General features: G+C 39.4%; 121 non-coding genes across 121 annotated transcripts; all 121 read left to right on the plus strand.

The window, feature by feature from the left end:
• The first annotated feature begins 2,779 nt into the window (after positions 1 to 2,779).
• On the plus strand, positions 2,780 to 2,852 carry trnat-ugu (transfer RNA threonine (anticodon UGU)). Its single transcript has one exon. It is a non-coding gene; the product is annotated as a tRNA-Thr (tRNA).
• A 3,080-nt stretch (positions 2,853 to 5,932) lies between these two features.
• Positions 5,933 to 6,005, plus strand: trnat-ugu (transfer RNA threonine (anticodon UGU)). Its single transcript has one exon. It is a non-coding gene; the product is annotated as a tRNA-Thr (tRNA).
• A 3,080-nt stretch (positions 6,006 to 9,085) lies between these two features.
• trnat-ugu (transfer RNA threonine (anticodon UGU)) lies at positions 9,086 to 9,158 on the plus strand. The gene has a single exon. It is a non-coding gene; the product is annotated as a tRNA-Thr (tRNA).
• A 3,080-nt stretch (positions 9,159 to 12,238) lies between these two features.
• On the plus strand, positions 12,239 to 12,311 carry trnat-ugu (transfer RNA threonine (anticodon UGU)). The gene has a single exon. It is a non-coding gene; the product is annotated as a tRNA-Thr (tRNA).
• A 3,084-nt stretch (positions 12,312 to 15,395) lies between these two features.
• Positions 15,396 to 15,468, plus strand: trnat-ugu (transfer RNA threonine (anticodon UGU)). Its single transcript has one exon. It is a non-coding gene; the product is annotated as a tRNA-Thr (tRNA).
• Positions 15,469 to 18,548: 3,080 nt separating this feature from the next.
• On the plus strand, positions 18,549 to 18,621 carry trnat-ugu (transfer RNA threonine (anticodon UGU)). The gene has a single exon. It is a non-coding gene; the product is annotated as a tRNA-Thr (tRNA).
• A 3,069-nt stretch (positions 18,622 to 21,690) lies between these two features.
• On the plus strand, positions 21,691 to 21,763 carry trnat-ugu (transfer RNA threonine (anticodon UGU)). Its single transcript has one exon. It is a non-coding gene; the product is annotated as a tRNA-Thr (tRNA).
• A 3,070-nt stretch (positions 21,764 to 24,833) lies between these two features.
• trnat-ugu (transfer RNA threonine (anticodon UGU)) lies at positions 24,834 to 24,906 on the plus strand. The gene has a single exon. It is a non-coding gene; the product is annotated as a tRNA-Thr (tRNA).
• Positions 24,907 to 27,989: 3,083 nt separating this feature from the next.
• Positions 27,990 to 28,062, plus strand: trnat-ugu (transfer RNA threonine (anticodon UGU)). The gene has a single exon. It is a non-coding gene; the product is annotated as a tRNA-Thr (tRNA).
• Positions 28,063 to 31,131: 3,069 nt separating this feature from the next.
• Positions 31,132 to 31,204, plus strand: trnat-ugu (transfer RNA threonine (anticodon UGU)). The gene has a single exon. It is a non-coding gene; the product is annotated as a tRNA-Thr (tRNA).
• A 3,069-nt stretch (positions 31,205 to 34,273) lies between these two features.
• Positions 34,274 to 34,346, plus strand: trnat-ugu (transfer RNA threonine (anticodon UGU)). Its single transcript has one exon. It is a non-coding gene; the product is annotated as a tRNA-Thr (tRNA).
• A 3,084-nt stretch (positions 34,347 to 37,430) lies between these two features.
• On the plus strand, positions 37,431 to 37,503 carry trnat-ugu (transfer RNA threonine (anticodon UGU)). The gene has a single exon. It is a non-coding gene; the product is annotated as a tRNA-Thr (tRNA).
• Positions 37,504 to 40,587: 3,084 nt separating this feature from the next.
• Positions 40,588 to 40,660, plus strand: trnat-ugu (transfer RNA threonine (anticodon UGU)). Its single transcript has one exon. It is a non-coding gene; the product is annotated as a tRNA-Thr (tRNA).
• Positions 40,661 to 43,744: 3,084 nt separating this feature from the next.
• Positions 43,745 to 43,817, plus strand: trnat-ugu (transfer RNA threonine (anticodon UGU)). Its single transcript has one exon. It is a non-coding gene; the product is annotated as a tRNA-Thr (tRNA).
• A 3,078-nt stretch (positions 43,818 to 46,895) lies between these two features.
• Positions 46,896 to 46,968, plus strand: trnat-ugu (transfer RNA threonine (anticodon UGU)). Its single transcript has one exon. It is a non-coding gene; the product is annotated as a tRNA-Thr (tRNA).
• Positions 46,969 to 50,048: 3,080 nt separating this feature from the next.
• Positions 50,049 to 50,121, plus strand: trnat-ugu (transfer RNA threonine (anticodon UGU)). Its single transcript has one exon. It is a non-coding gene; the product is annotated as a tRNA-Thr (tRNA).
• Positions 50,122 to 53,201: 3,080 nt separating this feature from the next.
• Positions 53,202 to 53,274, plus strand: trnat-ugu (transfer RNA threonine (anticodon UGU)). The gene has a single exon. It is a non-coding gene; the product is annotated as a tRNA-Thr (tRNA).
• Positions 53,275 to 56,353: 3,079 nt separating this feature from the next.
• trnat-ugu (transfer RNA threonine (anticodon UGU)) lies at positions 56,354 to 56,426 on the plus strand. Its single transcript has one exon. It is a non-coding gene; the product is annotated as a tRNA-Thr (tRNA).
• Positions 56,427 to 59,507: 3,081 nt separating this feature from the next.
• trnat-ugu (transfer RNA threonine (anticodon UGU)) lies at positions 59,508 to 59,580 on the plus strand. The gene has a single exon. It is a non-coding gene; the product is annotated as a tRNA-Thr (tRNA).
• Positions 59,581 to 62,661: 3,081 nt separating this feature from the next.
• trnat-ugu (transfer RNA threonine (anticodon UGU)) lies at positions 62,662 to 62,734 on the plus strand. The gene has a single exon. It is a non-coding gene; the product is annotated as a tRNA-Ala (tRNA).
• A 3,081-nt stretch (positions 62,735 to 65,815) lies between these two features.
• On the plus strand, positions 65,816 to 65,888 carry trnat-ugu (transfer RNA threonine (anticodon UGU)). Its single transcript has one exon. It is a non-coding gene; the product is annotated as a tRNA-Thr (tRNA).
• A 1,629-nt stretch (positions 65,889 to 67,517) lies between these two features.
• On the plus strand, positions 67,518 to 67,590 carry trnat-ugu (transfer RNA threonine (anticodon UGU)). Its single transcript has one exon. It is a non-coding gene; the product is annotated as a tRNA-Thr (tRNA).
• A 2,574-nt stretch (positions 67,591 to 70,164) lies between these two features.
• trnat-ugu (transfer RNA threonine (anticodon UGU)) lies at positions 70,165 to 70,237 on the plus strand. Its single transcript has one exon. It is a non-coding gene; the product is annotated as a tRNA-Thr (tRNA).
• Positions 70,238 to 75,620: 5,383 nt separating this feature from the next.
• On the plus strand, positions 75,621 to 75,693 carry trnat-ugu (transfer RNA threonine (anticodon UGU)). The gene has a single exon. It is a non-coding gene; the product is annotated as a tRNA-Thr (tRNA).
• Positions 75,694 to 77,315: 1,622 nt separating this feature from the next.
• On the plus strand, positions 77,316 to 77,388 carry trnat-ugu (transfer RNA threonine (anticodon UGU)). The gene has a single exon. It is a non-coding gene; the product is annotated as a tRNA-Thr (tRNA).
• A 3,512-nt stretch (positions 77,389 to 80,900) lies between these two features.
• On the plus strand, positions 80,901 to 80,973 carry trnat-ugu (transfer RNA threonine (anticodon UGU)). The gene has a single exon. It is a non-coding gene; the product is annotated as a tRNA-Thr (tRNA).
• A 1,622-nt stretch (positions 80,974 to 82,595) lies between these two features.
• Positions 82,596 to 82,668, plus strand: trnat-ugu (transfer RNA threonine (anticodon UGU)). Its single transcript has one exon. It is a non-coding gene; the product is annotated as a tRNA-Thr (tRNA).
• A 3,512-nt stretch (positions 82,669 to 86,180) lies between these two features.
• Positions 86,181 to 86,253, plus strand: trnat-ugu (transfer RNA threonine (anticodon UGU)). The gene has a single exon. It is a non-coding gene; the product is annotated as a tRNA-Thr (tRNA).
• A 2,567-nt stretch (positions 86,254 to 88,820) lies between these two features.
• On the plus strand, positions 88,821 to 88,893 carry trnat-ugu (transfer RNA threonine (anticodon UGU)). Its single transcript has one exon. It is a non-coding gene; the product is annotated as a tRNA-Thr (tRNA).
• A 3,512-nt stretch (positions 88,894 to 92,405) lies between these two features.
• Positions 92,406 to 92,478, plus strand: trnat-ugu (transfer RNA threonine (anticodon UGU)). The gene has a single exon. It is a non-coding gene; the product is annotated as a tRNA-Thr (tRNA).
• Positions 92,479 to 98,825: 6,347 nt separating this feature from the next.
• On the plus strand, positions 98,826 to 98,898 carry trnat-ugu (transfer RNA threonine (anticodon UGU)). The gene has a single exon. It is a non-coding gene; the product is annotated as a tRNA-Thr (tRNA).
• A 1,622-nt stretch (positions 98,899 to 100,520) lies between these two features.
• trnat-ugu (transfer RNA threonine (anticodon UGU)) lies at positions 100,521 to 100,593 on the plus strand. The gene has a single exon. It is a non-coding gene; the product is annotated as a tRNA-Thr (tRNA).
• A 3,511-nt stretch (positions 100,594 to 104,104) lies between these two features.
• Positions 104,105 to 104,177, plus strand: trnat-ugu (transfer RNA threonine (anticodon UGU)). The gene has a single exon. It is a non-coding gene; the product is annotated as a tRNA-Thr (tRNA).
• Positions 104,178 to 107,683: 3,506 nt separating this feature from the next.
• trnat-ugu (transfer RNA threonine (anticodon UGU)) lies at positions 107,684 to 107,756 on the plus strand. The gene has a single exon. It is a non-coding gene; the product is annotated as a tRNA-Thr (tRNA).
• A 1,622-nt stretch (positions 107,757 to 109,378) lies between these two features.
• On the plus strand, positions 109,379 to 109,451 carry trnat-ugu (transfer RNA threonine (anticodon UGU)). The gene has a single exon. It is a non-coding gene; the product is annotated as a tRNA-Thr (tRNA).
• A 1,622-nt stretch (positions 109,452 to 111,073) lies between these two features.
• Positions 111,074 to 111,146, plus strand: trnat-ugu (transfer RNA threonine (anticodon UGU)). Its single transcript has one exon. It is a non-coding gene; the product is annotated as a tRNA-Thr (tRNA).
• Positions 111,147 to 113,713: 2,567 nt separating this feature from the next.
• trnat-ugu (transfer RNA threonine (anticodon UGU)) lies at positions 113,714 to 113,786 on the plus strand. Its single transcript has one exon. It is a non-coding gene; the product is annotated as a tRNA-Thr (tRNA).
• A 2,568-nt stretch (positions 113,787 to 116,354) lies between these two features.
• Positions 116,355 to 116,427, plus strand: trnat-ugu (transfer RNA threonine (anticodon UGU)). Its single transcript has one exon. It is a non-coding gene; the product is annotated as a tRNA-Thr (tRNA).
• Positions 116,428 to 118,992: 2,565 nt separating this feature from the next.
• trnat-ugu (transfer RNA threonine (anticodon UGU)) lies at positions 118,993 to 119,065 on the plus strand. The gene has a single exon. It is a non-coding gene; the product is annotated as a tRNA-Thr (tRNA).
• Positions 119,066 to 121,630: 2,565 nt separating this feature from the next.
• trnat-ugu (transfer RNA threonine (anticodon UGU)) lies at positions 121,631 to 121,703 on the plus strand. Its single transcript has one exon. It is a non-coding gene; the product is annotated as a tRNA-Thr (tRNA).
• Positions 121,704 to 125,707: 4,004 nt separating this feature from the next.
• trnat-ugu (transfer RNA threonine (anticodon UGU)) lies at positions 125,708 to 125,780 on the plus strand. The gene has a single exon. It is a non-coding gene; the product is annotated as a tRNA-Thr (tRNA).
• A 1,623-nt stretch (positions 125,781 to 127,403) lies between these two features.
• Positions 127,404 to 127,476, plus strand: trnat-ugu (transfer RNA threonine (anticodon UGU)). Its single transcript has one exon. It is a non-coding gene; the product is annotated as a tRNA-Thr (tRNA).
• Positions 127,477 to 129,099: 1,623 nt separating this feature from the next.
• trnat-ugu (transfer RNA threonine (anticodon UGU)) lies at positions 129,100 to 129,172 on the plus strand. The gene has a single exon. It is a non-coding gene; the product is annotated as a tRNA-Thr (tRNA).
• A 1,622-nt stretch (positions 129,173 to 130,794) lies between these two features.
• Positions 130,795 to 130,867, plus strand: trnat-ugu (transfer RNA threonine (anticodon UGU)). Its single transcript has one exon. It is a non-coding gene; the product is annotated as a tRNA-Thr (tRNA).
• Positions 130,868 to 135,120: 4,253 nt separating this feature from the next.
• On the plus strand, positions 135,121 to 135,193 carry trnat-ugu (transfer RNA threonine (anticodon UGU)). Its single transcript has one exon. It is a non-coding gene; the product is annotated as a tRNA-Thr (tRNA).
• Positions 135,194 to 136,815: 1,622 nt separating this feature from the next.
• On the plus strand, positions 136,816 to 136,888 carry trnat-ugu (transfer RNA threonine (anticodon UGU)). Its single transcript has one exon. It is a non-coding gene; the product is annotated as a tRNA-Thr (tRNA).
• Positions 136,889 to 138,510: 1,622 nt separating this feature from the next.
• trnat-ugu (transfer RNA threonine (anticodon UGU)) lies at positions 138,511 to 138,583 on the plus strand. The gene has a single exon. It is a non-coding gene; the product is annotated as a tRNA-Thr (tRNA).
• A 1,623-nt stretch (positions 138,584 to 140,206) lies between these two features.
• trnat-ugu (transfer RNA threonine (anticodon UGU)) lies at positions 140,207 to 140,279 on the plus strand. Its single transcript has one exon. It is a non-coding gene; the product is annotated as a tRNA-Thr (tRNA).
• Positions 140,280 to 142,848: 2,569 nt separating this feature from the next.
• trnat-ugu (transfer RNA threonine (anticodon UGU)) lies at positions 142,849 to 142,920 on the plus strand. The gene has a single exon. It is a non-coding gene; the product is annotated as a tRNA-Thr (tRNA).
• A 1,630-nt stretch (positions 142,921 to 144,550) lies between these two features.
• Positions 144,551 to 144,623, plus strand: trnat-ugu (transfer RNA threonine (anticodon UGU)). The gene has a single exon. It is a non-coding gene; the product is annotated as a tRNA-Thr (tRNA).
• Positions 144,624 to 146,254: 1,631 nt separating this feature from the next.
• Positions 146,255 to 146,327, plus strand: trnat-ugu (transfer RNA threonine (anticodon UGU)). The gene has a single exon. It is a non-coding gene; the product is annotated as a tRNA-Thr (tRNA).
• Positions 146,328 to 147,958: 1,631 nt separating this feature from the next.
• trnat-ugu (transfer RNA threonine (anticodon UGU)) lies at positions 147,959 to 148,031 on the plus strand. Its single transcript has one exon. It is a non-coding gene; the product is annotated as a tRNA-Thr (tRNA).
• Positions 148,032 to 149,658: 1,627 nt separating this feature from the next.
• On the plus strand, positions 149,659 to 149,731 carry trnat-ugu (transfer RNA threonine (anticodon UGU)). Its single transcript has one exon. It is a non-coding gene; the product is annotated as a tRNA-Thr (tRNA).
• Positions 149,732 to 151,362: 1,631 nt separating this feature from the next.
• trnat-ugu (transfer RNA threonine (anticodon UGU)) lies at positions 151,363 to 151,435 on the plus strand. Its single transcript has one exon. It is a non-coding gene; the product is annotated as a tRNA-Thr (tRNA).
• Positions 151,436 to 153,064: 1,629 nt separating this feature from the next.
• On the plus strand, positions 153,065 to 153,137 carry trnat-ugu (transfer RNA threonine (anticodon UGU)). Its single transcript has one exon. It is a non-coding gene; the product is annotated as a tRNA-Thr (tRNA).
• A 1,631-nt stretch (positions 153,138 to 154,768) lies between these two features.
• On the plus strand, positions 154,769 to 154,841 carry trnat-ugu (transfer RNA threonine (anticodon UGU)). The gene has a single exon. It is a non-coding gene; the product is annotated as a tRNA-Thr (tRNA).
• Positions 154,842 to 156,472: 1,631 nt separating this feature from the next.
• trnat-ugu (transfer RNA threonine (anticodon UGU)) lies at positions 156,473 to 156,545 on the plus strand. Its single transcript has one exon. It is a non-coding gene; the product is annotated as a tRNA-Thr (tRNA).
• A 1,630-nt stretch (positions 156,546 to 158,175) lies between these two features.
• On the plus strand, positions 158,176 to 158,248 carry trnat-ugu (transfer RNA threonine (anticodon UGU)). Its single transcript has one exon. It is a non-coding gene; the product is annotated as a tRNA-Thr (tRNA).
• Positions 158,249 to 159,878: 1,630 nt separating this feature from the next.
• trnat-ugu (transfer RNA threonine (anticodon UGU)) lies at positions 159,879 to 159,951 on the plus strand. Its single transcript has one exon. It is a non-coding gene; the product is annotated as a tRNA-Thr (tRNA).
• Positions 159,952 to 161,581: 1,630 nt separating this feature from the next.
• Positions 161,582 to 161,654, plus strand: trnat-ugu (transfer RNA threonine (anticodon UGU)). The gene has a single exon. It is a non-coding gene; the product is annotated as a tRNA-Thr (tRNA).
• A 1,614-nt stretch (positions 161,655 to 163,268) lies between these two features.
• trnat-ugu (transfer RNA threonine (anticodon UGU)) lies at positions 163,269 to 163,341 on the plus strand. The gene has a single exon. It is a non-coding gene; the product is annotated as a tRNA-Thr (tRNA).
• A 1,630-nt stretch (positions 163,342 to 164,971) lies between these two features.
• trnat-ugu (transfer RNA threonine (anticodon UGU)) lies at positions 164,972 to 165,044 on the plus strand. The gene has a single exon. It is a non-coding gene; the product is annotated as a tRNA-Thr (tRNA).
• Positions 165,045 to 166,674: 1,630 nt separating this feature from the next.
• trnat-ugu (transfer RNA threonine (anticodon UGU)) lies at positions 166,675 to 166,747 on the plus strand. The gene has a single exon. It is a non-coding gene; the product is annotated as a tRNA-Thr (tRNA).
• Positions 166,748 to 168,890: 2,143 nt separating this feature from the next.
• On the plus strand, positions 168,891 to 168,963 carry trnat-ugu (transfer RNA threonine (anticodon UGU)). The gene has a single exon. It is a non-coding gene; the product is annotated as a tRNA-Thr (tRNA).
• Positions 168,964 to 170,594: 1,631 nt separating this feature from the next.
• Positions 170,595 to 170,667, plus strand: trnat-ugu (transfer RNA threonine (anticodon UGU)). Its single transcript has one exon. It is a non-coding gene; the product is annotated as a tRNA-Thr (tRNA).
• Positions 170,668 to 172,297: 1,630 nt separating this feature from the next.
• On the plus strand, positions 172,298 to 172,370 carry trnat-ugu (transfer RNA threonine (anticodon UGU)). The gene has a single exon. It is a non-coding gene; the product is annotated as a tRNA-Thr (tRNA).
• A 1,631-nt stretch (positions 172,371 to 174,001) lies between these two features.
• Positions 174,002 to 174,074, plus strand: trnat-ugu (transfer RNA threonine (anticodon UGU)). The gene has a single exon. It is a non-coding gene; the product is annotated as a tRNA-Thr (tRNA).
• A 1,628-nt stretch (positions 174,075 to 175,702) lies between these two features.
• On the plus strand, positions 175,703 to 175,775 carry trnat-ugu (transfer RNA threonine (anticodon UGU)). Its single transcript has one exon. It is a non-coding gene; the product is annotated as a tRNA-Thr (tRNA).
• Positions 175,776 to 177,405: 1,630 nt separating this feature from the next.
• On the plus strand, positions 177,406 to 177,478 carry trnat-ugu (transfer RNA threonine (anticodon UGU)). Its single transcript has one exon. It is a non-coding gene; the product is annotated as a tRNA-Thr (tRNA).
• A 1,628-nt stretch (positions 177,479 to 179,106) lies between these two features.
• Positions 179,107 to 179,179, plus strand: trnat-ugu (transfer RNA threonine (anticodon UGU)). The gene has a single exon. It is a non-coding gene; the product is annotated as a tRNA-Thr (tRNA).
• A 1,631-nt stretch (positions 179,180 to 180,810) lies between these two features.
• On the plus strand, positions 180,811 to 180,883 carry trnat-ugu (transfer RNA threonine (anticodon UGU)). The gene has a single exon. It is a non-coding gene; the product is annotated as a tRNA-Thr (tRNA).
• Positions 180,884 to 182,513: 1,630 nt separating this feature from the next.
• trnat-ugu (transfer RNA threonine (anticodon UGU)) lies at positions 182,514 to 182,586 on the plus strand. The gene has a single exon. It is a non-coding gene; the product is annotated as a tRNA-Thr (tRNA).
• Positions 182,587 to 184,216: 1,630 nt separating this feature from the next.
• On the plus strand, positions 184,217 to 184,289 carry trnat-ugu (transfer RNA threonine (anticodon UGU)). Its single transcript has one exon. It is a non-coding gene; the product is annotated as a tRNA-Thr (tRNA).
• A 1,628-nt stretch (positions 184,290 to 185,917) lies between these two features.
• Positions 185,918 to 185,990, plus strand: trnat-ugu (transfer RNA threonine (anticodon UGU)). Its single transcript has one exon. It is a non-coding gene; the product is annotated as a tRNA-Thr (tRNA).
• Positions 185,991 to 187,620: 1,630 nt separating this feature from the next.
• trnat-ugu (transfer RNA threonine (anticodon UGU)) lies at positions 187,621 to 187,693 on the plus strand. The gene has a single exon. It is a non-coding gene; the product is annotated as a tRNA-Thr (tRNA).
• Positions 187,694 to 189,322: 1,629 nt separating this feature from the next.
• On the plus strand, positions 189,323 to 189,395 carry trnat-ugu (transfer RNA threonine (anticodon UGU)). The gene has a single exon. It is a non-coding gene; the product is annotated as a tRNA-Thr (tRNA).
• Positions 189,396 to 191,024: 1,629 nt separating this feature from the next.
• Positions 191,025 to 191,097, plus strand: trnat-ugu (transfer RNA threonine (anticodon UGU)). The gene has a single exon. It is a non-coding gene; the product is annotated as a tRNA-Thr (tRNA).
• Positions 191,098 to 192,726: 1,629 nt separating this feature from the next.
• Positions 192,727 to 192,799, plus strand: trnat-ugu (transfer RNA threonine (anticodon UGU)). The gene has a single exon. It is a non-coding gene; the product is annotated as a tRNA-Thr (tRNA).
• Positions 192,800 to 194,429: 1,630 nt separating this feature from the next.
• On the plus strand, positions 194,430 to 194,502 carry trnat-ugu (transfer RNA threonine (anticodon UGU)). The gene has a single exon. It is a non-coding gene; the product is annotated as a tRNA-Thr (tRNA).
• Positions 194,503 to 196,132: 1,630 nt separating this feature from the next.
• Positions 196,133 to 196,205, plus strand: trnat-ugu (transfer RNA threonine (anticodon UGU)). Its single transcript has one exon. It is a non-coding gene; the product is annotated as a tRNA-Thr (tRNA).
• Positions 196,206 to 197,834: 1,629 nt separating this feature from the next.
• trnat-ugu (transfer RNA threonine (anticodon UGU)) lies at positions 197,835 to 197,907 on the plus strand. The gene has a single exon. It is a non-coding gene; the product is annotated as a tRNA-Thr (tRNA).
• Positions 197,908 to 199,537: 1,630 nt separating this feature from the next.
• On the plus strand, positions 199,538 to 199,610 carry trnat-ugu (transfer RNA threonine (anticodon UGU)). Its single transcript has one exon. It is a non-coding gene; the product is annotated as a tRNA-Thr (tRNA).
• A 1,629-nt stretch (positions 199,611 to 201,239) lies between these two features.
• Positions 201,240 to 201,312, plus strand: trnat-ugu (transfer RNA threonine (anticodon UGU)). The gene has a single exon. It is a non-coding gene; the product is annotated as a tRNA-Thr (tRNA).
• Positions 201,313 to 203,886: 2,574 nt separating this feature from the next.
• trnat-ugu (transfer RNA threonine (anticodon UGU)) lies at positions 203,887 to 203,959 on the plus strand. The gene has a single exon. It is a non-coding gene; the product is annotated as a tRNA-Thr (tRNA).
• A 1,622-nt stretch (positions 203,960 to 205,581) lies between these two features.
• On the plus strand, positions 205,582 to 205,654 carry trnat-ugu (transfer RNA threonine (anticodon UGU)). The gene has a single exon. It is a non-coding gene; the product is annotated as a tRNA-Thr (tRNA).
• A 1,621-nt stretch (positions 205,655 to 207,275) lies between these two features.
• Positions 207,276 to 207,348, plus strand: trnat-ugu (transfer RNA threonine (anticodon UGU)). Its single transcript has one exon. It is a non-coding gene; the product is annotated as a tRNA-Thr (tRNA).
• A 2,547-nt stretch (positions 207,349 to 209,895) lies between these two features.
• On the plus strand, positions 209,896 to 209,968 carry trnat-ugu (transfer RNA threonine (anticodon UGU)). The gene has a single exon. It is a non-coding gene; the product is annotated as a tRNA-Thr (tRNA).
• Positions 209,969 to 211,589: 1,621 nt separating this feature from the next.
• On the plus strand, positions 211,590 to 211,662 carry trnat-ugu (transfer RNA threonine (anticodon UGU)). Its single transcript has one exon. It is a non-coding gene; the product is annotated as a tRNA-Thr (tRNA).
• Positions 211,663 to 216,612: 4,950 nt separating this feature from the next.
• trnat-ugu (transfer RNA threonine (anticodon UGU)) lies at positions 216,613 to 216,685 on the plus strand. Its single transcript has one exon. It is a non-coding gene; the product is annotated as a tRNA-Thr (tRNA).
• Positions 216,686 to 219,252: 2,567 nt separating this feature from the next.
• trnat-ugu (transfer RNA threonine (anticodon UGU)) lies at positions 219,253 to 219,325 on the plus strand. Its single transcript has one exon. It is a non-coding gene; the product is annotated as a tRNA-Thr (tRNA).
• A 1,622-nt stretch (positions 219,326 to 220,947) lies between these two features.
• On the plus strand, positions 220,948 to 221,020 carry trnat-ugu (transfer RNA threonine (anticodon UGU)). Its single transcript has one exon. It is a non-coding gene; the product is annotated as a tRNA-Thr (tRNA).
• Positions 221,021 to 223,587: 2,567 nt separating this feature from the next.
• Positions 223,588 to 223,660, plus strand: trnat-ugu (transfer RNA threonine (anticodon UGU)). Its single transcript has one exon. It is a non-coding gene; the product is annotated as a tRNA-Thr (tRNA).
• A 4,006-nt stretch (positions 223,661 to 227,666) lies between these two features.
• Positions 227,667 to 227,739, plus strand: trnat-ugu (transfer RNA threonine (anticodon UGU)). Its single transcript has one exon. It is a non-coding gene; the product is annotated as a tRNA-Thr (tRNA).
• Positions 227,740 to 230,308: 2,569 nt separating this feature from the next.
• trnat-ugu (transfer RNA threonine (anticodon UGU)) lies at positions 230,309 to 230,381 on the plus strand. The gene has a single exon. It is a non-coding gene; the product is annotated as a tRNA-Thr (tRNA).
• A 1,623-nt stretch (positions 230,382 to 232,004) lies between these two features.
• trnat-ugu (transfer RNA threonine (anticodon UGU)) lies at positions 232,005 to 232,077 on the plus strand. The gene has a single exon. It is a non-coding gene; the product is annotated as a tRNA-Thr (tRNA).
• A 2,569-nt stretch (positions 232,078 to 234,646) lies between these two features.
• On the plus strand, positions 234,647 to 234,719 carry trnat-ugu (transfer RNA threonine (anticodon UGU)). Its single transcript has one exon. It is a non-coding gene; the product is annotated as a tRNA-Thr (tRNA).
• A 1,609-nt stretch (positions 234,720 to 236,328) lies between these two features.
• Positions 236,329 to 236,401, plus strand: trnat-ugu (transfer RNA threonine (anticodon UGU)). The gene has a single exon. It is a non-coding gene; the product is annotated as a tRNA-Thr (tRNA).
• A 1,631-nt stretch (positions 236,402 to 238,032) lies between these two features.
• Positions 238,033 to 238,105, plus strand: trnat-ugu (transfer RNA threonine (anticodon UGU)). Its single transcript has one exon. It is a non-coding gene; the product is annotated as a tRNA-Thr (tRNA).
• Positions 238,106 to 239,734: 1,629 nt separating this feature from the next.
• On the plus strand, positions 239,735 to 239,807 carry trnat-ugu (transfer RNA threonine (anticodon UGU)). The gene has a single exon. It is a non-coding gene; the product is annotated as a tRNA-Thr (tRNA).
• Positions 239,808 to 241,436: 1,629 nt separating this feature from the next.
• On the plus strand, positions 241,437 to 241,509 carry trnat-ugu (transfer RNA threonine (anticodon UGU)). The gene has a single exon. It is a non-coding gene; the product is annotated as a tRNA-Thr (tRNA).
• A 1,629-nt stretch (positions 241,510 to 243,138) lies between these two features.
• Positions 243,139 to 243,211, plus strand: trnat-ugu (transfer RNA threonine (anticodon UGU)). The gene has a single exon. It is a non-coding gene; the product is annotated as a tRNA-Thr (tRNA).
• Positions 243,212 to 244,838: 1,627 nt separating this feature from the next.
• Positions 244,839 to 244,911, plus strand: trnas-uga (transfer RNA serine (anticodon UGA)). The gene has a single exon. It is a non-coding gene; the product is annotated as a tRNA-Ser (tRNA).
• Positions 244,912 to 246,538: 1,627 nt separating this feature from the next.
• trnas-uga (transfer RNA serine (anticodon UGA)) lies at positions 246,539 to 246,611 on the plus strand. Its single transcript has one exon. It is a non-coding gene; the product is annotated as a tRNA-Ser (tRNA).
• Positions 246,612 to 248,839: 2,228 nt separating this feature from the next.
• On the plus strand, positions 248,840 to 248,912 carry trnat-ugu (transfer RNA threonine (anticodon UGU)). The gene has a single exon. It is a non-coding gene; the product is annotated as a tRNA-Thr (tRNA).
• A 1,627-nt stretch (positions 248,913 to 250,539) lies between these two features.
• trnat-ugu (transfer RNA threonine (anticodon UGU)) lies at positions 250,540 to 250,612 on the plus strand. The gene has a single exon. It is a non-coding gene; the product is annotated as a tRNA-Thr (tRNA).
• A 1,627-nt stretch (positions 250,613 to 252,239) lies between these two features.
• On the plus strand, positions 252,240 to 252,313 carry trnas-uga (transfer RNA serine (anticodon UGA)). Its single transcript has one exon. It is a non-coding gene; the product is annotated as a tRNA-Ser (tRNA).
• A 1,627-nt stretch (positions 252,314 to 253,940) lies between these two features.
• trnas-uga (transfer RNA serine (anticodon UGA)) lies at positions 253,941 to 254,014 on the plus strand. The gene has a single exon. It is a non-coding gene; the product is annotated as a tRNA-Ser (tRNA).
• A 1,628-nt stretch (positions 254,015 to 255,642) lies between these two features.
• trnat-ugu (transfer RNA threonine (anticodon UGU)) lies at positions 255,643 to 255,715 on the plus strand. The gene has a single exon. It is a non-coding gene; the product is annotated as a tRNA-Thr (tRNA).
• Positions 255,716 to 257,345: 1,630 nt separating this feature from the next.
• Positions 257,346 to 257,418, plus strand: trnat-ugu (transfer RNA threonine (anticodon UGU)). Its single transcript has one exon. It is a non-coding gene; the product is annotated as a tRNA-Thr (tRNA).
• Positions 257,419 to 259,048: 1,630 nt separating this feature from the next.
• Positions 259,049 to 259,121, plus strand: trnat-ugu (transfer RNA threonine (anticodon UGU)). The gene has a single exon. It is a non-coding gene; the product is annotated as a tRNA-Thr (tRNA).
• Positions 259,122 to 260,751: 1,630 nt separating this feature from the next.
• trnat-ugu (transfer RNA threonine (anticodon UGU)) lies at positions 260,752 to 260,824 on the plus strand. The gene has a single exon. It is a non-coding gene; the product is annotated as a tRNA-Thr (tRNA).
• Positions 260,825 to 262,454: 1,630 nt separating this feature from the next.
• On the plus strand, positions 262,455 to 262,527 carry trnat-ugu (transfer RNA threonine (anticodon UGU)). Its single transcript has one exon. It is a non-coding gene; the product is annotated as a tRNA-Thr (tRNA).
• A 1,630-nt stretch (positions 262,528 to 264,157) lies between these two features.
• Positions 264,158 to 264,230, plus strand: trnat-ugu (transfer RNA threonine (anticodon UGU)). The gene has a single exon. It is a non-coding gene; the product is annotated as a tRNA-Thr (tRNA).
• A 2,656-nt stretch (positions 264,231 to 266,886) lies between these two features.
• On the plus strand, positions 266,887 to 266,959 carry trnat-ugu (transfer RNA threonine (anticodon UGU)). Its single transcript has one exon. It is a non-coding gene; the product is annotated as a tRNA-Thr (tRNA).
• Positions 266,960 to 268,589: 1,630 nt separating this feature from the next.
• trnat-ugu (transfer RNA threonine (anticodon UGU)) lies at positions 268,590 to 268,662 on the plus strand. The gene has a single exon. It is a non-coding gene; the product is annotated as a tRNA-Thr (tRNA).
• Positions 268,663 to 270,292: 1,630 nt separating this feature from the next.
• On the plus strand, positions 270,293 to 270,365 carry trnat-ugu (transfer RNA threonine (anticodon UGU)). The gene has a single exon. It is a non-coding gene; the product is annotated as a tRNA-Thr (tRNA).
• Positions 270,366 to 271,995: 1,630 nt separating this feature from the next.
• Positions 271,996 to 272,068, plus strand: trnat-ugu (transfer RNA threonine (anticodon UGU)). Its single transcript has one exon. It is a non-coding gene; the product is annotated as a tRNA-Thr (tRNA).
• A 1,953-nt stretch (positions 272,069 to 274,021) lies between these two features.
• Positions 274,022 to 274,094, plus strand: trnat-ugu (transfer RNA threonine (anticodon UGU)). The gene has a single exon. It is a non-coding gene; the product is annotated as a tRNA-Thr (tRNA).
• Positions 274,095 to 276,237: 2,143 nt separating this feature from the next.
• trnat-ugu (transfer RNA threonine (anticodon UGU)) lies at positions 276,238 to 276,310 on the plus strand. The gene has a single exon. It is a non-coding gene; the product is annotated as a tRNA-Thr (tRNA).
• Positions 276,311 to 277,941: 1,631 nt separating this feature from the next.
• On the plus strand, positions 277,942 to 278,014 carry trnat-ugu (transfer RNA threonine (anticodon UGU)). Its single transcript has one exon. It is a non-coding gene; the product is annotated as a tRNA-Thr (tRNA).
• A 1,630-nt stretch (positions 278,015 to 279,644) lies between these two features.
• trnat-ugu (transfer RNA threonine (anticodon UGU)) lies at positions 279,645 to 279,717 on the plus strand. The gene has a single exon. It is a non-coding gene; the product is annotated as a tRNA-Thr (tRNA).
• The last annotated feature ends 1,254 nt before the right edge of the window (positions 279,718 to 280,971 follow it).

The raw sequence follows: 280,971 nt of genomic DNA on the forward strand, positions 1-280,971 counted from the left end.
TCATTACCTTAACCTCTTACATCTAGATGTTCCGCTAGCGGAACACCTGCTCCAATATCCAATGATGGGCGTGGCGCGAAATACAAGTTCCTCTAAAATCCGAAAACTTCCATTTTTCAAACATATGACAATTTTACAGCATTTAAAAGACAAGACTCTCGTTAATCTAACCACACTGTCCGATTTCAAAAAGGCTTTACAGCGAAAGCAAAACATTAGATTATGTCAGCAGAGTACCCAGCCAGAAATAATCAGACTACCCATTTTTCAAGCTAGCATATAATGTCACAAAAAACAAAACCACAACTAAATGCAGCACTAACCTTTGATGATCTTCATCAGATGACAACCCTAGGACATTATGTTATACAATGCATGCATGTTTTGTTCAATCAAGTTCATATTTATATCAAAAAACAGCTTTTTTACATTAGCATGTGACGTTCAGAACTAGCATACCCCCCGCAAACCTCCGGTGAATTTACTAAATTACTCACGATAAACGTTCACAAAAAACATAACAATTATTTAAAGAATTATAGATACAGAACTCCTCTATGCACTCGATATGTCCGATTTTAAAATAGCTTTTCGGTGAAAGCCCATTTTACAATATTCTCAGTAGATAGCCCGGCATCACAGGGCTAGCTATTTAGACACCCACCAAGTTTAGCACTCACCAAAATCAGATTTACTATTAGAAAAGTTTGATTACCTTTGATGTTCTTCATCAGAATGCACTCCCAGGACTTCTACTTCAATAACAAATGTTGGTTTGGTCCAAAATAATCCATAGTTATGTCCAACAGCGGCGTTTTGTTCGTGCGTTCTAGACACTATCCGAATGGTAAATAAGGGTCGTGCCCATGGCGCATTTCGTGACAAAAGATTTCTAAATATTTCATTACCGTACTTCGAAGCATGTCAACCGCTGTTTAAAATCAATTTTTATGCCATTTTTCTCGTAAAAAATCGATAATATTCCGACCGGGAATCTGCGTTTCGGTAAACAGAGGGAAAAACAGAAAGACGGGGGCGGCCAGTGCACGCGCCTAAGCCCACTGTCCCCTGATCGGCCACTTGACAAACGCGATAATGTGTTTCAGCCAGGGCTTTGAATTACGTCATTCAGCTTTTTCCCGGGCTCTGAGAGCCCATTGGAGCCGTAGGAAGTGTCACGTAACAGCAGAGATCCTTTGTAATGGATAGAGATGACAAAGAAGGCCAAGAAATGGTCAGACAGGGTACTTCCTGTACAGAATCTTCTCAGGTTTTGGCCTGCCAAATGAGTTCTGTTATACTCACAGACACCATTCAAACAGTTTTAGAAACTTTGGAGTGTTTTCTATCCAAAGCTAATAATTATATGCATATTCTAGTTTCTGGGCAGGAGTAATAATCAGATTAAATCGGGTACGTTTTTTATCCAGCCGTGAAAATACTGCCCACTAGCCATAACAGGTTAAACTTTTGCTTATATTAACTGTAACTCAGGAAAAACTTTTCAATTGTTGCGAGTTGCGTATATATTTTTGTCCAGTATAGTAAAGAATGGCTAATTCTGAGAAAGTGTTAAAACTTCTTAGGGCTAGGGGGCAGTATCCTGAATTTCTGCCTGACTGACTTGCCCATAGTAAACTTCCTGTTACTCAGGCCCAGAAGCTAGGAAATGCATATAATTGGTAGAATTTGATAGAAAACACTTTGAAGTTTCTAAACTGTTAAAATAATGTCTGTGAGTATAACAGAATTGATATGGCAGGCGAAAACCCAGAGGAAAATCCACCCAGAAATCCTTTGTTTTTGGAAGTAACAGGCCTTTCCAATGCAAGTCTATGGGCCTACATATAAAAATTCCTCCCAGATTGCAGTACCTATGTATTCCACTAGATGTCAACAGTCTTTATACAGAGTTTCAGGCTTGTTTCTTGAAAAACGAACAAGTAATAGTCGTTTTTTCCAAGGGAGCTCAACAGGAAAGTAGGCTTTTGGTGCGCGTGAATGAGGGCGTGCTCTTTGTTATTTTCCTTTCTCATTGAACACCGTTCTTTCCGTCTGAAATATTATCGTTTATTTACATACCTGCGGGTACCTGTGGATTGAAGAGAAACATTGTTTGACTTGTTTGGACCAAGTTTACCGGTAGCATTTTGGATTCCTTTGTATGCATGTTGAAGGAGTGGATTACTGAAATCAATGGCGCCAACTCAATTGACTTTTTTGGACATAAAGAAGGACTTTATCGAACAAATCAAACATTCGTTGCGTAGCTGGGACCCTTGCGATTGCAAGCAGAGGAAGATCTTCAAAGGTAAGTGATTTATTTAATCGCTATTTGCGATTTTGTAAAGCCTGTATTGGTTGAAAAAAATATTTGGATGTGGGGAGCTGTCCTCAGATAATCACATGGTATGCTTTCGCCGTAAAGCCTTTTGGAAATCTGACAACGCAGTTGGATTAACAAGACGTTAAGCTTTTAAATGATATAAGACACTTGTATGTTCATGAATGTTTAATATTGTGATGTTGACATTTGAATTTGGCGCTCTCCAATTTCACCGGATGTTGTCGGAAGAGGGAATTACTGTCCTGCCTGAGGGTCACATAGACCTGGGAGAGTTTGTCATTAAATGTATAACAAAGGATGACAAGGAATCTGCTTTTACTGCAGGAGCCAGACTGGGTAACCTGCATGTTTGGTTACTTAGGTGTGTCTCTTTTTTTACTCTCTGATGGGTGTGTTCTTTATAGCGTTCCAATTCTTCTTACAGAGGTGTATGGCTCCATAGCTCAGTGGTTAGAGCACTGGTCTTGTAAACCAGGGGTCGTGAGTTCAATTCTCACTGGGGCCTCGATTTTGACTCTACCCTCTGAGACATTCATCTGAAACTTTACACAGGGTGGGACTTACCATTTCTCTCGCTCTATACAGCAGAAAGTTCTAAATGTGACAACAAAGTGACGATATTGCGCTGCACAAATAATTATCTGCTGTACTACTACTGTAAGAGACATTGCCAAACAAACTGAGGATACGATTCCACGTTTGCCGATTCTGTCCTGGGCCGCCAATCATGACTAAAAAAGAGCTGAAACTAGAGACAGGAGTAGCAGAAGTCATGAAAACCAGTGATGCATGTTGAAGGAATAATATCATTACCTTAACCTCTTACATCTAGATGTTCCGCTAGCGGAACACCTGCTCCAATATCCAATGATGGGCGTGGCGCGAAATACAAGTTCCTCTAAAATCCGAAAACTTCCATTTTTCAAACATATGACTATTTTACAGCATTTAAAAGACAAGACTCTCGTTAATCTAACCACACTGTCCGATTTCAAAAAGGCTTTACAGCGAAAGCAAAACATTAGATTATGTCAGCAGAGTACCCAGCCAGAAATAATCAGACTACCCATTTTTCAAGCTAGCATATAATGTCACAAAAAACAAAACCACAACTAAATGCAGCACTAACCTTTGATGATCTTCATCAGATGACAACCCTAGGACATTATGTTATACAATGCATGCATGTTTTGTTCAATCAAGTTCATATTTATATCAAAAAACAGCTTTTTTACATTAGCATGTGACGTTCAGAACTAGCATACCCCCCGCAAACCTCCGGTGAATTTACTAAATTACTCACGATAAACGTTCACAAAAAACATAACAATTATTTAAAGAATTATAGATACAGAACTCCTCTATGCACTCGATATGTCCGATTTTAAAATAGCTTTTCGGTGAAAGCCCATTTTACAATATTCTCAGTAGATAGCCCGGCATCACAGGGCTAGCTATTTAGACACCCACCAAGTTTAGCACTCACCAAAATCAGATTTACTATTAGAAAAGTTTGATTACCTTTGATGTTCTTCATCAGAATGCACTCCCAGGACTTCTACTTCAATAACAAATGTTGGTTTGGTCCAAAATAATCCATAGTTATGTCCAACAGCGGCGTTTTGTTCGTGCGTTCTAGACACTATCCGAATGGTAAATAAGGGTCGTGCCCATGGCGCATTTCGTGACAAAAGATTTCTAAATATTTCATTACCGTACTTCGAAGCATGTCAACCGCTGTTTAAAATCAATTTTTATGCCATTTTTCTCGTAAAAAATCGATAATATTCCGACCGGGAATCTGCGTTTCGGTAAACAGAGGGAAAAACAGAAAGACGGGGGCGGCCAGTGCACGCGCCTAAGCCCACTGTCCCCTGATCGGCCACTTGACAAACGCGATAATGTGTTTCAGCCAGGGCTTTGAATTACGTCATTCAGCTTTTTCCCGGGCTCTGAGAGCCCATTGGAGCCGTAGGAAGTGTCACGTAACAGCAGAGATCCTTTGTAATGGATAGAGATGACAAAGAAGGCCAAGAAATGGTCAGACAGGGTACTTCCTGTACAGAATCTTCTCAGGTTTTGGCCTGCCAAATGAGTTCTGTTATACTCACAGACACCATTCAAACAGTTTTAGAAACTTTGGAGTGTTTTCTATCCAAAGCTAATAATTATATGCATATTCTAGTTTCTGGGCAGGAGTAATAATCAGATTAAATCGGGTACGTTTTTTATCCAGCCGTGAAAATACTGCCCACTAGCCATAACAGGTTAAACTTTTGCTTATATTAACTGTAACTCAGGAAAAACTTTTCAATTGTTGCGAGTTGCGTATATATTTTTGTCCAGTATAGTAAAGAATGGCTAATTCTGAGAAAGTGTTAAAACTTCTTAGGGCTAGGGGGCAGTATCCTGAATTTCTGCCTGACTGACTTGCCCATAGTAAACTTCCTGTTACTCAGGCCCAGAAGCTAGGAAATGCATATAATTGGTAGAATTTGATAGAAAACACTTTGAAGTTTCTAAACTGTTAAAATAATGTCTGTGAGTATAACAGAATTGATATGGCAGGCGAAAACCCAGAGGAAAATCCACCCAGAAATCCTTTGTTTTTGGAAGTAACAGGCCTTTCCAATGCAAGTCTATGGGCCTACATATAAAAATTTCTCCCAGATTGCAGTACCTATGTATTCCACTAGATGTCAACAGTCTTTATACAGAGTTTCAGGCTTGTTTCTTGAAAAACGAACAAGTAATAGTCGTTTTTTCCAAGGGAGCTCAACAGGAAAGTAGGCTTTTGGTGCGCGTGAATGAGGGCGTGCTCTTTGTTATTTTCCTTTCTCATTGAACACCGTTCTTTCCGTCTGAAATATTATCGTTTATTTACATACCTGCGGGTACCTGTGGATTGAAGAGAAACATTGTTTGACTTGTTTGGACCAAGTTTACCGGTAGCATTTTGGATTCCTTTGTATGCATGTTGAAGGAGTGGATTACTGAAATCAATGGCGCCAACTCAATTGACTTTTTTGGACATAAAGAAGGACTTTATCGAACAAATCAAACATTCGTTGCGTAGCTGGGACCCTTGCGATTGCAAGCAGAGGAAGATCTTCAAAGGTAAGTGATTTATTTAATCGCTATTTGCGATTTTGTAAAGCCTGTATTGGTTGAAAAAAATATTTGGATGTGGGGAGCTGTCCTCAGATAATCACATGGTATGCTTTCGCCGTAAAGCCTTTTGGAAATCTGACAACGCAGTTGGATTAACAAGACGTTAAGCTTTTAAATGATATAAGACACTTGTATGTTCATGAATGTTTAATATTGTGATGTTGACATTTGAATTTGGCGCTCTCCAATTTCACCGGATGTTGTCGGAAGAGGGAATTACTGTCCTGCCTGAGGGTCACATAGACCTGGGAGAGTTTGTCATTAAATGTATAACAAAGGATGACAAGGAATCTGCTTTTACTGCAGGAGCCAGACTGGGTAACCTGCATGTTTGGTTACTTAGGTGTGTCTCTTTTTTTACTCTCTGATGGGTGTGTTCTTTATAGCGTTCCAATTCTTCTTACAGAGGTGTATGGCTCCATAGCTCAGTGGTTAGAGCACTGGTCTTGTAAACCAGGGGTCGTGAGTTCAATTCTCACTGGGGCCTTGATTTTGACTCTACCCTCTGAGACATTCATCTGAAACTTTACACAGGGTGGGACTTACCATTTCTCTCGCTCTATACAGCAGAAAGTTCTAAATGTGACAACAAAGTGACGATATTGCGCTGCACAAATAATTATCTGCTGTACTACTACTGTAAGAGACATTGCCAAACAAACTGAGGATACGATTCCACGTTTGCCGATTCTGTCCTGGGCCGCCAATCATGACTAAAAAAGAGCTGAAACTAGAGACAGGAGTAGCAGAAGTCATGAAAACCAGTGATGCATGTTGAAGGAATAATATCATTACCTTAACCTCTTACATCTAGATGTTCCGCTAGCGGAACACCTGCTCCAATATCCAATGATGGGCGTGGCGCGAAATACAAGTTCCTCTAAAATCCGAAAACTTCCATTTTTCAAACATATGACTATTTTACAGCATTTAAAAGACAAGACTCTCGTTAATCTAACCACACTGTCCGATTTCAAAAAGGCTTTACAGCGAAAGCAAAACATTAGATTATGTCAGCAGAGTACCCAGCCAGAAATAATCAGACTACCCATTTTTCAAGCTAGCATATAATGTCACAAAAAACAAAACCACAACTAAATGCAGCACTAACCTTTGATGATCTTCATCAGATGACAACCCTAGGACATTATGTTATACAATGCATGCATGTTTTGTTCAATCAAGTTCATATTTATATCAAAAAACAGCTTTTTTACATTAGCATGTGACGTTCAGAACTAGCATACCCCCCGCAAACCTCCGGTGAATTTACTAAATTACTCACGATAAACGTTCACAAAAAACATAACAATTATTTAAAGAATTATAGATACAGAACTCCTCTATGCACTCGATATGTCCGATTTTAAAATAGCTTTTCGGTGAAAGCCCATTTTACAATATTCTCAGTAGATAGCCCGGCATCACAGGGCTAGCTATTTAGACACCCACCAAGTTTAGCACTCACCAAAATCAGATTTACTATTAGAAAAGTTTGATTACCTTTGATGTTCTTCATCAGAATGCACTCCCAGGACTTCTACTTCAATAACAAATGTTGGTTTGGTCCAAAATAATCCATAGTTATGTCCAACAGCGGCGTTTTGTTCGTGCGTTCTAGACACTATCCGAATGGTAAATAAGGGTCGTGCCCATGGCGCATTTCGTGACAAAAGATTTCTAAATATTTCATTACCGTACTTCGAAGCATGTCAACCGCTGTTTAAAATCAATTTTTATGCCATTTTTCTCGTAAAAAATCGATAATATTCCGACCGGGAATCTGCGTTTCGGTAAACAGAGGGAAAAACAGAAAGACGGGGGCGGCCAGTGCACGCGCCTAAGCCCACTGTCCCCTGATCGGCCACTTGACAAACGCGATAATGTGTTTCAGCCAGGGCTTTGAATTACGTCATTCAGCTTTTTCCCGGGCTCTGAGAGCCCATTGGAGCCGTAGGAAGTGTCACGTAACAGCAGAGATCCTTTGTAATGGATAGAGATGACAAAGAAGGCCAAGAAATGGTCAGACAGGGTACTTCCTGTACAGAATCTTCTCAGGTTTTGGCCTGCCAAATGAGTTCTGTTATACTCACAGACACCATTCAAACAGTTTTAGAAACTTTGGAGTGTTTTCTATCCAAAGCTAATAATTATATGCATATTCTAGTTTCTGGGCAGGAGTAATAATCAGATTAAATCGGGTACGTTTTTTATCCAGCCGTGAAAATACTGCCCACTAGCCATAACAGGTTAAACTTTTGCTTATATTAACTGTAACTCAGGAAAAACTTTTCAATTGTTGCGAGTTGCGTATATATTTTTGTCCAGTATAGTAAAGAATGGCTAATTCTGAGAAAGTGTTAAAACTTCTTAGGGCTAGGGGGCAGTATCCTGAATTTCTGCCTGACTGACTTGCCCATAGTAAACTTCCTGTTACTCAGGCCCAGAAGCTAGGAAATGCATATAATTGGTAGAATTTGATAGAAAACACTTTGAAGTTTCTAAACTGTTAAAATAATGTCTGTGAGTATAACAGAATTGATATGGCAGGCGAAAACCCAGAGGAAAATCCACCCAGAAATCCTTTGTTTTTGGAAGTAACAGGCCTTTCCAATGCAAGTCTATGGGCCTACATATAAAAATTTCTCCCAGATTGCAGTACCTATGTATTCCACTAGATGTCAACAGTCTTTATACAGAGTTTCAGGCTTGTTTCTTGAAAAACGAACAAGTAATAGTCGTTTTTTCCAAGGGAGCTCAACAGGAAAGTAGGCTTTTGGTGCGCGTGAATGAGGGCGTGCTCTTTGTTATTTTCCTTTCTCATTGAACACCGTTCTTTCCGTCTGAAATATTATCGTTTATTTACATACCTGCGGGTACCTGTGGATTGAAGAGAAACATTGTTTGACTTGTTTGGACCAAGTTTACCGGTAGCATTTTGGATTCCTTTGTATGCATGTTGAAGGAGTGGATTACTGAAATCAATGGCGCCAACTCAATTGACTTTTTTGGACATAAAGAAGGACTTTATCGAACAAATCAAACATTCGTTGCGTAGCTGGGACCCTTGCGATTGCAAGCAGAGGAAGATCTTCAAAGGTAAGTGATTTATTTAATCGCTATTTGCGATTTTGTAAAGCCTGTATTGGTTGAAAAAAATATTTGGATGTGGGGAGCTGTCCTCAGATAATCACATGGTATGCTTTCGCCGTAAAGCCTTTTGGAAATCTGACAACGCAGTTGGATTAACAAGACGTTAAGCTTTTAAATGATATAAGACACTTGTATGTTCATGAATGTTTAATATTGTGATGTTGACATTTGAATTTGGCGCTCTCCAATTTCACCGGATGTTGTCGGAAGAGGGAATTACTGTCCTGCCTGAGGGTCACATAGACCTGGGAGAGTTTGTCATTAAATGTATAACAAAGGATGACAAGGAATCTGCTTTTACTGCAGGAGCCAGACTGGGTAACCTGCATGTTTGGTTACTTAGGTGTGTCTCTTTTTTTACTCTCTGATGGGTGTGTTCTTTATAGCGTTCCAATTCTTCTTACAGAGGTGTATGGCTCCATAGCTCAGTGGTTAGAGCACTGGTCTTGTAAACCAGGGGTCGTGAGTTCAATTCTCACTGGGGCCTTGATTTTGACTCTACCCTCTGAGACATTCATCTGAAACTTTACACAGGGTGGGACTTACCATTTCTCTCGCTCTATACAGCAGAAAGTTCTAAATGTGACAACAAAGTGACGATATTGCGCTGCACAAATAATTATCTGCTGTACTACTACTGTAAGAGACATTGCCAAACAAACTGAGGATACGATTCCACGTTTGCCGATTCTGTCCTGGGCCGCCAATCATGACTAAAAAAGAGCTGAAACTAGAGACAGGAGTAGCAGAAGTCATGAAAACCAGTGATGCATGTTGAAGGAATAATATCATTACCTTAACCTCTTACATCTAGATGTTCCGCTAGCGGAACACCTGCTCCAATATCCAATGATGGGCGTGGCGCGAAATACAAATTCCTCTAAAATCCGAAAACTTCCATTTTTCAAACATATGACTATTTTACAGCATTTAAAAGACAAGACTCTCGTTAATCTAACCACACTGTCCGATTTCAAAAAGGCTTTACAGCGAAAGCAAAACATTAGATTATGTCAGCAGAGTACCCAGCCAGAAATAATCAGACTACCCATTTTTCAAGCTAGCATATAATGTCACAAAAAACAAAACCACAACTAAATGCAGCACTAACCTTTGATGATCTTCATCAGATGACAACCCTAGGACATTATGTTATACAATGCATGCATGTTTTGTTCAATCAAGTTCATATTTATATCAAAAAACAGCTTTTTTACATTAGCATGTGACGTTCAGAACTAGCATACCCCCCGCAAACCTCCGGTGAATTTACTAAATTACTCACGATAAACGTTCACAAAAAACATAACAATTATTTAAAGAATTATAGATACAGAACTCCTCTATGCACTCGATATGTCCGATTTTAAAATAGCTTTTCGGTGAAAGCCCATTTTACAATATTCTCAGTAGATAGCCCGGCATCACAGGGCTAGCTATTTAGACACCCACCAAGTTTAGCACTCACCAAAATCAGATTTACTATTAGAAAAGTTTGATTACCTTTGATGTTCTTCATCAGAATGCACTCCCAGGACTTCTACTTCAATAACAAATGTTGGTTTGGTCCAAAATAATCCATAGTTATGTCCAACAGCGGCGTTTTGTTCGTGCGTTCTAGACACTATCCGAATGGTAAATAAGGGTCGTGCCCATGGCGCATTTCGTGACAAAAGATTTCTAAATATTTCATTACCGTACTTCGAAGCATGTCAACCGCTGTTTAAAATCAATTTTTATGCCATTTTTCTCGTAAAAAATCGATAATATTCCGACCGGGAATCTGCGTTTCGGTAAACAGAGGGAAAAACAGAAAGACGGGGGCGGCCAGTGCACGCGCCTAAGCCCACTGTCCCCTGATCGGCCACTTGACAAACGCGATAATGTGTTTCAGCCAGGGCTTTGAATTACGTCATTCAGCTTTTTCCCGGGCTCTGAGAGCCCATTGGAGCCGTAGGAAGTGTCACGTAACAGCAGAGATCCTTTGTAATGGATAGAGATGACAAAGAAGGCCAAGAAATGGTCAGACAGGGTACTTCCTGTACAGAATCTTCTCAGGTTTTGGCCTGCCAAATGAGTTCTGTTATACTCACAGACACCATTCAAACAGTTTTAGAAACTTTGGAGTGTTTTCTATCCAAAGCTAATAATTATATGCATATTCTAGTTTCTGGGCAGGAGTAATAATCAGATTAAATCGGGTACGTTTTTTATCCAGCCGTGAAAATACTGCCCACTAGCCATAACAGGTTAAACTTTTGCTTATATTAACTGTAACTCAGGAAAAACTTTTCAATTGTTGCGAGTTGCGTATATATTTTTGTCCAGTATAGTAAAGAATGGCTAATTCTGAGAAAGTGTTAAAACTTCTTAGGGCTAGGGGGCAGTATCCTGAATTTCTGCCTGACTGACTTGCCCATAGTAAACTTCCTGTTACTCAGGCCCAGAAGCTAGGAAATGCATATAATTGGTAGAATTTGATAGAAAACACTTTGAAGTTTCTAAACTGTTAAAATAATGTCTGTGAGTATAACAGAATTGATATGGCAGGCGAAAACCCAGAGGAAAATCCACCCAGAAATCCTTTGTTTTTGGAAGTAACAGGCCTTTCCAATGCAAGTCTATGGGCCTACATATAAAAATTCCTCCCAGATTGCAGTACCTATGTATTCCACTAGATGTCAACAGTCTTTATACAGAGTTTCAGGCTTGTTTCTTGAAAAACGAACAAGTAATAGTCGTTTTTTCCAAGGGAGCTCAACAGGAAAGTAGGCTTTTGGTGCGCGTGAATGAGGGCGTGCTCTTTGTTATTTTCCTTTCTCATTGAACACCGTTCTTTCCGTCTGAAATATTATCGTTTATTTACATACCTGCGGGTACCTGTGGATTGAAGAGAAACATTGTTTGACTTGTTTGGACCAAGTTTACCGGTAGCATTTTGGATTCCTTTGTATGCATGTTGAAGGAGTGGATTACTGAAATCAATGGCGCCAACTCAATTGACTTTTTTGGACATAAAGAAGGACTTTATCGAACAAATCAAACATTCGTTGCGTAGCTGGGACCCTTGCGATTGCAAGCAGAGGAAGATCTTCAAAGGTAAGTGATTTATTTAATCGCTATTTGCGATTTTGTAAAGCCTGTATTGGTTGAAAAAAATATTTGGATGTGGGGAGCTGTCCTCAGATAATCACATGGTATGCTTTCGCCGTAAAGCCTTTTGGAAATCTGACAACGCAGTTGGATTAACAAGACGTTAAGCTTTTAAATGATATAAGACACTTGTATGTTCATGAATGTTTAATATTGTGATGTTGACATTTGAATTTGGCGCTCTCCAATTTCACCGGATGTTGTCGGAAGAGGGAATTACTGTCCTGCCTGAGGGTCACATAGACCTGGGAGAGTTTGTCATTAAATGTATAACAAAGGATGACAAGGAATCTGCTTTTACTGCAGGAGCCAGACTGGGTAACCTGCATGTTTGGTTACTTAGGTGTGTCTCTTTTTTTACTCTCTGATGGGTGTGTTCTTTATAGCGTTCCAATTCTTCTTACAGAGGTGTATGGCTCCATAGCTCAGTGGTTAGAGCACTGGTCTTGTAAACCAGGGGTCGTGAGTTCAATTCTCACTGGGGCCTTGATTTTGACTCTACCCTCTGAGACATTCATCTGAAACTTTACACAGGGTGGGACTTACCATTTCTCTCGCTCTATACAGCAGAAAGTTCTAAATGTGACAACAAAGTGACGATATTGCGCTGCACAAATAATTATCTGCTGTACTACTACTGTAAGAGACATTGCCAAACAAACTGAGGATACGATTCCACGTTTGCCGATTCTGTCCTGGGCCGCCAATCATGACTAAAAAAGAGCTGAAACTAGAGACAGGAGTAGCAGAAGTCATGAAAACCAGTGATGCATGTTGAAGGAATAATATCATTACCTTAACCTCTTACATCTAGATGTTCCGCTAGCGGAACACCTGCTCCAATATCCAATGATGGGCGTGGCGCGAAATACAAATTCCTCTAAAATCCGAAAACTTCCATTTTTCAAACATATGACAATTTTACAGCATTTAAAAGACAAGACTCTCGTTAATCTAACCACACTGTCCGATTTCAAAAAGGCTTTACAGCGAAAGCAAAACATTAGATTATGTCAGCAGAGTACCCAGCCAGAAATAATCAGACTACCCATTTTTCAAGCTAGCATATAATGTCACAAAAAACAAAACCACAACTAAATGCAGCACTAACCTTTGATGATCTTCATCAGATGACAACCCTAGGACATTATGTTATACAATGCATGCATGTTTTGTTCAATCAAGTTCATATTTATATCAAAAAACAGCTTTTTTACATTAGCATGTGACGTTCAGAACTAGCATACCCCCCGCAAACCTCCGGTGAATTTACTAAATTACTCACGATAAACGTTCACAAAAAACATAACAATTATTTAAAGAATTATAGATACAGAACTCCTCTATGCACTCGATATGTCCGATTTTAAAATAGCTTTTCGGTGAAAGCCCATTTTACAATATTCTCAGTAGATAGCCCGGCATCACAGGGCTAGCTATTTAGACACCCACCAAGTTTAGCACTCACCAAAATCAGATTTACTATTAGAAAAGTTTGATTACCTTTGATGTTCTTCATCAGAATGCACTCCCAGGACTTCTACTTCAATAACAAATGTTGGTTTGGTCCAAAATAATCCATAGTTATGTCCAACAGCGGCGTTTTGTTCGTGCGTTCTAGACACTATCCGAATGGTAAATAAGGGTCGTGCCCATGGCGCATTTCGTGACAAAAGATTTCTAAATATTTCATTACCGTACTTCGAAGCATGTCAACCGCTGTTTAAAATCAATTTTTATGCCATTTTTCTCGTAAAAAATCGATAATATTCCGACCGGGAATCTGCGTTTCGGTAAACAGAGGGAAAAACAGAAAGACGGGGGCGGCCAGTGCACGCGCCTAGGCCCACTGTCCCCTGATCGGCCACTTGACAAACGCGATAATGTGTTTCAGCCAGGGCTTTGAATTACGTCATTCAGCTTTTTCCCGGGCTCTGAGAGCCCATTGGAGCCGTAGGAAGTGTCACGTAACAGCAGAGATCCTTTGTAATGGATAGAGATGACAAAGAAGGCCAAGAAATGGTCAGACAGGGTACTTCCTGTACAGAATCTTCTCAGGTTTTGGCCTGCCAAATGAGTTCTGTTATACTCACAGACACCATTCAAACAGTTTTAGAAACTTTGGAGTGTTTTCTATCCAAAGCTAATAATTATATGCATATTCTAGTTTCTGGGCAGGAGTAATAATCAGATTAAATCGGGTACGTTTTTTATCCAGCCGTGAAAATACTGCCCACTAGCCATAACAGGTTAATTAAACTTTTGCTTATATTAACTGTAACTCAGGAAAAACTTTTCAATTGTTGCGAGTTGCGTATATATTTTTGTCCAGTATAGTAAAGAATGGCTAATTCTGAGAAAGTGTTAAAACTTCTTAGGGCTAGGGGGCAGTATCCTGAATTTCTGCCTGACTGACTTGCCCATAGTAAACTTCCTGTTACTCAGGCCCAGAAGCTAGGAAATGCATATAATTGGTAGAATTTGATAGAAAACACTTTGAAGTTTCTAAACTGTTAAAATAATGTCTGTGAGTATAACAGAATTGATATGGCAGGCGAAAACCCAGAGGAAAATCCACCCAGAAATCCTTTGTTTTTGGAAGTAACAGGCCTTTCCAATGCAAGTCTATGGGCCTACATATAAAAATTCCTCCCAGATTGCAGTACCTATGTATTCCACTAGATGTCAACAGTCTTTATACAGAGTTTCAGGCTTGTTTCTTGAAAAACGAACAAGTAATAGTCGTTTTTTCCAAGGGAGCTCAACAGGAAAGTAGGCTTTTGGTGCGCGTGAATGAGGGCGTGCTCTTTGTTATTTTCCTTTCTCATTGAACACCGTTCTTTCCGTCTGAAATATTATCGTTTATTTACATACCTGCGGGTACCTGTGGATTGAAGAGAAACATTGTTTGACTTGTTTGGACCAAGTTTACCGGTAGCATTTTGGATTCCTTTGTATGCATGTTGAAGGAGTGGATTACTGAAATCAATGGCGCCAACTCAATTGACTTTTTTGGACATAAAGAAGGACTTTATCGAACAAATCAAACATTCGTTGCGTAGCTGGGACCCTTGCGATTGCAAGCAGAGGAAGATCTTCAAAGGTAAGTGATTTATTTAATCGCTATTTGCGATTTTGTAAAGCCTGTATTGGTTGAAAAAAATATTTGGATGTGGGGAGCTGTCCTCAGATAATCACATGGTATGCTTTCGCCGTAAAGCCTTTTGGAAATCTGACAACGCAGTTGGATTAACAAGACGTTAAGCTTTTAAATGATATAAGACACTTGTATGTTCATGAATGTTTAATATTGTGATGTTGACATTTGAATTTGGCGCTCTCCAATTTCACCGGATGTTGTCGGAAGAGGGAATTACTGTCCTGCCTGAGGGTCACATAGACCTGGGAGAGTTTGTCATTAAATGTATAACAAAGGATGACAAGGAATCTGCTTTTACTGCAGGAGCCAGACTGGGTAACCTGCATGTTTGGTTACTTAGGTGTGTCTCTTTTTTTACTCTCTGATGGGTGTGTTCTTTATAGCGTTCCAATTCTTCTTACAGAGGTGTATGGCTCCATAGCTCAGTGGTTAGAGCACTGGTCTTGTAAACCAGGGGTCGTGAGTTCAATTCTCACTGGGGCCTTGATTTTGACTCTACCCTCTGAGACATTCATCTGAAACTTTACACAGGGTGGGACTTACCATTTCTCTCGCTCTATACAGCAGAAAGTTCTAAATGTGACAACAAAGTGACGATATTGCGCTGCACAAATAATTATCTGCTGTACTACTACTGTAAGAGACATTGCCAAACAAACTGAGGATACGATTCCACGTTTGCCGATTCTGTCCTGGGCCGCCAATCATGACTAAAAAAGAGCTGAAACTAGAGACAGGAGTAGCAGAAGTCATGAAAACCAGTGATGCATGTTGAAGGAATAATATCATTACCTTAACCTCTTACATCTAGATGTTCCGCTAGCGGAACACCTGCTCCAATATCCAATGATGGGCGTGGCGCGAAATACAAATTCCTCTAAAATCCGAAAACTTCCATTTTTCAAACATATGACAATTTTACAGCATTTAAAAGACAAGACTCTCGTTAATCTAACCACACTGTCCGATTTCAAAAAGGCTTTACAGCGAAAGCAAAACATTAGATTATGTCAGCAGAGTACCCAGCCAGAAATAATCAGACTACCCATTTTTCAAGCTAGCATATAATGTCACAAAAAACAAAACCACAACTAAATGCAGCACTAACCTTTGATGATCTTCATCAGATGACAACCCTAGGACATTATGTTATACAATGCATGCATGTTTTGTTCAATCAAGTTCATATTTATATCAAAAACCAGCTTTTTTACATTAGCATGTGACGTTCAGAACTAGCATACCCCCCGCAAACCTCCGGTGAATTTACTAAATTACTCACGATAAACGTTCACAAAAAACATAACAATTATTTAAAGAATTATAGATACAGAACTCCTCTATGCACTCGATATGTCCGATTTTAAAATAGCTTTTCGGTGAAAGCCCATTTTACAATATTCTCAGTAGATAGCCCGGCATCACAGGGCTAGCTATTTAGACACCCACCAAGTTTAGCACTCACCAAAATCAGATTTACTATTAGAAAAGTTTGATTACCTTTGATGTTCTTCATCAGAATGCACTCCCAGGACTTCTACTTCAATAACAAATGTTGGTTTGGTCCAAAATAATCCATAGTTATGTCCAACAGCGGCGTTTTGTTCGTGCGTTCTAGACACTATCCGAATGGTAAATAAGGGTCGTGCCCATGGCGCATTTCGTGACAAAAGATTTCTAAATATTTCATTACCGTACTTCGAAGCATGTCAACCGCTGTTTAAAATCAATTTTTATGCCATTTTTCTCGTAAAAAATCGATAATATTCCGACCGGGAATCTGCGTTTCGGTAAACAGAGGGAAAAACAGAAAGACGGGGGCGGCCAGTGCACGCGCCTAAGCCCACTGTCCCCTGATCGGCCACTTGACAAACGCGATAATGTGTTTCAGCCAGGGCTTTGAATTACGTCATTCAGCTTTTTCCCGGGCTCTGAGAGCCCATTGGAGCCGTAGGAAGTGTCACGTAACAGCAGAGATCCTTTGTAATGGATAGAGATGACAAAGAAGGCCAAGAAATGGTCAGACAGGGTACTTCCTGTACAGAATCTTCTCAGGTTTTGGCCTGCCAAATGAGTTCTGTTATACTCACAGACACCATTCAAACAGTTTTAGAAACTTTGGAGTGTTTTCTATCCAAAGCTAATAATTATATGCATATTCTAGTTTCTGGGCAGGAGTAATAATCAGATTAAATCGGGTACGTTTTTTATCCAGCCGTGAAAATACTGCCCACTAGCCATAACAGGTTAAACTTTTGCTTATATTAACTGTAACTCAGGAAAAACTTTTCAATTGTTGCGAGTTGCGTATATATTTTTGTCCAGTATAGTAAAGAATGGCTAATTCTGAGAAAGTGTTAAAACTTCTTAGGGCTAGGGGGCAGTATCCTGAATTTCTGCCTGACTGACTTGCCCATAGTAAACTTCCTGTTACTCAGGCCCAGAAGCTAGGAAATGCATATAATTGGTAGAATTTGATAGAAAACACTTTGAAGTTTCTAAACTGTTAAAATAATGTCTGTGAGTATAACAGAATTGATATGGCAGGCGAAAACCCAGAGGAAAATCCACCCAGAAATCCTTTGTTTTTGGAAGTAACAGGCCTTTCCAATGCAAGTCTATGGGCCTACATATAAAAATTCCTCCCAGATTGCAGTACCTATGTATTCCACTAGATGTCAACAGTCTTTATACAGAGTTTCAGGCTTGTTTCTTGAAAAACGAACAAGTAATAGTCGTTTTTTCCAAGGGAGCTCAACAGGAAAGTAGGCTTTTGGTGCGCGTGAATGAGGGCGTGCTCTTTGTTATTTTCCTTTCTCATTGAACACCGTTCTTTCCGTCTGAAATATTATCGTTTATTTACATACCTGCGGGTACCTGTGGATTGAAGAGAAACATTGTTTGACTTGTTTGGACCAAGTTTACCGGTAGCATTTTGGATTCCTTTGTATGCATGTTGAAGGAGTGGATTACTGAAATCAATGGCGCCAACTCAATTGACTTTTTTGGACATAAAGAAGGACTTTATCGAACAAATCAAACATTCGTTGCGTAGCTGGGACCCTTGCGATTGCAAGCAGAGGAAGATCTTCAAAGGTAAGTGATTTATTTAATCGCTATTTGCGATTTTGTAAAGCCTGTATTGGTTGAAAAAAATATTTGGATGTGGGGAGCTGTCCTCAGATAATCACATGGTATGCTTTCGCCGTAAAGCCTTTTGGAAATCTGACAACGCAGTTGGATTAACAAGACGTTAAGCTTTTAAATGATATAAGACACTTGTATGTTCATGAATGTTTAATATTGTGATGTTGACATTTGAATTTGGCGCTCTCCAATTTCACCGGATGTTGTCGGAAGAGGGAATTACTGTCCTGCCTGAGGGTCACATAGACCTGGGAGAGTTTGTCATTAAATGTATAACAAAGGATGACAAGGAATCTGCTTTTACTGCAGGAGCCAGACTGGGTAACCTGCATGTTTGGTTACTTAGGTGTGTCTCTTTTTTTACTCTCTGATGGGTGTGTTCTTTATAGCGTTCCAATTCTTCTTACAGAGGTGTATGGCTCCATAGCTCAGTGGTTAGAGCACTGGTCTTGTAAACCAGGGGTCGTGAGTTCAATTCTCACTGGGGCCTTGATTTTGACTCTACCCTCTGAGACATTCATCTGAAACTTTACACAGGGTGGGACTTACCATTTCTCTCGCTCTATACAGCAGAAAGTTCTAAATGTGACAACAAAGTGACGATATTGCGCTGCACAAATAATTATCTGCTGTACTACTACTGTAAGAGACATTGCCAAACAAACTGAGGATACGATTCCACGTTTGCCGATTCTGTCCTGGGCCGCCAATCATGACTAAAAAAGAGCTGAAACTAGAGACAGGAGTAGCAGAAGTCATGAAAACCAGTGATGCATGTTGAAGGAATAATATCATTACCTTAACCTCTTACATCTAGATGTTCCGCTAGCGGAACACCTGCTCCAATATCCAATGATGGGCGTGGCGCGAAATACAAATTCCTCTAAAATCCGAAAACATATGACAATTTTACAGCATTTAAAAGACAAGACTCTCGTTAATCTAACCACACTGTCCGATTTCAAAAAGGCTTTACAGCGAAAGCAAAACATTAGATTATGTCAGCAGAGTACCCAGCCAGAAATAATCAGACTACCCATTTTTCAAGCTAGCATATAATGTCACAAAAAACAAAACCACAACTAAATGCAGCACTAACCTTTGATGATCTTCATCAGATGACAACCCTAGGACATTATGTTATACAATGCATGCATGTTTTGTTCAATCAAGTTCATATTTATATCAAAAAACAGCTTTTTTACATTAGCATGTGACGTTCAGAACTAGCATACCCCCCGCAAACCTCCGGTGAATTTACTAAATTACTCACGATAAACGTTCACAAAAAACATAACAATTATTTAAAGAATTATAGATACAGAACTCCTCTATGCACTCGATATGTCCGATTTTAAAATAGCTTTTCGGTGAAAGCCCATTTTACAATATTCTCAGTAGATAGCCCGGCATCACAGGGCTAGCTATTTAGACACCCACCAAGTTTAGCACTCACCAAAATCAGATTTACTATTAGAAAAGTTTGATTACCTTTGATGTTCTTCATCAGAATGCACTCCCAGGACTTCTACTTCAATAACAAATGTTGGTTTGGTCCAAAATAATCCATAGTTATGTCCAACAGCGGCGTTTTGTTCGTGCGTTCTAGACACTATCCGAATGGTAAATAAGGGTCGTGCCCATGGCGCATTTCGTGACAAAAGATTTCTAAATATTTCATTACCGTACTTCGAAGCATGTCAACCGCTGTTTAAAATCAATTTTTATGCCATTTTTCTCGTAAAAAATCGATAATATTCCGACCGGGAATCTGCGTTTCGGTAAACAGAGGGAAAAACAGAAAGACGGGGGCGGCCAGTGCACGCGCCTAAGCCCACTGTCCCCTGATCGGCCACTTGACAAACGCGATAATGTGTTTCAGCCAGGGCTTTGAATTACGTCATTCAGCTTTTTCCCGGGCTCTGAGAGCCCATTGGAGCCGTAGGAAGTGTCACGTAACAGCAGAGATCCTTTGTAATGGATAGAGATGACAAAGAAGGCCAAGAAATGGTCAGACAGGGTACTTCCTGTACAGAATCTTCTCAGGTTTTGGCCTGCCAAATGAGTTCTGTTATACTCACAGACACCATTCAAACAGTTTTAGAAACTTTGGAGTGTTTTCTATCCAAAGCTAATAATTATATGCATATTCTAGTTTCTGGGCAGGAGTAATAATCAGATTAAATCGGGTACGTTTTTTATCCAGCCGTGAAAATACTGCCCACTAGCCATAACAGGTTAATTAAACTTTTGCTTATATTAACTGTAACTCAGGAAAAACTTTTCAATTGTTGCGAGTTGCGTATATATTTTTGTCCAGTATAGTAAAGAATGGCTAATTCTGAGAAAGTGTTAAAACTTCTTAGGGCTAGGGGGCAGTATCCTGAATTTCTGCCTGACTGACTTGCCCATAGTAAACTTCCTGTTACTCAGGCCCAGAAGCTAGGAAATGCATATAATTGGTAGAATTTGATAGAAAACACTTTGAAGTTTCTAAACTGTTAAAATAATGTCTGTGAGTATAACAGAATTGATATGGCAGGCGAAAACCCAGAGGAAAATCCACCCAGAAATCCTTTGTTTTTGGAAGTAACAGGCCTTTCCAATGCAAGTCTATGGGCCTACATATAAAAATTCCTCCCAGATTGCAGTACCTATGTATTCCACTAGATGTCAACAGTCTTTATACAGAGTTTCAGGCTTGTTTCTTGAAAAACGAACAAGTAATAGTCGTTTTTTCCAAGGGAGCTCAACAGGAAAGTAGGCTTTTGGTGCGCGTGAATGAGGGCGTGCTCTTTGTTATTTTCCTTTCTCATTGAACACCGTTCTTTCCGTCTGAAATATTATCGTTTATTTACATACCTGCGGGTACCTGTGGATTGAAGAGAAACATTGTTTGACTTGTTTGGACCAAGTTTACCGGTAGCATTTTGGATTCCTTTGTATGCATGTTGAAGGAGTGGATTACTGAAATCAATGGCGCCAACTCAATTGACTTTTTTGGACATAAAGAAGGACTTTATCGAACAAATCAAACATTCGTTGCGTAGCTGGGACCCTTGCGATTGCAAGCAGAGGAAGATCTTCAAAGGTAAGTGATTTATTTAATCGCTATTTGCGATTTTGTAAAGCCTGTATTGGTTGAAAAAAATATTTGGATGTGGGGAGCTGTCCTCAGATAATCACATGGTATGCTTTCGCCGTAAAGCCTTTTGGAAATCTGACAACGCAGTTGGATTAACAAGACGTTAAGCTTTTAAATGATATAAGACACTTGTATGTTCATGAATGTTTAATATTGTGATGTTGACATTTGAATTTGGCGCTCTCCAATTTCACCGGATGTTGTCGGAAGAGGGAATTACTGTCCTGCCTGAGGGTCACATAGACCTGGGAGAGTTTGTCATTAAATGTATAACAAAGGATGACAAGGAATCTGCTTTTACTGCAGGAGCCAGACTGGGTAACCTGCATGTTTGGTTACTTAGGTGTGTCTCTTTTTTTACTCTCTGATGGGTGTGTTCTTTATAGCGTTCCAATTCTTCTTACAGAGGTGTATGGCTCCATAGCTCAGTGGTTAGAGCACTGGTCTTGTAAACCAGGGGTCGTGAGTTCAATTCTCACTGGGGCCTTGATTTTGACTCTACCCTCTGAGACATTCATCTGAAACTTTACACAGGGTGGGACTTACCATTTCTCTCGCTCTATACAGCAGAAAGTTCTAAATGTGACAACAAAGTGACGATATTGCGCTGCACAAATAATTATCTGCTGTACTACTACTGTAAGAGACATTGCCAAACAAACTGAGGATACGATTCCACGTTTGCCGATTCTGTCCTGGGCCGCCAATCATGACTAAAAAAGAGCTGAAACTAGAGACAGGAGTAGCAGAAGTCATGAAAACCAGTGATGCATGTTGAAGGAATAATATCATTACCTTAACCTCTTACATCTAGATGTTCCGCTAGCGGAACACCTGCTCCAATATCCAATGATGGGCGTGGCGCGAAATACAAATTCCTCTAAAATCCGAAAACATATGACAATTTTACAGCATTTAAAAGACAAGACTCTCGTTAATCTAACCACACTGTCCGATTTCAAAAAGGCTTTACAGCGAAAGCAAAACATTAGATTATGTCAGCAGAGTACCCAGCCAGAAATAATCAGACTACCCATTTTTCAAGCTAGCATATAATGTCACAAAAAACAAAACCACAACTAAATGCAGCACTAACCTTTGATGATCTTCATCAGATGACAACCCTAGGACATTATGTTATACAATGCATGCATGTTTTGTTCAATCAAGTTCATATTTATATCAAAAAACAGCTTTTTTACATTAGCATGTGACGTTCAGAACTAGCATACCCCCCGCAAACCTCCGGTGAATTTACTAAATTACTCACGATAAACGTTCACAAAAAACATAACAATTATTTAAAGAATTATAGATACAGAACTCCTCTATGCACTCGATATGTCCGATTTTAAAATAGCTTTTCGGTGAAAGCCCATTTTACAATATTCTCAGTAGATAGCCCGGCATCACAGGGCTAGCTATTTAGACACCCACCAAGTTTAGCACTCACCAAAATCAGATTTACTATTAGAAAAGTTTGATTACCTTTGATGTTCTTCATCAGAATGCACTCCCAGGACTTCTACTTCAATAACAAATGTTGGTTTGGTCCAAAATAATCCATAGTTATGTCCAACAGCGGCGTTTTGTTCGTGCGTTCTAGACACTATCCGAATGGTAAATAAGGGTCGTGCCCATGGCGCATTTCGTGACAAAAGATTTCTAAATATTTCATTACCGTACTTCGAAGCATGTCAACCGCTGTTTAAAATCAATTTTTATGCCATTTTTCTCGTAAAAAATCGATAATATTCCGACCGGGAATCTGCGTTTCGGTAAACAGAGGGAAAAACAGAAAGACGGGGGCGGCCAGTGCACGCGCCTAAGCCCACTGTCCCCTGATCGGCCACTTGACAAACGCGATAATGTGTTTCAGCCAGGGCTTTGAATTACGTCATTCAGCTTTTTCCCGGGCTCTGAGAGCCCATTGGAGCCGTAGGAAGTGTCACGTAACAGCAGAGATCCTTTGTAATGGATAGAGATGACAAAGAAGGCCAAGAAATGGTCAGACAGGGTACTTCCTGTACAGAATCTTCTCAGGTTTTGGCCTGCCAAATGAGTTCTGTTATACTCACAGACACCATTCAAACAGTTTTAGAAACTTTGGAGTGTTTTCTATCCAAAGCTAATAATTATATGCATATTCTAGTTTCTGGGCAGGAGTAATAATCAGATTAAATCGGGTACGTTTTTTATCCAGCCGTGAAAATACTGCCCACTAGCCATAACAGGTTAATTAAACTTTTGCTTATATTAACTGTAACTCAGGAAAAACTTTTCAATTGTTGCGAGTTGCGTATATATTTTTGTCCAGTATAGTAAAGAATGGCTAATTCTGAGAAAGTGTTAAAACTTCTTAGGGCTAGGGGGCAGTATCCTGAATTTCTGCCTGACTGACTTGCCCATAGTAAACTTCCTGTTACTCAGGCCCAGAAGCTAGGAAATGCATATAATTGGTAGAATTTGATAGAAAACACTTTGAAGTTTCTAAACTGTTAAAATAATGTCTGTGAGTATAACAGAATTGATATGGCAGGCGAAAACCCAGAGGAAAATCCACCCAGAAATCCTTTGTTTTTGGAAGTAACAGGCCTTTCCAATGCAAGTCTATGGGCCTACATATAAAAATTCCTCCCAGATTGCAGTACCTATGTATTCCACTAGATGTCAACAGTCTTTATACAGAGTTTCAGGCTTGTTTCTTGAAAAACGAACAAGTAATAGTCGTTTTTTCCAAGGGAGCTCAACAGGAAAGTAGGCTTTTGGTGCGCGTGAATGAGGGCGTGCTCTTTGTTATTTTCCTTTCTCATTGAACACCGTTCTTTCCGTCTGAAATATTATCGTTTATTTACATACCTGCGGGTACCTGTGGATTGAAGAGAAACATTGTTTGACTTGTTTGGACCAAGTTTACCGGTAGCATTTTGGATTCCTTTGTATGCATGTTGAAGGAGTGGATTACTGAAATCAATGGCGCCAACTCAATTGACTTTTTTGGACATAAAGAAGGACTTTATCGAACAAATCAAACATTCGTTGCGTAGCTGGGACCCTTGCGATTGCAAGCAGAGGAAGATCTTCAAAGGTAAGTGATTTATTTAATCGCTATTTGCGATTTTGTAAAGCCTGTATTGGTTGAAAAAAATATTTGGATGTGGGGAGCTGTCCTCAGATAATCACATGGTATGCTTTCGCCGTAAAGCCTTTTGGAAATCTGACAACGCAGTTGGATTAACAAGACGTTAAGCTTTTAAATGATATAAGACACTTGTATGTTCATGAATGTTTAATATTGTGATGTTGACATTTGAATTTGGCGCTCTCCAATTTCACCGGATGTTGTCGGAAGAGGGAATTACTGTCCTGCCTGAGGGTCACATAGACCTGGGAGAGTTTGTCATTAAATGTATAACAAAGGATGACAAGGAATCTGCTTTTACTGCAGGAGCCAGACTGGGTAACCTGCATGTTTGGTTACTTAGGTGTGTCTCCTTTTTTTACTCTCTGATGGGTGTGTTCTTTATAGCGTTCCAATTCTTCTTACAGAGGTGTATGGCTCCATAGCTCAGTGGTTAGAGCACTGGTCTTGTAAACCAGGGGTCGTGAGTTCAATTCTCACTGGGGCCTTGATTTTGACTCTACCCTCTGAGACATTCATCTGAAACTTTACACAGGGTGGGACTTACCATTTCTCTCGCTCTATACAGCAGAAAGTTCTAAATGTGACAACAAAGTGACGATATTGCGCTGCACAAATAATTATCTGCTGTACTACTACTGTAAGAGACATTGCCAAACAAACTGAGGATACGATTCCACGTTTGCCGATTCTGTCCTGGGCCGCCAATCATGACTAAAAAAGAGCTGAAACTAGAGACAGGAGTAGCAGAAGTCATGAAAACCAGTGATGCATGTTGAAGGAATAATATCATTACCTTAACCTCTTACATCTAGATGTTCCGCTAGCGGAACACCTGCTCCAATATCCAATGATGGGCGTGGCGCGAAATACAAATTCCTCTAAAATCCGAAAACTTCCTTTTTCAAACATATGACAATTTTACAGCATTTAAAAGACAAGACTCTCGTTAATCTAACCACACTGTCCGATTTCAAAAAGGCTTTACAGCGAAAGCAAAACATTAGATTATGTCAGCAGAGTACCCAGCCAGAAATAATCAGACTACCCATTTTTCAAGCTAGCATATAATGTCACAAAAAACAAAACCACAACTAAATGCAGCACTAACCTTTGATGATCTTCATCAGATGACAACCCTAGGACATTATGTTATACAATGCATGCATGTTTTGTTCAATCAAGTTCATATTTATATCAAAAAACAGCTTTTTTACATTAGCATGTGACGTTCAGAACTAGCATACCCCCCGCAAACCTCCGGTGAATTTACTAAATTACTCACGATAAACGTTCACAAAAAACATAACAATTATTTAAAGAATTATAGATACAGAACTCCTCTATGCACTCGATATGTCCGATTTTAAAATAGCTTTTCGGTGAAAGCCCATTTTACAATATTCTCAGTAGATAGCCCGGCATCACAGGGCTAGCTATTTAGACACCCACCAAGTTTAGCACTCACCAAAATCAGATTTACTATTAGAAAAGTTTGATTACCTTTGATGTTCTTCATCAGAATGCACTCCCAGGACTTCTACTTCAATAACAAATGTTGGTTTGGTCCAAAATAATCCATAGTTATGTCCAACAGCGGCGTTTTGTTCGTGCGTTCTAGACACTATCCGAATGGTAAATAAGGGTCGTGCCCATGGCGCATTTCGTGACAAAAGATTTCTAAATATTTCATTACCGTACTTCGAAGCATGTCAACCGCTGTTTAAAATCAATTTTTATGCCATTTTTCTCGTAAAAAATCGATAATATTCCGACCGGGAATCTGCGTTTCGGTAAACAGAGGGAAAAACAGAAAGACGGGGGCGGCCAGTGCACGCGCCTAAGCCCACTGTCCCCTGATCGGCCACTTGACAAACGCGATAATGTGTTTCAGCCAGGGCTTTGAATTACGTCATTCAGCTTTTTCCCGGGCTCTGAGAGCCCATTGGAGCCGTAGGAAGTGTCACGTAACAGCAGAGATCCTTTGTAATGGATAGAGATGACAAAGAAGGCCAAGAAATGGTCAGACAGGGTACTTCCTGTACAGAATCTTCTCAGGTTTTGGCCTGCCAAATGAGTTCTGTTATACTCACAGACACCATTCAAACAGTTTTAGAAACTTTGGAGTGTTTTCTATCCAAAGCTAATAATTATATGCATATTCTAGTTTCTGGGCAGGAGTAATAATCAGATTAAATCGGGTACGTTTTTTATCCAGCCGTGAAAATACTGCCCACTAGCCATAACAGGTTAATTAAACTTTTGCTTATATTAACTGTAACTCAGGAAAAACTTTTCAATTGTTGCGAGTTGCGTATATATTTTTGTCCAGTATAGTAAAGAATGGCTAATTCTGAGAAAGTGTTAAAACTTCTTAGGGCTAGGGGGCAGTATCCTGAATTTCTGCCTGACTGACTTGCCCATAGTAAACTTCCTGTTACTCAGGCCCAGAAGCTAGGAAATGCATATAATTGGTAGAATTTGATAGAAAACACTTTGAAGTTTCTAAACTGTTAAAATAATGTCTGTGAGTATAACAGAATTGATATGGCATGCGAAAACCCAGAGGAAAATCCACCCAGAAATCCTTTGTTTTTGGAAGTAACAGGCCTTTCCAATGCAAGTCTATGGGCCTACATATAAAAATTCCTCCCAGATTGCAGTACCTATGTATTCCACTAGATGTCAACAGTCTTTATACAGAGTTTCAGGCTTGTTTCTTGAAAAACGAACAAGTAATAGTCGTTTTTTCCAAGGGAGCTCAACAGGAAAGTAGGCTTTTGGTGCGCGTGAATGAGGGCGTGCTCTTTGTTATTTTCCTTTCTCATTGAACACCGTTCTTTCCGTCTGAAATATTATCGTTTATTTACATACCTGCGGGTACCTGTGGATTGAAGAGAAACATTGTTTGACTTGTTTGGACCAAGTTTACCGGTAGCATTTTGGATTCCTTTGTATGCATGTTGAAGGAGTGGATTACTGAAATCAATGGCGCCAACTCAATTGACTTTTTTGGACATAAAGAAGGACTTTATCGAACAAATCAAACATTCGTTGCGTAGCTGGGACCCTTGCGATTGCAAGCAGAGGAAGATCTTCAAAGGTAAGTGATTTATTTAATCGCTATTTGCGATTTTGTAAAGCCTGTATTGGTTGAAAAAAATATTTGGATGTGGGGAGCTGTCCTCAGATAATCACATGGTATGCTTTCGCCGTAAAGCCTTTTGGAAATCTGACAACGCAGTTGGATTAACAAGACGTTAAGCTTTTAAATGATATAAGACACTTGTATGTTCATGAATGTTTAATATTGTGATGTTGACATTTGAATTTGGCGCTCTCCAATTTCACCGGATGTTGTCGGAAGAGGGAATTACTGTCCTGCCTGAGGGTCACATAGACCTGGGAGAGTTTGTCATTAAATGTATAACAAAGGATGACAAGGAATCTGCTTTTACTGCAGGAGCCAGACTGGGTAACCTGCATGTTTGGTTACTTAGGTGTGTCTCTTTTTTTACTCTCTGATGGGTGTGTTCTTTATAGCGTTCCAATTCTTCTTACAGAGGTGTATGGCTCCATAGCTCAGTGGTTAGAGCACTGGTCTTGTAAACCAGGGGTCGTGAGTTCAATTCTCACTGCGGCCTTGATTTTGACTCTACCCTCTGAGACATTCATCTGAAACTTTACACAGGGTGGGACTTACCATTTCTCTCGCTCTATACAGCAGAAAGTTCTAAATGTGACAACAAAGTGACGATATTGCGCTGCACAAATAATTATCTGCTGTACTACTACTGTAAGAGACATTGCCAAACAAACTGAGGATACGATTCCACCTTTGCCGATTCTGTCCTGGGCCGCCAATCATGACTAAAAAAGAGCTGAAACTAGAGACAGGAGTAGCAGAAGTCATGAAAACCAGTGATGCATGTTGAAGGAATAATATCATTACCTTAACCTCTTACATCTAGATGTTCCGCTAGCGGAACACCTGCTCCAATATCCAATGATGGGCGTGGCGCGAAATACAAATTCCTCTAAAATCCGAAAACATATGACAATTTTACAGCATTTAAAAGACAAGACTCTCGTTAATCTAACCACACTGTCCGATTTCAAAAAGGCTTTACAGCGAAAGCAAAACATTAGATTATGTCAGCAGAGTACCCAGCCAGAAATAATCAGACTACCCATTTTTCAAGCTAGCATATAATGTCACAAAAAACAAAACCACAACTAAATGCAGCACTAACCTTTGATGATCTTCATCAGATGACAACCCTAGGACATTATGTTATACAATGCATGCATGTTTTGTTCAATCAAGTTCATATTTATATCAAAAAACAGCTTTTTTACATTAGCATGTGACGTTCAGAACTAGCATACCCCCCGCAAACCTCCGGTGAATTTACTAAATTACTCACGATAAACGTTCACAAAAAACATAACAATTATTTAAAGAATTATAGATACAGAACTCCTCTATGCACTCGATATGTCCGATTTTAAAATAGCTTTTCGGTGAAAGCCCATTTTACAATATTCTCAGTAGATAGCCCGGCATCACAGGGCTAGCTATTTAGACACCCACCAAGTTTAGCACTCACCAAAATCAGATTTACTATTAGAAAAGTTTGATTACCTTTGATGTTCTTCATCAGAATGCACTCCCAGGACTTCTACTTCAATAACAAATGTTGGTTTGGTCCAAAATAATCCATAGTTATGTCCAACAGCGGCGTTTTGTTCGTGCGTTCTAGACACTATCCGAATGGTAAATAAGGGTCGTGCCCATGGCGCATTTCGTGACAAAAGATTTCTAAATATTTCATTACCGTACTTCGAAGCATGTCAACCGCTGTTTAAAATCAATTTTTATGACATTTTTCTCGTAAAAAATCGATAATATTCCGACCGGGAATCTGCGTTTCGGTAAACAGAGGGAAAAACAGAAAGACGGGGGCAGCCAGTGCACGCGCCTAAGCCCACTGTCCCCTGATCGGCCACTTGACAAACGCGATAATGTGTTTCAGCCAGGGCTTTGAATTACGTCATTCAGCTTTTTCCCGGGCTCTGAGAGCCCATTGGAGCCGTAGGAAGTGTCACGTAACAGCAGAGATCCTTTGTAATGGATAGAGATGACAAAGAAGGCCAAGAAATGGTCAGACAGGGTACTTCCTGTACAGAATCTTCTCAGGTTTTGGCCTGCCAAATGAGTTCTGTTATACTCACAGACACCATTCAAACAGTTTTAGAAACTTTGGAGTGTTTTCTATCCAAAGCTAATAATTATATGCATATTCTAGTTTCTGGGCAGGAGTAATAATCAGATTAAATCGGGTACGTTTTTTATCCAGCCGTGAAAATACTGCCCACTAGCCATAACAGGTTAATTAAACTTTTGCTTATATTAACTGTAACTCAGGAAAAACTTTTCAATTGTTGCGAGTTGCGTATATATTTTTGTCCAGTATAGTAAAGAATGGCTAATTCTGAGAAAGTGTTAAAACTTCTTAGGGCTAGGGGGCAGTATCCTGAATTTCTGCCTGACTGACTTGCCCATAGTAAACTTCCTGTTACTCAGGCCCAGAAGCTAGGAAATGCATATAATTGGTAGAATTTGATAGAAAACACTTTGAAGTTTCTAAACTGTTAAAATAATGTCTGTGAGTATAACAGAATTGATATGGCAGGCAAAAACCCAGAGGAAAATCCACCCAGAAATCCTTTGTTTTTGGAAGTAACAGGCCTTTCCAATGCAAGTCTATGGGCCTACATATAAAAATTCCTCCCAGATTGCAGTACCTATGTATTCCACTAGATGTCAACAGTCTTTATAAAGAGTTTCAGGCTTGTTTCTTGAAAAACGAACAAGTAATAGTCGTTTTTTCCAAGGGAGCTCAACAGGAAAGTAGGCTTTTGGTGCGCGTGAATGAGGGCGTGCTCTTTGTTATTTTCCTTTCTCATTGAACACCGTTCTTTCCGTCTGAAATATTATCGTTTATTTACATACCTGCGGGTACCTGTGGATTGAAGAGAAACATTGTTTGACTTGTTTGGACCAAGTTTACCGGTAGCATTTTGGATTCCTTTGTATGCATGTTGAAGGAGTGGATTACTGAAATCAATGGCGCCAACTCAATTGACTTTTTTGGACATAAAGAAGGACTTTATCGAACAAATCAAACATTCGTTGCGTAGCTGGGACCCTTGCGATTGCAAGCAGAGGAAGATCTTCAAAGGTAAGTGATTTATTTAATCGCTATTTGCGATTTTGTAAAGCCTGTATTGGTTGAAAAAAATATTTGGATGTGGGGAGCTGTCCTCAGATAATCACATGGTATGCTTTCGCCGTAAAGCCTTTTGGAAATCTGACAACGCAGTTGGATTAACAAGACGTTAAGCTTTTAAATGATATAAGACACTTGTATGTTCATGAATGTTTAATATTGTGATGTTGACATTTGAATTTGGCGCTCTCCAATTTCACCGGATGTTGTCGGAAGAGGGAATTACTGTCCTGCCTGAGGGTCACATAGACCTGGGAGAGTTTGTCATTAAATGTATAACAAAGGATGACAAGGAATCTGCTTTTACTGCAGGAGCCAGACTGGGTAACCTGCATGTTTGGTTACTTAGGTGTGTCTCTTTTTTTACTCTCTGATGGGTGTGTTCTTTATAGCGTTCCAATTCTTCTTACAGAGGTGTATGGCTCCATAGCTCAGTGGTTAGAGCACTGGTCTTGTAAACCAGGGGTCGTGAGTTCAATTCTCACTGGGGCCTTGATTTTGACTCTACCCTCTGAGACATTCATCTGAAACTTTACACAGGGTGGGACTTACCATTTCTCTCGCTCTATACAGCAGAAAGTTCTAAATGTGACAACAAAGTGACGATATTGCGCTGCACAAATAATTATCTGCTGTACTACTACTGTAAGAGACATTGCCAAACAAACTGAGGATACGATTCCACGTTTGCCGATTCTGTCCTGGGCCGCCAATCATGACTAAAAAAGAGCTGAAACTAGAGACAGGAGTAGCAGAAGTCATGAAAACCAGTGATGCATGTTGAAGGAATAATATCATTACCTTAACCTCTTACATCTAGATGTTCCGCTAGCGGAACACCTGCTCCAATATCCAATGATGGGCGTGGCGCGAAATACAAATTCCTCTAAAATCCGAAAACATATGACAATTTTACAGCATTTAAAAGACAAGACTCTCGTTAATCTAACCACACTGTCCGATTTCAAAAAGGCTTTACAGCGAAAGCAAAACATTAGATTATGTCAGCAGAGTACCCAGCCAGAAATAATCAGACTACCCATTTTTCAAGCTAGCATATAATGTCACAAAAAACAAAACCACAACTAAATGCAGCACTAACCTTTGATGATCTTCATCAGATGACAACCCTAGGACATTATGTTATACAATGCATGCATGTTTTGTTCAATCAAGTTCATATTTATATCAAAAAACAGCTTTTTTACATTAGCATGTGACGTTCAGAACTAGCATACCCCCCGCAAACCTCCGGTGAATTTACTAAATTACTCACGATAAACGTTCACAAAAAACATAACAATTATTTAAAGAATTATAGATACAGAACTCCTCTATGCACTCGATATGTCCGATTTTAAAATAGCTTTTCGGTGAAAGCCCATTTTACAATATTCTCAGTAGATAGCCCGGCATCACAGGGCTAGCTATTTAGACACCCACCAAGTTTAGCACTCACCAAAATCAGATTTACTATTAGAAAAGTTTGATTACCTTTGATGTTCTTCATCAGAATGCACTCCCAGGACTTCTACTTCAATAACAAATGTTGGTTTGGTCCAAAATAATCCATAGTTATGTCCAACAGCGGCGTTTTGTTCGTGCGTTCTAGACACTATCCGAATGGTAAATAAGGGTCGTGCCCATGGCGCATTTCGTGACAAAAGATTTCTAAATATTTCATTACCGTACTTCGAAGCATGTCAACCGCTGTTTAAAATCAATTTTTATGACATTTTTCTCGTAAAAAATCGATAATATTCCGACCGGGAATCTGCGTTTCGGTAAACAGAGGGAAAAACAGAAAGACGGGGGCAGCCAGTGCACGCGCCTAAGCCCACTGTCCCCTGATCGGCCACTTGACAAACGCGATAATGTGTTTCAGCCAGGGCTTTGAATTACGTCATTCAGCTTTTTCCCGGGCTCTGAGAGCCCATTGGAGCCGTAGGAAGTGTCACGTAACAGCAGAGATCCTTTGTAATGGATAGAGATGACAAAGAAGGCCAAGAAATGGTCAGACAGGGTACTTCCTGTACAGAATCTTCTCAGGTTTTGGCCTGCCAAATGAGTTCTGTTATACTCACAGACACCATTCAAACAGTTTTAGAAACTTTGGAGTGTTTTCTATCCAAAGCTAATAATTATATGCATATTCTAGTTTCTGGGCAGGAGTAATAATCAGATTAAATCGGGTACGTTTTTTATCCAGCCGTGAAAATACTGCCCACTAGCCATAACAGGTTAATTAAACTTTTGCTTATATTAACTGTAACTCAGGAAAAACTTTTCAATTGTTGCGAGTTGCGTATATATTTTTGTCCAGTATAGTAAAGAATGGCTAATTCTGAGAAAGTGTTAAAACTTCTTAGGGCTAGGGGGCAGTATCCTGAATTTCTGCCTGACTGACTTGCCCATAGTAAACTTCCTGTTACTCAGGCCCAGAAGCTAGGAAATGCATATAATTGGTAGAATTTGATAGAAAACACTTTGAAGTTTCTAAACTGTTAAAATAATGTCTGTGAGTATAACAGAATTGATATGGCAGGCGAAAACCCAGAGGAAAATCCACCCAGAAATCCTTTGTTTTTGGAAGTAACAGGCCTTTCCAATGCAAGTCTATGGGCCTACATATAAAAATTCCTCCCAGATTGCAGTACCTATGTATTCCACTAGATGTCAACAGTCTTTATAAAGAGTTTCAGGCTTGTTTCTTGAAAAACGAACAAGTAATAGTCGTTTTTTCCAAGGGAGCTCAACAGGAAAGTAGGCTTTTGGTGCGCGTGAATGAGGGCGTGCTCTTTGTTATTTTCCTTTCTCATTGAACACCGTTCTTTCCGTCTGAAATATTATCGTTTATTTACATACCTGCGGGTACCTGTGGATTGAAGAGAAACATTGTTTGACTTGTTTGGACCAAGTTTACCGGTAGCATTTTGGATTCCTTTGTATGCATGTTGAAGGAGTGGATTACTGAAATCAATGGCGCCAACTCAATTGACTTTTTTGGACATAAAGAAGGACTTTATCGAACAAATCAAACATTCGTTGCGTAGCTGGGACCCTTGCGATTGCAAGCAGAGGAAGATCTTCAAAGGTAAGTGATTTATTTAATCGCTATTTGCGATTTTCTAAAGCCTGTATTGGTTGAAAAAAATATTTGGATGTGGGGAGCTGTCCTCAGATAATCACATGGTATGCTTTCGCCGTAAAGCCTTTTGGAAATCTGACAACGCAGTTGGATTAACAAGACGTTAAGCTTTTAAATGATATAAGACACTTGTATGTTCATGAATGTTTAATATTGTGATGTTGACATTTGAATTTGGCGCTCTCCAATTTCACCGGATGTTGTCGGAAGAGGGAATTACTGTCCTGCCTGAGGGTCACATAGACCTGGGAGAGTTTGTCATTAAATGTATAACAAAGGATGACAAGGAATCTGCTTTTACTGCAGGAGCCAGACTGGGTAACCTGCATGTTTGGTTACTTAGGTGTGTCTCTTTTTTTACTCTCTGATGGGTGTGTTCTTTATAGCGTTCCAATTCTTCTTACAGAGGTGTATGGCTCCATAGCTCAGTGGTTAGAGCACTAGTCTTGTAAACCAGGGGTCGTGAGTTCAATTCTCACTGGGGCCTTGATTTTGACTCTACCCTCTGAGACATTCATCTGAAACTTTACACAGGGTGGGACTTACCATTTCTCTCGCTCTATACAGCAGAAAGTTCTAAATGTGACAACAAAGTGACGATATTGCGCTGCACAAATAATTATCTGCTGTACTACTACTGTAAGAGACATTGCCAAACAAACTGAGGATACGATTCCACGTTTGCCGATTCTGTCCTGGGCCGCCAATCATGACTAAAAAAGAGCTGAAACTAGAGACAGGAGTAGCAGAAGTCATGAAAACCAGTGATGCATGTTGAAGGAATAATATCATTACCTTAACCTCTTACATCTAGATGTTCCGCTAGCGGAACACCTGCTCCAATATCCAATGATGGGCGTGGCGCGAAATACAAATTCCTCTAAAATCCGAAAACTTCCATTTTTCAAACATATGACAATTTTACAGCATTTAAAAGACAAGACTCTCGTTAATCTAACCACACTGTCCGATTTCAAAAAGGCTTTACAGCGAAAGCAAAACATTAGATTATGTCAGCAGAGTACCCAGCCAGAAATAATCAGACTACCCATTTTTCAAGCTAGCATATAATGTCACAAAAAACAAAACCACAACTAAATGCAGCACTAACCTTTGATGATCTTCATCAGATGACAACCCTAGGACATTATGTTATACAATGCATGCATGTTTTGTTCAATCAAGTTCATATTTATATCAAAAAACAGCTTTTTTACATTAGCATGTGACGTTCAGAACTAGCATACCCCCCGCAAACCTCCGGTGAATTTACTAAATTACTCACGATAAACGTTCACAAAAAACATAACAATTATTTAAAGAATTATAGATACAGAACTCCTCTATGCACTCGATATGTCCGATTTTAAAATAGCTTTTCGGTGAAAGCCCATTTTACAATATTCTCAGTAGATAGCCCGGCATCACAGGGCTAGCTATTTAGACACCCACCAAGTTTAGCACTCACCAAAATCAGATTTACTATTAGAAAAGTTTGATTACCTTTGATGTTCTTCATCAGAATGCACTCCCAGGACTTCTACTTCAATAACAAATGTTGGTTTGGTCCAAAATAATCCATAGTTATGTCCAACAGCGGCGTTTTGTTCGTGCGTTCTAGACACTATCCGAATGGTAAATAAGGGTCGTGCCCATGGCGCATTTCGTGACAAAAGATTTCTAAATATTTCATTACCGTACTTCGAAGCATGTCAACCGCTGTTTAAAATCAATTTTTATGACATTTTTCTCGTAAAAAATCGATAATATTCCGACCGGGAATCTGCGTTTCGGTAAACAGAGGGAAAAACAGAAAGACGGGGGCAGCCAGTGCACGCGCCTAAGCCCACTGTCCCCTGATCGGCCACTTGACAAACGCGATAATGTGTTTCAGCCAGGGCTTTGAATTACGTCATTCAGCTTTTTCCCGGGCTCTGAGAGCCCATTGGAGCCGTAGGAAGTGTCACGTAACAGCAGAGATCCTTTGTAATGGATAGAGATGACAAAGAAGGCCAAGAAATGGTCAGACAGGGTACTTCCTGTACAGAATCTTCTCAGGTTTTGGCCTGCCAAATGAGTTCTGTTATACTCACAGACACCATTCAAACAGTTTTAGAAACTTTGGAGTGTTTTCTATCCAAAGCTAATAATTATATGCATATTCTAGTTTCTGGGCAGGAGTAATAATCAGATTAAATCGGGTACGTTTTTTATCCAGCCGTGAAAATACTGCCCACTAGCCATAACAGGTTAATTAAACTTTTGCTTATATTAACTGTAACTCAGGAAAAACTTTTCAATTGTTGCGAGTTGCGTATATATTTTTGTCCAGTATAGTAAAGAATGTTTAATTCTGAGAAAGTGTTAAAACTTCTTAGGGCTAGGGGGCAGTATCCTGAATTTCTGCCTGACTGACTTGCCCATAGTAAACTTCCTGTTACTCAGGCCCAGAAGCTAGGAAATGCATATAATTGGTAGAATTTGATAGAAAACACTTTGAAGTTTCTAAACTGTTAAAATAATGTCTGTGAGTATAACAGAATTGATATGGCAGGCGAAAACCCAGAGGAAAATCCACCCAGAAATCCTTTGTTTTTGGAAGTAACAGGCCTTTCCAATGCAAGTCTATGGGCCTACATATAAAAATTCCTCCCAGATTGCAGTACCTATGTATTCCACTAGATGTCAACAGTCTTTATAAAGAGTTTCAGGCTTGTTTCTTGAAAAACGAACAAGTAATAGTCGTTTTTTCCAAGGGAGCTCAACAGGAAAGTAGGCTTTTGGTGCGCGTGAATGAGGGCGTGCTCTTTGTTATTTTCCTTTCTCATTGAACACCGTTCTTTCCGTCTGAAATATTATCGTTTATTTACATACCTGCGGGTACCTGTGGATTGAAGAGAAACATTGTTTGACTTGTTTGGACCAAGTTTACCGGTAGCATTTTGGATTCCTTTGTATGCATGTTGAAGGAGTGGATTACTGAAATCAATGGCGCCAACTCAATTGACTTTTTTGGACATAAAGAAGGACTTTATCGAACAAATCAAACATTCGTTGCGTAGCTGGGACCCTTGCGATTGCAAGCAGAGGAAGATCTTCAAAGGTAAGTGATTTATTTAATCGCTATTTGCGATTTTCTAAAGCCTGTATTGGTTGAAAAAAATATTTGGATGTGGGGAGCTGTCCTCAGATAATCACATGGTATGCTTTCGCCGTAAAGCCTTTTGGAAATCTGACAACGCAGTTGGATTAACAAGACGTTAAGCTTTTAAATGATATAAGACACTTGTATGTTCATGAATGTTTAATATTGTGATGTTGACATTTGAATTTGGCGCTCTCCAATTTCACCGGATGTTGTCGGAAGAGGGAATTACTGTCCTGCCTGAGGGTCACATAGACCTGGGAGAGTTTGTCATTAAATGTATAACAAAGGATGACAAGGAATCTGCTTTTACTGCAGGAGCCAGACTGGGTAACCTGCATGTTTGGTTACTTAGGTGTGTCTCTTTTTTTACTCTCTGATGGGTGTGTTCTTTATAGCGTTCCAATTCTTCTTACAGAGGTGTATGGCTCCATAGCTCAGTGGTTAGAGCACTAGTCTTGTAAACCAGGGGTCGTGAGTTCAATTCTCACTGGGGCCTTGATTTTGACTCTACCCTCTGAGACATTCATCTGAAACTTTACACAGGGTGGGACTTACCATTTCTCTCGCTCTATACAGCAGAAAGTTCTAAATGTGACAACAAAGTGACGATATTGCGCTGCACAAATAATTATCTGCTGTACTACTACTGTAAGAGACATTGCCAAACAAACTGAGGATACGATTCCACGTTTGCCGATTCTGTCCTGGGCCGCCAATCATGACTAAAAAAGAGCTGAAACTAGAGACAGGAGTAGCAGAAGTCATGAAAACCAGTGATGCATGTTGAAGGAATAATATCATTACCTTAACCTCTTACATCTAGATGTTCCGCTAGCGGAACACCTGCTCCAATATCCAATGATGGGCGTGGCGCGAAATACAAATTCCTCTAAAATCCGAAAACTTCCATTTTTCAAACATATGACAATTTTACAGCATTTAAAAGACAAGACTCTCGTTAATCTAACCACACTGTCCGATTTCAAAAAGGCTTTACAGCGAAAGCAAAACATTAGATTATGTCAGCAGAGTACCCAGCCAGAAATAATCAGACTACCCATTTTTCAAGCTAGCATATAATGTCACAAAAAACAAAACCACAACTAAATGCAGCACTAACCTTTGATGATCTTCATCAGATGACAACCCTAGGACATTATGTTATACAATGCATGCATGTTTTGTTCAATCAAGTTCATATTTATATCAAAAAACAGCTTTTTTACATTAGCATGTGACGTTCAGAACTAGCATACCCCCCGCAAACCTCCGGTGAATTTACTAAATTACTCACGATAAACGTTCACAAAAAACATAACAATTATTTAAAGAATTATAGATACAGAACTCCTCTATGCACTCGATATGTCCGATTTTAAAATAGCTTTTCGGTGAAAGCCCATTTTACAATATTCTCAGTAGATAGCCCGGCATCACAGGGCTAGCTATTTAGACACCCACCAAGTTTAGCACTCACCAAAATCAGATTTACTATTAGAAAAGTTTGATTACCTTTGATGTTCTTCATCAGAATGCACTCCCAGGACTTCTACTTCAATAACAAATGTTGGTTTGGTCCAAAATAATCCATAGTTATGTCCAACAGCGGCGTTTTGTTCGTGCGTTCTAGACACTATCCGAATGGTAAATAAGGGTCGTGCCCATGGCGCATTTCGTGACAAAAGATTTCTAAATATTTCATTACCGTACTTCGAAGCATGTCAACCGCTGTTTAAAATCAATTTTTATGACATTTTTCTCGTAAAAAATCGATAATATTCCGACCGGGAATCTGCGTTTCGGTAAACAGAGGGAAAAACAGAAAGACGGGGGCAGCCAGTGCACGCGCCTAAGCCCACTGTCCCCTGATCGGCCACTTGACAAACGCGATAATGTGTTTCAGCCAGGGCTTTGAATTACGTCATTCAGCTTTTTCCCGGGCTCTGAGAGCCCATTGGAGCCGTAGGAAGTGTCACGTAACAGCAGAGATCCTTTGTAATGGATAGAGATGACAAAGAAGGCCAAGAAATGGTCAGACAGGGTACTTCCTGTACAGAATCTTCTCAGGTTTTGGCCTGCCAAATGAGTTCTGTTATACTCACAGACACCATTCAAACAGTTTTAGAAACTTTGGAGTGTTTTCTATCCAAAGCTAATAATTATATGCATATTCTAGTTTCTGGGCAGGAGTAATAATCAGATTAAATCGGGTACGTTTTTTATCCAGCCGTGAAAATACTGCCCACTAGCCATAACAGGTTAATTAAACTTTTGCTTATATTAACTGTAACTCAGGAAAAACTTTTCAATTGTTGCGAGTTGCGTATATATTTTTGTCCAGTATAGTAAAGAATGGCTAATTCTGAGAAAGTGTTAAAACTTCTTAGGGCTAGGGGGCAGTATCCTGAATTTCTGCCTGACTGACTTGCCCATAGTAAACTTCCTGTTACTCAGGCCCAGAAGCTAGGAAATGCATATAATTGGTAGAATTTGATAGAAAACACTTTGAAGTTTCTAAACTGTTAAAATAATGTCTGTGAGTATAACAGAATTGATATGGCAGGCGAAAACCCAGAGGAAAATCCACCCAGAAATCCTTTGTTTTTGGAAGTAACAGGCCTTTCCAATGCAAGTCTATGGGCCTACATATAAAAATTCCTCCCAGATTGCAGTACCTATGTATTCCACTAGATGTCAACAGTCTTTATAAAGAGTTTCAGGCTTGTTTCTTGAAAAACGAACAAGTAATAGTCGTTTTTTCCAAGGGAGCTCAACAGGAAAGTAGGCTTTTGGTGCGCGTGAATGAGGGCGTGCTCTTTGTTATTTTCCTTTCTCATTGAACACCGTTCTTTCCGTCTGAAATATTATCGTTTATTTACATACCTGCGGGTACCTGTGGATTGAAGAGAAACATTGTTTGACTTGTTTGGACCAAGTTTACCGGTAGCATTTTGGATTCCTTTGTATGCATGTTGAAGGAGTGGATTACTGAAATCAATGGCGCCAACTCAATTGACTTTTTTGGACATAAAGAAGGACTTTATCGAACAAATCAAACATTCGTTGCGTAGCTGGGACCCTTGCGATTGCAAGCAGAGGAAGATCTTCAAAGGTAAGTGATTTATTTAATCGCTATTTGCGATTTTCTAAAGCCTGTATTGGTTGAAAAAAATATTTGGATGTGGGGAGCTGTCCTCAGATAATCACATGGTATGCTTTCGCCGTAAAGCCTTTTGGAAATCTGACAACGCAGTTGGATTAACAAGACGTTAAGCTTTTAAATGATATAAGACACTTGTATGTTCATGAATGTTTAATATTGTGATGTTGACATTTGAATTTGGCGCTCTCCAATTTCACCGGATGTTGTCGGAAGAGGGAATTACTGTCCTGCCTGAGGGTCACATAGACCTGGGAGAGTTTGTCATTAAATGTATAACAAAGGATGACAAGGAATCTGCTTTTACTGCAGGAGCCAGACTGGGTAACCTGCATGTTTGGTTACTTAGGTGTGTCTCTTTTTTTACTCTCTGATGGGTGTGTTCTTTATAGCGTTCCAATTCTTCTTACAGAGGTGTATGGCTCCATAGCTCAGTGGTTAGAGCACTAGTCTTGTAAACCAGGGGTCGTGAGTTCAATTCTCACTGGGGCCTTGATTTTGACTCTACCCTCTGAGACATTCATCTGAAACTTTACACAGGGTGGGACTTACCATTTCTCTCGCTCTATACAGCAGAAAGTTCTAAATGTGACAACAAAGTGACGATATTGCGCTGCACAAATAATTATCTGCTGTACTACTACTGTAAGAGACATTGCCAAACAAACTGAGGATACGATTCCACGTTTGCCGATTCTGTCCTGGGCCGCCAATCATGACTAAAAAAGAGCTGAAACTAGAGACAGGAGTAGCAGAAGTCATGAAAACCAGTGATGCATGTTGAAGGAATAATATCATTACCTTAACCTCTTACATCTAGATGTTCCGCTAGCGGAACACCTGCTCCAATATCCAATGATGGGCGTGGCGCGAAATACAAATTCCTCTAAAATCCGAAAACTTCCATTTTTCAAACATATGACAATTTTACAGCATTTAAAAGACAAGACTCTCGTTAATCTAACCACACTGTCCGATTTCAAAAAGGCTTTACAGCGAAAGCAAAACATTAGATTATGTCAGCAGAGTACCCAGCCAGAAATAATCAGACTACCCATTTTTCAAGCTAGCATATAATGTCACAAAAAACAAAACCACAACTAAATGCAGCACTAACCTTTGATGATCTTCATCAGATGACAACCCTAGGACATTATGTTATACAATGCATGCATGTTTTGTTCAATCAAGTTCATATTTATATCAAAAAACAGCTTTTTTACATTAGCATGTGACGTTCAGAACTAGCATACCCCCCGCAAACCTCCGGTGAATTTACTAAATTACTCACGATAAACGTTCACAAAAAACATAACAATTATTTAAAGAATTATAGATACAGAACTCCTCTATGCACTCGATATGTCCGATTTTAAAATAGCTTTTCGGTGAAAGCCCATTTTACAATATTCTCAGTAGATAGCCCGGCATCACAGGGCTAGCTATTTAGACACCCACCAAGTTTAGCACTCACCAAAATCAGATTTACTATTAGAAAAGTTTGATTACCTTTGATGTTCTTCATCAGAATGCACTCCCAGGACTTCTACTTCAATAACAAATGTTGGTTTGGTCCAAAATAATCCATAGTTATGTCCAACAGCGGCGTTTTGTTCGTGCGTTCTAGACACTATCCGAATGGTAAATAAGGGTCGTGCCCATGGCGCATTTCGTGACAAAAGATTTCTAAATATTTCATTACCGTACTTCGAAGCATGTCAACCGCTGTTTAAAATCAATTTTTATGACATTTTTCTCGTAAAAAATCGATAATATTCCGACCGGGAATCTGCGTTTCGGTAAACAGAGGGAAAAACAGAAAGACGGGGGCGGCCAGTGCACGCGCCTAAGCCCACTGTCCCCTGATCGGCCACTTGACAAACGCGATAATGTGTTTCAGCCAGGGCTTTGAATTACGTCATTCAGCTTTTTCCCGGGCTCTGAGAGCCCATTGGAGCCGTAGGAAGTGTCACGTAACAGCAGAGATCCTTTGTAATGGATAGAGATGACAAAGAAGGCCAAGAAATGGTCAGACAGGGTACTTCCTGTACAGAATCTTCTCAGGTTTTGGCCTGCCAAATGAGTTCTGTTATACTCACAGACACCATTCAAACAGTTTTAGAAACTTTGGAGTGTTTTCTATCCAAAGCTAATAATTATATGCATATTCTAGTTTCTGGGCAGGAGTAATAATCAGATTAAATCGGGTACGTTTTTTATCCAGCCGTGAAAATACTGCCCACTAGCCATAACAGGTTAATTAAACTTTTGCTTATATTAACTGTAACTCAGGAAAAACTTTTCAATTGTTGCGAGTTGCGTATATATTTTTGTCCAGTATAGTAAAGAATGGCTAATTCTGAGAAAGTGTTAAAACTTCTTAGGGCTAGGGGGCAGTATCCTGAATTTCTGCCTGACTGACTTGCCCATAGTAAACTTCCTGTTACTCAGGCCCAGAAGCTAGGAAATGCATATAATTGGTAGAATTTGATAGAAAACACTTTGAAGTTTCTAAACTGTTAAAATAATGTCTGTGAGTATAACAGAATTGATATGGCAGGCGAAAACCCAGAGGAAAATCCACCCAGAAATCCTTTGTTTTTGGAAGTAACAGGCCTTTCCAATGCAAGTCTATGGGCCTACATATAAAAATTCCTCCCAGATTGCAGTACCTATGTATTCCACTAGATGTCAACAGTCTTTATACAGAGTTTCAGGCTTGTTTCTTGAAAAACGAACAAGTAATAGTCGTTTTTTCCAAGGGAGCTCAACAGGAAAGTAGGCTTTTGGTGCGCGTGAATGAGGGCGTGCTCTTTGTTATTTTCCTTTCTCATTGAACACCGTTCTTTCCGTCTGAAATATTATCGTTTATTTACATACCTGCGGGTACCTGTGGATTGAAGAGAAACATTGTTTGACTTGTTTGGACCAAGTTTACCGGTAGCATTTTGGATTCCTTTGTATGCATGTTGAAGGAGTGGATTACTGAAATCAATGGCGCCAACTCAATTGACTTTTTTGGACATAAAGAAGGACTTTATCGAACAAATCAAACATTCGTTGCGTAGCTGGGACCCTTGCGATTGCAAGCAGAGGAAGATCTTCAAAGGTAAGTGATTTATTTAATCGCTATTTGCGATTTTGTAAAGCCTGTATTGGTTGAAAAAAATATTTGGATGTGGGGAGCTGTCCTCAGATAATCACATGGTATGCTTTCGCCGTAAAGCCTTTTGGAAATCTGACAACGCAGTTGGATTAACAATACGTTAATCTTTTAAATGATATAAGACACTTGTATGTTCATGAATGTTTAATATTGTGATGTTGACATTTGAATTTGGCGCTCTCCAATTTCACCGGATGTTGTCGGAAGAGGGAATTACTGTCCTGCCTGAGGGTCACATAGACCTGGGAGAGTTTGTCATTAAATGTATAACAAAGGATGACAAGGAATCTGCTTTTACTGCAGGAGCCAGACTGGGTAACCTGCATGTTTGGTTACTTAGGTGTGTCTCTTTTTTTACTCTCTGATGGGTGTGTTCTTTATAGCGTTCCAATTCTTCTTACAGAGGTGTATGGCTCCATAGCTCAGTGGTTAGAGCACTGGTCTTGTAAACCAGGGGTCGTGAGTTCAATTCTCACTGGGGCCTTGATTTTGACTCTACCCTCTGAGACATTCATCTGAAACTTTACACAGGGTGGGACTTACCATTTCTCTCGCTCTATACAGCAGAAAGTTCTAAATGTGACAACAAAGTGACGATATTGCGCTGCACAAATAATTATCTGCTGTTCTACTACTGTAAGAGACATTGCCAAACAAACTGAGGATACTATTCCACGTTTGCCGATTCTGTCCTGGGCCGCCAATCATGACTAAAAAAGAGCTGAAACTAGAGACAGGAGTAGCAGAAGTCATGAAAACCAGTGATGCATGTTGAAGGAATAATATCATTACCAACCTCTTACATCTAGATGTTCCGCTAGCGGAACACCTGCTCCAATATCCAATGATGGGCGTGGCGCGAAATACAAATTCCTCTAAAATCCGAAAACTTCCATTTTTCAAACATATGACAATTTTACAGCATTTAAAAGACAAGACTCTCGTTAATCTAACCACACTGTCCGATTTCAAAAAGGCTTTACAGCGAAAGCAAAACATTAGATTATGTCAGCAGAGTACCCAGCCAGAAATAATCAGACTACCCATTTTTCAAGCTAGCATATAATGTCACAAAAAACAAAACCACAACTAAATGCAGCACTAACCTTTGATGATCTTCATCAGATGACAACCCTAGGACATTATGTTATACAATGCATGCATGTTTTGTTCAATCAAGTTCATATTTATATCAAAAAACAGCTTTTTTACATTAGCATGTGACGTTCAGAACTAGCATACCCCCCGCAAACCTCCGGTGAATTTACTAAATTACTCACGATAAACGTTCACAAAAAACATAACAATTATTTAAAGAATTATAGATACAGAACTCCTCTATGCACTCGATATGTCCGATTTTAAAATAGCTTTTCGGTGAAAGCCCATTTTACAATATTCTCAGTAGATAGCCCGGCATCACAGGGCTAGCTATTTAGACACCCACCAAGTTTAGCACTCACCAAAATCAGATTTACTATTAGAAAAGTTTGATTACCTTTGATGTTCTTCATCAGAATGCACTCCCAGGACTTCTACTTCAATAACAAATGTTGGTTTGGTCCAAAATAATCCATAGTTATGTCCAACAGCGGCGTTTTGTTCGTGCGTTCTAGACACTATGCGAATGGTAAATAAGGGTCGTGCCCATGGCGCATTTCGTGACAAAAGATTTCTAAATATTTCATTACCGTACTTCGAAGCATGTCAACCGCTGTTTAAAATCAATTTTTATGCCATTTTTCTCGTAAAAAATCGATAATATTCCGACCGGGAATCTGCGTTTCGGTAAACAGAGGGAAAAACAGAAAGACGGGGGCGGCCAGTGCACGCGCCTAAGCCCACTGTCCCCTGATCGGCCACTTGACAAACACGATAATGTGTTTCAGCCAGGGCTTTGAATTACGTCATTCAGCTTTTTCCCGGGCTCTGAGAGCCCATTGGAGCCGTAGGAAGTGTCACGTAACAGCAGAGATCCTTTGTAATGGATAGAGATGACAAAGAAGGCCAAGAAATGGTCAGACAGGGTACTTCCTGTACAGAATCTTCTCAGGTTTTGGCCTGCCAAATGAGTTCTGTTATACTCACAGACACCATTCAAACAGTTTTAGAAACTTTGGAGTGTTTTCTATCCAAAGCTAATAATTATATGCATATTCTAGTTTCTGGGCAGGAGTAATAATCAGATTAAATCGGGTACGTTTTTTATCCAGCCGTGAAAATACTGCCCACTAGCCATAACAGGTTAAACTTTTGCTTATATTAACTGTAACTCAGGAAAAACTTTTCAATTGTTGCGAGTTGCGTATATATTTTTGTCCAGTATAGTAAAGAATGGCTAATTCTGAGAAAGTGTTAAAACTTCTTAGGGCTAGGGGGCAGTATCCTGAATTTCTGCCTGACTGACTTGCCCATAGTAAACTTCCTGTTACTCAGGCCCAGAAGCTAGGAAATGCATATAATTGGTAGAATTTGATAGAAAACACTTAGAAGTTTCTAAACTGTTAAAATAATGTCTGTGAGTATAACAGAATTGATATGGCAGGCGAAAACCCAGAGGAAAATCCACCCAGAAATCCTTTGTTTTTGGAAGTAACAGGCCTTTCCAATGCAAGTCTATGGGCCTACATATAAAAATTCCTCCCAGATTGCAGTACCTATGTATTCCACTAGATGTCAACAGTCTTTATACAGAGTTTCAGGCTTGTTTCTTGAAAAACGAACAAGTAATAGTCGTTTTTTCCAAGGGAGCTCAACAGGAAAGTAGGCTTTTGGTGGGCGTGAATGAGGGCGTGCTCTTTGTTATTTTCCTTTCTCATTGAACACCGTTCTTTCCGTCTGAAATATTATCGTTTATTTACATACCTGCGGGTACCTGTGGATTGAAGAGAAACATTGTTTGACTTGTTTGGACGAAGTTTACCGGTAGCATTTTGGATTCCTTTGTATGCATGTTGAAGGAGTGGATTACTGAAATCAATGGCGCCAACTCAATTGACTTTTTTGGACATAAAGAAGGACTTTATCGAACAAATCAAACATTCGTTGCGTAGCTGGGACCCTTGCGATTGCAAGCAGAGGAAGATCTTCAAAGGTAAGTGATTTATTTAATCGCTATTTGCGATTTTGTAAAGCCTGTATTGGTTGAAAAAAATATTTGGATGTGGGGAGCTGTCCTCAGATAATCACATGGTATGCTTTCGCCGTAAAGCCTTTTGGAAATCTGACAACGCAGTTGGATTAACAAGACGTTAATCTTTTAAATGATATAAGACACTTGTATGTTCATGAATGTTTAATATTGTGATGTTGACATTTGAATTTGGCGCTCTCCAATTTCACCGGATGTTGTCGGAAGAGGGAATTACTGTCCTGCCTGAGGGTCACATAGACCTGGGAGAGTTTGTCATTAAATGTATAACAAAGGATGACAAGGAATCTGCTTTTACTGCAGGAGCCAGACTGGGTAACCTGCATGTTTGGTTACTTAGGTGTGTCTCTTTTTTTACTCTCTGATGGGTGTGTTCTTTATAGCGTTCCAATTCTTCTTACAGAGCTGTATGGCTCCATAGCTCAGTGGTTAGAGCACTGGTCTTGTAAACCAGGGGTCGTGAGTTCAATTCTCACTGGGGCCTTGATTTTGACTCTACCCTCTGAGACATTCATCTGAAACTTTACACAGGGTGGGACTTACCATTTCTCTCGCTCTATACAGCAGAAAGTTCTAAATGTGACAACAAAGTGACGATATTGCGCTGCACAAATAATTATCTGCTGTACTACTACTGTAAGAGACATTGCCAAACAAACTGAGGATACGATTCCACGTTTGCCGATTCTGTCCTGGGCCGCCAATCATGACTAAAAAAGAGCTGAAACTAGAGACAGGAGTAGCAGAAGTCATGAAAACCAGTGATGCATGTTGAAGGAATAATATCATTACCTTAACCTCTTACATCTAGATGTTCCGCTAGCGGAACACCTGCTCCAATATCCAATGATGGGCGTGGCGCGAAATACAAATTCCTCTAAAATCCGAAAACTTCCATTTTTCAAACATATGACTATTTTACAGCATTTAAAAGACAAGACTCTCGTTAATCTAACCACACTGTCCGATTTCAAAAAGGCTTTACAGCGAAAGCAAAACATTAGATTATGTCAGCAGAGTACCCAGCCAGAAATAATCAGACTACCCATTTTTCAAGCTAGCATATAATGTCACAAAAAACAAAACCACAACTAAATGCAGCACTAACCTTTGATGATCTTCATCAGATGACAACCCTAGGACATTATGTTATACAATGCATGCATGTTTTGTTCAATCAAGTTCATATTTATGTCAAAAAACAGCTTTTTTACATTAGCATGTGACGTTCAGAACTAGCATACCCCCCGCAAACCTCCGGTGAATTTACTAAATTACTCACGATAAACGTTCACAAAAAACATAACAATTATTTAAAGAATTATAGATACAGAACTATTCTATGCACTCGATATGTCCGATTTTAAAATAGCTTTTCGGTGAAAGCCCATTTTACAATATTCTCAGTAGATAGCCCGGCATCACAGGGCTAGCTATTTAGACACCCACCAAGTTTAGCACTCACCAAAATCAGATTTACTATTAGAAAAGTTTGATTACCTTTGATGTTCTTCATCAGAATGCACTCCCAGGACTTCTACTTCAATAACAAATGTTGGTTTGGTCCAAAATAATCCATAGTTATGTCCAACAGCGGCGTTTTGTTCGTGCGTTCTAGACACTATCCGAATGGTAAATAAGGGTCGTGCCCATGGCGCATTTCGTGACAAAAGATTTCTAAATATTTCATTACCGTACTTCGAAGCATGTCAACCGCTGTTTAAAATCAATTTTTATGCCATTTTTCTCGTAAAAAATCGATAATATTCCGACCGGGAATCTGCGTTTCGGTAAACAGAGGGAAAAACAGAAAGACGGGGGCGGCCAGTGCACGCGCCGAAGCCCACTGTCCCCTGATCGGCCACTTGACAAACGCGATAATGTGTTTCAGCCAGGGCTTTGAATTACGTCATTCAGCTTTTTCCCGGGCTCTGAGAGCCCATTGGAGCCGTAGGAAGTGTCACGTAACAGCAGAGATCCTTTGTAATGGATAGAGATGACAAAGAAGGCCAAGAAATGGTCAGACAGGGTACTTCCTGTACAGAATCTTCTCAGGTTTTGGCCTGCCAAATGAGTTCTGTTATACTCACAGACACCATTCAAACAGTTTTAGAAACTTTGGAGTGTTTTCTATCCAAAGCTAATAATTATATGCATATTCTAGTTTCTGGGCAGGAGTAATAATCAGATTAAATCGGGTACGTTTTTTATCCAGCCGTGAAAATACTGCCCCCTAGCCATAACAGGTTAAACTTTTGCTTATATTAACTGTAACTCAGGAAAAACTTTTCAATTGTTGCGAGTTGCGTATATATTTTTGTCCAGTATAGTAAAGAATGGCTAATTCTGAGAAAGTATTAAAACTTCTTAGGGCTAGGGGGCAGTATCCTGAATTTCTGCCTGACTGACTTGCCCATAGTAAACTTCCTGTTACTCAGGCCCAGAAGGTAGGAAATGCATATAATTGGTAGAATTTGATAGAAAACACTTTGAAGTTTCTAAACTGTTAAAATAATGTCTGTGAGTATAACAGAATTGATATGGCAGGCGAAAACCCAGAGGAAAATCCACCCAGAAATCCTTTGTTTTTGGAAGTAACAGGCCTTTCCAATGCAAGTCTATGGGCCTACATATAAAAATTCCTCCCAGATTGCAGTACCTATGTATTCCACTAGATGTCAACAGTCTTTATACAGAGTTTCAGGCTTGTTTCTTGAAAAACGAACAAGTAATAGTCGTTTTTTCCAAGGGAGCTCAACAGGAAAGTAGGCTTTTGGTGCGCGTGAATGAGGGCGTGCTCTTTGTTATTTTCCTTTCTCATTGAACACCGTTCTTTCCGTCTGAAATATTATCGTTTATTTACATACCTGCGGGTACCTGTGGATTGAAGAGAAACATTGTTTGACTTGTTTGGACGAAGTTTACCGGTAGCATTTTGGATTCCTTTGTATGCATGTTGAAGGAGTGGATTACTGAAATCAATGGCGCCAACTCAATTGACTTTTTTGGACATAAAGAAGGACTTTATCGAACAAATCAAACATTCGTTGCGTAGCTGGGACCCTTGCGATTGCAAGCAGAGGAAGATCTTCAAAGGTAAGTGATTTATTTAATCGCTATTTGCCATTTTGTAAAGCCTGTATTGGTTGAAAAAAATATTTGGATGTGGGGAGCTGTCCTCAGATAATCACATGGTATGCTTTCGCCGTAAAGCCTTTTGGAAATCTGACAACGCAGTTGGATTAACAAGACGTTAAGCTTTTAAATGATATAAGACACTTGTATGTTCATGAATGTTTAATATTGTGATGTTGACATTTGAATTTGGCGCTCTCCAATTTCACCGGATGTTGTCGGAAGAGGGAATTACTGTCCTGCCTGAGGGTCACATAGACCTGGGAGAGTTTGTCATTAAATGTATAACAAAGGATGACAAGGAATCTGCTTTTACTGCAGGAGCCAGACTGGGTAACCTGCATGTTTGGTTACTTAGGTGTGTCTCTTTTTTTACTCTCTGATGGGTGTGTTCTTTATAGCGTTCCAATTCTTCTTACAGAGGTGTATGGCTCCATAGCTCAGTGGTTAGAGCACTGGTCTTGTAAACCAGGGGTCGTGAGTTCAATTCTCACTGGGGCCTTGATTTTGACTCTACCCTCTGAGACATTCATCTGAAACTTTACACAGGGTGGGACTTACCATTTCTCTCGCTCTATACAGCAGAAAGTTCTAAATGTGACAACAAAGTGACGATATTGCGCTGCACAAATAATTATCTGCTGTACTACTACTGTAAGAGACATTGCCAAACAAACTGAGGATACGATTCCACGTTTGCCGATTCTGTCCTGGGCCACCAATCATGACTAAAAAAGAGCTGAAACTAGAGACAGGAGTAGCAGAAGTCATGAAAACCAGTGATGCATGTTGAAGGAATAATATCATTAACTTAACCTCTTACATCTAGATGTTCCGCTAGCGGAACACCTGCTCCAATATCCAATGATGGGCGTGGCGCGAAATACAAATTCCTCTAAAATCCGAAAACTTCCATTTTTCAAACATATGACAATTTTACAGCATTTAAAAGACAAGACTCTCGTTAATCTAACCACACTGTCCGATTTCAAAAAGGCTTTACAGCGAAAGCAAAACATTAGATTATGTCAGCAGAGTACCCAGCCAGAAATAATCAGACTACCCATTTTTCAAGCTAGCATATAATGTCACAAAAAACAAAACCACAACTAAATGCAGCACTAACCTTTGATGATCTTCATCAGATGACAACCCTAGGACATTATGTTATACAATGCATGCATGTTTTGTTCAATCAAGTTCATATTTATATCAAAAACCAGCTTTTTTACATTAGCATGTGACATTCAGAACTAGCATACCCCCCGCAAACCTCCGGTGAATTTACTAAATTACTCACGATAAACGTTCACAAAAAACATAACAATTATTTAAAGAATTATAGATACAGAACTCCTCTATGCACTCGATATGTCCGATTTTAAAATAGCTTTTCGGTGAAAGCCCATTTTACAATATTCTCAGTAGATAGCCCGGCATCACAGGGCTAGCTATTTAGACACCCACCAAGTTTAGCACTCACCAAAATCAGATTTACTATTACAAAAGTTTGATTACCTTTGATGCTCTTCATCAGAATGCACTCCCAGGACTTCTACTTCAATAACAAATGTTGGTTTGGTCCAAAATAATCCATAGTTATGTCCAACAGCGGCGTTTTGTTCGTGCGTTCTAGACACTATCCGAATGGTAAATAAGGGTCATGCGCATGGCGCATTTCGTGACAAAAGATTTCTAAATATTTCATTACCGTACTTCGAAGCATGTCAACCGCTGTTTAAAATCAATTTTTATGCCATTTTTCTCGTAAAAAATCGATAATATTCCGACCGGGAATCTGCGTTTCGGTAAACAGAGGGAAAAACAGAAAGACGGGGGCGGCCAGTGCACGCGCCTAAGCCCACTGTCCCCTGATCGGCCACTTGACAAACGCGATAATGTGTTTCAGCCAGGGCTTTGAATTACGTCATTCAGCTTTTTCCCGGGCTCTGAGAGCCCATTGGAGCCGTAGGAAGTGTCACGTAACAGCAGAGATCCTTTGTAATGGATAGAGATGACAAAGAAGGCCAAGAAATGGTCAGACAGGGTACTTCCTGTACAGAATCTTCTCAGGTTTTGGCCTGCCAAATGAGTTCTGTTATACTCACAGACACCATTCAAACAGTTTTAGAAACTTTGGAGTGTTTTCTATCCAAAGCTAATAATTATATGCATATTCTAGTTTCTGGGCAGGAGTAATAATCAGATTAAATCGGGTAGGTTTTTTATCCAGCCGTGAAAATACTGCCCACTAGCCATAACAGGTTAAACTTTTGCTTATATTAACTGTAACTCAGGAAAAACTTTTCAATTGTTGCGAGTTGCGTATATATTTTTGTCCAGTATAGTAAAGAATGGCTAATTCTGAGAAAGTATTAAAACTTCTTAGGGCTAGGGGGCAGTATCCTGAATTTCTGCCTGACTGACTTGCCCATAGTAAACTTCCTGTTACACAGGCCCAGAAGCTAGGAAATGCATATAATTGGTAGAATTTGATAGAAAACACTTTGAAGATTCTAAACTGTTAAAATAATGTCTGTGAGTATAACAGAATTGATATGGCAGGCGAAAACCCAGAGGAAAATCCACCTAGAAATCCTTTGTTTTTGGAAGTAACAGGCCTTTCCAATGCAAGTCTATGGGCCTACATATAAAAATTCCTCCCAGATTGCAGTACCTATGTATTCCACTAGATGTCAACAGTCTTTATACAGAGTTTCAGGCTTGTTTCTTGAAAAACGAACAAGTAATAGTCGTTTTTTCCAAGGGAGCTCAACAGGAAAGTAGGCTTTTGGTGCGTGTGAATGAGGGCGTGCTCTTTGTTATTTTCCTTTCTCATTGAACACCGTTCTTTCCGTCTGAAATATTATCGTTTATTTACATACCTGCGGGTACCTGTGGATTGAAGAGAAACATTGTTTGACTTGTTTGGACGAAGTTTACCGGTAGCATTTTGGATTCCTTTGTATGCATGTTGAAGGAGTGGATTACTGAAATCAATGGCGCCAACTCAATTGACTTTTTTGGACATAAAGAAGGACTTTATCGAACAAATCAAACATTCGTTGCGTAGCTGGGACCCTTGCGATTGCAAGCAGAGGAAGATCTTCAAAGGTAAGTGATTTATTTAATCGCTATTTGCCATTTTGTAAAGCCTGTATTGGTTGAAAAAAATATTTGGATGTGGGGAGCTGTCCTCAGATAATCACATGGTATGCTTTCGCCGTAAAGCCTTTTGGAAATCTGACAACGCAGTTGGATTAACAAGACGTTAAGCTTTTAAATGATATAAGACACTTGTATGTTCATGAATGTTTAATATTGTGATGTTGACATTTGAATTTGGCGCTCTCCAATTTCACCGGATGTTGTCGGAAGAGGGAATTACTGTCCTGCCTGAGGGTCACATAGACCTGGGAGAGTTTGTCATTAAATGTATAACAAAGGATGACAAGGAATCTGCTTTTACTGCAGGAGCCAGACTGGGTAACCTGCATGTTTGGTTACTTAGGTGTGTCTCTTTTTTTACTCTCTGATGGGTGTGTTCTTTATAGCGTTCCAATTCTTCTTACAGAGGTGTATGGCTCCATAGCTCAGTGGTTAGAGCACTGGTCTTGTAAACCAGGGGTCGTGAGTTCAATTCTCACTGGGGCCTTGATTTTGACTCTACCCTCTGAGACATTCATCTGAAACTTTACACAGGGTGGGACTTACCATTTCTCTCGCTCTATACAGCAGAAAGTTCTAAATGTGACAACAAAGTGACGATATTGCGCTGCACAAATAATTATCTGCTGTACTACTACTGTAAGAGACATTGCCAAACAAACTGAGGATACGATTCCACGTTTGCCGATTCTGTCCTGGGCCACCAATCATGACTAAAAAAGAGCTGAAACTAGAGACAGGAGTAGCAGAAGTCATGAAAACCAGTGATGCATGTTGAAGGAATAATATCATTACCTTACCTCTTACATCTAGATGTTCCGCTAGCGGAACACCTGCTCCAATATCCAATGATGGGCGTGGCGCGAAATACAAGTTCCTCTAAAATCCGAAAACTTCCATTTTTCAAACATATGACTATTTTACAGCATTTAAAAGACAAGACTCACGTTAATCTAACCACACTGTCCGATTTCAAAAAGGCTTTACAGCGAAAGCAAAACATTAGATTATGTCAGCAGAGTACCCAGCCAGAAATAATCAGACTACCCATTTTTCAAGCTAGCATATAATGTCACAAAAAACAAAACCACAACTAAATGCAGCACTAACCTTTGATGATCTTCATCAGATGACAACCCTAGGACATTATGTTATACAATGCATGCATGTTTTGTTCAATCAAGTTCATATTTATATCAAAAACCAGCTTTTTTACATTAGCATGTGACGTTCAGAACTAGCATACCCCCCGCAAACCTCCGGTGAATTTACTAAATTACTCACGATAAACGTTCACAAAAAACATAACAATTATTTAAAGAATTATAGATACAGAACTCCTCTATGCACTCGATATGTCCGATTTTAAAATAGCTTTTCGGTGAAAGCCCATTTTACAATATTCTCAGTAGATAGCCCGGCATCACAGGGCTAGCTATTTAGACACCCACCAAGTTTAGCACTCACCAAAATCAGATTTACTATTACAAAAGTTTGATTACCTTTGATGTTCTTCATCAGAATGCACTCCCAGGACTTCTACTTCAATAACAAATGTTGGTTTGGTCCAAAATAATCCATAGTTATGTCCAACAGCGGCGTTTTGTTCGTGCGTTCTAGACACTATCCGAATGGTAAATAAGGGTCGTGCCCATGGCGCATTTCGTGACAAAAGATTTCTAAATATTTCATTACCGTACTTCGAAGCATGTCAACCGCTGTTTAAAATCCATTTTTATGCCATTTTTCTCGTAAAAAATCGATAATATTCCGACCGGGAATCTGCGTTTCGGTAAACAGAGGGAAAAACAGAAAGACGGGGGCGGCCAGTGCACGCGCCTAAGCCCACTGTCCCCTGATCGGCCACTTGACAAACGCGATAATGTGTTTCAGCCAGGGCTTTGAATTACGTCATTCAGCTTTTTCCCGGGCTCTGAGAGCCCATTGGAGCCGTAGGAAGTGTCACGTAACAGCAGAGATCCTTTGTAATGGATAGAGATGACAAAGAAGGCCAAGAAATGGTCAGACAGGGTACTTCCTGTACAGAATCTTCTCAGGTTTTGGCCTGCCAAATGAGTTCTGTTATACTCACAGACACCATTCAAACAGTTTTAGAAACTTTGGAGTGTTTTCTATCCAAAGCTAATAATTATATGCATATTCTAGTTTCTGGGCAGGAGTAATAATCAGATTAAATCGGGTAGGTTTTTTATCCAGCCGTGAAAATACTGCCCACTAGCCATAACAGGTTAAACTTTTGCTTATATTAACTGTAACTCAGGAAAAACTTTTCAATTGTTGCGAGTTGCGTATATATTTTTGTCCAGTATAGTAAAGAATGGCTAATTCTGAGAAAGTATTAAAACTTCTTAGGGCTAGGGGGCAGTATCATGAATTTCTGCCTGACTGACTTGCCCATAGTAAACTTCCTGTTACACAGGCCCAGAAGCTAGGAAATGCATATAATTGGTAGAATTTGATAGAAAACACTTTGAAGTTTCTAAACTGTTAAAATAATGTCTGTGAGTATAACAGAATTGATATGGCAGGCGAAAACCCAGAGGAAAATCCACCCAGAAATCCTTTGTTTTTGGAAGTAACAGGCCTTTCCAATGCAAGTCTATGGGCCTACATATAAAAATTCCTCCCAGATTGCAGTACCTATGTATTCCACTAGATGTCAACAGTCTTTATACAGAGTTTCAGGCTTGTTTCTTGAAAAACGAACAAGTAATAGTCGTTTTTTCCAAGGGAGCTCAACAGGAAAGTAGGCTTTTGGTGCGTGTGAATGAGGGCGTGCTCTTTGTTATTTTCCTTTCTCATTGAACACCGTTCTTTCCGTCTGAAATATTATCGTTTATTTACATACCTGCGGGTACCTGTGGATTGAAGAGAAACATTGTTTGACTTGTTTGGACGAAGTTTACCGGTAGCATTTTGGATTCCTTTGTATGCATGTTGAAGGAGTGGATTACTGAAATCAATGGCGCCAACTCAATTGACTTTTTTGGACATAAAGAAGGACTTTATCGAACAAATCAAACATTCGTTGCGTAGCTGGGACCCTTGCGATTGCAAGCAGAGGAAGATCTTAAAAGGTAAGTGATTTATTTAATCGCTATTTGCGATTTTGTAAAGCCTGTATTGGTTGAAAAAAATATTTGGATGTGGGGAGCTGTCCTCAGATAATCACATGGTATGCTTTCGCCGTAAAGCCTTTTTGAAATCTGACAACGCAGTTGGATTAACAAGACGTTAAGCTTTTAAATGATATAAGACACTTGTATGTTCATGAATGTTTAATATTGTGATGTTGACATTTGAATTTGGCGCTCTCCAATTTCACCGGATGTTGTCGGAGGAGGGTATTACTGTCCTGCCTGAGGGTCACATAGACCTGGGAGAGTTTGTCATTAAATGTATAACAAAGGATGACAAGGAATCTGCTTTTACTGCAGGAGCCAGACTGGGTAACCTGCATGTTTGGTTACTTAGGTGTGTCTCTTTTTTTACTCTCTGATGGCTGTGTTCTTTATAGAGTTCCAATTCTTCTTACAGAGGTGTATGGCTCCATAGCTCAGTGGTTAGAGCACTGGTCTAGTAAACCAGGGGTCGTGAGTTCAATTCTCACTGGGGCCTAGATTTTTGACTCTACCCTCTGAGACATTCATCTGAAACTTTACACAGGGTGGGACTTACCATTTCTCTCGCTCTTTGCAGCAGAAAGTTCTAAATGTGACAACAAAGTGACGATATTGCGCTGCACAAATAATTATCTGCTGTACTACTACTGTAAGAGACATTGCCAAACAAACTGAGGATACGATTCCACGTTTGCCGATTCTGTCCTGGGCCACCAATCATGACTAAAAAAGAGCTGAAACTAGAGACAGGAGTAGCAGAAGTCATGAAAACCAGTGATGCATGTTGAAGGAATAATATCATTAACTTAACCTCTTACATCTAGATGTTCCGCTAGCGGAACACCTGCTCCAATATCCAATGATGGGCGTGGCGCGAAATACAAATTCCTCTAAAATCCGAAAACTTCCATTTTTCAAACATATGACAATTTTACAGCATTTAAAAGACAAGACTCTCGTTAATCTAACCACACTGTCCGATTTCAAAAAGGCTTTACAGCGAAAGCAAAACATTAGATTATGTCAGCAGAGTACCCAGCCAGAAATAATCAGACTACCCATTTTTCAAGCTAGCATATAATGTCACAAAAAACAAAACCACAACTAAATGCAGCACTAACCTTTGATGATCTTCATCAGATGACAACCCTAGGACATTATGTTATACAATGCATGCATGTTTTGTTCAATCAAGTTCATATTTATATCAAAAACCAGCTTTTTTACATTAGCATGTGACGTTCAGAACTAGCATACCCCCCGCAAACCTCCGGTGAATTTACTAAATTACTCACGATAAACGTTCACAAAAAACATAACAATTATTTAAAGAATTATAGATACAGAACTCCTCTATGCACTCGATATGTCCGATTTTAAAATAGCTTTTCGGTGAAAGCCCATTTTACAATATTCTCAGTAGATAGCCCGGCATCACAGGGCTAGCTATTTAGACACCCACCAAGTTTAGCACTCACCAAAATCAGATTTACTATTACAAAAGTTTGATTACCTTTGATGCTCTTCATCAGAATGCACTCCCAGGACTTCTACTTCAATAACAAATGTTGGTTTGGTCCAAAATAATCCATAGTTATGTCCAACAGCGGCGTTTTGTTCGTGCGTTCTAGACACTATCCGAATGGTAAATAAGGGTCACGCGCATGGCGCATTTCGTGACAAAAGATTTCTAAATATTTCATTACCGTACTTCGAAGCATGTCAACCGCTGTTTAAAATCAATTTTTATGCCATTTTTCTCGTAAAAAATCGATAATATTCCGACCGGGAATCTGCGTTTCGGTAAACAGAGGGAAAAACAGAAAGACGGGGGCGGCCAGTGCACGCGCCTAAGCCCACTGTCCCCTGATCGGCCACTTGACAAACGCGATAATGTGTTTCAGCCAGGGCTTTGAATTACGTCATTCAGCTTTTTCCCGGGCTCTGAGAGCCCATTGGAGCCGTAGGAAGTGTCACGTAACAGCAGAGATCCTTTGTAATGGATAGAGATGACAAAGAAGGCCAAGAAATGGTCAGACAGGGTACTTCCTGTACAGAATCTTCTCAGGTTTTGGCCTGCCAAATGAGTTCTGTTATACTCACAGACACCATTCAAACAGTTTTAGAAACTTTGGAGTGTTTTCTATCCAAAGCTAATAATTATATGCATATTCTAGTTTCTGGGCAGGAGTAATAATCAGATTAAATCGGGTAGGTTTTTTATCCAGCCGTGAAAATACTGCCCACTAGCCATAACAGGTTAAACTTTTGCTTATATTAACTGTAACTCAGGAAAAACTTTTCAATTGTTGCGAGTTGCGTATATATTTTTGTCCAGTATAGTAAAGAATGGCTAATTCTGAGAAAGTATTAAAACTTCTTAGGGCTAGGGGGCAGTATCCTGAATTTCTGCCTGACTGACTTGCCCATAGTAAACTTCCTGTTACACAGGCCCAGAAGCTAGGAAATGCATATAATTGGTAGAATTTGATAGAAAACACTTTGAAGTTTCTAAACTGTTAAAATAATGTCTGTGAGTATAACAGAATTGATATGGCAGGCGAAAACCCAGAGGAAAATCCACCCAGAAATCCTTTGTTTTTGGAAGTAACAGGCCTTTCCAATGCAAGTCTATGGGCCTACATATAAAAATTCCTCCCAGATTGCAGTACCTATGTATTCCACTAGATGTCAACAGTCTTTATACAGAGTTTCAGGCTTGTTTCTTGAAAAACGAACAAGTAATAGTCGTTTTTTCCAAGGGAGCTCAACAGGAAAGTAGGCTTTTGGTGCGTGTGAATGAGGGCGTGCTCTTTGTTATTTTCCTTTCTCATTGAACACCGTTCTTTCCGTCTGAAATATTATCGTTTATTTACATACCTGCGGGTACCTGTGGATTGAAGAGAAACATTGTTTGACTTGTTTGGACGAAGTTTACCGGTAGCATTTTGGATTCCTTTGTATGCATGTTGAAGGAGTGGATTACTGAAATCAATGGCGCCAACTCAATTGACTTTTTTGGACATAAAGAAGGACTTTATCGAACAAATCAAACATTCGTTGCGTAGCTGGGACCCTTGCGATTGCAAGCAGAGGAAGATCTTAAAAGGTAAGTGATTTATTTAATCGCTATTTGCGATTTTGTAAAGCCTGTATTGGTTGAAAAAAATATTTGGATGTGGGGAGCTGTCCTCAGATAATCACATGGTATGCTTTCGCCGTAAAGCCTTTTTGAAATCTGACAACGCAGTTGGATTAACAAGACGTTAAGCTTTTAAATGATATAAGACACTTGTATGTTCATGAATGTTTAATATTGTGATGTTGACATTTGAATTTGGCGCTCTCCAATTTCACCGGATGTTGTCGGAGGAGGGTATTACTGTCCTGCCTGAGGGTCACATAGACCTGGGAGAGTTTGTCATTAAATGTATAACAAAGGATGACAAGGAATCTGCTTTTACTGCAGGAGCCAGACTGGGTAACCTGCATGTTTGGTTACTTAGGTGTGTCTCTTTTTTTACTCTCTGATGGCTGTGTTCTTTATAGAGTTCCAATTCTTCTTACAGAGGTGTATGGCTCCATAGCTCAGTGGTTAGAGCACTGGTCTAGTAAACCAGGGGTCGTGAGTTCAATTCTCACTGGGGCCTAGATTTTTGACTCTACCCTCTGAGACATTCTTCTGAAACTTTACACAGGGTGGGACTTACCATTTCTCTCGCTCTTTGCAGCAGAAAGTTCTAAATGTGACAACAAAGTGACGATATTGCGCTGCACAAATAATTATCTGCTGTACTACTACTGTAAGAGACATTGCCAAACAAACTGAGGATACGATTCCACGTTTGCCGATTCTGTCCTGGGCCACCAATCATGACTAAAAAAGAGCTGAAACTAGAGACAGGAGTAGCAGAAGTCATGAAAACCAGTGATGCATGTTGAAGGAATAATATCATTAACTTAACCTCTTACATCTAGATGTTCCGCTAGCGGAACACCTGCTCCAATATCCAATGATGGGCGTGGCGCGAAATACAAATTCCTCTAAAATCCGAAAACTTCCATTTTTCAAACATATGACAATTTTACAGCATTTAAAAGACAAGACTCTCGTTAATCTAACCACACTGTCCGATTTCAAAAAGGCTTTACAGCGAAAGCAAAACATTAGATTATGTCAGCAGAGTACCCAGCCAGAAATAATCAGACTACCCATTTTTCAAGCTAGCATATAATGTCACAAAAAACAAAACCACAACTAAATGCAGCACTAACCTTTGATGATCTTCATCAGATGACAACCCTAGGACATTATGTTATACAATGCATGCATGTTTTGTTCAATCAAGTTCATATTTATATCAAAAACCAGCTTTTTTACATTAGCATGTGACGTTCAGAACTAGCATACCCCCCGCAAACCTCCGGTGAATTTACTAAATTACTCACGATAAACGTTCACAAAAAACATAACAATTATTTAAAGAATTATAGATACAGAACTCCTCTATGCACTCGATATGTCCGATTTTAAAATAGCTTTTCGGTGAAAGCCCATTTTACAATATTCTCAGTAGATAGCCCGGCATCACAGGGCTAGCTATTTAGACACCCACCAAGTTTAGCACTCACCAAAATCAGATTTACTATTACAAAAGTTTGATTACCTTTGATGCTCTTCATCAGAATGCACTCCCAGGACTTCTACTTCAATAACAAATGTTGGTTTGGTCCAAAATAATCCATAGTTATGTCCAACAGCGGCGTTTTGTTCGTGCGTTCTAGACACTATCCGAATGGTAAATAAGGGTCACGCGCATGGCGCATTTCGTGACAAAAGATTTCTAAATATTTCATTACCGTACTTCGAAGCATGTCAACCGCTGTTTAAAATCAATTTTTATGCCATTTTTCTCGTAAAAAATCGATAATATTCCGACCGGGAATCTGCGTTTCGGTAAACAGAGGGAAAAACAGAAAGACGGGGGCGGCCAGTGCACGCGCCTAAGCCCACTGTCCCCTGATCGGCCACTTGACAAACGCGATAATGTGTTTCAGCCAGGGCTTTGAATTACGTCATTCAGCTTTTTCCCGGGCTCTGAGAGCCCATTGGAGCCGTAGGAAGTGTCACGTAACAGCAGAGATCCTTTGTAATGGATAGAGATGACAAAGAAGGCCAAGAAATGGTCAGACAGGGTACTTCCTGTACAGAATCTTCTCAGGTTTTGGCCTGCCAAATGAGTTCTGTTATACTCACAGACACCATTCAAACAGTTTTAGAAACTTTGGAGTGTTTTCTATCCAAAGCTAATAATTATATGCATATTCTAGTTTCTGGGCAGGAGTAATAATCAGATTAAATCGGGTAGGTTTTTTATCCAGCCGTGAAAATACTGCCCACTAGCCATAACAGGTTAAACTTTTGCTTATATTAACTGTAACTCAGGAAAAACTTTTCAATTGTTGCGAGTTGCGTATATATTTTTGTCCAGTATAGTAAAGAATGGCTAATTCTGAGAAAGTATTAAAACTTCTTAGGGCTAGGGGGCAGTATCCTGAATTTCTGCCTGACTGACTTGCCCATAGTAAACTTCCTGTTACACAGGCCCAGAAGCTAGGAAATGCATATAATTGGTAGAATTTGATAGAAAACACTTTGAAGATTCTAAACTGTTAAAATAATGTCTGTGAGTATAACAGAATTGATATGGCAGGCGAAAACCCAGAGGAAAATCCACCTAGAAATCCTTTGTTTTTGGAAGTAACAGGCCTTTCCAATGCAAGTCTATGGGCCTACATATAAAAATTCCTCCCAGATTGCAGTACCTATGTATTCCACTAGATGTCAACAGTCTTTATACAGAGTTTCAGGCTTGTTTCTTGAAAAACGAACAAGTAATAGTCGTTTTTTCCAAGGGAGCTCAACAGGAAAGTAGGCTTTTGGTGCGTGTGAATGAGGGCGTGCTCTTTGTTATTTTCCTTTCTCATTGAACACCGTTCTTTCCGTCTGAAATATTATCGTTTATTTACATACCTGCGGGTACCTGTGGATTGAAGAGAAACATTGTTTGACTTGTTTGGACGAAGTTTACCGGTAGCATTTTGGATTCCTTTGTATGCATGTTGAAGGAGTGGATTACTGAAATCAATGGCGCCAACTCAATTGACTTTTTTGGACATAAAGAAGGACTTTATCGAACAAATCAAACATTCGTTGCGTAGCTAGGACCCTTGCGATTGCAAGCAGAGGAAGATCTTAAAAGGTAAGTGATTTATTTAATCGCTATTTGCGATTTTGTAAAGCCTGTATTGGTTGAAAAAAATATTTGGATGTGGGGAGCTGTCCTCAGATAATCACATGGTATGCTTTCGCCGTAAAGCCTTTTTGAAATCTGACAACGCAGTTGGATTAACAAGACGTTAAGCTTTTAAATGATATAAGACACTTGTATGTTCATGAATGTTTAATATTGTGATGTTGACATTTGAATTTGGCGCTCTCCAATTTCACCGGATGTTGTCGGAAGAGGGTATTACTGTCCTGCCTGAGGGTCACATAGACCTGGGAGAGTTTGTCATTAAATGTATAACAAAGGATGACAAGGAATCTGCTTTTACTGCAGGAGCCAGACTGGGTAACCTGCATGTTTGGTTACTTAGGTGTGTCTCTTTTTTTACTCTCTGATGGGTGTGTTCTTTATAGAGTTCCAATTCTTCTTACAGAGGTGTATGGCTCCATAGCTCAGTGGTTAGAGCACTGGTCTAGCAAACCAGGGGTTGTGAGTTCAATTCTCACTGGTGCCTAGATTTTTGACTCTACCCTCTGAGACATTCATCTGAAACTTTACACAGGGTGGGACTTACCATTTCTCTCACTCTATACAGCAGAAAGTTCTAAATGTGACAACAAAGTGACGATATTGCGCTGTACAAATAATTATCTGCTGTACTACTACTGTAAGAGACATTGCCAAACAAACTGAGGATACGATTCCACGTTTGCCGATTCTGTCCTGGGCCACCAATCATGACTAAAAAAGAGCTGAAACTAGAGACAGGAGTAGCAGAAGTCATGAAAACCTGTGATGCATGTTGAAGGAATAATATCATTAACTTAACCTCTTACATCTAGATGTTCCGCTAGCGGAACACCTGCTCCAATATCCAATGATGGGCGTGGCGCGAAATACAAATTCCTCTAAAATCCGAAAACGTCCATTTTTCAAACATATGACTATTTTACAGCATTTAAAAGACAAGACTCTCGTTAATCTAACCACACTGTCCGATTTCAAAAAGGCTTTACAGCGAAAGCAAAACATTAGATTATGTCAGCAGAGTACCCAGCCAGAAATAATCAGACTACCCATTTTTCAAGCTAGCATATAATGTCACAAAAAACAAAACCACAGCTAAATGCAGCACTAACCTTTGATGATCTTCATCAGATGACAACCCTAGGACATTATGTTATACAATGCATGCATGTTTTGTTCAATCAAGTTCATATTTATATCAAAAACCAGCTTTTTTACATTAGCATGTGACGTTCAGAACTAGCATACCCCCCGCAAACCTCCGGTGAATTTACTAAATTACTCACGATAAACGTTCACAAAAAACATAACAATTATTTAAAGAATTATAGATACAGAACTCCTCTATGCACTCGATATGTCCGATTTTAAAATAGCTTTTCGGTGAAAGCACATTTTACAATATTCTCAGTAGATAGCCCGGCATCACAGGGCTAGCTATTTAGACACCCACCAAGTTTAGCACTCACCAAAATCAGATTTACTATTAGAAAAGTTTGATTACCTTTGATGTTCTTCATCAGAATGCACTCCCAGGACTTCTACTTCAATAACAAATGTTGGTTTGGTCCAAAATAATCCATAGTTATGTCCAACAGCGGCGTTTTGTTCGTGCGTTCTAGACACTATCCGAATGGTAAATAAGGGTCGTGCGCATGGCGCATTTCGTGACAAAAGATTTCTAAATATTTCATTACCGTACTTCGAAGCATGTCAACCGCTGTTTAAAATCAATTTTTATGCCATTTTTCTCGTAAAAAATCGATAATATTCCGACCGGGAATCTGCATTTCGGTAAACAGAGGGAAAAACAGAAAGACGGGGGCGGCCAGTGCATGCGCCTAAGCCCACTGTCCCCTGATCGGCCACTTGACAAACGCAATAATGTGTTTCAGCCAGGGCTTTGAATTACGTCATTCAGCTTTTTCCCGGGCTCTGAGAGCCCATTGGAGCCGTAGGAAGTGTCACGTAACAGCAGAGATCCTTTGTAATGGATAGAGATGACAAAGAAGGCCAAGAAATGGTCAGACAGGGTACTTCCTGTACAGAATCTTCTCAGGTTTTGGCCTGCCAAATGAGTTCTGTTATACTCACAGACACCATTCAAACAGTTTTAGAAACTTTGGAGTGTTTTCTATCCAAAGCTAATAATTATATGCATATTCTAGTTTCTGGGCAGGAGTAATAATCAGATTAAATCGGGTACGTTTTTTATCCAGCCGTGAAAATACTGCCCCCTAGCCATAACAGGTTAAACTTTTGCTTATATTAACTCTAACTCAGGAAAAACTTTTCAATTGTTGCGAGTTGCGTATATATTTTTGTCCAGTATAGTAAAGAATGGCTAATTCTGAGAAAGTATTATAACTTCTTAGGGCTAGGGGGCAGTATCCTGAATTTCTGCCTGACTGACTTGCCCATAGTAAACTTCCTGTTACTCAGGCCCAGAAGCTAGGAAATGCATATAATTGGTAGAATTTGATAGAAAACACTTTGAAGTTTCTAAACTGTTAAAATAATGTCTGTGAGTATAAGAGAATTGATATGGCAGGCGAAAACGCAGAGGAAAATCCACCCAGAAATCCTTTGTTTTTGGAAGTAACAGGCCTTTCCAATGCAAGTCTATGGGCCTACATATAAAAATTCCTTCCAGATTGCAGTACCTATGTATTCCACTAGATGTCAACAGTCTTTATACAGAGTTTCAGGCTTGTTTCTTGAAAAACGAACAAGTAATAGTCGTTTTTTCCAAGGGAGCTCAACAGGAAAGTAGGCTTTTGGTGAGCGTGAATGAGGGCGTGCTCTTTGTTATTTTCCTTTCCTATTGAACACCGTTCTTTCCGTCTGAAATATTATCGTTTATTTACATACCTGCGGGTACCTGTGGATTGAAGAGAAACATTGTTTGACTTGTTTGGACGAAGTTTACCGGTAGCATTTTGGATTACTTTGTATGCATGTTGAAGGAGTGGATTACTGAAATCAATGGCGCCAACTCAATTGACTTTTTTGGACATAAAGAAGGACTTTATCGAACAAATCAAACATTCGTTGCGTAGCTGGGACCCTTGCGATTGCAAGCAGAGGAAGATCTTCAAAGGTAAGTGATTTATTTAATCGCTATTTGTGATTTTGTAAAGCCTGTATTGGTTGAAAAAAATATTTGGATGTGGGGAGCTGTCCTCAGATAATCACTTGGTATGCTTTCGCCGTAAAGCCTTTTTGAAATCTGACAACGCAGTTGGATTAACAAGACGTTAAGCTTTTAAATGATATAAGACACTTGTATGTTCATGAATGTTTAATATTGTGATGTTGACATTTGAATTTGGCGCTCTCCAATTTCACCGGATGTTGTCGGAAGAGGGTATTACTGTCCTGCCTGAGGGTCACATAGACCTGGGAGAGTTTGTCATTAAATGTATAACAAAGGATGACAAGGAATCTGCTTTTACTGCAGGAGCCAGACTGGGTAACCTGCATGTTTGGTTACTTAGGTGTGTCTCTTTTTTTACTCTCTGATGGGTGTGTTCTTTATAGCGTTCCAATTCTTCTTACAGTGGTGTATGGCTCCATAGCTCAGTGGTTAGAGCACTGGTCTTGTAAACCAGGGGTCGTGAGTTCAATTCTCACTGGGGCCTTGATCTTGACTCTACCCTCTGAGACATTCATCTGAAACTTTACACAGGGTGGGACTTACCATTTCTCTCTCTCTATACAGCAGAAAGTTCAAAATGTGACAACAAACTGACCATATTGCCCTGCACAAATAATTATCTGCTGTACTACTACTACTCTAAGAGACATTGCCAAACTAACTGAGGATACGATTCCACGTTTGCCGATTCTGTCCTGGGCCGCCAATCATGACTAAAAAAGAGCTGAAACTAGACACAGGAGTAGCAGAAGTCATGAAAACCAGTGATGCATGTTGAAGGAATAATATCATTAACTTAAACTTTTGCTTATATTAACTGTAACTCAGGAAAAACTTTTCAATTGTTGCGAGTTGCGTATATATTTTTGTCCAGTATAGTAAAGAATGGCTAATTCTGAGAAAGTATTCAAACTTCTTATGGCTAGGGGGCAGTATCCTGAATTTCTGCCTGACTGACTTGCCCATAGTAAACTTCCTGTTACTCAGGCCCAGAAGCTAGGAAATGCATATAATTGGTAGAATTTGATAGAAAACACTTTGAAGTTTCTAAACTGTTAAAATAATGTCTGTGAGTATAAGAGAATTGATATGGCAGGCGAAAACCCAGAGGAAAATCCATCCAGAAATCTTTTGTTTTTGGAAGGAACAGGCCTTTCCAATGCAAGTCTATGGGCCTACATATAACAATTCCTTCCAGATTGCAGTACCTATGGATTCCACTAGATGTCAACAGTCTTTATACAGAGTTTCAGGCTTGTTTCTTGAAAAACGAACAAGTAATAGTCGTTTTTTCCAAGGGAGCTCAACAGGAAAGTAGGCTTTTGGTGCGCGTGAATGAGGGCGTGCTCTTTGTTATTTTCCTTTCCTATTGAACACCGTTCTTTCCGTCTGAAATATTATCGTTTATTTACATACCTGCGGGTACCTGTGGATTGAATAGAAACATTGTTTGACTTGTTTGGAGGAAGTTTACCGGTAGCATTTTGGATTCCTTTGTATGCATGTTGAAGGAGTGGATTACTGAAATCAATGGCGCCAACTCAATTGACTTTTTTGGACATAAAGAAGGACTTTATCGAACAAATCAAACATTCGTTGCGTAGCTGGGACCCTTGCGATTGCAAGCAGAGGAAGATCTTCAAAGGTAAGTGATTTATTTAATCGCTATTTGCGATTTTGTAAATCCTGTATTGGTTGAAAAAAATATTTGGATGTGGGGAGCTGTCCTCAGATAATCACATGGTATGCTTTCGCCATAAAGCCTATTTGAAATCTGACAACGCAGTTGGATTAACAAGACGTTAAGCTTTTAAATGATATAAGACACTTGTATGTTCATGAATGTTTAATATTGTGATGTTGACATTTGAATTTGGCGCTTTCCAATTTCACCGGATGTTGTCGGAAGAGGGTATTACTGTCCTGCCTGAGGGTCACATAGACCTGGGAGAGTTTGTCATTAAATGTATAACAAAGGATGACAAGGAATCTGCTTTTACTGCAGGAGCCAGACTGGGTAACCTGCGTGTTTGGTTACTTAGGTGTGTCTCTTTTTTTACTCTCTGATGGGTGTGTTCTTTATAGCGTTCCAATTCTTCTTACAGAGGTGTATGGCTCCATAGCTCAGTGGTTAGAGCACTGGTCTTGTAAACCAGGGGTTGTGAGTTCAATTCTTACTGCGGCCTCGATTTTGACTCTACCCTCTGAGACATTCATCTGAAACTTTACACAGGGTGGGACTTACCATTTCTCTCGCTCTATACAGCAGAAAGTTCAAAATGTGACAACAAACTGACCATATTGCCCTGCACAAATAATTATCTGCTGTCCTACTACTACTGTAAGAGACATTGCCAAACAAACTGAGGATACGATTCCACGTTTGCCGATTCTGTCCTGGGCCGCCAATCATGACTAAAAAAGAGCTGAAACTAGACACAGGAGTAGCAGAAGTCATGAAAACCAGTGATGCATGTTGAAGGAATAATATCATTAACTTAAACTTTTGCTTATATTAACTGTAACTCAGGAAAAACTTTTCAATTGTTGCGAGTTGCGTATATATTTTTGTCCAGTATAGTAAAGAATGGCTAATTCTGAGAAAGTATTCAAACTTCTTAGGGCTAGGGGGCAGTATCCTGAATTTCTGCCTGACTGACTTGCCCATAGTAAACTTCCTGTTACTCAGGCCCAGAAGCTAGGAAATGCATATAATTGGTAGAATTTGATAGAAAACACTTTGAAGTTTCTAAACTGTTAAAATGATGTCTTTGAGTATAACAGAATTGATATGGCAGGCGATAACCCAGAGGAAAATCCATCCAGAAATCCTATGTTTTTGGAAGTAACAGGCCTTTCCAATGCAAGTCTATGGGCCTACATATAACAATTCCTCCCAGATTGCAGTACCTATGGATTCCACTAGATGTCAACAGTCTTTATACAGAGTTTCAGGCTTGTTTCTTGAAAAACGAACAAGTAATAGTCGTTTTTTCCAAGGGAGCTCAACAGGAAAGTAGGCTTTTGGTGCGCCTGAATGAGGGCGTGCTCTTTGTTATTTTCCTTTCCTATTGAACACCGTTCTTTCAGTCTGAAATATTATCGTTTATTTACATACCTGCGGGTACCTGTGGATTGAATAGAAACATTGTTTGACTTGTTTGGACGAAGTTTACCGGTAGCATTTTGGATTCCTTTGTATGCATGTTGAAGGAGTGGATTACTGAAATCAATGGCGCCAACTCAATTGACTTTTTTGGACATAAAAAAGGACGTTATCGAACAAATCAAACATTCGTTGCGTAGCTGGGACCCTACGATTCCACGTTTGCCGATTCTGTCCTGGGCCGCCAATCATGACTAAAAAAGAGGTGAAACTAGAGACAGGAGTAGCAGAAGTCATGAAAACCAGTGATGCATGTTGAAGGAATAATATCATTAACTTAAACTTTTGCTTATATTAACTGTAACTCAGGAAAAACTTTTCAATTGTTGCGAGTTGCGTATATATTTTTGTCCAGTATAGTAAAGAATGGCTAATTCTGAGAAAGTATTAAAACTTCTTAGGGCTAGGGGGCAGTATCCTGAATTTCTGCCTGACTGACTTGCCCATAGTAAACTTCGTGTTACTCAGGCCCAGAAGCTAGGAAATGCATATAATTGGTAGAATTTGATAGAAAACACTTTGAAGTTTCTAAACTGTTAAAATAATGTCTGTGAGTATAACAGAATTGATATGGCAGGCGAAAACCCAGAGGAAAATCCATCCAGAAATCCTATGTTTTTGGAAGTAACAGGCCTTTCCAATGCAAGTCTATGGGCCTACATATAACAATTCCTCCCAGATTGCAGTACCTATGGATTCCACTAGATGTCAACAGTCTTTATACAGAGTTTCAGGCTTGTTTCTTGAAAAACGAACAAGTAATAGTCGTTTTTTCCAAGGGAGCTCAACAGGAAAGTAGGCTTTTGGTGCGCGTGAATGAGGGCGTGCTCTTTGTTATTTTCCTTTCCTATTGAACACCGTTCTTTCCGTCTGAAATATTATCGTTTATTTACATACCTGCGGGTACCTGTGGATTGAATAGAAACATTGTTTGACTTGTTTGGATGAAGTTTACCGGTAGCATTTTGGATTCCTTTGTATGCATGTTGAAGGAGTGGATTACTGAAATCAATGGCGCCAACTCAATTGACTTTTTTGGACATAAAGAAGGACTTTATCGAACAAATCAAACATTCGTTGCGTAGGTGGGACCCTTGCGATTGCAAGCAGAGGAATATCTTCAAAGGTAAGTGATTTATTTAATCGCTATTTGCGATTTTGTAAAGCCTGTATTGGTTGAAAAAAATATTTGGATGTGGGGAGCTGTCCTCAGATAATCACATGGTATGCTTTCGCCATAAAGCCTTTTTGAAATCTGACAACGCAGTTGGATTAACAAGACGTTAAGCTTTTAAATGATATAAGACACTTGTATGTTCATGAATGTTTAATATTGTGATGTTGACATTTGAATTTGGCGCTCTCCAATTTCACCGGATGTTGTCGGAAGAGGGTATTACTGTCCTGCCTGAGGGTCACATAGACCTGGGAGAGTTTGTCATTAAATGTATAACAAAGGATGACAAGGAATCTGCTTTTACTGCAGGAGCCAGACTGGGTAACCTGCAGATTTGGTTACTTAGGTGTGTCTCTTTTTTTACTCTCTGATGGGTGTGTTCTTTATAGCGTTCCTATTCTTCTTACAGAGGTCTATGGCTCCATAGCTCAGTGGTTAGAGCACTGGTCTTGTAAACCAGGGCTCGTGAGTTCAATTCTCACTGGGGCCTTGATTTTGACTCCACCCTCTGAGACATTCATCTGAAACTTTACACAGGGTGGGACTTACCATTTCTCTCGCTCTATACAGCAGAAAGTTCAAAATGTGACAACAAACTGACCATATTGCCCTGCACAAATAATTATCTGCTGTACTACTACTACTACTGTAAGAGACATTGCCAAACAAACTGAGGATACCATTCCACGTTTGCCGATTCTGTCCTGGGCCGCCAATCATGACTAAAAAAGAGCTGAGACAGGAGTAGCAGAATCATGAAAACCAGTGATGCATGTTGAAGGAATAATATCATTAACTTAAACTTTTGCTTATATTAACTGTAACTCAGGAAAAACTTTTCAATTGTTGCGAGTTGCATATATATTTTTCTCCAGTATAGTAAAGAATGGCTAATTCTGAGAAAGTATTAAAACTTCTTAGGGCTAGGGGGCAGTATCCTGAATTTCTGCCTGACTGACTTGCCCATAGTAAACTTCCTGTTACTCAGGCCCAGAAGCTAGGAAATGCATATAATTGGTAGAATTTGATAGAAAACACTTTGAAGTTTCTAAACTGTTAAAATAATGTCTGTGAGTATAACAGAATTGATATGGCAGGCGAAAACCCAGAGGAAAATCCACCCAGAAATCCTTTGTTTTTGGAAGTAACAGGCCTTTCCAATGCAAGTCTATGGGCCTACATATAACAATTCCTCCCAGATTGCAGTACCTATGGATTCCACTAGATGTCAACAGTCTTTATACAGAGTTTCAGGCTTGTTTCTTGAAAAACGAACAAGTAATAGTCATTTTTTCCAAGGGAGCTCAACAGGAAAGTAGGCTTTTGGTGCGCGTGAATGAGGGCGTGCTCTTTGTTATTTTCCTTTCCTATTGAACACCGTTCTTTCCGTCTGAAATATTATCGTTTATTTACATACCTGCGGGTACCTGTGGATTGAATAGAAACATTGTTTGACTTGTTTGGATGAAGTTTACCGGTAGCATTTTGGATTCCTTTGTATGCATGTTGAAGGAGTGGATTACTGAAATCAATGGCGCCAACTCAATTGACTTTTTTGGACATAAAGAAGGACTTTATCGAACAAATCAAACATTCGTTGCGTAGCTGGGACCCTACGATTCCACGTTTGCCGATTCTGTCCTGGGCCGCCAATCATGACTAAAAAAGAGCTGAGACAGGAGTAGCAGAAGTCATGAAAACCAGTGATGCATGTTGAAGGAATAATATCATTAACTTAAACTTTTGCTTATATTAACTGTATCTCAGGAAAAACTTTTCAATTGTTGCGAGTTGCATGTATATTTTTGTCCAGTATAGTAAAGAATGGCTAATTCTGAGAAAGTATTAAAACTTCTTAGGGCTAGGGGGCAGTATCCTGAATTTCTGCCTGACTGACTTGCCCATAGTAAACTTCCTGTTACTCAGGCCCAGAAGCTAGGAAATGCATATAATTGGTAGAATTTGATAGAAAACACTTTGAAGTTTCTAAACTGTTAAAATAATGTCTGTGAGTATAACAAAATTGATATGGCAGGCGAAAACCCAGAGGAAAATCCATCCAGAAATCCTTTGTTTTTGGAAGTAACAGGCCTTTCCAATGCAAGTCTATGGGCCTACATATAACAATTCCTCCCAGATTGCAGTACCTATGGATTCCACTAGATGTCAACAGTCTTTATACAGAGTTTCAGGCTTGTTTCTTGAAAAACGAACAAGTAATAGTCGTTTTTTCCAAGGGAGCTCAACAGGAAAGTAGGCTTTTGGTGCGCCTGAATGAGGGCGTGCTCTTTGTTATTTTCCTTTCCTATTGAACACCGTTCTTTCCGTCTGAAATATTATCGTTTATTTACATACCTGCGGGTACCTGTGGATTGAATAGAAACATTGTTTGTCTTGTTTGGATGAAGTTTACCGGTAGCATTTTGGATTCCTTTGTATGCATGTTGAAGGAGTGGATTACTGAAATCAATGGCGCCAACTCAATTGACTTTTTTGGACATAAAGAAGGACTTTATCGAACAAATCAAACATTCGTTGCGTAGCTGGGACCCTACGATTCCACGTTTGCCGATTCTGTCCTGGGCCGCCAATCATGACTAAAAAAGAGCTGAAACTAGAGACAGGAGTAGCAGAAGTCATGAAAACCAGTGATGCATGTTGAAGGAATAATATCATTTACTTAAACTTTTGCTTATATTAACTGTAACTCAGGAAAAACTTTTCAATTGTTGCGAGTTGCATATATATTTTTGTCCAGTATAGTAAAGAATGGCTAATTCTGAGAAAGTATTAAAACTTCTTAGGGCTAGGGGGCAGTATCATGAATTTCTGCCTGACTGACTTGCCCATAGTAAACTTCCTGTTACTCAGGCCCAGAAGCTAGGAAATGCATATAATTGGTAGAATTTGATAGAAAACACTTTGAAGTTTCTAAACTGTTAAAATAATGTCTGTGAGTATAACAGAATTGATATGGCAGGCGAAAACCCAGAGGAAAATCCATCCAGAAATCCTATGTTTTTGGAAGTAACAGGCCTTTCCAATGCAAGTCTATGGGCCTACATATAACAATTCCTCCCAGATTGCAGTACCTATGGATTCCACTAGATGTCAACAGTCTTTATACAGAGTTTCAGGCTTGTTTCTTGAAAAACGAACAAGTAATAGTCGTTTTTTCCAAGGGAGCTCAACAGGAAAGTAGGCTTTTGGTGCGCCTGAATGAGGGCGTGCTCTTTGTTATTTTCCTTTCCTATTGAACACCGTTCTTTCCGTCTGAAATATTATCGTTTATTTACATACCTGCGGGTACCTGTGGATTGAATAGAAACATTGTTTGACTTGTTTGGATGAAGTTTACCGGTAGCATTTTGGATTCCTTTGTATGCATGTTGAAGGAGTGGATTACTGAAATCAATGGCGCCAACTCAATTGACTTTTTTGGACATAAAGAAGGACTTTATCGAACAAATCAAACATTCGTTGCGTAGCTGGGACCCTACGATTCCACGTTTGCCGATTCTGTCCTGGGCCGCCAATCATGACTAAAAAAGAGCTGAGACAGGAGTAGCAGAAGTCATGAAAACCAGTGATGCATGTTGAAGGAATAATATCATTAACTTAAACTTTTGCTTATATTAACTGTATCTCAGGAAAAACTTTTCAATTGTTGCGAGTTGCATGTATATTTTTGTCCAGTATAGTAAAGAATGGCTAATTCTGAGAAAGTATTAAAACTTCTTAGGGCTAGGGGGCAGTATCCTGAATTTCTGCCTGACTGACTTGCCCATAGTAAACTTCCTGTTACTCAGGCCCAGAAGCTAGGAAATGCATATAATTGGTAGAATTTGATAGAAAACACTTTGAAGTTTCTAAACTGTTAAAATAATGTCTGTGAGTATAACAAAATTGATATGGCAGGCGAAAACCCAGAGGAAAATCCATCCAGAAATCCTTTGTTTTTGGAAGTAACAGGCCTTTCCAATGCAAGTCTATGGGCCTACATATAACAATTCCTCCCAGATTGCAGTACCTATGGATTCCACTAGATGTCAACAGTCTTTATACAGAGTTTCAGGCTTGTTTCTTGAAAAACGAACAAGTAATAGTCGTTTTTTCCAAGGGAGCTCAACAGGAAAGTAGGCTTTTGGTGCGCCTGAATGAGGGCGTGCTCTTTGTTATTTTCCTTTCCTATTGAACACCGTTCTTTCCGTCTGAAATATTATCGTTTATTTACATACCTGCGGGTACCTGTGGATTGAATAGAAACATTGTTTGTCTTGTTTGGATGAAGTTTACCGGTAGCATTTTGGATTCCTTTGTATGCATGTTGAAGGAGTGGATTACTGAAATCAATGGCGCCAACTCAATTGACTTTTTTGGACATAAAGAAGGACTTTATCGAACAAATCAAACATTCGTTGCGTAGCTGGGACCCTACGATTCCACGTTTGCCGATTCTGTCCTGGGCCGCCAATCATGACTAAAAAAGAGCTGAGACAGGAGTAGCAGAAGTCATGAAAACCAGTGATGCATGTTGAAGGAATAATATCATTTACTTAAACTTTTGCTTATATTAACTGTAACTCAGGAAAAACTTTTCAATTGTTGCGAGTTGCATATATATTTTTGTCCAGTATAGTAAAGAATGGCTAATTCTGAGAAAGTATTAAAACTTCTTAGGGCTAGGGGGCAGTATCATGAATTTCTGCCTGACTGACTTGCCCATAGTAAACTTCCTGTTACTCAGGCCCAGAAGCTAGGAAATGCATATAATTGGTAGAATTTGATAGAAAACACTTTGAAGTTTCTAAACTGTTAAAATAATGTCTGTGAGTATAACAGAATTGATATGGCAGGCGAAAACCCAGAGGAAAATCCATCCAGAAATCCTATGTTTTTGGAAGTAACAGGCCTTTCCAATGCAAGTCTATGGGCCTACATATAACAATTCCTCCCAGATTGCAGTACCTATGGATTCCACTAGATGTCAACAGTCTTTATACAGAGTTTCAGGCTTGTTTCTTGAAAAACGAACAAGTAATAGTCGTTTTTTCCAAGGGAGCTCAACAGGAAAGTAGGCTTTTGGTGCGCCTGAATGAGGGCGTGCTCTTTGTTATTTTCCTTTCCTATTGAACACCGTTCTTTCCGTCTGAAATATTATCGTTTATTTACATACCTGCGGGTACCTGTGGATTGAATAGAAACATTGTTTGACTTGTTTGGACGAAGTTTACCGGTAGCATTTTGGATTCCTTTGTATGCATGTTGAAGGAGTGGATTACTGAAATCAATGGCGCCAACTCAATTGACTTTTTTGGACATAAAGAAGGACTTTATCGAACAAATCAAACATTCGTTGCGTAGCTGGGACCCTTGCGATTGCAAGCAGAGGAAGATCTTCAAAGGTAAGTGATTTATTTAATCGCTATTTGCCATTTTGTAAAGCCTGTATTGGTTGAAAAAAATATTTGGATGTGGGGAGCTGTCCTCAGATAATCACATGGTATGCTTTCGCCGTAAAGCCTTTTTGAAATCTGACAACGCAGTTGGATTAACAAGACGTTAAGCTTTTAAATGATATAAGACACTTGTATGTTCATGAATGTTTAATATTGTGATGTTGACATTTGAATTTGGCGCTCTCCAATTTCACCGGATGTTGTCGGAAGAGGGTATTACTGTCCTGCCTGAGGGTCACATAGACCTGGGAGAGTTTGTCATTAAATGTATAACAAAGGATGACAAGGAATCTGCTTTTACTGCAGGAGCCAGACTGGGTAACCTGCATGTTTGGTTACTTAGGTGTGTCTCTTTTTTTACTCTCTGATGGGTGTGTTCTTTATAGCGTTCCAATTCTTCTTACAGAGGTGTATGGCTCCATAGCTCAGTGGTTAGAGCACTGGTCTTGTAAACCAGGGGTCGTGAGTTCAATTCTCACTGGGGCCTTGATTTTGACTCCACCCTCTGAGACATTCATCTGAAACTTTACACAGGGTGGGACTTACCATTTCTCTCGCTCTATACAGCAGAAAGTTCAAAATGTGACAACAAACTGACCATATTGCCCTGCACAAATAATTATCTGCTGTACTACTACTACTTTAAGAGACATTGCCAAACAAACTGAGGATACGATTCCACGTTTGCCGATTCTGTCCTGGGCCACCAATCATGACTAAAAAAGAGCTGAGACAGGAGTAGCAGAAGTCATGAAAACCAGTGATGCATGTTGAAGGAATAATATCATTAACTTAAACTTTTGCTTATATTAACTGTAACTCAGGAAAAACTTTTCAATTGTTGCGAGTTGCGTATATATTTTTGTCCAGTATAGTAAAGAATGGCTAATTCTGAGAAAGTATTAAAACTTCTTAGGGCTAGGGGGCAGTATCCTGAATTTCTGCCTGACTGACTTGCCCATAGTAAACTTCCTGTTACTCAGGCCCAGAAGCTAGGAAATGCATATAATTGGTAGAATTTGATAGAAAACACTTTGAAGTTTCTAAACTGTTAAAATAATGTCTGTGAGTATAACAGAATTGATATGGCAGGCGAAAACCCAGAGGAAAATCCATCCAGAAATCCTTTGTTTTTGGAAGTAACAGGCCTTTCCAATGCAAGTCTATGGGCCTACATATAACAATTCCTCCCAGATTGCAGTACCTATGGATTCCACTAGATGTCAACAGTCTTTATACAGAGTTTCAGGCTTGTTTCTTGAAAAACGAACAAGTAATAGTCGTTTTTTCCAAGGGAGCTCAACAGGAAAGTAGGCTTTTGGTGCGCCTGAATGAGGGCGTGCTCTTTGTTATTTTCCTTTCCTATTGAACACCGTTCTTTCCGTCTGAAATATTATCGTTTATTTACATACCTGCGGGTACCTGTGGATTGAATAGAAACATTGTTTGTCTTGTTTGGATGAAGTTTACCGGTAGCATTTTGGATTCCTTTGTATGCATGTTGAAGGAGTGGATTACTGAAATCAATGGCGCCAACTCAATTGACTTTTTTGGACATAAAGAAGGACTTTATCGAACAAATCAAACATTCGTTGCGTAGCTGGGACCCTTGCGATTGCAAGCAGAGGAAGATCTTCAAAGGTAAGTGATTTATTTAATCGCTATTTGCCATTTTGTAAAGCCTGTATTGGTTGAAAAAAATATTTGGATGTGGGGAGCTGTCCTCAGATAATCACATGGTATGCTTTCGCCGTAAAGCCTTTTTGAAATCTGACAACGCAGTTGGATTAACAAGACGTTAAGCTTTTAAATGATATAAGACACTTGTATGTTCATGAATGTTTAATATTGTGATGTTGACATTTGAATTTGGCGCTCTCCAATTTCACCGGATGTTGTCGGAAGAGGGTATTACTGTCCTGCCTGAGGGTCACATAGACCTGGGAGAGTTTGTCATTAAATGTATAACAAAGGATGACAAGGAATCTGCTTTTACTGCAGGAGCCAGACTGGGTAACCTGCATGTTTGGTTACTTAGGTGTGTCTCTTTTTTTACTCTCTGATGGGTGTGTTCTTTATAGCGTTCCAATTCTTCTTACAGAGGTGTATGGCTCCATAGCTCAGTGGTTAGAGCACTGGTCTTGTAAACCAGGGGTCGTGAGTTCAATTCTCACTGGGGCCTTGATTTTGACTCCACCCTCTGAGACATTCATCTGAAACTTTACACAGGGTGGGACTTACCATTTCTCTCGCTCTATACAGCAGAAAGTTCAAAATGTGACAACAAACTGACCATATTGCCCTGCACAAATAATTATCTGCTGTACTACTACTACTTTAAGAGACATTGCCAAACAAACTGAGGATACGATTCCACGTTTGCCGATTCTGTCCTGGGCCACCAATCATGACTAAAAAAGAGCTGAGACAGGAGTAGCAGAAGTCATGAAAACCAGTGATGCATGTTGAAGGAATAATATCATTAACTTAAACTTTTGCTTATATTAACTGTAACTCAGGAAAAACTTTTCAATTGTTGCGAGTTGCGTATATATTTTTGTCCAGTATAGTAAAGAATGGCTAATTCTGAGAAAGTATTAAAACTTCTTAGGGCTAGGGGGCAGTATCCTGAATTTCTGCCTGACTGACTTGCCCATAGTAAACTTCCTGTTACTCAGGCCCAGAAGCTAGGAAATGCATATAATTGGTAGAATTTGATAGAAAACACTTTGAAGTTTCTAAACTGTTAAAATAATGTCTGTGAGTACAACAGAATTGATATGGCAGGCGAAAACCCAGAGGAAAATCCATCCAGAAATCCTTTGTTTTTGGAAGTAACAGGCCTTTCCAATGCAAGTCCATGGGCCTACATATAACAATTCCTCCCAGATTGTAGTACCTATGGATTCCACTAGATGTCAACAGTCTTTATACAGAGTTTCAGGCTTGTTTCTTGAAAAACGAACAAGTAATAGTCGTTTTTTCCAAGGGAGCTCAACGGGAAAGTAGGCTTTTGGTGCGCCTGAATGAGGGCGTGCTCTTTGTTATTTTCCTTTCCTATTGAACACCGTTCTTTCCGTCTGAAATATTATCGTTTATTTACATACCTGCGGGTACCTGTGGATTGAATAGAAACATTGTTTGACTTGTTTGGATGAAGTTTACCGGTAGCATTTTGGATTCCTTTGTATGCATGTTGAAGGAGTGGATTACTGAAATCAATGGCGCCAACTCAATTGACTTTTTTGGACATAAAGAAGGACTTTATCGAACAAATTAAACATTCGTTGGGTAGCTGGGACCCTACGATTCCACGTTTGCCGATTCTGTCCTGGGACGCCAATCATGACTAAAAAAGAGCTGAAACTAGAGACAGGAGTAGCAGAAGTCATGAAAACCAGTGATGCATGTTGAAGGAATAATATCATTAACTTAAACTTTTGCTTATATTAACTGTATCTCAGGAAAAACTTTTCAATTGTTGCGAGTTGCGTATATATTTTTGTCCAGTATAGTAAACAATGGCTAATTCTGAGAAAGTATTAACACTTCTTAGGGCTAGGGGGCAGTATCCTGAATTTCTGCCTGACTGACTTGCCCGTAGTAACCCTCCTGTTACTCAGGCCCAGAAGCTAGGAAATGCATATAATTGGTCGAATTTGATAGAAAACACTTTGAAGTTTCTAAACTGTTAATATAATGTCTGTGAGTATAACAAAATTGATATGGCAGGCGAAAACCCAGAGGAAAATCCATCCAGAAATCCTTTGTTTTTGGAAGTAACAGGCCTTTCCAATGCAAGTCTATGGGCCTACATATAACAATTCCTCCCAGATTGCAGTACCTATGGATTCCACTAGATGTCAACAGTCTTTATACAGAGTTTCAGGCTTGTTTCTTGAAAAACGAACAAGTAATAGTCGTTTTTTCCAAGGGAGCTCAACAGGAAAGTAGGCTTTTGGTGCGCCTGAATGAGGGCGTGCTCTTTGTTATTTTCCTTTCCTATTGAACACCGTTCTTTCCGTCTGAAATATTATCGTTTATTTACATACCTGCGGGTACCTGTGGATTGAATAGAAACATTGTTTGACTTGTTTGGATGAAGTTTACCGGTAGCATTTTGGATTCCTTTGTATGCATGTTGAAGGAGTGGATTACTGAAATCAATGGCGCCAACTCAATTGACTTTTTTGGACATAAAGAAGGACTTTATCGAACAAATTAAACATTCGTTGGGTAGCTGGGACCCTACGATTCCACGTTTGCCGATTCTTTCCTGGGACGCCAATCATGACTAAAAAAGAGCTGAAACTAGAGACAGGAGTAGCAGAAGTCATGAAAACCAGTGATGCATGTTGAAGGAATAATATCATTAACTTAAACTTTTGCTTATATTAACTGTAACTCAGGAAAAACTTTTCAATTGTTGCGAGTTGCGTATATATTTTTGTCCAGTATAGTAAACAATGGCTAATTCTGAGAAAGTACTAAAACTTCTTAGGGCTAGGGGGCAGTATCCTGAATTTCTGCCTGACTGACTTGCCCATAGTAAACTTCCTGTTACTCAGGCCCAGAAGCTAGGAAATGCATATAATTGGTAGAATTTGATAGAAAACACTTTGAAGTTTCTAAACTGTTAAAATAATGTCTGTGAGTATAACAAAATTGATATGGCAGGCGAAAACCCAGAGGAAAATCCATCCAGAAATCCTTTGTTTTTGGAAGTAACAGGCCTTTCCAATGCAAGTCTATGGGCCTACATATAACAATTCCTCCCAGATTGCAGTACCTATGGATTCCACTAGATGTCAACAGTCTTTATACAGAGTTTCAGGCTTGTTTCTTGAAAAACGAACAAGTAATAGTCGTTTTTTCCTAGGGAGCTCAACAGGAAAGTAGGCTTTTGGTGCGCCTGAATGAGGGCGTGCTCTTTGTTATTTTCCTTTCCTATTGAACACCGTTCTTTCCGTCTGAAATATTATCGTTTATTTACATACCTGCGGGTACCTGTGGATTGAATAGAAACATTGTTTGACTTGTTTGGACGAAGTTTACCGGTAGCATTTTGGATTCCTTTGTATGCATGTTGAAGGAGTGGATTACTGAAATCAATGGCGCCAACTCAATTGACTTTTTTGGACATAAAGAAGGACTTTATCGAACAAATCAAACATTCGTTGCGTAGCTGGGACCCTTGCGATTGCAAGCAGAGGAAGATCTTCAAAGGTAAGTGATTTATTTAATCGCTATTTGCCATTTTGTAAAGCCTGTATTGGTTGAAAAAAATATTTGGATGTGGGGAGCTGTCCTCAGATAATCACATGGTATGCTTTCGCCGTAAAGCCTTTTTGAAATCTGACAACGCAGTTGGATTAACAAGACGTTAAGCTTTTAAATGATATAAGACACTTGTATGTTCATGAATGTTTAATATTGTGATGTTGACATTTGAATTTGGCGCTCTCCAATTTCACCGGATGTTGTCGGAAGAGGGTATTACTGTCCTGCCTGAGGGTCACATAGACCTGGGAGAGTTTGTCATTAAATGTATAACAAAGGATGACAAGGAATCTGCTTTTACTGCAGGAGCCAGACTGGGTAACCTGCATGTTTGGTTACTTAGGTGTGTCTCTTTTTTTACTCTCTGATGGGTGTGTTCTTTATAGCGTTCCAATTCTTCTTACAGAGGTGTATGGCTCCATAGCTCAGTGGTTAGAGCACTGGTCTTGTAAACCAGGGGTCGTGAGTTCAATTCTCACTGGGGCCTTGATTTTGACTCCACCCTCTGAGACATTCATCTGAAACTTTACACAGGGTGGGACTTACCATTTCTCTCGCTCTATACAGCAGAAAGTTCAAAATGTGACAACAAACTGACCATATTGCCCTGCACAAATAATTATCTGCTGTACTACTACTACTTTAAGAGACATTGCCAAACAAACTGAGGATACGATTCCACGTTTGCCGATTCTGTCCTGGGCCACCAATCATGACTAAAAAAGAGCTGAGACAGGAGTAGCAGAAGTCATGAAAACCAGTGATGCATGTTGAAGGAATAATATCATTAACTTAAACTTTTGCTTATATTAACTGTAACTCAGGAAAAACTTTTCAATTGTTGCGAGTTGCGTATATATTTTTGTCCAGTATAGTAAAGAATGGCTAATTCTGAGAAAGTATTAAAACTTCTTAGGGCTAGGGGGCAGTATCCTGAATTTCTGCCTGACTGACTTGCCCATAGTAAACTTCCTGTTACTCAGGCCCAGAAGCTAGGAAATGCATATAATTGGTAGAATTTGATAGAAAACACTTTGAAGTTTCTAAACTGTTAAAATAATGTCTGTGAGTATAACAAAATTGATATGGCAGGCGAAAACCCAGAGGAAAATCCATCCAGAAATCCTTTGTTTTTGGAAGTAACAGGCCTTTCCAATGCAAGTCTATGGGCCTACATATAACAATTCCTCCCAGATTGCAGTACCTATGGATTCCACTAGATGTCAACAGTCTTTATACAGAGTTTCAGGCTTGTTTCTTGAAAAACGAACAAGTAATAGTCGTTTTTTCCAAGGGAGCTCAACAGGAAAGTAGGCTTTTGGTGCGCCTGAATGAGGGCGTGCTCTTTGTTATTTTCCTTTCCTATTGAACACCGTTCTTTCCGTCTGAAATATTATCGTTTATTTACATACCTGCGGGTACCTGTGGATTGAATAGAAACATTGTTTGTCTTGTTTGGATGAAGTTTACCGGTAGCATTTTGGATTCCTTTGTATGCATGTTGAAGGAGTGGATTACTGAAATCAATGGCGCCAACTCAATTGACTTTTTTGGACATAAAGAAGGACTTTATCGAACAAATCAAACATTCGTTGCGTAGCTGGGACCCTTGCGATTGCAAGCAGAGGAAGATCTTCAAAGGTAAGTGATTTATTTAATCGCTATTTGCCATTTTGTAAAGCCTGTATTGGTTGAAAAAAATATTTGGATGTGGGGAGCTGTCCTCAGATAATCACATGGTATGCTTTCGCCGTAAAGCCTTTTTGAAATCTGACAACGCAGTTGGATTAACAAGACGTTAAGCTTTTAAATGATATAAGACACTTGTATGTTCATGAATGTTTAATATTGTGATGTTGACATTTGAATTTGGCGCTCTCCAATTTCACCGGATGTTGTCGGAAGAGGGTATTACTGTCCTGCCTGAGGGTCACATAGACCTGGGAGAGTTTGTCATTAAATGTATAACAAAGGATGACAAGGAATCTGCTTTTACTGCAGGAGCCAGACTGGGTAACCTGCATGTTTGGTTACTTAGGTGTGTCTCTTTTTTTACTCTCTGATGGGTGTGTTCTTTATAGCGTTCCAATTCTTCTTACAGAGGTGTATGGCTCCATAGCTCAGTGGTTAGAGCACTGGTCTTGTAAACCAGGGGTCGTGAGTTCAATTCTCACTGGGGCCTTGATTTTGACTCCACCCTCTGAGACATTCATCTGAAACTTTACACAGGGTGGGACTTACCATTTCTCTCGCTCTATACAGCAGAAAGTTCAAAATGTGACAACAAACTGACCATATTGCCCTGCACAAATAATTATCTGCTGTACTACTACTACTTTAAGAGACATTGCCAAACAAACTGAGGATACGATTCCACGTTTGCCGATTCTGTCCTGGGCCACCAATCATGACTAAAAAAGAGCTGAGACAGGAGTAGCAGAAGTCATGAAAACCAGTGATGCATGTTGAAGGAATAATATCATTAACTTAAACTTTTGCTTATATTAACTGTAACTCAGGAAAAACTTTTCAATTGTTGCGAGTTGCGTATATATTTTTGTCCAGTATAGTAAAGAATGGCTAATTCTGAGAAAGTATTAAAACTTCTTAGGGCTAGGGGGCAGTATCCTGAATTTCTGCCTGACTGACTTGCCCATAGTAAACTTCCTGTTACTCAGGCCCAGAAGCTAGGAAATGCATATAATTGGTAGAATTTGATAGAAAACACTTTGAAGTTTCTAAACTGTTAAAATAATGTCTGTGAGTACAACAGAATTGATATGGCAGGCGAAAACCCAGAGGAAAATCCATCCAGAAATCCTTTGTTTTTGGAAGTAACAGGCCTTTCCAATGCAAGTCCATGGGCCTACATATAACAATTCCTCCCAGATTGTAGTACCTATGGATTCCACTAGATGTCAACAGTCTTTATACAGAGTTTCAGGCTTGTTTCTTGAAAAACGAACAAGTAATAGTCGTTTTTTCCAAGGGAGCTCAACGGGAAAGTAGGCTTTTGGTGCGCCTGAATGAGGGCGTGCTCTTTGTTATTTTCCTTTCCTATTGAACACCGTTCTTTCCGTCTGAAATATTATCGTTTATTTACATACCTGCGGGTACCTGTGGATTGAATAGAAACATTGTTTGACTTGTTTGGATGAAGTTTACCGGTAGCATTTTGGATTCCTTTGTATGCATGTTGAAGGAGTGGATTACTGAAATCAATGGCGCCAACTCAATTGACTTTTTTGGACATAAAGAAGGACTTTATCGAACAAATTAAACATTCGTTGGGTAGCTGGGACCCTACGATTCCACGTTTGCCGATTCTGTCCTGGGACGCCAATCATGACTAAAAAAGAGCTGAAACTAGAGACAGGAGTAGCAGAAGTCATGAAAACCAGTGATGCATGTTGAAGGAATAATATCATTAACTTAAACTTTTGCTTATATTAACTGTATCTCAGGAAAAACTTTTCAATTGTTGCGAGTTGCGTATATATTTTTGTCCAGTATAGTAAACAATGGCTAATTCTGAGAAAGTATTAACACTTCTTAGGGCTAGGGGGCAGTATCCTGAATTTCTGCCTGACTGACTTGCCCGTAGTAACCCTCCTGTTACTCAGGCCCAGAAGCTAGGAAATGCATATAATTGGTCGAATTTGATAGAAAACACTTTGAAGTTTCTAAACTGTTAATATAATGTCTGTGAGTATAACAAAATTGATATGGCAGGCGAAAACCCAGAGGAAAATCCATCCAGAAATCCTTTGTTTTTGGAAGTAACAGGCCTTTCCAATGCAAGTCTATGGGCCTACATATAACAATTCCTCCCAGATTGCAGTACCTATGGATTCCACTAGATGTCAACAGTCTTTATACAGAGTTTCAGGCTTGTTTCTTGAAAAACGAACAAGTAATAGTCGTTTTTTCCAAGGGAGCTCAACAGGAAAGTAGGCTTTTGGTGCGCCTGAATGAGGGCGTGCTCTTTGTTATTTTCCTTTCCTATTGAACACCGTTCTTTCCGTCTGAAATATTATCGTTTATTTACATACCTGCGGGTACCTGTGGATTGAATAGAAACATTGTTTGACTTGTTTGGATGAAGTTTACCGGTAGCATTTTGGATTCCTTTGTATGCATGTTGAAGGAGTGGATTACTGAAATCAATGGCGCCAACTCAATTGACTTTTTTGGACATAAAGAAGGACTTTATCGAACAAATTAAACATTCGTTGGGTAGCTGGGACCCTACGATTCCACGTTTGCCGATTCTTTCCTGGGACGCCAATCATGACTAAAAAAGAGCTGAAACTAGAGACAGGAGTAGCAGAAGTCATGAAAACCAGTGATGCATGTTGAAGGAATAATATCATTAACTTAAACTTTTGCTTATATTAACTGTAACTCAGGAAAAACTTTTCAATTGTTGCGAGTTGCGTATATATTTTTGTCCAGTATAGTAAACAATGGCTAATTCTGAGAAAGTACTAAAACTTCTTAGGGCTAGGGGGCAGTATCCTGAATTTCTGCCTGACTGACTTGCCCATAGTAAACTTCCTGTTACTCAGGCCCAGAAGCTAGGAAATGCATATAATTGGTAGAATTTGATAGAAAACACTTTGAAGTTTCTAAACTGTTAAAATAATGTCTGTGAGTATAACAAAATTGATATGGCAGGCGAAAACCCAGAGGAAAATCCATCCAGAAATCCTTTGTTTTTGGAAGTAACAGGCCTTTCCAATGCAAGTCTATGGGCCTACATATAACAATTCCTCCCAGATTGCAGTACCTATGGATTCCACTAGATGTCAACAGTCTTTATACAGAGTTTCAGGCTTGTTTCTTGAAAAACGAACAAGTAATAGTCGTTTTTTCCTAGGGAGCTCAACAGGAAAGTAGGCTTTTGGTGCGCCTGAATGAGGGCGTGCTCTTTGTTATTTTCCTTTCCTATTGAACACCGTTCTTTCCGTCTGAAATATTATCGTTTATTTACATACCTGCGGGTACCTGTGGATTGAATAGAAACATTGTTTGACTTGTTTGGACGAAGTTTACCGGTAGCATTTTGGATTCCTTTGTATGCATGTTGAAGGAGTGGATTACTGAAATCAATGGCGCCAACTCAATTGACTTTTTTGGACATAAAGAAGGACTTTATCGAACAAATCAAACATTCGTTGCGTAGCTGGGACCCTTGCGATTGCAAGCAGAGGAAGATCTTCAAAGGTAAGTGATTTATTTAATCGCTATTTGCCATTTTGTAAAGCCTGTATTGGTTGAAAAAAATATTTGGATGTGGGGAGCTGTCCTCAGATAATCACATGGTATGCTTTCGCCGTAAAGCCTTTTTGAAATCTGACAACGCAGTTGGATTAACAAGACGTTAAGCTTTTAAATGATATAAGACACTTGTATGTTCATGAATGTTTAATATTGTGATGTTGACATTTGAATTTGGCGCTCTCCAATTTCACCGGATGTTGTCGGAAGAGGGTATTACTGTCCTGCCTGAGGGTCACATAGACCTGGGAGAGTTTGTCATTAAATGTATAACAAAGGATGACAAGGAATCTGCTTTTACTGCAGGAGCCAGACTGGGTAACCTGCATGTTTGGTTACTTAGGTGTGTCTCTTTTTTTACTCTCTGATGGGTGTGTTCTTTATAGCGTTCCAATTCTTCTTACAGAGGTGTATGGCTCCATAGCTCAGTGGTTAGAGCACTGGTCTTGTAAACCAGGGGTCGTGAGTTCAATTCTCACTGGGGCCTTGATTTTGACTCCACCCTCTGAGACATTCATCTGAAACTTTACACAGGGTGGGACTTACCATTTCTCTCGCTCTATACAGCAGAAAGTTCAAAATGTGACAACAAACTGACCATATTGCCCTGCACAAATAATTATCTGCTGTACTACTACTACTTTAAGAGACATTGCCAAACAAACTGAGGATACGATTCCACGTTTGCCGATTCTGTCCTGGGCCACCAATCATGACTAAAAAAGAGCTGAGACAGGAGTAGCAGAAGTCATGAAAACCAGTGATGCATGTTGAAGGAATAATATCATTAACTTAAACTTTTGCTTATATTAACTGTAACTCAGGAAAAACTTTTCAATTGTTGCGAGTTGCGTATATATTTTTGTCCAGTATAGTAAAGAATGGCTAATTCTGAGAAAGTATTAAAACTTCTTAGGGCTAGGGGGCAGTATCCTGAATTTCTGCCTGACTGACTTGCCCATAGTAAACTTCCTGTTACTCAGGCCCAGAAGCTAGGAAATGCATATAATTGGTAGAATTTGATAGAAAACACTTTGAAGTTTCTAAACTGTTAAAATAATGTCTGTGAGTATAACAAAATTGATATGGCAGGCGAAAACCCAGAGGAAAATCCATCCAGAAATCCTTTGTTTTTGGAAGTAACAGGCCTTTCCAATGCAAGTCTATGGGCCTACATATAACAATTCCTCCCAGATTGCAGTACCTATGGATTCCACTAGATGTCAACAGTCTTTATACAGAGTTTCAGGCTTGTTTCTTGAAAAACGAACAAGTAATAGTCGTTTTTTCCAAGGGAGCTCAACAGGAAAGTAGGCTTTTGGTGCGCCTGAATGAGGGCGTGCTCTTTGTTATTTTCCTTTCCTATTGAACACCGTTCTTTCCGTCTGAAATATTATCGTTTATTTACATACCTGCGGGTACCTGTGGATTGAATAGAAACATTGTTTGTCTTGTTTGGATGAAGTTTACCGGTAGCATTTTGGATTCCTTTGTATGCATGTTGAAGGAGTGGATTACTGAAATCAATGGCGCCAACTCAATTGACTTTTTTGGACATAAAGAAGGACTTTATCGAACAAATCAAACATTCGTTGCGTAGCTGGGACCCTACGATTCCACGTTTGCCGATTCTGTCCTGGGCCGCCAATCATGACTAAAAAAGAGCTGAAACTAGAGACAGGAGTAGCAGAAGTCATGAAAACCAGTGATGCATGTTGAAGGAATAATATCATTTACTTAAACTTTTGCTTATATTAACTGTAACTCAGGAAAAACTTTTCAATTGTTGCGAGTTGCATATATATTTTTGTCCAGTATAGTAAAGAATGGCTAATTCTGAGAAAGTATTAAAACTTCTTAGGGCTAGGGGGCAGTATCATGAATTTCTGCCTGACTGACTTGCCCATAGTAAACTTCGTGTTACTCAGGCCCAGAAGCTAGGAAATGCATATAATTGGTAGAATTTGATAGAAAACACTTTGAAGTTTCTAAACTGTTAAAATAATGTCTGTGAGTATAACAGAATTGATATGGCAGGCGAAAACCCAGAGGAAAATCCATCCAGAAATCCTATGTTTTTGGAAGTAACAGGCCTTTCCAATGCAAGTCTATGGGCCTACATATAACAATTCCTCCCAGATTGCAGTACCTATGGATTCCACTAGATGTCAACAGTCTTTATACAGAGTTTCAGGCTTGTTTCTTGAAAAACGAACAAGTAATAGTCGTTTTTTCCAAGGGAGCTCAACAGGAAAGTAGGCTTTTGGTGCGCCTGAATGAGGGCGTGCTCTTTGTTATTTTCCTTTCCTATTGAACACCGTTCTTTCCGTCTGAAATATTATCGTTTATTTACATACCTGCGGGTACCTGTGGATTGAATAGAAACATTGTTTGACTTGTTTGGACGAAGTTTACCGGTAGCATTTTGGATTCCTTTGTATGCATGTTGAAGGAGTGGATTACTGAAATCAATGGCGCCAACTCAATTGACTTTTTTGGACATAAAGAAGGACTTTATCGAACAAATCAAACATTCGTTGCGTAGCTGGGACCCTTGCGATTGCAAGCAGAGGAAGATCTTCAAAGGTAAGTGATTTATTTAATCGCTATTTGCCATTTTGTAAAGCCTGTATTGGTTGAAAAAAATATTTGGATGTGGGGAGCTGTCCTCAGATAATCACATGGTATGCTTTCGCCGTAAAGCCTTTTTGAAATCTGACAACGCAGTTGGATTAACAAGACGTTAAGCTTTTAAATGATATAAGACACTTGTATGTTCATGAATGTTTAATATTGTGATGTTGACATTTGAATTTGGCGCTCTCCAATTTCACCGGATGTTGTCGGAAGAGGGTATTACTGTCCTGCCTGAGGGTCACATAGACCTGGGAGAGTTTGTCATTAAATGTATAACAAAGGATGACAAGGAATCTGCTTTTACTGCAGGAGCCAGACTGGGTAACCTGCATGTTTGGTTACTTAGGTGTGTCTCTTTTTTTACTCTCTGATGGGTGTGTTCTTTATAGCGTTCCAATTCTTCTTACAGAGGTGTATGGCTCCATAGCTCAGTGGTTAGAGCACTGGTCTTGTAAACCAGGGGTCGTGAGTTCAATTCTCACTGGGGCCTTGATTTTGACTCCACCCTCTGAGACATTCATCTGAAACTTTACACAGGGTGGGACTTACCATTTCTCTCGCTCTATACAGCAGAAAGTTCAAAATGTGACAACAAACTGACCATATTGCCCTGCACAAATAATTATCTGCTGTACTACTACTACTTTAAGAGACATTGCCAAACAAACTGAGGATACGATTCCACGTTTGCCGATTCTGTCCTGGGCCACCAATCATGACTAAAAAAGAGCTGAGACAGGAGTAGCAGAAGTCATGAAAACCAGTGATGCATGTTGAAGGAATAATATCATTAACTTAAACTTTTGCTTATATTAACTGTAACTCAGGAAAAACTTTTCAATTGTTGCGAGTTGCGTATATATTTTTGTCCAGTATAGTAAAGAATGGCTAATTCTGAGAAAGTATTAAAACTTCTTAGGGCTAGGGGGCAGTATCCTGAATTTCTGCCTGACTGACTTGCCCATAGTAAACTTCCTGTTACTCAGGCCCAGAAGCTAGGAAATGCATATAATTGGTAGAATTTGATAGAAAACACTTTGAAGTTTCTAAACTGTTAAAATAATGTCTGTGAGTACAACAGAATTGATATGGCAGGCGAAAACCCAGAGGAAAATCCATCCAGAAATCCTTTGTTTTTGGAAGTAACAGGCCTTTCCAATGCAAGTCCATGGGCCTACATATAACAATTCCTCCCAGATTGTAGTACCTATGGATTCCACTAGATGTCAACAGTCTTTATACAGAGTTTCAGGCTTGTTTCTTGAAAAACGAACAAGTAATAGTCGTTTTTTCCAAGGGAGCTCAACGGGAAAGTAGGCTTTTGGTGCGCCTGAATGAGGGCGTGCTCTTTGTTATTTTCCTTTCCTATTGAACACCGTTCTTTCCGTCTGAAATATTATCGTTTATTTACATACCTGCGGGTACCTGTGGATTGAATAGAAACATTGTTTGACTTGTTTGGATGAAGTTTACCGGTAGCATTTTGGATTCCTTTGTATGCATGTTGAAGGAGTGGATTACTGAAATCAATGGCGCCAACTCAATTGACTTTTTTGGACATAAAGAAGGACTTTATCGAACAAATTAAACATTCGTTGGGTAGCTGGGACCCTACGATTCCACGTTTGCCGATTCTGTCCTGGGACGCCAATCATGACTAAAAAAGAGCTGAAACTAGAGACAGGAGTAGCAGAAGTCATGAAAACCAGTGATGCATGTTGAAGGAATAATATCATTAACTTAAACTTTTGCTTATATTAACTGTATCTCAGGAAAAACTTTTCAATTGTTGCGAGTTGCGTATATATTTTTGTCCAGTATAGTAAACAATGGCTAATTCTGAGAAAGTATTAACACTTCTTAGGGCTAGGGGGCAGTATCCTGAATTTCTGCCTGACTGACTTGCCCGTAGTAACCCTCCTGTTACTCAGGCCCAGAAGCTAGGAAATGCATATAATTGGTCGAATTTGATAGAAAACACTTTGAAGTTTCTAAACTGTTAATATAATGTCTGTGAGTATAACAAAATTGATATGGCAGGCGAAAACCCAGAGGAAAATCCATCCAGAAATCCTTTGTTTTTGGAAGTAACAGGCCTTTCCAATGCAAGTCTATGGGCCTACATATAACAATTCCTCCCAGATTGCAGTACCTATGGATTCCACTAGATGTCAACAGTCTTTATACAGAGTTTCAGGCTTGTTTCTTGAAAAACGAACAAGTAATAGTCGTTTTTTCCAAGGGAGCTCAACAGGAAAGTAGGCTTTTGGTGCGCCTGAATGAGGGCGTGCTCTTTGTTATTTTCCTTTCCTATTGAACACCGTTCTTTCCGTCTGAAATATTATCGTTTATTTACATACCTGCGGGTACCTGTGGATTGAATAGAAACATTGTTTGACTTGTTTGGATGAAGTTTACCGGTAGCATTTTGGATTCCTTTGTATGCATGTTGAAGGAGTGGATTACTGAAATCAATGGCGCCAACTCAATTGACTTTTTTGGACATAAAGAAGGACTTTATCGAACAAATTAAACATTCGTTGGGTAGCTGGGACCCTACGATTCCACGTTTGCCGATTCTTTCCTGGGACGCCAATCATGACTAAAAAAGAGCTGAAACTAGAGACAGGAGTAGCAGAAGTCATGAAAACCAGTGATGCATGTTGAAGGAATAATATCATTAACTTAAACTTTTGCTTATATTAACTGTAACTCAGGAAAAACTTTTCAATTGTTGCGAGTTGCGTATATATTTTTGTCCAGTATAGTAAACAATGGCTAATTCTGAGAAAGTACTAAAACTTCTTAGGGCTAGGGGGCAGTATCCTGAATTTCTGCCTGACTGACTTGCCCATAGTAAACTTCCTGTTACTCAGGCCCAGAAGCTAGGAAATGCATATAATTGGTAGAATTTGATAGAAAACACTTTGAAGTTTCTAAACTGTTAAAATAATGTCTGTGAGTATAACAAAATTGATATGGCAGGCGAAAACCCAGAGGAAAATCCATCCAGAAATCCTTTGTTTTTGGAAGTAACAGGCCTTTCCAATGCAAGTCTATGGGCCTACATATAACAATTCCTCCCAGATTGCAGTACCTATGGATTCCACTAGATGTCAACAGTCTTTATACAGAGTTTCAGGCTTGTTTCTTGAAAAACGAACAAGTAATAGTCGTTTTTTCCTAGGGAGCTCAACAGGAAAGTAGGCTTTTGGTGCGCCTGAATGAGGGCGTGCTCTTTGTTATTTTCCTTTATTCTTGAACACCGTTCTTTCCGTCTGAAATATTATCGTTTATTTACATACCTGCGGGTACCTGTGGATTGAATAGAAACATTGTTTGACTTGTTTGGACGAAGTTTACCGGTAGCATTTTGGATTCCTTTGTATGCATGTTGAAGGAGTGGATTACTGAAATCAATGGCGCCAACTCAATTGACTTTTTTGGACATAAAGAAGGACTTTATCGAACAAATCAAACATTCGTTGCGTAGCTGGGACCCTTGCGATTGCAAGCAGAGGAAGATCTTCAAAGGTAAGTGATTTATTTAATCGCTATTTGCCATTTTGTAAAGCCTGTATTGGTTGAAAAAAATATTTGGATGTGGGGAGCTGTCCTCAGATAATCACATGGTATGCTTTCGCCGTAAAGCCTTTTTGAAATCTGACAACGCAGTTGGATTAACAAGACGTTAAGCTTTTAAATGATATAAGACACTTGTATGTTCATGAATGTTTAATATTGTGATGTTGACATTTGAATTTGGCGCTCTCCAATTTCACCGGATGTTGTCGGAAGAGGGTATTACTGTCCTGCCTGAGGGTCACATAGACCTGGGAGAGTTTGTCATTAAATGTATAACAAAGGATGACAAGGAATCTGCTTTTACTGCAGGAGCCAGACTGGGTAACCTGCATGTTTGGTTACTTAGGTGTGTCTCTTTTTTTACTCTCTGATGGGTGTGTTCTTTATAGCGTTCCAATTCTTCTTACAGAGGTGTATGGCTCCATAGCTCAGTGGTTAGAGCACTGGTCTTGTAAACCAGGGGTCGTGAGTTCAATTCTCACTGGGGCCTTGATTTTGACTCCACCCTCTGAGACATTCATCTGAAACTTTACACAGGGTGGGACTTACCATTTCTCTCGCTCTATACAGCAGAAAGTTCAAAATGTGACAACAAACTGACCATATTGCCCTGCACAAATAATTATCTGCTGTACTACTACTACTTTAAGAGACATTGCCAAACAAACTGAGGATACGATTCCACGTTTGCCGATTCTGTCCTGGGCCACCAATCATGACTAAAAAAGAGCTGAGACAGGAGTAGCAGAAGTCATGAAAACCAGTGATGCATGTTGAAGGAATAATATCATTAACTTAAACTTTTGCTTATATTAACTGTAACTCAGGAAAAACTTTTCAATTGTTGCGAGTTGCGTATATATTTTTGTCCAGTATAGTAAAGAATGGCTAATTCTGAGAAAGTATTAAAACTTCTTAGGGCTAGGGGGCAGTATCCTGAATTTCTGCCTGACTGACTTGCCCATAGTAAACTTCCTGTTACTCAGGCCCAGAAGCTAGGAAATGCATATAATTGGTAGAATTTGATAGAAAACACTTTGAAGTTTCTAAACTGTTAAAATAATGTCTGTGAGTATAACAGAATTGATATGGCAGGCGAAAACCCAGAGGAAAATCCATCCAGAAATCCTTTGTTTTTGGAAGTAACAGGCCTTTCCAATGCAAGTCCATGGGCCTACATATAACAATTCCTCCCAGATTGTAGTACCTATGGATTCCACTAGATGTCAACAGTCTTTATACAGAGTTTCAGGCTTGTTTCTTGAAAAACGAACAAGTAATAGTCGTTTTTTCCAAGGGAGCTCAACGGGAAAGTAGGCTTTTGGTGCGCCTGAATGAGGGCGTGCTCTTTGTTATTTTCCTTTCCTATTGAACACCGTTCTTTCCGTCTGAAATATTATCGTTTATTTACATACCTGCGGGTACCTGTGGATTGAATAGAAACATTGTTTGACTTGTTTGGATGAAGTTTACCGGTAGCATTTTGGATTCCTTTGTATGCATGTTGAAGGAGTGGATTACTGAAATCAATGGCGCCAACTCAATTGACTTTTTTGGACATAAAGAAGGACTTTATCGAACAAATTAAACATTCGTTGGGTAGCTGGGACCCTACGATTCCACGTTTGCCGATTCTGTCCTGGGACGCCAATCATGACTAAAAAAGAGCTGAAACTAGAGACAGGAGTAGCAGAAGTCATGAAAACCAGTGATGCATGTTGAAGGAATAATATCATTAACTTAAACTTTTGCTTATATTAACTGTATCTCAGGAAAAACTTTTCAATTGTTGCGAGTTGCGTATATATTTTTGTCCAGTATAGTAAACAATGGCTAATTCTGAGAAAGTATTAACACTTCTTAGGGCTAGGGGGCAGTATCCTGAATTTCTGCCTGACTGACTTGCCCGTAGTAACCCTCCTGTTACTCAGGCCCAGAAGCTAGGAAATGCATATAATTGGTCGAATTTGATAGAAAACACTTTGAAGTTTCTAAACTGTTAATATAATGTCTGTGAGTATAACAAAATTGATATGGCAGGCGAAAACCCAGAGGAAAATCCATCCAGAAATCCTTTGTTTTTGGAAGTAACAGGCCTTTCCAATGCAAGTCTATGGGCCTACATATAACAATTCCTCCCAGATTGCAGTACCTATGGATTCCACTAGATGTCAACAGTCTTTATACAGAGTTTCAGGCTTGTTTCTTGAAAAACGAACAAGTAATAGTCGTTTTTTCCAAGGGAGCTCAACAGGAAAGTAGGCTTTTGGTGCGCCTGAATGAGGGCGTGCTCTTTGTTATTTTCCTTTCCTATTGAACACCGTTCTTTCCGTCTGAAATATTATCATTTATTTACATACCTGCGGGTACCTGTGGATTGAATAGAAACATTGTTTGACTTGTTTGGACGAAGTTTACCGGTAGCATTTTGGATTCCTTTGTATGCATGTTGAAGGAGTGGATTACTGAAATCAATGGCGCCAACTCAATTGACTTTTTTGGACATAAAGAAGGACTTTATCGAACAAATCAAACATTCGTTGCGTAGCTGGGACCCTACGATTCCACGTTTGCCGATTCTGTCCTGGGCCGCCAATCATGACTAAAAAAGAGCTGAAACTAGAGACATGAGTAGCAGAAGTCATGAAAACCAGTGATGCATGTTGAAGGAATAATATCATTAACTTAAACTTTTGCTTATATTAACTGTAACTCAGGAAAAACTTTTCAATTGTTGCGAGTTGCATATATATTTTTGTCCAGTATAGTAAAGAATGGCTAATTCTGAGAAAGTATTAAAACTTCTTAGGGCTAGGGGGCAGTATCCTGAATTTCTGCCTGACTGACTTGCCCATAGTAAACTTCCTGTTACTCAGGCCCAGAAGCTAGGAAATGCATATAATTGTTAGAATTTGATAGAAAACACTTTGAAGTTTCTAAACTGTTAAAATAATGTCTGTGAGTATAACAGAATTGATATGGCAGGCGAAAACCCAGAGGAAAATCCATCCAGAAATCCTATGTTTTTGGAAGTAACAGGCCTTTCCAATGCAAGTCTATGGGCCTACATATAACAATTCCTCCCAGATTGCAGTACCTATGGATTCCACTAGATGTCAACAGTCTTTATACAGAGTTTCAGGCTTGTTTCTTGAAAAACGAACAAGTAATAGTCGTTTTTTCCAAGGGAGCTCAACAGGAAAGTAGGCTTTTGGTGCGCCTGAATGAGGGCGTGCTCTTTGTTATTTTCCTTTCCTATTGAACACCGTTCTTTCCGTCTGAAATATTATCGTTTATTTACATACCTGCGGGTACCTGTGGATTGAATAGAAACATTGTTTGACTTGTTTGGATGAAGTTTACCGGTAGCATTTTGGATTCCTTTGTATGCATGTTGAAGGAGTGGATTACTGAAATCAATGGCGCCAACTCAATTGACTTTTTTGGACATAAAGAAGGACTTTATCGAACAAATTAAACATTCGTTGGGTAGCTGGGACCCTACGATTCCACGTTTGCCGATTCTTTCCTGGGACGCCAATCATGACTAAAAAAGAGCTGAAACTAGAGACAGGAGTAGCAGAAGTCATGAAAACCAGTGATGCATGTTGAAGGAATAATATCATTAACTTAAACTTTTGCTTATATTAACTGTAACTCAGGAAAAACTTTTCAATTGTTGCGAGTTGCGTATATATTTTTGTCCAGTATAGTAAACAATGGCTAATTCTGAGAAAGTACTAAAACTTCTTAGGGCTAGGGGGCAGTATCCTGAATTTCTGCCTGACTGACTTGCCCATAGTAAACTTCCTGTTACTCAGGCCCAGAAGCTAGGAAATGCATATAATTGGTAGAATTTGATAGAAAACACTTTGAAGTTTCTAAACTGTTAAAATAATGTCTGTGAGTATAACAAAATTGATATGGCAGGCGAAAACCCAGAGGAAAATCCATCCAGAAATCCTTTGTTTTTGGAAGTAACAGGCCTTTCCAATGCAAGTCTATGGGCCTACATATAACAATTCCTCCCAGATTGCAGTACCTATGGATTCCACTAGATGTCAACAGTCTTTATACAGAGTTTCAGGCTTGTTTCTTGAAAAACGAACAAGTAATAGTCGTTTTTTCCTAGGGAGCTCAACAGGAAAGTAGGCTTTTGGTGCGCCTGAATGAGGGCGTGCTCTTTGTTATTTTCCTTTCCTATTGAACACCGTTCTTTCCGTCTGAAATATTATCGTTTATTTACATACCTGCGGGTACCTGTGGATTGAATAGAAACATTGTTTGACTTGTTTGGACGAAGTTTACCGGTAGCATTTTGGATTCCTTTGTATGCATGTTGAAGGAGTGGATTACTGAAATCAATGGCGCCAACTCAATTGACTTTTTTGGACATAAAGAAGGACTTTATCGAACAAATCAAACATTCGTTGCGTAGCTGGGACCCTACGATTCCACGTTTGCCGATTCTGTCCTGGGCCGCCAATCATGACTAAAAAAGAGCTGAAACTAGAGACAGGAGTAGCAGAAGTCATGAAAACCAGTGATGCATGTTGAAGGAATAATATCATTAACTTAAACTTTTGCTTATATTAACTGTAACTCAGGAAAAACTTTTCAATTGTTGCGAGTTGCATATATATTTTTGTCCAGTATAGTAAAGAATGGCTAATTCTGAGAAAGTATTAAAACTTCTTAGGGCTAGGGGGCAGTATCATGAATTTCTGCCTGACTGACTTGCCCATAGTAAACTTCCTGTTACTCAGGCCCAGAAGCTAGGAAATGCATATAATTGTTAGAATTTGATAGAAAACACTTTGAAGTTTCTAAACTGTTAAAATAATGTCTGTGAGTATAACAGAATTGATATGGCAGGCGAAAACCCAGAGGAAAATCCATCCAGAAATCCTATGTTTTTGGAAGTAACAGGCCTTTCCAATGCAAGTCTATGGGCCTACATATAACAATTCCTCCCAGATTGCAGTACCTATGGATTCCACTAGATGTCAACAGTCTTTATACAGAGTTTCAGGCTTGTTTCTTGAAAAACGAACAAGTAATAGTCGTTTTTTCCAAGGGAGCTCAACAGGAAAGTAGGCTTTTGGTGCGCCTGAATGAGGGCGTGCTCTTTGTTATTTTCCTTTCCTATTGAACACCGTTCTTTCCGTCTGAAATATTATCGTTTATTTACATACCTGCGGGTACCTGTGGATTGAATAGAAACATTGTTTGACTTGTTTGGATGAAGTTTACCGGTAGCATTTTGGATTCCTTTGTATGCATGTTGAAGGAGTGGATTACTGAAATCAATGGCGCCAACTCAATTGACTTTTTTGGACATAAAGAAGGACTTTATTGAACAAATCAAACATTCGTTGCGTAGCTGGGACCCTACGATTCCACGTTTGCCGATTCTGTCCTGGGACGCCAATCATGACTAAAAAAGAGCTGAAACTAGAGACAGGAGTAGCAGAAGTCATGAAAACCAGTGATGCATGTTGAAGGAATAATATCATTAACTTAAACTTTTGCTTATATTAACTGTAACTCAGGAAAAACTTTTCAATTGTTGCGAGTTGCGTATATATTTTTGTCCAGTATAGTAAACAATGGCTAATTCTGAGAAAGTACTAAAACTTCTTAGGGCTAGGGGGCAGTATCCTGAATTTCTGCCTGACTGACTTGCCCATAGTAAACTTCCTGTTACTCAGGCCCAGAAGCTAGGAAATGCATATAATTGGTCGAATTTGATAGAAAACACTTTGAAGTTTCTAAACTGTTAAAATAATGTCTGTGAGTATAACAAAATTGATATGGCAGGCGAAAACCCAGAGGAAAATCCATCCAGAAATCCTTTGTTTTTGGAAGTAACAGGCCTTTCCAATGCAAGTCTATGGGCCTACATATAACAATTCCTCCCAGATTGCAGTACCTATGGATTCCACTAGATGTCAACAGTCTTTATACAGAGTTTCAGGCTTGATTCTTGAAAAACGAACAAGTAATAGTCGTTTTTTCCAAGGGAGCTCAACAGGAAAGTAGGCTTTTGGTGCGCCTGAATGAGGGCGTGCTCTTTGTTATTTTCCTTTCCTATTGAACACCGTTCTTTCCGTCTGAAATATTATCGTTTATTTACATACCTGCGGGTACCTGTGGATTGAATAGAAACATTGTTTGACTTGTTTGGACGAAGTTTACCGGTAGCATTTTGGATTCCTTTGTATGCATGTTGAAGGAGTGGATTACTGAAATCAATGGCGCCAACTCAATTGACTTTTTTGGACATAAAGAAGGACTTTATCGAACAAATCAAACATTCGTTGCGTAGCTGGGACCCTTGCGATTGCAAGCAGAGGAAGATCTTCAAAGGTAAGTGATTTATTTAATCGCTATTTGCCATTTTGTAAAGCCTGTATTGGTTGAAAAAAATATTTGGATGTGGGGAGCTGTCCTCAGATAATCACATGGTATGCTTTCGCCGTAAAGCCTTTTTGAAATCTGACAACGCAGTTGGATTAACAAGACGTTAAGCTTTTAAATGATATAAGACACTTGTATGTTCATGAATGTTTAATATTGTGATGTTGACATTTGAATTTGGCGCTCTCCAATTTCACCGGATGTTGTCGGAAGAGGGTATTACTGTCCTGCCTGAGGGTCACATAGACCTGGGAGAGTTTGTCATTAAATGTATAACAAAGGATGACAAGGAATCTGCTTTTACTGCAGGAGCCAGACTGGGTAACCTGCATGTTTGGTTACTTAGGTGTGTCTCTTTTTTTACTCTCTGATGGGTGTGTTCTTTATAGCGTTACTATTCTTCTTACAGAGGTGTATGGCTCCATAGCTCAGTGGTTAGAGCACTGGTCTTGTAAACCAGGGGTCGTGAGTTCAATTCTCACTGGGGCCTTGATTTTGACTCCACCCTCTGAGACATTCATCTGAAACTTTACACAGGGTGGGACTTACCATTTCTCTCGCTCTATACAGCAGAAAGTTCAAAATGTGACAACAAACTGACCATATTGCCCTGCACAAATAATTATCTGCCGTACTACTACTACTTTAAGAGACATTGCCAAACAAACTGAGGATACCATTCCACGTTTGCCGATTCTGTCCTGGGCCGCCAATCATGACTAAAAAAGAGCTGAGACAGGAGTAGCAGAAGTCATGAAAACCAGTGATGCATGTTGAAGGAATAATATAATTAACTTAAACTTTTGCTTATATTAACTGTAACTCAGGAAAAACTTTTCAATTGTTGCGAGTTGCGTATATATTTTTGTCCAGTATAGTAAAGAATGGCTAATTCTGAGAAAGTATTATAACTTCTTAGGGCTAGGGGGCAGTATCCTGAATTTCTGCCTGACTGACTTGCCCATAGTAAACTTCCTGTTACTCAGGCCCAGAAGCTAGGAAATGCATATAATTGGTCGAATTTGATAGAAAACACTTTGAAGTTTCTAAACTGTTAAAATAATGTCTGTGAGTATAACAAAATTGATATGGCAGGCGAAAACCCAGAGGAAAATCCATCCAGAAATCCTTTGTTTTTGGAAGTAACAGGCCTTTCCAATGCAAGTCTATGGGCCTACATATAACAATTCCTCCCAGATTGCAGTACCTATGGATTCCACTAGATGTCAACAGTCTTTATACAGAGTTTCAGGCTTGATTCTTGAAAAACGAACAAGTAATAGTCGTTTTTTCCAAGGGAGCTCAACAGGAAAGTAGGCTTTTGGTGCGCCTGAATGAGGGCGTGCTCTTTGTTATTTTCCTTTCCTATTGAACACCGTTCTTTCCGTCTGAAATATTATCGTTTATTTACATACCTGCGGGTACCTGTGGATTGAATAGAAACATTGTTTGACTTGTTTGGACGAAGTTTACCGGTAGCATTTTGGATTCCTTTGTATGCATGTTGAAGGAGTGGATTACTGAAATCAATGGCGCCAACTCAATTGACTTTTTTGGACATAAAGAAGGACTTTATCGAACAAATCAAACATTCGTTGCGTAGCTGGGACCCTTGCGATTGCAAGCAGAGGAAGATCTTCAAAGGTAAGTGATTTATTTAATCGCTATTTGCCATTTTGTAAAGCCTGTATTGGTTGAAAAAAATATTTGGATGTGGGGAGCTGTCCTCAGATAATCACATGGTATGCTTTCGCCGTAAAGCCTTTTTGAAATCTGACAACGCAGTTGGATTAACAAGACGTTAAGCTTTTAAATGATATAAGACACTTGTATGTTCATGAATGTTTAATATTGTGATGTTGACATTTGAATTTGGCGCTCTCCAATTTCACCGGATGTTGTCGGAAGAGGGTATTACTGTCCTGCCTGAGGGTCACATAGACCTGGGAGAGTTTGTCATTAAATGTATAACAAAGGATGACAAGGAATCTGCTTTTACTGCAGGAGCCAGACTGGGTAACCTGCATGTTTGGTTACTTAGGTGTGTCTCTTTTTTTACTCTCTGATGGGTGTGTTCTTTATAGCGTTACTATTCTTCTTACAGAGGTGTATGGCTCCATAGCTCAGTGGTTAGAGCACTGGTCTTGTAAACCAGGGGTCGTGAGTTCAATTCTCACTGGGGCCTTGATTTTGACTCCACCCTCTGAGACATTCATCTGAAACTTTACACAGGGTGGGACTTACCATTTCTCTCGCTCTATACAGCAGAAAGTTCAAAATGTGACAACAAACTGACCATATTGCCCTGCACAAATAATTATCTGCCGTACTACTACTACTTTAAGAGACATTGCCAAACAAACTGAGGATACCATTCCACGTTTGCCGATTCTGTCCTGGGCCGCCAATCATGACTAAAAAAGAGCTGAGACAGGAGTAGCAGAAGTCATGAAAACCAGTGATGCATGTTGAAGGAATAATATAATTAACTTAAACTTTTGCTTATATTAACTGTAACTCAGGAAAAACTTTTCAATTGTTGCGAGTTGCGTATATATTTTTGTCCAGTATAGTAAAGAATGGCTAATTCTGAGAAAGTATTAAAACTTCTTAGGGCTAGGGGGCAGTATCCTGAATTTCTGCCTGACTGACTTGCCCATAGTAAACTTCCTGTTACTCAGGCCCAGAAGCTAGGAAATGCATATAATTGGTAGAATTTGATAGAAAACACTTTGAAGTTTCTAAACTGTTAAAATAATGTCTGTGAGTATAACAGAATTGATATGGCAGGCGAAAACCCAGAGGAAAATCCATCCAGAAATCCTTTGTTTTTGGAAGTAACAGGCCTTTCCAATGCAAGTCTATGGGCCTACATATAACAATTCCGCCCAGATTGTAGTACCTATGGATTCCACTAGATGTCAACAGTCTTTATACAGAGTTTCAGGCTTGTTTCTTGAAAAACGAACAAGTAATAGTCGTTTTTTCCAAGGGAGCTCAACAGGAAAGTAGGCTTTTGGTGCGCCTGAATGAGGGCGTGCTCTTTGTTATTTTCCTTTCCTATTGAACACCGTTCTTTCCGTCTGAAATATTATCGTTTATTTACATACCTGCGGGTACCTGTGGATTGAATAGAAACATTGTTTGACTTGTTTGGACGAAGTTTACCGGTAGCATTTTGGATTCCTTTGTATGCATGTTGAAGGAGTGGATTACTGAAATCAATGGCGCCAAATCAATTGACTTTTTTGGACATAAAGAAGGACTTTATCGAACAAATCAAACATTCGTTGCGTAGATGTGACCCTACGATTCCACGTTTGCCGATTCTGTCCTGGGCCGCCAATCATGACTAAAAAAGAGCTGAAACTAGAGACAGGAGTAGCAGAAGTCATGAAAACCAGTGATGCATGTTGAAGGAATAATATAATTAACTTAAACTTTTGCTTATATTAACTGTAACTCAGGAAAAACTTTTCAATTGTTGCGAGTTGCGTATATATTTTTGTCCAGTATAGTAAAGAATGGCTAATTCTGAGAAAGTATTAAAACTTCTTAGGGCTAGGGGGCAGTATCCTGAATTTCTGCCTGACTGACTTGCCCATAGTAAACTTCCTGTTACTCAGGCCCAGAAGCTAGGAAATGCATATAATTGGTAGAATTTGATAGAAAACACTTTGAAGTTTCTAAACTGTTAAAATAATGTCTGTGAGTATAACAGAATTGATATGGCAGGCGAAAACCCAGAGGAAAATCCATCCAGAAATCCTTGGTTTTTGGAAGTAACAGGCCTTTCCAATGCAAGTCTATGGGCCTACATATAACAATTCCTCCCAGATTGTAGTACCTATGGATTCCACTAGATGTCAACAGTCTTTATACAGAGTTTCAGGCTTGTTTCTTGAAAAACGAACAAGTAATAGTAGTTTTTTCCAAGGGAGCTCAACAGGAAAGTAGGCTTTTGGTGCGCCTGAATGAGGGCGTGCTCTTTGTTATTTTCCTTTCCTATTGAACACCGTTCTTTCCGTCTGAAATATTATCGTTTATTTACATACCTGCGGGTACCTGTGGATTGAATAGAAACATTGTTTGACTTGTTTGGATGAAGTTTACCGGTAGCATTTTGGATTCCTTTGTATGCATGTTGAAGGAGTGGATTACTGAAATCAATGGCGCCAACTCAATTGACTTTTTTGGACATAAAGAAGGACTTTATCGAAGAAATTAAACATTCGTTGGGTAGCTGGGAGCCTACGATTCCACGTTTGCCGATTCTGTCCTGGGACGCCATTCATGACTAAAAAAGAGCTGAAACTAGAGACAGGAGTAGCAGAAGTCATGAAAACCAGTGATGCATGTTGAAGGAATAATATCATTAACTTAAACTTTTGCTTATATTAACTGTATCTCAGGAAAAACTTTTCAATTGTTGCGAGTTGCGTATTTATTTTTGTCCAGTATAGTAAACAATGGCTAATTCTGAGAAAGTATTAAAACTTCTTAGGGCTAGGGGGCAGTATCCTGAATTTCTGCCTGACTGACTTGCCCATAGTAAACCTCCTGTTACTCAGGCCCAGAAGCTAGGAAATGCATATAATTGGTAGAATTTGATAGAAAACACTTTGAAGTTTCTAAACTGTTAAAATAATGTCTGTGAGTATAACAAAATTGATATGGCAGGCGAAAACCCAGAGGAAAATCCATCCAGAAATCCTTTGTTTTTGGAAGTAACAGGCCTTTCCAATGCAAGTCTATGGGCCTACATATAACAATTCCTCCCAGATTGCAGTACCTATGGATTCCACTAGATGTCAACAGTCTTTATACAGAGTTTCAGGCTTGTTTCTTGAAAAACGAACAAGTAATAGTCGTTTTTTCCAAGGGAGCTCAACAGGAAAGTAGGCTTTTGGTGCGCCTGAATGAGGCGTGCTCTTTGTTATTTTCCTTTCCTATTGAACACCGTTCTTTCCGTCTGAAATATTATCGTTTATTTACATACCTGCGGGTACCTATGGATTGAATAGAAACATTGTTTGACTTGTTTGGACGAAGTTTACCGGTAGCATTTTGGATTCCTTTGTATGCATGTTGAAGGAGTGGATTACTGAAATCAATGGCGCCAACTCAATTGACTTTTTTGGACATAAAGAAGGACTTTATCGAACAAATCAAACATTCGTTGCGTAGCTGGGACCCTTGCGATTGCAAGCAGAGGAAGATCTTCAAAGGTAAGTGATTTATTTAATCGCTATTTGCGATTTTGTAAAGCCTGTATTGGTTGAAAAAAATATTTGGATGTGGGGAGCTGTCCTCAGATAATCACATGGTATGCTTTCGCCGTAAAGCCTTTTTGAAATCTGACAACTCAGTTGGATTAACAAGACGTTAAGCTTTTAAATGATATAAGACACTTGTATGTTCATGAATGTTTAATATTGTGATGTTGACATTTGAATTTGGCGCTCTCCAATTTCACCGGATGTTGTCGGAAGAGGGTATTACTGTCCTGCCTGAGGGTCACATAGACCTGGGAGAGTTTGTCATTAAATGTATAACAAAGGATGACAAGGAATCTGCTTTTACTGCAGGAGCCAGACTGGGTAACCTTCATGTTTGGTTACTTAGGTGTGTCTCTTTTTTTACTCTCTGATGGGTGTGTTCTTTATAGCGTTACTATTCTTCTTACAGAGGTGTATGGCTCCATAGCTCAGTGGTTAGAGCACTGGTCTTGTAAACCAGGGGTCGTGAGTTCAATTCTCATTGGGGCCTTGATTTTGACTCCACCCTCGGAGACATTCATCTGAAACTTTACACAGGGTGGGACTTACCATTTCTCTCGCTCTATACAGCAGAAAGTTCAAAATGTGACAACAAACTGACCATATTGCCCTGCACAAATAATTATCTGCTGTACTACTACTACTTTAAGAGACATTGCCAAACAAACTGAGGATACGATTCCACGTTTGCCGATTCTGTCCTGGGCCGCCAATCATGACTAAAAAAGAGCTGAGACAGGAGTAGCAGAAGTCATGAAAACCAGTGATGCATGTTGAAGGAATAATATAATTAACTTAAACTTTTGCTTATATTAACTGTAACTCAGGAAAAACTTTTCAATTGTTGCGAGTTGCGTATATATTTTTGTCCAGTATAGTAAAGAATGGCTAATTCTGAGAAAGTATTAAAACTTCTTAGGGCTAGGGGGCAGTATCCTGAATTTCTGCCTGACTGACTTGCCCATAGTAAACTTCTTGTTACTCAGGCCCAGAAGCTAGGAAATGCATATAATTGGTAGAATTTGATAGAAAACACTTTGAAGTTTCTAAACTGTTAAAATAATGTCTGTGAGTATAACAGAATTGATATGGCAGGCGAAAACCCAGAGGAAAATCCATCCAGAAATCCTTTGTTTTTGGAAGTAACAGGCCTTTCCAATGCAAGTCTATGGGCCTACATATAACAATTCCTCCCAGATTGTAGTACCTATGGATTCCACTAGATGTCAACAGTCTTTATACAGAGTTTCAGGCTTGTTTCTTGAAAAACGAACAAGTAATAGTAGTTTTTTCCAAGGGAGCTCAACAGGAAAGTAGGCTTTTGGTGCGCCTGAATGAGGGCGTGCTCTTTGTTATTTTCCTTTCCTATTGAACACCGTTCTTTCCGTCTGAAATATTATCGTTTATTTACATACCTGCGGGTACCTGTGGATTGAATAGAAACATTGTTTGACTTGTTTGGATGAAGTTTACCGGTAGCATTTTGGATTCCTTTGTATGCATGTTGAAGGAGTGGATTACTGAAATCAATGGCGCCAACTCAATTGACTTTTTTGGACATAAAGAAGGACTTTATCGAACAAATTAAACATTCGTTGGGTAGCTGGGACCCTACGATTCCACGTTTGCCGATTCTGTCCTGGGACGCCAATCATGACTAAAAAAGAGCTGAAACTAGAGACAGGAGTAGCAGAAGTCATGAAAACCAGTGATGCATGTTGAAGGAATAATATCATTAACTTAAACTTTTGCTTATATTAACTGTAACTCAGGAAAAACTTTTCAATTGTTGCGAGTTGCGTATATATTTTTGTCCAGTATAGTAAACAATGGCTAATTCTGAGAAAGTATTAAAACTTCTTAGGGCTAGGGGGCAGTATCCTGAATTTCTGCCTGACTGACTTGCCCATAGTAAACTTCCTGTTACTCAGGCCCAGAAGCTAGGAAATGCATATAATTGGTAGAATTTGATAGAAAACACTTTGAAGTTTCTAAACTGTTAAAATAATGTCTGTGAGTATAACAAAATTGATATGGCAGGCGAAAACCCAGAGGAAAATCCATCCAGAAATCCTTTGTTTTTGGAAGTAACAGGCCTTTCCAATGCAAGTCTATGGGCCTACATATAACAATTCCTCCCAGATTGCAGTACCTATGGATTCCACTAGATGTCAACAGTCTTTATACAGAGTTTCAGGCTTGTTTCTTGAAAAACGAACAAGTAATAGTCGTTTTTTCCAAGGGAGCTCAACAGGAAAGTAGGCTTTTGGTGCGCCTGAATGAGGGCGTGCTCTTTGTTATTTTCCTTTCCTATTGAACACCGTTCTTTCCATCTGAAATATTATCGTTTATTTACATACCTGCGGGTACCTGTGGATTGAATAGAAACATTGTTTGACTTGTTTGGACGAAGTTTACCCGTAGCATTTTGGATTCCTTTGTATGCATGTTGAAGGAGTGGATTACTGAAATCAATGGCGCCAACTCAATTGACTTTTTTGGACATAAAGAAGGACTTTATCGAACAAATCAAACATTCGTTGCGTAGCTGGGACCCTACGATTCCACGTTTGCCGATTCTGTCCTGGGCCGCCAATCATGACTAAAAAAGAGCTGAGACAGGAGTAGCAGAAGTCATGAAAACCAGTGATGCATGTTGAAGGAATAATATCATTAACTTAAACTTTTGCTTATATTAACTGTAACTCAGGAAAAACATTTTCAATTGTTGCGAGTTGCATATATATTTTTGTCCAGTATAGTAAAGAATGGCTAATTCTGAGAAAGTATTAAAACTTCTTAGGGCTAGGGGGCAGTATCATGAATTTCTGCCTGACTGACTTGCCCATAGTAAACTTCCTGTTACTCAGGCCCAGAAGCTAGGAAATGCATATAATTGGTAGAATTTGATAGAAAACACTTTGAAGTTTCTAAACTGTTAAAATAATGTCTGTGAGTATAACAGAATTGATATGGCAGGCGAAAACCCAGAGGAAAATCCATCCAGAAATCCTTTGTTTTTGGAAGTAACAGGCCTTTCCAATGCAAGTCTATGGGCCTACATATAACAATTCCTCCCAGATTGTAGTACCTATGGATTCCACAAGATGTCAACAGTCTTTATACAGAGTTTCAGGCTTGTTTCTTGAAAAACGAACAAGTAATAGTCGTTTTTTCCAAGGGAGCTCAACGGGAAAGTAGGCTTTTGGTGCGCCTGAATGAGGGCGTGCTCTTTGTTATTTTCCTTTCCTATTGAACACCGTTCTTTCCGTCTGAAATATTATCGTTTATTTACATACCTGCGGGTACCTGTGGATTGAATAGAAACATTGTTTGACTTGTTTGGACGAAGTTTACCGGTAGCATTTTGGATTCCTTTGTATGCATGTTGAAGGAGTGGATTACTGAAATCAATGGCGCCAACTCAATTGACTTTTTTGGACATAAAGAAGGACTTTATCGAACAAATCAAACATTCGTTGCGTAGCTGGGACCCTTGCGATTGCAAGCAGAGGAAGATCTTCAAAGGTAAGTGATTTATTTAATCGCTATTTGCCATTTTGTAAAGCCTGTATTGGTTGAAAAAAATATTTGGATGTGGGGAGCTGTCCTCAGATAATCACATGGTATGCTTTCGCCGTAAAGCCTTTTTGAAATCTGACAACGCAGTTGGATTAACAAGACGTTAAGCTTTTAAATGATATAAGACACTTGTATGTTCATGAATGTTTAATATTGTGATGTTGACATTTGAATTTGGCGCTCTCCAATTTCACCGGATGTTGTCGGAAAAGGGTATTACTGTCCTGCCTGAGGGTCACATAGACCTGGGAGAGTTTGTCATTAAATGTATAACAAAGGATGACAAGGAATCTGCTTTTACTGCAGGAGCCAGACTGGGTAACCTGCATGTTTGGTTACTTAGGTGTGTCTCTTTTTTTACTCTCTGATGGGTGTGTTCTTTATAGCGTTCCAATTCTTCTTACAGAGGTGTATGGCTCCATAGCTCAGTGGTTAGAGCACTGGTCTTGTAAACCAGGGGTTGTGAGTTCAATTCTCACTGGGGCCTTGATTTTGACTCCACCCTCTGAGACATTCATCTGAAACTTTACACAGGGTGGGACTTACCATTTCTCTCGCTCTATAGAGTAGAAAGTTCAAAATGTGACAACAAACTGACCATATTGCCCTGCACAAATAATTATGTGCTGTACTACTACTACTTTAAGAGACATTGCCAAACAAACTGAGGATACGATTCCACGTTTGCCGATTCTGTCCTGGGCCGCCAATCATGACTAAAAAAGAGCTGAGACAGGAGTAGCAGAAGTCATGAAAACCAGTGATGCATGTTGAAGGAATAATATCATTAACTTAAACTTTTGCTTATATTAACTGTAACTCAGGAAAAACTTTTCAATTGTTGCGAGTTGCATATATATTTTTGTCCAGTATAGTAAAGAATGGCTAATTCTGAGAAAGTATTAAAACTTCTTAGGGCTAGGGGGCAGTATCCTGAATTTCTGCCTGACTGACTTGCCCATAGTAAACTTCCTGTTACTCAGGCCCAGAAGCTAGGAAATGCATATAATTGGTAGAATTTGATAGAAAACACTTTGAAGTTTCTAAACTGTTAAAATAATGTCTGTGAGTATAACAGAATTGATATGGCAGGCGAAAACCCAGAGGAAAATCCATCCAGAAATCCTTTGTTTTTGGAAGTAACAGGCCTTTCCAATGCAAGTCTATGGGCCTACATATAACAATTCCTCCCAGATTGTAGTACCTATGGATTCCACAAGATGTCAACAGTCTTTATACAGAGTTTCAGGCTTGTTTCTTGAAAAACGAACAAGTAATAGTCGTTTTTTCCAAGGGAGCTCAACGGGAAAGTAGGCTTTTGGTGCGCCTGAATGAGGGCGTGCTCTTTGTTATTTTCCTTTCCTATTGAACACCGTTCTTTCCGTCTGAAATATTATCGTTTATTTACATACCTGCGGGTACCTGTGGATTGAATAGAAACATTGTTTGACTTGTTTGGACGAAGTTTACCGGTAGCATTTTGGATTCCTTTGTATGCATGTTGAAGGAGTGGATTACTGAAATCAATGGCGCCAACTCAATTGACTTTTTTGGACATAAAGAAGCACTTTATCGAACAAATCAAACATTCGTTGCGTAGCTGGGACCCTTGCGATTGCAAGCAGAGGAAGATCTTCAAAGGTAAGTGATTTATTTAATCGCTATTTGCCATTTTGTAAAGCCTGTATTGGTTGAAAAAAATATTTGGATGTGGGGAGCTGTCCTCAGATAATCACATGGTATGCTTTCGCCGTAAAGCCTTTTTGAAATCTGACAACGCAGTTGGATTAACAAGACGTTAAGCTTTTAAATGATATAAGACACTTGTATGTTCATGAATGTTTAATATTGTGATGTTGACATTTGAATTTGGCGCTCTCCAATTTCACCAGATGTTGTCGGAAGAGGGTATTACTGTCCTGCCTGAGGGTCACATAGACCTGGGAGAGTTTGTCATTAAATGTATAACAAAGGATGACAAGGAATCTGCTTTTACTGCAGGAGCCAGACTGGGTAACCTGCATGTTTGGTTACTTAGATGTGTCTCTTTTTTTACTCTCTGATGGGTGTGTTCTTTATAGCGTTCCAATTCTTCTTACAGAGGTGTATGGCTCCATAGCTCAGTGGTTAGAGCACTGGTCTTGTAAACCAGGGGTTGTGAGTTCAATTCTCACTGTGGCCTTGATTTTGACTCCACCCTCTGAGACATTCATCTGAAACTTTACACAGGGTGGGACTTACCATTTCTCTCGCTCTATAGAGTAGAAAGTTCAAAATGTGACAACAAACTGACCATATTGCCCTGCACAAATAATTATGTGCTGTACTACTACTACTTTAAGAGACATTGCCAAACAAACTGAGGATACGATTCCACGTTTGCCGATTCTGTCCTGGGCCGCCAATCATGACTAAAAAAGAGCTGAGACAGGAGTAGCAGAAGTCATGAAAACCAGTGATGCATGTTGAAGGAATAATATCATTAACTTAAACTTTTGCTTATATTAACTGTAACTCAGGAAAAACTTTTCAATTGTTGCGAGTTGCATATATATTTTTGTCCAGTATAGTAAAGAATGGCTAATTCTGAGAAAGTATTAAAACTTCTTAGGGCTAGGGGGCAGTATACTGAATTTCTGCCTGACTGACTTGCCCATAGTAAACTTCCTGTTACTCAGGCCCAGAAGCTAGGAAATGCATATAATTGGTAGAATTTGATAGAAAACACTTTGAAGTTTCTAAACTGTTAAAATAATGTCTGTGAGTATAACAGAATTGATATGGCAGGCGAAAACCCAGAGGAAAATCCATCCAGAAATCCTTTGTTTTTGGAAGTAACAGGCCTTTCCAATGCAAGTCTATGGGCCTACATATAACAATTCCTCCCAGATTGTAGTACCTATGGATTCCACAAGATGTCAACAGTCTTTATACAGAGTTTCAGGCTTGTTTCTTGAAAAACGAACAAGTAATAGTCGTTTTTTCCAAGGGAGCTCAACGGGAAAGTAGGCTTTTGGTGCGCCTGAATGAGGGCGTGCTCTTTGTTATTTTCCTTTCCTATTGAACACCGTTCTTTCCGTCTGAAATATTATCGTTTATTTACATACCTGCGGGTACCTGTGGATTGAATAGAAACATTGTTTGACTTGTTTGGACGAAGTTTACCGGTAGCATTTTGGATTCCTTTGTATGCATGTTGAAGGAGTGGATTACTGAAATCAATGGCGCCAACTCAATTGACTTTTTTGGACATAAAGAAGCACTTTATCGAACAAATCAAACATTCGTTGCGTAGCTGGGACCCTTGCGATTGCAAGCAGAGGAAGATCTTCAAAGGTAAGTGATTTATTTAATCGCTATTTGCCATTTTGTAAAGCCTGTATTGGTTGAAAAAAATATTTGGATGTGGGGAGCTGTCCTCAGATAATCACATGGTATGCTTTCGCCGTAAAGCCTTTTTGAAATCTGACAACGCAGTTGGATTAACAAGACGTTAAGCTTTTAAATGATATAAGACACTTGTATGTTCATGAATGTTTAATATTGTGATGTTGACATTTGAATTTGGCGCTCTCCAATTTCACCAGATGTTGTCGGAAGAGGGTATTACTGTCCTGCCTGAGGGTCACATAGACCTGGGAGAGTTTGGCATTAAATGTATAACAAAGGATGACAAGGAATCTGCTTTTACTGCAGGAGCCAGACTGGGTAACCTGCATGTTTGGTTACTTAGATGTGTCTCTTTTTTTACTCTCTGATGGGTGTGTTCTTTATAGCGTTCCTATTCTTCTTACAGAGGTGTATGGCTCCATAGCTCAGTGGTTAGAGCACTGGTCTTGTAAACCAGGGGTCGTGATTTCAATTCTCTCTGGGGCCTTGATTTTGACTCCACCCTCTGAGACATTCATCTGAAACTTTACACAGGGTGGGACTTACCATTTCTCTCGCTCTATACAGCAGAAAGTTCAAAATGTGACAACAAACTGACCATATTGCCCTACACAAATAATTATCTGCTGTACTACTACTACTGTAAGAGACATTGCCAAACAAACTGAGGATACGATTCCACGTTTGCCGATTCTGTCCTGGGCCGCCAATCATGACTAAAAAAGAGCTGAGACAGGAGTAGCAGAAGTCATGAAAACCAGTGATGCATGTTGACGGAATAATATCATTAACTTAAACTTTTGCTTATATTAACTGTAACTCAGGAAAAACTTTTCAATTGTTGCGAGTTGCGTATATATCTTTGTCCAGTATAGTAAAGAATGGCTAATTCTGAGAAAGTATTAAAACTTCTTAGGGCTAGGGGGCAGTATCCTGAATTTCTGCCTGACTGACTTGCCCATAGTAAACTTCCTGTTACTCAGGCCCAGAAGCTAGGAAATGCATATAATTGGTAGAATTTGATAGAAAACACTTTGAAGTTTCTAAACTGTTAAAATAATGTCTGTGAGTATAACAGAATTGATATGGCAGGCGAAAACCCAGAGGAAAATCCACCCAGAAATCCTTTGTTTTTGGAAGTAACAGGCCTTTCCAATGCAAGTCTATGGGCCTACATATAACAATTCCTCCCAGATTGCAGTACCTATGGATTCCACTAGATGTCAACAGTCTTTATACAGAGTTTCAGGCTTGTTTCTTGAAAAACGAACAAGTAATAGTCGTTTTTTCCAAGGGAGCTCAACAGGAAAGTAGGCTTTTGGTGCACGTGAATGAGGGCGTGCTCTTTGTTATTTTCCTTTCCTATTGAACACCGTTCTTTCCGTCTGAAATATTATCGTTTATTTACATACCTGCGGGTACCTGTGGATTGAATAGAAACATTGTTTGACTTGTTTGGATGAAGTTTACCGGTAGCATTTTGGATTCCTTTGTATGCATGTTGAAGGAGTGGATTACAGAAATCAATGGCGCCAACTCAATTGACTTTTTTGGACATAAAGAAGGACTTTATCGAACAAATCAAACATTCGTTGCGTAGCTGGGACCCTACGATTCCACGTTTGCCGATTCTGTCCTGGGCCGCCAATCATGACTAAAAAAGAGCTGAAACTAGAGACAGGAGTAGCAGAAGTCATGAAAACCAGTGATGCATGTTGAAGGAATAATATCATTAACTTAAACTTTTGCTTATATTAACTGTAACTCAGGAAAAACTTTTCAATTGTTGCGAGTTGCATATATATTTTTGTCCAGTATAGTAAAGAATGGCTAATTCTGAGAAAGTATTAAAACTTCTTAGGGCTAGGGGGCAGTATCCTGAATTTCTGCCTGACTGACTTGCCCATAGTAAACTTCCTGTTACTCAGGCCCAGAAGCTAGGAAATGCATATAATTGGTAGAATTTGATAGAAAACACTTTGAAGTTTCTAAACTGTTAAAATAATGTCTGTGAGTATAACAGAATTGATATGGCAGGCGAAAACCCAGAGGAAAATCCATCCAGAAATCCTTTGTTTTTGGAAGTAACAGGCCTTTCCAATGCAAGTCTATGGGCCTACATATAACAATTCCTGCCAGATTGCAGTACCTATGGATTCCACTAGATGTCAACAGTCTTTATACAGAGTTTCAGGCTTGTTTCTTGAAAAACGAACAAGTAATAGTCGTTTTTTCCAAGGGAGCTCAACAGGAAAGTAGGCTTTTGGTGCACGTGAATGAGGGCGTGCTCTTTGTTATTTTCCTTTCCTATTGAACACCGTTCTTTCCGTCTGAAATATTATCGTTTATTTACATACCTGCGGGTACCTGTGGATTGAATAGAAACATTGTTTGACTTGTTTGGATGAAGTTTACCGGTAGCATTTTGGATTCCTTTGTATGCATGTTGAAGGAGTGGATTACTGAAATCAATGGCGCCAACTCAATTGACTTTTTTGGACATAAAGAAGGACTTTATCGAACAAATCAAACATTCGTTGCGTAGCTGGGACCCTTGCGATTGCAAGCAGAGGAAGATCTTCAAAGGTAAGTGATTTATTTAATCGCTATTTGCCATTTTGTAAAGCCTGTATTGGTTGAAAAAAATATTTGGATGTGGGGAGCTGTCCTCAGATAATCACATGGTATGCTTTCGCTGTAAAGCCTTTTTGAAATCTGACAACGCAGTTGGATTAACAAGACGTTAAGCTTTTAAATGATATAAGACACTTGTATGTTCATGAATGTTTAATATTGTGATGTTGACATTTGAATTTGGCGCTCTCCAATTTCACCGGATGTTGTCGGAAGAGGGTATTACTGTCCTGCCTGAGGGTCACATAGACCTGGGAGAGTTTGTCATTAAATGTATAACAAAGGATGACAAGGAATCTGCTTTTACTGCAGGAGCCAGACTGGGTAACCTGCATGTTTGGTTACTTAGGTGTGTCTCTTTTTTTACTCTCTGATGGGTGTGTTCTTTATAGCGTTCCTATTCTTCTTACAGAGGTGTATTGCTCCATAGCTCAGTGGTTAGAGCACTGGTCTTGTAAACCAGGGGTCGTGAGTTCAATTCTCACTGGGGCCTTGATTTTGACTCCACCCTCTGAGACATTCATCTGAAACTTTACACAGGGTGGGACATACCATTTCTCTCGCTCTATACAGCAGAAAGTTCAAAATGTGACAACAAACTGACCATATTGCCCTGCACAAATAATTATCTGCTGTACTACTACTACTGTAAGAGACATTGCCAAACAAACTGAGGATACGATTCCACGTTTGCCCATTCTGTCCTGGGCCGCCAATCATGACTAAAAAAGAGCTGAGACAGGAGTAGCAGAAGTCATGAAAACCAGTGATGCATGTTGAAGGAATAATATCATTAACTTAAACTTTTGCTTATATTAACTGTAACTCAGGAAAAACTTTTCAATTGTTGCGAGTTGCGTATATATTTTTGTCCAGTATAGTAAAGAATGGCTAATTCTGAGAAAGTATTAAAACTTCTTAGGGCTAGGGGGCAGTATCCTGAATTTCTGCCTGACTGACTTGCCCATAGTAAACTTCCTGTTACTCAGGCCCAGAAGCTAGGAAATGCATATAATTGGTAGAATTTGATAGAAAACACTTTGAAGTTTCTAAACTGTTAAAATAATGTCTGTGAGTATAACAGAATTGATATGGCAGGCGAAAACCCAGAGGAAAATCCACCCAGAAATCCTTTGTTTTTGGAAGTAACAGGCCTTTCCAATGCAAGTCTATGGGCCTACATATAACAATTCCTCCCAGATTGCAGTACCTATGGATTCCACTAGATGTCAACAGTCTTTATACAGAGTTTCAGGCTTGTTTCTTGAAAAACGAACAAGTAATAGTCGTTTTTTCCAAGGGAGCTCAACGGGAAAGTAGGCTTTTGGTGCGCCTGAATGAGGGCGTGCTCTTTGTTATTTTCCTTTCCTATTGAACACCGTTCTTTCCGTCTGAAATATTATCGTTTATTTACATACCTGCGGGTACCTGTGGATTGAATAGAAACATTGTTTGACTTGTTTGGACGAAGTTTACCGGTAGCATTTTGGATTCCTTTGTATGCATGTTGAAGGAGTGGATTACTGAAATCAATGGCGCCAACTCAATTGACTTTTTTGGACATAAAGAAGGACTTTATCGAACAAATCAAACATTCGTTGCGTAGCTGGGACCCTACGATTCCACGTTTGCCGATTCTGTCCTGGGCCGCCAATCATGACTAAAAAAGAGCTGAAACTAGAGACAGGAGTAGCAGAAGTCATGAAAACCAGTGATGCATGTTGAAGGAATAATATCATTAACTTAAACTTTTGCTTATATTAACTGTAACTCAGGAAAAACTTTTCAATTGTTGCGAGTTGCATATATATTTTTGTCCAGTATAGTAAAGAATGGCTAATTCTGAGAAAGTATTAAAACTTCTTAGGGCTAGGGGGCAGTATCCTGAATTTCTGCCTGACTGACTTGCCCATAGTAAACTTCCTGTTACTCAGGCCCAGAAGCTAGGAAATGCATATAATTGGTAGAATTTGATAGAAAACACTTTGAAGTTTCGAAACTGTTAAAATAATGTCTGTGAGTATAACAGAATTGATATGGCAGGCGAAAACCCAGAGGAAAATCCACCCAGAAATCCTTTGTTTTTGGAAGTAACAGGCCTTTCCAATGCAAGTCTATGGGCCTACATATAACAATTCCTCCCAGATTGCAGTACCTATGGATTCCACTAGATGTCAACAGTCTTTATACAGAGTTTCAGGCTTGTTTCTTGAAAAACGAACAAGTAATAGTCGTTTTTTCCAAGGGAGCTCAACAGGAAAGTAGGCTTTTGGTGCACGTGAATGAGGGCGTGCTCTTTGTTATTTTCCTTTCCTATTGAACACCGTTCTTTCCGTCTGAAATATTATCGTTTATTTACATACCTGCGGGTACCTGTGGATTGAATAGAAACATTGTTTGACTTGTTTGGATGAAGTTTACCGGTAGCATTTTGGATTCCTTTGTATGCATGTTGAAGGAGTGGATTACTGAAATCAATGGCGCCAACTCAATTGACTTTTTTGGACATAAAGAAGGACTTTATCGAACAAATCAAACATTCGTTGCGTAGCTGGGACCCTTGCGATTGCAAGCAGAGGAAGATCTTCAAAGGTAAGTGATTTATTTAATCGCTATTTGCGATTTTGTAAAGCCTGTATTGGTTGAAAAAAATATTTGGATGTGGGGAGCTGTCCTCAGATAATCACATGGTATGCTTTCGCCGTAAAGCCTTTTTGAAATCTGACAACGCAGTTGGATTAACAAGACGTTAAGCTTTTAAATGTTATAAGACACTTGTATGTTCATGATTGTTTAATATTGTGATGTTGACATTTGAATTTGGCGCTCTCCAATTTCACCGGATGTTGTCGGAAGAGGGTATTACTGTCCTGCCTGAGGGTCACATAGACCTGGGAGAGTTTGTCATTAAATGTATAACAAAGGATGACAAGGAATCTGCTTTTACTGCAGGAGCCAGACTGGGTAACCTGCATGTTTGGTTACTTAGGTGTGTCTCTTTTTTTTACTCTCTGATGGGTGTGTTCTTTATAGCGTTCCTATTCTTCTTCCAGTGGTGTATGGCTCCATAGCTCAGTGGTTAGAGCACTGGTCTTGTAAACCAGGGGTCGTGAGTTCAATTCTCACTGGGGCCTTGATTTTGACTCCACCCTCTGAGACATTCATCTGAAACTTTACACAGGGTGGGACATACCATTTCTCTCGCTCTATACAGCAGAAAGTTCAAAATGTGACAACAAACTGACCATATTGCCCTGCACAAATAATTATCTGCTGTACTACTACTACTGTAAGAGACATTGCCAAACAAACTGAGGATACGATTCCACGTTTGCCGATTCTGTCCTGGGCCGCCAATCATGACTAAAAAAGAGCTGAGACAGGAGTAGCAGAAGTCATGAAAACCAGTGATGCTTGTTGAAGGAATAATATCATTAACTTAAACTTTTGCTTATATTAACTGTAACTCAGGAAAAACTTTTCAATTGTTGCGAGTTGCGTATATATTTTTGTCCAGTATAGTAAAGAATGGCTAATTCTGAAAAAGTATTAAAACTTCTTAGGGCTAGGGGGCAGTATCCTGAATTTCTGCCTGACTGACTTGCCCATAGTAAACTTCCTGTTACTCAGGCCCAGAAGCTAGGAAATGCATATAATTGGTAGAATTTGATAGAAAACACTTTGAAGTTTCTAAACTGTTAAAATAATGTCTGTGAGTATAACAGAATTGATATGGCAGGCGAAAACCCAGAGGAAAATCCACCCAGAAATCCTTTGTTTTTGGAAGTAACAGGCCTTTCCAATGCAAGTCTATGGGCCTACATATAACAATTCCTCCCAGATTGCAGTACCTATGGATTCCACTAGATGTCAACAGTCTTTATACAGAGTTTCAGGCTTGTTTCTTGAAAAACGAACAAGTAATAGTCGTTTTTTCCAAGGGAGCTCAACAGGAAAGTAGGCTTTTGGTGCGCCTGAATGAGGGCGTGCTCTTTGTTATTTTCCTTTCCTATTGAACACCGTTCTTTCCGTCTGAAATATTATCGTTTATTTACATACCTGCGGGTACCTGTGGATTGAATAGAAACATTGTTTGACTTGTTTGGATGAAGTTTACCGGTAGCATTTTGGATTCCTTTGTATGCATGTTGAAGGAGTGGATTACTGAAATCAATGGCGCCAACTCAATTGACTTTTTTGGACATAAAGAAGGACTTTATCGAACAAATCAAACATTCGTTGCGTAGCTGGGACCCTACGATTCCACGTTTGCCGATTCTGTCCTGGGCCGCCAATCATGACTAAAAAAGAGCTGAAACTAGAGACAGGAGTAGCAGAAGTCATGAAAACCAGTGATGCATGTTGAAGGAATAATATCATTAACTTAAACTTTTGCTTATATTAACTGTAACTCAGGAAAAACTTTTCAATTGTTGCGAGTTGCATATATATTTTTGTCCAGTATAGTAAAGAATGGCTAATTCTGAGAAAGTATTAAAACTTCTTAGGGCTAGGGGGCAGTATCCTGAATTTCTGCCTGACTGACTTGCCCATAGTAAACTTCCTGTTACTCAGGCCCAGAAGCTAGGAAATGCATATAATTGGTAGAATTTGATAGAAAACACTTTGAAGTTTCTAAACTGTTAAAATAATGTCTGTGAGTATAACAGAATTGATATGGCAGGCGAAAACCCAGAGGAAAATCCATCCAGAAATCCTTTGTTTTTGGAAGTAACAGGCCTTTCCAATGCAAGTCTATGGGCCTACATATAACAATTCCTGCCAGATTGCAGTACCTATGGATTCCACTAGATGTCAACAGTCTTTATACAGAGTTTCAGGCTTGTTTCTTGAAAAACGAACAAGTAATAGTCGTTTTTTCCAAGGGAGCTCAACAGGAAAGTAGGCTTTTGGTGCACGTGAATGAGGGCGTGCTCTTTGTTATTTTCCTTTCCTATTGAACACCGTTCTTTCCGTCTGAAATATTATCGTTTATTTACATACCTGCGGGTACCTGTGGATTGAATAGAAACATTGTTTGACTTGTTTGGACGAAGTTTACCGGTAGCATTTTGGATTCCTTTGTATGCATGTTGAAGGAGTGGATTACTGAAATCAATGGCGCCAACTCAATTGACTTTTTTGGACATAAAGAAGGACTTTATCGAACAAATCAAACATTCGTTGCGTAGCTGGGACCCTTGCGATTGCAAGCAGAGGAAGATCTTCAAAGGTAAGTGATTTATTTAATCGCTATTTGCCATTTTGTAAAGCCTGTATTGGTTGAAAAAAATATTTGGATGTGGGGAGCTGTCCTCAGATAATCACATGGTATGCTTTCGCTGTAAAGCCTTTTTGAAATCTGACAACGCAGTTGGATTAACAAGACGTTAAGCTTTTAAATGATATAAGACACTTGTATGTTCATGAATGTTTAATATTGTGATGTTGACATTTGAATTTGGCGCTCTCCAATTTCACCGGATGTTTTTGGAAGAGGGTATTACTGTCCTGCCTGAGGGTCACATAGACCTGGGAGTTTGTCATTAAATGTATAACAAAGGATGACAAGGAATCTGCTTTTACTGCAGGAGCCAGACTGGGTAACCTGCATGTTTGGTTACTTAGGTGTGTCTCTTTTTTTACTCTCTGATGGGTGTGTTCTTTATAGCGTTCCTATTCTTCTTACAGAGGTGTATGGCTCCATAGCTCAGTGGTTAGAGCACTGGTCTTGTAAACCAGGGGTCGTGAGTTCAATTCTCACTGGTGCCTTAATTTTGACTCCACCCTCTGAGACATTCATCTGAAACTTTACACAGGGTGGGACATACCATTTCTCTCGCTCTATACAGCAGAAAGTTCAAAATGTGTCAACAAACTGACCATATTGCCCTGCACAAATAATTATCTGCTGTACTACTACTACTGTAAGAGACATTGCCAAACAAACTGAGGATACGATTCCACGTTTGCCGATTCTGTCCTGGGCCGCCAATCATGACTAAAAAAGAGCTGAGACAGGAGTAGCAGAAGTCATGAAAACCAGTGATGCTTGTTGAAGGAATAATATCATTAACTTAAACTTTTGCTTATATTAACTGTAACTCAGGAAAAACTTTTCAATTGTTGCGAGTTGCGTATATATTTTTGTCCAGTATAGTAAAGAATGGCTAATTCTGAAAAAGTATTAAAACTTCTTAGGGCTAGGGGGCAGTATCCTGAATTTCTGCCTGACTGACTTGCCCATAGTAAACTTCCTGTTACTCAGGCCCAGAAGCTAGGAAATGCATATAATTGGTAGAATTTGATAGAAAACACTTTGAAGTTTCTAAACTGTTAAAATAATGTCTGTGAGTATAACAGAATTGATATGGCAGGCGAAAACCCAGAGGAAAATCCACCCAGAAATCCTTTGTTTTTGGAAGTAACAGGCCTTTCCAATGCAAGTCTATGGGCCTACATATAACAATTCCTCCCAGATTGCAGTACCTATGGATTCCACTAGATGTCAACAGTCTTTATACAGAGTTTCAGGCTTGTTTCTTGAAAAACGAACAAGTAATAGTCGTTTTTTCCAAGGGAGCTCAACAGGAAAGTAGGCTTTTGGTGCGCCTGAATGAGGGCGTGCTCTTTGTTATTTTCCTTTCCTATTGAACACCGTTCTTTCCGTCTGAAATATTATCGTTTATTTACATACCTGCGGGTACCTGTGGATTGAATAGAAACATTGTTTGACTTGTTTGGATGAAGTTTACCGGTAGCATTTTGGATTCCTTTGTATGCATGTTGAAGGAGTGGATTACTGAAATCAATGGCGCCAACTCAATTGACTTTTTTGGACATAAAGAAGGACTTTATCGAACAAATCAAACATTCGTTGCGTAGCTGGGACCCTACGATTCCACGTTTGCCGATTCTGTCCTGGGCCGCCAATCATGACTAAAAAAGAGCTGAAACTAGAGACAGGAGTAGCAGAAGTCATGAAAACCAGTGATGCATGTTGAAGGAATAATATCATTAACTTAAACTTTTGCTTATATTAACTGTAACTCAGGAAAAACTTTTCAATTGTTGCAAGTTGCATATATATTTTTGTCCAGTATAGTAAAGAATGGCTAATTCTGAGAAAGTATTAAAACTTCTTAGGGCTAGGGGGCAGTATCCTGAATTTCTGCCTGACTGACTTGCCCATAGTAAACTTCCTGTTACTCAGGCCCAGAAGCTAGGAAATGCATATAATTGGTAGAATTTGATAGAAAACACTTTGAAGTTTCTAAACTGTTAAAATAATGTCTGTGAGTATAACAGAATTGATATGGCAGGCGAAAACCCAGAGGAAAATCCATCCAGAAATCCGATGTTTTTGGAAGTAACAGGCCTTTCCAATGCAAGTCTATGGGCCTACATATAACAATTCCTCCCAGATTGCAGTACCTATGGATTCCACTAGATGTCAACAGTCTTTATACAGAGTTTCAAGCTTGTTTCTTGAAAAACGAACAAGTAATAGTCGTTTTTTCCAAGGGAGCTCAACAGGAAAGTAGGCTTTTGGTGCGCCTGAATGAGGGCGTGCTCTTTGTTATTTTCCTTTCCTATTGAACACCGTTCTTTCCGTCTGAAATATTATCGTTTATTTACATACCTGCGGGTACCTGTGGATTGAATAGAAACATTGTTTGACTTGTTTGGACGAAGTTTACCGGTAGCATTTTGGATTCCTTTGTATGCATGTTGAAGGAGTGGATTACTGAAATCAATGGCGCCAACTCAATTGACTTTTTTGGACATAAAGAAGGACTTTATCGAACAAATCAAACATTCGTTGCGTAGCTGGGACCCTTGCGATTGCAAGCAGAGGAAGATCTTCAAAGGTAAGTGATTTATTTAATCGCTATTTGCCATTTTGTAAAGCCTGTATTGGTTGAAAAAAATATTTGGATGTGGGGAGCTGTCCTCAGATAATCACATGGTATGCTTTCGCCGTAAAGCCTTTTTGAAATCTGACAACGCAGTTGGATTAACAAGACGTTAAGCTTTTAAATGATATAAGACACTTGTATGTTCATGAATGTTTAATATTGTGATGTTGACATTTGAATTTGGCGCTCTCCAATTTCACCGGATGTTGTCGGAAGAGGGTATTACTGTCCTGCCTGAGGGTCACATAGACCTGGGAGAGTGTCATTAAATGTATAACAAAGGATGACAAGGAATCTGCTTTTACTGCAGGAGCCAGACTGGGTAACCTGCATGTTTGGTTACTTAGGTGTGTCTCTTTTTTTACTCTCTGATGGGTGTGTTCTTTATAGCGTTCCTATTCTTCTTACAGAGGTGTATGGCTCCATAGCTCAGTGGTTAGAGCACTGGTCTTGTAAACCAGGGGTCGTGAGTTCAATTCTCACTGGTGCCTTAATTTTGACTCCACCCTCTGAGACATTCATCTGAAACTTTACACAGGGTGGGACATACCATTTCTCTCGCTCTATACAGCAGAAAGTTCAAAATGTGACAACAAACTGACCATATTGCCCTGCACAAATAATTATCTGCTGTACTACTACTACTGTAAGAGACATTGCCAAACAAACTGAGGATACGATTCCACGTTTGCCGATTCTGTCCTGGGCCGCCAATCATGACTAAAAAAGAGCTGAGACAGGAGTAGCAGAAGTCATGAAAACCAGTGATGCTTGTTGAAGGAATAATATCATTAACTTAAACTTTTGCTTATATTAACCTGTTGGGTCTAGGGGGCAGCATTTGCACGTCTGGATAAAAAAAATGTACCCGATTTAATCTGGTTACTAATCCTACCCAGTAACTAGAATATGCATATACTTATTATATATGGATAGAAAACACTCTAAAGTTTCCAAAACTGTTTGAATGGTGTCTGTGAGTATAACAGAACTCATTTGGCAGGCAAAACCCTGAGACATTTTCTGACAGGAAGTGGATACCTGATGTGTTGTATTGACTTTAAACCTATCCCATTGAAAAACACAGGGGTTTAGGAATATTTTGGCACTTCCTATTGCTTCCACTAGATGTCACCAGCCTTTACAAAGTGTTTTGAGTCTTCTGGAGGGAGATCTGACCGAACAAGAGCCATGGAACGGTGATGTCCCATTAGACACCTGGCGCGCTACTTCATGTTGGGTACCCTCGTTCCAATACGTTATAAAAGAGTATGCATTCGTCCACCTTGAATATTATTCATGTTCTGGTTAAAAAAGGCCCTAATGATTTATGCTATACAACGTTTGACATGTTTGAACGAACGGAAATATATTTTTTCCCCTCGTTCATGACGAGAAGTCCGGCTGGCTTACATCATGTGCTAACGAGACGGAGATTTTTGGACATAAATGATGAGCTTTTTTGAACAAAACTACATTCGTTATGGACCTGTGATACCTGGAAGTGACATCTGATGAAGAGAATCAAAGGTAATGGATTATTTACATAGTATTTTCGATTTTAGATCTCCCCAACATGACGTCTAGTCTGTATCGCAACGCGTATTTTTCCGGGCGCAGTGCTCAGATTATTGCAAAGTGTGATTTCCCAGTAAGGTTATTTTTAAATCTGGCAAGTTGATTGCGTTCAAAAGATGTAAATCTATAATTCTTTAAATGACAATATAATATTTTACCAATGTTTTCTAATTTTAATTATTTAATTTGTGACGCTGACTTGACTGCCGGTTATTGGAGGGAAACGATTTCCTCAACATCAATGCCATAGTAAAACGCTGTTTTTGGATATAAATATCAACTTGATAGAACTAAAAATGCATGCATTGTCTAACATAATGTCCTAGGAGTGTCATCTGATGGAGATTGTAAAAGGTTAGTGCATCATTTTAGCTGGTTTTATGGTTTTGGTGACCCTGTCTTTGACTTGACAAAACATTACACACAACTCTTGTAAATGTACTGTCCTAACATACTCTAAATTTATGCTTTCGCCGTAAAACCTTTTTGAAATCGTAAAACGTGGTTAGATTAAGGAGATGTTTATCTTTCAAATGGTGTAACATAGTTGTATTTTTGAAAAATTTGAATTTTGACATTTATTTGGATTCAAATTTGCCGCTCTTGAAATGCACCTGCTGTTGATGGAGTGCACCACGGGTGGCACGCTAGCGTCCCACCTAGCCCCAAGAGGTTAACTGTAACTCAGGAAAAACTTTTCAATTGTTGCGAGTTGCGTATATATTTTTGTCCAGTATAGTAAAGAATGGCTAATTCTGAGAAAGTATTAAAACTTCTTAGGGCTAGGGGGCAGTATCCTGAATTTCTGCCTGACTGACTTGCCCATAGTAAACTTCCTGTTACTCAGGCCCAGAAGCTAGGAAATGCATATAATTGGTAGAATTTGATAGAAAACACTTTGAAGTTTCTAAACTGTTAAAATAATGTCTGTGAGTATAACAGAATTGATATGGCAGGCGAAAACCCAGAGGAAAATCCACCCAGAAATCCTTTGTTTTTGGAAGTAACAGGCCTTTCCAATGCAAGTCTATGGGCCTACATATAACAATTCCTCCCAGATTGCAGTACCTATGGATTCCACTAGATGTCAACAGTCTTTATACAGAGTTTCAGGCTTGTTTCTTGAAAAACGAACAAGTAATAGTCGTTTTTTCCAAGGGAGCTCAACAGGAAAGTAGGCTTTTGGTGCGCCTGAATGAGGGCGTGCTCTTTGTTATTTTCCTTTCCTATTGAACACCGTTCTTTCCGTCTGAAATATTATCGTTTATTTACATACCTGCGGGTACCTGTGGATTGAATAGAAACATTGTTTGACTTGTTTGGATGAAGTTTACCGGTAGCATTTTGGATTCCTTTGTATGCATGTTGAAGGAGTGGATTACTGAAATCAATGGCGCCAACTCAATTGACTTTTTTGGACATAAAGAAGGACTTTATCGAACAAATCAAACATTCGTTGCGTAGCTGGGACCCTACGATTCCACGTTTGCCGATTCTGTCCTGGGCCGCCAATCATGACTAAAAAAGAGCTGAAACTAGAGACAGGAGTAGCAGAAGTCATGAAAACCAGTGATGGATGTTGAAGGAATAATATCATTAACTTAAACTTTTGCTTATATTAACTGTAACTCAGGAAAAACTTTTCAATTGTTGCAAGTTGCATATATATTTTTGTCCAGTATAGTAAAGAATCGCTAATTCTGAGAAAGTATTAAAACTTCTTAGGGCTAGGGGGCAGTATCCTGAATTTCTGCCTGACTGACTTGCCCATAGTAAACTTCCTGTTACTCAGGCCCAGAAGCTAGGAAATGCATATAATTGGTAGAATTTGATAGAAAACACTTTGAAGTTTCTAAACTGTTAAAATAATGTCTGTGAGTATAACAGAATTGATATGGCAGGCGAAAACCCAGAGGAAAATCCATCCAGAAATCCGATGTTTTTGGAAGTAACAGGCCTTTCCAATGCAAGTCTATGGGCCTACATATAACAATTCCTCCCAGATTGCAGTACCTATGGATTCCACTAGATGTCAACAGTCTTTATACAGAGTTTCAGGCTTGTTTCTTGAAAAACGAACAAGTAATAGTCGTTTTTTCCAAGGGAGCTCAACAGGAAAGTAGGCTTTTGGTGCGCCTGAATGAGGGCGTGCTCTTTGTTATTTTCCTTTCCTATTGAACACCGTTCTTTCCGTCTGAAATATTATCGTTTATTTACATACCTGCGGGTACCTGTGGATTGAATAGAAACATTGTTTGACTTGTTTGGACGAAGTTTACCGGTAGCATTTTTTTTCCTTTGTATGCATGTTGAAGGAGTGGATTACTGAAATCAATGGCGCCAACTCAATTGACTTTTTTGGACATAAAGAAGGACTTTATCGAACAAATCAAACATTCGTTGCGTAGCTGGGACCCTTGCGATTGCAAGCAGAGGAAGATCTTCAAAGGTAAGTGATTTATTTAATCGCTATTTGCCATTTTGTAAAGCCTGTATTGGTTGAAAAAAATATTTGGATGTGGGGAGCTGTCCTCAGATAATCACATGGTATGCTTTCGCCGTAAAGCCTTTTTGAAATCTGACAACGCAGTTGGATTAACAAGACGTTAAGCTTTTAAATGATATAAGACACTTGTATGTTCATGAATGTTTAATATTGTGATGTTGACATTTGAATTTGGCGCTCTCCAATTTCACCGGATGTTGTCGGAAGAGGGTATTACTGTCCTGCCTGAGGGTCACATAGACCTGGGAGAGTTTGTCATTAAATGTATAACAAAGGATGACAAGGAATCTGCTTTTACTGCAGGAGCCAGACTGGGTAACCTGCATGTTTGGTTACTTAGGTGTGTCTCTTTTTTTACTCTCTGATGGGTGTGTTCTTTATAGCGTTCCTATTCTTCTTACAGAGGTGTATGGCTCCATAGCTCAGTGGTTAGAGCACTGGTCTTGTAAACCAGGGGTCGTGAGTTCAATTCTCACTGGGGCCTTGATTTTGACTCCACCCTCTGAGACATTCATCTGAAACTTTACACAGGGTGGGACATACCATTTCTCTCGCTCTATACAGCAGAAAGTTCAAAATGTGACAACAAACTGACCATATTGCCCTGCACAAATAATTATCTGCTGTACTACTACTACTGTAAGAGACATTGCCAAACAAACTGAGGATACGATTCCACGTTTGCCGATTCTGTCCTGGGCCGCCAATCATGACTAAAAAAGAGCTGAGACAGGAGTAGCAGAAGTCATGAAAACCAGTGATGCATGTTGAAGGAATAATATCATTAACTTAAACTTTTGCTTATATTAACTGTAACTCAGGAAAAACTTTTCAATTGTTGCGAGTTGCGTATATATTTTTGTCCAGTATAGTAAAGAATGGCTAATTCTGAGAAAGTATTAAAACTTCTTAGGGCTAGGGGGCAGTATCCTGAATTTCTGCCTGACTGACTTGCCCATAGTAAACTTCCTGTTACTCAGGCCCAGAAGCTAGGAAATGCATATAATTGGTAGAATTTGATAGAAAACACTTTGAAGTTTCTAAACTGTTAAAATAATGTCTGTGAGTATAACAGAATTGATATGGCAGGCGAAAACCCAGAGGAAAATCCATCCAGAAATCCTTTGTTTTTGGAAGTAACTGGCTTTTCCAATGCAAGTCTATGGGCCTACATATAACAATTCCTCCCAGATTGCAGTACCTATGGATTCCACTAGATGTCAACAGTCTTTATACAGAGTTTCAGGCTTGTTTCTTGAAAAACGAACAAGTAATAGTCGTTTTTTTCCAAGGGAGCTCAACAGGAAAGTAGGCTTTTGGTGCGCCTGAATGAGGGCGTGCTCTTTGTTATTTTCCTTTCCTATTGAACACCGTTCTTTCCGTCTGAAATATTATCGTTTATTTACATACCTGCGGGTACCTGTGGATTGAATAGAAACATTGTTTGACTTGTTTGGACGAAGTTTACCGGTAGCATTTTGGATTCCTTTGTATGCATGTTGAAGGAGTGGATTACTGAAATCAATGGCGCCAACTCAATTGACTTTTTTGGACATAAAGAAGGACTTTATCGAACAAATCAAACATTCGTTGCGTAGCTGGGACCCTTGCGATTGCAAGCAGAGGAAGATCTTCAAAGGTAAGTGATTTATTTAATCGCTATTTGCCATTTTGTAAAGCCTGTATTGGTTGAAAAAAATATTTGGATGTGGGGAGCTGTCCTCAGATAATCACATGGTATGCTTTCGCCGTAAAGCCTTTTTGAAATCTGACAACGCAGTTGGATTAACAAGACGTTAAGCTTTTAAATGATATAAGACACTTGTATGTTCATGAATGTTTAATATTGTGATGTTGACATTTGAATTTGGCGCTCTCCAATTTCACCGGATGTTGTCGGAAGAGGGTATTACTGTCCTGCCTGAGGGTCACATAGACCTGGGAGAGTTTGTCATTAAATGTATAACAAAGGATGACAAGGAATCTGCTTTTACTGCAGGAGCCAGACTGGGTAACCTGCATGTTTGGTTACTTAGGTGTGTCTCTTTTTTTACTCTCTGATGGGTGTGTTCTTTATAGCGTTCCTATTCTTCTTACAGAGGTGTATGGCTCCATAGCTCAGTGGTTAGAGCACTGGTCTTGTAAACCAGGGGTCGTGAGTTCAATTCTCACTGGGGCCTTGATTTTGACTCCACCCTCTGAGACATTCATCTGAAACTTTACACAGGGTGGGACATACCATTTCTCTCGCTCTATACAGCAGAAAGTTCAAAATGTGACAACAAACTGACCATATTGCCCTGCACAAATAATTATCTGCTGTACTACTACTACTGTAAGAGACATTGCCAAACAAACTGAGGATACGATTCCACGTTTGCCGATTCTGTCCTGGGCCGCCAATCATGACTAAAAAAGAGCTGAGACAGGAGTAGCAGAAGTCATGAAAACCAGTGATGCATGTTGAAGGAATAATATCATTAACTTAAACTTTTGCTTATATTAACTGTAACTCAGGAAAAACTTTTCAATTGTTGCGAGTTGTGTATATATTTTTGTCCAGTATAGTAAAGAATGGCTAATTCTGAGAAAGTATTAAAACTTCTTAGGGCTAGGGGGCAGTATCCTGAATTTCTGCCTGACTGACTTGCCCATAGTAAACTTCCTGTTACTCAGGCCCAGAAGCTAGGAAATGCATATAATTGGTAGAATTTGATAGAAAACACTTTGAAGTTTCTAAACTGTTAAAATAATGTCTGTGAGTATAACAGAATTGATATGGCAGGCGAAAACCCAGAGGAAAATCCATCCAGAAATCCTTTGTTTTTGGAAGTAACTGGCTTTTCCAATGCAAGTCTATGGGCCTACATATAACAATTCCTCCCAGATTGCAGTACCTATGGATTCCACTAGATGTCAACAGTCTTTATACAGAGTTTCAGGCTTGTTTCTTGAAAAACGAACAAGTAATAGTCGTTTTTTTCCAAGGGAGCTCAACAGGAAAGTAGGCTTTTGGTGCGCCTGAATGAGGGCGTGCTCTTTGTTATTTTCCTTTCCTATTGAACACCGTTCTTTCCGTCTGAAATATTATCGTTTATTTACATACCTGCGGGTACCTGTGGATTGAATAGAAACATTGTTTGACTTGTTTGGACGAAGTTTACCGGTAGCATTTTGGATTCCTTTGTATGCATGTTGAAGGAGTGGATTACTGAAATCAATGGCGCCAACTCAATTGACTTTTTTGGACATAAAGAAGGACTTTATCGAACAAATCAAACATTCGTTGCGTAGCTGGGACCCTTGCGATTGCAAGCAGAGGAAGATCTTCAAAGGTAAGTGATTTATTTAATCGCTATTTGCCATTTTGTAAAGCCTGTATTGGTTGAAAAAAATATTTGGATGTGGGGAGCTGTCCTCAGATAATCACATGGTATGCTTTCGCCGTAAAGCCTTTTTGAAATCTGACAACGCAGTTGGATTAACAAGACGTTAAGCTTTTAAATGATATAAGACACTTGTATGTTCATGAATGTTTAATATTGTGATGTTGACATTTGAATTTGGCGCTCTCCAATTTCACCGGATGTTGTCGGAAGAGGGTATTACTGTCCTGCCTGAGGGTCACATAGACCTGGGAGAGTTTGTCATTAAATGTATAACAAAGGATGACAAGGAATCTGCTTTTACTGCAGGAGCCAGACTGGGTAACCTGCATGTTTGGTTACTTAGGTGTGTCTCTTTTTTTACTCTCTGATGGGTGTGTTCTTTATAGCGTTCCTATTCTTCTTACAGAGGTGTATGGCTCCATAGCTCAGTGGTTAGAGCACTGGTCTTGTAAACCAGGGGTCGTGAGTTCAATTCTCACTGGGGCCTTGATTTTGACTCCACCCTCTGAGACATTCATCTGAAACTTTACACAGGGTGGGACATACCATTTCTCTCGCTCTATACAGCAGAAAGTTCAAAATGTGACAACAAACTGACCATATTGCCCTGCACAAATAATTATCTGCTGTACTACTACTACTGTAAGAGACATTGCCAAACAAACTGAGGATACGATTCCACGTTTGCCGATTCTGTCCTGGGCCGCCAATCATGACTAAAAAAGAGCTGAGACAGGAGTAGCAGAAGTCATGAAAACCAGTGATGCATGTTGAAGGAATAATATCATTAACTTAAACTTTTGCTTATATTAACTGTAACTCAGGAAAAACTTTTCAATTGTTGCGAGTTGTGTATATATTTTTGTCCAGTATAGTAAAGAATGGCTAATTCTGAGAAAGTATTAAAACTTCTTAGGGCTAGGGGGCAGTATCCTGAATTTCTGCCTGACTGACTTGCCCATAGTAAACTTCCTGTTACTCAGGCCCAGAAGCTAGGAAATGCATATAATTGGTAGAATTTGATAGAAAACACTTTGAAGTTTCTAAACTGTTAAAATAATGTCTGTGAGTATAACAGAATTGATATGGCAGGCGAAAACCCAGAGGAAAATCCATCCAGAAATCCTTTGTTTTTGGAAGTAACTGGCTTTTCCAATGCAAGTCTATGGGCCTACATATAACAATTCCTCCCAGATTGTAGTACCTATGGATTCCACTAGATGTCAACAGTCTTTATACAGAGTTTCAGGCTTGTTTCTTGAAAAACGAACAAGTAATAGTAGTTTTTTCCAAGGGAGCTCAACAGGAAAGTAGGCTTTTGGTGCGCCTGAATGAGGGCGTGCTCTTTGTTATTTTCCTTTCCTATTGAACACCGTTCTTTCCGTCTGAAATATTATCGTTTATTTACATACCTGCGGGTACCTGTGGATTGAATAGAAACATTGTTTGACTTGTTTGGACGAAGTTTACCGGTAGCATTTTGGATTCCTTTGTATGCATGTTGAAGGAGTGGATTACTGAAATCAATGGCGCCAACTCAATTGACTTTTTTGGACATAAAGAAGGACTTTATCGAACAAATCAAACATTCGTTGCGTAGCTGGGACCCTTGCGATTGCAAGCAGAGGAAGATCTTCAAAGGTAAGTGATTTATTTAATCGCTATTTGCCATTTTGTAAAGCCTGTATTGGTTGAAAAAAATATTTGGATGTGGGGAGCTGTCCTCAGATAATCACATGGTATGCTTTCGCCGTAAAGCCTTTTTGAAATCTGACAACGCAGTTGGATTAACAAGACGTTAAGCTTTTAAATGATATAAGACACTTGTATGTTCATGAATGTTTAATATTGTGATGTTGACATTTGAATTTGGCGCTCTCCAATTTCACCGGATGTTGTCGGAAGAGGGTATTACTGTCCTGCCTGAGGGTCACATAGACCTGGGAGAGTTTGTCATTAAATGTATAACAAAGGATGACAAGGAATCTGCTTTTACTGCAGGAGCCAGACTGGGTAACCTGCATGTTTGGTTACTTAGGTGTGTCTCTTTTTTTACTCTCTGATGGGTGTGTTCTTTATAGCGTTCCAATTCTTCTAACAGAGGTGTATGGCTCCATAGCTCAGTGGTTAGAGCACTGGTCTTGTAAACAAGGGGTCGTGAGTTCAATTCTCACTGGGGCCTTGATTTTGACTCCACCCTCTGAGACATTCATCTGAAACTTTACACAGGGTGGGACATACCATTTCTCTCGCTCTATACAGCAGAAAGTTCAAAATGTGACAACAAACTGACCATATTGCCCTGCACAAATAATTATCTGCTGTACTACTACTACTGTAAGAGACATTGCCAAACAAACTGAGGATACGATTCCACGTTTTCCGATTCTGTCCTGGGCCGCCAATCATGACTAAAAAAGAGCTGAGACAGGAGTAGCAGAAGTCATGAAAACCAGTGATGCATGTTGAAGGAATAATATCATTAACTTAAACTTTTGCTTATATTAACTGTAACTCAGGAAAAACTTTTCAATTGTTGTGAGTTGCGTATATATTTTTGTCCAGTATAGTAAACAATGGCTAATTCTGAGAAAGTACTAAAACTTCTTAGGGCTAGGGGGCAGTATCCTGAATATCTGCCTGACTGACTTGCCCATAGTAAACTTCCTGTTACTCAGGCCCAGAAGCTAGGAAATGCATATAATTGGTAGAATTTGATAGAAAACACTTTGAAGTTTCTAAACTGTTAAAATAATGTCTGTGAGTATAACAGAATTGATATGGCAGGCGAAAACCCAGAGGAAAATCCATCCAGAAATCCTATGTTTTTGGAAGTAACAGGCCTTTCCAATGCAAGTCTATGGGCCTACATATAACAATTCCTCCCAGATTGCAGTACCTATGGATTCCACTAGATGTCAACAGTCTTTATACAGAGTTTCAGGCTTGTTTCTTGAAAAACGAACAAGTAATAGTCGTTTTTTCCAAGGGAGCTCAACAGGAAAGTAGGCTTTTGGTGCGCCTGAATGAGGGCGTGCTCTTTGTTATTTTCCTTTCCTATTGAACACCGTTCTTTCCGTCTGAAATATTATCGTTTATTTACATACCTGCGGGTACCTGTGGATTGAATAGAAACATTGTTTGACTTGTTTGGATGAAGTTTACCGGTAGCATTTTGGATTCCTTTGTATGCATGTTGAAGGAGTGGATTACTGAAATCAATGGCGCCAACTCAATTGACTTTTTTGGACATAAAGAAGGACTTTATCGAACAAATTAAACATTCGTTGGGTAGCTGGGACCCTACGATTCCACGTTTGCCGATTCTTTCCTGGGACGCCAATCATGACTAAAAAAAGAGATGAAACTAGAGACAGGAGTAGCAGAAGTCATGAAAACCAGTGATGCATGTTGAAGGAATAATATCATTAACTTAAACTTTTGCTTATATTAACTGTAACTCAGGAAAAACTTTTCAATTGTTGCGAGTTGCGTATATATTTTTGTCCAGTATAGTAAACAATGGCTAATTCTGAGAAAGTACTAAAACTTCTTAGGGCTAGGGGGCAGTATCCTGAATATCTGCCTGACTGACTTGCCCATAGTAAACTTCCTGTTACTCAGGCCCAGAAGCTAGGAAATGCATATAATTGGTAGAATTTGATAGAAAACACTTTGAAGTTTCTAAACTGTTAAAATAATGTCTGTGAGTATAACAGAATTGATATGGCAGGCGAAAACCCAGAGGAAAATCCACCCAGAAATCCTTTGTTTTTGGAAGTAACAGGCCTTTCCAATGCAAGTCTATGGGCCTACATATAACAATTCCTCCCAGATTGCAGTACCTATGGATTCCACTAGATGTCAACAGTCTTTATACAGAGTTTCAGGCTTGTTTCTTGAAAAACGAACAAGTAATAGTCGTTTTTTCCAAGGGAGCTCAACAGGAAAGTAGGCTTTTGGTGCGCCTGAATGAGGGCGTGCTCTTTGTTATTTTCCTTTCCTATTGAACACCGTTCTTTCCGTCTGAAATATTATCGTTTATTTACATACCTGCGGGTACCTGTGGATTGAATAGAAACATTGTTTGACTTGTTTGGACGAAGTTTACCGGTAGCATTTTGGATTCCTTTGTATGCATGTTGAAGGAGTGGTTTACTGAAATCAATGGCGCCAACTCAATTGACTTTTTTGGACATAAAGAAGGACTTTATCGAACAAATCAAACATTCGTTGCGTAGCTGGGACCCTTGCAATTGCAAGCAGAGGAAGATCTTCAAAGGTAAGTGATTTATTTAATCGCTATTTGCCATTTTGTAAAGCCTGTATTGGTTGAAAAAAATATTTGGATGTGGGGAGCTGTCCTCAGATAATCACATGGTATGCTTTCGCCGTAAAGCCTTTTTGAAATCTGACAACGCAGTTGGATTAACAAGACGTTAAGCTTTTAAATGATATAAGACACTTGTATGTTCATGAATGTTTAATATTGTGATGTTGACATTTCAATTTGGCGCTCTTCAATTTCACCGGATGTTGTCGGAAGAGGGTATTACTGTCCTGCCTGAGGGTCACATAGACCTGGGAGAGTTTGTCATTAAATTTATAACAAAGGATGACAAGGAATCTGCTTTTACTGCAGGAGCCAGACTGGGTAACCTGCATGTTTGGTTACTTAGGTGTGTCTCTTTTTTTACTCTCTGATGGGTGTGTTCTTTATAGCGTTCCAATTCTTCTTACAGAGGTGTATGGCTCCATACACCTCTTGTAAACCAGGGTCGTGAGTTCAATTCTCACTGGGGCCTTGATTTTGACTCCACCCTCTTAAGACATTCATCTGAAACTTTACACAGGGTGGGACTTACCATTTCTCTCGCTCTATACAGCAGAAAGTTCAAAATGTGACAACAAACTGACCATATTGCCCTGCACAAATAATTATCTGCTGTACTACTACTAATGTAAGAGACATTGCCAAACAAACTGAGGATACGATTCCACGTTTGCCGATTCTGTCCTGGGCCGCCAATCATGACTAAAAAAGAGCTGAAACTAGAGACAGGAGTAGCAGAAGTCATGAAAACCAGTGATGCATGTTGAAGGAATAATATCATTAACTTAAACTTTTGCTTATATTAACTGTAACTCAGGAAAAACTTTTCAATTGTTGCGAGTTGCGTATATATTTTTGTCCAGTATAGTAAAGAATGGCTAATTCTGAGAAAGTATTAAAACTTCTTAGGGCTAGGGGGCAGTATCCTGAATTTCTGCCTGACTGACTTGCCCATAGTAAACTTCCTGTTACTCAGGCCCAGAAGCTAGGAAATGCATATAATTGGTAGAATTTGATAGAAAACACTTTGAAGTTTCTAAACTGTTAAAATAATGTCTGTGAGTATAACAGAATTGATATGGCAGGCGAAAACCCAGAGGAAAATCCATCCAGAAATCCTTTGTTTTTGGAAGTAACTGGCTTTTCCAATGCAAGTCTATGGGCCTACATATAACAATTCCTCCCAGATTGTAGTACCTATGGATTCCACTAGATGTCAACAGTCTTTATACAGAGTTTCAGGCTTGTTTCTTGAAAAACGAACAAGTAATAGTAGTTTTTTCCAAGGGAGCTCAACAGGAAAGTAGGCTTTTGGTGCGCCTGAATGAGGGCGTGCTCTTTGTTATTTTCCTTTCCTATTGAACACCGTTCTTTCCGTCTGAAATATTATCGTTTATTTACATACCTGCGGGTACCTGTGGATTGAATAGAAACATTGTTTGACTTGTTTGGACGAAGTTTACCGGTAGCATTTTGGATTCCTTTGTATGCATGTTGAAGGAGTGGATTACTGAAATCAATGGCGCCAACTCAATTGACTTTTTTGGACATAAAGAAGGACTTTATCGAACAAATCAAACATTCGTTGCGTAGCTGGGACCCTTGCGATTGCAAGCAGAGGAAGATCTTCAAAGGTAAGTGATTTATTTAATCGCTATTTGCCATTTTGTAAAGCCTGTATTGGTTGAAAAAAATATTTGGATGTGGGGAGCTGTCCTCAGATAATCACATGGTATGCTTTCGCCGTAAAGCCTTTTTGAAATCTGACAACGCAGTTGGATTAACAAGACGTTAAGCTTTTAAATGATATAAGACACTTGTATGTTCATGAATGTTTAATATTGTGATGTTGACATTTGAATTTGGCGCTCTCCAATTTCACCGGATGTTGTCGGAAGAGGGTATTACTGTCCTGCCTGAGGGTCACATAGACCTGGGAGAGTTTGTCATTAAATGTATAACAAAGGATGACAAGGAATCTGCTTTTACTGCAGGAGCCAGACTGGGTAACCTGCATGTTTGGTTACTTAGGTGTGTCTCTTTTTTTACTCTCTGATGGGTGTGTTCTTTATAGCGTTCCTATTCTTCTTACAGAGGTGTATGGCTCCATAGCTCAGTGGTTAGAGCACTGGTCTTGTAAACCAGGGGTCGTGAGTTCAATTCTCACTGGGGCCTTGATTTTGACTCCACCCTCTGAGACATTCATCTGAAACTTTACACAGGGTGGGACATACCATTTCTCTCGCTCTATACAGCAGAAAGTTCAAAATGTGACAACAAACTGACCATATTGCCCTGCACAAATAATTATCTGCTGTACTACTACTACTGTAAGAGACATTGCCAAACAAACTGAGGATACGATTCCACGTTTGCCGATTCTGTCCTGGGCCGCCAATCATGACTAAAAAAGAGCTGAGACAGGAGTAGCAGAAGTCATGAAAACCAGTGATGCATGTTGAAGGAATAATATCATTAACTTAAACTTTTGCTTATATTAACTGTAACTCAGGAAAAACTTTTCAATTGTTGCGAGTTGCGTATATATTTTTGTCCAGTATAGTAAAGAATGGCTAATTCTGAGAAAGTATTAAAACTTCTTAGGGCTAGGGGGCAGTATCCTGAATTTCTGCCTGACTGACTTGCCCATAGTAAACTTCCTGTTACTCAGGCCCAGAAGCTAGGAAATGCATATAATTGGTAGAATTTGATAGAAAACACTTTGAAGTTTCTAAACTGTTAAAATAATGTCTGTGAGTATAACAGAATTGATATGGCAGGCGAAAACCCAGAGGAAAATCCATCCAGAAATCCTTTGTTTTTGGAAGTAACTGGCTTTTCCAATGCAAGTCTATGGGCCTACATATAACAATTCCTCCCAGATTGTAGTACCTATGGATTCCACTAGATGTCAACAGTCTTTATACAGAGTTTCAGGCTTGTTTCTTGAAAAACGAACAAGTAATAGTAGTTTTTTCCAAGGGAGCTCAACAGGAAAGTAGGCTTTTGGTGCGCCTGAATGAGGGCGTGCTCTTTGTTATTTTCCTTTCCTATTGAACACCGTTCTTTCCGTCTGAAATATTATCGTTTATTTACATACCTGCGGGTACCTGTGGATTGAATAGAAACATTGTTTGACTTGTTTGGACGAAGTTTACCGGTAGCATTTTGGATTCCTTTGTATGCATGTTGAAGGAGTGGATTACTGAAATCAATGGCGCCAACTCAATTGACTTTTTTGGACATAAAGAAGGACTTTATCGAACAAATCAAACATTCGTTGCGTAGCTGGGACCCTTGCGATTGCAAGCAGAGGAAGATCTTCAAAGGTAAGTGATTTATTTAATCGCTATTTGCCATTTTGTAAAGCCTGTATTGGTTGAAAAAAATATTTGGATGTGGGGAGCTGTCCTCAGATAATCACATGGTATGCTTTCGCCGTAAAGCCTTTTTGAAATCTGACAACGCAGTTGGATTAACAAGACGTTAAGCTTTTAAATGATATAAGACACTTGTATGTTCATGAATGTTTAATATTGTGATGTTGACATTTGAATTTGGCGCTCTCCAATTTCACCGGATGTTGTCGGAAGAGGGTATTACTGTCCTGCCTGAGGGTCACATAGACCTGGGAGAGTTTGTCATTAAATGTATAACAAAGGATGACAAGGAATCTGCTTTTACTGCAGGAGCCAGACTGGGTAACCTGCATGTTTGGTTACTTAGGTGTGTCTCTTTTTTTACTCTCTGATGGGTGTGTTCTTTATAGCGTTCCAATTCTTCTAACAGAGGTGTATGGCTCCATAGCTCAGTGGTTAGAGCACTGGTCTTGTAAACAAGGGGTCGTGAGTTCAATTCTCACTGGGGCCTTGATTTTGACTCCACCCTCTGAGACATTCATCTGAAACTTTACACAGGGTGGGACATACCATTTCTCTCGCTCTATACAGCAGAAAGTTCAAAATGTGACAACAAACTGACCATATTGCCCTGCACAAATAATTATCTGCTGTACTACTACTACTGTAAGAGACATTGCCAAACAAACTGAGGATACGATTCCACGTTTTCCGATTCTGTCCTGGGCCGCCAATCATGACTAAAAAAGAGCTGAGACAGGAGTAGCAGAAGTCATGAAAACCAGTGATGCATGTTGAAGGAATAATATCATTAACTTAAACTTTTGCTTATATTAACTGTAACTCAGGAAAAACTTTTCAATTGTTGCGAGTTGCGTATATATTTTTGTCCAGTATAGTAAAGAATGGCTAATTCTGAGAAAGTACTAAAACTTCTTAGGGCTAGGGGGCAGTATCCTGAATATCTGCCTGACTGACTTGCCCATAGTAAACTTCCTGTTACTCAGGCCCAGAAGCTAGGAAATGCATATAATTGGTAGAATTTGATAGAAAACACTTTGAAGTTTCTAAACTGTTAAAATAATGTCTGTGAGTATAACAGAATTGATATGGCAGGCGAAAACCCAGAGGAAAATCCATCCAGAAATCCTTTGTTTTTGGAAGTAACTGGCTTTTCCAATGCAAGTCTATGGGCCTACATATAACAATTCCTCCCAGATTGTAGTACCTATGGATTCCACTAGATGTCAACAGTCTTTATACAGAGTTTCAGGCTTGTTTCTTGAAAAACGAACAAGTAATAGTAGTTTTTTCCAAGGGAGCTCAACAGGAAAGTAGGCTTTTGGTGCGCCTGAATGAGGGCGTGCTCTTTGTTATTTTCCTTTCCTATTGAACACCGTTCTTTCCGTCTGAAATATTATCGTTTATTTACATACCTGCGGGTACCTGTGGATTGAATAGAAACATTGTTTGACTTGTTTGGACGAAGTTTACCGGTAGCATTTTGGATTCCTTTGTATGCATGTTGAAGGAGTGGATTACTGAAATCAATGGCGCCAACTCAATTGACTTTTTTGGACATAAAGAAGGACTTTATCGAACAAATCAAACATTCGTTGCGTAGCTGGGACCCTTGCGATTGCAAGCAGAGGAAGATCTTCAAAGGTAAGTGATTTATTTAATCGCTATTTGCCATTTTGTAAAGCCTGTATTGGTTGAAAAAAATATTTGGATGTGGGGAGCTGTCCTCAGATAATCACATGGTATGCTTTCGCCGTAAAGCCTTTTTGAAATCTGACAACGCAGTTGGATTAACAAGACGTTAAGCTTTTAAATGATATAAGACACTTGTATGTTCATGAATGTTTAATATTGTGATGTTGACATTTGAATTTGGCGCTCTCCAATTTCACCGGATGTTGTCGGAAGAGGGTATTACTGTCCTGCCTGAGGGTCACATAGACCTGGGAGAGTTTGTCATTAAATGTATAACAAAGGATGACAAGGAATCTGCTTTTACTGCAGGAGCCAGACTGGGTAACCTGCATGTTTGGTTACTTAGGTGTGTCTCTTTTTTTACTCTCTGATGGGTGTGTTCTTTATAGCGTTCCAATTCTTCTAACAGAGGTGTATGGCTCCATAGCTCAGTGGTTAGAGCACTGGTCTTGTAAACAAGGGGTCGTGAGTTCAATTCTCACTGGGGCCTTGATTTTGACTCCACCCTCTGAGACATTCATCTGAAACTTTACACAGGGTGGGACATACCATTTCTCTCGCTCTATACAGCAGAAAGTTCAAAATGTGACAACAAACTGACCATATTGCCCTGCACAAATAATTATCTGCTGTACTACTACTACTGTAAGAGACATTGCCAAACAAACTGAGGATACGATTCCACGTTTTCCGATTCTGTCCTGGGCCGCCAATCATGACTAAAAAAGAGCTGAGACAGGAGTAGCAGAAGTCATGAAAACCAGTGATGCATGTTGAAGGAATAATATCATTAACTTAAACTTTTGCTTATATTAACTGTAACTCAGGAAAAACTTTTCAATTGTTGCGAGTTGCGTATATATTTTTGTCCAGTATAGTAAACAATGGCTAATTCTGAGAAAGTACTAAAACTTCTTAGGGCTAGGGGGCAGTATCCTGAATATCTGCCTGACTGACTTGCCCATAGTAAACTTCCTGTTACTCAGGCCCAGAAGCTAGGAAATGCATATAATTGGTAGAATTTGATAGAAAACACTTTGAAGTTTCTAAACTGTTAAAATAATGTCTGTGAGTATAACAGAATTGATATGGCAGGCGAAAACCCAGAGGAAAATCCATCCAGAAATCCTATGTTTTTGGAAGTAACAGGCCTTTCCAATGCAAGTCTATGGGCCTACATATAACAATTCCTCCCAGATTGCAGTACCTATGGATTCCACTAGATGTCAACAGTCTTTATACAGAGTTTCAGGCTTGTTTCTTGAAAAACGAACAAGTAATAGTCGTTTTTTTCCAAGGGAGCTCAACAGGAAAGTAGGCTTTTGGTGCGCCTGAATGAGGGCGTGCTCTTTGTTATTTTCCTTTCCTATTGAACACCGTTCTTTCCGTCTGAAATATTATCGTTTATTTACATACCTGCGGGTACCTGTGGATTGAATAGAAACATTGTTTGACTTGTTTGGACGAAGTTTACCGGTAGCATTTTGGATTCCTTTGTATGCATGTTGAAGGAGTGGATTACTGAAATCAATGGCGCCAACTCAATTGACTTTTTTGGACATAAAGAAGGACTTTATCGAACAAATCAAACATTCGTTGCGTAGCTGGGACCCTTGCGATTGCAAGCAGAGGAAGATCTTCAAAGGTAAGTGATTTATTTAATCGCTATTTGCCATTTTGTAAAGCCTGTATTGGTTGAAAAAAATATTTGGATGTGGGGAGCTGTCCTCAGATAATCACATGGTATGCTTTCGCCGTAAAGCCTTTTTGAAATCTGACAACGCAGTTGGATTAACAAGACGTTAAGCTTTTAAATGATATAAGACACTTGTATGTTCATGAATGTTTAATATTGTGATGTTGACATTTGAATTTGGCGCTCTCCAATTTCACCGGATGTTGTCGGAAGAGGGTATTACTGTCCTGCCTGAGGGTCACATAGACCTGGGAGAGTTTGTCATTAAATGTATAACAAAGGATGACAAGGAATCTGCTTTTACTGCAGGAGCCAGACTGGGTAACCTGCATGTTTGGTTACTTAGGTGTGTCTCTTTTTTTACTCTCTGATGGGTGTGTTCTTTATAGCGTTCCTATTCTTCTTACAGAGCTGTATGGCTCCATAGCTCAGTGGTTAGAGCACTGGTCTTGTAAACCAGGGGTCGTGAGTTCAATTCTCACTGGGGCCTTGATTTTGACTCCACCCTCTGAGACATTCATCTGAAACTTTACACAGGGTGGGACATACCATTTCTCTCGCTCTATACAGCAGAAAGTTCAAAATGTGACAACAAACTGACCATTATTGCCCTGCACAAATAATTATCTGCTGTACTACTACTACTGTAAGAGACATTGCCAAACAAACTGGGGATACGATTCCACGTTTGCCGATTCTGTCCTGGGCCGCCAATCATGACTAAAAAAGAGCTGAGACAGGAGTAGCAGAAGTCATGAAAACCAGTGATGCATGTTGAAGGAATAATATCATTAACTTAAACTTTTGCTTATATTAACTGTAACTCAGGAAAAACTTTTCAATTGTTGCGAGTTGCGTATATATTTTTGTCCAGTATAGTAAAGAATGGCTAATTCTGAGAAAGTATTAAAACTTCTTAGGGCTAGGGGGCAGTATCCTGAATTTCTGCCTGACTGACTTGCCCATAGTAAACTTCCTGTTACTCAGGCCCAGAAGCTAGGAAATGCATATAATTGGTAGAATTTGATAGAAAACACTTTGAAGTTTCTAAACTGTTAAAATAATGTCTGTGAGTATAACAGAATTGATATGGCAGGCGAAAACCCAGAGGAAAATCCACCCAGAAATCCTTTGTTTTTGGAAGTAACAGGCCTTTCCAATGCAAGTCTATGGGCCTACATATAACAATTCCTCCCAGATTGCAGTACCTATGGATTCCACTAGATGTCAACAGTCTTTATACAGAGTTTCAGGCTTGTTTCTTGAAAAACGAACAAGTAATAGTCGTTTTTTCCAAGGGAGCTCAACAGGAAAGTAGGCTTTTGGTGCGCCTGAATGAGGGCGTGCTCTTTGTTATTTTCCTTTCCTATTGAACACCGTTCTTTCCGTCTGAAATATTATCGTTTATTTACATACCTGCGGGTACCTGTGGATTGAATAGAAACATTGTTTGACTTGTTTGGATGAAGTTTACCGGTAGCATTTTGGATTCCTTTGTATGCATGTTGAAGGAGTGGATTACTGAAATCAATGGCGCCAACTCAATTGACTTTTTTGGACATAAAGAAGGACTTTATCGAACAAATTAAACATTCGTTGGGTAGCTGGGACCCTACGATTCCACGTTTGCCGATTCTTTCCTGGGACGCCAATCATGACTAAAAAAAGAGATGAAACTAGAGACAGGAGTAGCAGAAGTCATGAAAACCAGTGATGCATGTTGAAGGAATAATATCATTAACTTAAACTTTTGCTTATATTAACTGTAACTCAGGAAAAACTTTTCAATTGTTGCGAGTTGCGTATATATTTTTGTCCAGTATAGTAAACAATGGCTAATTCTGAGAAAGTACTAAAACTTCTTAGGGCTAGGGGGCAGTATCCTGAATATCTGCCTGACTGACTTGCCCATAGTAAACTTCCTGTTACTCAGGCCCAGAAGCTAGGAAATGCATATAATTGGTAGAATTTGATAGAAAACACTTTGAAGTTTCTAAACTGTTAAAATAATGTCTGTGAGTATAACAGAATTGATATGGCAGGCGAAAACCCAGAGGAAAATCCACCCAGAAATCCTTTGTTTTTGGAAGTAACAGGCCTTTCCAATGCAAGTCTATGGGCCTACATATAACAATTCCTCCCAGATTGCAGTACCTATGGATTCCACTAGATGTCAACAGTCTTTATACAGAGTTTCAGGCTTGTTTCTTGAAAAACGAACAAGTAATAGTCGTTTTTTCCAAGGGAGCTCAACAGGAAAGTAGGCTTTTGGTGCGCCTGAATGAGGGCGTGCTCTTTGTTATTTTCCTTTCCTATTGAACACCGTTCTTTCCGTCTGAAATATTATCGTTTATTTACATACCTGCGGGTACCTGTGGATTGAATAGAAACATTGTTTGACTTGTTTGGACGAAGTTTACCGGTAGCATTTTGGATTCCTTTGTATGCATGTTGAAGGAGTGGTTTACTGAAATCAATGGCGCCAACTCAATTGACTTTTTTGGACATAAAGAAGGACTTTATCGAACAAATCAAACATTCGTTGCGTAGCTGGGACCCTTGCAATTGCAAGCAGAGGAAGATCTTCAAAGGTAAGTGATTTATTTAATCGCTATTTGCCATTTTGTAAAGCCTGTATTGGTTGAAAAAAATATTTGGATGTGGGGAGCTGTCCTCAGATAATCACATGGTATGCTTTCGCCGTAAAGCCTTTTTGAAATCTGACAACGCAGTTGGATTAACAAGACGTTAAGCTTTTAAATGATATAAGACACTTGTATGTTCATGAATGTTTAATATTGTGATGTTGACATTTCAATTTGGCGCTCTTCAATTTCACCGGATGTTGTCGGAAGAGGGTATTACTGTCCTGCCTGAGGGTCACATAGACCTGGGAGAGTTTGTCATTAAATTTATAACAAAGGATGACAAGGAATCTGCTTTTACTGCAGGAGCCAGACTGGGTAACCTGCATGTTTGGTTACTTAGGTGTGTCTCTTTTTTTACTCTCTGATGGGTGTGTTCTTTATAGCGTTCCAATTCTTCTTACAGAGGTGTATGGCTCCATAGCTCAGTGGTTAGAGCACTGGTCTTGTAAACCAGGGTCGTGAGTTCAATTCTCACTGGGGCCTTGATTTTGACTCCACCCTCTTAAGACATTCATCTGAAACTTTACACAGGGTGGGACTTACCATTTCTCTCGCTCTATACAGCAGAAAGTTCAAAATGTGACAACAAACTGACCATATTGCCCTGCACAAATAATTATCTGCTGTACTACTACTAATGTAAGAGACATTGCCAAACAAACTGAGGATACGATTCCACGTTTGCCGATTCTGTCCTGGGCCGCCAATCATGACTAAAAAAGAGCTGAAACTAGAGACAGGAGTAGCAGAAGTCATGAAAACCAGTGATGCATGTTGAAGGAATAATATCATTAACTTAAACTTTTGCTTATATTAACTGTAACTCAGGAAAAACTTTTCAATTGTTGCGAGTTGCGTATATATTTTTGTCCAGTATAGTAAAGAATGGCTAATTCTGAGAAAGTATTAAAACTTCTTAGGGCTAGGGGGCAGTATCCTGAATTTCTGCCTGACTGACTTGCCCATAGTAAACTTCCTGTTACTCAGGCCCAGAAGCTAGGAAATGCATATAATTGGTAGAATTTCATAGAAAACACTGTGAAGTTTCTAAACTGTTAAAATAATGTCTGTGAGTATAACAGAATTGATATGGCAGGCGAAAACCCAGAGGAAAATCCATCCAGAAATCCTATGTTTTTGGAAGTAACAGGCCTTTCCAATGCAAGTCTATGGGCCTACATATAACAATTCCTCCCAGATTGCAGTACCTATGGATTCCACTAGATGTCAACAGTCTTTATACAGAGTTTCAGGCTTGTTTCTTGAAAAACGAACAAGTAATAGTCGTTTTTTCCAAGGGAGCTCAACAGGAAAGTAGGCTTTTGGTGCGCCTGAATGAGGGCGTGCTCTTTGTTATTTTCCTTTCCTATTGAACACCGTTCTTTCCGTCTGAAATATTATCGTTTATTTACATACCTGCGGGTACCTGTGGATTGAATAGAAACATTGTTTGACTTGTTTGGACGAAGTTTACCGGTAGCATTTTGGATTCCTTTGTATGCATGTTGAAGGAGTGGTTTACTGAAATCAATGGCGCCAACTCAATTGACTTTTTTGGACATAAAGAAGGACTTTATCGAACAAATCAAACATTCGTTGCGTAGCTGGGACCCTTGCAATTGCAAGCAGAGGAAGATCTTCAAAGGTAAGTGATTTATTTAATCGCTATTTGCCATTTTGTAAAGCCTGTATTGGTTGAAAAAAATATTTGGATGTGGGGAGCTGTCCTCAGATAATCACATGGTATGCTTTCGCCGTAAAGCCTTTTTGAAATCTGACAACGCAGTTGGATTAACAAGACGTTAAGCTTTTAAATGATATAAGACACTTGTATGTTCATGAATGTTTAATATTGTGATGTTGATATTTCAATTTGGCGCTCTTCAATTTCACCGGATGTTGTCGGAAGAGGGTATTACTGTCCTGCCTGAGGGTCACATAGACCTGGGAGAGTTTGTCATTAAATGTATAACAAAGGATGACAAGGAATCTGCTTTTACTGCAGGAGCCAGACTGGGTAACCTGCATGTTTGGTTACTTAGGTGTGTCTCTTTTTTTACTCTCTGATGGGTGTGTTCTTTATAGCGTTCCAATTCTTCTTACAGAGGTGTATGGCTCCATAGCTCAGTGGTTAGAGCACTGGTCTTGTAAACCAGGGGTCGTGAGTTCAATTCTTACTGGGGCCTTGATTTTGACTCCACCCTCTAAGACATTCATCTGAAACTTTACACAGGGTGGGACTTACCATTTCTCTCGCTCTATACAGCAGAAAGTTCAAAATGTGACAACAAACTGACCATATTGCCCTGCACAAATAATTATCTACTGTACTACTACTACTGTAAGAGACATTGCCAAACAAACTGAGGATACGATTCCACGTTTGCCGATTCTGTCCTGGGCCGCCAATCATGACTAAAAAAGAGCTGAAACTAGAGACAGGAGTAGCAGAAGTCATGAAAACCAGTGATGCATGTTGAAGGAATAATATCATTAACTTAAACTTTTGCTTATATTAACTGTAACTCAGGAAAAACTTTTCAATTGTTGCGAGTTGCGTATATATATTTTTGTCCAGTATAGTAAAGAATGGCTAATTCTGAGAAAGTATTAAAACTTCTTAGGGCTAGGGGGCAGTATCCTGAATTTCTGCCTGACTGACTTGCCCATAGTAAACTTCCTGTTACTCAGGCCCAGAAGCTAGGAAATGCATATAATTGGTAGAATTTGATAGAAAACACTTTGAAGTTTCTAAACTGTTAAAATAATGTCTGTGAGTATAACAGAATTGATATGGCAGGCGAAAACCCAGAGGAAAATCCACCCAGAAATCCTTTGTTTTTGGAAGTAACAGGCCTTTCCAATGCAAGTCTATGGGCCTACATATAACAATTCCTCCCAGATTGCAGTACCTATGGATTCCACTAGATGTCAACAGTCTTTATACAGAGTTTCAGGCTTGTTTCTTGAAAAACGAACAAGTAATAGTCGTTTTTTCCAAGGGAGCTCAACAGGAAAGTAGGCTTTTGGTGCGCCTGAATGAGGGCGTGCTCTTTGTTATTTTCCTTTCCTATTGAACACCGTTCTTTCCGTCTGAAATATTATCGTTTATTTACATACCTGCGGGTACCTGTGGATTGAATAGAAACATTGTTTGACTTGTTTGGACGAAGTTTACCGGTAGCATTTTGGATTCCTTTGTATGCATGTTGAAGGAGTGGTTTACTGAAATCAATGGCGCCAACTCAATTGACTTTTTTGGACATAAAGAAGGACTTTATCGAACAAATCAAACATTCGTTGCGTAGCTGGGACCCTTGCAATTGCAAGCAGAGGAAGATCTTCAAAGGTAAGTGATTTATTTAATCGCTATTTGCCATTTTGTAAAGCCTGTATTGGTTGAAAAAAATATTTGGATGTGGGGAGCTGTCCTCAGATAATCACATGGTATGCTTTCGCCGTAAAGCCTTTTTGAAATCTGACAACGCAGTTGGATTAACAAGACGTTAAGCTTTTAAATGATATAAGACACTTGTATGTTCATGAATGTTTAATATTGTGATGTTGACATTTCAATTTGGCGCTCTTCAATTTCACCGGATGTTGTCGGAAGAGGGTATTACTGTCCTGCCTGAGGGTCACATAGACCTGGGAGAGTTTGTCATTAAATGTATAACAAAGGATGACAAGGAATCTGCTTTTACTGCAGGAGCCAGACTGGGTAACCTGCATGTTTGGTTACTTAGGTGTGTCTCTTTTTTTACTCTCTGATGGGTGTGTTCTTTATAGCGTTCCAATTCTTCTTACAGAGGTGTATGGCTCCATAGCTCAGTGGTTAGAGCACTGGTCTTGTAAACCAGGGGTCGTGAGTTCAATTCTCACTGGGGCCTTGATTTTGACTCCACCCTCTTAAGACATTCATCTGAAACTTTACACAGGGTGGGACTTACCATTTCTCTCGCTCTATACAGCAGAAAGTTCAAAATGTGACAACAAACTGACCATATTGCCCTGCACAAATAATTATCTGCTGTACTACTACTACTGTAAGAGACATTGCCAAACAAACTGAGGATACGATTCCACGTTTGCCGATTCTGTCCTGGGCCGCCAATCATGACTAAAAAAGAGCTGAAACTAGAGACAGGAGTAGCAGAAGTCATGAAAACCAGTGATGCATGTTGAAGGAATAATATCATTAACTTAAACTTTTGCTTATATTAACTGTAACTCAGGAAAAACTTTTCAATTGTTGCGAGTTGCGTATATATTTTTGTCCAGTATAGTAAAGAATGGCTAATTCTGAGAAAGTATTAAAACTTCTTAGGGCTAGGGGGCAGTATCCTGAATTTCTGCCTGACTGACTTGCCCATAGTAAACTTCCTGTTACTCAGGCCCAGAAGCTAGGAAATGCATATAATTGGTAGAATTTGATAGAAAACACTTTGAAGTTTCTAAACTGTTAAAATAATGTCTGTGAGTATAACAGAATTGATATGGCAGGCGAAAACCCAGAGGAAAATCCATCCAGAAATCCTATGTTTTTGGAAGTAACAGGCCTTTCCAATGCAAGTCTATGGGCCTACATATAACAATTCCTCCCAGATTGCAGTACCTATGGATTCCACTAGATGTCAACAGTCTTTATACAGAGTTTCAGGCTTGTTTCTTGAAAAACGAACAAGTAATAGTCGTTTTTTTCCAAGGGAGCTCAACAGGAAAGTAGGCTTTTGGTGCGCCTGAATGAGGGCGTGCTCTTTGTTATTTTCCTTTCCTATTGAACACCGTTCTTTCCGTCTGAAATATTGTCGTTTATTTACATACCTGCGGGTACCTGTGGATTGAATAGAAACATTGTTTGACTTGTTTGGACGAAGTTTACCGGTAGCATTTTGGATTCCTTTGTATGCATGTTGAAGGAGTGGATTACTGAAATCAATGGCGCCAACTCAATTGACTTTTTTGGACATAAAGAAGGACTTTATCGAACAAATCAAACATTCGTTGCGTAGCTGGGACCCTTGCGATTGCAAGCAGAGGAAGATCTTCAAAGGTAAGTGATTTATTTAATCGCTATTTGCCATTTTGTAAAGCCTGTATTGGTTGAAAAAAATATTTGGATGTGGGGAGCTGTCCTCAGATAATCACATGGTATGCTTTCGCCGTAAAGCCTTTTTGAAATCTGACAACGCAGTTGGATTAACAAGAAGTTAAGCTTTTAAATGATATAAGACACATGTATGTTCATGAATGTTTAATATTGTGATGTTGACATTTGAATTTGGCGCTCTTCAATTTCACCGGATGTTGTCGGAAGAGGGTATTACTGTCCTGCCTGAGGGTCACATAGACCTGGGAGAGTTTGTCATTAAATGTATAACAAAGGATGACAAGGAATCTGCTTTTACTGCAGGAGCCAGACTGGGTAACCTGCATGTTTGGTTACTTAGGTGTGTCTCTTTTTTTACTCTCCGATCGGTGTGTTCTTTATAGCGTTCCAATTCTTCTTACAGAGGTGTATGGCTCCATAGCTCAGTGGTTAGAGCACTGGTCTTGTAAACCAGGGGTCGTGAGTTCAATTCTCACTGGGGCCTTGATTTTGACTCCACCCTCTAAGACATTCATCTGAAACTTTACACAGGGTGGGACTTACCATTTCTCTCGCTCTATACAGCAGAAAGTTCAAAATGTGACAACAAACTGACCATATTGCCCTGCACAAATAATTATCTGCTGTACTACTACTGTAAGAGACATTGCCAAACAAACTGAGGATATGATTCCACGTTTGCCGATTCTTTCCTGGGCCGCCAATCATGACTAAAAAAAGAGCTGAAACTAGAGACAGGAGTAGCAGAAGTCATGAAAACCAGTGATGCATGTTGAAGGAATAATATCATTAACTTAAACTTTTGCTTATATTAACTGTAACTCAGGAAAAACTTTTCAATTGTTGCGAGTTGCGTATATATTTTTGTCCAGTATAGTAAAGAATGGCTAATTCTGAGAAAGTATTAAAACTTCTTAGGGCTAGGGGGCAGTATCCTGAATTTCTGCCTGACTGACTTGCCCATAGTAAACTTCCTGTTACTCAGGCCCAGAAGCTAGGAAATGCATATAATTGGTAGAATTTGATAGAAAACACTTTGAAGTTTCTAAACTGTTAAAATAATGTCTGTGAGTATAACAGAATTGATATGGCAGGCGAAAACCCAGAGGAAAATCCATCCAGAAATCCTATGTTTTTGGAAGTAACAGGCCTTTCCAATGCAAGTCTATGGGCCTACATATAACAATTCCTCCCAGATTGCAGTACCTATGGATTCCACTAGATGTCAACAGTCTTTATACAGAGTTTCAGGCTTGTTTCTTGAAAAACGAACAAGTAATAGTCGTTTTTTCCAAGGGAGCTCAACAGGAAAGTAGGCTTTTGGTGCGCCTGAATGAGGGCGTGCTCTTTGTTATTTTCCTTTCCTATTGAACACCGTTCTTTCCGTCTGAAATATTGTCGTTTATTTACATACCTGCGGGTACCTGTGGATTGAATAGAAACATTGTTTGACTTGTTTGGACGAAGTTTACCGGTAGCATTTTGGATTCCTTTGTATGCATGTTGAAGGAGTGGATTACTGAAATCAATGGCGCCAACTCAATTGACTTTTTTGGACATAAAGAAGGACTTTATCGAACAAATCAAACATTCGTTGCGTAGCTGGGACCCTTGCGATTGCAAGCAGAGGAAGATCTTCAAAGGTAAGTGATTTATTTAATCGCTATTTGCCATTTTGTAAAGCCTGTATTGGTTGAAAAAAATATTTGGATGTGGGGAGCTGTCCTCAGATAATCACATGGTATGCTTTCGCCGTAAAGCCTTTTTGAAATCTGACAACGCAGTTGGATTAACAAGACGTTAAGCTTTTAAATGATATAAGACACTTGTATGTTCATGAATGTTTAATATTGTGATGTTGACATTTGAATTTGGCGCTCTCCAATTTCACCGGATGTTGTCGGAAGAGGGTATTACTGTCCTGCCTGAGGGTCACATAGACCTGGGAGAGTTTGTCATTAAATGTATAACAAAGGATGACAAGGAATCTGCTTTTACTGCAGGAGCCAGACTGGGTAACCTGCATGTTTGGTTACTTAGGTGTGTCTCTTTTTTTACTCTCTGATGGGTGTGTTCTTTATAGCGTTCCAATTCTTCTTACAGAGGTCTATGGCTCCATAGCTCAGTGGTTAGAGCACTGGTCTTGTAAACCAGGGGTCGTGAGTTCAATTCTCACTGGGGCCTTGATTTTGACTCCACCCTCTAAGACATTCATCTGAAACTTTACACAGGGTGGGACTTACCATTTCTCTCGCTCTATACAGCAGAAAGTTCAAAATGTGACAACAAACTGACCATATTGCCCTGCACAAATAATTATCTGCTGTACTACTACTATTGTAAGAGACATTGCCAAACAAACTGAGGATACGATTCCACGTTTGCCGATTCTGTCCTGGGCCGCCAATCATGACTAAAAAAGAGCTGAAACTAGAGACAGGAGTAGCAGAAGTCATGAAAACCAGTGATGCATGTTGAAGGAATAATATCATTAACTTAAACTTTTGCTTATATTAACTGTAACTCAGGAAAAACTTTTCAATTGTTGCGAGTTGCGTATATATTTTTGTCCAGTATAGTAAAGAATGGCTAATTCTGAGAAAGTATTAAAACTTCTTAGGGCTAGGGGGCAGTATCCTGAATTTCTGCCTGACTGACTTGCCCATAGTAAACTTCCTGTTACTCAGGCCCAGAAGCTAGGAAATGCATATAATTGGTAGAATTTGATAGAAAACACTTTGAAGTTTCTAAACTGTTAAAATAATGTCTGTGAGTATAACAGAATTGATATGGCAGGCGAAAACCCAGAGGAAAATCCATCCAGAAATCCTATGTTTTTGGAAGTAACAGGCCTTTCCAATGCAAGTCTATGGGCCTACATATAACAATTCCTCCCAGATTGCAGTACCTATGGATTCCACTAGATGTCAACAGTCTTTATACAGAGTTTCAGGCTTGTTTCTTGAAAAACGAACAAGTAATAGTCGTTTTTTTCCAAGGGAGCTCAACAGGAAAGTAGGCTTTTGGTGCGCCTGAATGAGGGCGTGCTCTTTGTTATTTTCCTTTCCTATTGGTACACCGTTCTTTCCGTCTGAAATATTATCGTTTATTTACATACCTGCGGGTACCTGTGGATTGAATAGAAACATTGTTTGACTTGTTTGGACGAAGTTTACCGGTAGCATTTTGGATTCCTTTGTATGCATGTTGAAGGAGTGGATTACTGAAATCAATGGCGCCAACTCAATTGACTTTTTTGGACATAAAGAAGGACTTTATCGAACAAATCAAACATTCGTTGCGTAGCTGGGACCCTTGCGATTGCAAGCAGAGGAAGATCTTCAAAGGTAAGTGATTTATTTAATCGCTATTTGCCATTTTGTAAAGCCTGTATTGGTTGAAAAAAATATTGGGATGTGGGGAGCTGTCCTCAGATAATCACATGGTATGCTTTCGCCGTAAAGCCTTTTTGAAATCTGACAACGCAGTTGGATTAACAAGACGTTAAGCTTTTAAATGATATAAGACACTTGTATGTTCATGAATGTTTAATATTGTGATGTTGACATTTGAATTTGGCGCTCTCCAATTTCACCGGATGTTGTCGGAAGAGGGTATTACTGTCCTGCCTGAGGGTCACATAGACCTGGGAGAGTTTGTCATTAAATGTATAACAAAGGATGACAAGGAATCTGCTTTTACTGCAGGAGCCAGACTGGGTAACCTGCATGTTTGGTTACTTAGGTGTGTCTCTTTTTTTACTCTCTGATGGGTGTGTTCTTTATAGCGTTCCAATTCTTCTTACAGAGGTCTATGGCTCCATAGCTCAGTGGTTAGAGCACTGGTCTTGTAAACCAGGGGTCGTGAGTTCAATTCTCACTGGTTTTGATTTTGACTCCACCCTCTAAGACATTCATCTGAAACTTTACACAGGGTGGGACTTACCATTTCTCTCGCTCTATACAGCAGAAAGTTCAAAATGTGACAACAAACTGACCATATTGCCCTGCACAAATAATTATCTGCTGTACTACTACTATTGTAAGAGACATTGCCAAACAAACTGAGGATACGATTCCACGTTTGCCGATTCTGTCCTGGGCCGCCAATCATGACTAAAAAAGAGCTGAAACTAGAGACAGGAGTAGCAGAAGTCATGAAAACCAGTGATGCATGTTGAAGGAATAATATCATTAACTTAAACTTTTGCTTATATTAACTGTAACTCAGGAAAAACTTTTCAATTGTTGCGAGTTGCGTATATATTTTTGTCCAGTATAGTAAAGAATGGCTAATTCTGAGAAAGTATTAAAACTTCTTAGGGCTAGGGGGCAGTATCCTGAATTTCTGCCTGACTGACTTGCCCATAGTAAACTTCCTGTTACTCAGGCCCAGAAGCTAGGAAATGCATATAATTGGTAGAATTTGATAGAAAACACTTTGAAGTTTCTAAACTGTTAAAATAATGTCTGTGAGTATAACAGAATTGATATGGCAGGCGAAAACCCAGAGGAAAATCCATCCAGAAATCCTATGTTTTTGGAAGTAACAGGCCTTTCCAATGCAAGTCTATGGGCCTACATATAACAATTCCTCCCAGATTGCAGTACCTATGGATTCCACTAGATGTCAACAGTCTTTATACAGAGTTTCAGGCTTGTTTCTTGAAAAACGAACAAGTAATAGTCGTTTTTTTCCAAGGGAGCTCAACAGGAAAGTAGGCTTTTGGTGCGCCTGAATGAGGGCGTGCTCTTTGTTATTTTCCTTTCCTATTGGTACACCGTTCTTTCCGTCTGAAATATTATCGTTTATTTACATACCTGCGGGTACCTGTGGATTGAATAGAAACATTGTTTGACTTGTTTGGACGAAGTTTACCGGTAGCATTTTGGATTCCTTTGTATGCATGTTGAAGGAGTGGATTACTGAAATCAATGGCGCCAACTCAATTGACTTTTTTGGACATAAAGAAGGACTTTATCGAACAAATCAAACATTCGTTGCGTAGCTGGGACCCTTGCGATTGCAAGCAGAGGAAGATCTTCAAAGGTAAGTGATTTATTTAATCGCTATTTGCCATTTTGTAAAGCCTGTATTGGTTGAAAAAAATATTTGGATGTGGGGAGCTGTCCTCAGATAATCACATGGTATGCTTTCGCCGTAAAGCCTTTTTGAAATCTGACAACGCAGTTGGATTAACAAGACGTTAAGCTTTTAAATGATATAAGACACTTGTATGTTCATGAATGTTTAATATTGTGATGTTGACATTTGAATTTGGCGCTCTCCAATTTCACCGGATGTTGTCGGAAGAGGGTATTACTGTCCTGCCTGAGGGTCACATAGACCTGGGAGAGTTTGTCATTAAATGTATAACAAAGGATGACAAGGAATCTGCTTTTACTGCAGGAGCCAGACTGGGTAACCTGCATGTTTGGTTACTTAGGTGTGTCTCTTTTTTTACTCTCTGATGGGTGTGTTCTTTATAGCGTTCCAATTCTTCTTACAGAGGTGTATGGCTCCATAGCTCAGTGGTTAGAGCACTGGTCTTGTAAACCAGGGGTCGTGAGTTCAATTCTCACTGGGGCCTTGATTTTGACTCCACCCTCTAAGACATTCATCTGAAACTTTACACAGGGTGGGACTTACCATTTCTCTCGCTCTATACAGCAGAAAGTTCAAAATGTGACAACAAACTGACCATATTGCCCTGCACAAATAATTATCTGCTGTACTACTACTATTGTAAGAGACATTGCCAAACAAACTGAGGATACGATTCCACGTTTGCCGATTCTGTCCTGGGCCGCCAATCATGACTAAAAAAGAGCTGAAACTAGAGACAGGAGTAGCAGAAGTCATGAAAACCAGTGATGCATGTTGAAGGAATAATATCATTAACTTAAACTTTTGCTTATATTAACTGTAACTCAGGAAAAACGTTTCAATTGTTGCGAGTTGCGTATATATTTTTTTCCAGTGTAGTAAAGAATGGCTAATTCTGAGAAAGTATTAAAACTTCTTAGGGCTAGGGGGCAGTATCCTGAATTTCTGCCTGACTGACTTGCCCATAGTAAACTTCCTGTTACTCAGGCCCAGAAGCTAGGAAATGCATATAATTGGTAGAATTTGATAGAAAACACTGTGAAGTTTCTAAACTGTTAAAATAATGTCTGTGAGTATAACAGAATTGATATGGCAGGCGAAAACCCAGAGGAAAATCCATCCAGAAATCCTATGTTTTTGGAAGTAACAGGCCTTTCCAATGCAAGTCTATGGGCCTACATATAACAATTCCTCCCAGATTGCAGTACCTATGGATTCCACTAGATGTCAACAGTCTTTATACAGAGTTTCAGGCTTGTTTCTTGAAAAACGAACAAGTAATAGTCGTTTTTTTCCAAGGGAGCTCAACAGGAAAGTAGGCTTTTGGTGCGCCTGAATGAGGGCGTGCTCTTTGTTATTTTCCTTTCCTATTGGTACACCGTTCTTTCCGTCTGAAATATTATCGTTTATTTACATACCTGCGGGTACTTGTGGATTGAATAGAAACATTGTTTGACTTGTTTGGACGAAGTTTACCGGTAGCATTTTGGATTCCTTTGTATGCATGTTGAAGGAGTGGATTACTGAAATCAATGGCGCCAACTCAATTGACTTTTTTGGACATAAAGAAGGACTTTATCGAACAAATCAAACATTCGTTGCGTAGCTGGGACCCTTGCGATTGCAAGCAGAGGAAGATCTTCAAAGGTAAGTGATTTATTTAATCGCTATTTGCCATTTTGTAAAGCCTGTATTGGTTGAAAAAAATATTTGGATGTGGGGAGCTGTCCTCAGATAATCACATGGTATGCTTTCGCCGTAAAGCCTTTTTGAAATCTGACAACGCAGTTGGATTAACAAGACGTTAAGCTTTTAAATGATATAAGACACTTGTATGTTCATGAATGTTTAATATTGTGATGTTGACATTTGAATTTGGCGCTCTCCAATTTCACCGGATGTTGTCGGAAGAGGGTATTACTGTCCTGCCTGAGGGTCACATAGACCTGGGAGAGTTTGTCATTAAATGTATAACAAAGGATGACAAGGAATCTGCTTTTACTGCAGGAGCCAGACTGGGTAACCTGCATGTTTGGTTACTTAGGTGTGTCTCTTTTTTTACTCTCTGATGGGTGTGTTCTTTATAGCGTTCCAATTCTTCTTACAGAGGTGTATGGCTCCATAGCTCAGTGGTTAGAGCACTGGTCTTGTAAACCAGGGGTCGTGTGTTCAATTCTCACTGGGGCCTTGATTTTGACTCCACCCTCTAAGACATTCATCTGAAACTTTACACAGGGTGGGACTTACCATTTCTCTCGCTCTATACAGCAGAAAGTTCAAAATGTGACAACAAACTGACCATATTGCCCTGCACAAATAATTATCTGCTGTACTACTACTATTGTAAGAGACATTGCCAAACAAACTGAGGATACGATTCCACGTTTGCCGATTCTGTCCTGGGCCGCCAATCATGACTAAAAAAGAGCTGAAACTAGAGACAGGAGTAGCAGAAGTCATGAAAACCAGTGATGCATGTTGAAGGAATAATATCATTAACTTAAACTTTTGCTTATATTAACTGTAACTCAGGAAAAACGTTTCAATTGTTGCGAGTTGCGTATATATTTTTTTCCAGTGTAGTAAAGAATGGCTAATTCTGAGAAAGTATTAAAACTTCTTAGGGCTAGGGGGCAGTATCCTGAATTTCTGCCTGACTGACTTGCCCATAGTAAACTTCCTGTTACTCAGGCCCAGAAGCTAGGAAATGCATATAATTGGTAGAATTTGATAGAAAACACTGTGAAGTTTCTAAACTGTTAAAATAATGTCTGTGAGTATAACAGAATTGATATGGCAGGCGAAAACCCAGAGGAAAATCCATCCAGAAATCCTATGTTTTTGGAAGTAACAGGCCTTTCCAATGCAAGTCTATGGGCCTACATATAACAATTCCTCCCAGATTGCAGTACCTATGGATTCCACTAGATGTCAACAGTCTTTATACAGAGTTTCAGGCTTGTTTCTGGAAAAACGAACAAGTAATAGTCGTTTTTTTTCCAAGGGAGCTCAACAGGAAAGTAGGCTTTTGGCGCGCCTGAATGAGGGCGTGCTCTTTGTTATTTTCCTTTCCTATTGAACACCGTTCTTTCCGTCTGAAATATTATCGTTTATTTACATACCTGCGGGTACCTGTGGATTGAATAGAAACATTGTTTGACTTGTTTGGACGAAGTTTACCGGTAGCATTTTGGATTCCTTTGTATGCATGTTGAAGGAGTGGATTACTGAAATCAATGGCGCCAACTCAATTGACTTTTTTGGACATAAAGAAGGACTTTATCGAACAAATCAAACATTCGTTGCGTAGCTGGGACCCTTGCGATTGCAAGCAGAGGAAGATCTTCAAAGGTAAGTGATTTATTTAATCGCTATTTGCCATTTTGTAAAGCCTGTATTGGTTGAAAAAAATATTTGGATGTGGGGAGCTGTCCTCAGATAATCACATGGTATGCTTTCGCCGTAAAGCCTTTTTGAAATCTGACAACGCAGTTGGATTAACAAGACTTTAAGCTTTTAAATGATATAAGACACTTGTATGTTCATGAATGTTTAATATTGTGATGTTGACATTTGAATTTGGCGCTCTCCAATTTCACCGGATGTTGTCGGAAGAGGGTATTACTGTCCTGCCTGAGGGTCACATAGACCTGGGAGAGTTTGTCATTAAATGTATAACAAAGGATGACAAGGAATCTGCTTTTACTGCAGGAGCCAGACTGGGTAACCTGCATGTTTGGTTACTTAGGTGTGTCTCTTTTTTTACTCTCTGATGGGTGTGTTCTTTATAGCGTTCCAATTCTTCTTACAGAGGTGTATGGCTCCATAGCTCAGTGGTTAGAGCACTGGTCTTGTAAACCAGGGGTCGTGAGTTCAATTCTCACTGGGGCCTTGATTTTGACTCCACCCTCTAAGACATTCATCTGAAACTTTACACAGGGTGGGACTTACCATTTCTCTCGCTCTATACAGCAGAAAGTTCAAAATGTGACAACAAACTGACCATATTGCCCTGCACAAATAATTATCTGCTGTACTACTATTACTGTAAGAGACATTGCCAAACAAACTGAGGATACGATTCCACGTTTACCGATTCTGTCCTGGGCCGCCAATCATGACTAAAAAAGAGCTGAAACTAGAGACAGGAGTAGCAGAAGTCATGAAAACCAGTGATGCATGTTGAAGGAATAATATCATTAACTTAAACTTTTGCTTATATTAACTGTAACTCAGGAAAAACTTTTCAATTGTTGCGAGTTGCGTATATATTTTTGTCCAGTATAGTAAAGAATGGCTAATTCTGAGAAAGTATTAAAACCTCTTAGGGCTAGGGGGCAGTATCCTGAATTTCTGCCTGACTGACTTGCCCATAGTAAACTTCCTGTTACTCAGGCCCAGAAGCTAGGAAATGCATATAATTGGTAGAATTTGATAGAAAACACTTTGAAGTTTCTAAACTGTTAAAATAATGTCTGTGAGTATAACAGAATTGATATGGCAGGCGAAAACCCAGAGGAAAATCCATCCAGAAATCCTATGTTTTTGGAAGTAACAGGCCTTTCCAATGCAAGTCTATGGGCCTACATATAACAATTCCTCCCAGATTGCAGTACCTATGGATTCCACTAGATGTCAACAGTCTTTATACAGAGTTTCAGGCTTGTTTCTTGAAAAACGAACAAGTAATAGTCGTTTTTTTCCAAGGGAGCTCAACAGGAAAGTAGGCTTTTGGTGCGCCTGAATGAGGGCGTGCTCTTTGTTATTTTCCTTTCCTATTGAACACCGTTCTTTCCGTCTGAAATATTATCGTTTATTTACATACCTGCGGGTACCTGTGGATTGAATAGAAACATTGTTTGACTTGTTTGGACGAAGTTTACCGGTAGCATTTTGGATTCCTTTGTATGCATGTTGAAGGAGTGGATTACTGAAATCAATGGCGCCAACTCAATTGACTTTTTTGGACATAAAGAAGGACTTTATCGAACAAATCAAACATTCGTTGCGTAGCTGGGACCCTTGCGATTGCAAGCAGAGGAAGATCTTCAAAGGTAAGTGATTTATTTAATCGCTATTTGCCATTTTGTAAAGCCTGTATTGGTTGAAAAAAATATTTGGATGTGGGGAGCTGTCCTCAGATAATCACATGGTATGCTTTCGCCGTAAAGCCTTTTTGAAATCTGACAACGCAGTTGGATTAACAAGACTTTAAGCTTTTAAATGATATAAGACACTTGTATGTTCATGAATGTTTAATATTGTGATGTTGACATTTGAATTTGGCGCTCTCCAATTTCACCGGATGTTGTCGGAAGAGGGTATTACTGTCCTGCCTGAGGGTCACATAGACCTGGGAGAGTTTGTCATTAAATGTATAACAAAGGATGACAAGGAATCTGCTTTTACTGCAGGAGCCAGACTGGGTAACCTGCATGTTTGGTTACTTAGGTGTGTCTCTTTTTTTACTCTCTGATGGGTGTGTTCTTTATAGCGTTCCAATTCTTCTTACAGAGGTGTATGGCTCCATAGCTCAGTGGTTAGAGCACTGGTCTTGTAAACCAGGGGTCGTGAGTTCAATTCTCACTGGGGCCTTGATTTTGACTCCACCCTCTAAGACATTCATCTGAAACTTTACACAGGGTGGGACTTACCATTTCTCTCGCTCTATACAGCAGAAAGTTCAAAATGTGACAACAAACTGACCATATTGCCCTGCACAAATAATTATCTGCTGTACTACTATTACTGTAAGAGACATTGCCAAACAAACTGAGGATACGATTCCACGTTTACCGATTCTGTCCTGGGCCGCCAATCATGACTAAAAAAGAGCTGAAACTAGAGACAGGAGTAGCAGAAGTCATGAAAACCAGTGATGCATGTTGAAGGAATAATATCATTAACTTAAACTTTTGCTTATATTAACTGTAACTCAGGAAAAACTTTTCAATTGTTGCGAGTTGCGTATATATTTTTGTCCAGTATAGTAAAGAATGGCTAATTCTGAGAAAGTATTAAAACTTCTTAGGGCTAGGGGGCAGTATCCTGAATTTCTGCCTGACTGACTTGCCCATAGTAAACTTCCTGTTACTCAGGCCCAGAAGCTAGGAAATGCATATAATTGGTAGAATTTGATAGAAAACACTTTGAAGTTTCTAAACTGTTAAAATAATGTCTGTGAGTATAACAGAATTGATATGGCAGGCGAAAACCCAGAGGAAAATCCATCCAGAAATCCTATGTTTTTGGAAGTAACAGGCCTTTCCAATGCAAGTCTATGGGCCTACATATAACAATTCCTCCCAGATTGCAGTACCTATGGATTCCACTAGATGTCAACAGTCTTTATACAGAGTTTCAGGCTTGTTTCTTGAAAAACGAACAAGTAATAGTCGTTTTTTTCCAAGGGAGCTCAACAGGAAAGTAGGCTTTTGGTGCGCCTGAATGAGGGCGTGCTCTTTGTTATTTTCCTTTCCTATTGAACACCGTTCTTTCCGTCTGAAATATTATCGTTTATTTACATACCTGCGGGTACCTGTGGATTGAATAGAAACATTGTTTGACTTGTTTGGACGAAGTTTACCGGTAGCATTTTGGATTCCTTTGTATGCATGTTGAAGGAGTGGATTACTGAAATCAATGGCGCCAACTCAATTGACTTTTTTGGACATAAAGAAGGACTTTATCGAACAAATCAAACATTCGTTGCGTAGCTGGGACCCTTGCGATTGCAAGCAGAGGAAGATCTTCAAAGGTAAGTGATTTATTTAATCGCTATTTGCCATTTTGTAAAGCCTGTATTGGTTGAAAAAAATATTTGGATGTGGGGAGCTGTCCTCAGATAATCACATGGTATGCTTTCGCCGTAAAGCCTTTTTGAAATCTGACAACGCAGTTGGATTAACAAGACGTTAAGCTTTTAAATGATATAAGACACTTGTATGTTCATGAATGTTTAATATTGTGATGTTGACATTTGAATTTGGCGCTCTCCAATTTCACCGGATGTTGTCGGAAGAGGGTATTACTGTCCTGCCTGAGGGTCACATAGACCTGGGAGAGTTTGTCATTAAATGTATAACAAAGGATGACAAGGAATCTGCTTTTACTGCAGGAGCCAGACTGGGTAACCTGCATGTTTGGTTACTTAGGTGTGTCTCTTTTTTTACTCTCTGATGGGTGTGTTCTTTATAGCGTTCCAATTCTTCTTACAGAGGTGTATGGCTCCATAGCTCAGTGGTTAGAGCACTGGTCTTGTAAACCAGGGGTCGTGAGTTCAATTCTCACTGGGGCCTTGATTTTGACTCCACCCTCTAAGACATTCATCTGAAACTTTACACAGGGTGGGACTTACCATTTCTCTCGCTCTATACAGCAGAAAGTTCAAAATGTGACAACAAACTGACCATATTGCCCTGCACAAATAATTATCTGCTGTACTACTACTACTGTAAGAGACATTGCCAAACAAACTGAGGATACGATTCCACGTTTGCCGATTCTGTCCTGGGCCGCCAATCATGACTAAAAAAGAGCTGAAACTAGAGACAGGAGTAGCAGAAGTCATGAAAACCAGTGATGCATGTTGAAGGAATAATATCATTAACTTAAACTTTTGCTTATATTAACTGTAACTCAGGAAAAACTTTTCAATTGTTGCGAGTTGCGTATATATTTTTGTCCAGTATAGTAAAGAATGGCTAATTCTGAGAAAGTATTAAAACCTCTTAGGGCTAGGGGGCAGTATCCTGAATTTCTGCCTGACTGACTTGCCCATAGTAAACTTCCTGTTACTCAGGCCCAGAAGCTAGGAAATGCATATAATTGGTAGAATTTGATAGAAAACACTTTGAAGTTTCTAAACTGTTAAAATAATGTCTGTGAGTATAACAGAATTGATATGGCAGGCGAAAACCCAGAGGAAAATCCATCCAGAAATCCTATGTTTTTGGAAGTAACAGGCCTTTCCAATGCAAGTCTATGGGCCTACATATAACAATTCCTCCCAGATTGCAGTACCTATGGATTCCACTAGATGTCAACAGTCTTTATACAGAGTTTCAGGCTTGTTTCTTGAAAAACGAACAAGTAATAGTCGTTTTTTTCCAAGGGAGCTCAACAGGAAAGTAGGCTTTTGGTGCGCCTGAATGAGGGCGTGCTCTTTGTTATTTTCCTTTCCTATTGAACACCGTTCTTTCCGTCTGAAATATTATCGTTTATTTACATACCTGCGGGTACCTGTGGATTGAATAGAAACATTGTTTGACTTGTTTGGACGAAGTTTACCGGTAGCATTTTGGATTCCTTTGTATGCATGTTGAAGGAGTGGATTACTGAAATCAATGGCGCCAACTCAATTGACTTTTTTGGACATGAAGAAGGACTTTATCGAACAAATCAAACATTCGTTGCGTAGCTGGGACCCTTGCGATTGCAAGCAGAGGAAGATCTTCAAAGGTAAGTGATTTATTTAATCGCTATTTGCCATTTTGTAAAGCCTGTATTGGTTGAAAAAAATATTTGGATGTGGGGAGCTGTCCTCAGATAATCACATGGTATGCTTTCGCCGTAAAGCCTTTTTGAAATCTGACAACGCAGTTGGATTAACAAGACGTTAAGCTTTTAAATGATATAAGACACTTGTATGTTCATGAATGTTTAATATTGTGATGTTGACATTTGAATTTGGCGCTCTCCAATTTCACCGGATGTTGTCGGAAGAGGGTATTACTGTCCTGCCTGAGGGTCACATAGACCTGGGAGAGTTTGTCATTAAATGTATAACAAAGGATGACAAGGAATCTGCTTTTACTGCAGGAGCCAGACTGGGTAACCTGCATGTTTGGTTACTTAGGTGTGTCTCTTTTTTTACTCTCTGATGGGTGTGTTCTTTATAGCGTTCCAATTCTTCTTACAGAGGTGTATGGCTCCATAGCTCAGTGGTTAGAGCACTGGTCTTGTAAACCAGGGGTCGTGAGTTCAATTCTCACTGGGGCCTTGATTTTGACTCCACCCTCTAAGACATTCATCTGAAACTTTACACAGGGTGGGACTTACCATTTCTCTCGCTCTATACAGCAGAAAGTTCAAAATGTGACAACAAACTGACCATATTGCCCTGCACAAATAATTATCTGCTGTACTACTACTACTGTAAGAGACATTGCCAAACAAACTGAGGATACGATTCCACGTTTGCCGATTCTGTCCTGGGCCGCCAATCATGACTAAAAAAGAGCTGAAACTAGAGACAGGAGTAGCAGAAGTCATGAAAACCAGTGATGCATGTTGAAGGAATAATATCATTAACTTAAACTTTTGCTTATATTAACTGTAACTCAGGAAAAACTTTTCAATTGTTGCGAGTTGCGTATATATTTTTGTCCAGTATAGTAAAGAATGGCTAATTCTGAGAAAGTATTAAAACCTCTTAGGGCTAGGGGGCAGTATCCTGAATTTCTGCCTGACTGACTTGCCCATAGTAAACTTCCTGTTACTCAGGCCCAGAAGCTAGGAAATGCATATAATTGGTAGAATTTGATAGAAAACACTTTGAAGTTTCTAAACTGTTAAAATAATGTCTGTGAGTATAACAGAATTGATATGGCAGGCGAAAACCCAGAGGAAAATCCATCCAGAAATCCTATGTTTTTGGAAGTAACAGGCCTTTCCAATGCAAGTCTATGGGCCTACATATAACAATTCCTCCCAGATTGCAGTACCTATGGATTCCACTAGATGTCAACAGTCTTTATACAGAGTTTCAGGCTTGTTTCTTGAAAAACGAACAAGTAATAGTCGTTTTTTTCCAAGGGAGCTCAACAGGAAAGTAGGCTTTTGGTGCGCCTGAATGAGGGCGTGCTCTTTGTTATTTTCCTTTCCTATTGAACACCGTTCTTTCCGTCTGAAATATTATCGTTTATTTACATACCTGCGGGTACCTGTGGATTGAATAGAAACATTGTTTGACTTGTTTGGACGAAGTTTACCGGTAGCATTTTGGATTCCTTTGTATGCATGTTGAAGGAGTGGATTACTGAAATCAATGGCGCCAACTCAATTGACTTTTTTGGACATAAAGAAGGACTTTATCGAACAAATCAAACATTCGTTGCGTAGCTGGGACCCTTGCGATTGCAAGCAGAGGAAGATCTTCAAAGGTAAGTGATTTATTTAATCGCTATTTGCCATTTTGTAAAGCCTGTATTGGTTGAAAAAAATATTTGGATGTGGGGAGCTGTCCTCAGATAATCACATGGTATGCTTTCGCCGTAAAGCCTTTTTGAAATCTGACAACGCAGTTGGATTAACAAGACGTTAAGCTTTTAAATGATATAAGACACTTGTATGTTCATGAATGTTTAATATTGTGATGTTGACATTTGAATTTGGCGCTCTCCAATTTCACCGGATGTTGTCGGAAGAGGGTATTACTGTCCTGCCTGAGGGTCACATAGACCTGGGAGAGTTTGTCATTAAATGTATAACAAAGGATGACAAGGAATCTGCTTTTACTGCAGGAGCCAGACTGGGTTACTTAGGTGTGTCTCTTTTTTTACTCTCTGATGGGTGTGTTCTTTATAGCGTTCCAATTCTTCTTACAGAGGTGTATGGCTCCATAGCTCAGTGGTTAGAGCACTAGTCTTGTAAACCAGGGGTCGTGAGTTCAATTCTCACTGGGGCCTTGATTTTGACTCCACCCTCTAAGACATTCATCTGAAACTTTACACAGGGTGGGACTTACCATTTCTCTCGCTCTATACAGCAGAAAGTTCAAAATGTGACAACAAACTGACCATATTGCCCTGCACAGATAATTATCTGCTGTACTACTACTACTGTAAGAGACATTGCCAAACAAACTGAGGATACGATTCCACGTTTGCCGATTCTGTCCTGGGCCGCCAATCATGACTAAAAAAGAGCTGAAACTAGAGACAGGAGTAGCAGAAGTCATGAAAACCAGTGATGCATGTTGAAGGAATAATATCATTAACTTAAACTTTTGCTTATATTAACTGTAACTCAGGAAAAACTTTTCAATTGTTGCGAGTTGCGTATATATTTTTGTCCAGTATAGTAAAGAATGGCTAATTCTGAGAAAGTATTAAAACCTCTTAGGGCTAGGGGGCAGTATCCTGAATTTCTGCCTGACTGACTTGCCCATAGTAAACTTCCTGTTACTCAGGCCCAGAAGCTAGGAAATGCATATAATTGGTAGAATTTGATAGAAAACACTTTGAAGTTTCTAAACTGTTAAAATAATGTCTGTGAGTATAACAGAATTGATATGGCAGGCGAAAACCCAGAGGAAAATCCATCCAGAAATCCTATGTTTTTGGAAGTAACAGGCCTTTCCAATGCAAGTCTATGGGCCTACATATAACAATTCCTCCCAGATTGCAGTACCTATGGATTCCACTAGATGTCAACAGTCTTTATACAGAGTTTCAGGCTTGTTTCTTGAAAAACGAACAAGTAATAGTCGTTTTTTTCCAAGGGAGCTCAACAGGAAAGTAGGCTTTTGGTGCGCCTGAATGAGGGCGTGCTCTTTGTTATTTTCCTTTCCTATTGAACACCGTTCTTTCCGTCTGAAATATTATCGTTTATTTACATACCTGCGGGTACCTGTGGATTGAATAGAAACATTGTTTGACTTGTTTGGACGAAGTTTACCGGTAGCATTTTGGATTCCTTTGTATGCATGTTGAAGGAGTGGATTACTGAAATCAATGGCGCCAACTCAATTGACTTTTTTGGACATAAAGAAGGACTTTATCGAACAAATCAAACATTCGTTGCGTAGCTGGGACCCTTGCGATTGCAAGCAGAGAAAGATCTTCAAAGGTAAGTGATTTATTTAATCGCTATTTGCCATTTTGTAAAGCCTGTATTGGTTGAAAAAAATATTTGGATGTGGGGAGCTGTCCTCAGATAATCACATGGTATGCTTTCGCCGTAAAGCCTTTTTGAAATCTGACAACGCAGTTGGATTAACAAGACGTTAAGCTTTTAAATGATATAAGACACTTGTATGTTCATGAATGTTTAATATTGTGATGTTGACATTTGAATTTGGCGCTCTCCAATTTCACCGGATGTTGTCGGAAGAGGGTATTACTGTCCTGCCTGAGGGTCACATAGACCTGGGAGAGTTTGTCATTAAATGTATAACAAAGGATGACAAGGAATCTGCTTTTACTGCAGGAGCCAGACTGGGTAACCTGCATGTTTGGTTACTTAGGTGTGTCTCTTTTTTTACTCTCTGATGGGTGTGTTCTTTATAGCGTTCCAATTCTTCTTACAGAGGTGTATGGCTCCATAGCTCAGTGGTTAGAGCACTAGTCTTGTAAACCAGGGGTCGTGAGTTCAATTCTCACTGGGGCCTTGATTTTGACTCCACCCTCTAAGACATTCATCTGAAACTTTACACAGGGTGGGACTTACCATTTCTCTCGCTCTATACAGCAGAAAGTTCAAAATGTGACAAAAAACTGACCATATTGCCTTGCACAAATAATTATCTGCTGTACTACTACTACTGTAAGAGACATTGCCAAACAAACTGAGGATACGATTCCACGTTTGCCGATTCTGTCCTGGGCCGCCAATCATGACTAAAAAAGAGCTGAAACTAGAGACAGGAGTAGCAGAAGTCATGAAAACCAGTGATGCATGTTGAAGGAATAATATCATTAACTTAAACTTTTGCTTATATTAACTGTAACTCAGGAAAAACTTTTCAATTGTTGCGAGTTGCGTATATATTTTTGTCCAGTATAGTAAAGAATGGCTAATTCTGAGAAAGTATTAAAACCTCTTAGGGCTAGGGGGCAGTATCCTGAATTTCTGCCTGACTGACTTGCCCATAGTAAACTTCCTGTTACTCAGGCCCAGAAGCTAGGAAATGCATATAATTGGTAGAATTTGATAGAAAACACTTTGAAGTTTCTAAACTGTTAAAATAATGTCTGTGAGTATAACAGAATTGATATGGCAGGCGAAAACCCAGAGGAAAATCCATCCAGAAATCCTATGTTTTTGGAAGTAACAGGCCTTTCCAATGCAAGTCTATGGGCCTACATATAACAATTCCTCCCAGATTGCAGTACCTATGGATTCCACTAGATGTCAACAGTCTTTATACAGAGTTTCAGGCTTGTTTCTTGAAAAACGAACAAGTAATAGTCGTTTTTTTCCAAGGGAGCTCAACAGGAAAGTAGGCTTTTGGTGCGCCTGAATGAGGGCGTGCTCTTTGTTATTTTCCTTTCCTATTGAACACCGTTCTTTCCGTCTGAAATATTATCGTTTATTTACATACCTGCGGGTACCTGTGGATTGAATAGAAACATTGTTTGACTTGTTTGGACGAAGTTTACCGGTAGCATTTTGGATTCCTTTGTATGCATGTTGAAGGAGTGGATTACTGAAATCAATGGCGCCAACTCAATTGACTTTTTTGGACATAAAGAAGGACTTTATCGAACAAATCAAACATTTGTTGCGTAGCTGGGACCCTTGCGATTGCAAGCAGAGGAAGATCTTCAAAGGTAACTGATTTATTTAATCGCTATTTGCCATTTTGTAAAGCCTGTATTGGTTGAAAAAAATATTTGGATGTGGGGAGCTGTCCTCAGATAATCACATGGTATGCTTTCGCCGTAAAGCCTTTTTGAAATCTGACAACGCAGTTGGATTAACAAGACGTTAAGCTTTTAAATGATATAAGACACTTGTATGTTCATGAATGTTTAATATTGTGATGTTGACATTTGAATTTGGCGCTCTCCAATTTCACCGGATGTTGTCGGAAGAGGGTATTACTGTCCTGCCTGAGGGTCACATAGACCTGGGAGAGTTTGTCATTAAATGTATAACAAAGGATGACAAGGAATCTGCTTTTACTGCAGGAGCCAGACTGGGTAACCTGCATGTTTGGTTACTTAGGTGTGTCTCTTTTTTTACTCTCTGATGGGTGTGTTCTTTATAGCGTTCCAATTCTTCTTACAGAGGTGTATGGCTCCATAGCTCAGTGGTTAGAGCACTAGTCTTGTAAACCAGGGGTCGTGAGTTCAATTCTCACTGGGGCCTTGATTTTGACTCCACCCTCTAAGACATTCATCTGAAACTTTACACAGGGTGGGACTTACCATTTCTCTCGCTCTATACAGCAGAAAGTTCAAAATGTGACAACAAACTGACCATATTGCCCTGCACAAATAATTATCTGCTGTACTACTACTACTGTAAGAGACATTGCCAAACAAACTGAGGATACGATTCCACGTTTGCCGATTCTGTCCTGGGCCGCCAATCATGACTAAAAAAGAGCTGAAACTAGAGACAGGAGTAGCAGAAGTCATGAAAACCAGTGATGCATGTTGAAGGAATAATATCATTAACTTAAACTTTTGCTTATATTAACTGTAACTCAGGAAAAACTTTTCAATTGTTGCGAGTTGCGTATATATTTTTGTCCAGTATAGTAAAGAATGGCTAATTCTGAGAAAGTATTAAAACCTCTTAGGGCTAGGGGGCAGTATCAGTGGTTAGAGCACTGGTCTTGTAAACCAGGGGTCGTGAGTTCAATTCTCACTGGGGCCTTGATTTTGACTCCACCCTCTAAGACATTCATCTGAAACTTTACACAGGGTGGGACTTACCATTTCTCTCGCTCTATACAGCAGAAAGTTCAAAATGTGACAACAAACTGACCATATTGCCCTGCACAAATAATTATCTGCTGTACTACTACTATTGTAAGAGACATTGCCAAACAAACTGAGGATACGATTCCACGTTTGCCGATTCTGTCCTGGGCCGCCAATCATGACTAAAAAAGAGCTGAAACTAGAGACAGGAGTAGCAGAAGTCATGGAAACCAGTGATGCATGTTGAAGGAATAATATCATTAACTTAAACTTTTGCTTATATTAACTGTAATTCAGGAAAAACTTTTCAATTGTTGCGAGTTGCGTATATATTTTTGTCCAGTATAGTAAAGAATGGCTAATTCTGAGAAAGTATTAAAACTTCTTAGGGCTAGGGGGCAGTATCCTGAATTTCTGCCTGACTGACTTGCCCATAGTAAACTTCCTGTTACTCAGGCCCAGAAGCTAGGAAATGCATATAATTGGTAGAATTTGATAGAAAACACTGTGAAGTTTCTAAACTGTTAAAATAATGTCTGTGAGTATAACAGAATTGATATGGCAGGCGAAAACCCAGAGGAAAATCCATCCAGAAATCCTATGTTTTTGGAAGTAACAGGCCTTTCCAATGCAAGTCTATGGGCCTACATATAACAATTCCTCCCAGATTGCAGTACCTATGGATTCCACTAGATGTCAACAGTCTTTATACAGAGTTTCAGGCTTGTTTCTTGAAAAACGAACAAGTAATAGTCGTTTTTTTCCAAGGGAGCTCAACAGGAAAGTAGGCTTTTGGTGCGCCTGAATGAGGGCGTGCTCTTTGTTATTTTCCTTTCCTATTGAACACCGTTCTTTCCGTCTGAAATATTATCGTTTATTTACATACCTGCGGGTACCTGTGGATTGAATAGAAACATTGTTTGACTTGTTTGGACGAAGTTTACCGGTAGCATTTTGGATTCCTTTGGATGCATGTTGAAGGAGTGGATTACTGAAATCAATGGCGCCAACTCAATTGACTTTTTTGGACATAAAGAAGGACTTTATCGAACAAATCAAACATTCGTTCCGTAGCTGGGACCCTTGCGATTGCAAGCAGAGGAAGATCTTCAAAGGTAAGTGATTTATTTAATCGCTATTTGCCATTTTGTAAAGCCTGTATTGGTTGAAAAAAATATTTGGATGTGGGGAGCTGTCCTCAGATAATCACATGGTATGCTTTCGCCGTAAAGCCTTTTTGAAATCTGACAACGCAGTTGGATTAACAAGACGTTAAGCTTTTAAATGATATAAGACACTTGTATGTTCATGAATGTTTAATATTGTGATGTTGACATTTGAATTTGGCGCTCTCCAATTTCACCGGATGTTGTCGGAAGAGGGTATTACTGTCCTGCCTGAGGGTCACATAGACCTGGGAGAGTTTGTCATTAAATGTATAACAAAGGATGACAAGGAATCTGCTTTTACTGCAGGAGCCAAACTGGGTAACCTGCATGTTTGGTTATTTAGGTGTGTCTCTTTTTTTACTCTCTGATGGGTGTGTTCTTTATAGCGTTCCAATTCTTCTTACAGAGGTGTATGGCTCCATAGCTCAGTGGTTAGAGCACTAGTCTTGTAAACCAGGGGTCGTGAGTTCAATTCTCACTGGGGCCTTGATTTTGACTCCACCCTCTAAGACATTCATCTGAAACTTTACACAGGGTGGGACTTACCATTTCTCTCGCTCTATACAGCAGAAAGTTCAAAATGTGACAACAAACTGACCATATTGCCCTGCACAAATAATTATCTGCTGTACTACTACTACTGTAAGAGACATTGCCAAACAAACTGAGGATACGATTCCACGTTTGCCGATTCTGTCCTGGGCCGCCAATCATGACTAAAAAAGAGCTGAAACTAGAGACAGGAGTAGCAGAAGTCATGAAAACCAGTGATGCATGTTGAAGGAATAATATCATTAACTTAAACTTTTGCTTATATTAACTGTAACTCAGGAAAAACTTTTCAATTGTTGCGAGTTGCGTATATATTTTTGTCCAGTATAGTAAAGAATGGCTAATTCTGAGAAAGTATTAAAACCTCTTAGGGCTAGGGGGCAGTATCCTGAATTTCTGCCTGACTGACTTGCCCATAGTAAACTTCCTGTTACTCAGGCCCAGAAGCTAGGAAATGCATATAATTGGTAGAATTTGATAGAAAACACTTTGAAGTTTCTAAACTGTTAAAATAATGTCTGTGAGTATAACAGAATTGATATGGCAGGCGAAAACCCAGAGGAAAATCCATCCAGAAATCCTATGTTTTTGGAAGTAACAGGCCTTTCCAATGCAAGTCTATGGGCCTACATATAACAATTCCTCCCAGATTGCAGTACCTATGGATTCCACTAGATGTCAACAGTCTTTATACAGAGTTTCAGGCTTGTTTCTTGAAAAACGAACAAGTAATAGTCGTTTTTTTCCAAGGGAGCTCAACAGGAATGTAGGCTTTTGGTGCGCCTGAATGAGGGCGTGCTCTTTGTTATTTTCCTTTCCTATTGAACACCGTTCTTTCCGTCTGAAATATTATCGTTTATTTACATACCTGCGGGTACCTGTGGATTGAATAGAAACATTGTTTGACTTGTTTGGACGAAGTTTACCGGTAGCATTTTGGATTCCTTTGTATGCATGTTGAAGGAGTGGATTACTGAAATCAATGGCGCCAACTCAATTGACTTTTTTGGACATAAAGAAGGACTTTATCGAACAAATCAAACATTCGTTGCGTAGCTGGGACCCTTGCGATTGCAAGCAGAGGAAGATCTTCAAAGGTAAGTGATTTATTTAATCGCTATTTGCCATTTTGTAAAGCCTGTATTGGTTGAAAAAAAATATTTGGATGTGGGGAGCTGTCCTCAGATAATCACATGGTATGCTTTCGCCGTAAAGCCTTTTTGAAATCTGACAACGCAGTTGGATTAACAAGACGTTAAGCTTTTAAATGATATAAGACACTTGTATGTTCATGAATGTTTAATATTGTGATGTTGACATTTGAATTTGGAGCTCTCCAGTTTCACCGGATGTTGTCGGAAGAGGGTATTACTGTCCTGCCTGAGGGTCACATAGACCTGGGAGAGTTTGTCATTAAATGTATAACAAAGGATGACAAGGAATCTGCTTTTACTGCAGGAGCCAGACTGGGTAACCTGCATGTTTGGTTACTTAGGTGTGTCTCTTTTTTTACTCTCTGATGGGTGTGTTCTTTATAGCGTTCCAATTCTTCTTACAGAGGTGTATGGCTCCATAGCTCAGTGGTTAGAGCACTGGTCTTGTAAACCAGGGGTCGTGAGTTCAATTCTCACTGGGGCCTTGATTTTGACTCCACCCTCTAAGACATTCATCTGAAACTTTACACAGGGTGGGACTTACCATTTCTCTCGCTCTATACAGCAGAAAGTTCAAAATGTGACAACAAACTGACCATATTGCCCTGCACAAATAATTATCTGCTGTACTACTACTATTGTAAGAGACATTGCCAAACAAACTGAGGATACGATTCCACGTTTGCCGATTCTGTCCTGGGCCGCCAATCATGACTAAAAAAGAGCTGAAACTAGAGACAGGAGTAGCAGAAGTCATGAAAACCAGTGATGCATGTTGAAGGAATAATATCATTAACTTAAACTTTTGCTTATATTAACTGTAACTCAGGAAAAACTTTTCAATTGTTGCGAGTTGCGTATATATTTTTGTCCAGTATAGTAAAGAATGGCTAATTCTGAGAAAGTATTAAAACTTCTTAGGGCTAGGGGGCAGTATCCTGAATTTCTGCCTGACTGACTTGCCCATAGTAAACTTCCTGTTACTCAGGCCCAGAAGCTAGGAAATGCATATAATTGGTAGAATTTGATAGAAAACACTTTGAAGTTTCTAAACTGTTAAAATAATGTCTGTGAGTATAACAGAATTGATATGGCAGGCGAAAACCCAGAGGAAAATCCATCCAGAAATCCTATGTTTTTGGAAGTAACAGGCCTTTCCAATGCAAGTCTATGGGCCTACATATAACAATTCCTCCCAGATTGCAGTACCTATGGATTCCACTAGATGTCAACAGTCTTTATACAGAGTTTCAGGCTTGTTTCTTGAAAAACGAACAAGTAATAGTCGTTTTTTTCCAAGGGAGCTCAACAGGAAAGTAGGCTTTTGGTGCGCCTGAATGAGGGCGTGCTCTTTGTTATTTTCCTTTCCTATTGAACACCGTTCTTTCCGTCTGAAATATTATCGTTTATTTACATACCTGCGGGTACCTGTGGATTGAATAGAAACATTGTTTGACTTGTTTGGACGAAGTTTACCGGTAGCATTTTGGATTCCTTTGTATGCATGTTGAAGGAGTGGATTACTGAAATCAATGGCGCCAACTCAATTGACTTTTTTGGACATAAAGAAGGACTTTATCGAACAAATCAAACATTCGTTGCGTAGCTGGGACCCTTGCGATTGCAAGCAGAGGAAGATCTTCAAAGGTAAGTGATTTATTTAATCGCTATTTGCCATTTTGTAAAGCCTGTATTGGTTGAAAAAAATATTTGGATGTGGGGAGCTGTCCTCAGATAATCACATGGTATGCTTTCGCCGTAAAGCCTTTTTGAAATCTGACAACGCAGTTGGATTAACAAGACGTTAAGCTTTTAAATGATATAAGACACTTGTATGTTCATGAATGTTTAATATTGTGATGTTGACATTTGAATTTGGCGCTCTCCAATTTCACCGGATGTTGTCGGAAGAGGGTATTACTGTCCTGCCTGAGGGTCACATAGACCTGGGAGAGTTTGTCATTAAATGTATAACAAAGGATGACAAGGAATCTGCTTTTACTGCAGGAGCCAGACTGGGTAACCTGCATGTTTGGTTACTTAGGTGTGTCTCTTTTTTTACTCTCTGATGGGTGTGTTCTTTATAGCGTTCCAATTCTTCTTACAGAGGTGTATGGCTCCATAGCTCAGTGGTTAGAGCACTAGTCTTGTAAACCAGGGGTCGTGAGTTCAATTCTCACTGGGGCCTTGATTTTGACTCCACCCTCTAAGACATTCATCTGAAACTTTACACAGGGTGGGACTTACCATTTCTCTCGCTCTATACAGCAGAAAGTTCAAAATGTGACAACAAACTGACCATATTGCCCTGCACAAATAATTATCTGCTGTACTACTACTACTGTAAGAGACATTGCCAAACAAACTGAGGATACGATTCCACGTTTGCCGATTCTGTCCTGGGCCGCCAATCATGACTAAAAAAAGAGCTGAAACTAGAGACAGGAGTAGCAGAAGTCATGAAAACCAGTGATGCATGTTGAAGGAATAATATCATTAACTTAAACTTTTGCTTATATTAACTGTAACTCAGGAAAAACTTTTCAATTGTTGCGAGTTGCGTATATATTTTTGTCCAGTATAGTAAAGAATGGCTAATTCTGAGAAAGTATTAAAACCTCTTAGGGCTAGGGGGCAGTATCCTGAATTTCTGCCTGACTGACTTGCCCATAGTAAACTTCCTGTTACTCAGGCCCAGAAGCTAGGAAATGCATATAATTGGTAGAATTTGATAGAAAACACTTTGAAGTTTCTAAACTGTTAAAATAATGTCTGTGAGTATAACAGAATTGATATGGCAGGCGAAAACCCAGAGGAAAATCCATCCAGAAATCCTATGTTTTTGGAAGTAACAGGCCTTTCCAATGCAAGTCTATGGGCCTACATATAACAATTCCTCCCAGATTGCAGTACCTATGGATTCCACTAGATGTCAACAGTCTTTATACAGAGTTTCAGGCTTGTTTCTTGAAAAACGAACAAGTAATAGTCGTTTTTTTCCAAGGGAGCTCAACAGGAAAGTAGGCTTTTGGTGCGCCTGAATGAGGGCGTGCTCTTTGTTATTTTCCTTTCCTATTGAACACCGTTCTTTCCGTCTGAAATATTATCGTTTATTTACATACCTGCGGGTACCTGTGGATTGAATAGAAACATTGTTTGACTTGTTTGGACGAAGTTTACCGGTAGCATTTTGGATTCCTTTGTATGCATGTTGAAGGAGTGGATTACTGAAATCAATGGCGCCAACTCAATTGACTTTTTTGGACATAAAGAAGGACTTTATCGAACAAATCAAACATTCGTTGCGTAGCTGGGACCCTTGCGATTGCAAGCAGAGGAAGATCTTCAAAGGTAAGTGATTTATTTAATCGCTATTTGCCATTTTGTAAAGCCTGTATTGGTTGAAAAAAATATTTGGATGTGGGGAGCTGTCCTCAGATAATCACATGGTATGCTTTCGCCGTAAAGCCTTTTTGAAATCTGACAACGCAGTTGGATTAACAAGACGTTAAGCTTTTAAATGATATAAGACACTTGTATGTTCATGAATGTTTAATATTGTGATGTTGACATTTGAATTTGGCGCTCTCCAATTTCACCGGATGTTGTCGGAAGAGGGTATTACTGTCCTGCCTGAGGGTCACATAGACCTGGGAGAGTTTGTCATTAAATGTATAACAAAGGATGACAAGGAATCTGCTTTTACTGCAGGAGCCAGACTGGGTAACCTGCATGTTTGGTTACTTAGGTGTGTCTCTTTTTTTACTCTCTGATGGGTGTGTTCTTTATAGCGTTCCAATTCTTCTTACAGAGGTGTATGGCTCCATAGCTCAGTGGTTAGAGCACTGGTCTTGTAAACCAGGGGTCGTGAGTTCAATTCTCACTGGGGCCTTGATTTTGACTCCACCCTCTAAGACATTCATCTGAAACTTTACACAGGGTGGGACTTACCATTTCTCTCGCTCTATACAGCAGAAAGTTCAAAATGTGACAACAAACTGACCATATTGCCCTGCACAAATAATTATCTGCTGTACTACTACTGTAAGAGACATTGCCAAACAAACTGAGGATATGATTCCACGTTTGCCGATTCTTTCCTGGGCCGCCAATCATGACTAAAAAAAGAGCTGAAACTAGAGACAGGAGTAGCAGAAGTCATGAAAACCAGTGATGCATGTTGAAGGAATAATATCATTAACTTAAACTTTTGCTTATATTAACTGTAACTCAGGAAAAACTTTTCAATTGTTGCGAGTTGCGTATATATTTTTGTCCAGTATAGTAAAGAATGGCTAATTCTGAGAAAGTATTAAAACTTCTTAGGGCTAGGGGGCAGTATCCTGAATTTCTGCCTGACTGACTTGCCCATAGTAAACTTCCTGTTACTCAGGCCCAGAAGCTAGGAAATGCATATAATTGGTAGAATTTGATAGAAAACACTTTGAAGTTTCTAAACTGTTAAAATAATGTCTGTGAGTATAACAGAATTGATATGGCAGGCGAAAACCCAGAGGAAAATCCATCCAGAAATCCTATGTTTTTGGAAGTAACAGGCCTTTCCAATGCAAGTCTATGGGCCTACATATAACAATTCCTCCCAGATTGCAGTACCTATGGATTCCACTAGATGTCAACAGTCTTTATACAGAGTTTCAGGCTTGTTTCTTGAAAAACGAACAAGTAATAGTCGTTTTTTTCCAAGGGAGCTCAACAGGAAAGTAGGCTTTTGGTGCGCCTGAATGAGGGCGTGCTCTTTGTTATTTTCCTTTCCTATTGAACACCGTTCTTTCCGTCTGAAATATTATCGTTTATTTACATACCTGCGGGTACCTGTGGATTGAATAGAAACATTGTTTGACTTGTTTGGACGAAGTTTACCGGTAGCATTTTGGATTCCTTTGTATGCATGTTGAAGGAGTGGATTACTGAAATCAATGGCGCCAACTCAATTGACTTTTTTGGACATAAAGAAGGACTTTATCGAACAAATCAAACATTCGTTGCGTAGCTGGGACCCTTGCGATTGCAAGCAGAGGAAGATCTTCAAAGGTAAGTGATTTATTTAATCGCTATTTGCCATTTTGTAAAGCCTGTATTGGTTGAAAAAAATATTTGGATGTGGGGAGCTGTCCTCAGATAATCACATGGTATGCTTTCGCCGTAAAGCCTTTTTGAAATCTGACAACGCAGTTGGATTAACAAGACGTTAAGCTTTTAAATGATATAAGACACTTGTATGTTCATGAATGTTTAATATTGTGATGTTGACATTTGAATTTGGCGCTCTCCAATTTCACCGGATGTTGTCGGAAGAGGGTATTACTGTCCTGCCTGAGGGTCACATAGACCTGGGAGAGTTTGTCATTAAATGTATAACAAAGGATGACAAGGAATCTGCTTTTACTGCAGGAGCCAGACTGGGTAACCTGCATGTTTGGTTACTTAGGTGTGTCTCTTTTTTTACTCTCTGATGGGTGTGTTCTTTATAGCGTTCCAATTCTTCTTACAGAGGTGTATGGCTCCATAGCTCAGTGGTTAGAGCACTAGTCTTGTAAACCAGGGGTTGTGAGTTCAATTCTCACTGGGGCATTGATTTTGACTCCACCCTCTAAGACATTCATCTGAAACTTTACACAGGGTGGGACTTACCATTTCTCTCGCTCTATACAGCAGAAAGTTCAAAATGTGACAACAAACTGACCATATTGCCCTGCACAAATAATTATCTGCTGTACTACTACTACTGTAAGAGACATTGCCAAACAAACTGAGGATACGATTCCACGTTTGCCGATTCTGTCCTGGGCCGCCAATCATGACTAAAAAAGAGCTGAAACTAGAGACAGGAGTAGCAGAAGTCATGAAAACCAGTGATGCATGTTGAAGGAATAATATCATTAACTTAAACTTTTGCTTATATTAACTGTAACTCAGGAAAAACTTTTCAATTGTTGCGAGTTGCGTATATATTTTTGTCCAGTATAGTAAAGAATGGCTAATTCTGAGAAAGTATTAAAACCTCTTAGGGCTAGGGGGCAGTATCCTGAATTTCTGCCTGACTGACTTGCCCATAGTAAACTTCCTGTTACTCAGGCCCAGAAGCTAGGAAATGCATATAATTGGTAGAATTTGATAGAAAACACTTTGAAGTTTCTAAACTGTTAAAATAATGTCTGTGAGTATAACAGAATTGATATGGCAGGCGAAAACCCAGAGGAAAATCCATCCAGAAATCCTATGTTTTTGGAAGTAACAGGCCTTTCCAATGCAAGTCTATGGGCCTACATATAACAATTCCTCCCAGATTGCAGTACCTATGGATTCCACTAGATGTCAACAGTCTTTATACAGAGTTTCAGGCTTGTTTCTTGAAAAACGAACAAGTAATAGTCGTTTTTTTCCAAGGGAGCTCAACAGGAAAGTAGGCTTTTGGTGCGCCTGAATGAGGGCGTGCTCTTTGTTATTTTCCTTTCCTATTGAACACCGTTCTTTCCGTCTGAAATATTATCGTTTATTTACATACCTGCGGGTACCTGTGGATTGAATAGAAACATTGTTTGACTTGTTTGGACGAAGTTTACCGGTAGCATTTTGGATTCCTTTGTATGCATGTTGAAGGAGTGGATTACTGAAATCAATGGCGCCAACTCAATTGACTTTTTTGGACATAAAGAAGGACTTTATCGAACAAATCAAACATTCGTTGCGTAGCTGGGACCCTTGCGATTGCAAGCAGAGGAAGATCTTCAAAGGTAAGTGATTTATTTAATCGCTATTTGCCATTTTGTAAAGCCTGTATTGGTTGAAAAAAATATTTGGATGTGGGGAGCTGTCCTCAGATAATCACATGGTATGCTTTCGCCGTAAAGCCTTTTTGAAATCTGACAACGCAGTTGGATTAACAAGACGTTAAGCTTTTAAATGATATAAGACACTTGTATGTTCATGAATGTTTAATATTGTGATGTTGACATTTGAATTTGGCGCTCTCCAATTTCACCGGATGTTGTCGGAAGAGGGTATTACTGTCCTGCCTGAGGGTCACATAGACCTGGGAGAGTTTGTCATTAAATGTATAACAAAGGATGACAAGGAATCTGCTTTTACTGCAGGAGCCAGACTGGGTAACCTGCATGTTTGGTTACTTAGGTGTGTCTCTTTTTTTACTCTCTGATGGGTGTGTTCTTTATAGCGTTCCAATTCTTCTTACAGAGGTGTATGGCTCCATAGCTCAGTGGTTAGAGCACTGGTCTTGTAAACCAGGGGTCGTGAGTTCAATTCTCACTGGGGCCTTGATTTTGACTCCACCCTCTAAGACATTCATCTGAAACTTTACACAGGGTGGGACTTACCATTTCTCTCGCTCTATACAGCAGAAAGTTCAAAATGTGACAACAAACTGACCATATTGCCCTGCACAAATAATTATCTGCTGTACTACTACTGTAAGAGACATTGCCAAACAAACTGAGGATATGATTCCACGTTTGCCGATTCTTTCCTGGGCCGCCAATCATGACTAAAAAAAGAGCTGAAACTAGAGACAGGAGTAGCAGAAGTCATGAAAACCAGTGATGCATGTTGAAGGAATAATATCATTAACTTAAACTTTTGCTTATATTAACTGTAACTCAGGAAAAACTTTTCAATTGTTGCGAGTTGCGTATATATTTTTGTCCAGTATAGTAAAGAATGGCTAATTCTGAGAAAGTATTAAAACTTCTTAGGGCTAGGGGGCAGTATCCTGAATTTCTGCCTGACTGACTTGCCCATAGTAAACTTCCTGTTACTCAGGCCCAGAAGCTAGGAAATGCATATAATTGGTAGAATTTGATAGAAAACACTTTGAAGTTTCTAAACTGTTAAAATAATGTCTGTGAGTATAACAGAATTGATATGGCAGGCGAAAACCCAGAGGAAAATCCATCCAGAAATCCTATGTTTTTGGAAGTAACAGGCCTTTCCAATGCAAGTCTATGGGCCTACATATAACAATTCCTCCCAGATTGCAGTACCTATGGATTCCACTAGATGTCAACAGTCTTTATACAGAGTTTCAGGCTTGTTTCTTGAAAAACGAACAAGTAATAGTCGTTTTTTTCCAAGGGAGCTCAACAGGAAAGTAGGCTTTTGGTGCGCCTGAATGAGGGCGTGCTCTTTGTTATTTTCCTTTCCTATTGAACACCGTTCTTTCCGTCTGAAATATTATCGTTTATTTACATACCTGCGGGTACCTGTGGATTGAATAGAAACATTGTTTGACTTGTTTGGACGAAGTTTACCGGTAGCATTTTGGATTCCTTTGTATGCATGTTGAAGGAGTGGATTACTGAAATCAATGGCGCCAACTCAATTGACTTTTTTGGACATAAAGAAGGACTTTATCGAACAAATCAAACATTCGTTGCGTAGCTGGGACCCTTGCGATTGCAAGCAGAGGAAGATCTTCAAAGGTAAGTGATTTATATAATCGCTATTTGCCATTTTGTAAAGCCTGTATTGGTTGAAAAAAATATTTGGATGTGGGGAGCTGTCCTCAGATAATCACATGGTATGCTTTCGCCGTAAAGCCTTTTTGAAATCTGACAACGCAGTTGGATTAACAAGACGTTAAGCTTTTAAATGATATAAGACACTTGTATGTTCATGAATGTTTAATATTGTGATGTTGACATTTGAATTTGGCGCTCTCCAATTTCACCGGATGTTGTCGGAAGAGGGTATTACTGTCCTGCCTGAGGGTCACATAGACCTGGGAGAGTTTGTCATTAAATGTATAACAAAGGATGACAAGGAATCTGCTTTTACTGCAGGAGCCAGACTGGGTAACCTGCATGTTTGGTTACTTAGGTGTGTCTCTTTTTTTACTCTCTGATGGGTGTGTTCTTTATAGCGTTCCAATTCTTCTTACAGAGGTGTATGGCTCCATAGCTCTGTGGTTAGAGCACTAGTCTTGTAAACCAGGGGTCGTGAGTTCAATTCTCACTGGGGCCTTGATTTTGACTCCACCCTCTAAGACATTCATCTGAAACTTTACACAGGGTGGGACTTACCATTTCTCTCGCTCTATACAGCAGAAAGTTCAAAATGTGACAACAAACTGACCATATTGCCCTGCACAAATAATTATCTGCTGTACTACTACTACTGTAAGAGACATTGCCAAACAAACTGAGGATACGATTCCACGTTTGCCGATTCTTTCCTGGGCCGCCAATCATGACTAAAAAAAGAGCTGAAACTAGAGACAGGAGTAGCAGAAGTCATGAAAACCAGTGATGCATGTTGAAGGAATAATATCATTAACTTAAACTTTTGCTTATATTAACTGTAACTCAGGAAAAACTTTTCAATTGTTGCGAGTTGCGTATATATTTTTGTCCAGTATAGTAAAGAATGGCTAATTCTGAGAAAGTATTAAAACTTCTTAGGGCTAGGGGGCAGTATCCTGAATTTCTGCCTGACTGACTTGCCCATAGTAAACTTCCTGTTACTCAGGCCCAGAAGCTAGGAAATGCATATAATTGGTAGAATTTGATAGAAAACACTTTGAAGTTTCTAAACTGTTAAAATAATGTCTGTGAGTATAACAGAATTGATATGGCAGGCGAAAACCCAGAGGAAAATCCATCCAGAAATCCTATGTTTTTGGAAGTAACAGGCCTTTCCAATGCAAGTCTATGGGCCTACATATAACAATTCCTCCCAGATTGCAGTACCTATGGATTCCACTAGATGTCAACAGTCTTTATACAGAGTTTCAGGCTTGTTTCTTGAAAAACGAACAAGTAATAGTCGTTTTTTTCCAAGGGAGCTCAACAGGAAAGTAGGCTTTTGGTGCGCCTGAATGAGGGCGTGCTCTTTGTTATTTTCCTTTCCTATTGAACACCGTTCTTTCCGTCTGAAATATTATCGTTTATTTACATACCTGCGGGTACCTGTGGATTGAATAGAAACATTGTTTGACTTGTTTGGACGAAGTTTACCGGTAGCATTTTGGATTCCTTTGTATGCATGTTGAAGGAGTGGATTACTGAAATCAATGGCGCCAACTCAATTGACTTTTTTGGACATAAAGAAGGACTTTATCGAACAAATCAAACATTCGTTGCGTAGCTGGGACCCTTGCGATTGCAAGCAGAGAAAGATCTTCAAAGGTAAGTGATTTATTTAATCGCTATTTGCCATTTTGTAAAGCCTGTATTGGTTGAAAAAAATATTTGGATGTGGGGAGCTGTCCTCAGATAATCACATGGTATGCTTTCACCGTAAAGCCTTTTTGAAATCTGACAACGCAGTTGGATTAACAAGACGTTAAGCTTTTAAATGATATAAGACACTTGTATGTTCATGAATGTTTAATATTGTGATGTTGACATTTGAATTTGGCGCTCTCCAATTTCACCGGATGTTGTCGGAAGAGGGTATTACTGTCCTGCCTGAGGGTCACATAGACCTGGGAGAGTTTGTCATTAAATGTATAACAAAGGATGACAAGGAATCTGCTTTTACTGCAGGAGCCAGACTGGGTAACCTGCATGTTTGGTTACTTAGGTGTGTCTCTTTTTTTACTCTCTGATGGGTGTGTTCTTTATAGCGTTCCAATTCTTATTAAAGAGGTGTATGGCTCCATAGCTCAGTGGTTAGAGCACTAGTCTTGTAAACCAGGGGTCGTGAGTTCAATTCTCACTGGGGCCTTGATTTTGACTCCACCCTCTAAGACATTCATCTGAAACTTTACACAGGGTGGGACTTACCATTTCTCTCGCTCTATACAGCAGAAAGTTCAAAATGTGACAACAAACTGACCATATTGCCCTGCACAAATAATTATCTGCTGTACTACTACTACTGTAAGAGACATTGCCAAACAAACTGAGGATACGATTCCACGTTTGCCGATTCTGTCCTGGGCCGCCAATCATGACTAAAAAAGAGCTGAAACTAGAGACAGGAGTAGCAGAAGTCATGAAAACCAGTGATGCATGTTGAAGGAATAATATCATTAACTTAAACTTTTGCTTATATTAACTGTAACTCAGGAAAAACTTTTCAATTGTTGCGAGTTGCGTATATATTTTTGTCCAGTATAGTAAAGAATGGCTAATTCTGAGAAAGTATTAAAACCTCTTAGGGCTAGGGGGCAGTATCCTGAATTTCTGCCTGACTGACTTGCCCATAGTAAACTTCCTGTTACTCAGGCCCAGAAGCTAGGAAATGCATATAATTGGTAGAATTTGATAGAAAACACTTTGAAGTTTCTAAACTGTTAAAATAATGTCTGTGAGTATAACAGAATTGATATGGCAGGCGAAAACCCAGAGGAAAATCCATCCAGAAATCCTATGTTTTTGGAAGTAACAGGCCTTTCCAATGCAAGTCTATGGGCCTACATATAACAATTCCTCCCAGATTGCAGTACCTATGGATTCCACTAGATGTCAACAGTCTTTATACAGAGTTTCAGGCTTGTTTCTTGAAAAACGAACAAGTAATAGTCGTTTTTTTCCAAGGGAGCTCAACAGGAAAGTAGGCTTTTGGTGCGCCTGAATGAGGGCGTGCTCTTTGTTATTTTCCTTTCCTATTGAACACCGTTCTTTCCGTCTGAAATATTATCGTTTATTTACATACCTGCGGGTACCTGTGGATTGAATAGAAACATTGTTTGACTTGTTTGGACGAAGTTTACCGGTAGCATTTTGGATTCCTTTGTATGCATGTTGAAGGAGTGGATTACTGAAATCAATGGCGCCAACTCAATTGACTTTTTTGGACATAAAGAAGGACTTTATCGAACAAATCAAACATTCGTTGCGTAGCTGGGACCCTTGCGATTGCAAGCAGAGGAAGATCTTCAAAGGTAAGTGATTTATTTAATCGCTATTTGCCATTTTGTAAAGCCTGTATTGGTTGAAAAAAATATTTGGATGTGGGGAGCTGTCCTCAGATAATCACATGGTATGCTTTCGCCGTAAAGCCTTTTTGAAATCTGACAACGCAGTTGGATTAACAAGACGTTAAGCTTTTAAATGATATAAGACACTTGTATGTTCATGAATGTTTAATATTGTGATGTTGACATTTGAATTTGGCGCTCTCCAATTTCACCGGATGTTGTCGGAAGAGGGTATTACTGTCCTGCCTGAGGGTCACATAGACCTGGGAGAGTTTGTCATTAAATGTATAACAAAGGATGACAAGGAATCTGCTTGTACTGCAGGAGCCAGACTGGGTAACCTGCATGTTTGGTTACTTAGGTGTGTCTCTTTTTTTACTCTCTGATGGGTGTGTTCTTTATAGCGTTCCAATTCTTCTTAAAGAGGTGTATGGCTCCATAGCTCAGTGGTTAGAGCACTAGTCTTGTAAACCAGGGGTCGTGAGTTCAATTCTCACTGGGGCCTTGATTTTGACTCCACCCTCTAAGACATTCATCTGAAACTTTACACAGGGTGGGACTTACCATTTCTCTCGCTCTATACAGCAGAAAGTTCAAAATGTGACAACAAACTGACCATATTGCCCTGCACAAATAATTATCTGCTGTACTACTACTACTGTAAGAGACATTGCCAAACAAACTGAGGATACGATTCCACGTTTGCCGATTCTGTCCTGGGCCGCCAATCATGACTAAAAAAGAGCTGAAACTAGAGACAGGAGTAGCAGAAGTCATGAAAACCAGTGATGCATGTTGAAGGAATAATATCATTAACTTAAACTTTTGCTTATATTAACTGTAACTCAGGAAAAACTTTTCAATTGTTGCGAGTTGCGTATATATTTTTGTCCAGTATAGTAAAGAATGGCTAATTCTGAGAAAGTATTAAAACCTCTTAGGGCTAGGGGGCAGTATCCTGAATTTCTGCCTGACTGACTTGCCCATAGTAAACTTCCTGTTACTCAGGCCCAGAAGCTAGGAAATGCATATAATTGGTAGAATTTGATAGAAAACACTTTGAAGTTTCTAAACTGTTAAAATAATGTCTGTGAGTATAACAGAATTGATATGGCAGGCGAAAACCCAGAGGAAAATCCATCCAGAAATCCTATGTTTTTGGAAGTAACAGGCCTTTCCAATGCAAGTCTATGGGCCTACATATAACAATTCCTCCCAGATTGCAGTACCTATGGATTCCACTAGATGTCAACAGTCTTTATACAGAGTTTCAGGCTTGTTTCTTGAAAAACGAACAAGTAATAGTCGTTTTTTTCCAAGGGAGCTCAACAGGAAAGTAGGCTTTTGGTGCGCCTGAATGAGGGCGTGCTCTTTGTTATTTTCCTTTCCTATTGAACACCGTTCTTTCCGTCTGAAATATTATCGTTTATTTACATACCTGCGGGTACCTGTGGATTGAATAGAAACATTGTTTGACTTGTTTGGACGAAGTTTACCGGTAGCATTTTGGATTCCTTTGTATGCATGTTGAAGGAGTGGATTACTGAAATCAATGGCGCCAACTCAATTGACTTTTTTGGACATAAAGAAGGACTTTATCGAACAAATCAAACATTCGTTGCGTAGCTGGGACCCTTGCGATTGCAAGCAGAGGAAGATCTTCAAAGGTAAGTGATTTATTTAATCGCTATTTGCCATTTTGTAAAGCCTGTATTGGTTGAAAAAAATATTTGGATGTGGGGAGCTGTCCTCAGATAATCACATGGTATGCTTTCGCCGTAAAGCCTTTTTGAAATCTGACAACGCAGTTGGATTAACAAGACGTTAAGCTTTTAAATGATATAAGACACTTGTATGTTCATGAATGTTTAATATTGTGATGTTGACATTTGAATTTGGCGCTCTCCAATTTCACCGGATGTTGTCGGAAGAGGGTATTACTGTCCTGCCTGAGGGTCACATAGACCTGGGAGAGTTTGTCATTAAATGTATAACAAAGGATGACAAGGAATCTGCTTTTACTGCAGGAGCCAGACTGGGTAACCTGCATGTTTGGTTACTTAGGTGTGTCTCTTTTTTTACTCTCTGATGGGTGTGTTCTTTATAGCGTTCCAATTCTTCTTACAGAGGTGTATGGCTCCATAGCTCAGTGGTTAGAGCACTGGTCTTGTAAACCAGGGGTCGTGAGTTCAATTCTCACTGGGGCCTTGATTTTGACTCCACCCTCTAAGACATTCATCTGAAACTTTACACAGGGTGGGACTTACCATTTCTCTCGCTCTATACAGCAGAAAGTTCAAAATGTGACAACAAACTGACCATATTGCCCTGCACAAATAATTATCTGCTGTACTACTACTGTAAGAGACATTGCCAAACAAACTGAGGATATGATTACACGTTTGCCGATTCTTTCCTGGGCCGCCAATCATGACTAAAAAAAGAGCTGAAACTAGAGACAGGAGTAGCAGAAGTCATGAAAACCAGTGATGCATGTTGAAGGAATAATATCATTAACTTAAACTTTTGCTTATATTAACTGTAACTCAGGAAAAACTTTTCAATTGTTGCGAGTTGCGTATATATTTTTGTCCAGTATAGTAAAGAATGGCTAATTCTGAGAAAGTATTAAAACTTCTTAGGGCTAGGGGGCAGTATCCTGAATTTCTGCCTGACTGACTTGCCCATAGTAAACTTCCTGTTACTCAGGCCCAGAAGCTAGGAAATGCATATAATTGGTAGAATTTGATAGAAAACACTTTGAAGTTTCTAAACTGTTAAAATAATGTCTGTGAGTATAACAGAATTGATATGGCAGGCGAAAACCCAGAGGAAAATCCATCCAGAAATCCTATGTTTTTGGAAGTAACAGGCCTTTCCAATGCAAGTCTATGGGCCTACATATAACAATTCCTCCCAGATTGCAGTACCTATGGATTCCACTAGATGTCAACAGTCTTTATACAGAGTTTCAGGCTTGTTTCTTGAAAAACGAACAAGTAATAGTCGTTTTTTTCCAAGGGAGCTCAACAGGAAAGTAGGCTTTTGGTGCGCCTGAATGAGGGCGTGCTCTTTGTTATTTTCCTTTCCTATTGAACACCGTTCTTTCCGTCTGAAATATTATCGTTTATTTACATACCTGCGGGTACCTGTGGATTGAATAGAAACATTGTTTGACTTGTTTGGACGAAGTTTACCGGTAGCATTTTGGATTCCTTTGTATGCATGTTGAAGGAGTGGATTACTGAAATCAATGGCGCCAACTCAATTGACTTTTTTGGACATAAAGAAGGACTTTATCGAACAAATCAAACATTCGTTGCGTAGCTGGGACCCTTGCGATTGCAAGCAGAGGAAGATCTTCAAAGGTAAGTGATTTATTTAATCGCTATTTGCCATTTTGTAAAGCCTGTATTGGTTGAAAAAAATATTTGGATGTGGGGAGCTGTCCTCAGATAATCACATGGTATGCTTTCGCCGTAAAGCCTTTTTGAAATCTGACAACGCAGTTGGATTAACAAGACGTTAAGCTTTTAAATGATATAAGACACTTGTATGTTCATGAATGTTTAATATTGTGATGTTGACATTTGAATTTGGCGCTCTCCAATTTCACCGGATGTTGTCGGAAGAGGGTATTACTGTCCTGCCTGAGGGTCACATAGACCTGGGAGAGTTTGTCATTAAATGTATAACAAAGGATGACAAGGAATCTGCTTTTACTGCAGGAGCCAGACTGGGTAACCTGCATGTTTGGTTACTTAGGTGTGTCTCTTTTTTTACTCTCTGATGGGTGTGTTCTTTATAGCGTTCCAATTCTTATTAAAGAGGTGTATGGCTCCATAGCTCAGTGGTTAGAGCACTAGTCTTGTAAACCAGGGGTCGTGAGTTCAATTCTCACTGGGGCCTTGATTTTGACTCCACCCTCTAAGACATTCATCTGAAACTTTACACAGGGTGGGACTTACCATTTCTCTCGCTCTATACAGCAGAAAGTTCAAAATGTGACAACAAACTGACCATATTGCCCTGCACAAATAATTATCTGCTGTACTACTACTACTGTAAGAGACATTGCCAAACAAACTGAGGATACGATTCCACGTTTGCCGATTCTGTCCTGGGCCGCCAATCATGACTAAAAAAGAGCTGAAACTAGAGACAGGAGTAGCAGAAGTCATGAAAACCAGTGATGCATGTTGAAGGAATAATATCATTAACTTAAACTTTTGCTTATATTAACTGTAACTCAGGAAAAACTTTTCAATTGTTGCGAGTTGCGTATATATTTTTGTCCAGTATAGTAAAGAATGGCTAATTCTGAGAAAGTATTAAAACCTCTTAGGGCTAGGGGGCAGTATCCTGAATTTCTGCCTGACTGACTTGCCCATAGTAAACTTCCTGTTACTCAGGCCCAGAAGCTAGGAAATGCATATAATTGGTAGAATTTGATAGAAAACACTTTGAAGTTTCTAAACTGTTAAAATAATGTCTGTGAGTATAACAGAATTGATATGGCAGGCGAAAACCCAGAGGAAAATCCATCCAGAAATCCTATGTTTTTGGAAGTAACAGGCCTTTCCAATGCAAGTCTATGGGCCTACATATAACAATTCCTCCCAGATTGCAGTACCTATGGATTCCACTAGATGTCAACAGTCTTTATACAGAGTTTCAGGCTTGTTTCTTGAAAAACGAACAAGTAATAGTCGTTTTTTTCCAAGGGAGCTCAACAGGAAAGTAGGCTTTTGGTGCGCCTGAATGAGGGCGTGCTCTTTGTTATTTTCCTTTCCTATTGAACACCGTTCTTTCCGTCTGAAATATTATCGTTTATTTACATACCTGCGGGTACCTGTGGATTGAATAGAAACATTGTTTGACTTGTTTGGACGAAGTTTACCGGTAGCATTTTGGATTCCTTTGTATGCATGTTGAAGGAGTGGATTACTGAAATCAATGGCGCCAACTCAATTGACTTTTTTGGACATAAAGAAGGACTTTATCGAACAAATCAAACATTCGTTGCGTAGCTGGGACCCTTGCGATTGCAAGCAGAGGAAGATCTTCAAAGGTAAGTGATTTATTTAATCGCTATTTGCCATTTTGTAAAGCCTGTATTGGTTGAAAAAAATATTTGGATGTGGGGAGCTGTCCTCAGATAATCACATGGTATGCTTTCGCCGTAAAGCCTTTTTGAAATCTGACAACGCAGTTGGATTAACAAGACGTTAAGCTTTTAAATGATATAAGACACTTGTATGTTCATGAATGTTTAATATTGTGATGTTGACATTTGAATTTGGCGCTCTCCAATTTCACCGGATGTTGTCGGAAGAGGGTATTACTGTCCTGCCTGAGGGTCACATAGACCTGGGAGAGTTTGTCATTAAATGTATAACAAAGGATGACAAGGAATCTGCTTTTACTGCAGGAGCCAGACTGGGTAACCTGCATGTTTGGTTACTTAGGTGTGTCTCTTTTTTTACTCTCTGATGGGTGTGTTCTTTATAGCGTTCCAATTCTTCTTACAGAGGTGTATGGCTCCATAGCTCAGTGGTTAGAGCACTGGTCTTGTAAACCAGGGGTCGTGAGTTCAATTCTCACTGGGGCCTTGATTTTGACTCCACCCTCTAAGACATTCATCTGAAACTTTACACAGGGTGGGACTTACCATTTCTCTCGCTCTATACAGCAGAAAGTTCAAAATGTGACAACAAACTGACCATATTGCCCTGCACAAATAATTATCTGCTGTACTACTACTGTAAGAGACATTGCCAAACAAACTGAGGATATGATTCCACGTTTGCCGATTCTTTCCTGGGCCGCCAATCATGACTAAAAAAAGAGCTGAAACTAGAGACAGGAGTAGCAGAAGTCATGAAAACCAGTGATGCATGTTGAAGGAATAATATCATTAACTTAAACTTTTGCTTATATTAACTGTAACTCAGGAAAAACTTTTCAATTGTTGCGAGTTGCGTATATATTTTTGTCCAGTATAGTAAAGAATGGCTAATTCTGAGAAAGTATTAAAACTTCTTAGGGCTAGGGGGCAGTATCCTGAATTTCTGCCTGACTGACTTGCCCATAGTAAACTTCCTGTTACTCAGGCCCAGAAGCTAGGAAATGCATATAATTGGTAGAATTTGATAGAAAACACTTTGAAGTTTCTAAACTGTTAAAATAATGTCTGTGAGTATAACAGAATTGATATGGCAGGCGAAAACCCAGAGGAAAATCCACCCAGAAATCCTATGTTTTTGGAAGTAACAGGCCTTTCCAATGCAAGTCTATGGGCCTACATATAACAATTCCTCCCAGATTGCAGTACCTATGGATTCCACTAGATGTCAACAGTCTTTATACAGAGTTTCAGGCTTGTTTCTTGAAAAACGAACAAGTAATAGTCGTTTTTTTCCAAGGGAGCTCAACAGGAAAGTAGGCTTTTGGTGCGCCTGAATGAGGGCGTGCTCTTTGTTATTTTCCTTTCCTATTGGTACACCGTTCTTTCCGTCTGAAATATTATCGTTTATTTACATACCTGCGGGTACCTGTGGATTGAATAGAAACATTGTTTGACTTGTTTGGACGAAGTTTACCGGTAGCATTTTGGATTCCTTTGTATGCATGTTGAAGGAGTGGATTACTGAAATCAATGGCGCCAACTCAATTGACTTTTTTGGACATAAAGAAGGACTTTATCGAACAAATCAAACATTCGTTGCGTAGCTGGGACCCTTGCGATTGCAAGCAGAGGAAGATCTTCAAAGGTAAGTGATTTATTTAATCGCTATTTGCCATTTTGTAAAGCCTGTATTGGTTGAAAAAAATATTTGGATGTGGGGAGCTGTCCTCAGATAATCACATGGTATGCTTTCGCCGTAAAGCCTTTTTGAAATCTGACAACGCAGTTGGATTAACAAGACGTTAAGCTTTTAAATGATATAAGACACTTGTATGTTCATGAATGTTTAATATTGTGATGTTGACATTTGAATTTGGCGCTCTCCAATTTCACCGGATGTTGTCGGAAGAGGGTATTACTGTCCTGCCTGAGGGTCACATAGACCTGGGAGAGTTTGTCATTAAATGTATAACAAAGGATGACAAGGAATCTGCTTTTACTGCAGGAGCCAGACTGGGTAACCTGCATGTTTGGTTACTTAGGTGTGTCTCTTTTTTTACTCTCTGATGGGTGTGTTCTTTATAGCGTTCCAATTCTTCTTACAGAGGTGTATGGCTCCATAGCTCAGTGGTTAGAGCACTGGTCTTGTAAACCAGGGGTCGTGAGTTCAATTCTCACTGGGGCCTTGATTTTGACTCCACCCTCTAAGACATTCATCTGAAACTTTACACAGGGTGGGACTTACCATTTCTCTCGCTCTATACAGCAGAAAGTTCAAAATGTGACAACAAACTGACCATATTGCCCTGCACAAATAATTATCTGCTGTACTACTACTGTAAGAGACATTGCCAAACAAACTGAGGATATGATTCCACGTTTGCCGATTCTTTCCTGGGCCGCCAATCATGACTAAAAAAAGAGCTGAAACTAGAGACAGGAGTAGCAGAAGTCATGAAAACCAGTGATGCATGTTGAAGGAATAATATCATTAACTTAAACTTTTGCTTATATTAACTGTAACTCAGGAAAAACTTTTCAATTGTTGCGAGTTGCGTATATATTTTTGTCCAGTATAGTAAAGAATGGCTAATTCTGAGAAAGTATTAAAACTTCTTAGGGCTAGGGGGCAGTATCCTGAATTTCTGCCTGACTGACTTGCCCATAGTAAACTTCCTGTTACTCAGGCCCAGAAGCTAGGAAATGCATATAATTGGTAGAATTTGATAGAAAACACTTTGAAGTTTCTAAACTGTTAAAATAATGTCTGTGAGTATAACAGAATTGATATGGCAGGCGAAAACCCAGAGGAAAATCCACCCAGAAATCCTATGTTTTTGGAAGTAACAGGCCTTTCCAATGCAAGTCTATGGGCCTACATATAACAATTCCTCCCAGATTGCAGTACCTATGGATTCCACTAGATGTCAACAGTCTTTATACAGAGTTTCAGGCTTGTTTCTTGAAAAACGAACAAGTAATAGTCGTTTTTTTCCAAGGGAGCTCAACAGGAAAGTAGGCTTTTGGTGCGCCTGAATGAGGGCGTGCTCTTTGTTATTTTCCTTTCCTATTGGTACACCGTTCTTTCCGTCTGAAATATTATCGTTTATTTACATACCTGCGGGTACCTGTGGATTGAATAGAAACATTGTTTGACTTGTTTGGACGAAGTTTACCGGTAGCATTTTGGATTCCTTTGTATGCATGTTGAAGGAGTGGATTACTGAAATCAATGGCGCCAACTCAATTGACTTTTTTGGACATAAAGAAGGACTTTATCGAACAAATCAAACATTCGTTGCGTAGCTGGGACCCTTGCGATTGCAAGCAGAGGAAGATCTTCAAAGGTAAGTGATTTATTTAATCGCTATTTGCCATTTTGTAAAGCCTGTATTGGTTGAAAAAAATATTTGGATGTGGGGAGCTGTCCTCAGATAATCACATGGTATGCTTTCGCCGTAAAGCCTTTTTGAAATCTGACAACGCAGTTGGATTAACAAGACGTTAAGCTTTTAAATGATATAAGACACTTGTATGTTCATGAATGTTTAATATTGTGATGTTGACATTTGAATTTGGCGCTCTCCAATTTCACCGGATGTTGTCGGAAGAGGGTATTACTGTCCTGCCTGAGGGTCACATAGACCTGGGAGAGTTTGTCATTAAATGTATAACAAAGGATGACAAGGAATCTGCTTTTACTGCAGGAGCCAGACTGGGTAACCTGCATGTTTGGTTACTTAGGTGTGTCTCTTTTTTTACTCTCTGATGGGTGTGTTCTTTATAGCGTTCCAATTCTTCTTACAGAGGTGTATGGCTCCATAGCTCAGTGGTTAGAGCACTGGTCTTGTAAACCAGGGGTCGTGAGTTCAATTCTCACTGGGGCCTTGATTTTGACTCCACCCTCTAAGACATTCATCTGAAACTTTACACAGGGTGGGACTTACCATTTCTCTCGCTCTATACAGCAGAAAGTTCAAAATGTGACAACAAACTGACCATATTGCCCTGCACAAATAATTATCTGCTGTACTACTACTGTAAGAGACATTGCCAAACAAACTGAGGATATGATTCCACGTTTGCCGATTCTTTCCTGGGCCGCCAATCATGACTAAAAAAAGAGCTGAAACTAGAGACAGGAGTAGCAGAAGTCATGAAAACCAGTGATGCATGTTGAAGGAATAATATCATTAACTTAAACTTTTGCTTATATTAACTGTAACTCAGGAAAAACTTTTCAATTGTTGCGAGTTGCGTATATATTTTTGTCCAGTATAGTAAAGAATGGCTAATTCTGAGAAAGTATTAAAACTTCTTAGGGCTAGGGGGCAGTATCCTGAATTTCTGCCTGACTGACTTGCCCATAGTAAACTTCCTGTTACTCAGGCCCAGAAGCTAGGAAATGCATATAATTGGTAGAATTTGATAGAAAACACTTTGAAGTTTCTAAACTGTTAAAATAATGTCTGTGAGTATAACAGAATTGATATGGCAGGCGAAAACCCAGAGGAAAATCCACCCAGAAATCCTATGTTTTTGGAAGTAACAGGCCTTTCCAATGCAAGTCTATGGGCCTACATATAACAATTCCTCCCAGATTGCAGTACCTATGGATTCCACTAGATGTCAACAGTCTTTATACAGAGTTTCAGGCTTGTTTCTTGAAAAACGAACAAGTAATAGTCGTTTTTTTCCAAGGGAGCTCAACAGGAAAGTAGGCTTTTGGTGCGCCTGAATGAGGGCGTGCTCTTTGTTATTTTCCTTTCCTATTGGTACACCGTTCTTTCCGTCTGAAATATTATCGTTTATTTACATACCTGCGGGTACCTGTGGATTGAATAGAAACATTGTTTGACTTGTTTGGACGAAGTTTACCGGTAGCATTTTGGATTCCTTTGTATGCATGTTGAAGGAGTGGATTACTGAAATCAATGGCGCCAACTCAATTGACTTTTTTGGACATAAAGAAGGACTTTATCGAACAAATCAAACATTCGTTGCGTAGCTGGGACCCTTGCGATTGCAAGCAGAGGAAGATCTTCAAAGGTAAGTGATTTATTTAATCGCTATTTGCCATTTTGTAAAGCCTGTATTGGTTGAAAAAAATATTTGGATGTGGGGAGCTGTCCTCAGATAATCACATGGTATGCTTTCGCCGTAAAGCCTTTTTGAAATCTGACAACGCAGTTGGATTAACAAGACGTTAAGCTTTTAAATGATATAAGACACTTGTATGTTCATGAATGTTTAATATTGTGATGTTGACATTTGAATTTGGCGCTCTCCAATTTCACCGGATGTTGTCGGAAGAGGGTATTACTGTCCTGCCTGAGGGTCACATAGACCTGGGAGAGTTTGTCATTAAATGTATAACAAAGGATGACAAGGAATCTGCTTTTACTGCAGGAGCCAGACTGGGTAACCTGCATGTTTGGTTACTTAGGTGTGTCTCTTTTTTTACTCTCTGATGGGTGTGTTCTTTATAGCGTTCCAATTCTTCTTAAAGAGGTGTATGGCTCCATAGCTCAGTGGTTAGAGCACTAGTCTTGTAAACCAGGGGTCGTGAGTTCAATTCTCACTGGGGCCTTGATTTTGACTCCACCCTCTAAGACATTCATCTGAAACTTTACACAGGGTGGGACATACCATTTCTCTCGCTCTATACAGCAGAAAGTTCAAAATGTGACAACAAACTGACCATATTGCCCTGCACAAATAATTATCTGCTGTACTACTACTACTGTAAGAGACATTGCCAAACAAACTGAGGATACGATTCCACGTTTGCCGATTCTGTCCTGGGCCGCCAATCATGACTAAAAAAGAGCTGAAACTAGAGACAGGAGTAGCAGAAGTCATGAAAACCAGTGATGCATGTTGAAGGAATAATATCATTAACTTAAACTTTTGCTTATATTAACTGTAACTCAGGAAAAACTTTTCAATTGTTGCGAGTTGCGTATATATTTTTGTCCAGTATAGTAAAGAATGGCTAATTCTGAGAAAGTATTAAAACCTCTTAGGGCTAGGGGGCAGTATCCTGAATTTCTGCCTGACTGACTTGCCCATAGTAAACTTCCTGTTACTCAGGCCCAGAAGCTAGGAAATGCATATAATTGGTAGAATTTGATAGAAAACACTTTGAAGTTTCTAAACTGTTAAAATAATGTCTGTGAGTATAACAGAATTGATATGGCAGGCGAAAACCCAGAGGAAAATCCATCCAGAAATCCTATGTTTTTGGAAGTAACAGGCCTTTCCAATGCAAGTCTATGGGCCTACATATAACAATTCCTCCCAGATTGCAGTACCTATGGATTCCACTAGATGTCAACAGTCTTTATACAGAGTTTCAGGCTTGTTTCTTGAAAAACGAACAAGTAATAGTCGTTTTTTTCCAAGGGAGCTCAACAGGAAAGTAGGCTTTTGGTGCGCCTGAATGAGGGCGTGCTCTTTGTTATTTTCCTTTCCTATTGAACACCGTTCTTTCCGTCTGAAATATTATCGTTTATTTACATACCTGCGGGTACCTGTGGATTGAATAGAAACATTGTTTGACTTGTTTGGACGAAGTTTACCGGTAGCATTTTGGATTCCTTTGTATGCATGTTGAAGGAGTGGATTACTGAAATCAATGGCGCCAACTCAATTGACTTTTTTGGACATAAAGAAGGACTTTATCGAACAAATCAAACATTCGTTGCGTAGCTGGGACCCTTGCGATTGCAAGCAGAGGAAGATCTTCAAAGGTAAGTGATTTATTTAATCGCTATTTGCCATTTTGTAAAGCCTGTATTGGTTGAAAAAAATATTTGGATGTGGGGAGCTGTCCTCAGATAATCACATGGTATGCTTTCGCCGTAAAGCCTTTTTGAAATCTGACAACGCAGTTGGATTAACAAGACGTTAAGCTTTTAAATGATATAAGACACTTGTATGTTCATGAATGTTTAATATTGTGATGTTGACATTTGAATTTGGCGCTCTCCAATTTCACCGGATGTTGTCGGAAGAGGGTATTACTGTCCTGCCTGAGGGTCACATAGACCTGGGAGAGTTTGTCATTAAATGTATAACAAAGGATGACAAGGAATCTGCTTTTACTGCAGGAGCCAGACTGGGTAACCTGCATGTTTGGTTACTTAGGTGTGTCTCTTTTTTTACTCTCTGATGGGTGTGTTCTTTATAGCGTTCCAATTCTTCTTACAGAGGTGTATGGCTCCATAGCTCAGTGGTTAGAGCACTAGTCTTGTAAACCAGGGGTCGTGAGTTCAATTCTCACTGGGGCCTTGATTTTGACTCCACCCTCTAAGACATTCATCTGAAACTTTACACAGGGTGGGACTTACCATTTCTCTCGCTCTATACAGCAGAAAGTTCAAAATGTGACAACAAACTGACCATATTGCCCTGCACAAATAATTATCTGCTGTACTACTACTACTGTAAGAGACATTGCCAAACAAACTGAGGATACGATTCCACGTTTGCCGATTCTGTCCTGGGCCGCCAATCATGACTAAAAACGAGCTGAAACTAGAGACAGGAGTAGCAGAAGTCATGAAAACCAGTGATGCATGTTGAAGGAATAATATCATTAACTTAAACTTTTGCTTATATTAACTGTAACTCAGGAAAAACTTTTCAATTGTTGCGAGTTGCGTATATATTTTTGTCCAGTATAGTAAAGAATGGCTAATTCTGAGAAAGTATTAAAACTTCTTAGGGCTAGGGGGCAGTATCCTGAATTTCTGCCTGACTGACTTGCCCATAGTAAACTTCCTGTTACTCAGGCCCAGAAGCTAGGAAATGCATATAATTGGTAGAATTTGATAGAAAACACTTTGAAGTTTCTAAACTGTTAAAATAATGTCTGTGAGTATAACAGAATTGATATGGCAGGCGAAAACCCAGAGGAAAATCCATCCAGAAATCCTATGTTTTTGGAAGTAACAGGCCTTTCCAATGCAAGTCTATGGGCCTACATATAACAATTCCTCCCAGATTGCAGTACCTATGGATTCCACTAGATGTCAACAGTCTTTATACAGAGTTTCAGGCTTGTTTCTTGAAAAACGAACAAGTAATAGTCGTTTTTTTCCAAGGGAGCTCAACAGGAAAGTAGGCTTTTGGTGCGCCTGAATGAGGGCGTGCTCTTTGTTATTTTCCTTTCCTATTGAACACCGTTCTTTCCGTCTGAAATATTATCGTTTATTTACATACCTGCGGGTACCTGTGGATTGAATAGAAACATTGTTTGACTTGTTTGGACGAAGTTTACCGGTAGCATTTTGGATTCCTTTGTATGCATGTTGAAGGAGTGGATTATTGAAATCAATGGCGCCAACTCAATTGACTTTTTTGGACATAAAGAAGGACTTTATCGAACAAATCAAACATTCGTTGCGTAGCTGGGACCCTTGCGATTGCAAGCAGAGGAAGATCTTCAAAGGTAAGTGATTTATTTAATCGCTATTTGCCATTTTGTAAAGCCTGTATTGGTTGAAAAAAATATTTGGATGTGGGGAGCTGTCCTCAGATAATCACATGGTATGCTTTCGCCGTAAAGCCTTTTTGAAATCTGACAACGCAGTTGGATTAACAAGACGTTAAGCTTTTAAATGATATAAGACACTTGTATGTTCATGAATGTTTAATATTGTGATGTTGACATTTGAATTTGGCGCTCTCCAATTTCACCGGATGTTGTCGGAAGAGGGTATTACTGTCCTGCCTGAGGGTCACATAGACCTGGGAGAGTTTGTCATTAAATGTATAACAAAGGATGACAAGGAATCTGCTTTTACTGCAGGAGCCAGACTGTGTAACCTGCATGTTTGGTTACTTAGGTGTGTCTCTTTTTTTACTCTCTGATGGGTGTGTTCTTTTTAGCGTTCCAATTCTTCTTACAGAGGTGTATGGCTCCATAGCTCAGTGGTTAGAGCACTGGTCTTGTAAACCAGGGGTCATGAGTTCAATTCTCACTGGGGCCTTGATTTTGACTCCACCCTCTAAGACATTCATCTGAAACTTTACACAGGGTGGGACTTACCATTTCTCTCGCTCTATACAGCAGAAAGTTCAAAATGTGACAACAAACTGACCATATTGCCCTGCACAAATAATTATCTGCTGTACTACTACTGTAAGAGACATTGCCAAACAAACTGAGGATATGATTCCACGTTTGCCGATTCTTTCCTGGGCCGCCAATCATGACTAAAAAAAGAGCTGAAACTAGAGACAGGAGTAGCAGAAGTCATGAAAACCAGTGATGCATGTTGAAGGAATAATATCATTAACTTAAACTTTTGCTTATATTAACTGTAACTCAGGAAAAACTTTTCAATTGTTGCGAGTTGCGTATATATTTTTGTCCAGTATAGTAAAGAATGGCTAATTCTGAGAAAGTATTAAAACTTCTTAGGGCTAGGGGGCAGTATCCTGAATTTCTGCCTGACTGACTTGCCCATAGTAAACTTCCTGTTACTCAGGCCCAGAAGCTAGGAAATGCATATAATTGGTAGAATTTGATAGAAAACACTTTGAAGTTTCTAAACTGTTAAAATAATGTCTGTGAGTATAACAGAATTGATATGGCAGGCGAAAACCCAGAGGAAAATCCACCCAGAAATCCTATGTTTTTGGAAGTAACAGGCCTTTCCAATGCAAGTCTATGGGCCTACATATAACAATTCCTCCCAGATTGCAGTACCTATGGATTCCACTAGATGTCAACAGTCTTTATACAGAGTTTCAGGCTTGTTTCTTGAAAAACGAACAAGTAATAGTCGTTTTTTTCCAAGGGAGCTCAACAGGAAAGTAGGCTTTTGGTGCGCCTGAATGAGGGCGTGCTCTTTGTTATTTTCCTTTCCTATTGGTACACCGTTCTTTCCGTCTGAAATATTATCGTTTATTTACATACCTGCGGGTACCTGTGGATTGAATAGAAACATTGTTTGACTTGTTTGGACGAAGTTTACCGGTAGCATTTTGGATTCCTTTGTATGCATGTTGAAGGAGTGGATTACTGAAATCAATGGCGCCAACTCAATTGACTTTTTTGGACATAAAGAAGGACTTTATCGAACAAATCAAACATTCGTTGCGTAGCTGGGACCCTTGCGATTGCAAGCAGAGGAAGATCTTCAAAGGTAAGTGATTTATTTAATCGCTATTTGCCATTTTGTAAAGCCTGTATTGGTTGAAAAAAATATTTGGATGTGGGGAGCTGTCCTCAGATAATCACATGGTATGCTTTCGCCGTAAAGCCTTTTTGAAATCTGACAACGCAGTTGGATTAACAAGACGTTAAGCTTTTAAATGATATAAGACACTTGTATGTTCATGAATGTTTAATATTGTGATGTTGACATTTGAATTTGGCGCTCTCCAATTTCACCGGATGTTGTCGGAAGAGGGTATTACTGTCCTGCCTGAGGGTCACATAGACCTGGGAGAGTTTGTCATTAAATGTATAACAAAGGATGACAAGGAATCTGCTTTTACTGCAGGAGCCAGACTGTGTAACCTGCATGTTTGGTTACTTAGGTGTGTCTCTTTTTTTACTCTCTGATGGGTGTGTTCTTTTTAGCGTTCCAATTCTTCTTACAGAGGTGTATGGCTCCATAGCTCAGTGGTTAGAGCACTGGTCTTGTAAACCAGGGGTCATGAGTTCAATTCTCACTGGGGCCTTGATTTTGACTCCACCCTCTAAGACATTCATCTGAAACTTTACACAGGGTGGGACTTACCATTTCTCTCGCTCTATACAGCAGAAAGTTCAAAATGTGACAACAAACTGACCATATTGCCCTGCACAAATAATTATCTGCTGCTACTACTACTGTAAGAGACATTGCCAAACAAACTGAGGATACGATTCCACGTTTGCCGATTCTTTCCTGGGCCGCCAATCATGACTAAAAAAAGAGCTGAAACTAGAGACAGGAGTAGCAGAAGTCATGAAAACCAGTGATGCATGTTGAAGGAATAATATCATTAACTTAAACTTTTGCTTATATTAACTGTAACTCAGGAAAAACTTTTCAATTGTTGCGAGTTGCGTATATATTTTTGTCCAGTATAGTAAAGAATGGCTAATTCTGAGAAAGTATTAAAACTTCTTAGGGCTAGGGGGCAGTATCCTGAATTTCTGCCTGACTGACTTGCCCATAGTAAACTTCCTGTTACTCAGGCCCAGAAGCTAGGAAATGCATATAATTGGTAGAATTTGATAGAAAACACTTTGAAGTTTCTAAACTGTTAAAATAATGTCTGTGAGTATAACAGAATTGATATGGCAGGCGAAAACCCAGAGGAAAATCCACCCAGAAATCCTATGTTTTTGGAAGTAACAGGCCTTTCCAATGCAAGTCTATGGGCCTACATATAACAATTCCTCCCAGATTGCAGTACCTATGGATTCCACTAGATGTCAACAGTCTTTATACAGAGTTTCAGGCTTGTTTCTTGAAAAACGAACAAGTAATAGTCGTTTTTTTCCAAGGGAGCTCAACAGGAAAGTAGGCTTTTGGTGCGCCTGAATGAGGGCGTGCTCTTTGTTATTTTCCTTTCCTATTGGTACACCGTTCTTTCCGTCTGAAATATTATCGTTTATTTACATACCTGCGGGTACCTGTGGATTGAATAGAAACATTGTTTGACTTGTTTGGACGAAGTTTACCGGTAGCATTTTGGATTCCTTTGTATGCATGTTGAAGGAGTGGATTACTGAAATCAATGGCGCCAACTCAATTGACTTTTTTGGACATAAAGAAGGACTTTATCGAACAAATCAAACATTCGTTGCGTAGCTGGGACCCTTGCGATTGCAAGCAGAGGAAGATCTTCAAAGGTAAGTGATTTATTTAATCGCTATTTGCCATTTTGTAAAGCCTGTATTGGTTGAAAAAAATATTTGGATGTGGGGAGCTGTCCTCAGATAATCACATGGTATGCTTTCGCCGTAAAGCCTTTTTGAAATCTGACAACGCAGTTGGATTAACAAGACGTTAAGCTTTTAAATGATATAAGACACTTGTATGTTCATGAATGTTTAATATTGTGATGTTGACATTTGAATTTGGCGCTCTCCAATTTCACCGGATGTTGTCGGAAGAGGGTATTACTGTCCTGCCTGAGGGTCACATAGACCTGGGAGAGTTTGTCATTAAATGTATAACAAAGGATGACAAGGAATCTGCTTTTACTGCAGGAGCCAGACTGGGTAACCTGCATGTTTGGTTACTTAGGTGTGTCTCTTTTTTTACTCTCTGATGGGTGTGTTCTTTATAGCGTTCCAATTCTTCTTAAAGAGGTGTATGGCTCCATAGCTCAGTGGTTAGAGCACTAGTCTTGTAAACCAGGGGTCGTGAGTTCAATTCTCACTGGGGCCTTGATTTTGACTCCACCCTCTAAGACATTCATCTGAAACTTTACACAGGGTGGGACTTACCATTTCTCTCGCTCTATACAGCAGAAAGTTCAAAATGTGACAACAAACTGACCATATTGCCCTGCACAAATAATTATCTGCTGTACTACTACTACTGTAAGAGACATTGCCAAACAAACTGAGGATACGATTCCACGTTTGCCGATTCTGTCCTGGGCCGCCAATCATGACTAAAAAAGAGCTGAAACTAGAGACAGGAGTAGCAGAAGTCATGAAAACCAGTGATGCATGTTGAAGGAATAATATCATTAACTTAAACTTTTGCTTATATTAACTGTAACTCAGGAAAAACTTTTCAATTGTTGCGAGTTGCGTATATATTTTTGTCCAGTATAGTAAAGAATGGCTAATTCTGAGAAAGTATTCAAACTTCTTAGGGCTAGGGGGCAGTATCCTGAATTTCTGCCTGACTGACTTGCCCATAGTAAACTTCCTGTTACTCAGGCCCAGAAGCTAGGAAATGCATATAATTGGTAGAATTTGATAGAAAACACTTTGAAGTTTCTAAACTGTTAAAATAATGTCTGTGAGTATAACAGAATTGATATGGCAGGCGAAAACCCAGAGGAAAATCCATCCAGAAATCCTATGTTTTTGGAAGGAACAGGCCTTTCCAATGCAAGTCTATGGGCCTACATATAACAATTCCTCCCAGATTGCAGTACCTATGGATTCCACTAGATGTCAACAGTCTTTATACAGAGTTTCAGGCTTGTTTCTTGAAAAACGAACAAGTAATAGTCGTTTTTTCCAAGGGAGCTCAACAGGAAAGTAGGCTTTTGGTGCGCGTGAATGAGGGCGTGCTCTTTGTTATTTTCCTTTCCTATTGAACACCGTTCTTTCCGTCTGAAATATTATCGTTTATTTACATACCTGCGGGTACCTGTGGATTGAATAGAAACATTGTTTGACTTGTTTGGAGGAAGTTTACCGGTAGCATTTTGGATTCCTTTGTATGCATGTTGAAGGAGTGGATTACTGAAATCAATGGCGCCAACTCAATTGACTTTTTTGGACATAAAGAAGGACTTTATCGAACAAATCAAACATTCGTTGCGTAGCTGGGACCCTTGCGATTGCAAGCAGAGGAAGATCTTCAAAGGTAAGTGATTTATTTAATCGCTATTTGCGATTTTGTAAAGCCTGTATTGGTTGAAAAAAATATTTGGATGTGGGGAGCTGTCCTCAGATAATCACATGGTATGCTTTCGCCATAAAGCCTTTTTGAAATCTGACAACGCAGTTGGATTAACAAGACGTTAAGCTTTTAAATGATATAAGACACTTGTATGTTCATGAATGTTTAATATTGTGATGTTGACATTTGAATTTGGCGCTTTCCAATTTCACCGGATGTTGTCGGAAGAGGGTATTACTGTCCTGCCTGAGGGTCACATAGACCTGGGAGAGTTTGTCATTAAATGTATAACAAAGGATGACAAGGAATCTGCTTTTACTGCAGGAGCCAGACTGGGTAACCTGCATGTTTGGTTACTTAGGTGTGTCTCTTTTTTTACTCTCTGATGGGTGTGTTCTTTATAGCGTTCCAATTCTTCTTACAGAGGTGTATGGCTCCATAGCTCAGTGGTTAGAGCACTGGTCTTGTAAACCAGGGGTTGTGAGTTCAATTCTTACTGCGGCCTTGATTTTGACTCTACCCTCTGAGACATTCATCTGAAACTTTACACAGGGTGGGACTTACCATTTCTCTCGCTCTATACAGCAGAAAGTTCAAAATGTGACAACAAACTGACCATATTGCCCTGCACAAATAATTATCTGCTGTCCTACTACTACTGTAAGAGACATTGCCAAACAAACTGAGGATACGATTCCACGTTTGCCGATTCTGTCCTGGGCCGCCAATCATGACTAAAAAAGAGCTGAAACTAGAGACAGGAGTAGCAGAAGTCATGAAAACCAGTGATGCATGTTGAAGGAATAATATCATTAACTTAAACTTTTGCTTATATTAACTGTAACTCAGGAAAAACTTTTCAATTGTTGCGAGTTGCGTATATATTTTTGTCCAGTATAGTAAAGAATGGCTAATTCTGAGAAAGTATTAAAACTTCTTAGGGCTAGGGGGCAGTATCCTGAATTTCTGCCTGAATTACTTGCCCATAGTTAACTTCCTGTTACTCAGGCCCAGAAGCTAGGAAATGCATATAATTGGTAGAATTTGATAGAAAACACTTTGAAGTTTCTAAACTGTTAAAATAATGTCTGTGAGTATAACAGAATTGATATGGCAGGCGAAAACCCCGAGGAAAATCCATCCAGAAATCCTATGTTTTTGGAAGTAACAGGCCTTTCCAATGCAAGTCTATGGGCCTACATATAACAATTCCTCCCAGATTGCAGTACCTATGGATTCCACTAGATGTCAACAGTCTTTATACAGAGTTTCAGGCTTGTTTCTTGAAAAACGAACAAGTAATAGTCGTTTTTTCCAAGGGAGCTCAACAGGAAAGAAGGCTTTTGGTGCGCCTGAATGAGGGCGTGCTCTTTGTTATTTTCCTTTCCTATTGAACACCGTTCTTTCCGTCTGAAATATTATCGTTTATTTACATACCTGCGGGTACCTGTGGATTGAATAGAAACATTGTTTGACTTGTTTGGATGAAGTTTACCGGTAGCATTTTGGATTCCTTTGTATGCATGTTGAAGGAGTGGATTACTGAAATCAATGGCGCCAACTCAATTGACTTTTTTGGACATAAAGAAGGACTTTATCGAACAAATCAAACATTCGTTGCGTAGCTGGGACCCTACGATTCCACGTTTGCCGATTCTGTCCTGGGCCGCCAATCATGACTAAAAAAGAGGTGAAACTAGAGACAGGAGTAGCAGAAGTCATGAAAACCAGTGATGCATGTTGAAGGAATAATATCATTAACTTAAACTTTTGCTTATATTAACTGTAACTCAGGAAAAACTTTTCAATTGTTGCGAGTTGCGTATATATTTTTGTCCAGTATAGTAAAGAATGGCTATTTCTGAGAAAGTATTAAAACTTCTTAGGGCTAGGGGGCAGTATCCTGAATTTCTGCCTGACTGACTTGCCCATAGTAAACTTCCTGTTACTCAGGCCCAGAAGCTAGGAAATGCATATAATTGGTAGAATTTGATAGAAAACACTTTGAAGTTTCTAAACTGTTAAAATAATGTCTGTGAGTATAACAGAATTGATATGGCAGGCGAAAACCCCGAGGAAAATCCACCCAGAAATCCTTTGTTTTTGTAAGTAACAGGCCTTTCCAATGCAAGTCTATGGGCCTACATATAACAATTCCTCCCAGATTGCAGTACCTATGGATTCCACTAGATGTCAACAGTCTTTATACAGAGTTTCAGGCTTGTTTCTTGAAAAACGAACAAGTAATAGTCGTTTTTTCCAAGGGAGCTCAACAGGAAAGTAGGCTTTTGGTGCGCCTGAATGAGGGCGTGCTCTTTGTTATTTTACTTTCCTATTGAACAACGTTCTTTCAGTCTGAAATATTATCGTTTATTTACATACCTGCGGGTACCTGTGGAATGAATAGAAACATTGTTTGACTTGTTTGGACGAAGTTTACCGGTAGCATTTTGGATTCCTTTGTATGCATGTTGAAGGAGTGGATTACTGAAATCAATGGCGCCAACTCAATTGACTTTTTTGGACATAAAGAAGGACGTTATCGAACAAATCAAACATTCGTTGCGTAGCTGGGACCCTTGCGATTGCAAGCAGAGGAAGATCTTCAAAGGTAAGTGATTTATTGAATCGCTATTTGCGATTTTGTAAAGCCTGTATTGGTTGAAAAAAATATTTGGATGTGGGGAGCTGTCCTCAGATAATCACATGGTATGCTTTCGCCGTAAAGCCTTTTTGAAATCTGACAACGCAGTTGGATTAACAAGACGTTAAGCTTTTAAATGATATAAGACACTTGTATGTTCATGAATGTTTAATATTGTGATGTTGACATTTGAATTTGGCGCTCTCCAATTTCACCGGATGTTGTCGGAAGAGGGTATTACTGTCCTGCCTGAGGGTCACATAGACCTGGGAGAGTTTGTCATTAAATGTATAACTATGGATGACAAGGAATCTGCTTTTACTGCAGGAGCCAGACTGGGTAACCTGCATGTTTGGTTACTTAGGTGTGTCTCTTTTTTTACTCTCTGATGGGTGTGTTCTTTATAGCGTTCCTATTCTTCTTACAGAGGTGTATGGCTCCATAGCTCAGTGGTTAGAGCACTGGTCTTGTAAACCAGGGGTCGTGAGTTCAATTCTCACTGGGGCCTTGATTTTGACTCCACCCTCTGAGACATTCATCTGAAACTTTACACAGGGTGGGACTTACCATTTCTCTCGCTCTATACAGCAGAAAGTTCAAAATGTGACAACAAACTGACCATATTGCCCTGCACAAATAATTATCTGCTGTACTACTACTACTGTAAGAGACATTGCCAAACAAACTGAGGATACTATTCCCCGTTTGCCGATTCTGTCCTGGGCCGCCAATCATGACTAAAAAAGAGCTGAGACAGGAGTAGCAGAAGTCATGAAAACCAGTGATGCATGTTGAAGGAATAATATCATTAACTTAAACTTTTGCTTATATTAACTGTAACTCAGGAAAAACTTTTCAATTGTTGCGAGTTGCGTATATATTTTTGTCCAGTATAGTAAAGAATGGCTATTTCTGAGAAAGTATTAAAACTTCTTAGGGCTAGGGGGCAGTATCCTGAATTTCTGCCTGACTGACTTGCCCATAGTAAACTTCCTGTTACTCAGGCCCAGAAGCTAGGAAATGCATATAATTGGTAGAATTTGATAGAAAACACTTTGAAGTTTCTAAACTGTTAAAATAATGTCTGTGAGTATAACAGAATTGATATGGCAGGCGAAAACCCCGAGGAAAATCCACCCAGAAATCCTTTGTTTTTGTAAGTAACAGGCCTTTCCAATGCAAGTCTATGGGCCTACATATAACAATTCCTCCCAGATTGCAGTACCTATGGATTCCACTAGATGTCAACAGTCTTTATACAGAGTTTCAGGCTTGTTTCTTGAAAAACGAACAAGTAATAGTCGTTTTTTCCAAGGGAGCTCAACAGGAAAGTAGGCTTTTGGTGCGCCTGAATGAGGGCGTGCTCTTTGTTATTTTACTTTCCTATTGAACAACGTTCTTTCAGTCTGAAATATTATCGTTTATTTACATACCTGCGGGTACCTGTGGAATGAATAGAAACATTGTTTGACTTGTTTGGACGAAGTTTACCGGTAGCATTTTGGATTCCTTTGTATGCATGTTGAAGGAGTGGATTACTGAAATCAATGGCGCCAACTCAATTTACTTTTTTGGACATAAAGAAGGACGTTATCGAACAAATCAAACATTCGTTGCGTAGCTGGGACCCTTGCGATTGCAAGCAGAGGAAGATCTTCAAAGGTAAGTGATTTATTGAATCGCTATTTGCGATTTTGTAAAGCCTGTATTGGTTGAAAAAAATATTTGGATGTGGGGAGCTGTCCTCAGATAATCACATGGTATGCTTTCGCCGTAAAGCCTTTTTGAAATCTGACAACGCAGTTGGATTAACAAGACGTTAAGCTTTTAAATGATATAAGACACTTGTATGTTCATGAATGTTTAATATTGTGATGTTGACATTTGAATTTGGCGCTCTCCAATTTCACCGGATGTTGTCGGAAGAGGGTATTACTGTCCTGCCTGAGGGTCACATAGACCTGGGAGAGTTTGTCATTAAATGTATAACTATGGATGACAAGGAATCTGCTTTTACTGCAGGAGCCAGACTGGGTAACCTGCATGTTTGGTTACTTAGGTGTGTCTCTTTTTTTACTCTCTGATGGGTGTGTTCTTTATAGCGTTCCTATTCTTCTTACAGAGGTGTATGGCTCCATAGCTCAGTGGTTAGAGCACTGGTCTTGTAAACCAGGGGTCGTGAGTTCAATTCTCTCTGGGGCCTTGATTTTGACTCAAACCTCTGAGACATTCATCTGAAACTTTACACAGGGTGGGACTTACCATTTCTCTCGCTCTATACAGCAGAAAGTTCAAAATGTGACAACAAACTGACCATATTGCCCTGCACAAATAATTATCTGCTGTACTACTACTACTGTAAGAGACATTGCCAAACAAACTGAGGATACCATTCCACGTTTGCCGATTCTGTCCTGGGCCGCCAATCATGACTAAAAAAGAGCTGAGACAGGAGTAGCAGAATCATGAAAACCAGTGATGCATGTTGAAGGAATAATATCATTAACTTAAACTTTTGCTTATATTAACTGTAACTCAGGAAAAACTTTTCAATTGTTGCGAGTTGCATATATATTTTTGTCCAGTATAGTAAAGAATGGCTAATTCTGAGAAAGTATTAAAACTTCTTAGGGCTAGGGGGCAGTATCCTGAATTTCTGCCTGACTGACTTGCCCATAGTAAACTTCCTGTTACTCAGGCCCAGAAGCTAGGAAATGCATATAATTGGTAGAATTTGATAGAAAACACTTTGAAGTTTCTAAACTGTTAAAATAATGTCTGTGAGTATAACATAATTGATATGGCAGGCGAAAACGCAGAGGAAAATCCATCCAGAAATCCAATGTTTTTGGAAGTAACAGGCCTTTCCAATGCAAGTCTATGGGCCTACATATAACAATTCCTTCCAGATTGCAGTACCTATGGATTCCACTAGATGTCAACAGTCTTTATACAGAGTTTCAGGCTTGTTTCTTGAAAAACGAACAAGTAATAGTCGTTTTTTCCAAGGGAGCTCAACAGGAAAGTAGGCTTTTGGTGCGCCTGAATGAGTGCCTGCTCTTTGTTATTTTCCTTTCCTATTGAACACCGTTCTTTCCGTCTGAAATATTATCGTTTATTTACATACCTGCGGGTACCTGTGGATTGAATAGAAACATTGTTTGACTTGTTTGGACGAAGTTTACCGGTAGCATTTTGGATTCCTTTGTATGCATGTTGAAGGAGTGGATTACTGAAATCAATGGCGCCAACTCAATGGACTTTTTTGGACATAAAGAAGGACTTTATCGAACAAATCAAACATTCGTTGCGTAGCTGGGACCCTTGCGATTGCAAGCAAAGGAAGATCTTCAAAGGTAAGTGATTTATTTAATCGCTATTTGCGATTTTGTAAAGCCTGTATTGGTTGAAAAAAATATTTGGATGTGGGGAGCTGTCCTCAGATAATCACATGGTATGCTTTCGCCGTAAAGCCTTTTTGAAATCTGACAACGCAGTTGGATTAACAAGACGTTAAGCTTTTAAATGATATAAGACACTTGTATGTTCATGAATGTTTAATATTGTGATGTTGACATTTGAATTTGGCGCTCTCCAATTTCACCGGATGTTGTCGGAAGAGGGTATTACTGTCCTGCCTGAGGGTCACATAGACCTGGGAGAGTTTGTCATTAAATGTATAACTATGGATGACAAGGAATCTGCTTTTACTGCAGGAGCCAGACTGGGTAACCTGCATGTTTGGTTACTTAGGTGTGTCTCTTTTTTTACTCTCTGATGGGTGTGTTCTTTATAGCGTTCCTATTCTTCTTACAGAGGTGTATGGCTCCATAGCTCAGTGGTTAGAGCACTGGTCTTGTAAACCAGGGGTCGTGAGTTCAATTCTCTCTGGGGCCTTGATTTTGACTCAAACCTCTGAGACATTCATCTGAAACTTTACACATTTCTCTCGCTCTATACAGCAGAATGTTCAAAATGTGACAACAAACTGACCATATTGCCCTGCACAAATAATTATCTGCTGTACTACTACTACTACTGTAAGAGACATCGCCAAACAAACTGAGGATACCATTCCACGTTTGCCGATTCTGTCCTGGGCCGCCAATCATGACTAAAAAAGAGCTGAGACAGGAGTAGCAGAATCATGAAAACCAGTGATGCATGTTGAAGGAATAATATCATTAACTTAAACTTTTGCTTATATTAACTGTAACTCAGGAAAAACTTTTCAATTGTTGCGAGTTGCATATATATTTTTGTCCAGTATAGTAAAGAATGGCTAATTCTGAGAAAGTATTAAAACTTCTTAGGGCTAGGGGGCAGTATCCTGAATTTCTGCCTGACTGACTTGCCCATAGTAAACTTCCTGTTACTCAGGCCCAGAAGCTAGGAAATGCATATCATTGGTAGAATTTGATAGAAAACACTTTGAAGTTTCTAAACTGTTAAAATAATGTCTGTGAGTATAACAGAATTGATATGGCAGGCGAAAACCCAGAGGAAAATCCACCCAGAAATCCTTTGTTTTTGGAAGTAACAGGCCTTTCCAATGCAAGTCTATGGGCCTACATATAACAATTCCTCCCAGATTGCAGTACCTATGGATTCCACTAGATGTCAACAGTCTTTATACAGAGTTTCAGGCTTGTTTCTTGAAAAACGAACAAGTAATAGTCATTTTTTCCAAGGGAGCTCAACAGGAAAGTAGGCTTTTGGTGCGCGTGAATGAGGGCGTGCTCTTTGTTATTTTCCTTTCCTATTGAACACCGTTCTTTCCGTCTGAAATATTATCGTTTATTTACATACCTGCGGGTACCTGTGGATTGAATAGAAACATTGTTTGACTTGTTTGGATGAAGTTTACCGGTAGCATTTTGGATTCCTTTGTATGCATGTTGAAGGAGTGGATTACTGAAATCAATGGCGCCAACTCAATTGACTTTTTTGGACATAAAGAAGGACTTTATCGAACAAATCAAACATTCGTTGCGTAGCTGGGACCCTACGATTCCACGTTTGCCGATTCTGTCCTGGGCCGCCAATCATGACTAAAAAAGAGCTGAGACAGGAGTAGCAGAAGTCATGAAAACCAGTGATGCATGTTGAAGGAATAATATCATTAACTTAAACTTTTGCTTATATTAACTGTAACTCAGGAAAAACTTTTCAATTGTTGCGAGTTGCATGTATATTTTTGTCCAGTATAGTAAAGAATGGCTAATTCTGAGAAAGTATTAAAACTTCTTAGGGCTAGGGGGCAGTATCATGAATTTCTGCCTGACTGACTTGCCCATAGTAAACTTCCTGTTACTCAGGCCCAGAAGCTAGGAAATAAATATAATTGGTAGAATTTGATAGAAAACACTTTGAAGTTTCTAAACTGTTAAAATAATGTCTGTGAGTATAACAGAATTGATATGGCAGGCGAAAACCCAGAGGAAAATCCATCCAGAAATCCTATGTTTTTGGAAGTAACAGGCCTTTCCAATGCAAGTCTATGGGCCTACATATAACAATTCCTCCCAGATTGCAGTACCTATGGATTCCACTAGATGTCACCAGTCTTTATACAGAGTTTCAGGCTTGTTTCTTGAAAAACGAACAAGTAATAGTCGTTTTTTCCAAGGGAGCTCAACAGGAAAGTAGGCTTTTCGTGCGCCTGAATGAGGGCGTGCTCTTTGTTATTTTCCTTTCCTATTGAACACCGTTCTTTCCGTCTGAAATATTATCGTTTATTTACATACCTGCGGGTACCTGTGGATTGAATAGAAACATTGTTTGACTTGTTTGGACGAAGTTTACCGGTAGCATTTTGGATTCCTTTGTATGCATGTTGAAGGAGTGGATTACTGAAATCAATGGCGCCAACTCAATTGACTTTTTTGGACATAAAGAAGGACTTTATCGAACAAATCAAACATTCGTTGCGTAGCTGGGACCCTTGCGATTGCAAGCAGAGGAAGATCTTCAAAGGTAAGTGATTTATTTAATCGCTATTTGCCATTTTGTAAAGCCTGTATTGGTTGAAAAAAATATTTGGATGTGGGGAGCTGTCCTCAGATAATCACATGGTATGCTTTCGCCGTAAAGCCTTTTTGAAATCTGACAACGCAGTTGGATTAACAAGACGTTAAGCTTTTAAATGATATAAGACACTTGTATGTTCATGAATGTTTAATATTGTGATGTTGACATTTGAATTTGGCGCTCTCCAATTTCACCGGATGTTGTCGGAAGAGGGTATTACTGTCCTGCCTGAGGGTCACATAGACCTGGGAGAGTTTGTCATTAAATGTATAACAAAGGATGACAAGGAATCTGCTTTTACTGCAGGAGCCAGACTGGGTAACCTGCATGTTTGGTTACTTAGGTGTGTCTCTTTTTTTACTCTCTGATGGGTGTGTTCTTTATAGCGTTCCAATTCTTCTTACAGAGGTGTATGGCTCCATAGCTCAGTGGTTAGAGCACTGGTCTTGTAAACCAGGGGTCGTGAGTTCAATTCTCACTGGGGCCTTGATTTTGACTCCACCCTCTGAGACATTCATCTGAAACTTTACACAGGGTGGGACTTACCATTTCTCTCGCTCTATACAGCAGAAAGTTCAAAATGTGACAACAAACTGACCATATTGCCCTGCACAAATAATTATCTGCTGTACTACTACTACTTTAAGAGACATTGCCAAACAAACTGAGGATACGATTCCACGTTTGCCGATTCTGTCCTGGGCCACCAATCATGACTAAAAAAGAGCTGAGACAGGAGTAGCAGAAGTCATGAAAACCAGTGATGCATGTTGAAGGAATAATATCATTAACTTAAACTTTTGCTTATATTAACTGTATCTCAGGAAAAACTTTTCAATTGTTGCGAGTTGCGTATATATTTTTGTCCAGTATAGTAAACAATGGCTAATTCTGAGAAAGTATTAACACTTCTTAGGGCTAGGGGGCAGTATCCTGAATTTCTGCCTGACTGACTTGCCCGTAGTAACCCTCCTGTTACTCAGGCCCAGAAGCTAGGAAATGCATATAATTGGTCGAATTTGATAGAAAACACTTTGAAGTTTCTAAACTGTTAATATAATGTCTGTGAGTATAACAAAATTGATATGGCAGGCGAAAACCCAGAGGAAAATCCATCCAGAAATCCTTTGTTTTTGGAAGTAACAGGCCTTTCCAATGCAAGTCTATGGGCCTACATATAACAATTCCTCCCAGATTGCAGTACCTATGGATTCCACTAGATGTCAACAGTCTTTATACAGAGTTTCAGGCTTGTTTCTTGAAAAACGAACAAGTAATAGTCGTTTTTTCCAAGGGAGCTCAACAGGAAAGTAGGCTTTTGGTGCGCCTGAATGAGGGCGTGCTCTTTGTTATTTTCCTTTCCTATTGAACACCGTTCTTTCCGTCTGAAATATTATCATTTATTTACATACCTGCGGGTACCTGTGGATTGAATAGAAACATTGTTTGACTTGTTTGGACGAAGTTTACCGGTAGCATTTTGGATTCCTTTGTATGCATGTTGAAGGAGTGGATTACTGAAATCAATGGCGCCAACTCAATTGACTTTTTTGGACATAAAGAAGGACTTTATCGAACAAATCAAACATTCGTTGCGTAGCTGGGACCCTTGCGATTGCAAGCAGAGGAAGATCTTCAAAGGTAAGTGATTTATTTAATCGCTATTTGCCATTTTGTAAAGCCTGTATTGGTTGAAAAAAATATTTGGATGTGGGGAGCTGTCCTCAGATAATCACATGGTATGCTTTCGCCGTAAAGCCTTTTTGAAATCTGACAACTCAGTTGGATTAACAAGACGTTAAGCTTTTAAATGATATAAGACACTTGTATGTTCATGAATGTTTAATATTGTGATGTTGACATTTGAATTTGGCGCTCTCCAATTTCACCGGATGTTGTCGGAAGAGGGTATTACTGTCCTGCCTGAGGGTCACATAGACCTGGGAGAGTTTGTCATTAAATGTATAACAAAGGTAACAAGGAATCTGCTTTTACTGCAGGAGCCAGACTGGGTAACCTGCATGTTTGGTTACTTAGGTGTGTCTCTTTTTTTACTCTCTGATGGGTGTGTTCTTTATAGCGTTACTATTCTTCTTACAGAGGTGTATGGCTCCATAGCTCAGTGGTTAGTGCACTGGTCTTGTAAACCAGGGGTCGTGAGTTCAATTCTCACTGGGGCCTTGATTTTGACTCCACCCTCTGAGACATTCATCTGAAACTTTACACAGGGTGGGACTTACCATTTCTCTCGCTCTATACAGCAGAAAGTTCAAAATGTGACAACAAACTGACCATATTGCCCTGCACAAATAATTATCTGCTGTACTACTACTACTTTAAGAGACATTGCCAAACAAACTGAGGATACGATTCCACGTTTGCCGATTCTGTCCTGGGCCGCCAATCATGACTAAAAAAGAGCTGAGACAGGAGTAGCAGAAGTCATGAAAACCAGTGATGCATGTTGAAGGAATAATATAATTAACTTAAACTTTTGCTTATATTAACTGTAACTCAGGAAAAACTTTTCAATTGTTGCGAGTTGCGTATATATTTTTGTCCAGTATAGTAAAGAATGGCTAATTCTGAGAAAGTATTAAAACTTCTTAGGGCTAGGGGGCAGTATCCTGAATTTCTGCCTGACTGACTTGCCCATAGTAAACTTCCTGTTACTCAGGCCCAGAAGCTAGGAAATGCATATAATTGGTAGAATTTGATAGAAAACACTTTGAAGTTTCTAAACTGTTAAAATAATGTCTGTGAGTATAACAGAATTGATATGGCAGGCGAAAACCCAGAGGAAAATCCATCCAGAAATCCTTTGTTTTTGGAAGTAACAGGCCTTTCCAATGCAAGTCTATGGGCCTACATATAACAATTCCTCCCAGATTGTAGTACCTATGGATTCCACTAGATGTCAACAGTCTTTATACAGACTTTCAGGCTTGTTTCTTGAAAAACGAACAAGTAATAGTAGTTTTTTCCAAGGGAGCTCAACAGGAAAGTAGGCTTTTGGTGCGCCTGAATGAGGGCGTGCTCTTTGTTATTTTCCTTTCCTATTGAACACCGTTCTTTCCGTCTGAAATATTATCGTTTATTTACATACCTGCGGGTACCTGTGGATTGAATAGAAACATTGTTTGACTTGTTTGGATGAAGTTTACCGGTAGCATTTTGGATTCCTTTGTATGCATGTTGAAGGAGTGGATTACTGAAATCAATGGCGCCAACTCAATTGACTTTTTTGGACATAAAGAAGGACTTTATCGAACAAATTAAACATTCGTTGGGTAGCTGGGACCCTACGATTCCACGTTTGCCGATTCTTTCCTGGGACGCCAATCATGACTAAAAAAGAGCTGAAACTAGAGACAGGAGTAGCAGAAGTCATGAAAACCAGTGATGCATGTTGAAGGAATAATATCATTAACTTAAACTTTTGCTTATATTAACTGTAACTCAGGAAAAACTTTTCAATTGTTGCGAGTTGCGTATATATTTTTGTCCAGTATAGTAAACAATGGCTAATTCTGAGAAAGTACTAAAACTTCTTAGGGCTAGGGGGCAGTATCCTGAATTTCTGCCTGACTGACTTGCCCATAGTAAACTTCCTGTTACTCAGGCCCAGAAGCTAGGAAATGCATATAATTGGTAGAATTTGATAGAAAACACTTTGAAGTTTCTAAACTGTTAAAATAATGTCTGTGAGTATAACAAAATTGATATGGCAGGCGAAAACCCAGAGGAAAATCCATCCAGAAATCCTTTGTTTTTGGAAGTAACAGGCCTTTCCAATGCAAGTCTATGGGCCTACATATAACAATTCCTCCCAGATTGCAGTACCTATGGATTCCACTAGATGTCAACAGTCTTTATACAGAGTTTCAGGCTTGTTTCTTGAAAAACGAACAAGTAATAGTCGTTTTTTCCTAGGGAGCTCAACAGGAAAGTAGGCTTTTGGTGCGCCTGAATGAGGGCGTGCTCTTTGTTATTTTCCTTTCCTATTGAACACCGTTCTTTCCGTCTGAAATATTATCGTTTATTTACATACCTGCGGGTACCTGTGGATTGAATAGAAACATTGTTTGACTTGTTTGGACGAAGTTTACCGGTAGCATTTTGGATTCCTTTGTATGCATGTTGAAGGAGTGGATTACTGAAATCAATGGCGCCAACTCAATTGACTTTTTTGGACATAAAGAAGGACTTTATCGAACAAATCAAACATTCGTTGCGTAGCTGGGACCCTACGATTCCACGTTTGCCGATTCTGTCCTGGGCCGCCAATCATGACTAAAAAAGAGCTGAAACTAGAGACAGGAGTAGCAGAAGTCATGAAAACCAGTGATGCATGTTGAAGGAATAATATCATTAACTTAAACTTTTGCTTATATTAACTGTAACTCAGGAAAAACTTTTCAATTGTTGCGAGTTGCATATATATTTTTGTCCAGTATAGTAAAGAATGGCTAATTCTGAGAAAGTATTAAAACTTCTTAGGGCTAGGGGGCAGTATCATGAATTTCTGCCTGACTGACTTGCCCATAGTAAACTTCCTGTTACTCAGGCCCAGAAGCTAGGAAATGCATATAATTGGTAGAATTTGATAGAAAACACTTTGAAGTTTCTAAACTGTTAAAATAATGTCTGTGAGTATAACAGAATTGATATGGCAGGCGAAAACCCAGAGGAAAATCCATCCAGAAATCCTATGTTTTTGGAAGTAACAGGCCTTTCCAATGCAAGTCTATGGGCCTACATATAACAATTCCTCCCACATTGCAGTACCTATGGATTCCACTAGATGTCAACAGTCTTTATACAGAGTTTCAGGCTTGTTTCTTGAAAAACGAACAAGTAATAGTCGTTTTTTCCAAGGGAGCTCAACAGGAAAGTAGGCTTTTGGTGCGCCTGAATGAGGGCGTGCTCTTTGTTATTTTCCTTTCCTATTGAACACCGTTCTTTCCGTCTGAAATATTATCGTTTATTTACATACCTGCGGGTACCTGTGGATTGAATAGAAACATTGTTTGACTTGTTTGGACGAAGTTTACCGGTAGCATTTTGGATTCCTTTGTATATATGTTGAAGGAGTGGATTACTGAAATCAATGGCGCCAACTCAATTGACTTTTTTGGACATAAAGAAGGACTTTATCGAACAAATCAAACATTCGTTGCGTAGGTGGGACCCTTGCGATTGCAAGCAGAGGAAGATCTTCAAAGGTAAGTGATTTATTTAATCGCTATTTGCCATTTTGTAAAGCCTGTATTGGTTGAAAAAAATATTTGGATGTGGGGAGCTGTCCTCAGATAATCACATGGTATGCTTTCGCCGTAAAGCCTTTTTGAAATCTGACAAAGCAGTTGGATTAACCTCTTGGGGCTAGGTGGGACGCTAGCGTGCCACCCATGGTGCACTCCATCAACAGCAGGTGCATTTCAAGAGCGGCAAATTTGAATCCAAATAAATGTCAAAATTCAAATTTTTCAAAAATACAACTATGTTACACCATTTGAAAGATAAACATCTCCTTAATCTAACCACGTTTTACGATTTCAAAAAGGTTTTACGGCGAAAGCATAAATTTAGAGTATGTTAGGACAGTACATTTACAAGAGTTGTGTGTAATGTTTTGTCAAGTCAAAGACAGGGTCACCAAAACCATAAAACCAGCTAAAATGATGCACTAACCTTTTACAATCTCCATCAGATGACACTCCTAGGACATTATGTTAGACAATGCATGCATTTTTAGTTCTATCAAGTTCATATTTATATCAAAAAACAGCGTTTTACTATGGCATTGATGTTGAGGAAATCGTTTCCCTCCAATAACCGGCAGTCAAGTCAGCGTCACAAATTAAATAATTAAAATTAGAAAACATTGGTAAAATATTATATTGTCATTTAAAGAATTATAGATTTACATCTTTTGAACGCAATCAACTTGCCAGATTTAAAAATAACCTTACTGGGAAATCACACTTTGCAATAATCTGAGCACTGCGCCCAGAAAAATACGCGTTGCGATACAGACTAGACGTCATGTTGGGGAGATCTAAAATCGAAAATACTATGTAAATAATCCATTACCTTTGATTCTCTTCATCAGATGTCACTTCCAGGTATCACAGGTCCATAACGAATGTAGTTTTGTTCAAAAAAGCTCATCATTTATGTCCAAAAATCTCCGTCTCGTTAGCACATGATGTAAGCCAGCCGGACTTCTCGTCATGAACGAGGGGAAAAAATATATTTCCGTTCGTTCAAACATGTCAAACGTTGTATAGCATAAATCATTAGGGCCTTTTTTAACCAGAACATGAATAATATTCAAGGTGGACGAATGCATACTCTTTTATAACGTATTGGAACGAGGGTACCCAACATGAACTAGCGCGCCAGGTGTCTAATGGGACATCAACGTTCCATGGCTCTTGTTCGGTCAGATCTCCCTCCAGAAGACTCAAAACACTTTGTAAAGGCTGGTGACATCTAGTGGAAGCAATAGGAAGTGCCAAAATATTCCTAAACCCCTGTGTTTTTCAATGGGATAGGTTTAAAGTCAATACAACACATCAGGTATCCACTTCCTGTCAGAAAATGTCTCAGGGTTTTGCCTGCCAAATGAGTTCTGTTATACTCACAGACACCATTCAAACAGTTTTGGAAACTTTAGAGTGTTTTCTATCCATATATAATAAGTATATGCATATTGTAGTTACTGGGTAGGATTAGTAACCAGATTAAATCGGGTACATTTTTTTTATCCAGACGTGCAAATGCTGCCCCCTAGACCCAACAGGTTAACAAGACGTTAAGCTTTTAAATGATATAAGACACTTGTATGTTCATGAATGTTTAATATTGTGATGTTGACATTTGAATTTGGCGCTCTCCAATTTCACCGGATGTTGTCGGAAGAGGGTATTACTGTCCTGCCTGAGGGTCACATAGACCTGGGAGAGTTTGTCATTAAATGTATAACAAAGGATGACAAGGAATCTGCTTTTACTGCAGGAGCCAGACTGGGTAACCTGCATGTTTGGTTACTTAGGTGTGTCTCTTTTTTTACTCTCTGATGGGTGTGTTCTTTATAGCGTTCCTATTCTTCTTACAGAGGTGTATTGCTCCATAGCTCAGTGGTTAGAGCACTGGTCTTGTAAACCAGGGGTCGTGAGTTCAATTCTCACTGGGGCCTTGATTTTGACTCCACCCTCTGAGACATTCATCTGAAACTTTACACAGGGTGGGACATACCATTTCTCTCGCTCTATACAGCAGAAAGTTCAAAATGTGACAACAAACTGACCATATTGCCCTGCACAAATAATTATCTGCTGTACTACTACTACTGTAAGAGACATTGCCAAACAAACTGAGGATACGATTCCACGTTTGCCCATTCTGTCCTGGGCCGCCAATCATGACTAAAAAAGAGCTGAGACAGGAGTAGCAGAAGTCATGAAAACCAGTGATGCTTGTTGAAGGAATAATATCATTAACTTAAACTTTTGCTTATATTAACTGTAACTCAGGAAAAACTTTTCAATTGTTGCGAGTTGCGTATATATTTTTGTCCAGTATAGTAAAGAATGGCTAATTCTGAGAAAGTATTAAAACTTCTTAGGGCTAGGGGGCAGTATCCTGAATTTCTGCCTGACTGACTTGCCCATAGTAAACTTCCTGTTACTCAGGCCCAGAAGCTAGGAAATGCATATAATTGGTAGAATTTGATAGAAAACACTTTGAAGTTTCTAAACTGTTAAAATAATGTCTGTGAGTATAACAGAATTGATATGGCAGGCGAAAACCCAGAGGAAAATCCACCCAGAAATCCTTTGTTTTTGGAAGTAACAGGCCTTTCCAATGCAAGTCTATGGGCCTACATATAACAATTCCTCCCAGATTGCAGTACCTATGGATTCCACTAGATGTCAACAGTCTTTATACAGAGTTTCAGGCTTGTTTCTTGAAAAACGAACAAGTAATAGTCGTTTTTTCCAAGGGAGCTCAACAGGAAAGTAGGCTTTTGGTGCACGTGAATGAGGGCGTGCTCTTTGTTATTTTCCTTTCCTATTGAACACCGTTCTTTCCGTCTGAAATATTATCGTTTATTTACATACCTGCGGGTACCTGTGGATTGAATAGAAACATTGTTTGACTTGTTTGGATGAAGTTTACCGGTAGCATTTTGGATTCCTTTGTATGCATGTTGAAGGAGTGGATTACAGAAATCAATGGCGCCAACTCAATTGACTTTTTTGGACATAAAGAAGGACTTTATCGAACAAATCAAACATTCGTTGCGTAGCTGGGACCCTACGATTCCACGTTTGCCGATTCTGTCCTGGGCCGCCAATCATGACTAAAAAAGAGCTGAAACTAGAGACAGGAGTAGCAGAAGTCATGAAAACCAGTGATGCATGTTGAAGGAATAATATCATTAACTTAAACTTTTGCTTATATTAACTGTAACTCAGGAAAAACTTTTCAATTGTTGCGAGTTGCATATATATTTTTGTCCAGTATAGTAAAGAATGGCTAATTCTGAGAAAGTATTAAAACTTCTTAGGGCTAGGGGGCAGTATCCTGAATTTCTGCCTGACTGACTTGCCCATAGTAAACTTCCTGTTACTCAGGCCCAGAAGCTAGGAAATGCATATAATTGGTAGAATTTGATAGAAAACACTTTGAAGTTTCGAAACTGTTAAAATAATGTCTGTGAGTATAACAGAATTGATATGGCAGGCGAAAACCCAGAGGAAAATCCACCCAGAAATCCTTTGTTTTTGGAAGTAACAGGCCTTTCCAATGCAAGTCTATGGGCCTACATATAACAATTCCTCCCAGATTGCAGTACCTATGGATTCCACTAGATGTCAACAGTCTTTATACAGAGTTTCAGGCTTGTTTCTTGAAAAACGAACAAGTAATAGTCGTTTTTTCCAAGGGAGCTCAACAGGAAAGTAGGCTTTTGGTGCACGTGAATGAGGGCGTGCTCTTTGTTATTTTCCTTTCCTATTGAACACCGTTCTTTCCGTCTGAAATATTATCGTTCATTTACATACCTGCGGGTACCTGTGGATTGAATAGAAACATTGTTTGACTTGTTTGGATGAAGTTTACCGGTAGCATTTTGGATTCCTTTGTATGCATGTTGAAGGAGTGGATTACTGAAATCAATGGCGCCAACTCAATTGACTTTTTTGGACATAAAGAAGGACTTTATCGAACAAATCAAACATTCGTTGCGTAGCTGGGACCCTTGCGATTGCAAGCAGAGGAAGATCTTCAAAGGTAAGTGATTTATTTAATCGCTATTTGCGATTTTGTAAAGCCTGTATTGGTTGAAAAAAATATTTGGATGTGGGGAGCTGTCCTCAGATAATCACATGGTATGCTTTCGCCGTAAAGCCTTTTTGAAATCTGACAACGCAGTTGGATTAACAAGACGTTAAGCTTTTAAATGTTATAAGACACTTGTATGTTCATGATTGTTTAATATTGTGATGTTGACATTTGAATTTGGCGCTCTCCAATTTCACCGGATGTTGTCGGAAGAGGGTATTACTGTCCTGCCTGAGGGTCACATAGACCTGGGAGAGTTTGTCATTAAATGTATAACAAAGGATGACAAGGAATCTGCTTTTACTGCAGGAGCCAGACTGGGTAACCTGCATGTTTGGTTACTTAGGTGTGTCTCTTTTTTTACTCTCTGATGGGTGTGTTCTTTATAGCGTTCCAATTCTTCTTACAGAGGTGTATGGCTCCATAGCTCAGTGGTTAGAGCACTGGTCTTGTAAACCAGGGGTTGTGAGTTCAATTCTCACTGGGGCCTTGATTTTGACTCCACCCTCTGAGACATTCATCTGAAACTTTACACAGGGTGGGACTTACCATTTCTCTCGCTCTATAGAGTAGAAAGTTCAAAATGTGACAACAAACTGACCATATTGCCCTGCACAAATAATTATCTGCTGTACTACTACTACTGTAAGAGACATTGCCAAACAAACTGAGGATACGATTCCACGTTTGCCGATTCTGTCCTGGGCCGCCAATCATGACTAAAAAAGAGCTGAGACAGGAGTAGCAGAAGTCATGAAAACCAGTGATGCTTGTTGAAGGAATAATATCATTAACTTAAACTTTTGCTTATATTAACTGTAACTCAGGAAAAACTTTTCAATTGTTGCGAGTTGCGTATATATTTTTGTCCAGTATAGTAAAGAATGGCTAATTCTGAGAAAGTATTAAAACTTCTTAGGGCTAGGGGGCAGTATCCTGAATTTCTGCCTGACTGACTTGCCCATAGTAAACTTCCTGTTACTCAGGCCCAGAAGCTAGGAAATGCTTATAATTGGTAGAATTTGATAGAAAACACTTTGAAGTTTCGAAACTGTTAAAATAATGTCTGTGAGTATAACAGAATTGATATGGCAGGCGAAAACCCAGAGGAAAATCCACCCAGAAATCCTTTGTTTTTGGAAGTAACAGGCCTTTCCAATGCAAGTCTATGGGCCTACATATAACAATTCCTCCCAGATTGCAGTACCTATGGATTCCACTAGATGTCAACAGTCTTTATACAGAGTTTCAGGCTTGTTTCTTGAAAAACGAACAAGTAATAGTCGTTTTTTCCAAGGGAGCTCAACAGGAAAGTAGGCTTTTGGTGCACGTGAATGAGGGCGTGCTCTTTGTTATTTTCCTTTCCTATTGAACACCGTTCTTTCCGTCTGAAATATTATCGTTTATTTACATACCTGCGGGTACCTGTGGATTGAATACAAACATTGTTTGACTTGTTTGGATGAAGTTTACCGGTAGCATTTTGGATTCCTTTGTATGCATGTTGAAGGAGTGGATTACTGAAATCAATGGCGCCAACTCAATTGACTTTTTTGGACATAAAGAAGGACTTTATCGAACAAATCAAACATTCGTTGCGTAGCTGGGACCCTTGCGATTGCAAGCAGAGGAAGATCTTCAAAGGTAAGTGATTTATTTAATCGCTATTTGCGATTTTGTAAAGCCTGTATTGGTTGAAAAAAATATTTGGATGTGGGGAGCTGTCCTCAGATAATCACATGGTATGCTTTCGCCGTAAAGCCTTTTTGAAATCTGACAACGCAGTTGGATTAACAAGACGTTAAGCTTTTAAATGTTATAAGACACTTGTATGTTCATGATTGTTTAATATTGTGATGTTGACATTTGAATTTGGCGCTCTCCAATTTCACCGGATGTTGTCGGAAGAGGGTATTACTGTCCTGCCTGAGGGTCACATAGACCTGGGAGAGTTTGTCATTAAATGTATAACAAAGGATGACAAGGAATCTGCTTTTACTGCAGGAGCCAGACTGGGTAACCTGCATGTTTGGTTACTTAGGTGTGTCTCTTTTTTTACTCTCTGATGGGTGTGTTCTTTATAGCGTTCCTATTCTTCTTCCAGTGGTGTATGGCTCCATAGCTCAGTGGTTAGAGCACTGGTCTTGTAAACCAGGGGTCGTGAGTTCAATTCTCACTGGGGCCTTGATTTTGACTCCACCCTCTGAGACATTCATCTGAAACTTTACACAGGGTGGGACATACCATTTCTCTCGCTCTATACAGCAGAAAGTTCAAAATGTGACAACAAACTGACCATATTGCCCTGCACAAATAATTATCTGCTGTACTACTACTACTGTAAGAGACATTGCCAAACAAACTGAGGATACGATTCCACGTTTGCCGATTCTGTCCTGGGCCGCCAATCATGACTAAAAAAGAGCTGAGACAGGAGTAGCAGAAGTCATGAAAACCAGTGATGCTTGTTGAAGGAATAATATCATTAACTTAAACTTTTGCTTATATTAACTGTAACTCAGGAAAAACTTTTCAATTGTTGCGAGTTGCGTATATATTTTTGTCCAGTATAGTAAAGAATGGCTAATTCTGAGAAAGTATTAAAACTTCTTAGGGCTAGGGGGCAGTATCCTGAATTTCTGCCTGACTGACTTGCCCATAGTAAACTTCCTGTTACTCAGGCCCAGAAGCTAGGAAATGCATATAATTGGTAGAATTTGATAGAAAACACTTTGAAGTTTCTAAACTGTTAAAATAATGTCTGTGAGTATAACAGAATTGATATGGCAGGCGAAAACCCAGAGGAAAATCCACCCAGAAATCCTTTGTTTTTGGAAGTAACAGGCCTTTCCAATGCAAGTCTATGGGCCTACATATAACAATTCCTCCCAGATTGCAGTACCTATGGATTCCACTAGATGTCAACAGTCTTTATACAGAGTTTCAGGCTTGTTTCTTGAAAAACGAACAAGTAATAGTCGTTTTTTCCAAGGGAGCTCAACAGGAAAGTAGGCTTTTGGTGCGCCTGAATGAGGGCGTGCTCTTTGTTATTTTCCTTTCCTATTGAACACCGTTCTTTCCGTCTGAAATATTATCGTTTATTTACATACCTGCGGGTACCTGTGGATTGAATAGAAACATTGTTTGACTTGTTTGGATGAAGTTTACCGGTAGCATTTTGGATTCCTTTGTATGCATGTTGAAGGAGTGGATTACTGAAATCAATGGCGCCAACTCAATTGACTTTTTTGGACATAAAGAAGGACTTTATCGAACAAATCAAACATTCGTTGCGTAGCTGGGACCCTACGATTCCACGTTTGCCGATTCTGTCCTGGGCCGCCAATCATGACTAAAAAAGAGCTGAAACTAGAGACAGGAGTAGCAGAAGTCATGAAAACCAGTGATGCATGTTGAAGGAATAATATCATTAACTTAAACTTTTGCTTATATTAACTGTAACTCAGGAAAAACTTTTCAATTGTTGCGAGTTGCATATATATTTTTGTCCAGTATAGTAAAGAATGGCTAATTCTGAGAAAGTATTAAAACTTCTTAGGGCTAGGGGGCAGTATCCTGAATTTCTGCCTGACTGACTTGCCCATAGTAAACTTCCTGTTACTCAGGCCCAGAAGCTAGGAAATGCATATAATTGGTAGAATTTGATAGAAAACACTTTGAAGTTTCTAAACTGTTAAAATAATGTCTGTGAGTATAACAGAATTGATATGGCAGGCGAAAACCCAGAGGAAAATCCATCCAGAAATCCTTTGTTTTTGGAAGTAACAGGCCTTTCCAATGCAAGTCTATGGGCCTACATATAACAATTCCTGCCAGATTGCAGTACCTATGGATTCCACTAGATGTCAACAGTCTTTATACAGAGTTTCAGGCTTGTTTCTTGAAAAACGAACAAGTAATAGTCGTTTTTTCCAAGGGAGCTCAACAGGAAAGTAGGCTTTTGGTGCACGTGAATGAGGGCGTGCTCTTTGTTATTTTCCTTTCCTATTGAACACCGTTCTTTCCGTCTGAAATATTATCGTTTATTTACATACCTGCGGGTACCTGTGGATTGAATAGAAACATTGTTTGACTTGTTTGGATGAAGTTTACCGGTAGCATTTTGGATTCCTTTGTATGCATGTTGAAGGAGTGGATTACTGAAATCAATGGCGCCAACTCAATTGACTTTTTTGGACATAAAGAAGGACTTTATCGAACAAATCAAACATTCGTTGCGTAGCTGGGACCCTTGCGATTGCAAGCAGAGGAAGATCTTCAAAGGTAAGTGATTTATTTAATCGCTATTTGCCATTTTGTAAAGCCTGTATTGGTTGAAAAAAATATTTGGATGTGGGGAGCTGTCCTCAGATAATCACATGGTATGCTTTCGCTGTAAAGCCTTTTTGAAATCTGACAACGCAGTTGGATTAACAAGACGTTAAGCTTTTAAATGATATAAGACACTTGTATGTTCATGAATGTTTAATATTGTGATGTTGACATTTGAATTTGGCGCTCTCCAATTTCACCGGATGTTGTCGGAAGAGGGTATTACTGTCCTGCCTGAGGGTCACATAGACCTGGGAGAGTTTGTCATTAAATGTATAACAAAGGATGACAAGGAATCTGCTTTTACTGCAGGAGCCAGACTGGGTAACCTGCATGTTTGGTTACTTAGGTGTGTCTCTTTTTTTACTCTCTGATGGGTGTGTTCTTTATAGCGTTCCTATTCTTCTTACAGAGGTGTATGGCTCCATAGCTCAGTGGTTAGAGCACTGGTCTTGTAAACCAGGGGTCGTGAGTTCAATTCTCACTGGTGCCTTAATTTTGACTCCACCCTCTGAGACATTCATCTGAAACTTTACACAGGGTGGGACATACCATTTCTCTCGCTCTATACAGCAGAAAGTTCAAAATGTGACAACAAACTGACCATATTGCCCTGCACAAATAATTATCTGCTGTACTACTACTACTGTAAGAGACATTGCCAAACAAACTGAGGATACGATTCCACGTTTGCCGATTCTGTCCTGGGCCGCCAATCATGACTAAAAAAGAGCTGAGACAGGAGTAGCAGAAGTCATGAAAACCAGTGATGCTTGTTGAAGGAATAATATCATTAACTTAAACTTTTGCTTATATTAACCTGTTGGGTCTAGGGGGCAGCATTTGCACGTCTGGATAAAAAAAATGTACCCGATTTAATCTGGTTACTAATCCTACCCAGTAACTAGAATATGCATATACTTATTATATATGGATAGAAAACACTCTAAAGTTTCCAAAACTGTTTGAATGGTGTCTGTGAGTATAACAGAACTCATTTGGCAGGCAAAACCCTGAGACATTTTCTGACAGGAAGTGGATACCTGATGTGTTGTATTGACTTTAAACCTATCCCATTGAAAAACACAGGGGTTTAGGAATATTTTGGCACTTCCTATTGCTTCCACTAGATGTCACCAGCCTTTACAAAGTGTTTTGAGTCTTCTGGAGGGAGATCTGACCGAACAAGAGCCATGGAACGGTGATGTCCCATTAGACACCTGGCGCGCTACTTCATGTTGGGTACCCTCGTTCCAATACGTTATAAAAGAGTATGCATTCGTCCACCTTGAATATTATTCATGTTCTGGTTAAAAAAGGCCCTAATGATTTATGCTATACAACGTTTGACATGTTTGAACGAACGGAAATATATTTTTTCCCCTCGTTCATGACGAGAAGTCCGGCTGGCTTACATCATGTGCTAACGAGACGGAGATTTTTGGACATAAATGATGAGCTTTTTTGAACAAAACTACATTCGTTATGGACCTGTGATACCTGGAAGTGACATCTGATGAAGAGAATCAAAGGTAATGGATTATTTACATAGTATTTTCGATTTTAGATCTCCCCAACATGACGTCTAGTCTGTATCGCAACGCGTATTTTTCCGGGCGCAGTGCTCAGATTATTGCAAAGTGTGATTTCCCAGTAAGGTTATTTTTAAATCTGGCAAGTTGATTGCGTTCAAAAGATGTAAATCTATAATTCTTTAAATGACAATATAATATTTTACCAATGTTTTCTAATTTTAATTATTTAATTTGTGACGCTGACTTGACTGCCGGTTATTGGAGGGAAACGATTTCCTCAACATCAATGCCATAGTAAAACGCTGTTTTTGGATATAAATATCAACTTGATAGAACTAAAAATGCATGCATTGTCTAACATAATGTCCTAGGAGTGTCATCTGATGGAGATTGTAAAAGGTTAGTGCATCATTTTAGCTGGTTTTATGGTTTTGGTGACCCTGTCTTTGACTTGACAAAACATTACACACAACTCTTGTAAATGTACTGTCCTAACATACTCTAAATTTATGCTTTCGCCGTAAAACCTTTTTGAAATCGTAAAACGTGGTTAGATTAAGGAGATGTTTATCTTTCAAATGGTGTAACATAGTTGTATTTTTGAAAAATTTGAATTTTGACATTTATTTGGATTCAAATTTGCCGCTCTTGAAATGCACCTGCTGTTGATGGAGTGCACCACGGGTGGCACGCTAGCGTCCCACCTAGCCCCAAGAGGTTAACTGTAACTCAGGAAAAACTTTTCAATTGTTGCGAGTTGCGTATATATTTTTGTCCAGTATAGTAAAGAATGGCTAATTCTGAGAAAGTATTAAAACTTCTTAGGGCTAGGGGGCAGTATCCTGAATTTCTGCCTGACTGACTTGCCCATAGTAAACTTCCTGTTACTCAGGCCCAGAAGCTAGGAAATGCATATAATTGGTAGAATTTGATAGAAAACACTTTGAAGTTTCTAAACTGTTAAAATAATGTCTGTGAGTATAACAGAATTGATATGGCAGGCGAAAACCCAGAGGAAAATCCACCCAGAAATCCTTTGTTTTTGGAAGTAACAGGCCTTTCCAATGCAAGTCTATGGGCCTACATATAACAATTCCTCCCAGATTGCAGTACCTATGGATTCCACTAGATGTCAACAGTCTTTATACAGAGTTTCAGGCTTGTTTCTTGAAAAACGAACAAGTAATAGTCGTTTTTTCCAAGGGAGCTCAACAGGAAAGTAGGCTTTTGGTGCGCCTGAATGAGGGCGTGCTCTTTGTTATTTTCCTTTCCTATTGAACACCGTTCTTTCCGTCTGAAATATTATCGTTTATTTACATACCTGCGGGTACCTGTGGATTGAATAGAAACATTGTTTGACTTGTTTGGATGAAGTTTACCGGTAGCATTTTGGATTCCTTTGTATGCATGTTGAAGGAGTGGATTACTGAAATCAATGGCGCCAACTCAATTGACTTTTTTGGACATAAAGAAGGACTTTATCGAACAAATCAAACATTCGTTGCGTAGCTGGGACCCTACGATTCCACGTTTGCCGATTCTGTCCTGGGCCGCCAATCATGACTAAAAAAGAGCTGAAACTAGAGACAGGAGTAGCAGAAGTCATGAAAACCAGTGATGCATGTTGAAGGAATAATATCATTAACTTAAACTTTTGCTTATATTAACTGTAACTCAGGAAAAACTTTTCAATTGTTGCGAGTTGCGTATATATTTTTGTCCAGTATAGTAAACAATGGCTAATTCTGAGAAAGTACTAAAACTTCTTAGGGCTAGGGGGCAGTATCCTGAATATCTGCCTGACTGACTTGCCCATAGTAAACTTCCTGTTACTCAGGCCCAGAAGCTAGGAAATGCATATAATTGGTAGAATTTGATAGAAAACACTTTGAAGTTTCTAAACTGTTAAAATAATGTCTGTGAGTATAACAGAATTGATATGGCAGGCGAAAACCCAGAGGAAAATCCATCCAGAAATCCTATGTTTTTGGAAGTAACAGGCCTTTCCAATGCAAGTCTATGGGCCTACATATAACAATTCCTCCCAGATTGCAGTACCTATGGATTCCACTAGATGTCAACAGTCTTTATACAGAGTTTCAGGCTTGTTTCTTGAAAAACGAACAAGTAATAGTCGTTTTTTTCCAAGGGAGCTCAACAGGAAAGTAGGCTTTTGGTGCGCCTGAATGAGGGCGTGCTCTTTGTTATTTTCCTTTCCTATTGAACACCGTTCTTTCCGTCTGAAATATTATCGTTTATTTACATACCTGCGGGTACCTGTGGATTGAATAGAAACATTGTTTGACTTGTTTGGACGAAGTTTACCGGTAGCATTTTGGATTCCTTTGTATGCATGTTGAAGGAGTGGATTACTGAAATCAATGGCGCCAACTCAATTGACTTTTTTGGACATAAAGAAGGACTTTATCGAACAAATCAAACATTCGTTGCGTAGCTGGGACCCTTGCGATTGCAAGCAGAGGAAGATCTTCAAAGGTAAGTGATTTATTTAATCGCTATTTGCCATTTTGTAAAGCCTGTATTGGTTGAAAAAAATATTTGGATGTGGGGAGCTGTCCTCAGATAATCACATGGTATGCTTTCGCCGTAAAGCCTTTTTGAAATCTGACAACGCAGTTGGATTAACAAGACGTTAAGCTTTTAAATGATATAAGACACTTGTATGTTCATGAATGTTTAATATTGTGATGTTGACATTTGAATTTGGCGCTCTCCAATTTCACCGGATGTTGTCGGAAGAGGGTATTACTGTCCTGCCTGAGGGTCACATAGACCTGGGAGAGTTTGTCATTAAATGTATAACAAAGGATGACAAGGAATCTGCTTTTACTGCAGGAGCCAGACTGGGTAACCTGCATGTTTGGTTACTTAGGTGTGTCTCTTTTTTTACTCTCTGATGGGTGTGTTCTTTATAGCGTTCCTATTCTTCTTACAGAGGTGTATGGCTCCATAGCTCAGTGGTTAGAGCACTGGTCTTGTAAACCAGGGGTCGTGAGTTCAATTCTCACTGGGGCCTTGATTTTGACTCCACCCTCTGAGACATTCATCTGAAACTTTACACAGGGTGGGACATACCATTTCTCTCGCTCTATACAGCAGAAAGTTCAAAATGTGACAACAAACTGACCATATTGCCCTGCACAAATAATTATCTGCTGTACTACTACTACTGTAAGAGACATTGCCAAACAAACTGAGGATACGATTCCACGTTTGCCGATTCTGTCCTGGGCCGCCAATCATGACTAAAAAAGAGCTGAGACAGGAGTAGCAGAAGTCATGAAAACCAGTGATGCATGTTGAAGGAATAATATCATTAACTTAAACTTTTGCTTATATTAACTGTAACTCAGGAAAAACTTTTCAATTGTTGCGAGTTGCGTATATATTTTTGTCCAGTATAGTAAAGAATGGCTAATTCTGAGAAAGTATTAAAACTTCTTAGGGCTAGGGGGCAGTATCCTGAATTTCTGCCTGACTGACTTGCCCATAGTAAACTTCCTGTTACTCAGGCCCAGAAGCTAGGAAATGCATATAATTGGTAGAATTTGATAGAAAACACTTTGAAGTTTCTAAACTGTTAAAATAATGTCTGTGAGTATAACAGAATTGATATGGCAGGCGAAAACCCAGAGGAAAATCCACCCAGAAATCCTTTGTTTTTGGAAGTAACAGGCCTTTCCAATGCAAGTCTATGGGCCTACATATAACAATTCCTCCCAGATTGTAGTACCTATGGATTCCACTAGATGTCAACAGTCTTTATACAGAGTTTCAGGCTTGTTTCTTGAAAAACGAACAAGTAATAGTCGTTTTTTCCAAGGGAGCTCAACAGGAAAGTAGGCTTTTGGTGCGCCTGAATGAGGGCGTGCTCTTTGTTATTTTCCTTTCCTATTGAACACCGTTCTTTCCGTCTGAAATATTATCGTTTATTTACATACCTGCGGGTACCTGTGGATTGAATAGAAACATTGTTTGACTTGTTTGGATGAAGTTTACCGGTAGCATTTTGGATTCCTTTGTATGCATGTTGAAGGAGTGGATTACTGAAATCAATGGCGCCAACTCAATTGACTTTTTTGGACATAAAGAAGGACTTTATCGAACAAATTAAACATTCGTTGGGTAGCTGGGACCCTACGATTCCACGTTTGCCGATTCTTTCCTGGGACGCCAATCATGACTAAAAAAAGAGATGAAACTAGAGACAGGAGTAGCAGAAGTCATGAAAACCAGTGATGCATGTTGAAGGAATAATATCATTAACTTAAACTTTTGCTTATATTAACTGTAACTCAGGAAAAACTTTTCAATTGTTGCGAGTTGCGTATATATTTTTGTCCAGTATAGTAAACAATGGCTAATTCTGAGAAAGTACTAAAACTTCTTAGGGCTAGGGGGCAGTATCCTGAATATCTGCCTGACTGACTTGCCCATAGTAAACTTCCTGTTACTCAGGCCCAGAAGCTAGGAAATGCATATAATTGGTAGAATTTGATAGAAAACACTTTGAAGTTTCTAAACTGTTAAAATAATGTCTGTGAGTATAACAGAATTGATATGGCAGGCGAAAACCCAGAGGAAAATCCATCCAGAAATCCTATGTTTTTGGAAGTAACAGGCCTTTCCAATGCAAGTCTATGGGCCTACATATAACAATTCCTCCCAGATTGCAGTACCTATGGATTCCACTAGATGTCAACAGTCTTTATACAGAGTTTCAGGCTTGTTTCTTGAAAAACGAACAAGTAATAGTCGTTTTTTTCCAAGGGAGCTCAACAGGAAAGTAGGCTTTTGGTGCGCCTGAATGAGGGCGTGCTCTTTGTTATTTTCCTTTCCTATTGAACACCGTTCTTTCCGTCTGAAATATTATCGTTTATTTACATACCTGCGGGTACCTGTGGATTGAATAGAAACATTGTTTGACTTGTTTGGACGAAGTTTACCGGTAGCATTTTGGATTCCTTTGTATGCATGTTGAAGGAGTGGATTACTGAAATCAATGGCGCCAACTCAATTGACTTTTTTGGACATAAAGAAGGACTTTATCGAACAAATCAAACATTCGTTGCGTAGCTGGGACCCTTGCGATTGCAAGCAGAGGAAGATCTTCAAAGGTAAGTGATTTATTTAATCGCTATTTGCCATTTTGTAAAGCCTGTATTGGTTGAAAAAAATATTTGGATGTGGGGAGCTGTCCTCAGATAATCACATGGTATGCTTTCGCCGTAAAGCCTTTTTGAAATCTGACAACGCAGTTGGATTAACAAGACGTTAAGCTTTTAAATGATATAAGACACTTGTATGTTCATGAATGTTTAATATTGTGATGTTGACATTTGAATTTGGCGCTCTCCAATTTCACCGGATGTTGTCGGAAGAGGGTATTACTGTCCTGCCTGAGGGTCACATAGACCTGGGAGAGTTTGTCATTAAATGTATAACAAAGGATGACAAGGAATCTGCTTTTACTGCAGGAGCCAGACTGGGTAACCTGCATGTTTGGTTACTTAGGTGTGTCTCTTTTTTTACTCTCTGATGGGTGTGTTCTTTATAGCGTTCCAATTCTTCTTACAGAGGTGTATGGCTCCATAGCTCAGTGGTTAGAGCACTGGTCTTGTAAACCAGGGGTCGTGAGTTCAATTCTCACTGGGGCCTTGATTTTGACTCCACCCTCTGAGACATTCATCTGAAACTTTACACAGGGTGGGACATACCATTTCTCTCGCTCTATACAGCAGAAAGTTCAAAATGTGACAACAAACTGACCATATTGCCCTGCACAAATAATTATCTGCTGTACTACTACTACTGTAAGAGACATTGCCAAACAAACTGAGGATACGATTCCACGTTTTCCGATTCTGTCCTGGGCCGCCAATCATGACTAAAAAAGAGCTGAGACAGGAGTAGCAGAAGTCATGAAAACCAGTGATGCATGTTGAAGGAATAATATCATTAACTTAAACTTTTGCTTATATTAACTGTAACTCAGGAAAAACTTTTCAATTGTTGCGAGTTGCGTATATATTTTTGTCCAGTATAGTAAACAATGGCTAATTCTGAGAAAGTACTAAAACTTCTTAGGGCTAGGGGGCAGTATCCTGAATATCTGCCTGACTGACTTGCCCATAGTAAACTTCCTGTTACTCAGGCCCAGAAGCTAGGAAATGCATATAATTGGTAGAATTTGATAGAAAACACTTTGAAGTTTCTAAACTGTTAAAATAATGTCTGTGAGTATAACAGAATTGATATGGCAGGCGAAAACCCAGAGGAAAATCCATCCAGATATCCTATGTTTTTGGAAGTAACAGGCCTTTCCAATGCAAGTCTATGGGCCTACATATAACAATTCCTACCAGATTGCAGTACCTATGGATTCCACTAGATGTCAACAGTCTTTATACAGAGTTTCAGGCTTGTTTCTTGAAAAACGAACAAGTAATAGTCGTTTTTTTCCAAGGGAGCTCAACAGGAAAGTAGGCTTTTGGTGCGCCTGAATGAGGGCGTGCTCTTTGTTATTTTCCTTTCCTATTGAACACCGTTCTTTCCGTCTGAAATATTATCGTTTATTTACATACCTGCGGGTACCTGTGGATTGAATAGAAACATTGTTTGACTTGTTTGGACGAAGTTTACCGGTAGCATTTTGGATTCCTTTGTATGCATGTTGAAGGAGTGGATTACTGAAATCAATGGCGCCAACTCAATTGACTTTTTTGGACATAAAGAAGGACTTTATCGAACAAATCAAACATTCGTTGCGTAGCTGGGACCCTTGCGATTGCAAGCAGAGGAAGATCTTCAAAGGTAAGTGATTTATTTAATCGCTATTTGCCATTTTGTAAAGCCTGTATTGGTTGAAAAAAATATTTGGATGTGGGGAGCTGTCCTCAGATAATCACATGGTATGCTTTCGCCGTAAAGCCTTTTTGAAATCTGACAACGCAGTTGGATTAACAAGACGTTAAGCTTTTAAATGATATAAGACACTTGTATGTTCATGAATGTTTAATATTGTGATGTTGACATTTGAATTTGGCGCTCTCCAATTTCACCGGATGTTGTCGGAAGAGGGTATTACTGTCCTGCCTGAGGGTCACATAGACCTGGGAGAGTTTGTCATTAAATGTATAACAAAGGATGACAAGGAATCTGCTTTTACTGCAGGAGCCAGACTGGGTAACCTGCATGTTTGGTTACTTAGGTGTGTCTCTTTTTTTACTCTCTGATGGGTGTGTTCTTTATAGCGTTCCTATTCTTCTTACAGAGGTGTATGGCTCCATAGCTCAGTGGTTAGAGCACTGGTCTTGTAAACCAGGGGTCGTGAGTTCAATTCTCACTGGGGCCTTGATTTTGACTCCACCCTCTGAGACATTCATCTGAAACTTTACACAGGGTGGGACATACCATTTCTCTCGCTCTATACAGCAGAAAGTTCAAAATGTGACAACAAACTGACCATATTGCCCTGCACAAATAATTATCTGCTGTACTACTACTACTGTAAGAGACATTGCCAAACAAACTGAGGATACGATTCCACGTTTGCCGATTCTGTCCTGGGCCGCCAATCATGACTAAAAAAGAGCTGAGACAGGAGTAGCAGAAGTCATGAAAACCAGTGATGCATGTTGAAGGAATAATATCATTAACTTAAACTTTTGCTTATATTAACTGTAACTCAGGAAAAACTTTTCAATTGTTGCGAGTTGCGTATATATTTTTGTCCAGTATAGTAAAGAATGGCTAATTCTGAGAAAGTATTAAAACTTCTTAGGGCTAGGGGGCAGTATCCTGAATTTCTGCCTGACTGACTTGCCCATAGTAAACTTCCTGTTACTCAGGCCCAGAAGCTAGGAAATGCATATAATTGGTAGAATTTGATAGAAAACACTTTGAAGTTTCTAAACTGTTAAAATAATGTCTGTGAGTATAACAGAATTGATATGGCAGGCGAAAACCCAGAGGAAAATCCACCCAGAAATCCTTTGTTTTTGGAAGTAACAGGCCTTTCCAATGCAAGTCTATGGGCCTACATATAACAATTCCTCCCAGATTGTAGTACCTATGGATTCCACTAGATGTCAACAGTCTTTATACAGAGTTTCAGGCTTGTTTCTTGAAAAACGAACAAGTAATAGTCGTTTTTTCCAAGGGAGCTCAACAGGAAAGTAGGCTTTTGGTGCGCCTGAATGAGGGCGTGCTCTTTGTTATTTTCCTTTCCTATTGAACACCGTTCTTTCCGTCTGAAATATTATCGTTTATTTACATACCTGCGGGTACCTGTGGATTGAATAGAAACATTGTTTGACTTGTTTGGATGAAGTTTACCGGTAGCATTTTGGATTCCTTTGTATGCATGTTGAAGGAGTGGATTACTGAAATCAATGGCGCCAACTCAATTGACTTTTTTGGACATAAAGAAGGACTTTATCGAACAAATTAAACATTCGTTGGGTAGCTGGGACCCTACGATTCCACGTTTGCCGATTCTTTCCTGGGACGCCAATCATGACTAAAAAAAGAGATGAAACTAGAGACAGGAGTAGCAGAAGTCATGAAAACCAGTGATGCATGTTGAAGGAATAATATCATTAACTTAAACTTTTGCTTATATTAACTGTAACTCAGGAAAAACTTTTCAATTGTTGCGAGTTGCGTATATATTTTTGTCCAGTATAGTAAACAATGGCTAATTCTGAGAAAGTACTAAAACTTCTTAGGGCTAGGGGGCAGTATCCTGAATATCTGCCTGACTGACTTGCCCATAGTAAACTTCCTGTTACTCAGGCCCAGAAGCTAGGAAATGCATATAATTGGTAGAATTTGATAGAAAACACTTTGAAGTTTCTAAACTGTTAAAATAATGTCTGTGAGTATAACAGAATTGATATGGCAGGCGAAAACCCAGAGGAAAATCCATCCAGAAATCCTATGTTTTTGGAAGTAACAGGCCTTTCCAATGCAAGTCTATGGGCCTACATATAACAATTCCTCCCAGATTGCAGTACCTATGGATTCCACTAGATGTCAACAGTCTTTATACAGAGTTTCAGGCTTGTTTCTTGAAAAACGAACAAGTAATAGTCGTTTTTTTCCAAGGGAGCTCAACAGGAAAGTAGGCTTTTGGTGCGCCTGAATGAGGGCGTGCTCTTTGTTATTTTCCTTTCCTATTGAACACCGTTCTTTCCGTCTGAAATATTATCGTTTATTTACATACCTGCGGGTACCTGTGGATTGAATAGAAACATTGTTTGACTTGTTTGGACGAAGTTTACCGGTAGCATTTTGGATTCCTTTGTATGCATGTTGAAGGAGTGGATTACTGAAATCAATGGCGCCAACTCAATTGACTTTTTTGGACATAAAGAAGGACTTTATCGAACAAATCAAACATTCGTTGCGTAGCTGGGACCCTTGCGATTGCAAGCAGAGGAAGATCTTCAAAGGTAAGTGATTTATTTAATCGCTATTTGCCATTTTGTAAAGCCTGTATTGGTTGAAAAAAATATTTGGATGTGGGGAGCTGTCCTCAGATAATCACATGGTATGCTTTCGCCGTAAAGCCTTTTTGAAATCTGACAACGCAGTTGGATTAACAAGACGTTAAGCTTTTAAATGATATAAGACACTTGTATGTTCATGAATGTTTAATATTGTGATGTTGACATTTGAATTTGGCGCTCTCCAATTTCACCGGATGTTGTCGGAAGAGGGTATTACTGTCCTGCCTGAGGGTCACATAGACCTGGGAGAGTTTGTCATTAAATGTATAACAAAGGATGACAAGGAATCTGCTTTTACTGCAGGAGCCAGACTGGGTAACCTGCATGTTTGGTTACTTAGGTGTGTCTCTTTTTTTACTCTCTGATGGGTGTGTTCTTTATAGCGTTCCTATTCTTCTTACAGAGGTGTATGGCTCCATAGCTCAGTGGTTAGAGCACTGGTCTTGTAAACCAGGGGTCGTGAGTTCAATTCTCACTGGGGCCTTGATTTTGACTCCACCCTCTGAGACATTCATCTGAAAATTTACACAGGGTGGGACATACCATTTCTCTCGCTCTATACAGCAGAAAGTTCAAAATGTGACAACAAACTGACCATATTGCCCTGCACAAATAATTATCTGCTGTACTACTACTACTGTAAGAGACATTGCCAAACAAACTGAGGATACGATTCCACGTTTGCCGATTCTGTCCTGGGCCGCCAATCATGACTAAAAAAGAGCTGAGACAGGAGTAGCAGAAGTCATGAAAACCAGTGATGCATGTTGAAGGAATAATATCATTAACTTAAACTTTTGCTTATATTAACTGTAACTCAGGAAAAACTTTTCAATTGTTGCGAGTTGCGTATATATATTTTTGTCCAGTATAGTAAAGAATGGCTAATTCTGAGAAAGTATTAAAACTTCTTAGGGCTAGGGGGCAGTATCCTGAATTTCTGCCTGACTGACTTGCCCATAGTAAACTTCCTGTTACTCAGGCCCAGAAGCTAGGAAATGCATATAATTGGTAGAATTTGATAGAAAACACTTTGAAGTTTCTAAACTGTTAAAATAATGTCTGTGAGTATAACAGAATTGATATGGCAGGCGAAAACCCAGAGGAAAATCCACCCAGAAATCCTATGTTTTTGGAAGTAACAGGCCTTTCCAATGCAAGTCTATGGGCCTACATATAACAATTCCTCCCAGATTGCAGTACCTATGGATTCCACTAGATGTCAACAGTCTTTATACAGAGTTTCAGGCTTGTTTCTTGAAAAACGAACAAGTAATAGTCGTTTTTTTCCAAGGGAGCTCAACAGGAAAGTAGGCTTTTGGTGCGCCTGAATGAGGGCGTGCTCTTTGTTATTTTCCTTTCCTATTGGTACACCGTTCTTTCCGTCTGAAATATTATTGTTTATTTACATACCTGCGGGTACCTGTGGATTGAATAGAAACATTGTTTGACTTGTTTGGACGAAGTTTACCGGTAGCATTTTGGATTCCTTTGTATGCATGTTGAAGGAGTGGATTACTGAAATCAATGGCGCCAACTCAATTGACTTTTTTGGACATAAAGAAGGACTTTATCGAACAAATCAAACATTCGTTGCGATTGCAAGCAGAGGAAGATCTTCAAAGGTAAGTGATTTATTTAATCGCTATTTGCCATTTTGTAAAGCCTGTATTGGTTGAAAAAAATATTTGGATGTGGGGAGCTGTCCTCAGATAATCACATGGTATGCTTTCGCCGTAAAGCCTTTTTGAAATCTGACAACGCAGTTGGATTAACAAGACGTTAAGCTTTTAAATGATATAAGACACTTGTATGTTCATGAATGTTTAATATTGTGATGTTGACATTTGAATTTGGCGCTCTCCAATTTCACCGGATGTTGTCGGAAGAGGGTATTACTGTCCTGCCTGAGGGTCACATAGACCTGGGAGAGTTTGTCATTAAATGTATAACAAAGGATGACAAGGAATCTGCTTTTACTGCAGGAGCCAGACTGGGTAACCTGCATGTTTGGTTACTTAGGTGTGTCTCTTTTTTTACTCTCTGATGGGTGTGTTCTTTATAGCGTTCCAATTCTTCTTACAGAGGTGTATGGCTCCATAGCTCAGTGGTTAGAGCACTGGTCTTGTAAACCAGGGGTCGTGAGTTCAATTCTCACTGGGGCCTTGATTTTGACTCCACCCTCTAAGACATTCATCTGAAACTTTACACAGGGTGGGACTTACCATTTCTCTCGCTCTATACAGCAGAAAGTTCAAAATGTGACAACAAACTGACCATATTGCCCTGCACAAATAATTATCTGCTGTACTACTACTGTAAGAGACATTGCCAAACAAACTGAGGATATGATTCCACGTTTGCTGATTCTTTCCTGGGCCGCCAATCATGACTAAAAAAAGAGCTGAAACTAGAGACAGGAGTAGCAGAAGTCATGAAAACCAGTGATGCATGTTGAAGGAATAATATCATTAACTTAAACTTTTGCTTATATTAACTGTAACTCAGGAAAAACTTTTCAATTGTTGCGAGTTGCGTATATATATTTTTGTCCAGTATAGTAAAGAATGGCTAATTCTGAGAAAGTATTAAAACTTCTTAGGGCTAGGGGGCAGTATCCTGAATTTCTGCCTGACTGACTTGCCCATAGTAAACTTCCTGTTACTCAGGCCCAGAAGCTAGGAAATGCATATAATTGGTAGAATTTGATAGAAAACACTTTGAAGTTTCTAAACTGTTAAAATAATGTCTGTGAGTATAACAGAATTGATATGGCAGGCGAAAACCCAGAGGAAAATCCACCCAGAAATCCTATGTTTTTGGAAGTAACAGGCCTTTCCAATGCAAGTCTATGGGCCTACATATAACAATTCCTCCCAGATTGCAGTACCTATGGATTCCACTAGATGTCAACAGTCTTTATACAGAGTTTCAGGCTTGTTTCTTGAAAAACGAACAAGTAATAGTTGTTTTTTTCCAAGGGAGCTCAACAGGAAAGTAGGCTTTTGGTGCGCCTGAATGAGGGCGTGCTCTTTGTTATTTTCCTTTCCTATTGGTACACCGTTCTTTCCGTCTGAAATATTATCGTTTATTTACATACCTGCGGGTACCTGTGGATTGAATAGAAACATTGTTTGACTTGTTTGGACGAAGTTTACCGGTAGCATTTTGGATTCCTTTGTATGCATGTTGAAGGAGTGGATTACTGAAATCAATGGCGCCAACTCAATTGACTTTTTTGGACATAAAGAAGGACTTTATCGAACAAATCAAACATTCGTTGCGTAGCTGGGACCCTTGCGATTGCAAGCAGAGGAAGATCTTCAAAGGTAAGTGATTTATTTAATCGCTATTTGCCATTTTGTAAAGCCTGTATTGGTTGAAAAAAATATTTGGATGTGGGGAGCTGTCCTCAGATAATCACATGGTATGCTTTCGCCGTAAAGCCTTTTTGAAATCTGACAACGCAGTTGGATTAACAAGACGTTAAGCTTTTAAATGATATAAGACACTTGTATGTTCATGAATGTTTAATATTGTGATGTTGACATTTGAATTTGGCGCTCTCCAATTTCACCGGATGTTGTCGGAAGAGGGTATTACTGTCCTGCCTGAGGGTCACATAGACCTGGGAGAGTTTGTCATTAAATGTATAACAAAGGATGACAAGGAATCTGCTTTTACTGCAGGAGCCAGACTGGGTAACCTGCATGTTTGGTTACTTAGGTGTGTCTCTTTTTTTACTCTCTGATGGGTGTGTTCTTTATAGCGTTCCAATTCTTCTTACAGAGGTGTATGGCTCCATAGCTCAGTGGTTAGAGCACTGGTCTTGTAAACCAGGGGTCGTGAGTTCAATTCTCACTGGGGCCTTGATTTTGACTCCACCCTCTAAGACATTCATCTGAAACTTTACACAGGGTGGGACTTACCATTTCTCTCGCTCTATACAGCAGAAAGTTCAAAATGTGACAACAAACTGACCATATTGCCCTGCACAAATAATTATCTGCTGTACTACTACTGTAAGAGACATTGCCAAACAAACTGAGGATATGATTCCACGTTTGCTGATTCTTTCCTGGGCCGCCAATCATGACTAAAAAAAGAGCTGAAACTAGAGACAGGAGTAGCAGAAGTCATGAAAACCAGTGATGCATGTTGAAGGAATAATATCATTAACTTAAACTTTTGCTTATATTAACTGTAACTCAGGAAAAACTTTTCAATTGTTGCGAGTTGCGTATATATTTTTGTCCAGTATAGTAAAGAATGGCTAATTCTGAGAAAGTATTAAAACTTCTTAGGGCTAGGGGGCAGTATCCTGAATTTCTGCCTGACTGACTTGCCCATAGTAAACTTCCTGTTACTCAGGCCCAGAAGCTAGGAAATGCATATAATTGGTAGAATTTGATAGAAAACACTTTGAAGTTTCTAAACTGTTAAAATAATGTCTGTGAGTATAACAGAATTGATATGGCAGGCGAAAACCCAGAGGAAAATCCACCCAGAAATCCTATGTTTTTGGAAGTAACAGGCCTTTCCAATGCAAGTCTATGGGCCTACATATAACAATTCCTCCCAGATTGCAGTACCTATGGATTCCACTAGATGTCAACAGTCTTTATACAGAGTTTCAGGCTTGTTTCTTGAAAAACGAACAAGTAATAGTTGTTTTTTTCCAAGGGAGCTCAACAGGAAAGTAGGCTTTTGGTGCGCCTGAATGAGGGCGTGCTCTTTGTTATTTTCCTTTCCTATTGGTACACCGTTCTTTCCGTCTGAAATATTATCGTTTATTTACATACCTGCGGGTACCTGTGGATTGAATAGAAACATTGTTTGACTTGTTTGGACGAAGTTTACCGGTAGCATTTTGGATTCCTTTGTATGCATGTTGAAGGAGTGGATTACTGAAATCAATGGCGCCAACTCAATTGACTTTTTTGGACATAAAGAAGGACTTTATCGAACAAATCAAACATTCGTTGCGTAGCTGGGACCCTTGCGATTGCAAGCAGAGGAAGATCTTCAAAGGTAAGTGATTTATTTAATCGCTATTTGCCATTTTGTAAAGCCTGTATTGGTTGAAAAAAATATTTGGATGTGGGGAGCTGTCCTCAGATAATCACATGGTATGCTTTCGCCGTAAAGCCTTTTTGAAATCTGACAACGCAGTTGGATTAACAAGACGTTAAGCTTTTAAATGATATAAGACACTTGTATGTTCATGAATGTTTAATATTGTGATGTTGACATTTGAATTTGGCGCTCTCCAATTTCACCGGATGTTGTCGGAAGAGGGTATTACTGTCCTGCCTGAGGGTCACATAGACCTGGGAGAGTTTGTCATTAAATGTATAACAAAGGATGACAAGGGATCTGCTTTTACTGCAGGAGCCAGACTGGGTAACCTGCATGTTTGGTTACTTAGGTGTGTCTCTTTTTTTACTCTCTGATGGGTGTGTTCTTTATAGCGTTCCAATTCTTCTTACAGAGGTGTATGGCTCCATAGCTCAGTGGTTAGAGCACTGGTCTTGTAAACCAGGGGTCGTGAGTTCAATTCTCACTGGGGCCTTGATTTTGACTCCACCCTCTAAGACATTCATCTGAAACTTTACACAGGGTGGGACTTACCATTTCTCTCGCTCTATACAGCAGAAAGTTCAAAATGTGACAACAAACTGACCATATTGCCCTGCACAAATAATTATCTGCTGTACTACTACTGTAAGAGACATTGCCAAACAAACTGAGGATATGATTCCACGTTTGCCGATTCTTTCCTGGGCCGCCAATCATGACTAAAAAAAGAGCTGAAACTAGAGACAGGAGTAGCAGAAGTCATGAAAACCAGTGATGCATGTTGAAGGAATAATATCATTAACTTAAACTTTTGCTTATATTAACTGTAACTCAGGAAAAACTTTTCAATTGTTGCGAGTTGCGTATATATTTTTGTCCAGTATAGTAAAGAATGGCTAATTCTGAGAAAGTATTAAAACTTCTTAGGGCTAGGGGGCAGTATCCTGAATTTCTGCCTGACTGACTTGCCCATAGTAAACTTCCTGTTACTCAGGCCCAGAAGCTAGGAAATGCATATAATTGGTAGAATTTGATAGAAAACACTTTGAAGTTTCTAAACTGTTAAAATAATGTCTGTGAGTACAACAGAATTGATATGGCAGGCGAAAACCCAGAGGAAAATCCACCCAGAAATCCTATGTTTTTGGAAGTAACAGGCCTTTCCAATGCAAGTCTATGGGCCTACATATAACAATTCCTCCCAGATTGCAGTACCTATGGATTCCACTAGATGTCAACAGTCTTTATACAGAGTTTCAGGCTTGTTTCTTGAAAAACGAACAAGTAATAGTCGTTTTTTTCCAAGGGAGCTCAACAGGAAAGTAGGCTTTTGGTGCGCCTGAATGAGGGCGTGCTCTTTGTTATTTTCCTTTCCTATTGGTACACCGTTCTTTCCGTCTGAAATATTATCGTTTATTTACATACCTGCGGGTACCTGTGGATTGAATAGAAACATTGTTTGACTTGTTTGGACGAAGTTTACCGGTAGCATTTTGGATTCCTTTGTATGCATGTTGAAGGAGTGGATTACTGAAATCAATGGCGCCAACTCAATTGACTTTTTTGGACATAAAGAAGGACTTTATCGAACAAATCAAACATTCGTTGCGTAGCTGGGACCCTTGCGATTGCAAGCAGAGGAAGATCTTCAAAGGTAAGTGATTTATTTAATCGCTATTTGCCATTTTGTAAAGCCTGTATTGGTTGAAAAAAATATTTGGATGTGGGGAGCTGTCCTCAGATAATCACATGGTATGCTTTCGCCGTAAAGCCTTTTTGAAATCTGACAACGCAGTTGGATTAACAAGACGTTAAGCTTTTAAATGATATAAGACACTTGTATGTTCATGAATGTTTAATATTGTGATGTTGACATTTGAATTTGGCTCTCTCCAATTTCACCGGATGTTGTCGGAAGAGGGTATTACTGTCCTGCCTGAGGGTCACATAGACCTGGGAGAGTTTGTCATTAAATGTATAACAAAGGATGACAAGGAATCTGCTTTTACTGCAGGAGCCAGACTGGGTAACCTGCATGTTTGGTTACTTAGGTGTGTCTCTTTTTTTACTCTCTGATGGGTGTGTTCTTTATAGCGTTCCAATTCTTCTTACAGAGGTGTATGGCTCCATAGCTCAGTGGTTAGAGCACTGGTCTTGTAAACCAGGGGTCGTGAGTTCAATTCTCACTGGGGCCTTGATTTTGACTCCACCCTCTAAGACATTCATCTGAAACTTTACACAGGGTGGGACTTACCATTTCTCTCGCTCTATACAGCAGAAAGTTCAAAATGTGACAACAAACTGACCATATTGCCCTGCACAAATAATTATCTGCTGTACTACTACTGTAAGAGACATTGCCAAACAAACTGAGGATACGATTCCACGTTTGCCGATTCTTTCCTGGGCCGCCAATCATGACTAAAAAAAGAGCTGAAACTAGAGACAGGAGTAGCAGAAGTCATGAAAACCAGTGATGCATGTTGAAGGAATAATATCATTAACTTAAACTTTTGCTTATATTAACTGTAACTCAGGAAAAACTTTTCAATTGTTGCGAGTTGCGTATATACTTTTGTCCAGTATAGTAAAGAATGGCTAATTCTGAGAAAGTATTAAAACTTCTTAGGGCTAGGGGGCAGTATCCTGAATTTCTGCCTGACTGACTTGCCCATAGTAAACTTCCTGTTACTCAGGCCCAGAAGCTAGGAAATGCATATAATTGGTAGAATTTGATAGAAAACACTTTGAAGTTTCTAAACTGTTAAAATAATGTCTGTGAGTATAACAGAATTGATATGGCAGGCGAAAACCCAGAGGAAAATCCATCCAGAAATCCTATGTTTTTGGAAGTAACAGGCCTTTCCAATGCAAGTCTATGGGCCTACATATAACAATTCCTCCCAGATTGCAGTACCTATGGATTCCACTAGATGTCAACAGTCTTTATACAGAGTTTCAGGCTTGTTTCTTGAAAAACGAACAGGTAATAGTCGTTTTTTTCCAAGGGAGCTCAACAGGAAAGTAGGCTTTTGGTGCGCCTGAATGAGGGCGTGCTCTTTGTTATTTTCCTTTCCTATTGGTACACCGTCCTTTCCGTCTGAAATATTATCGTTTATTTACATACCTGCGGGTACCTGTGGATTGAATAGAAACATTGTTTGACTTGTTTGGACGAAGTTTACCGGTAGCATTTTGGATTCCTTTGTATGCATGTTGAAGGAGTGGATTACTGAAATCAATGGCGCCAACTCAATTGACTTTTTTGGACATAAAGAAGGACTTTATCGAACAAATCAAACATTCGTTGCGTAGCTGGGACCCTTGCGATTGCAAGCAGAGGAAGATCTTCAAAGGTAAGTGATTTATTTAATCGCTATTTGCCATTTTGTAAAGCCTGTATTGGTTGAAAAAAATATTTGGATGTGGGGAGCTGTCCTCAGATAATCACATGGTATGCTTTCGCCGTAAAGCCTTTTTGAAATCTGACAACGCAGTTGGATTAACAAGACGTTAAGCTTTTAAATGATATAAGACACTTGTATGTTCATGAATGTTTAATATTGTGATGTTGACATTTGAATTTGGCGCTCTCCAATTTCACCGGATGTTGTCGGAAGAGGGTATTACTGTCCTGCCTGAGGGTCACATAGACCTGGGAGAGTTTGTCATTAAATGTATAACAAAGGATGACAAGGAATCTGCTTTTACTGCAGGAGCCAGACTGGGTAACCTGCATGTTTGGTTACTTAGGTGTGTCTCTTTTTTTACTCTCTGATGGGTGTGTTCTTTATAGCGTTCCAATTCTTCTTACAGAGGTCTATGGCTCCATAGCTCAGTGGTTAGAGCACTGGTCTTGTAAACCAGGGGTCGTGAGTTCAATTCTCACTGGGGCCTTGATTTTGACTCCACCCTCTAAGACATTCATCTGAAACTTTACACAGGGTGGGACTTACCATTTATCTCGCTCTATACAGCAGAAAGTTCAAAATGTGACAACAAACTGACCATATTGCCCTGCACAAATAATTATCTGCTGTACTACTACTGTAAGAGACATTGCCAAACAAACTGAGGATATGATTCCACGTTTGCCGATTCTTTCCTGGGCCGCCAATCATGACTAAAAAAAGAGCTGAAACTAGAGACAGGAGTAGCAGAAGTCATGAAAACCAGTGATGCATGTTGAAGGAATAATATCATTAACTTAAACTTTTGCTTATATTAACTGTAACTCAGGAAAAACTTTTCAATTGTTGCGAGTTGCGTATATATTTTTGTCCAGTATAGTAAAGAATGGCTAATTCTGAGAAAGTATTAAAACTTCTTAGGGCTAGGGGGCAGTATCCTGAATTTCTGCCTGACTGACTTGCCCATAGTAAACTTCCTGTTACTCAGGCCCAGAAGCTAGGAAATGCATATAATTGGTAGAATTTGATAGAAAACACTTTGAAGTTTCTAAACTGTTAAAATAATGTCTGTGAGTATAACAGAATTGATATGGCAGGCGAAAACCCAGAGGAAAATCCACCCAGAAATCCTTTGTTTTTGGAAGTAACAGGCCTTTCCAATGCAAGTCTATGGGCCTACATATAACAATTCCTCCCAGATTGCAGTACCTATGGATTCCACTAGATGTCAACAGTCTTTATACAGAGTTTCAGGCTTGTTTCTTGAAAAACGAACAAGTAATAGTCGTTTTTTCCAAGGGAGCTCAACAGGAAAGTAGGCTTTTGGTGAGCCTGAATGAGGGCGTGCTCTTTGTTATTTTCCTTTCCTATTGAACACCGTTCTTTCCGTCTGAAATATTGTCGTTTATTTACATACCTGCGGGTACCTGTGGATTGAATAGAAACATTGTTTGACTTGTTTGGACGAAGTTTACCGGTAGCATTTTGGATTCCTTTGTATGCATGTTGAAGGAGTGGATTACTGAAATCAATGGCGCCAACTCAATTGACTTTTTTGGACATAAAGAAGGACTTTATCGAACAAATCAAACATTCGTTGCGTAGCTGGGACCCTTGCGATTGCAAGCAGAGGAAGATCTTCAAAGGTAAGTGATTTATTTAATCGCTATTTGCCATTTTGTAAAGCCTGTATTGGTTGAAAAAAATATTTGGATGTGGGGAGCTGTCCTCAGATAATCACATGGTATGCTTTCGCCGTAAAGCCTTTTTGAAATCTGACAACGCTGTTGGATTAACAAGACGTTAAGCTTTTAAATGATATAAGACACTTGTATGTTCATGAATGTTTAATATTGTGATGTTGACATTTGAATTTGGCGCTCTCCAATTTCACCGGATGTTGTCGGAAGAGGGTATTACTGTCCTGCCTGAGGGTCACATAGACCTGGGAGAGTTTGTCATTAAATGTATAACAAAGGATGACAAGGAATCTGCTTTTACTGCAGGAGCCAGACTGGGTAACCTGCATGTTTGGTTACTTAGGTGTGTCTCTTTTTTTACTCTCTGATGGGTGTGTTCTTTATAGCGTTCCAATTCTTCTTACAGAGGTCTATGGCTCCATAGCTCAGTGGTTAGAGCACTGGTCTTGAAAACCAGGGGTCGTGAGTTCAATTCTCACTGGGCCCTTGATTTTGACTCCACCCTCTAAGACATTCATCTGAAACTTTACACAGGGTGGGACTTACCATTTCTCTCGCTCTATACAGCAGAAAGTTCAAAATGTGACAACAAACTGACCATATTGCCCTGCACAAATAATTATCTGCTGTACTACTACTGTAAGAGACATTGCCAAACAAACTGAGGATATGATTCCACGTTTGCCGATTCTTTCCTGGGCCGCCAATCATGACTAAAAAAAGAGCTGAAACTAGAGACAGGAGTAGCAGAAGTCATGAAAACCAGTGATGCATGTTGAAGGAATAATATCATTAACTTAAACTTTTGCTTATATTAACTGTAACTCAGGAAAAACTTTTCAATTGTTGCGAGTTGCGTATATATTTTTGTCCAGTATAGTAAAGAATGGCTAATTCTGAGAAAGTATTAAAACTTCTTAGGGCTAGGGGGCAGTATCCTGAATTTCTGCCTGACTGACTTGCCCATAGTAAACTTCCTGTTACTCAGGCCCAGAAGCTAGGAAATGCATATAATTGGTAGAATTTGATAGAAAACACTTTGAAGTTTCTAAACTGTTAAAATAATGTCTGTGAGTATAACAGAATTGATATGGCAGGCGAAAACCCAGAGGAAAATCCACCCAGAAATCCTTTGTTTTTGGAAGTAACAGGCCTTTCCAATGCAAGTCTATGGGCCTACATATAACAATTCCTCCCAGATTGCAGTACCTATGGATTCCACTAGATGTCAACAGTCTTTATACAGAGTTTCAGGCTTGTTTCTTGAAAAACGAACAAGTAATAGTCGTTTTTTCCAAGGGAGCTCAACAGGAAAGTAGGCTTTTGGTGAGCCTGAATGAGGGCGTGCTCTTTGTTATTTTCCTTTCCTATTGAACACCGTTCTTTCCGTCTGAAATATTGTCGTTTATTTACATACCTGCGGGTACCTGTGGATTGAATAGAAACATTGTTTGACTTGTTTGGACGAAGTTTACCGGTAGCATTTTGGATTCCTTTGTATGCATGTTGAAGGAGTGGATTACTGAAATCAATGGCGCCAACTCAATTGACTTTTTTGGACATAAAGAAGGACTTTATCGAACAAATCAAACATTCGTTGCGTAGCTGGGACCCTTGCGATTGCAAGCAGAGGAAGATCTTCAAAGGTAAGTGATTTATTTAATCGCTATTTGCCATTTTGTAAAGCCTGTATTGGTTGAAAAAAATATTTGGATGTGGGGAGCTGTCCTCAGATAATCACATGGTATGCTTTCGCCGTAAAGCCTTTTTGAAATCTGACAACGCTGTTGGATTAACAAGACGTTAAGCTTTTAAATGATATAAGACACTTGTATGTTCATGAATGTTTAATATTGTGATGTTGACATTTGAATTTGGCGCTCTCCAATTTCACCGGATGTTGTCGGAAGAGGGTATTACTGTCCTGCCTGAGGGTCACATAGACCTGGGAGAGTTTGTCATTAAATGTATAACAAAGGATGACAAGGAATCTGCTTTTACTGCAGGAGCCAGACTGGGTAACCTGCATGTTTGGTTACTTAGGTGTGTCTCTTTTTTTACTCTCTGATGGGTGTGTTCTTTATAGCGTTCCAATTCTTCTTACAGAGGTCTATGGCTCCATAGCTCAGTGGTTAGAGCACTGGTCTTGAAAACCAGGGGTCGTGAGTTCAATTCTCACTGGGCCCTTGATTTTGACTCCACCCTCTAAGACATTCATCTGAAACTTTACACAGGGTGGGACTTACCATTTCTCTCGCTCTATACAGCAGAAAGTTCAAAATGTGACAACAAACTGACCATATTGCCCTGCACAAATAATTATCTGCTGTACTACTACTGTAAGAGACATTGCCAAACAAACTGAGGATACGATTCCACGTTTGCCGATTCTTTCCTGGGCCGCCAATCATGACTAAAAAAAGAGCTGAAACTAGAGACAGGAGTAGCAGAAGTCATGAAAACCAGTGATGCATGTTGAAGGAATAATATCATTAACTTAAACTTTTGCTTATATTAACTGTAACTCAGGAAAAACTTTTCAATTGTTGCGAGTTGCGTATATATTTTTGTCCAGTATAGTAAAGAATGGCTAATTCTGAGAAAGTATTAAAACTTCTTAGGGCTAGGGGGCAGTATCCTGAATTTCTGCCTGACTGACTTGCCCATAGTAAACTTCCTGTTACTCAGGCCCAGAAGCTAGGAAATGCATATAATTGGTAGAATTTGATAGAAAACACTTTGAAGTTTCTAAACTGTTAAAATAATGTCTGTGAGTATAACAGAATTGATATGGCAGGCGAAAACCCAGAGGAAAATCCACCCAGAAATCCTTTGTTTTTGGAAGTAACAGGCCTTTCCAATGCAAGTCTATGGGCCTACATATAACAATTCCTCCCAGATTGCAGTACCTATGGATTCCACTAGATGTCAACAGTCTTTATACAGAGTTTCAGGCTTGTTTCTTGAAAAACGAACAAGTAATAGTCGTTTTTTCCAAGGGAGCTCAACAGGAAAGTAGGCTTTTGGTGCGCCTGAATGAGGAGTAGCAGAAGTCATGAAAACCAGTGATGCATGTTGAAGGAATAATATCATTAACTTAAACTTTTGCTTATATTAACTGTAACTCAGGAAAAACTATTCAATTGTTGCGAGTTGCGTATATATTTTTGTCCAGTATAGTAAAGAATGGCTAATTCTGAGAAAGTATTAAAACTTCTTAGGGCTAGGGGGCAGTATCCTGAATTTCTGCCTGACTGACTTGCCCATAGTAAACTTCCTGTTACTCAGGCCCAGAAGCTAGGAAATGCATATAATTGGTAGAATTTGATAGAAAACACTTTGAAGTTTCTAAACTGTTAAAATAATGTCTGTGAGTATAACAGAATTGATATGGCAGGCGAAAACCCAGAGGAAAATCCATCCAGAAATCCTATGTTTTTGGAAGTAACAGGCCTTTTCAATGCAAGTCTATGGGCCTACATATAACAATTCCTCCCAGATTGCAGTACCTATGGATTCCACTAGATGTCAACAGTCTTTATACAGAGTTTCAGGCTTGTTTCTTGAAAAACGAACAAGTAATAGTCGTTTTTTTCCAAGGGAGCTCAACAGGAAAGTAGGCTTTTGGTGCGCCTGAATGAGGGCGTGCTCTTTGTTATTTTCCTTTCCTATTGAACACCGTTCTTTCCGTCTGAAATATTATCGTTTATTTACATACCTGCGGGTACCTGTGGATTGAATAGAAACATTGTTTGACTTGTTTGGACGAAGTTTACCGGTAGCATTTTGGATTCCTTTGTATGCATGTTGAAGGAGTGGATTACTGAAATCAATGGCGCCAACTCAATTGACTTTTTTGGACATAAAGAAGGACTTTATCGAACAAATCAAACATTCGTTGCGTAGCTGGGACCCTTGCGATTGCAAGCAGAGGAAGATCTTCAAAGGTAAGTGATTTATTTAATCGCTATTTGCCATTTTGTAAAGCCTGTATTGGTTGAAAAAAATATTTGGATGTGGGGAGCTGTCCTCAGATAATCACATGGTATGCTTTCGCCGTAAAGCCTTTTTGAAATCTGACAACGCAGTTGGATTAACAAGACGTTAAGCTTTTAAATGATATAAGACACTTGTATGTTCATGAATGTTTAATATTGTGATGTTGACATTTGAATTTGGCGCTCTCCAATTTCACCGGATGTTGTCGGAAGAGGGTATTACTGTCCTGCCTGAGGGTCACATAGACCTGGGAGAGTTTGTCATTAAATGTATAACAAAGGATGACAAGGAATCTGCTTTTACTGCAGGAGCCAGACTGGGTAACCTGCATGTTTGGTTACTTAGGTGTGTCTCTTTTTTTACTCTCTGATGGGTGTGTTCTTTATAGCGTTCCAATTCTTCTTACAGAGGTGTATGGCTCCATAGCTCAGTGGTTAGAGCACTGGTCTTGTAAATCAGGGGTCGTGAGTTCAATTCTCACTGGGGCCTTGATTTTGACTCCACCCTCTAAGACATTCATCTGAAACTTTACACAGGGTGGGACTTACCATTTCTCTCGCTCTATACAGCAGAAAGTTCAAAATGTGACAACAAACTGACCATATTGCCCTGCACAAATAATTATCTGCTGTACTACTACTGTAAGAGACATTGCCAAACAAACTGAGGATATGATTCCACGTTTGCCGATTCTTTCCTGGGCCGCCAATCATGACTAAAAAAAGAGCTGAAACTAGAGACAGGAGTAGCAGAAGTCATGAAAACCAGTGATGCATGTTGAAGGAATAATATCATTAACTTAAACTTTTGCTTATATTAACTGTAACTCAGGAAAAACTTTTCAATTGTTGCGAGTTGCGTATATATTTTTGTCCAGTATAGTAAAGAATGGCTAATTCTGAGAAAGTATTAAAACTTCTTAGGGCTAGGGGGCAGTATCCTGAATTTCTGCCTGACTGACTTGCCCATAGTAAACTTCCTGTTACTCAGGCCCAGAAGCTAGGAAATGCATATAATTGGTAGAATTTGATAGAAAACACTTTGAAGTTTCTAAACTGTTAAAATAATGTCTGTGAGTATAACAGAATTGATATGGCAGGCGAAAACCCAGAGGAAAATCCACCCAGAAATCCTTTGTTTTTGGAAGTAACAGGCCTTTCCAATGCAAGTCTATGGGCCTACATATAACAATTCCTCCCAGATTGCAGTACCTATGGATTCCACTAGATGTCAACAGTCTTTATACAGAGTTTCAGGCTTGTTTCTTGAAAAACGAACAAGTAATAGTCGTTTTTTCCAAGGGAGCTCAACAGGAAAGTAGGCTTTTGGTGCGCCTGAATGAGGGCGTGCTCTTTGTTATTTTCCTTTCCTATTGAACACCGTTCTTTCCGTCTGAAATATTGTCGTTTATTTACATACCTGCGGGTACCTGTGGATTGAATAGAAACATTGTTTGACTTGTTTGGACGAAGTTTACCGGTAGCATTTTGGATTCCTTTGTATGCATGTTGAAGGAGTGGATTACTGAAATCAATGGCGCCAACTCAATTGACTTTTTTGGACATAAAGAAGGACTTTATCGAACAAATCAAACATTCGTTGCGTAGCTGGGACCCTTGCGATTGCAAGCAGAGGAAGATCTTCAAAGGTAAGTGATTTATTTAATCGCTATTTGCCATTTTGTAAAGCCTGTATTGGTTGAAAAAAATATTTGGATGTGGGGAGCTGTCCTCAGATAATCACATGGTATGCTTTCGCCGTAAAGCCTTTTTGAAATCTGACAACGCAGTTGGATTAACAAGACGTTAAGCTTTTAAATGATATAAGACACTTGTATGTTCATGAATGTTTAATATTGTGATGTTGACATTTGAATTTGGCGCTCTCCAATTTCACCGGATGTTGTCGGAAGAGGGTATTACTGTCCTGCCTGAGGGTCACATAGACCTGGGAGAGTTTGTCATTAAATGTATAACAAAGGATGACAAGGAATCTGCTTTTACTGCAGGAGCCAGACTGGGTAACCTGCATGTTTGGTTACTTAGGTGTGTCTCTTTTTTTACTCTCTGATGGGTGTGTTCTTTATAGCGTTCCAATTCTTCTTACAGAGGTCTATGGCTCCATAGCTCAGTGGTTAGAGCACTGGTCTTGTAAACCAGGGGTCGTGAGTTCAATTCTCACTGGGGCCTTGATTTTGACTCCACCCTCTAAGACATTCATCTGAAACTTTACACAGGGTGGGACTTACCATTTCTCTCGCTCTATACAGCAGAAAGTTCAAAATGTGACAACAAACTGACCATATTGCCCTGCACAAATAATTATCTGCTGTACTACTACTGTAAGAGACATTGCCAAACAAACTGAGGATACGATTCCACGTTTGCCGATTCTTTCCTGGGCCGCCAATCATGACTAAAAAAAGAGCTGAAACTAGAGACAGGAGTAGCAGAAGTCATGAAAACCAGTGATGCATGTTGAAGGAATAATATCATTAACTTAAACTTTTGCTTATATTAACTGTAACTCAGGAAAAACTTTTCAATTGTTGCGAGTTGCGTATATATTTTTGTCCAGTATAGTAAAGAATGGCTAATTCTGAGAAAGTATTAAAACTTCTTAGGGCTAGGGGGCAGTATCCTGAATTTCTGCCTGACTGACTTGCCCATAGTAAACTTCCTGTTACTCAGGCCCAGAAGCTAGGAAATGCATATAATTGGTAGAATTTGATAGAAAACACTTTGAAGTTTCTAAACTGTTAAAATAATGTCTGTGAGTATAACAGAATTGATATGGCAGGCGAAAACCCAGAGGAAAATCCACCCAGAAATCCTTTGTTTTTGGAAGTAACAGGCCTTTCCAATGCAAGTCTATGGGCCTACATATAACAATTCCTCCCAGATTGCAGTACCTATGGATTCCACTAGATGTCAACAGTCTTTATACAGAGTTTCAGGCTTGTTTCTTGAAAAACGAACAAGTAATAGTCGTTTTTTCCAAGGGAGCTCAACAGGAAAGTAGGCTTTTGGTGCGCCTGAATGAGGGCGTGCTCTTTGTTATTTTCCTTTCCTATTGAACACCGTTCTTTCCGTCTGAAATATTGTCGTTTATTTACATACCTGCGGGTACCTGTGGATTGAATAGAAACATTGTTTGACTTGTTTGGACGAAGTTTACCGGTAGCATTTTGGATTCCTTTGTATGCATGTTGAAGGAGTGGATTACTGAAATCAATGGCGCCAACTCAATTGACTTTTTTGGACATAAAGAAGGACTTTATCGAACAAATCAAACATTCGTTGCGTAGCTGGGACCCTTGCGATTGCAAGCAGAGGAAGATCTTCAAAGGTAAGTGATTTATTTAATCGCTATTTGCCATTTTGTAAAGCCTGTATTGGTTGAAAAAAATATTTGGATGTGGGGAGCTGTCCTCAGATAATCACATGGTATGCTTTCGCCGTAAAGCCTTTTTGAAATCTGACAACGCTGTTGGATTAACAAGACGTTAAGCTTTTAAATGATATAAGACACTTGTATGTTCATGAATGTTTAATATTGTGATGTTGACATTTGAATTTGGCGCTCTCCAATTTCACCGGATGTTGTCGGAAGAGGGTATTACTGTCCTGCCTGAGGGTCACATAGACCTGGGAGAGTTTGTCATTAAATGTATAACAAAGGATGACAAGGAATCTGCTTTTACTGCAGGAGCCAGACTGGGTAACCTGCATGTTTGGTTACTTAGGTGTGTCTCTTTTTTTACTCTCTGATGGGTGTGTTCTTTATAGCGTTCCAATTCTTCTTACAGAGGTCTATGGCTCCATAGCTCAGTGGTTTAGAGCACTGGTCTTGAAAACCAGGGGTCGTGAGTTCAATTCTCACTGGGGCCTTGATTTTGACTCCACCCTCTAAGACATTCATCTGAAACTTTACACAGGGTGGGACTTACCATTTCTCTCGCTCTATACAGCAGAAAGTTCAAAATGTGACAACAAACTGACCATATTGCCCTGCACAAATAATTATCTGCTGTACTACTACTGTAAGAGACATTGCCAAACAAACTGAGGATACGATTCCACGTTTGCCGATTCTTTCCTGGGCCGCCAATCATGACTAAAAAAAGAGCTGAAACTAGAGACAGGAGTAGCAGAAGTCATGAAAACCAGTGATGCATGTTGAAGGAATAATATCATTAACTTAAACTTTTGCTTATATTAACTGTAACTCAGGAAAAACTTTTCAATTGTTGCGAGTTGCGTATATATTTTTGTCCAGTATAGTAAAGAATGGCTAATTCTGAGAAAGTATTAAAACTTCTTAGGGCTAGGGGGCAGTATCCTGAATTTCTGCCTGACTGACTTGCCCATAGTAAACTTCCTGTTACTCAGGCCCAGAAGCTAGGAAATGCATATAATTGGTAGAATTTGATAGAAAACACTTTGAAGTTTCTAAACTGTTAAAATAATGTCTGTGAGTATAACAGAATTGATATGGCAGGCGAAAACCCAGAGGAAAATCCATCCAGAAATCCTATGTTTTTGGAAGTAACAGGCCTTTCCAATGCAAGTCTATGGGCCTACATATAACAATTCCTCCCAGATTGCAGTACCTATGGATTCCACTAGATGTCAACAGTCTTTATACAGAGTTTCAGGCTTGTTTCTTGAAAAACGAACAAGTAATAGTCGTTTTTTCCAAGGGAGCTCAACAGGAAAGTAGGCTTTTGGTGCGCCTGAATGAGGGCGTGCTCTTTGTTATTTTCCTTTCCTATTGAACACCGTTCTTTCCGTCTGAAATATTGTCGTTTATTTACATACCTGCGGGTACCTGTGGATTGAATAGAAACATTGTTTGACTTGTTTGGACGAAGTTTACCGGTAGCATTTTGGATTCCTTTGTATGCATGTTGAAGGAGTGGATTACTGAAATCAATGGCGCCAACTCAATTGACTTTTTTGGACATAAAGAAGGACTTTATCGAACAAATCAAACATTCGTTGCGTAGCTGGGACCCTTGCGATTGCAAGCAGAGGAAGATCTTCAAAGGTAAGTGATTTATTTAATCGCTATTTGCCATTTTGTAAAGCCTGTATTGGTTGAAAAAAATATTTGGATGTGGGGAGCTGTCCTCAGATAATCACATGGTATGCTTTCGCCGTAAAGCCTTTTTGAAATCTGACAACGCTGTTGGATTAACAAGACGTTAAGCTTTTAAATGATATAAGACACTTGTATGTTCATGAATGTTTAATATTGTGATGTTGACATTTGAATTTGGCGCTCTCCAATTTCACCGGATGTTGTCGGAAGAGGGTATTACTGTCCTGCCTGAGGGTCACATAGACCTGGGAGAGTTTGTCATTAAATGTATAACAAAGGATGACAAGGAATCTGCTTTTACTGCAGGAGCCAGACTGGGTAACCTGCATGTTTGGTTACTTAGGTGTGTCTCTTTTTTTACTCTCTGATGGGTGTGTTCTTTATAGCGTTCCAATTCTTCTTACAGAGGTCTATGGCTCCATAGCTCAGTGGTTTAGAGCACTGGTCTTGAAAACCAGGGGTCGTGAGTTCAATTCTCACTGGGGCCTTGATTTTGACTCCACCCTCTAAGACATTCATCTGAAACTTTACACAGGGTGGGACTTACCATTTCTCTCGCTCTATACAGCAGAAAGTTCAAAATGTGACAACAAACTGACCATATTGCCCTGCACAAATAATTATCTGCTGTACTACTACTGTAAGAGACATTGCCAAACAAACTGAGGATACGATTCCACGTTTGCCGATTCTTTCCTGGGCCGCCAATCATGACTAAAAAAAGAGCTGAAACTAGAGACAGGAGTAGCAGAAGTCATGAAAACCAGTGATGCATGTTGAAGGAATAATATCATTAACTTAAACTTTTGCTTATATTAACTGTAACTCAGGAAAAACTTTTCAATTGTTGCGAGTTGCGTATATATTTTTGTCCAGTATAGTAAAGAATGGCTAATTCTGAGAAAGTATTAAAACTTCTTAGGGCTAGGGGGCAGTATCCTGAATTTCTGCCTGACTGACTTGCCCATAGTAAACTTCCTGTTACTCAGGCCCAGAAGCTAGGAAATGCATATAATTGGTAGAATTTGATAGAAAACACTTTGAAGTTTCTAAACTGTTAAAATAATGTCTGTGAGTATAACAGAATTGATATGGCAGGCGAAAACCCAGAGGAAAATCCATCCAGAAATCCTATGTTTTTGGAAGTAACAGGCCTTTCCAATGCAAGTCTATGGGCCTACATATAACAATTCCTCCCAGATTGCAGTACCTATGGATTCCACTAGATGTCAACAGTCTTTATACAGAGTTTCAGGCTTGTTTCTTGAAAAACGAACAAGTAATAGTCGTTTTTTTCCAAGGGAGCTCAACAGGAAAGTAGGCTTTTGGTGCGCCTGAATGAGGGCGTGCTCTTTGATATTTTCCTTTCCTATTGAACACCGTTCTTTCCGTCTGAAATATTATCGTTTATTTACATACCTGCGGGTACCTGTGGATTGAATAGAAACATTGTTTGACTTGTTTGGACGAAGTTTACCGGTAGCATTTTGGATTCCTTTGTATGCATGTTGAAGGAGTGGATTACTGAAATCAATGGCGCCAACTCAATTGACTTTTTTGGACATAAAGAAGGACTTTATCGAACAAATCAAACATTCGTTGCGTAGCTGGGACCCTTGCGATTGCAAGCAGAGGAAGATCTTCAAAGGTAAGTGATTTATTTAATCGCTATTTGCCATTTTGTAAAGCCTGTATTGGTTGAAAAAAATATTTGGATGTGGGGAGCTGTCCTCAGATAATCACATGGTATGCTTTCGCCGTAAAGCCTTTTTGAAATCTGACAACGCAGTTGGATTAACAAGACGTTAAGCTTTTAAATGATATAAGACACTTGTATGTTCATGAATGTTTAATATTGTGATGTTGACATTTGAATTTGGCGCTCTCCAATTTCACCGGATGTTGTCGGAAGAGGGTATTACTGTCCTGCCTGAGGGTCACATAGACCTGGGAGAGTTTGTCATTAAATGTATAACAAAGGATGACAAGGAATCTGCTTTTACTGCAGGAGCCAGACTGGGTAACCTGCATGTTTGGTTACTTAGGTGTGTCTCTTTTTTTACTCTCTGATGGGTGTGTTCTTTATAGCGTTCCAATTCTTCTTACAGAGGTGTATGGCTCCATAGCTCAGTGGTTAGAGCACTGGTCTTGTAAACCAGGGGTCGTGAGTTCAATTCTCACTGGGGCCTTGATTTTGACTCCACCCTCTAAGACATTCATCTGAAACTTTACACAGGGTGGGACTTACCATTTCTCTCGCTCTATACAGCAGAAAGTTCAAAATGTGACAACAAACTGACCATATTGCCCTGCACAAATAATTATCTGCTGTACTACTACTACTGTAAGAGACATTGCCAAACAAACTGAGGATACGATTCCACGTTTACCGATTCTGTCCTGGGCCGCCAATCATGACTAAAAAAGAGCTGAAACTAGAGACAGGAGTAGCAGAAGTCATGAAAACCAGTGATGCATGTTGAAGGAATAATATCATTAACTTAAACTTTTGCTTATATTAACTGTAACTCAGGAAAAACTTTTCAATTGTTGCGAGTTGCGTATATATTTTTGTCCAGTATAGTAAAGAATGGCTAATTCTGAGAAAGTATTAAAACTTCTTAGGGCTAGGGGGCAGTATCCTGAATTTCTGCCTGACTGACTTGCCCATAGTAAACTTCCTGTTACTCAGGCCCAGAAGCTAGGAAATGCATATAATTGGTAGAATTTGATAGAAAACACTTTGAAGTTTCTAAACTGTTAAAATAATGTCTGTGAGTATAACAGAATTGATATGGCAGGCGAAAACCCAGAGGAAAATCCATCCAGAAATCCTATGTTTTTGGAAGTAACAGGCCTTTCCAATGCAAGTCTATGGGCCTACATATAACAATTCCTCCCAGATTGCAGTACCTATGGATTCCACTAGATGTCAACAGTCTTTATACAGAGTTTCAGGCTTGTTTCTTGAAAAACGAACAAGTAATAGTTGTTTTTTTCCAAGGGAGCTCAACAGGAAAGTAGGCTTTTGGTGCGCCTGAATGAGGGCGTGCTCTTTGTTATTTTCCTTTCCTATTGAACACCGTTCTTTCCGTCTGAAATATTATCGTTTATTTACATACCTGCGGGTACCTGTGGATTGAATAGAAACATTGTTTGACTTGTTTGGACGAAGTTTACCGGTAGCATTTTGGATTCCTTTGTATGCATGTTGAAGGAGTGGATTACTGAAATCAATGGCGCCAACTCAATTGACTTTTTTGGACATAAAGAAGGACTTTATCGAACAAATCAAACATTCGTTGCGTAGCTGGGACCCTTGCGATTGCAAGCAGAGGAAGATCTTCAAAGGTAAGTGATTTATTTAATCGCTATTTGCCATTTTGTAAAGCCTGTATTGGTTGAAAAAAATATTTGGATGTGGGGAGCTGTCCTCAGATAATCACATGGTATGCTTTCGCCGTAAAGCCTTTTTGAAATCTGACAACGCAGTTGGATTAACAAGACGTTAAGCTTTTAAATGATATAAGACACTTGTATGTTCATGAATGTTTAATATTGTGATGTTGACATTTGAATTTGGCGCTCTCCAATTTCACCGGATGTTGTCGGAAGAGGGTATTACTGTCCTGCCTGAGGGTCACATAGACCTGGGAGAGTTTGTCATTAAATGTATAACAAAGGATGACAAGGAATCTGCTTTTACTGCAGGAGCCAGACTGGGTAACCTGCATGTTTGGTTACTTAGGTGTGTCTCTTTTTTTACTCTCTGATGGGTGTGTTCTTTATAGCGTTCCAATTCTTCTTACAGAGGTGTATGGCTCCATAGCTCAGTGGTTAGAGCACTGGTCTTGTAAACCAGGGGTCGTGAGCTCAATTCTCACTGGGGCCTTGATTTTGACTCCACCCTCTAAGACATTCATCTGAAACTTTACACAGGGTGGGACTTACCATTTCTCTCGCTCTATACAGCAGAAAGTTCAAAATGTGACAACAAACTGACCATATTGCCCTGCACAAATAATTATCTGCTGTACTACTACTACTGTAAGAGACATTGCCAAACAAACTGAGGATACGATTCCACGTTTGCCGATTCTGTCCTGGGCCGCCAATCATGACTAAAAAAGAGCTGAAACTAGAGACAGGAGTAGCAGAAGTCATGAAAACCAGTGATGCATGTTGAAGGAATAATATCATTAACTTAAACTTTTGCTTATATTAACTGTAACTCAGGAAAAACTTTTCAATTGTTGCGAGTTGCGTATATATTTTTGTCCAGTATAGTAAAGAATGGCTAATTCTGAGAAAGTATTAAAACCTCTTAGGGCTAGGGGGCAGTATCCTGAATTTCTGCCTGACTGACTTGCCCATAGTAAACTTCCTGTTACTCAGGCCCAGAAGCTAGGAAATGCATATAATTGGTAGAATTTGATAGAAAACACTTTGAAGTTTCTAAACTGTTAAAATAATGTCTGTGAGTATAACAGAATTGATATGGCAGGCGAAAACCCAGAGGAAAATCCATCCAGAAATCCTATGTTTTTGGAAGTAACAGGCCTTTCCAATGCAAGTCTATGGGCCTACATATAACAATTCCTCCCAGATTGCAGTACCTATGGATTCCACTAGATGTCAACAGTCTTTATACAGAGTTTCAGGCTTGTTTCTTGAAAAACGAACAAGTAATAGTCGTTTTTTTCCTGGGGAGCTCAACAGGAAAGTAGGCTTTTGGTGCGCCTGAATGAGGGCGTGCTCTTTGATATTTTCCTTTCCTATTGAACACCGTTCTTTCCGTCTGAAATATTATCGTTTATTTACATACCTGCGGGTACCTGTGGATTGAATAGAAACATTGTTTGACTTGTTTGGACGAAGTTTACCGGTAGCATTTTGGATTCCTTTGTATGCATGTTGAAGGAGTGGATTACTGAAATCAATGGCGCCAACTCAATTGACTTTTTTGGACATAAAGAAGGACTTTATCGAACAAATCAAACATTCGTTGCGTAGCTGGGACCCTTGCGATTGCAAGCAGAGGAAGATCTTCAAAGGTAAGTGATTTATTTAATCGCTATTTGCCATTTTGTAAAGCCTGTATTGGTTGAAAAAAATATTTGGATGTGGGGAGCTGTCCTCAGATAATCACATGGTATGCTTTCGCCGTAAAGCCTTTTTGAAATCTGACAACGCAGTTGGATTAACAAGACGTTAAGCTTTTAAATGATATAAGACACTTGTATGTTCATGAATGTTTAATATTGTGATGTTGACATTTGAATTTGGCGCTCTCCAATTTCACCGGATGTTGTCGGAAGAGGGTATTACTGTCCTGCCTGAGGGTCACATAGACCTGGGAGAGTTTGTCATTAAATGTATAACAAAGGATGACAAGGAATCTGCTTTTACTGCAGGAGCCAGACTGGGTAACCTGCATGTTTGGTTACTTAGGTGTGTCTCTTTTTTTACTCTCTGATGGGTGTGTTCTTTATAGCGTTCCAATTCTTCTTACAGAGGTGTATGGCTCCATAGCTCAGTGGTTAGAGCACTGGTCTTGTAAACCAGGGGTCGTGAGCTCAATTCTCACTGGGGCCTTGATTTTGACTCCACCCTCTAAGACATTCATCTGAAACTTTACACAGGGTGGGACTTACCATTTCTCTCGCTCTATACAGCAGAAAGTTCAAAATGTGACAACAAACTGACCATATTGCCCTGCACAAATAATTATCTGCTCTACTACTACTACTGTAAGAGACATTGCCAAACAAACTGAGGATACGATTCCACGTTTGCCGATTCTGTCCTGGGCCGCCAATCATGACTAAAAAAGAGCTGAAACTAGAGACAGGAGTAGCAGAAGTCATGAAAACCAGTGATGCATGTTGAAGGAATAATATCATTAACTTAAACTTTTGCTTATATTAACTGTAACTCAGGAAAAACTTTTCAATTGTTGCGAGTTGCGTATATATTTTTGTCCAGTATAGTAAAGAATGGCTAATTCTGAGAAAGTATTAAAACCTCTTAGGGCTAGGGGGCAGTATCCTGAATTTCTGCCTGACTGACTTGCCCATAGTAAACTTCCTGTTACTCAGGCCCAGAAGCTAGGAAATGCATATAATTGGTAGAATTTGATAGAAAACACTTTGAAGTTTCTAAACTGTTAAAATAATGTCTGTGAGTATAACAGAATTGATATGGCAGGCGAAAACCCAGAGGAAAATCCATCCAGAAATCCTATGTTTTTGGAAGTAACAGGCCTTTCCAATGCAAGTCTATGGGCCTACATATAACAATTCCTCCCAGATTGCAGTACCTATGGATTCCACTAGATGTCAACAGTCTTTATACAGAGTTTCAGGCTTGTTTCTTGAAAAACGAACAAGTAATAGTCGTTTTTTTCCAAGGGAGCTCAACAGGAAAGTAGGCTTTTGGTGCGCCTGAATGAGGGCGTGCTCTTTGTTATTTTCCTTTCCTATTGAACACCGTTCTTTCCGTCTGAAATATTATCGTTTATTTACATACCTGCGGGTACCTGTGGATTGAATAGAAACATTGTTTGACTTGTTTGGACGAAGTTTACCGGTAGCATTTTGGATTCCTTTGTATGCATGTTGAAGGAGTGGATTACTGAAATCAATGGCGCCAACTCAATTGACTTTTTTGGACATAAAGAAGGACTTTATCGAACAAATCAAACATTCGTTGCGTAGCTGGGACCCTTGCGATTGCAAGCAGAGGAAGATCTTCAAAGGTAAGTGATTTATTTAATCGCTATTTGCCATTTTGTAAAGCCTGTATTGGTTGAAAAAAATATTTGGATGTGGGGAGCTGTCCTCAGATAATCACATGGTATGCTTTCGCCGTAAAGCCTTTTTGAAATCTGACAACGCAGTTGGATTAACAAGACGTTAAGCTTTTAAATGATATAAGACACTTGTATGTTCATGAATGTTTAATATTGTGATGTTGACATTTGAATTTGGCGCTCTCCAATTTCACCGGATGTTGTCGGAAGAGGGTATTACTGTCCTGCCTGAGGGTCACATAGACCTGGGAGAGTTTGTCATTAAATGTATAACAAAGGATGACAAGGAATCTGCTTTTACTGCAGGAGCCAGACTGGGTAACCTGCATGTTTGGTTACTTAGGTGTGTCTCTTTTTTTACTCTCTGATGGGTGTGTTCTTTATAGCGTTCCAATTCTTCTTACAGAGGTGTATGGCTCCATAGCTCAGTGGTTAGAGCACTGGTCTTGTAAACCAGGGGTCGTGAGTTCAATTCTCACTGGGGCCTTGATTTTGACTCCACCCTCTAAGACATTCATCTGAAACTTTACACAGGGTGGGACTTACCATTTCTCTCGCTCTATACAGCAGAAAGTTCAAAATGTGACAACAAACTGACCATATTGCCCTGCACAAATAATTATCTGCTGTACTACTACTACTGTAAGAGACATTGCCAAACAAACTGAGGATACGATTCCACGTTTACCGATTCTGTCCTGGGCCGCCAATCATGACTAAAAAAGAGCTGAAACTAGAGACAGGAGTAGCAGAAGTCATGAAAACCAGTGATGCATGTTGAAGGAATAATATCATTAACTTAAACTTTTGCTTATATTAACTGTAACTCAGGAAAAACTTTTCAATTGTTGCGAGTTGCGTATATATTTTTGTCCAGTATAGTAAAGAATGGCTAATTCTGAGAAAGTATTAAAACTTCTTAGGGCTAGGGGGCAGTATCCTGAATTTCTGCCTGACTGACTTGCCCATAGTAAACTTCCTGTTACTCAGGCCCAGAAGCTAGGAAATGCATATAATTGGTAGAATTTGATAGAAAACACTTTGAAGTTTCTAAACTGTTAAAATAATGTCTGTGAGTATAACAGAATTGATATGGCAGGCGAAAACCCAGAGGAAAATCCATCCAGAAATCCTATGTTTTTGGAAGTAACAGGCCTTTCCAATGCAAGTCTATGGGCCTACATATAACAATTCCTCCCAGATTGCAGTACCTATGGATTCCACTAGATGTCAACAGTCTTTATACAGAGTTTCAGGCTTGTTTCTTGAAAAACGAACAAGTAATAGTTGTTTTTTTCCAAGGGAGCTCAACAGGAAAGTAGGCTTTTGGTGCGCCTGAATGAGGGCGTGCTCTTTGTTATTTTCCTTTCCTATTGAACACCGTTCTTTCCGTCTGAAATATTATCGTTTATTTACATACCTGCGGGTACCTGTGGATTGAATAGAAACATTGTTTGACTTGTTTGGACGAAGTTTACCGGTAGCATTTTGGATTCCTTTGTATGCATGTTGAAGGAGTGGATTACTGAAATCAATGGCGCCAACTCAATTGACTTTTTTGGACATAAAGAAGGACTTTATCGAACAAATCAAACATTCGTTGCGTAGCTGGGACCCTTGCGATTGCAAGCAGAGGAAGATCTTCAAAGGTAAGTGATTTATTTAATCGCTATTTGCCATTTTGTAAAGCCTGTATTGGTTGAAAAAAATATTTGGATGTGGGGAGCTGTCCTCAGATAATCACATGGTATGCTTTCGCCGTAAAGCCTTTTTGAAATCTGACAACGCAGTTGGATTAACAAGACGTTAAGCTTTTAAATGATATAAGACACTTGTATGTTCATGAATGTTTAATATTGTGATGTTGACATTTGAATTTGGCGCTCTCCAATTTCACCGGATGTTGTCGGAAGAGGGTATTACTGTCCTGCCTGAGGGTCACATAGACCTGGGAGAGTTTGTCATTAAATGTATAACAAAGGATGACAAGGAATCTGCTTTTACTGCAGGAGCCAGACTGGGTAACCTGCATGTTTGGTTACTTAGGTGTGTCTCTTTTTTTACTCTCTGATGGGTGTGTTCTTTATAGCGTTCCAATTCTTCTTACAGAGGTGTATGGCTCCATAGCTCAGTGGTTAGAGCACTGGTCTTGTAAACCAGGGGTCGTGAGCTCAATTCTCACTGGGGCCTTGATTTTGACTCCACCCTCTAAGACATTCATCTGAAACTTTACACAGGGTGGGACTTACCATTTCTCTCGCTCTATACAGCAGAAAGTTCAAAATGTGACAACAAACTGACCATATTGCCCTGCACAAATAATTATCTGCTGTACTACTACTACTGTAAGAGACATTGCCAAACAAACTGAGGATACGATTCCACGTTTGCCGATTCTGTCCTGGGCCGCCAATCATGACTAAAAAAGAGCTGAAACTAGAGACAGGAGTAGCAGAAGTCATGAAAACCAGTGATGCATGTTGAAGGAATAATATCATTAACTTAAACTTTTGCTTATATTAACTGTAACTCAGGAAAAACTTTTCAATTGTTGCGAGTTGCGTATATATTTTTGTCCAGTATAGTAAAGAATGGCTAATTCTGAGAAAGTATTAAAACCTCTTAGGGCTAGGGGGCAGTATCCTGAATTTCTGCCTGACTGACTTGCCCATAGTAAACTTCCTGTTACTCAGGCCCAGAAGCTAGGAAATGCATATAATTGGTAGAATTTGATAGAAAACACTTTGAAGTTTCTAAACTGTTAAAATAATGTCTGTGAGTATAACAGAATTGATATGGCAGGCGAAAACCCAGAGGAAAATCCATCCAGAAATCCTATGTTTTTGGAAGTAACAGGCCTTTCCAATGCAAGTCTATGGGCCTACATATAACAATTCCTCCCAGATTGCAGTACCTATGGATTCCACTAGATGTCAACAGTCTTTATACAGAGTTTCAGGCTTGTTTCTTGAAAAACGAACAAGTAATAGTCGTTTTTTTCCTGGGGAGCTCAACAGGAAAGTAGGCTTTTGGTGCGCCTGAATGAGGGCGTGCTCTTTGATATTTTCCTTTCCTATTGAACACCGTTCTTTCCGTCTGAAATATTATCGTTTATTTACATACCTGCGGGTACCTGTGGATTGAATAGAAACATTGTTTGACTTGTTTGGACGAAGTTTACCGGTAGCATTTTGGATTCCTTTGTATGCATGTTGAAGGAGTGGATTACTGAAATCAATGGCGCCAACTCAATTGACTTTTTTGGACATAAAGAAGGACTTTATCGAACAAATCAAACATTCGTTGCGTAGCTGGGACCCTTGCGATTGCAAGCAGAGGAAGATCTTCAAAGGTAAGTGATTTATTTAATCGCTATTTGCCATTTTGTAAAGCCTGTATTGGTTGAAAAAAATATTTGGATGTGGGGAGCTGTCCTCAGATAATCACATGGTATGCTTTCGCCGTAAAGCCTTTTTGAAATCTGACAACGCAGTTGGATTAACAAGACGTTAAGCTTTTAAATGATATAAGACACTTGTATGTTCATGAATGTTTAATATTGTGATGTTGACATTTGAATTTGGCGCTCTCCAATTTCACCGGATGTTGTCGGAAGAGGGTATTACTGTCCTGCCTGAGGGTCACATAGACCTGGGAGAGTTTGTCATTAAATGTATAACAAAGGATGACAAGGAATCTGCTTTTACTGCAGGAGCCAGACTGGGTAACCTGCATGTTTGGTTACTTAGGTGTGTCTCTTTTTTTACTCTCTGATGGGTGTGTTCTTTATAGCGTTCCAATTCTTCTTACAGAGGTGTATGGCTCCATAGCTCAGTGGTTAGAGCACTGGTCTTGTAAACCAGGGGTCGTGAGTTCAATTCTCACTGGGGCCTTGATTTTGACTCCACCCTCTAAGACATTCATCTGAAACTTTACACAGGGTGGGACTTACCATTTCTCTCGCTCTATACAGCAGAAAGTTCAAAATGTGACAACAAACTGACCATATTGCCCTGCACAAATAATTATCTGCTGTACTACTACTACTGTAAGAGACATTGCCAAACAAACTGAGGATACGATTCCACGTTTACCGATTCTGTCCTGGGCCGCCAATCATGACTAAAAAAGAGCTGAAACTAGAGACAGGAGTAGCAGAAGTCATGAAAACCAGTGATGCATGTTGAAGGAATAATATCATTAACTTAAACTTTTGCTTATATTAACTGTAACTCAGGAAAAACTTTTCAATTGTTGCGAGTTGCGTATATATTTTTGTCCAGTATAGTAAAGAATGGCTAATTCTGAGAAAGTATTAAAACCTCTTAGGGCTAGGGGGCAGTATCAGTGGTTAGAGCACTGGTCTTGTAAACCAGGGGTCGTGAGTTCAATTCTCACTGGGGCCTTGATTTTGACTCCACCCTCTAAGACATTCATCTGAAACTTTACACAGGGTGGGACTTACCATTTCTCTCGCTCTATACAGCAGAAAGTTCAAAATGTGACAACAAACTGACCATATTGCCCTGCACAAATAATTATCTGCTGTACTACTACTACTGTAAGAGACATTGCCAAACAAACTGAGGATACGATTCCACGTTTGCCGATTCTGTCCTGGGCCGCCAATCATGACTAAAAAAGAGCTGAAACTAGAGACAGGAGTAGCAGAAGTCATGAAAACCAGTGATGCATGTTGAAGGAATAATATCATTAACTTAAACTTTTGCTTATATTAACTGTAACTCAGGAAAAACTTTTCAATTGTTGCGAGTTGCGTATATATTTTTGTCCAGTATAGTAAAGAATGGCTAATTCTGAGAAAGTATTAAAACCTCTTAGGGCTAGGGGGCAGTATCAGTGGTTAGAGCACTGGTCTTGTAAACCAGGGGTCGTGAGTTCAATTCTCACTGGGGCCTTGATTTTGACTCCACCCTCTAAGACATTCATCTGAAACTTTACACAGGGTGGGACTTACCATTTCTCTCGCTCTATACAGCAGAAAGTTCAAAATGTGACAACAAACTGACCATATTGCCCTGCACAAATAATTATCTGCTGTACTACTACTACTGTAAGAGACATTGCCAAACAAACTGAGGATACGATTCCACGTTTGCCGATTCTGTCCTGGGCCGCCAATCATGACTAAAAAAGAGCTGAAACTAGAGACAGGAGTAGCAGAAGTCATGAAAACCAGTGATGCATGTTGAAGGAATAATATCATTAACTTAAACTTTTGCTTATATTAACTGTAACTCAGGAAAAACTTTTCAATTGTTGCGAGTTGCGTATATATTTTTGTCCAGTATAGTAAAGAATGGCTAATTCTGAGAAAGTATTAAAACTTCTTAGGGCTAGGGGGCAGTATCCTGAATTTCTGCCTGACTGACTTGCCCATAGTAAACTTCCTGTTACTCAGGCCCAGAAGCTAGGAAATGCATATAATTGGTAGAATTTGATAGAAAACACTTTGAAGTTTCTAAACTGTTAAAATAATGTCTGTGAGTATAACAGAATTGATATGGCAGGCGAAAACCCAGAGGAAAATCCATCCAGAAATCCTATGTTTTTGGAAGTAACAGGCCTTTCCAATGCAAGTCTATGGGCCTACATATAACAATTCCTCCCAGATTGCAGTACCTATGGATTCCACTAGATGTCAACAGTCTTTATACAGAGTTTCAGGCTTGTTTCTTGAAAAACGAACAAGTAATAGTCGTTTTTTTCCAAGGGAGCTCAACAGGAAAGTAGGCTTTTGGTGCGCCTGAATGAGGGCGTGCTCTTTGTTATTTTCCTTTCCTATTGAACACCGTTCTTTCCGTCTGAAATATTATCGTTTATTTACATACCTGCGGGTACCTGTGGATTGAATAGAAACATTGTTTGACTTGTTTGGACGAAGTTTACCGGTAGCATTTTGGATTCCTTTGTATGCATGTTGAAGGAGTGGATTACTGAAATCAATGGCGCCAACTCAATTGACTTTTTTGGACATAAAGAAGGACTTTATCGAACAAATCAAACATTCGTTGCGTAGCTGGGACCCTTGCGATTGCAAGCAGAGGAAGATCTTCAAAGGTAAGTGATTTATTTAATCGCTATTTGCCATTTTGTAAAGCCTGTATTGGTTGAAAAAAATATTTGGATGTGGGGAGCTGTCCTCAGATAATCACATGGTATGCTTTCGCCGTAAAGCCTTTTTGAAATCTGACAACGCAGTTGGATTAACAAGACGTTAAGCTTTTAAATGATATAAGACACTTGTATGTTCATGAATGTTTAATATTGTGATGTTGACATTTGAATTTGGCGCTCTCCAATTTCACCGGATGTTGTCGGAAGAGGGTATTACTGTCCTGCCTGAGGGTCACATAGACCTGGGAGAGTTTGTCATTAAATGTATAACAAAGGATGACAAGGAATCTGCTTTTACTGCAGGAGCCAGACTGGGTAACCTGCATGTTTGGTTACTTAGGTGTGTCTCTTTTTTTACTCTCTGATGGGTGTGTTCTTTATAGCGTTCCAATTCTTCTTACAGAGGTGTATGGCTCCATAGCTCAGTGGTTAGAGCACTAGTCTTGTAAACCAGGGGTCGTGAGTTCAATTCTCACTGGGGCCTTGATTTTGACTCCACCCTCTAAGACATTCATCTGAAACTTTACACAGGGTGGGACTTACCATTTCTCTCGCTCTATACAGCAGAAAGTTCAAAATGTGACAACAAACTGACCATATTGCCCTGCACAAATAATTATCTGCTGTACTACTACTACTGTAAGAGACATTGCCAAACAAACTGAGGATACGATTCCACGTTTGCCGATTCTGTCCTGGGCCGCCAATCATGACTAAAAAAGAGCTGAAACTAGAGACAGGAGTAGCAGAAGTCATGAAAACCAGTGATGCATGTTGAAGGAATAATATCATTAACTTAAACTTTTGCTTATATTAACTGTAACTCAGGAAAAACTTTTCAATTGTTGCGAGTTGCGTATATATTTTTGTCCAGTATAGTAAAGAATGGCTAATTCTGAGAAAGTATTAAAACCTCTTAGGGCTAGGGGGCAGTATCCTGAATTTCTGCCTGACTGACTTGCCCATAGTAAACTTCCTGTTACTCAGGCCCAGAAGCTAGGAAATGCATATAATTGGTAGAATTTGATAGAAAACACTTTGAAGTTTCTAAACTGTTAAAATAATGTCTGTGAGTATAACAGAATTGATATGGCAGGCGAAAACCCAGAGGAAAATCCATCCAGAAATCCTATGTTTTTGGAAGTAACAGGCCTTTCCAATGCAAGTCTATGGGCCTACATATAACAATTCCTCCCAGATTGCAGTACCTATGGATTCCACTAGATGTCAACAGTCTTTATACAGAGTTTCAGGCTTGTTTCTTGAAAAACGAACAAGTAATAGTCGTTTTTTTCCAAGGGAGCTCAACAGGAAAGTAGGCTTTTGGTGCGCCTGAATGAGGGCGTGCTCTTTGTTATTTTCCTTTCCTATTGAACACCGTTCTTTCCGTCTGAAATATTATCGTTTATTTACATACCTGCGGGTACCTGTGGATTGAATAGAAACATTGTTTGACTTGTTTGGACGAAGTTTACCGGTAGCATTTTGGGTTCCTTTGTATGCATGTTGAAGGAGTGGATTACTGAAATCAATGGCGCCAACTCAATTGACTTTTTTGGACATAAAGAAGGACTTTATCGAACAAATCAAACATTCGTTGCGTAGCTGGGACCCTTGCGATTGCAAGCAGAGGAAGATCTTCAAAGGTAAGTGATTTATTTAATCGCTATTTGCCATTTTGTAAAGCCTGTATTGGTTGAAAAAAATATTTGGATGTGGGGAGCTGTCCTCAGATAATCACATGGTATGCTTTCGCCGTAAAGCCTTTTTGAAATCTGACAACGCAGTTGGATTAACAAGACGTTAAGCTTTTAAATGATATAAGACACTTGTATGTTCATGAATGTTTAATATTGTGATGTTGACATTTGAATTTGGCGCTCTCCAATTTCACCGGATGTTGTCGGAAGAGGGTATTACTGTCCTGCCTGAGGGTCACATAGACCTGGGAAAGTTTGTCATTAAATGTATAACAAAGGATGACAAGGAATCTGCTTTTACTGCAGGAGCCAGACTGGGTAACCTGCATGTTTGGTTACTTAGGTGTGTCTCTTTTTTTACTCTCTGATGGGTGTGTTCTTTATAGCGGTCCAATTCTTCTTACAGAGGTGTATGGCTCCATAGCTCAGTGGTTAGAGCACTAGTCTTGTAAACCAGGGGTCGTGAGTTCAATTCTCACTGGGGCCTTGATTTTGACTCCACCCTCTAAGACATTCATCTGAAACTTTACACAGGGTGGGACTTACCATTTCTCTCGCTCTATACAGCAGAAAGTTCAAAATGTGACAACAAACTGACCATATTGCCCTGCACAAATAATTATCTGCTGTACTACTACTACTGTAAGAGACATTGCCAAACAAACTGAGGATACGATTCCACGTTTGCCGATTCTGTCCTGGGCCGCCAATCATGACTAAAAAAGAGCTGAAACTAGAGACAGGAGTAGCAGAAGTCATGGAAACCAGTGATGCATGTTGAAGGAATAATATCATTAACTTAAACTTTTGCTTATATTAACTGTAACTCAGGAAAAACTTTTCAATTGTTGCGAGTTGCGTATATATTTTTGTCCAGTATAGTAAAGAATGGCTAATTCTGAGAAAGTATTAAAACCTCTTAGGGCTAGGGGGCAGTATCCTGAATTTCTGCCTGACTGACTTGCCCATAGTAAACTTCCTGTTACTCAGGCCCAGAAGCTAGGAAATGCATATAATTGGTAGAATTTGATAGAAAACACTTTGAAGTTTCTAAACTGTTAAAATAATGTCTGTGAGTATAACAGAATTGATATGGCAGGCGAAAACCCAGAGGAAAATCCATCCAGAAATCCTATGTTTTTGGAAGTAACAGGCCTTTCCAATGCAAGTCTATGGGCCTACATATAACAATTCCTCCCAGATTGCAGTACCTATGGATTCCACTAGATGTCAACAGTCTTTATACAGAGTTTCAGGCTTGTTTCTTGAAAAACGAACAAGTAATAGTCGTTTTTTTCCAAGGGAGCTCAACAGGAAAGTAGGCTTTTGGTGCGCCTGAATGAGGGCGTGCTCTTTGTTATTTTCCTTTCCTATTGAACACCGTTCTTTCCGTCTGAAATATTATCGTTTATTTACATACCTGCGGGTACCTGTGGATTGAATAGAAACATTGTTTGACTTGTTTGGACGAAGTTTACCGGTAGCATTTTGGATTCCTTTGTATGCATGTTGAAGGAGTGGATTACTGAAATCAATGGCGCCAACTCAATTGACTTTTTTGGACATAAAGAAGGACTTTATCGAACAAATCAAACATTCGTTGCGTAGCTGGGACCCTTGCGATTGCAAGCAGAGGAAGATCTTCAAAGGTAAGTGATTTATTTAATCGCTATTTGCCATTTTGTAAAGCCTGTATTGGTTGAAAAAAATATTTGGATGTGGGGAGCTGTCCTCAGATAATCACATGGTATGCTTTCGCCGTAAAGCCTTTTTGAAATCTGACAACGCAGTTGGATTAACAAGACGTTAAGCTTTTAAATGATATAAGACACTTGTATGTTCATGAATGTTTAATATTGTGATGTTGACATTTGAATTTGGCGCTCTCCAATTTCACCGGATGTTGTCGGAAGAGGGTATTACTGTCCTGCCTGAGGGTCACATAGACCTGGGAGAGTTTGTCATTAAATGTATAACAAAGGATGACAAGGAATCTGCTTTTACTGCAGGAGCCAGACTGGGTAACCTGCATGTTTGGTTACTTAGGTGTGTCTCTTTTTTTACTCTCTGATGGGTGTGTTCTTTATAGCGTTCCAATTCTTCTTACAGAGGTGTATGGCTCCATAGCTCAGTGGTTAGAGCACTAGTCTTGTAAACCAGGGGTCGTGAGTTCAATTCTCACTGGGGCCTTGATTTTGACTCCACCCTCTAAGACATTCATCTGAAACTTTACACAGGGTGGGACTTACCATTTCTCTCGCTCTATACAGCAGAAAGTTCAAAATGTGACAACAAACTGACCATATTGCCCTGCACAAATAATTATCTGCTGTACTACTACTACTGTAAGAGACATTGCCAAACAAACTGAGGATACGATTCCACGTTTGCCGATTCTGTCCTGGGCCGCCAATCATGACTAAAAAAGAGCTGAAACTAGAGACAGGAGTAGCAGAAGTCATGAAAACCAGTGATGCATGTTGAAGGAATAATATCATTAACTTAAACTTTTGCTTATATTAACTGTAACTCAGGAAAAACTTTTCAATTGTTGCGAGTTGCGTATATATTTTTGTCCAGTATAGTAAAGAATGGCTAATTCTGAGAAAGTATTAAAACCTCTTAGGGCTAGGGGGCAGTATCCTGAATTTCTGCCTGACTGACTTGCCCATAGTAAACTTCCTGTTACTCAGGCCCAGAAGCTAGGAAATGCATATAATTGGTAGAATTTGATAGAAAACACTTTGAAGTTTCTAAACTGTTAAAATAATGTCTGTGAGTATAACAGAATTGATATGGCAGGCGAAAACCCAGAGGAAAATCCATCCAGAAATCCTATGTTTTTGGAAGTAACAGGCCTTTCCAATGCAAGTCTATGGGCCTACATATAACAATTCCTCCCAGATTGCAGTACCTATGGATTCCACTAGATGTCAACAGTCTTTATACAGAGTTTCAGGCTTGTTTCTTGAAAAACGAACAAGTAATAGTCGTTTTTTTCCAAGGGAGCTCAACAGGAAAGTAGGCTTTTGGTGCGCCTGAATGAGGGCGTGCTCTTTGTTATTTTCCTTTCCTATTGAACACCGTTCTTTCCGTCTGAAATATTATCGTTTATTTACATACCTGCGGGTACCTGTGGATTGAATAGAAACATTGTTTGACTTGTTTGGACGAAGTTTACCGGTAGCATTTTGGGTTCCTTTGTATGCATGTTGAAGGAGTGGATTACTGAAATCAATGGCGCCAACTCAATTGACTTTTTTGGACATAAAGAAGGACTTTATCGAACAAATCAAACATTCGTTGCGTAGCTGGGACCCTTGCGATTGCAAGCAGAGGAAGATCTTCAAAGGTAAGTGATTTATTTAATCGCTATTTGCCATTTTGTAAAGCCTGTATTGGTTGAAAAAAATATTTGGATGTGGGGAGCTGTCCTCAGATAATCACATGGTATGCTTTCGCCGTAAAGCCTTTTTGAAATCTGACAACGCAGTTGGATTAACAAGACGTTAAGCTTTTAAATGATATAAGACACTTGTATGTTCATGAATGTTTAATATTGTGATGTTGACATTTGAATTTGGCGCTCTCCAATTTCACCGGATGTTGTCGGAAGAGGGTATTACTGTCCTGCCTGAGGGTCACATAGACCTGGGAAAGTTTGTCATTAAATGTATAACAAAGGATGACAAGGAATCTGCTTTTACTGCAGGAGCCAGACTGGGTAACCTGCATGTTTGGTTACTTAGGTGTGTCTCTTTTTTTACTCTCTGATGGGTGTGTTCTTTATAGCGGTCCAATTCTTCTTACAGAGGTGTATGGCTCCATAGCTCAGTGGTTAGAGCACTAGTCTTGTAAACCAGGGGTCGTGAGTTCAATTCTCACTGGGGCCTTGATTTTGACTCCACCCTCTAAGACATTCATCTGAAACTTTACACAGGGTGGGACTTACCATTTCTCTCGCTCTATACAGCAGAAAGTTCAAAATGTGACAACAAACTGACCATATTGCCCTGCACAAATAATTATCTGCTGTACTACTACTACTGTAAGAGACATTGCCAAACAAACTGAGGATACGATTCCACGTTTGCCGATTCTGTCCTGGGCCGCCAATCATGACTAAAAAAGAGCTGAAACTAGAGACAGGAGTAGCAGAAGTCATGAAAACCAGTGATGCATGTTGAAGGAATAATATCATTAACTTAAACTTTTGCTTATATTAACTGTAACTCAGGAAAAACTTTTCAATTGTTGCGAGTTGCGTATATATTTTTGTCCAGTATAGTAAAGAATGGCTAATTCTGAGAAAGTATTAAAACCTCTTAGGGCTAGGGGGCAGTATCAGTGGTTAGAGCACTGGTCTTGTAAACCAGGGGTCGTGAGTTCAATTCTCACTGGGGCCTTGATTTTGACTCCACCCTCTAAGACATTCATCTGAAACTTTACACAGGGTGGGACTTACCATTTCTCTCGCTCTATACAGCAGAAAGTTCAAAATGTGACAACAAACTGACCATATTGCCCTGCACAAATAATTATCTGCTGTACTACTACTACTGTAAGAGACATTGCCAAACAAACTGAGGATACGATTCCACGTTTGCCGATTCTGTCCTGGGCCGCCAATCATGACTAAAAAAGAGCTGAAACTAGAGACAGGAGTAGCAGAAGTCATGAAAACCAGTGATGCATGTTGAAGGAATAATATCATTAACTTAAACTTTTGCTTATATTAACTGTAACTCAGGAAAAACTTTTCAATTGTTGCGAGTTGCGTATATATTTTTGTCCAGTATAGTAAAGAATGGCTAATTCTGAGAAAGTATTAAAACTTCTTAGGGCTAGGGGGCAGTATCCTGAATTTCTGCCTGACTGACTTGCCCATAGTAAACTTCCTGTTACTCAGGCCCAGAAGCTAGGAAATGCATATAATTGGTAGAATTTGATAGAAAACACTTTGAAGTTTCTAAACTGTTAAAATAATGTCTGTGAGTATAACAGAATTGATATGGCAGGCGAAAACCCAGAGGAAAATCCATCCAGAAATCCTATGTTTTTGGAAGTAACAGGCCTTTCCAATGCAAGTCTATGGGCCTACATATAACAATTCCTCCCAGATTGCAGTACCTATGGATTCCACTAGATGTCAACAGTCTTTATACAGAGTTTCAGGCTTGTTTCTTGAAAAACGAACAAGTAATAGTCGTTTTTTTCCAAGGGAGCTCAACAGGAAAGTAGGCTTTTGGTGCGCCTGAATGAGGGCGTGCTCTTTGTTATTTTCCTTTCCTATTGAACACCGTTCTTTCCGTCTGAAATATTATCGTTTATTTACATACCTGCGGGTACCTGTGGATTGAATAGAAACATTGTTTGACTTGTTTGGACGAAGTTTACCGGTAGCATTTTGGATTCCTTTGTATGCATGTTGAAGGAGTGGATTACTGAAATCAATGGCGCCAACTCAATTGACTTTTTTGGACATAAAGAAGGACTTTATCGAACAAATCAAACATTCGTTGCGTAGCTGGGACCCTTGCGATTGCAAGCAGAGGAAGATCTTCAAAGGTAAGTGATTTATTTAATCGCTATTTGGCATTTTGTAAAGCCTGTATTGGTTGAAAAAAATATTTGGATGTGGGGAGCTGTCCTCAGATAATCACATGGTATGCTTTCGCCGTAAAGCCTTTTTGAAATCTGACAACGCAGTTGGATTAACAAGACGTTAAGCTTTTAAATGATATAAGACACTTGTATGTTCATGAATGTTTAATATTGTGATGTTGACATTTGAATCTGATGGGTGTGTTCTTTATAGCGTTCCAATTCTTCTTACAGAGGTGTATGGCTCCATAGCTCAGTGGTTAGAGCACTACTCTTGTAAACCAGGGGTCGTGAGTTCAATTCTCACTGGGGCCTTGATTTTGACTCCACCCTCTAAGACATTCATCTGAAACTTTACACAGGGTGGGACTTACCATTTCTCTCGCTCTATACAGCAGAAAGTTCAAAATGTGACAACAAACTGACCATATTGCCCTGCACAAATAATTATCTGCTGTACTACTACTACTGTAAGAGACATTGCCAAACAAACTGAGGATACGATTCCACGTTTGCCGATTCTGTCCTGGGCCGCCAATCATGACTAAAAAAGAGCTGAAACTAGAGACAGGAGTAGCAGAAGTCATGAAAACCAGTGATGCATGTTGAAGGAATAATATCATTAACTTAAACTTTTGCTTATATTAACTGTAACTCAGGAAAAACTTTTCAATTGTTGCGAGTTGCGTATATATTTTTGTGCAGTATAGTAAAGAATGGCTAATTCTGAGAAAGTATTAAAACCTCTTAGGGCTAGGGGGCAGTATCAGTGGTTAGAGCACTGGTCTTGTAAACCAGGGGTCGTGAGTTCAATTCTCACTGGGGCCTTGATTTTGACTCCACCCTCTAAGACATTCATCTGAAACTTTACACAGGGTGGGACTTACCATTTCTCTCGCTCTATACAGCAGAAAGTTCAAAATGTGACAACAAACTGACCATATTGCCCTGCACAAATAATTATCTGCTGTACTACTACTATTGTAAGAGACATTGCCAAACAAACTGAGGATACGATTCCACGTTTGCCGATTCTGTCCTGGGCCGCCAATCATGACTAAAAAAGAGCTGAAACTAGAGACAGGAGTAGCAGAAGTCATGGAAACCAGTGATGCATGTTGAAGGAATAATATCATTAACTTAAACTTTTGCTTATATTAACTGTAATTCAGGAAAAACTTTTCAATTGTTGCGAGTTGCGTATATATTTTTGTCCAGTATAGTAAAGAATGGCTAATTCTGAGAAAGTATTAAAACTTCTTAGGGCTAGGGGGCAGTATCCTGAATTTCTGCCTGACTGACTTGCCCATAGTAAACTTCCTGTTACTCAGGCCCAGAAGCTAGGAAATGCATATAATTGGTAGAATTTGATAGAAAACACTGTGAAGTTTCTAAACTGTTAAAATAATGTCTGTGAGTATAACAGAATTGATATGGCAGGCGAAAACCCAGAGGAAAATCCATCCAGAAATCCTATGTTTTTGGAAGTAACAGGCCTTTCCAATGCAAGTCTATGGGCCTACATATAACAATTCCTCCCAGATTGCAGTACCTATGGATTCCACTAGATGTCAACAGTCTTTATACAGAGTTTCAGGCTTGTTTCTTGAAAAACGAACAAGTAATAGTCGTTTTTTTCCAAGGGAGCTCAACAGGAAAGTAGGCTTTTGGTGCGCCTGAATGAGGGCGTGCTCTTTGTTATTTTCCTTTCCTATTGAACACCGTTCTTTCCGTCTGAAATATTATCGTTTATTTACATACCTGCGGGTACCTGTGGATTGAATAGAAACATTGTTTGACTTGTTTGGACGAAGTTTACCGGTAGCATTTTGGATTCCTTTGTATGCATGTTGAAGGAGTGGATTACTGAAATCAATGGCGCCAACTCAATTGACTTTTTTGGACATAAAGAAGGACTTTATCGAACAAATCAAACATTCGTTGCGTAGCTGGGACCCTTGCGATTGCAAGCAGAGGAAGATCTTCAAAGGTAAGTGATTTATTTAATCGCTATTTGCCATTTTGTAAAGCCTGTATTGGTTGAAAAAAATATTTGGATGTGGGGAGCTGTCCTCAGATAATCACATGGTATGCTTTCGCCGTAAAGCCTTTTTGAAATCTGACAACGCAGTTGGATTAACAAGACGTTAAGCTTTTAAATGATATAAGACACTTGTATGTTCATGAATGTTTAATATTGTGATGTTGACATTTGAATTTGGCGCTCTCCAATTTCACCGGATGTTGTCGGAAGAGGGTATTACTGTCCTGCCTGAGGGTCACATAGACCTGGGAGAGTTTGTCATTAAATGTATAACAAAGGATGACAAGGAATCTGCTTTTACTGCAGGAGCCAGACTGGGTAACCTGCATGTTTGGTTATTTAGGTGTGTCTCTTTTTTTACTCTCTGATGGGTGTGTTCTTTATAGCGTTCCAATTCTTCTTACAGAGGTGTATGGCTCCATAGCTCAGTGGTTAGAGCACTAGTCTTGTAAACCAGGGGTCGTGAGTTCAATTCTCACTGGGGCCTTGATTTTGACTCCACCCTCTAAGACATTCATCTGAAACTTTACACAGGGTGGGACTTACCATTTCTCTCGCTCTATACAGCAGAAAGTTCAAAATGTGACAACAAACTGACCATATTGCCCTGCACAAATAATTATCTGCTGTACTACTACTACTGTAAGAGACATTGCCAAACAAACTGAGGATACGATTCCACGTTTGCCGATTCTGTCCTGGGCCGCCAATCATGACTAAAAAAGAGCTGAAACTAGAGACAGGAGTAGCAGAAGTCATGAAAACCAGTGATGCATGTTGAAGGAATAATATCATTAACTTAAACTTTTGCTTATATTAACTGTAACTCAGGAAAAACTTTTCAATTGTTGCGAGTTGCGTATATATTTTTGTCCAGTATAGTAAAGAATGGCTAATTCTGAGAAAGTATTAAAACCTCTTAGGGCTAGGGGGCAGTATCCTGAATTTCTGCCTGACTGACTTGCCCATAGTAAACTTCCTGTTACTCAGGCCCAGAAGCTAGGAAATGCATATAATTGGTAGAATTTGATAGAAAACACTTTGAAGTTTCTAAACTGTTAAAATAATGTCTGTGAGTATAACAGAATTGATATGGCAGGCGAAAACCCAGAGGAAAATCCATCCAGAAATCCTATGTTTTTGGAAGTAACAGGCCTTTCCAATGCAAGTCTATGGGCCTACATATAACAATTCCTCCCAGATTGCAGTACCTATGGATTCCACTAGATGTCAACAGTCTTTATACAGAGTTTCAGGCTTGTTTCTTGAAAAACGAACAAGTAATAGTCGTTTTTTTCCAAGGGAGCTCAAAAGGAATGTAGGCTTTTGGTGCGCCTGAATGAGGGCGTGCTCTTTGTTATTTTCCTTTCCTATTGAACACCGTTCTTTCCGTCTGAAATATTATCGTTTATTTACATACCTGCGGGTACCTGTGGATTGAATAGAAACATTGTTTGACTTGTTTGGACGAAGTTTACCGGTAGCATTTTGGATTCCTTTGTATGCATGTTGAAGGAGTGGATTACTGAAATCAATGGCGCCAACTCAATTGACTTTTTTGGACATAAAGAAGGACTTTATCGAACAAATCAAACATTCGTTGCGTAGCTGGGACCCTTGCGATTGCAAGCAGAGGAAGATCTTCAAAGGTAAGTGATTTATTTAATCGCTATTTGCCATTTTGTAAAGCCTGTATTGGTTGAAAAAAAATATTTGGATGTGGGGAGCTGTCCTCAGATAATCACATGGTATGCTTTCGCCGTAAAGCCTTTTTGAAATCTGACAACGCAGTTGGATTAACAAGACGTTAAGCTTTTAAATGATATAAGACACTTGTATGTTCATGAATGTTTAATATTGTGATGTTGACATTTGAATTTGGAGCTCTCCAGTTTCACCGGATGTTGTCGGAAGAGGGTATTACTGTCCTGCCTGAGGGTCACATAGACCTGGGAGAGTTTGTCATTAAATGTATAACAAAGGATGACAAGGAATCTGCTTTTACTGCAGGAGCCAGACTGGGTAACCTGCATGTTTGGTTACTTAGGTGTGTCTCTTTTTTTACTCTCTGATGGGTGTGTTCTTTATAGCGTTCCAATTCTTCTTACAGAGGTGTATGGCTCCATAGCTCAGTGGTTAGAGCACTGGTCTTGTAAACCAGGGGTCGTGAGTTCAATTCTCACTGGGGCCTTGATTTTGACTCCACCCTCTAAGACATTCATCTGAAACTTTACACAGGGTGGGACTTACCATTTCTCTCGCTCTATACAGCAGAAAGTTCAAAATGTGACAACAAACTGACCATATTGCCCTGCACAAATAATTATCTGCTGTACTACTACTATTGTAAGAGACATTGCCAAACAAACTGAGGATACGATTCCACGTTTGCCGATTCTGTCCTGGGCCGCCAATCATGACTAAAAAAGAGCTGAAACTAGAGACAGGAGTAGCAGAAGTCATGAAAACCAGTGATGCATGTTGAAGGAATAATATCATTAACTTAAACTTTTGCTTATATTAACTGTAACTCAGGAAAAACTTTTCAATTGTTGCGAGTTGCGTATATATTTTTGTCCAGTATAGTAAAGAATGGCTAATTCTGAGAAAGTATTAAAACTTCTTAGGGCTAGGGGGCAGTATCCTGAATTTCTGCCTGACTGACTTGCCCATAGTAAACTTCCTGTTACTCAGGCCCAGAAGCTAGGAAATGCATATAATTGGTAGAATTTGATAGAAAACACTTTGAAGTTTCTAAACTGTTAAAATAATGTCTGTGAGTATAACAGAATTGATATGGCAGGCGAAAACCCAGAGGAAAATCCATCCAGAAATCCTATGTTTTTGGAAGTAACAGGCCTTTCCAATGCAAGTCTATGGGCCTACATATAACAATTCCTCCCAGATTGCAGTACCTATGGATTCCACTAGATGTCAACAGTCTTTATACAGAGTTTCAGGCTTGTTTCTTGAAAAACGAACAAGTAATAGTCGTTTTTTTCCAAGGGAGCTCAACAGGAAAGTAGGCTTTTGGTGCGCCTGAATGAGGGCGTGCTCTTTGTTATTTTCCTTTCCTATTGAACACCGTTCTTTCCGTCTGAAATATTATCGTTTATTTACATACCTGCGGGTACCTGTGGATTGAATAGAAACATTGTTTGACTTGTTTGGACGAAGTTTACCGGTAGCATTTTGGATTCCTTTGTATGCATGTTGAAGGAGTGGATTACTGAAATCAATGGCGCCAACTCAATTGACTTTTTTGGACATAAAGAAGGACTTTATCGAACAAATCAAACATTCGTTGCGTAGCTGGGACCCTTGCGATTGCAAGCAGAGGAAGATCTTCAAAGGTAAGTGATTTATTTAATCGCTATTTGCCATTTTGTAAAGCCTGTATTGGTTGAAAAAAATATTTGGATGTGGGGAGCTGTCCTCAGATAATCACATGGTATGCTTTCGCCGTAAAGCCTTTTTGAAATCTGACAACGCAGTTGGATTAACAAGACGTTAAGCTTTTAAATGATATAAGACACTTTTATGTTCATGAATGTTTAATATTGTGATGTTGACATTTGAATTTGGCGCTCTCCAATTTCACCGGATGTTGTCGGAAGAGGGTATTACTGTCCTGCCTGAGGGTCACATAGACCTGGGAGAGTTTGTCATTAAATGTATAACAAAGGATGACAAGGAATCTGCTTTTACTGCAGGAGCCAGACTGGGTAACCTGCATGTTTGGTTACTTAGGTGTGTCTCTTTTTTTACTCTCTGATGGGTGTATTCTTTATAGCGTTCCAATTCTTCTTACAGAGGTGTATGGCTCCATAGCTCAGTGGTTAGAGCACTAGTCTTGTAAACCAGGGGTCGTGAGTTCAATTCTCACTGGGGCCTTGATTTTGACTCCACCCTCTAAGACATTCATCTGAAACTTTACACAGGGTGGGACTTACCATTTCTCTCGCTCTATACAGCAGAAAGTTCAAAATGTGACAACAAACTGACCATATTGCCCTGCACAAATAATTATCTGCTGTACTACTACTGTAAGAGACATTGCCAAACAAACTGAGGATACGATTCCACGTTTGCCGATTCTGTCCTGGGCCGCCAATCATGACTAAAAAAGAGCTGAAACTAGAGACAGGAGTAGCAGAAGTCATGAAAACCAGTGATGCATGTTGAAGGAATAATATCATTAACTTAAACTTTTGCTTATATTAACTGTAACTCAGGAAAAACTTTTCAATTGTTGCGAGTTGCGTATATATTTTTGTCCAGTATAGTAAAGAATGGCTAATTCTGAGAAAGTATTAAAACCTCTTAGGGCTAGGGGGCAGTATCCTGAATTTCTGCCTGACTGACTTGCCCATAGTAAACTTCCTGTTACTCAGGCCCAGAAGCTAGGAAATGCATATAATTGGTAGAATTTGATAGAAAACACTTTGAAGTTTCTAAACTGTTAAAATAATGTCTGTGAGTATAACAGAATTGATATGGCAGGCGAAAACCCAGAGGAAAATCCATCCAGAAATCCTATGTTTTTGGAAGTAACAGGCCTTTCCAATGCAAGTCTATGGGCCTACATATAACAATTCCTCCCAGATTGCAGTACCTATGGATTCCACTAGATGTCAACAGTCTTTATACAGAGTTTCAGGCTTGTTTCTTGAAAAACGAACAAGTAATAGTCGTTTTTTTCCAAGGGAGCTCAACAGGAAAGTAGGCTTTTGGTGCGCCTGAATGAGGGCGTGCTCTTTGTTATTTTCCTTTCCTATTGAACACCGTTCTTTCCGTCTGAAATATTATCGTTTATTTACATACCTGCGGGTACCTGTGGATTGAATAGAAACATTGTTTGACTTGTTTGGACGAAGTTTACCGGTAGCATTTTGGATTCCTTTGTATGCATGTTGAAGGAGTGGATTACTGAAATCAATGGCGCCAACTCAATTGACTTTTTTGGACATAAAGAAGGACTTTATCGAACAAATCAAACATTCGTTGCGTAGCTGGGACCCTTGCGATTGCAAGCAGAGGAAGATCTTCAAAGGTAAGTGATTTATTTAATCGCTATTTGCCATTTTGTAAAGCCTGTATTGGTTGAAAAAAATATTTGGATGTGGGGAGCTGTCCTCAGATAATCAC

The sequence above is a fragment of the Salmo salar genome, chromosome 05, assembly GCF_965601325.2.
Source record: "Salmo salar chromosome 05, fSalSal1, whole genome shotgun sequence".
NCBI classification, from domain to species: Eukaryota; Metazoa; Chordata; class Actinopteri; order Salmoniformes; family Salmonidae; genus Salmo; species Salmo salar.